Source organism: Gorilla gorilla, chromosome 6 (genome assembly GCF_029281585.2).
Source record: "Gorilla gorilla gorilla isolate KB3781 chromosome 6, NHGRI_mGorGor1-v2.1_pri, whole genome shotgun sequence".
In the NCBI taxonomy this organism is placed as follows: domain Eukaryota; kingdom Metazoa; phylum Chordata; class Mammalia; order Primates; family Hominidae; genus Gorilla; species Gorilla gorilla.
The window spans coordinates 151,108,913-151,397,270 of NC_073230.2; the positions used below are offsets into that span (position 1 = coordinate 151,108,913).

General features: G+C 39.9%; 2 protein-coding genes across 2 annotated transcripts; both read left to right on the forward strand.

Moving 5' to 3' along the window:
- Nucleotides 1-10,409: 10,409 nt before the first annotated feature.
- Nucleotides 10,410-162,752, forward strand: MGAM (maltase-glucoamylase). Its single transcript, XM_063708809.1, has 116 exons — nucleotides 10,410-10,536; nucleotides 13,379-13,554; nucleotides 24,038-24,158; nucleotides 25,799-25,908; nucleotides 26,411-26,562; nucleotides 27,093-27,264; nucleotides 29,876-29,975; nucleotides 31,943-32,055; nucleotides 32,438-32,563; nucleotides 35,189-35,320; nucleotides 35,468-35,584; nucleotides 36,501-36,614; nucleotides 37,626-37,710; nucleotides 39,065-39,182; nucleotides 39,473-39,644; nucleotides 40,973-41,089; nucleotides 41,631-41,785; nucleotides 46,119-46,203; nucleotides 47,712-47,768; nucleotides 48,320-48,444; nucleotides 51,735-51,823; nucleotides 54,206-54,255; nucleotides 54,669-54,836; nucleotides 56,265-56,417; nucleotides 56,755-56,955; nucleotides 58,727-58,881; nucleotides 59,531-59,699; nucleotides 59,973-60,069; nucleotides 60,802-60,914; nucleotides 62,189-62,314; nucleotides 63,457-63,585; nucleotides 63,841-63,951; nucleotides 64,282-64,344; nucleotides 66,539-66,673; nucleotides 67,468-67,555; nucleotides 68,354-68,492; nucleotides 69,305-69,438; nucleotides 69,562-69,596; nucleotides 69,689-69,805; nucleotides 70,561-70,709; nucleotides 71,329-71,413; nucleotides 72,599-72,655; nucleotides 74,945-75,069; nucleotides 78,035-78,123; nucleotides 80,154-80,203; nucleotides 80,617-80,784; nucleotides 82,218-82,370; nucleotides 82,708-82,908; nucleotides 84,687-84,841; nucleotides 85,491-85,659; nucleotides 85,933-86,029; nucleotides 86,760-86,872; nucleotides 88,116-88,241; nucleotides 89,383-89,511; nucleotides 89,767-89,877; nucleotides 90,208-90,270; nucleotides 92,463-92,597; nucleotides 93,390-93,477; nucleotides 94,276-94,414; nucleotides 95,227-95,360; nucleotides 95,484-95,518; nucleotides 95,611-95,727; nucleotides 96,483-96,631; nucleotides 97,251-97,335; nucleotides 98,553-98,609; nucleotides 100,896-101,020; nucleotides 103,986-104,074; nucleotides 106,099-106,148; nucleotides 106,562-106,729; nucleotides 108,163-108,315; nucleotides 108,653-108,853; nucleotides 110,632-110,786; nucleotides 111,436-111,604; nucleotides 111,878-111,974; nucleotides 112,705-112,817; nucleotides 114,183-114,308; nucleotides 115,450-115,578; nucleotides 115,834-115,944; nucleotides 116,275-116,337; nucleotides 118,531-118,665; nucleotides 119,460-119,547; nucleotides 120,346-120,484; nucleotides 121,297-121,430; nucleotides 121,554-121,588; nucleotides 121,681-121,797; nucleotides 122,550-122,698; nucleotides 123,308-123,392; nucleotides 124,623-124,679; nucleotides 126,988-127,112; nucleotides 130,077-130,165; nucleotides 132,187-132,236; nucleotides 132,650-132,817; nucleotides 134,293-134,445; nucleotides 134,784-134,984; nucleotides 136,765-136,919; nucleotides 138,007-138,175; nucleotides 138,440-138,536; nucleotides 139,267-139,379; nucleotides 140,486-140,611; nucleotides 141,800-141,928; nucleotides 142,184-142,294; nucleotides 142,621-142,683; nucleotides 147,917-148,051; nucleotides 148,526-148,613; nucleotides 149,417-149,555; nucleotides 150,365-150,498; nucleotides 150,622-150,656; nucleotides 150,749-150,865; nucleotides 151,566-151,714; nucleotides 152,332-152,416; nucleotides 153,590-153,646; nucleotides 155,613-155,737; nucleotides 156,802-156,890; nucleotides 158,641-158,690; nucleotides 159,280-159,450; nucleotides 161,825-162,752. The coding sequence occupies exons 1-116, from the start codon at nucleotides 10,410-10,412 to the stop codon at nucleotides 161,900-161,902; spliced, it is 13,614 nt and encodes a 4,537-aa protein (XP_063564879.1). The 3' UTR covers nucleotides 161,903-162,752.
- Nucleotides 162,753-167,723: 4,971 nt separating this feature from the next.
- On the forward strand, nucleotides 167,724-279,372 carry MGAM2 (maltase-glucoamylase 2 (putative)). The gene is made up of 48 exons (XM_031013481.2): nucleotides 167,724-167,813; nucleotides 172,840-172,945; nucleotides 176,291-176,370; nucleotides 186,909-187,032; nucleotides 187,479-187,588; nucleotides 187,892-188,046; nucleotides 190,021-190,192; nucleotides 192,598-192,697; nucleotides 193,482-193,594; nucleotides 194,586-194,711; nucleotides 196,852-196,983; nucleotides 197,071-197,169; nucleotides 199,808-199,921; nucleotides 200,897-200,981; nucleotides 203,524-203,641; nucleotides 210,280-210,451; nucleotides 210,992-211,108; nucleotides 214,205-214,359; nucleotides 214,516-214,600; nucleotides 215,555-215,611; nucleotides 216,400-216,524; nucleotides 217,391-217,479; nucleotides 218,222-218,271; nucleotides 221,134-221,301; nucleotides 222,376-222,531; nucleotides 223,546-223,764; nucleotides 226,365-226,519; nucleotides 227,566-227,734; nucleotides 228,356-228,452; nucleotides 228,910-229,022; nucleotides 229,487-229,612; nucleotides 231,914-232,042; nucleotides 239,522-239,629; nucleotides 241,303-241,365; nucleotides 242,224-242,358; nucleotides 243,957-244,041; nucleotides 245,573-245,711; nucleotides 252,353-252,486; nucleotides 252,764-252,798; nucleotides 252,899-253,015; nucleotides 253,599-253,747; nucleotides 253,843-253,927; nucleotides 254,341-254,397; nucleotides 254,817-254,941; nucleotides 256,365-256,453; nucleotides 265,023-265,072; nucleotides 275,413-275,583; nucleotides 276,922-279,372. Exons 2-48 carry the CDS (start codon nucleotides 172,840-172,842, stop codon nucleotides 279,109-279,111), a joined length of 7,548 nt encoding a protein of 2,515 aa, XP_030869341.2. The 5' UTR covers nucleotides 167,724-167,813; the 3' UTR covers nucleotides 279,112-279,372.
- The last annotated feature ends 8,986 nt before the right edge of the window (nucleotides 279,373-288,358 follow it).

The window sequence follows — 288,358 nt, forward strand, 5'->3', positions numbered from 1 at the left end:
CTCCAAGTTTAACTATAAACTAAATCCCTCTCATAGGTTTCTTGGCCTTTGTACTAGAATAAGCAAAAAGCCACCCCCCCCAAAAAAAAAAATCCCCCAGAAAACGTAATTTAGCCTGGGAGGTTAGAAGCAAGATGGAGTCAGTCTTGTTAGATTTCTCTTATTTATAGTTCTGCAAAGGCAGTTCGAGAGTCACCAGACTGTTAAAGGATTTCCATACTGCAAACAAGCTTAAGGACACCTTAAAGAAGAAAGAAGAAAACTATTTTTAAAACATTTTTAAAACAACTTCCTTCCATCACAATCATCAGATTGTGCTACTAAACGTCAGTGAGTTCCTGAGAGATTCGGAGTCAGTGCAAGAGACCAGGGCTCTTTTGGAATACTGGGGTCATTTATTTTTTGCTCTTTATCATCTACAAATTGTGTCTGTGTTCTCTTACCAGACATACAGGGTATCCTCACCACCGATTAAACATTCAGTGCCTGGAGGGGATGGAGTGGGTCATGGGAGCTGACTTTTCCTTCCAAAAGTCTTAAGGATGTCCTTCTTAGAGCAAGACCACGATTACTAATTAACTAAAAATTCTGATCCTGGAGATAAAAGCTGGCCATTCATTTGCATTTGAAAGCCATTAACGTTTTCTTGATAGGTCAGTAAATAGTTACCAGATCTTTGGTTGCTTTGGTGGACTGTGCTCCTTTGCTTTTATTGCTAAGCCATCCTTCAGACAGAGAAGGAGCGGCTGCAAGAGGTAATGAGGTATGTTTGTGAACCTTGTGTTCTTTTACGGTTACAGATGTATGTCTACAAGTGTGTGTGAATTTGAGTTGATCTCTTTTAGTCAAAATGCCCTTGTTGGCCGGGCGCAGTGGCTCACACTTGTAATCCCGGCACTTTGGGAGGCCGAGGAGGGTGGATCACGAGATCAGGAGATCGAGACCATGGTGAAACCCCGTCTCTACTAAAAAAATACAAAAAATTAGCCGGGCGTGGTGGTGGGCGCCTGTAGTCCCAGCTACTCGGAGAGGCTAAGGCAGGAGAATGGCGTGAACCTGGGAGGTAGAGCTTGCAGTGAGCCGAGATCACGCCACTGCACTCCAGCCTGGGCCATAGAGCGAGACTCCGTCTCAAAAAAAAAAAAAAAAAAAAGCCCTTGTTAATTTGTTAAACACAAAGATAAACAACACCAATAATAAATCAAAAATTATGCACATGCATACACATGGAACAAAATTCTCATTTATCTTTTTTCTTAGTGTGTGTATATTTTTCTGAACTAAGGCTGGATCTATAAGCCTGATTGTAGTGAAACCTGTGTGTTTGTGTGTGTTTCTCTGTGTGAGGTGTGATGAATTATTTAATACTTAGGTTGAGGTAGCAGGCAGAAATTCTTTCAGATTCTGGAAATGAAGTGAGAGAAATGAATAAAAGGAGTTAGAATTTGGGAGTGAGATTAGAGCATTTTCCCTCTGAAAGGATTTGGAGTTGTGATTGAGAAAATGTAACTGAAGAACCAATTATAATCAGAAAATTGAGAAATCTATCACTATGCTTATGGGTTTGGTGCCTCTGTTGATCAAATACGGAATAATTTTAGGGGATAGTCTGAGGATGTGTGTAAAATATTGGGATGCATTTATGAGTTGGTGTGCATTGGGGGGTAGGAGAGGTTTCCTGTGGAATCTGGGAGGAGGTCATAAAGAGGAAGATAGGGTATCTGTCCTGGCAGTCATGTGTGGAGTAGAATGGGAGTGCTCGTGGGAAGAGGAGAAGGTGATAAATTGTTGTTGGCCCTTAAACTTAAAAACTTAAAATAAACTTAAAATAAAACTTAAAAAAAGTTGGATCCTTACTAGTTGCCAGTCTAGCTAGACACATGCAGGCATTTCTTTTCTGACTGGTTACAGAGGTGGGAAGGGAGAGTTACTCTTGGGGAAAGAGAGAGAAATTGAGACTAATCCCCATGGGTCTCCCTGAAAAAGGATACCACTAGGTTCTTCATGCAGGATCTGATCAGTGGCTTTGCTGGGCGAGGAGGACCTCCCAATGTCCAAACTGTCTACAGTCTGTGTCCTGGTGTGGGACAGTAAGTGTATGTTTGTAGGTGTGCAAAGAGGGGGTGAGATGGAGGGGGTCTTTGGTTTGTTGTGCTGGTAGGTCCCTGTGCTACCAGGGACCAAATGAAGTGGGACACTAAATTTAAGACAGCTCGTTGCTATTTCAGTCACACTCTCACAAGATGCCAATGATTATTTTTTATTATCAGGCATTCCCTCACAAATACATTTTAATGAGCTAATAAAATTACTATAAAAATTGTTCTATAAGCATGGAATGGAACTAGAAAAGAAATTTTCCATTTAAAATTTGTTCAGGTGTCAGCTGTGGAATGTGATGAGAAATATAAGCCTTTGCACACCCTGTTGCTGGGCTCAAGGAGGAGTTAGCTGTCTCCTAGAGATGATCCTTTTGCAGTTCAGATGGGGAAACTGAGACCCAGAGGGGTTAAGTGGATTTTCCAAGGTCATACAGCTGGCTAGGGTCAGAGCTGACTCTTAAATCTCTCACTTTGGGTGTGACCAGACTTGGAAGAAAAAAGCCATTCATTAGCTACCTTATCCCTTCCCATTCACCAAGCAGCTGGGAAAGGACGGCCCAACCTACTAATAACACCCAGCATTTTTGATGAATAGCTATGGCTCGCTGGGGTCCTCTTTGCAAGTTGTTCTTAGTCTATCTATCCACAATGAATCCTCTTTTCCACTAGATCTCATGTCTTGTGTTAGCAAAGGATTTTAAAAGAATGGCTTAGACCTCCATATACACATCAAATGCTGGCTATAATGCCAGAAAGAGGACAAATATCCAGTTTTTCCAAATTAATTTAGATAGCCATTTTAATAATTTGGGCCCCCATGTGGTTTGTCTACTTTGCCTAAAGAACTATAATGGTACCAGGACAATGAGCTTTGACAATTATTCATATACTAAATAATTCAAGAAGAAAAAAATTCTATTGCTTTTGTGTAATGTATATATAGTAATAATTCTTTTTTTAAATTTTACTTTAAGTTCTGGAATACATGTGCAGAATGTGCAGGTTCGTTACATGGGTATACATGCGCCATGGTGGTTTGCTGCACCTGTCAACCCATCATCTAGGTTTTAAGCCCCACATGCATTAGGTATTTGTCATAATTCTCTCCCTCCCCTAGCCCGCCATCCCCTGACAGGCCCTAATGTGTGATGTTCCCCTCCCCATGTCCATGTGTTCTCATTGTTCAACTCCCACTTATGAGTGAAAACATGTAGTGTTTGGTTTTCTGTTCCTGTGTTAGTTTGCTGAGAATGATGGCTTCCAGTTTCATCCATGTCCCTGCAAAGGACATGAACTCATCCTTTTTTATGACTGCGTAGTATTTCATGGTGTATATGTGCCACATTTTGTTTATTCAGTCTATCATTGATGGGCATTTGGGTTGGTTCCAAGTCTTTGCTATTGTAAGTAGTGCTGCAGTAAACATACGTGTGCGTGTGTCTTTATAGTAGAATGATTTATAATCCTTCAGGTACATACCCTGTAATGGGATTGCTGGGTCAAATGGTATTTCTAGTTCTAGATCCTTAAGGAATTGCCACGCTGTCTTCCACAATGCTTGAACTAATTTACACACACAACAGTGTAAAAGCGTTCATATGTATATAGTAATAATTCTTATATTTCAGTAAGATTTTTTTCTGACCAACCTAATTAAAATTGCCACCCTTACCCCAACATTCCTCATTTACCCCCCACTTTTTCTCCATATACTTATACAGTATAACCCAGTGTATATTTATTTATTTTGTTTATTGTCTCTTTTTTCTATTCATGGGAACATAAGTCTCATGAGGGCAGGGATTTTTATCTGTTTTGTTCATTATTGTGTAGTCAGTTTTTGAAAGAATGCTTGGCACATTGTAGGGACTTAATAAATAATTCATGAATGAATAAATAAACTGCAAGCAGATTTCTTTCTTCCAGAGATGTAGTTTAGATAATGATGAATGATCGTGGCAAATGAGGCACACTTCCAGAGATGTAATTTAGATAATGATGAATGATCGTGGCAAATGAGGCACATCAGTAGCTTCTTCTAGGTCTCCCAGATAATTTAAAACGTGCTATGGGCCATAAACTTAATGTGTTTTTATTTGATAAAACTATAATCTCACAGAAAGCCCAAGCTGGTGTACACTGTGGGGCATTATAGCATAGAATACAGAGTGATGGTTAAAAGCAATGGCTGTGGAGTCCAAAGGGCAGGTGTTCAAATTGTGGCTTTGCTCCTTATCAGCTGTATGATGACATCAGGCAGGTTATTCGACGTTTCTGAAGCTTAGTTTTTTCATCTGAAAGTGAGGATAGTAGCCATGATTAACTTGCAGTCGTTATAAAAATGGCATGTGACAAATTATGGAAACCTCTTAGGATATCTGCTCAATCACTGTTAACCATTATTATCATTAGCATTAAAATTGCATAATTATATATTTGTCCTATAAAAAAATAGTCAAAGATTAAGGACAGATTGCCAAGTAGCAGTTTTTAAAAAAACATTTTTAAAAGCCCTTAACCCTATTTAAATTATTTCCTTTTTTATTTGCCTCTTGCCATTTTTCCTGATCTTAGTTTTTCTTCAATTGCATTTCTAATTGAGATAGGAAGCTTCACCATCAAGAGTTCTATAATGCAGGAAGTAAGGTCAATCAGATAATGCTGGAGTTTTTTTTTAAGGTTTAAGGAAACCTTTCTCTTGTATAGCTAGAAAATAGATATTATTGTTCCGTAGAGCAAGTAACCATATTTGAATATATGGAGCAAAAGGACTATTAATAAACAGCAAACATGTTTTTAAAAAAATGCTAATGATATTTTATTAAAAAGTCATATTTACCTATGCATATTAGTTATCTATTGCAGGGTAACAAATTACCCTACAATTTTGTAGTTTAAAACAATAAACATTTATTATCTCCCAATTTATGTAGGTCAGAAATATGGGGGTGAGTTAGCCGAGTGGTGCTGATTTAGGGTCTCTCATGAATCCAGCCAATATGTCAGCCAGGACTGTAGTCATGTGAAGGCTTGAATGGGGGTAGAGGCTTGCTTTCAAGGGAACTCACTCAGATGGCTCTTAGCAGAAGACCTCAGTTCTTTGCTAGAAATTTCCATAGTCCTGCTTGAATGTTATGATGGCATGGTAACTGGTTTCTTCAGGAAATGATCCAAGAGAAAGAGCAAGGAGGAAGCTGTAATGCCTCGTCTTGGAAGTTAGATGCCATCCCTTCTCCATATCCTATCTGTTGAAAGTGAGTCACTAAGTCCAGCTCATCCTCAAAGGGTGAGGTGGTGGGGACTTGCCCTACCTCTTGAAGAGAGAAGTATCAAATAATTTGTTAAATTAAAAACACCTGCTGTGTCATGATTTTAAATAACATTGAATTATATTTTACTTCACATATTTACTGATTGCTGTCTCTATGGATATTTACACTTTTTCGCTATTACATGTAATACTGTGATGAAAAACCTTTATTTGTATATACATTGATTCCCAAGTGCGTAAGTGTATTTAAGGGATGAATTTCTATAAATGCAATTGCTGGGTAATGGGCATGAGTAATTTTAATAGTTTTTGCCAAGTCTTCATTGAGCATAGGGTGTTTATAGTTTGACCAGCAGTCGGTGGGTGTTTCTTCATAGTGTCTAACATAGTGTGTTAATAAACACTTGGAAAAAAATTAAATATTTTTATAAAAAGCAATCTCACATCTTACAACTATTAGCATCTACCAAAGAGGAGACATGGTCACTTGGATAGACATTCTAACTCCTCTTCTTATCAGTGAACATAAGATTACTCTTTGCTTTATAAGTTAATTTAATTATACCAGGCATGAGAGATTATTAATCTTTATGGAATTTAACAAGCAAGTTTAATTTTATAGGATTTCTTATGAAGCTCTTTGGAATGTGAGATAGTGGTGACAGTCATGGTAAGAAAGACTAGAATTGGAGTAATTTCTTCTAGAAAACACAAGGCAATCCTTGTTGTAGAGAAAGGTTGCTTTCACAGCTCCATTTCCTTTTGCATAGTAAGAGGGCATTACGTTGACTAACAGCAGTTTCTTATCAGTGTATGAGAAGTAAGTCCTCTTATTCAACCAATCCTCGGATAAATGACTAAGGATGGCTGCTTCCTACTGAAGAGAATGTGGGAGGAAACGTTGATTGGGTGGAGAATGAGACCGCAAGGAAATATCAAACAATTCCTAAATTAGGGAGTCATGAATTAAGACCTCACAGGAGAAGAAGGGGGATGTTCTTTTTGAGTAAAGAGAGTATGATTTACAAGGCAGCCTGGGAAAGCAAGGTTGGTGGGTTGGTGGAGAAAGTAGGCCTTGTATAGGCAAGACTGCAGCTATGGCTCCTCTTCTTGGCTTTATGCACCTATGTCCCAGGCAATGCATGAGTCATCCAACACACGGGGCCATAAAGCACTTAATGAAGGTCATACCAGAGCAAGCCAACCAGGACAGCAATCAGCATTGTTCATCAGCTGCTCCACCAGAACACCAAGTCGGGTGTGGTGACACACTCAGGGAAAGTGGGACTGACATATTTTGTAGGAACATTCTGTTTCTTACCCAGGACCCATTACCCGTCTTCTCTTTGGTAAATAATGAGACCTATGCTTTATGACTTAGAATATTTTTATTTGATTTCCACAATAAGAAGGTGGCAATAGATAATAATAACAAAAGAAATTGTAGTTTCATTTGACAGATAAGAAAATTGAGACTCAAGAGTATTACATAAATTGTTTCAGCTACCACAGCAAAAAATTGTATGGTTGGGAATCAAGCTCAGGGATTCTCATGCTCTATTTAGCACTGCCCTCTCTTCTGAGAAGAACTTGGGGATGGAATAAAAAAATAAGACACTAATGAAATGTTTAGCACATGTGTCTTTTGTGAAAGGGAGAAATAGAGTAGTGTGAGATTTCTGTGACTCACTTGAAAATGACTTTTAAAAACTAATATAGAAGCCAACATCACCCTGATACCAAAGACAAAGACACAACAAAAGAATAAAACTACAGACCAATATCCCTTATTAACATAGATTCAAAAATTCTTGACAAAATACTAACAAACTGAATCCAACAGCATGTGGAAAAGATAATAACACCACGATTAGTGAGTTTTATTACAGATATGCAAGGATGATTCATCATGCACAATTCCATAAATGTGATTCATCACACAAACAGAATTAAAAACAAAACCCATATGATCATATCAATAGATGCAGAAAAAGTATTTGATAAAATCCAGCATTCCTTCATAAAAAAAAAAACCCTTAAAAACCTTGGCGTAGACAGACCATACCTCAAAATAATGAAAGCCATATATGAAAAACCCATAGCCAAAATCATACCGAACAGGGAAAAGTTCAGTATGATTGAAAGCATTCCCCCTAAATGGAGACAAGACATGGATGCCCATTGTCACCACTCATATTCAATATAGTACTGGAAGTCCTAGCTGCAGCAATCAGGCAATAGAAGAAAAATAACAGGCATCCAAACTGGAAAAGAGCAAGTCAAATTACCTCTGTTCACTGATGGTATAATCTTACACCTAGGAAACTCTAAACCCTTCAAAAGACTCCTAGATTTAATAAATGACTTCAGTAAAGTTTCAGGACACAAAATTAATGTACAAAAATTAGTAGCATTTCCATACACCAATAACAATCAGGCTGAGAACCAAATCAAGAACTCAATCCCATTTACAATAAAATAAAATAAAATAAAATACCTAGTAATACATTTGACCAAGGAGGTCAAGGATCTCTACAGACAACTATAAAACACTGATGAAAGAAATTGTAGATGACACAAATTGGAAAACATCCCATGTTCAAGGATTGGAGGAATCAGTATCATCAAAATGACCATACTGCCCAAAGCAATCTACAGATTCAGTGCAATTGTTATCAAATTACCAACATTATTCTTCACAGGTTTAGAAAAAACAATCCTAAAATTCATATGGAACCCTGAAAGAGTGTAAGTAGCCCAAGTAATCCTAAGCAAAAAGAATAAAGCTGGAGGTATCACATTATCTGACTTCAAATTACTCTAAAAGACTATAGTAACGCAAACAGCACAGTACTGGTATAGAAATAGACATATAAATCAGTAGAAAAGAATAGAGAACTCAGAAACATAGCCAAATACCTACAATCAACTGATTCTTGACAAAAATATGCACTGGTGAAAGGACTCCCTATTCAATAAATGGTACTGGGAAAACTGGAATGTCATATGCAGAAGAATGAAATCTCTCACCATGTACAAAAATTAACTCAAGATGGATTTAAGGCTTAAATGTAAGACCTGAAACTATAAAATTACTAGAAGAAAAATCTAGGAAACACTCTCTGGACATTGGCCTAGACAAAGAATTTATGACCAAGTCCTCAAAAGAAACCACAACAGAAACAAAATCAGACAAAAGGGGACTTAATTAAACTAAAAAGCTTCTGCACAGTAAAAAAAATAAAATAGAGTAAACAGAAAACCAACAGAATGGGTTAAAATATTTGCAAACAATGTATCTGACAAAGGGCTAAGATCCAGAATCTATAAGGAACTCAACTCAACAGGAAAAAAACACATAACCCCATTAAAAAGTGGGCAAAGGACATGAACAGGTATTTTTCCAAAAAAAAGGCATACAAGTGGCCAAAAAACATGAAAAAATGCTCAACATCACTAATCATCAGAGAAATGCAAATTAAAATCACAAATGAGATGTTATCTTACACTGGTCAGAATGGCTATTATTGAAAAGTCAAAAAACAACACATATTGGGGAGGATGCAGAGAAAAGGAAATGCTGATACAGTTTTAGTTAGGATGTAAATTAGTACAATCTCTATGGAAAATGGTATGGAGATTTCTCAAGGAACTAAAATTAGAACTACCCTTCAATCCAGCAATTCCACTACTGAGTATCTACACACAAAAAAATAAATTGTTTTATCAAGAAGACACCTGCAATTGTATTTTTATTGCAGCAGTGTTCACAATAGTAAAGTCATGAAATCAATCCAAGTGTTCATCAACAGATGATTGGATTAAAAATGTAGTGTACCTATATGCCATGGAATACTACTTATCCATAAAAAACAATGAAATCATATTTTTATAGCAACATGGATAGACCTGGAGGCTATTTTTTCTGCGTGAAATGACCCAGAAACAGAAAGTAAAAAACTGCATGTTCTCACTTATACACGAGAGCTAAACAGTGAGTATATATGGACATACAGAGTCATAGACACTAGAGACTCCAAAAGGAGAAAGGGTTAGGGGGGAGGTGAAATACTACCTATTGGGTACAATGTACACTATTTGGGTGATTGGTACACTAAAAGCCCAGTCTTCACCACTATGCATATAAATCTATGTAACATAATTGCATTTGTACTCCTAAATCTATAAAAATTAAAATCAGTATAAAATATTTTTAAAAAGTGAAAAAAATGCTGGTAGGAATATCACAGATCTTCTAGTTCAATTTATTTCCTTTGTAAATGAGAAAACTGAGAATGAGAAAGCTTAAGTAAATTTTCCAAGGTAATCTAGCTGGTTATTGTCAGAATGAAGATTGCAAAAAAGAGAATTAACTAGATTTAAAGTCTCCTGGAAGATGCTATATCATCTATGTACCATTCTTGCTAAAAAATCAAACTTAAATCTGATAAAAACTCTAAAGCTAATAATTAATTTACAGGAACTGTAAGGGTAGAGAAACGTGTTAGCAAGCATAGAGATGTAATCAACAAAATTCAGATTGCAGGAAAAATCTACAGAACAAATTCTGTTTATTAAAAAATACATAACAGATATAAACCAATTACAAGATATAAATCTTACTTGCATCCTCAGGAGAGCAGAACAAATTATAAAAGTTTATCAGACAATGAAAGAAATTTCAAAATTCACTAGATATTTGATGACAGTAAATTATTATAAACATATGTTAGGTATGATAATATTTTGCCTTTTGCAAAATGACTTATCTTTTAAAGAAACATACTATTTTTAGATTAAAAGACATGAGACCTGAGATTTGCTTCAAAGCAATTCAGGGGTAGGGAGAAAAGTGGACCAGAATAAAGACAGAATGAATTGGCCATGAGCTGATAATTTTTTAATTTAGATAATGGATGCTTGGGAGGCTTGTTATAGTATTCATTGCATACATTTGAGCTTTTCCATTAAAAATCTTACTAGTTATATAGTAAATCAAATTCAAATCTAAAATTGTTTTCTCTTACATTTTAGAGATGGCAAGAAAGAAGCTGAAAAAATTTACTACTTTGGAGATTGTGCTCAGTGTTCTTCTGCTTGTGTTGTTTATCATCAGTATTGTTCTAATTGTGCTTTTAGCCAAAGAGTCACTGAAATCAACAGGTAAGAAGTAACTCTGGGGCTCTCTCCATATGTTGTTTTTATTAGAGCAAACCTTTATCAATGGCAGGAAAGTAATGCTTTCATGCTCGTGTGTGTGTGTTTGTTGCGGGGGCTGTTATATGTGTGTGTTCTATGTGTTTTGGACAGCTCAGTAGATATTCATTGTAGGTTTAAGTTCTGATACTTTGATTTATCAATTAATGCATTGCAGAATTCCATAATTGACATTTTAAAAATATTTGCCAAATTTCCTTAAATAAGTCTAATTCTGCTAAGAATGATAATTAACAATACCCTTATGTGAACGGCAAGCGAGTATATGAGAGACTTCAAGAAGTTTGTCGAAAAATAGAAATATAGATATAAAAAGAAAGCTAGAAAGATAAAAATAAAAAAAACTTTATTTCTCAGTGTAAACTCCATCAAGTTCAAGACACTTTTGTAAAAGATGATACCAGCCGTTTAGTCCATCCATAAGAACTGAGGGTCCTGGGAATTTAACCTTTGTAATGCAGTCTTTTTTACATTATTAACTGAAAACAATGAATGCCCTTTATAGATTTTTTTTTAAGATTAGGAAACTAAAAGAAGTCAAAAGGAGCCAAATAGGAACCAAAAGGTGGATTTCCCATCAAAACTCTTGCAAAATTGCCCTTGTTTGATGATGAAATTAGCAGGAGCTTTGTGGTGGTGGAGAAGGACTCTCCGTGAAGCTTTCCCGGGCGTTTTTCTGCTAAAGCTTTGGCTAACTTTCTCAAAGCACTCTCATGATGAGCAGATGCTACTGCTCTTTGGCCCTCCAGAAAGTCAACAAGGAAAATGCCTTGAGCATCCCAAAAAACTGTCATGTGACCTTTGCTCTTGACTGGTCTGCTTTTGCTGTGACTGGGCCACTTTCCCCTCTTGGGAGCCATTGCTTTGTGCTTTGTCTTAAGGCTCATACTGGTAAAGCCATGTTCCATCTCCTGCTACAACTCTTGGAAGAAATACTTCAGAATCTTGATCCCCACTTGTTTAAAATTTATGTTTAAGGTTCTGCTCTTGTTTGCAGCTGATGTGGGTGTAACAATTTTGGTACCCGTAGAGCAGAAAGTGTGCTCAACTTTCATTTTTCAGTCAGAACTATATAAGCTGAACCAATTGAGACATCTGTGGTTTTGACTATTGTTTCTGGTGTTATTTGTCAGTCCTCTTCATTAGGACATGAAAAAATTAATTTTTATCTTCACAAATGGATGTGGATGGTCTGCTGCTGTGCGCTTCATCTTCAATATTGTATTGGCCCTTCTTAAAATAAGTTATTCCTTTGTAAACTGCTGATTTCTTTGGGGCATTGTCCCCATAAACTTTTTGTGAGTATCAGTGATTTCACCATTTTTCCACCCAAGCTTCACCGTGAGTTTGATGTTTGTTCTTGTTTCAATTTTAGCAGAATTTATGTTGCTCTGATAGGTGCTCTTTTCAAATTGATGTCTTATCTTTCCTAGTGCCTCAAGCTAAGTCCTGTTCAGACATGTTGTAACAATCTACTGTGAGTTTATTTTAGTACCAAAAATATTTGAAATTTATACATAGTTTTTTCATAATACATATTTTTCATGGACTTTCTGAAGACCCTCATCTAATCAAAGTTTTTTTGTTTATTGAATTTTTATATCCTCAAAAGGAGCTGGATTATACTGAATTATCCATGGTTTCTTATCTGATTCATCTAGGATCAACTTCCTAGGAGAACCAGGCAATCAAGTGTTAACCTGTGGCTTCTCTGCCCCTCCTACCCCATCCCTTGTTACAACAGTTTCTACTTTTTGTAGAAAAAAGTCCCAAAGATTGCTCAACTCTTAAAATTATGTGATTCTAAAGATGTAACTAAAACCATTATGCAGACATTGGCACAATTTGAATTTGAAACCCCCAATGAAAAGAAAACCAATCAAAAGACACTGTTTTGTCTTAATGTCATTATTAATTTATTGCAGAATACCTTCAGGAAAGCTCACCTCCTTATTTTAGGATATAATAAAAATACCTTTTCTAATTTACTAATTTTTAAATCTGAATTCAAAGTTCTCTAGCCCTTAGGTAAGTCCTAGCTGTCAGTTTTTAGAGTGGTGGCCTCCCTTTACATCTTTTGTCATATAGGACTTTGTATTTACAGAAGAATGGCATTGCTCAGAAGCATTCTTTGACCTGGGGATTGGCTGTTGACTGAGCAAGCAAAGCTGAGGTTACTATAATTAGGATGACACTTGTACTGCACATGTTCTGTGTGCCCTTGCTGCTGGGGTTGGAAGTAAAGAATCAGATCAGAGGTCTGCAGACTTTACTGTAAAGGACCAGATAGTAAATATTTTAGATTTTGTGGGCCATACAGACTCTGCCATAATGACTTAATTTTGCCCTAGTAGCACAAAGCAGCTAAAAACAAACGAGTTTGTAATGTGTATAATATGTAATGTGCATGTGTGTAATGTTCCAGTAATACTTTGTAAAACAGGCTTTGACTTAATTGGGCCTGAAGGCCATAGTTACTGACCCCTAGACTAAAGGAAGGGTGGTCCCCACCTTCATGAGCTTCTAGTCTAAAGGTGGAGTCCTTGCTCTTATACATACTATCTTGTAGGGGAGGGAGTTGGGAGTAGAAGGAGATGATATAGAGACACACAAAGGTAAATACAGTCAGCAGGAACAAAGTGACATTTTATAAAGTGAATGCATACATTTTGAGGTCACAGAGTGATGACCTACTCAGTAGTGGAGTTAATTGGAGGTGTTGAGAACTATTGAATATCTGTGAAATTAAATTTGTCTAATGGTCTTTTTATATTTGCTTTTGGTATAGCCCCAGATCCCGGGACAACTTGTACCCCAGATCCTGGAACAACTGGTACCACACATCCTAGGACAACGGGTCCCCCAGATCCTGGAACAACTGCTACCACTCCTGTTTCTGCTGAATGTCCAGTGGTAAATGAATTGGAACGAATTAATTGCATCCCTGACCAGCCGCCAACAAAGGTTTGAGTTATGAATTTTGTTTCCATTTTAGAATTTATGCAACTTGATAGTTTATTTTTTTTTGTTGTTTTGTTTTGGTTTTCTTCATTAGTGACTCTCAAGAGAGGTGTTTATGTTGCAGCCATTAGTGGCTCAGGCAAATTAACCTGTGTCCATGCTTGTATGACAGTGCAGCTTCAGGAAAGGAAGACCTGGAAAATTCCCTTGGGTTGCCAGATTCAGCAAATAAAAGTGCGGTTGCCCAGCCAAATTCAAATTTCAGAAAAACAATGAATAAGCTTTTCGTATAAGAGTGTCCCGTGAAAGATTTTGGGCTTACTTACTAAAAACGTATTTGTCTTTTATATGGCAACACTACATGATTACTAGTTCTTTCTGACTCTGTTCATGCCCTGTATGTCTCTCCTCCTTTCAGAATTTCCAAAGCTCATCTAGAATCTACAGTAAAAATTCATACACGTGCACAGAACATTATTTAAAATATGGGCAAAGTTTCAAGAGCTCTGTTTTGGAAGGAAGAAGGTAATGAATACCAGATTAAAGACAGTGCAGGCATCTGGGCATTTACCTTAGCCGAGTGTTTCTAGATTATCGGCTGAAGTCCACCTGATTATGATGATTATAAAGTACTTGCCCACACCCTATGTTTGATGTGCCAAATTTACAGAAAGTTGATGCACATGCATTTACTTTCCCTGTCATATTATGCAAGTTACTCAATAGCTCACTCGAGCTGTAATCAATAGCTCACTCATTACTTGGAAGCTCACCTAGATTATCACATTCTCAGTATGTCACACTACTGCAACACTCCATCTTGTCACTGGGTATTGGTGCACTTCAGATACAGCCATAGTAATGTTTCTTTGGTGCTTTATTGTAAGATCTTTTGATAAATACTGTGGTATCAAGATTAAAGTTCAATAAATGAACTTTGGCTTTTCTACATGTCATATCTAACTGAATTACTCCACGGCCTTGGCGTTTATTAATTGGCATGCTCCTTTTTTGCTCAGCCAGAGAGAAATACTGGCACTTTCAATGATTCATTTTCTTGTAGAAGATACATCTTAGAACTTTTGTTGTATGTTTTATGAATCCTGAGAGCTGTATGCTGATCCAGATTGTTGTTGAGAGCTGAGGCTATGGATAATGATGTGTTTGTATGGTGTTCACATTAAAGGGAATGTAGCTGAAAGAGGATGGTGGGAAGAAATTATGAACACAACAGATAGGCTAGGCAAAATGTTCTGGTGTTGAAACCATTGCTATATAATTTTATCATTCTTATCATCTGTCCTCCAAGATTATATGTAAAAGAACTAAAAGAATAACTTTCTCTGCAGATGATTCTTGGTTGTAAATACCATTGTTTCATTCTCCCAGTTATGAGAGGGAATCCTTTTCCAGTACAGGAGGAAGTAATGTATCAAGCCACCCTGACACCCTGAGTACTCTTGGGAGACTCTTCTTTGGAGAGAATGGACTCTAGGAGTCCCCTTCATGGATCTTAGAAAAAAAGATCACTCGATTATCTAACTCTAGTTTGGATCTTTAGTTCTGGGCTTGAAGCTGGTTGGAGGGCGTCTTCACTGAATTCCTTCCTATCATATCAGCTGAACTCGTTACCTCCTCACCAAATCTGCTTTTCCTTCTCAGCTACCAGATTTCTGCTAGTAGTTCTATTAAGCTTCTAGTTCTTGAGGCAGAAACAGCAGAACTTCTGCTTGGCTCATCCCTTCTATCCCTTCGGCCAGTATTCCATGTATTTTAAAATATTTTCCTTAACAATAATTTCCAGAAGAGGCATTTCATTTCCATTCTTGCAGCCATCCCTAGATCATCCTTTCCTCATGCTTGGGTTGCTCCAGGTGCCCCTTGGCATCCCTTCTGAATTCCATTTCTCCTATCCATTCCGTTACATGTGGGATTAGAATTTCTCTTTTTTGCATCCAACTTTTGTTATTATTTCTACCCAACTTCAGTACATATAGTGGTTTATTACTGTACGTTGAGCCAAGTTCAAACACTGTCTTCTATCATCTAAGACCCTACCTCTGTGCCTCTATAGGTTCACTTAGGCTATACTTCTATGCAGATTTTAAAGACAACTGTCTACACTTATTCCAAACCTTTGAATTCTAAAATCCTTTCCACTTTCTTGATGAAGTCTTTTATCCCCAATTCCAGAACTCAGAGTTGAAAGATCCCATTGATGGCAGGGAGCAGGAATATTTCATCAAATTCCAGATATCCAGCTTAGGAAAGAAATGTTAGTTAATACTTTTAAATCCTTTGATTTTTCAGGGCTATAAAGCACTGTGTAAACATGGGAGAGCAGGTTACATGCTTAAAGATAAACCCGCATGCCCTAAGTAAACGTTGCAGAGTAATTAAGCTGAGAGAAATTCACAGTTGATTTCCAAGGATAACAATAACATAAGTGGTAATCTGAATAATTTGAGAGGTTACCATATTTCTTAAACAGAAGCTTTGTCATCTTTTACAGCGAACACACTTAGTAATTGTCTATGTATTACTCATTTATTTGGCTTATGATATCCTTTTCCAAATTCCAGTTTATTATCAATATGTTGGGGATCATGTTTTATGATATAGCAGCAAGGGTATTGCATTTTGCCAAGATCATTGTGAGTCTTCACCTTTAAATTACTCTGTGTTTACACAACATCAGTTAATAGCCATTATATGGTGCTAGGAAGAGCAGTGAGCCCAGATAAAAACTTAAAGTCTTAAAAGACTTAAGTTTATCTTTGGCACCTTGAAATGATAATGTAGCCATTGGACAAGCGAAAGGATGTAAGGGGAACCAGGTTATTGAGTTACTCGGTCCTGGCTTTGCTTCTGGAAAGCTCTTTGACTTGATCAGTAAGTCACATTTTCTTATAAACTGTGAAATCCTTCCAAGTAAAATGAGACAGTATGTGTTCAGCTAAACATACTCATTAAACGTTCGATTAAATGACTATTGAACACTATACTAACCTCAAAATGTTTTAGAATAGTGATCTCTAAGGTTCTGGCAAATGTTTCTCTGAAAATTCACCACAGTCTGATTTGGGGGACTAGAAAGACTGGATTATGGGAATGGCAGAGGTGGCAACTTTGTTTTAAAAAGTCTTTGCTGTTACACTTCACCTTGAGGTTAAATGAAGTGGCCAGCCTAACAAGCTAAATTTCAAAACCTGACTCAAGATGCACATATTATAAAATAGCCTACATTTAAGATATTTCACAGAGTCGAGACTAATTTTATTCATTCGGTTGTTCAAACTTGCTGCACATAAAAACAGCTAGAGAACATTTTGATGAATAGAGGGTGATTTGAAATTCCTTTATCATCAAGTGCTTTCAACTTCTAAAATTCCTGCTCTATTTGAAGATGGGATACTTTGTCTCATTCTACTCATTTTCTTCATGTGGAGACTTTCTGGTTCCACCTTTTTTGTTCACAACATCAGGTTCTTTTGTGCTGCTATAACATAATGCCCAAGACTGAGTAATTTATCAAACACAGAAATTTACTTATCATAGTTATGGATGGAGACTAGAAAGAACAGGACCAAGGTGCTGGTATCTTGTGAGGACCTTCTTGCTGCATCCTCACATGGCAGCAGGTAGACGGCAAGAGACAGCCCACTGTCTCCTTTATAAGGGCACCTAATTCCCTTTGTCTGGGAGGAGGCTTCATGGCCTAATCACCTCTTAAAGGCCCCACCTGTCAATACTAACATACTGGCAACACGTGAATTTTGGAGGGGGCACATTCCAGCCAAAGCACCAGTCTAACTGAAATTGCTCTAAGTCTTCTATTTTCTTAGACTTCTGTTTTCTTAGGGCAAGCTTCTCCATTTGTCTACTGAATTACAAACTATCCAAACTTAGTGGTTTGCAGCAACAATCATTTTATTATATCTAGTGATTTTATAAGTCAGAGATTCTGCCAGGGTTTGGCTGAATGGTTCTGTTCCACATAGCATTTACTGGGATTACATGATATGGTGGTATTTAGTTGGTGGCTGATCTGGTCTGGAGGTTTCAGGATGACTTTACTCACATACCTGGTACCTTGGTGAAAATGGTGGTAAGACTGACTGCACCCTCTTCCCCTCCATGTAGTCACGGAGTCTCTCTTGGTACTCTCTCCAGCAGGGTAGCTGAACTTCTTACATGGTGGCTCAGTGCTGCAAGAGACAGAGGCAAAAGCTTCCAGTTCTCTTAAATACCACACCTAAACCAGCATAGCATCACTTTTGATGCATTTTGTTGATCAGATCAGTCTCAGGCCGGCCCAGTTTCAACAGGAACAGCGACAGACTCCACCTCTTGACACAAAGTGTGTTAAGAGAACTTGATGGCCATTTTAAACAACTGCAGAGGAATGCTTATTTTTTTTTTCAGAGTAGCATAAAGGCTGCTGTTAATGGTGAAGGCTGTGGTGACCTGGACAATACAGAACAGAGCAGGATGGGGTGGCACAGGTTAGAGGAGTCAGGACTGGGAATAGGGTGGGTGACAGAGTTGAGTGACTGAGGTCTAATGCGAATTGTGAGGAGCTCCTCCTGTTCCCTCCAGTGGCAGGAAATGGTTGATGCCACTGACTCACTCAAGCTGACTCTGCCTCAGTCTGGGATCATGTCCTTTTAACCAGCTTGCATTTGTTCTTGCAACTTTGCCCTCTTTCTTTCCTGAATGCTGCAGTTGCTGAAGTTTTGATTTTCTTTTTTTTTAAATCTTAGATCTGCTGTTTCCTAATGCCCTAATGGTTTATTCATTTCAAGGCACCTGTAATCTTATCAGTAAATTATTTTCACCCCATATTGTGGAAAGACATAGGGAATTACTTTCGAGAAAGTTTCTGGTTGATAATTGATTTCACCTTTAGAATAGGCTTTTGAGAATATAGGGTGGCAATTTCTCTTTTTTATATAAAAATATGTGAGAAAGTATTTTTAAAACTAAAAGGCCCACATGCTTACTACAGAAAATGTGTTAGGAGAGAAAGTCTGTGACAGATTCCTTTAGGTTTCTTCTGGTTCTTCTCTCCACCCATTACACTGGTCAGCCCACAAGCACCTGGGGCTTCTCTGTTTTCCTGTAACAGTAGGAATCATGGATTATCATTTAGTGGTTTTCATTTTACTACTTTCTGTTTGCTTCTCTTTTTCTCTATTTCCTAGGCTCTGTCCCAGAAATTCTGATTTAATTCTTAAGGAGTGGATCCCAGGCCTGCTTATTTTTGTAATTTGCCAGGTGATCCAAATGTGCAGCTAAGATTAATAACCACTGGTCTAGAGCAGCGGTTTTTGAACATTGTTCTGTATTAGCATCACGTAGAGAGCTAATAAAATCCTTAGCACTCCAGCTTCAGTGAAGGAGGATAAGGCCTGAGCTTTTATACTTTTTCTGAATTTTCCAGGTGATTCTGACAGGGACCATAGTTTGAGAATATAGTAAAATGTGTTTGACACAATGTGCAAAGTTGTACATTTTTCAGCAGTTCTGTAGGTCGTTATGTTGGAAGGGACTTTGGCAAAATATGGAATGTTTTCAGTCTGTGTTTTTATATTGTTAGGCATGATTATTATAGTCTTCTTGGTAATCCAGTATATGAAAGCTTGAAAAATAATGACACGTTTGGGACTTGATAAAAGATGGGGAGTTGAGAAAATAGGCAGTTCTATATTATTTTCTATTATTTATTTTCACAATGGTTTTGATTTTTTTCTATATAGCATTAACTTCTTTGAAATAATTATTAATAAATATTTAAGATATACAAAAATATATAACCATTATCCAGCTTAAGAAATAAAATATTATCAGCAGAGATGAAGTCCCCCACGCTTATCCCTTCTGTATTATTACCTTTTCTTCCATCCTCTTTAGAGGTAACCACACTTTTGAAATTGATACTTACCATGCATTCCTTTCAACCTTTACTACTTCTATATATACTTGTAAATAATAGATATATACAGCCTATAAACAAAATGCATTTTTGTTTATGCGCTTAACATTGTGAGATTTAACTATGTTGATAGATATCTCTAGTTCATTTATTTTGCTATAAAATTGGTACACAGTTGTATAAAATTATGTCAATTTTATGGCAAAAATAAATCAAAATCATTCTTTCTACAGTAAAAAAAGTTTTTCTTCAATATCTTGAAGTTACATCAGTCCCATTCTGAATATTTTTGTAAGTTTTTTTTTTACTTGCATCTGTGTGATTTTAGATATATATCTTAAGTTTACTAGACATTATCAAATTGATCTCCAAAGTGGCTGTGCTGATTTACCATCTCACTGTCATTTTCTGTATCTTCTTTGGAATTGACAGTCTTTTAAAGTTTTGACATTTGGGGATTATAAAATAGTGTTCTGTTGTGGTTTCAGTGCTAATTTTTCTGAATACTAATATTGGTGAACATCTCTCATTTAGTTCTTTTCTGTGAATTTTTCTGTCTTGCCCGATTTTATATTGAGATGTTTATCTTCTTGATGTGTACAATCTTCCCGTTTGTTCATTCGTGTGATTCTGGATTCTTATTCTTATCATATATGTTGCAAATATTTACTGTTAAGAGGCTTTGCTCATCAATTTTATACTGTCTTGATGAATAAAAGTTTTACATTTTAATAGAGTCAAGCCTATCAACAATTGTGACTTATGTTTTGATAACTATGTATTCCCATATTACATTGTATCTCAAAAACAATTCCAGGAAGACTAAAAGCCTAAAGGCAAAAAGCAAAAAGTTATAGATTTAAGAAGAGAAAAAAAGAATCTAATATAATAATAATTGAATTATTCATTCTATTTTTTCTATAAATTTTCTTGAATTTCTACCGAGACAATATTTTGTCTGGAAGTAATGGATGATTTGGCTTCATTGTTTTCAGTCTTGTACATTTTTCTTTCTTGTCCTCTTGAATTGTTAGAACCTCCAATATATTTTTAAATTATAAGCAATCATAGTGATGGATCACTTAGGTTTTTTTTCTGATTTTAAAAGGAATCCTTTTAATATGTTACCATTTAGTAAGATACTTGTTGTACAGTTTTGGTGGATATCCATGATCAAACTAAGGAAGTTGCTTTTCATTCCAAGTTTGCTAAAACTTTTATTATGATAGCTGATGAATTCAAGTGATTATATGGTATACTTTTTAAAATGAGGTTTTTTTAATGAATTACACAAGTAGATTTTCTATTATTAAAGGATCTCCTTATTTCTGGAGGAAACACCACTTGGTTATTATTCGTTTAATATGTACTGATTTCTGTTATTAATCCTTTGTGTGCTTTTTCTTTTAGGCTTTTGCATTTATGTTCATGGATAAGACTCGGCTGTAGTTATCCTTTATGTTTCATGTTTGCTTTTGACATAAAGTACTTTCTTTGTTTCTTCCCTTCTCTCTCTTTTAAGTGTTAAGAAGCATTGGGAATTGAAGGAGGAGAGGACTGGGGTGGAGCAGAGCTTGATTGACTCTTAAGCAGTGTCTTCAGTATCTGGCTTGTCTCTATCTCTGAATTCTATTCACTCCTCCTCTTCGTGTTGGCGAAAGAGCCTGTATAGCTATTATATAAAAAGTAACATATCTTTCCATCTTTTATGTACATTATCCATCAATTACTCTGGGTGTTCTTAAAATATTCTGTTATATACTATCTCCCTTAATTTTACCTTGTGATTCTTTAAACTTTTCTTGTATATATTTTGAATCTTTATTATTAGGTATATATCCAGTTTGAGCTGTAATATCTTGAAACTTTAATCATCATGTACTGACTCTATGTCTCTCTAATAATGAATTTTTACTTAAAGTCTCTTTGCCTGATATTAATATGGCTTTTATTTTATTTTATTGTTTTGAGATGGAGTGTCACTCTGTCACCCAGGCTGGAGTGCAGTGGCACAATCTCGGCTCACTGCAACCCCTGCCTCCTGGGTTCAAGTGAGTCTCCTGCTTCAGCCTCCTGAGTAGCTGGGACTACAGCCACGAACCACCACAGCCAGCTAATTTTTGTATTTTTAGTAGAGACGGGGTTTCACCATGTTGGCCAGGCTGGTCTCAAACTCCTGACCTCAAGTGATCTGCCTGCCTCCCAAAGTGCTGGGATTACAGGCGTGAGCCAGTGCACCCAGCTGGCATTCTTTTTACATATTTGTTTTTCCCTTTACTTTCAGGGCTTTTTGTGAGCTTTAGTTTAGGATGTGTAAACTATAAGAAACATTTAGTTGGACTTACTTCTTTAAATGTAATCTGACTATCTTTGTCTTTTAAATATTTAAACCATGTGATAGTTGACATGACACATTCTTTCTAAGGTCTCATTTTGTGCCTTCTCTTCATTCTGTTTATGTGCTAGTCCCCACCCCTACTCCTTCATAAACATGTCTTTTTTCTTAATTTTTTGGGTCGAGGATTTCCACACTCTCCACAACTCTAACAATTTTCCTTCAGTACTGTTTTGGTAGTTACACATTCTATATTATTTTGGCAGTTTCTCTTAAATTTTTAATTCTCATATCCAACTTAAAGGGGCATTTTGTGTCCTGGGCCTAATTCTTTTTGTGTGCCCTAATTCTATTCATGCCATCATTTTCTGTAGTTTCTTTCTAAATCTATTTTCCTAGGTTTTACATAGTTTGTTTTGTCTTATTATACGGGTCTTGCACCATGTCTCTTCCCACTTCTTGCAATGGCTCAGCTCTACTGTAGAAGCTGGCATTTTTGAGTTGGCCAACAAAGACTGTTTGCATTCCTTGCTCTTTTGGCCACTCTGATCTTTGTCCTTTCCAGTTTAATGGAAAAATTATTAAATTCTGGGCTGTATACAAAAACCATTATGCTTAACACCCTTTTCAACACTTTTTTTCTTTTTATGCTGAGGTTTCATCTGAGTGGGTTTTACAAGAACAAAGACAAAACCGTGGATTGAGGTTGAGTTCACAGTGAAACCTGATCTTACAGCAGTATAAACCACATATGGACATCGTTGTTTATCCCTCATATTGGCTATTAGTGTAAAAAATAGCATTTGATTAAATTTCATTGTTTGTATAACTAAGCAAAACATTTTTCTGACCATTTGCAAGGCTGTATTCTCCTGAAAATGTGCTTAGAGATACTCAACCCAGAGTATAGAAAAAAAGAAATGGATAGTAAGAGAACTAAGTTTTGTTCTTGTCTTCTCAATAGCTGAGTAACCTTTGGCAGGTCACTTTACCTCGGAGAAGCTTTACCACCATGGGCCAAAGGTAATTCATCTGTAAAATGATCTGGCAGGAGGTATTAGTTATCTATTGCTGTGTAATAAATTATTCCAAAATTTAATGGCCTAATATGACAGATATTTTCTCACAGCTTCTGTAGTCAGACATCTGACCTTGGCTTAGCTAGGTGCCTCTGGCTCAGTGTCTCTTGGAAGGCTGTAGTCAAAGTGTCTTCCAGGACTATGGGATGATCGTTTTCAAGCTCACTCATGCAATTGTTGGTAGGATTCAGCTCTTCAGGTGTTGTTGGATTGAGAACCTCAGTTCATTGCTGGCTGCTAGCTGGAGACCTCCCTCAGTTCCTTGCCATGTGAGCCCCTCCACAGTGTGACAACTTGCCTCTCCCAGAACGAGGACTCCAACAGAGAAAGTGAAAGAGAGCAAGCAAGACAGAAACTTCAATCTTTCTGTGGTCTAATCTTGAAAGCAGCATCTCATTATTTTCTCTGGTTTCTATTACTTGCAAATCACTTGATTCAGCATGCATTCAAGAGGAGAGAGTTCTTTGTCCTTTTTTGTATTTAACTTGGTTGCTTCTCCCAAATTAGTTGGTGTGAGAAAGAAACTATCTTCGTTTTGGTTTCTACTTGATTCAGTCATTAATTATGTTAGAAGGCACACACCTTTCTTAAGTAAGAATCTATTTGGGTGTCAAGAAAGACTACTTTCTGTCTCTGGAGGAGTCGAGAGACTGTAAACATGTCATATATCTCACATATGTATAATCCATATAAATGTAAGGCATATATTTAAAAGTCAAAACAACATTAGTTTGATTTGAAAGCTTCAGAATACAGATGATTGCAAAGTCTTATTTTCATTTTTAAAAGTCAAAGCTGATATAAATGAAGCTCCATTTGTAATTTTGGATTATTGGTGATATAGCTATATTATTGTTTAGACTATTTAAATATATTTATGAGTTTTTTTGTGATAAAAGTTATAGAATGCATTTTGCTTCCCATACTGTTGCATAAGAAGGACACTGGACAGAAAAATTGGTTGTGGGTAGAAACTCTGCCATTGCTTGGTATATGGCACAATTTATCTAAATGTCAGTTGTCTTATTTGTAAAATGAAATTATTGATACCAGAGTCTCAAATTAGATGTTTCGTGCTTTATAAATGGTCGTGTTCTACAACTAAATGGAGCTTCTTTGACTAACCTCTTGTTTCAGGCCACATGTGACCAACGTGGCTGTTGCTGGAATCCCCAGGGAGCTGTAAGTGTTCCCTGGTGCTACTATTCCAAGAATCATAGCTACCACATGGAGGGCAACCTTGTCAACACAAATGCAGGTAAGCCAGAGTCTGCCATGATGCAGGAGGTCCAGACCCTCTGGAGGTTGACTCTGTATCCCCCAGGGGCAGCCTGCAGAGTTCTGCTCTGTGGGGCCATATAACCACATGTGACAGAAGGTGGTCATTGCTCTTAATCAAGGACTAGAATCTATGTGGGCACCAAGGAAAAATTATTCTCTGCCTTGGGAGTTGAGAGACCATGTCCTCTTTCCAACTTCCCCATTTATGGACCTTCATGACTGCAATAATCATTGATCATTTTTGTTTTCAAGTTTATCCCTTTTAAAGTGGGGGATTTGAAATTGGTAACCTCTCAGACTACTTCCAACTCTAATTTTATGTTATTTTTATGAAATAGAAATAATTCCAATTTTATAAACATGTTGTGAAAGTTACTAGTCAATATAAGTGTTCATGGAGTGAATAGCCCCTCTTCTTCCTCCTACTCTAAAATGCAAAGCATAGGCCAGGCACAGTGGCTCATGCCTGTAATCACAGCACTTTGGGAGGCCGAGGTGGATGGATCACCTGAGCTCAGGAGTTTGAGACTAGCCTGGCCAACATGGTGAAACCCCATCTCTACTAAAAATATAAAAATTAGCCAGGTGTAGTGGCATGTGCCTGCAGTCCCAGCTACTCAGGAGGCTGAGCCAGGAGAATCGCCTGAACCCAGGAGGCAGAGGTTGCAGTGAGCTGAGATTGTGCCACTTCGCTCCAGCCTGGGTGACAGAACGAGACTCCGTCTCAAAAAAAAAAAAAAATGCAGAGTATAATGATGACAATGATGACCATTCTAGGGGATAGCAGAAGGTGACACTTTAGGGAGGCTCTCGGTATAAAGGAGGAGGCATGTTCCCCTTTCAGATGCTCTTGGCCTGATGGACTGTTACAATAAGGTCTCAACTCTCACCTGGTTTACCATTTAATTAGGGAGATGGCATCAATGGATATAATCACCTGTAATGCAATATGAAAATAACTGAGAAGGAATTATGTATATGTATGTCAGGTCCGAGAATGTAAAGGGTACCTAATTAACACCAAATGACTGATGAGCTTGTGGAATGAGTGTTAGGCTTATTGGGGGAGGTTTTCAATCAGATTTTGTAGAAGAGAGACATAGATTTTTATAAAATGTAATGATGATATCTAGCTCCAGAATCTGCCATAGATAGTATGTGCGTATGATGGGGTGTATACCTGTCTTTTCCCTTCTTTTGAGAAATAAAGGTTTTTCATCAATCCCTTTGACATGTATCCTAATTTTTTTTTTTTTTTTTTGAGAAGGAACCTCACTCTGTCATGCAGGCTGGAGTGCTGTGGTGCGATCTCAGCTCACTGCAACCTCCACCTCTGGGGTTGAAGCAATTCTCCTGCCTCCAAAGTAGCTGGGATTACAGGCATGCACCACCATACCCAGCTAATTTTTGTATTTTTAGTAGAGATGGGGTTTCACCACGTTGGTCAGGCTGGTCTCGAACTCCTGACCTTGTGATCCACCTGCCTCGGCCTCCCAAAGTGCTGGGATTACAGGTGTGAACCACTGCACCCAGCCCCATGTATCATAATTTTTATGTAGCTATTATTTGAGAATTTGCAGTGTCAACTATGAAAACCTTTTTTTTCTCCTGTGTTAGGATTCACAGCCCGGTTGAAAAATCTGCCTTCTTCACCCGTGTTTGGAAGCAATGTTGACAATGTTCTTCTCACAGCAGAATATCAGACATCTAATCGTTTCCACTTTAAGGTTGTAATTTGTTTATTTTTTTTTAAGTTTTTTTGAGAGACTTTTATTCCCTATCCGATGAGTGCAGTTACTACAAAATAGAAAATTTTGCTACTGGATGTATTTTTCTATATTGCTATTATTAATTAGCACCTGTATGTTAAAGACATATACAGAATAGCTTCCTTTACTGTGATAAGTTCCTAAATATGTATTACAGTTTACTAGTGAGTTTGGCTTTCATTCATTTACTCTAGATAACATGTGGAATATGGTAGGAAGATAAAATAAGGAAGTATCACAGCTTTCAATCCATCTCTGCAGATGTGCTGTGTATGTCTCTACCTAAAGACTAACTTATGCCCAAAGGTGAACCATTTGAGTTTGGTAACATAATGAGTACATCTACCTTAGATATGAGGTCAGTTTGATCAGTGCCTGATTCCAGTATCATAAGTAGGGATATTGGGAAGCTCTGACAAGTTTTTATTTTGGCTTTCCTTCTATTTCTATCTCTGCACAGTTGACTGACCAAACCAATAACAGGTTTGAAGTGCCCCACGAACATGTGCAGTCCTTCAGTGGAAATGCTGCTGCTTCTTTGACCTACCAAGTTGATATCTCCAGACAGCCATTTAGCATCAAAGTGACCAGAAGAAGCAACAATCGTGTTTTGTAAGTTTTGGAAACCTATCTAAGGATCAGAGTAGGAAGGTTACAGGGAGGTCTGTAAGCATGAAGAAGGGGGTGTTTCAACAATATTCCTGAAGGTTGTGAGCCCATTATTGGTGACCAGACCCTTTACCTTCTAAAGTATATATTTTTTTCTGGCTTTCTTTCTCTTTCTTCTGTTTGCATAATCATTTTTTTCTCTTTATTTTTCCCTTTATTTCCCTCCATCTATAATATATAACCAGCTGTCCACCAGTAAATATTTACTGAACATCTCCTATTGTAAGTATAGTGTTCTGGTCATGTAGTAGGCTGTCTGGTCTGGGAGACTAATGCAAGAAATTTGCACATGGTCCCTTTCTTCAAGGAGTCCTAATCTCTTGTTTTCCATAGAAAAATGTCACAGGAGGGCAAATGGGACTGAATGAATGGGGGCTATTGAGTCACTGAGATATAAAGGATGCTTTTCTAAGCACTTACGTTCTCTCCACCCTGCTTGCTCACCCATCCTTGTGTTCTCCACCTGTGTCTAGGTTTGACTCGAGCATTGGGCCCCTACTGTTTGCTGACCAGTTCTTGCAGCTCTCCACTCGACTGCCTAGCGCTAACGTGTATGGCCTGGGAGAGCATGTGCACCAGCAGTATCGGCATGATATGAATTGGAAGACCTGGCCCATATTTAACAGAGACACAACTCCCAATGGAGTAAGCTTTCAAATGGGCCCCTTTCCACTGAATATCATAGTCTCATTCTTAAAGGTCACCTCTAGTATTACAGTGTAGTGTTTAAGAGTAAGAGTCTAGAGTGAGACTACCTGGCTTTGAATTCTAGTCTTGCTATTCACCAGTTACGTGGTTCTGGGTGTTACCTACCTCTCTGTCTTCAGTTTCTTATCTATAAAATGGAAGTAATATCTCAATAGGGTTGTGGTGAGGATGAAATGAACAGATACATGTAACGTATCTAGAAGAATGGCTGCCAGAAAGAAGGTGCTCAATAAATGCCAACTCCTTCATATTTCCCTAACCAGATATGGAGAAGATATTATTAATATCTGTACTCTCAACAACAGTTGACTGTGATCTCCATATTTTTAGGTTCACCTTTAATCACTGACTCACCAGGTTTATCATCACAATAGGATAAAGTCTCAGCTAAAACAATCTTTTTTGTATAAAGAATGATTGTGGTAGTGAAAGAATAGACAGAGTTTTGTTGTTATTGTTTTATTTCCACTTTGTTTTGACTGCTAAAATTTGAAGTAACATTGTTTTCTGGATTTGGCAATACTCTGTTGTTCAGGGCCTTTCTTTTTCTTTTCTTCTTCTCTCTTTGTTTGAGATGGGGTCTCACTGTCACCCAGGCTGAAGTACAGTGGCGCAACCATGACTCACTTTAGCCTCAACCTCCCTGGGCTCAGGTAACCCTCGCACCTCAGTGTCTGGAGTAGCTGAGACTAAAGGTGCGTGTCACCATGCCTGGCAAATTTTTTTTGTATTTTTTTTGTAGAGGCTGGGTTTCGCCATGTTGTTCAGGCTGATCTCAAACTCCTGGACTCAAGCAATCCTCCGGCCTTGGTCTCTCGTAAGTGCTGGGATTACAAATGTGAGCCACTGTGCCCAGCTGGGCTTTCTTGACTAAGCAGAATTAATGGATGGAAGAAAGGAGATTACAGCAATAATTTATTAGTCATATATATATATATATACACACACACACACACATACATGTGTGTGTGTATATATCTATTTAGCCATAGAGTCTAGAAAATATAATAATTTCTTGTTAGACAAAACCAATGCCCAGCGAAGCCAAATTAATAGCTCAAGGCAAAAGAGTTTGTAAGAACAAGAATGGCCTGAACCCGGGAGGCGGACCTTGCAATGAGCCGAGATTGCGCCACTGCACTCCAGCCTGGGTGACAGAGCGAGACTCTGTCTCAAAAAAAAAAAAAAAGAGTTTGTAAGAACAGAGGAAGAATCTAATCCCTACTCTGTGTAATTTTTAAGCCCAGGCTCTGTACTGTACATATGCCTATCAGAAAAGCAGAAAAGCTGTTAAGTCAGAGCAGCTTACCTAGGAATAGTTGGTGACAATTGTTTCATTAAGGAGCCTCAGATCCTTGCTTCTCAAAGTGTGTATGTGGCAGGGGAACCACCGTGTGAGAGAGGTGGGCTTTCAGTCCCTTATTCCATCTATTGAATTAAAATCTGCATTTAGGGCCGGGAGCAGTGGCTCAAGTCTGTAATCCCAACACTTTGGGAGGCCAAGGCGTGTGGATCATTTGAGGTCAGGAGTTCAAGATCAACCTGGTGAAACCCCGTCTCTACTAAAAATACAAAAAATTAGCTGGGCATGGTGGTGGCGGGTGCCTGTAGTCCTAGCTACTCGGGAGGCTGAGGCAGGAGAATGGCATGAACCCAGGAGGCAGAGCTTGCAGTGAACCAAGATTGAGCCACTGCACTCCAGCCTGGGTGACAGAGCGAGACTCCATCTCAAAAAAATAAAATAAAATAAAAACCGAAACAAAAATTAGCCAGGCGGTAGTGGCGCACACCTGTAATCCTAGCTACTCAGGAGGCTGAGGCAGGAGAATTGCTTGAGCCTGGGAGGTGGAGGTTACTGTGAGCCAAGATCACACTACTGCACTCCAGTCTGGGTGACAGAGTGAGACCCTGTCTGAAAAAAAAAAAAAAATCTGCATTTAACTAAAATGCCCTTGTAGTTTGTGGATACACCAAATTTTGAGAAACACTTTTCCAGAGCAATAGTTATCAAATGTGACTACATGTTGAAGTTACCTGGGGAAATTAAAAAATAACAGCCATGTCTGCTTCTACTTCTAGGGATTCTGTTTTAATTGGTCTGGGTTGCAGTCTAGGTTGAGAACTCCTGTTCTGGAGTCTGGAAGACAAGCCTAGACTAGAGCTCCATCTAGTTACCTGATTCATATTAAAGCATATTGATGGAGCTTCTGCTGATGAGGTTAAGTCAGGTTAAGACAGGCCTTTTTGAGAGGGCAGTTTTTTTGAATTACATTTTAAAAATTCCTATCCTCTTACCTTCTAAAAAATATCACAGCCTTCACATTCCTTCTAGATGAATGATAATAGCTGGCTCATTCTATAAGAAAACATGAGTTCACTTGGTTAACATCAACTAGATATAGACCCCATCTTTTAAAAATGTGTCTTTATGACCCTGAATGTCCTGTCAATTAGTTGCATGATTAAGACTGATTTCCTAAACCAACCCCACAGTGTGGTGCTGAGACTTCTTAGTTGTAAATTTTGGTTTTTAATTATCTTTCTGCAGAACGGAACTAATTTGTATGGTGCGCAGACATTCTTCTTGTGCCTTGAAGATGCTAGTGGATTGTCCTTTGGGGTGTTTCTGATGAACAGCAATGCCATGGGTAAAGGAATATTCATGGAAAAAACAAGCACAAGAGTGATTTTCAGTCCCTTTCTTACAGCACTATGATAAAAGGAATGGATCCCTTTAAGAGTGACTGAGCCATAGTGTAGGGAGGGCCTTATAGATTCTCTAATTGTGCTATCCCTACTTCATTACCTGTTGATCCATGGTAGCCATGAGTAGGGGATTTTCTCCAACTTATGATTTTCCTGAATCTGGTGGCCTCTGTTGGAATATTTTCTATTATCAAGTTAAGGAGCTCACCCTTCCCTGTAATTTACTCTGAGATAGTTTCCACCAATGTGTTCTTCTCCGTCTTCAGCCCTGTAGTCAGTAGATCCCAGTGGCAATGAATTGCCACAGGGGAAGAGAAGATGTATCAGAATCTCCCAGGATTGATGGTGGGCATAGGGTATTGATCCATACCTTTTCTTAATTGACAGTCATCGATTCAATCAGTGCTCCTCAAAGTGTGGTCCCTGAATGGGTCACAGACTGTTTCAGGTCTATAGTAAGATGAGTATAGAAATGGCGAGTAAGCAATGCTGTAGCCTCCACATGCACACATGAACCTTTTTCTAGTAATTCATTTTCATATTATTTTATGAAAATATCAGCTTGCAGTGAAATGGAAATTAAACAAAATAAAGGTCTGATTCTCCACCACAGATATCCGAGAAGCACTCTAAATGATCTAAGATGATTCTAGGACATCTAAGAGATGAATCTAAGACGATTCTAATAGAATCTTAGATGGTCCTAAGGTACTTAAAATACCAAATAACCTAAGAATAGACTGAAATAATATAATAGAAAGACTGTACAGTTTTAGATAGGTGAAAGGAACCAGAAAATAAGATGAGTCAGACTTAGTGGGAAAGGCCAGAAGATCCTAGATACTCTGTATGAGTTGTTCCTATGACCAAAGAGTACATTGCAATATTTCTTGAGGCATTTTATTCCTAGATACAAATCAAGGTAATGACACAACTTTTGAGAATGGTGATTGGCACATAGAAGGGTTTTGAATTTATGATACAATTTCTGACTTTTTTTTTTTAGTTTGGCTTTTGTTTGAGGTGAGATTCACTGAGGATAGTTACCTCCATGTCTAGTTGAATTATATTCTCAAAATAATGACGGGGTATGTGGTGGGACATGTTCTGTGGTTATGAAAGTCAGAGAGGAGAAACTTTTCCTCTAACCTCTCAGGGTTAATTCTTGGGAGCCTGCAAATTAAACTGGCAAAAAGGTAGATTAGCAATAGAAAAGACAGAATTTATTTACACATGTAATGCACATACACACAGCAATTCTCAGTGATGAGTAACTCAAAGCAGAGATTAGAACTTGGGGCTTCTATACCATCTTAATTAATAGGTGAAAGGGAATGGGAAAGGACACTTAGGAGAGAACAAATGACGTTTTGGAAAGATAAATGGGCCCTTAGGAGAGTAGGTGGGAGGATGTGATAGTCTTGTGACACTGTTTATCTGGGAATGGTGCCTGTTGTCTCAGAGAAGATTAGAGGTACTCCTTGGAGCAGATTTATGACAATTGCTTTTTATTGAGTTATTTTGGGAGGCTCTGATTTTAGCACATCAGGGATTTCAGTAACTTAAATGCCTTCGGTCCAAAATAATTTTTTTTATGTCACAGTGGCTTATTCTGGACCCCTTCATAAGCCTGGCTGCTTTTTCCCCAGAACCTGGGGCCTGGCACAAGACACTAAGACACTCCAGTCAGTAGTATTAAAATCTGTCACAGAAAAAATGCCTTGGCTGCCATGTGCTGTGAGGGTGGACTTGGATGGTCAGGGTTTTCCCTTGGTATTCAAAATGTGAGGCAGTAGGGTCACCTTGTTAATGTTCACATGGTTAGTGATCCTGTGTTATTTTAAAACTTGGTAGTTACTATTCAAGAATCAATTCTGATTTTTATTTTCTTCATTTTTAACCTTTCAAGAGGTTGTCCTTCAGCCTGCGCCAGCCATCACTTACCGCACCATTGGGGGCATTCTCGACTTCTATGTGTTCTTGGGAAACACTCCAGAGCAAGTTGTTCAAGAATATCTAGAGGTAAACTTAGGATGTGAAGATTATGACTCAGGAAATCCTAAACAGCAAATATTTTAAAAAAGTAAAATTCATACGCAAGTGTGACCCACAAAATCTGCTGTTACAAATTTGAGATATTAAAGAACAGATTTCATATATGCAATGGAAACTTGCTGTATAGCATTTTTATGTTATAAGAATGTGAGAGAATATAAAGGTGCCCCAAACATGGGCCTACCCTCAAACATTTATGAAGGGGCTGGAAAAATAGACTAACATTCTAACATTAATGAATCAGTGCATTGGGAAATGGACTATGTTTGGTGCTCTGAAAGCAATGCTTCGAAAAATTTTTATTAAAAACAGAGTATTTGCTAATTTTCACTTCACATATTTCTTTCAGCTTATTGGGCGGCCAGCCCTTCCCTCCTACTGGGCGCTTGGATTTCACCTCAGTCGTTATGAATATGGAACCTTAGACAACATGAGGGAAGTCGTGGAGAGAAATCGCGCAGCACAGCTCCCTTATGTAAGCAAGGTTTTCAACAGTTCTCCAAAAGTAAAGAAATTCCCTTGGAGAAAAAGAAAAACTTTATATTTTCTCTCCCTGAGTTTAATTGATTTATTTATTTGGTAATGAAAGGAGTTTTAGATATTCAGAATACTAGACATTTTTTTTTGTTGGACCAGTAATTTTTTCAAGGAACCGTTGTTCTTTATAGTATGAAATAGATTGGGAGACCATAATTATGTGTTGGGAGGCAATCTGTTTTTGTCTCTATTTTTCTTATCAAGTATTTTATTAGTAAACTTTTTTTGTGCTTACTGTATTGACTACATTTTACAGGTGGTTTTATTTGAGTTTTCAAGGCATGTGGCTCTTTAGCTTAAATTGTAGCATTTTAATGCTTCTCAGTATGGATTTTCTTGCCTTACACGTGTTTTTGGTTTGCTTTGACTCAAAAGTGTCATGGCAGGGACTTACCATAAAAGTTGTATCATATTTTCAGAAATTCCTCTAAGATTCTGGCATAAGATTTCATGTCTAAATTCTTAGGTTCTTAGGTTTAGTGTCAGGTCATGAATGATGCAGATCCCCAGGCTCCCTACCTATGTTTTAACAGATATTTTAAAGAGGAATTGAGGAAGTGGAGTAGTTCTAGACCCCATGAATTTAGTTCAAAATAATTATATTGCTGGAACAACCATGAGCCATCTGGGTTAGCATCATTTTTTTTCACAGATAGTAAATTGAGGCTGTCAGGGGAAATACTATGACCAAGACCACATAGGTAATTGATGACAGAACAAATACTGCATGTGACTACATGGATGTGAAAAATAATACAAGTTTCAGGTCCATGTGTTTTTACATTGATATTTTGATTACTGTTAAATTGGGAATAAGCAAAATTTCCTTTCTCTTTAGAGTGGTCATTTTGCCATTGAAGCCGAGCTTCAGTAGACGTTTTGTAATTTGGCGGAAAGATAGTCCATAAATATGATGTGTAAAAGAAAGTGCTTAATGGAATTGAGATTCAAAAAACCTAGGAACACTGAGGAGATGGGGGAAGCAGAAAGTCAGGGCAGATAAAGACGTTTGGGTGGATGAATGCACTCTCAGTTTGGCTGCGAGTCCCACTACTCATTCTCCAGCATGACGTGTCTTTATGCATGTGGGGGTGGGTTGGGGGAGGGATAACAGAAAAAGTGGTAAAAGCAGGATTGAGCCAAAGGACAATTAACACAGCCACCATAATAATGAGCGCTACAACGTGGTGAACTCTCGTGGCAGGCAGTGTGCTATATGCCTTCTTTAGTTGTCTCAGCAACTCCATTTTACTATTAGAATTCCATTGGCTGGGCACGGTGGCTCACGCTTGTAATCCCAGCACTTGGGAAGCCAAGGCAGGCAGATCACGAGGTCAGGAGTTCGAGACCAGCCTGGCCAACACAGTGAAACCCCGTCTCTACTAAAAATACAAAAACAACAAAAAAATTAGCTGGGCATGGTGGCAGGTGCCTGTAATCCCAGCTATTTGGGAAGCTGAGACATGAGAATCACTTGAACCCAGGAGGTGGAGGTTGCAGTGAGCCGAGATCGTGCCACTGTACTCCAGCCTGGGCAACAGAGCTAGACTCAGTCTTGAGGGAAAAAAAAAGGACTCCATTTAAGATTAGAAATCCCATTTAATATTAGAAAACTAGGGGAACTAGTTTTCAAGCCCAGATCTCTAGCATCATAGTGGTCATCTCTTTTTTTAATGCCATTTTCCTTACTTATAGATAGACATTTCCTTTTTAAGTGATCCAGGAAATGAAAGAATTGGACTACTACTGCTGCCTAGTGGTGTGAGATGTGAGAGGGAGTGTTTAGACAGGGAATTGAACGCTATTACCTGAATTCAGTATACATGTCAAAATCTGTCACATTTAAGTGAACAAAAGGATATAGTATGGACATGTAATAAAATGTTTTTGTACTTTGAATGGCTAACTTTGAATGTACCTATGATATTGGGTACTATTGGGAGTGAAATTTAACAAGAGATGCAAAGGGAAAAGCTCAGTAGTCTTCTAGAATAATCCTCTTCTCTCCCCCACTCTATTCCATCGGAGACAAACCTAGGTTGTAGAGAAGGGTACATTTTATTCTGGGCTTCACTGTTTATACAGGTAAAATTGGGATAGCATAAACAACAAAGATGTGGGGTAGAAGCGAAGTAACAAAATAAAACGTGGGGTAGTAAAATGAGGGAGATGTGGGAGAGAGACAGTCTCTTCCCTTCTTTATCTTGTGAATAGGGTGAAATTTAGGTCATTTCTTAGGTGGATATGTCTGATTGTCTTAGGGGTTTGTCATAATTGGTGTTGCTTGCTTGATTGGTTTTTAATGCCAGAGTGCCAGGCAAGGATTGGATGATGCATTTAACCTGATGGCAGGGAGGGGGCCAAGCCCTAGGGAACCAACCAGTCGTGTGTTTTGAAATCACCATTGGAAAAGAAGTACTCAGATGCCAGGAACTGATTAAGAACTCTATTTAGAGCCCAGAACAGAGTTGTTGTTTATCCTGAATAATAACAGTGAAAATTTGATTTCATTTTACCATAGAAATTCCTAGGTGCTAATTGTGGACTTTGTATATTCTTTCAGGATGTTCAGCATGCTGATATTGATTATATGGATGAGAGAAGGGACTTCACTTACGATCCAGTGGATTTTAAAGGCTTCCCTGAATTTGTCAACGAGTTACACAATAATGGACAGAAGCTTGTTATCATTGTGGTATGTACTGCCCTCTTTCCACCAAATTAGGTATTTGCTCCTCCGTATCATACACCCATCTCTCCTGCTTTCTCCCCCAGTTCCCAGTCTCCTTTCAGTGCCTCCGGTTTCCAGCTAGTTTGTTCATTGTATTCTTCCTCTTTTTAGGATCCAGCCATCTCCAACAACTCTTCCTCAAGTAAACCCTATGGCCCATATGACAGGGGTTCAGATATGAAGATATGGGTGAATAGTTCAGATGGAGTGACTCCACTCATTGGGGAGGTAACTTAATGGGAAGGCTGGAGGTTGGTGGAGGGGCTGCATAGGGGTGTGTGAATGTGTCTCTGTGTGTGTGTGTGTGTGCATGTAATTGTTTTTATTGTACATTTTCAGTATATTTATATATGCTGGGGATAAAGTCTCCTCTGCCCTTTCATGCCCAAGTGCAAGCCGACCATCGTAGCTTTTTGATTCCCTTCACAGCCAAGTAAGTCCCTTTAAACAACAGCTCACACACTGAGTGTCCACTTTCTCACCTCCCACACACTCTGCAGCTGACTGTGGTCTCCTTCCTTCCCCCCTCACTTCCCTGATACCGCTCTGGCAAAAAGCACCCGTTACTTTCTCATTGGTAAGTCCAGCGGAACTGTTTCATACCTCTTCTTGCTCAATTTTCCTGCAGTATTTGACAAGTGTACCCACTTCTTTCTCAAATGTTTGTTTGTCCTTGTTTTTTCAGGAAGGTGTTATCTGCTTGTTCACTTCTAAGGCCTCTGATGACTTTTTCAGAGTATAGTGTCTGGGGGAAATTGGATAGGAAAGAAAGAGAGAAAAGTAAATGATGTTAGAATCCACAGCTTATAGTGGACTAGCTGAAATTTGCACAATGCTCTTCCCCCATTTACTATTCCCAGAATTAAGAACAAAGAAGTGTAGAGAGTTAAAGATGACTAAGTTAGACAAAGCCTTTATCCACGAATTTATTCATTAAGGACTTAAACATTTTTTGAAATGCATTTTTCTTCAAGTGACCCTGGCATTTATTTTAAGTATTCTGAGCACCGCACCTTCTTAACTAAAAAGGATATGTTCCTGGGTACCTCGGTTGCTGTGATCATATTAGGAATTTCTTTGCAAAGTACTTTAGTCTGTATTTGTTTAATTTACTCTTATCAGTGTTTTTCTTTTTCTCCTGAAGGTCTGGCCTGGACAAACTGTGTTTCCTGATTATACCAATCCCAACTGTGCTGTTTGGTGGACAAAGGAATTTGAACTTTTTCACAATCAAGTAGAGTTTGATGGAATCTGGATTGTGAGTTGTTTACACTTGGATTATTAGGTGACAAATATTCAAATTGTGTATATCTGTATCTGTATCTTTGAGTCACGGAGCATAGGGAGAGGAGGAGGAGAAGAAAGGAAGTATAACAATCACTCTCAATATTCACTATCTTACTATTTAAATAATCTTACTAAAACACATAGCTTAGAATAAAAATCAAAATGTTAGAGCTGAAAGGAAACTCAGAATTTTTTCCCAAGTCTAGCTCTTTTTTTACGAAGGAATGAGCTGAAGTCAGAATAGGTCATGTACTCCTTACATTGTTGCAAAGTATACAAATTGTTCAATTGCTAGTTGAAGACTCTTCCTTTTGGACATGTTGAACAAATTGATCAGAGCCAAAGTACTCAGGTGCATGAACAAACTATGCCTGTGGTAAAGAAAAATGTCTCATATGATGTCAGATGAAAGAAAGTAATCTAGCTGAGGGTTAGCAAAATTTAGGGAGCTCCAGAGTTGAAACTTTTTCTTTTTCTAAGAGAACTGTAGAAAATTCAAACAATACAGAGAGTTAAAAAGACAAAAGCAAAAATCCTCTTAAATTATAGCAACCAAAGACATTTATTATCGATATGTTGGAATGCATCTTTCTAGACCTTTATGTGCTCTCTCCTTTTCTCTCCACATATATGTTTATATGTATTTATATGTGTATGTATTTACAGTTATATTTTAATATATGGAAAAATGTATAAGTTGAAACATGTCATCATATAAATTGAAACTTTTTTCACCTGATATGTTTGGGAATTGTTCATTTTCAGCGATTATAGACATATTATTTGAAGAGAGGTTAAGAACCTTCTTCATGAAGCCTTCAGTGGGTAGACAAGACAAGAACACCTACTCTATTCCATTTATACAAATACCCCTTTAAAATATCTGGAATAATTTATCTGATTAATTAAAAAAAGACACCATCACTACATCATAAGATAACATGTTACTTTTTCTTAATAGTTTTTGCTCTTTGTCTTGTAGGATATGAATGAAGTCTCCAACTTTGTTGATGGTTCGGTCTCAGGATGTTCCACAAACAACCTAAATAATCCCCCATTCACTCCCAGTAAGTCTTGGTGGTCAGCAGATTAAAGTAGCCATATGTATTTCATATTATAAATTCATAAGGACAGATCTGAAAAATCTGGCAAGGGAATTTGTTCATAATTGTGCATAGAAAAAGAAATATGTGGGTAATATATAAGGAAAACTAGGAAGGAAAATAAAAACATGCTATGCTTTCCTAAAACATGCACAAATTCAAAAGGGGCAATCTAGTACTTCTACTTATAGTCAAAGCTATTTCTAGGGAAGATCTAGAGAGGATAAAGTGTAGAGGCCAGAGGCTAGTGGTAAGTTTATGTCATTCTCAGGTATGCACCCACAGGCCAGGGTTTACCAGAGAGACACCAGGTAACCGGCCTTGGTCATCAGGTAAGGGTTATGTCTGATGTGTCCACAGTGTGAAGAACTGAGTTACAGGATGAAAAGACAGAACTCATGACCTGGGAGGTCAAAGTCAGTGAACGTGATGATACTCAGCTTTGATTGAACTTTGGACAACACTATCTCTCAGGGTGTGGCCTTGGCATCATAGCATCGGCCATAGTTTGAAGAATGCTAGAGGTTCAAGGACAGATTATATCTTGATTGAGAAAGGAAAAAACTGCTAAGATGATAATAACTTATGAAGGCTTCAATATGGTGGGAAGAGAGGAAATTGGGGCAGGAAGGTTAGAATCAAATGCTGAGGGGCTTGGGTGAGAGGCTAAAGAGTTCATATTTTACTCTTTTGGTGTTAGAAGCTACTTATCTTTTAGTAATAAAGAAACATGGTAGTCAGATGATTTTGGAAATATGAACCTGACATTAATATATAGTGTGAACTAGAAATAGATACATAGGAGGTAAATAAGACATGACGAAGCTACTGCAATAGTTAAGATCCACAGATAATGTGGATCTCAAACAGAGTGGTGCAATGGGAGCAGAGAGGAATAGATGAATACAGGAGAGACTGGAAATCATTCTCTACAATATATGATCAGGGGAGAGAAGGAGTCAGAAATTAATTTACACTTTCATTCGGTATTTCTATTCTTGGACCACTTAACTTAGCTCAGTTTGGAGAATTCAGATTGAACCTCAGGCCTGAGTGAATCTTCTTACTTCCAAGTGTCTGCCTCTAACCACGTGAGAGCTCCGGTGGGAGGATGTGTGTGGGTCAGCAGAATTCATTTATATATCAGAGAAACTACTCCAAGTGGATAGCATTCTAATAGTAAGGGAGCAGTGTGACTGTTTACAGGATGCCCACAAAAGTGCCTGCCCAGGGGGCTGTCATTTCGGATTGTGTGATAGTCAAGGAGCAGAAAATGTGCAACTTAGGCTCTCACTGATTGATCCTGCTTTTGTTTCAGGAATCCTGGATGGGTACCTGTTCTGCAAGACTCTCTGTATGGATGCAGTGCAGCACTGGGGCAAGCAGTATGACGTTCACAATCTGTATGGCTACTCCATGGCGGTCGCCACAGCAGAGTAAGGCCTCTATGGCTATGACCTGCTAATTATTGAATATAAAGAATATATATATGTTTTTAATTCTTGGAGATTATGGGGCTAATGCATAAAATTTCTTAAGACAAAACAAAGCAAAACAAAACATTTAATGATACAGAATGCTCCCAACAGGGACTCTAATTGTACCGAAAGAGAGTTGGAAGAGAATGGGTTATTCACTTTTAATGTCTTTGGTATTGTTGCTGTATCCCCTTGGCTGAGACAAGCTAAGATCCCACATTGACTCCTTAAATCTCTCTCCCTTGCAGAGCTGCCAAGACTGTGTTCCCTAATAAGAGAAGCTTCATTCTGACCCGTTCTACCTTTGCGGGCTCTGGCAAGTTTTCAGCACATTGGTTAGGAGACAACACTGCCACCTGGGACGACCTGAGATGGTCCATCCCTGGCGTGCTTGAGTTCAACCTTTTCGGCATCCCAATGGTGAGTTGCTACCTCAAGCTCTCTTATGAACCTGAATTCCCAGGCAACCTCATTCCAGAAAGTTTTCAAACCACAAAGCTCCCCTCTCCTGCCTGCCATGGCTGGGGATTTAATGTCTTGAGAACATGTGCTTCATCCACATCAGCAGGGCTTTGATACCATGACATTCTTTCCTGTACTGCCTTATGAAGACAGAACGTGCAACTTTGATATGTGCTGGAATATATCTTTCTATTAAAGTATAACATACTTTATACAGAAAAGTGTATGTATCCTTAAGAACACAGCTGATGAATTTCACCACCTGAACACATCTGTGTATCTAGTACCAAGATGAAGAACTATAACATTGCCAGCACCCTACAGTCTTTGGCATTTTTTAGTTAAATCCAACATATTTATGAGTTGAGCTCCTAGAGTGTTCAAGGTCTTGAGCAGAGTAGGCATGGTGAGAGGGAAGGAAAGCATAAATATAGTAAAGATGTACCTTCTCTTTGCCCCAAGGGTTTACAGTTTAGTAAGAGGAGACATATGTGTAAACAAATAATTATGACAAACTAGGGTAAAAAGACCAACAGGGACATATGAGTTAAATGTTATGGGAGATCCTGAGAAAGGGATTTATCTGACAAAATTATGAGGGACAAAAGGAATCAAGGCAGGGAGTCAAGGACACTTCATGGAAAAGGTGACATTTGAGATTAACCTTGAAGAGTGAGTATGTTTTCATCTGACTAATCAGGGGGGAAGTTCATTTTAACACTGAGAAATAAAAATGAGCACAAACAGTACAAGGGGGATTATTTGATGTATCTATAAGGATTGGTGTGTGGGACTGGAATGAGAAATGATGCTAAAAAGATGGGTTGGAACCAGGTTTTAAAGATCTAAAAGGTTGAACAGCAAGGAAGTCCTGGAGATTTTTTAATAGGTGAGTGACATGGTCAGAGTTGGGCTTTAGAAAAATAATGCTGATAGTGGTGAGGTCAAAATAATAATATCAGCAGTATTACTAGGTACTATGCATCCAAAAGCTCTTGTATGTAAAGTGTATTACTTTTATTACCTGACTCATTTACTAAATACCTGTGTAGTAATTTAGTACTCACTGACAAAATGAGGAAATTGAGGCACAGAAGGGTTAAGTAACTTACTCAAAGTCATCCAGCATTCAAGAGTGGACACAGGCTATGACCGAATTTTGAGCACCCTCCTAGCCTTCTCGGTAGGAGGTTTAAGCAAGGTTCGGTTGGGAGGTCCCTCGTGGAAAGCAAAGGAGGGTGGTTAGAAGGAAGTGAGGTATACCTGTTGTCTGTGTGTCCTTCCAGGTGGGTCCTGACATATGTGGCTTTGCCTTGGATGCCCCTGAGGAGCTCTGTAGGCGGTGGATGCAATTGGGTGCATTTTATCCATTTTCTAGAAATCACAATGGCCAAGGCTACAAGGTAAGGCTCCTAGGAAATAGAGTCAGAATAAATTTGGCATACATTAGGACTAGATCTGTCTGCATCCTTGCCAAGAGATCTGCTGAACCAACCTCTTACCTGGTCTTCACTTACTCTAATTTGCACCATCATGTGCAATTAACCAGAATCTGTGCTGTATCATTGAAATGCCCAACGGCCTCAGCCTGTTATTTACTGTTGCATTCAAGGAAACGGTGTGTCTATAAAGGTCTTTCATCAAACTTCTGTATGCTTTATCTACATTGTTTGCTTTTAAATAAGAAGCAAACAAGGAAATACTTCAAAATTATTTAAATTGCAGCCTCCCAAGAGAGGAATCTTAAAGAATGAGGGAGGCAGGGTGAATCGAAAACTCAAGGAGAGACACTTACTTGGTACTGCTTAGAAGCGAGGTTTGCAACCTTGGCCTCTGTCATTCAGGAGGGAAATTCTTGGTTGTAATGAATGAGGTCTGGAATTCTGCAGGTGCTTCTGCTATCCTGCAGCCAAACCACAACTGCAAACTCCTATTTCCTCCCAGGACCAGGATCCTGCCTCCTTTGGAGCTGACTCCCTGCTGTTGAATTCCTCCAGGCACTACCTTAACATCCGCTATACTCTATTGCCCTACCTATACACCCTCTTCTTCCGTGCTCACAGCCGAGGGGACACGGTGGCCAGGCCCCTTTTGCATGAGTAAGTTCACCTAACCTCCTCAAATTTTATTAATGCATCTGGAATGACATTGACTATATCATCAAATATCAGAGTGAAAACTGAAACAATTCAGGCAGTTATTCATATCTATCTATATCTATATCTGTAATCTAGCTATCTATATTTGTTAATCTATCTATCTATCTAACTGGAATACCTAGTTGGTATTTGTAAGCATCACCTGTTCCCTTTTGGTGAGAGAACTAGACTAAAAGTCATGGGACTACAGGTCTTTTCTTTGTTCTGCCATTCACTAACTCTGTATCTTAGACAAATCATTTTTTCCTTAGTTTCTTCAGTCTTAATTCAAAGGATTTGAAATCTTGACTGTGATGGTCTCATCTGTAATGTACTATAATGCCAGAACTATGTTCAAGCTGTAGGAATGAGCCTATAATATAAATACAAATGAGGATATTATAAAGGATTTGTAGAATTTCAGAATTCTTATTTCTCAGGCAATGAACATCTCTAATTTAATTCTAAAACAAGGCACTTAAGAGCATTTTCTTGTCAAAATACAGTCAACTCCCTTATGTGGGTGACATATGAGGCCCTCAGGCATGTATCAAGCTATTATATATTCATTATTTTGGGAAGTTTTTGTCTGCTTATGAAATTTCTTGTTAAAAGGCAGGTATTCTGAAAGAGAAAAAAGTAAAATGTTAAATTATCTGACATTCTGTATGATCAGATCCAGTTTCTTGACAGTCAGCTGAAGTTATGAAATGTATTGATTATTTAACTTAAGTTTTTAATTTTAAATTTTTGTGGGTGCATAGTAGGTGCATATATTTATGGGGTATATGAGATATTTTGAGATAGGCATGCAATGTGAAATAAGAACATTATGGGAATGAGGTATCCATCCCCTCGAGCATTTATCCTTTGAGTTATAAAGAATCCAAGTACACTCTTCAAGTTACTTTTAAATGTACAATTGAATAGGAGCGGTGAGAGAGGGCATCCCTGTCTTGTGCCAGTTTTCAAAGGGAATGCTTCCAGTTTTTGCCCATTCAGTATGATATTGGCTGTGGGTTTGTCATAGATAGCTCTTATTATTTTGAAATACGTCCCATCAATAACTAATTTATTGAGAGTTTTTAGCATGAAGGGTTGTTGAATTTTGTCAAAGGCTTTTTCTGCATTTATTGAGATAATCATGTGGTTTTTGTCTTTGGCTCTGTTTATATGCTGGATTACATTTATTGATTTGCGTATATTGAACCAGCCTTGCATCCCAGGGATGAAGCCCACTTGATCATGGTGGATAAGCTTTTTGATGTGCTGCTGGATTCAGTTTGCCAGTATTTTATTGAGGATTTTTGCATCAATGTTCATCAAGGATATTGGTCTAAAATTCTCTTTTTTGGTTGTGTCTCTGCCCGGCTTTGGTATCAGAATGATGCTGGCCTCATAAAATGAGTTAGGGAGGATTCCCTCTTTTTCTATTGATTGGAATAGTTTCAGAAGCAATGGTACCAGTTCCTCCTTGTACCTCTGGTAGAATTCAGCTGTGAATCCATCTGGTCCTGGACTCTTTTTGGTTGGTAAACTATTGATTATTGCCACAATTTCAGATCCTGTTATTGGTCTATTCAGAGATTCAACTTCTTCCTGGTTTAGTCTTGGAAGTTCTGGCCAGGGCAATCAGGCAGGAGAAGGAAATAAAGGGTATTCAATTAGGAAAGAGGAAGTCAAATTGTCCCTGTTTGCAGATGACGTGATTGTTTATCTAGAAAACCCCATTGTCTCAGCCCAAAATCTCCTTAAGCTGATAAGCAACTTCAGCAAAGTCTCAGGATACAAAATCAATGTACAAAAATCACAAGCATTCTTATACACCAACAACAGACAAACAGAGAGCCAAATCATGAGTGAACTCCCATTCACAATTGCTTCAAAGAGAATAAAATACCTAGGAATCCAACTTACAAGGGATGTGAAGGACCTCTTCAAGGAGAACTACAAACCACTGCTCAAGGAAATAAAAGAGGATACAAACAAATGGAAGAACATTCCATGCTCATGGGTAGGAAGAATCAATATCGTGAAAATGGCCATACTGCCCAAGGTCATTTACAGATTCAATGCCATCCCCATCAAGCTACCAATGCCTTTCTTCACAGAATTGGAAAAAACTACTTTAAAGTTCATATGGAACCAAAAAAGAGCCCACATTGCCAAGTCAATCCTAAGCCAAAAGAACAAAGCTGGAGGCATCACACTACCTGACTTCAAACTATACTACAAGGCTACAGTAACCAAAACAGCATGGTACTGGTACCAAAACAGAGATATAGATCAATGGAACAGAACAGAGCCCTCAGAAATAACGCCACATACCTACAACTATCTGATCTTTGACAAACCTGAGAAAAACAAGCAATGGGGAAAGGATTCCCTATTTAATAAATGGTGCTGGGAAAACTGGCTAGCCATATGTAGAAAGCTGAAACTGGATCCCTTCCTTACACCTTATACAAAAATCAATTCAAGATGGATTAAAGATTTAAACGTTAGACCTAAAACCATAAAAACCCTAGAAGAAAACCTAGGCATTACCATTCAGGACATAGGCGTGGGCAAGGACTTCATGTCCAAAACACCAAAAGCAATGGCAACAAAAGACAAAATTGACAAATGGGATCTAATTAAACTAAAGAGCTTCTGCACAGCAAAAGAAACTACCATCAGAGTGAACAGGCAACCTACAACATGGGAGAAAATTTTTGCAACCTACTCATCTGACAAAGGGCTAATATCCAGAATCTACAATGAACTCAAACAAATTTACAAGAAAAAAACAAACAACCCCATCAAAAAGTGGGCGAAGGATATGAACAGACACTTCTCAAAAGAAGACATTTATGCAGCCAAAAAACACATGAAAAAATGCTCATCATCACTGGCCATCAGAGAAATGCAAATCAAAACCACTATGAGATATCATCTCACACCAGTTAGAATGGCAATCATTAAAAAGTCAGGAAACAACAGGTGCTGGAGAGGATGTGGAGAAATAGGAACACTTTTACACTGTTGGTGGGACTGTCAACTAGTTCAACCATTGTGGAAGTCAGTGTGGTGATTCCTCAGGGATCTAGAACTAGAAATACCATTTGACCAGCCATCCCATTACTGGGTATATACCCAAAGGACTATAAATCATGCTGCTATAAAGACACATGCACACGTATGTTTATTGCGGCATTATTCACAATAGCAAAGACTTGGAACCAACCCAAATGTCCAACAATGATAGACTGGATTAAGAAAATGTGGCACATATACACCATGGAATACTATGCAGCCATAAAAAATGATGAGTTCATGTCCTTTGTAGGGACATGGATGAAATTGGAAACCATCATTCTCAGTAAACTATCGCAAGAACAAAAAACCAAACACCGCATATTCTCACTCATAGGTGGGAATTGAACAATGAGATCACATGGACACAGGAAGGGGAATATCACACTCTGGGGACTGTTGTGGGGTGGGGGGAGGGGGGAGGGATAGCATTGGGAGATATACCTAATGCTAGATGACGAGTTAGTGGGTGCAGCGCACCAGCATGGCACATGTATACATATGTAACTAACCTGCACAATGTGCACATGTACCCTAAAACTTAAAGTATAATAAAAAAAAAATTAAAAAAAAAATAAAAAAAAAATAAAAAAAAAATAAATGTACAATTAAGTTATTATTGACTATAGTCACCCTATTTTGCTATCAAATGGTAGGTTTTATTCATTCTTTCTTTTTCTAACTATTTTTCTAACTGTTTTTTTTTTGTATCTGTTAACCATCTTGACCTCCCTCCCAGCCCCTCACTACCCTTCCCAGCCTCTGGTAACCGTCCTTCTGCTCTCTGTACCCATAAGTTCTTGGTTTTTAGTTTCCACAAATAGGTGAAAACATGTGATGTTTGTCTTTATATGCCTGACTTATTTCATGTAACATAATGATCTCCAGTTCCATCCATGTTGATGCAAATGTCTGGATCTCAACTTACTTTTTTTAAAAAGGAGGGATATGGAAAATAGAATTACAGCCTGGGACCTGCCTAGCATACATACTGGAATAGAAACATCTGTTTATCCTGAGGGAAGAATAGGAGACATGAGCTGGGGAAGGGGAATCTGTCTAGGGGTGCAGAGGGGCTTGAGTAGGTGTCACAGAATAATTTGGGGGGTTTGCCTGGGCAGGTGGCCTGCATGCTTTCAACAGGTTGTGTGTGAGTAGAACTGCGACAAGTCTCATTGGAGTGGCTCAAATCTCAGTGAACTGTCTCTCTGGTTTTCAGGTTCTATGAGGACAACAGCACGTGGGATGTGCACCAACAGTTCTTATGGGGGCCCGGCCTCCTCATCACTCCAGTTCTGGATGAAGTAAGTGTTCCCACAGAGATACACTAGGGATCTCTGCATCTGTTCCTGCTGCCCTGCAAGCTCCTCTCTGCTCCTTATTCCAAACTCATTTCTGACATCTGCGACTGAGTCAGCCTTGAAGAGAGTGTGCTAGGTTTTGAGACGCTAGACATCTGGTAACTACACATTTTTCTTTCTAGAATTTCTTTTTTCTCTTGATCAAGTTCCCAACCAGTTTAGAAGCATCTACTGGAAACTCTAGAGTTACAAGTTATGTTAGGTTGTTCTTGCATTGCTATACAGAAATTCCTGACACTGAGTAATTTACAAAGAAAAGAGATTTCATTGGCTCACAGTTCTGAAAGCTTTACAAGAAGCATGATGCTGGTATCTGTGCAGCTTCTAGGGAGGCCTCAGGAAGCTTATAGTCATGGAGGAAGGTGAAGAGGAGCAGTGATGTCACATAGCAAAAGCAGGAACAAGAGAGGGTGGGGGGAGTTGCCACACACTTTTTTTTTTTTTTTTTTTTGAGATGGAGTCTCACTCTGTCACCCAGGCTGAAGTGCAGTGGCACAATCCCGGCTCACTGCAACCTCCAACTCCCGGGTTCACACAATTCTCCTGCCTCAGCCTCCTGAGTAGCTGGGGTTACAGGCACCTGCCACCAAGCTTGGCTAATTTTGTATTTTTTGTAGAGACGGGGTTTCATGTTAGCCAGGCTGGTCTCAAACTACTGACCTCAGATGATCCACCTGCCTCAGCCTCCAAAGTGCTGAGATTACAGGTGTGAGTCACCATGCTTGGCCGCCACACACTTTTAAACAACCAAATCTTACAAGAATTCACTCACTATCACCAGGACAGAACCAAGGGAATGGTGTAAATCATTCATGAGAAATCCGTCCTCATCATCCAGTCACCTCCCTCCAGGCCCCACCTCCAACACTGGGGATTATATTTCAACATGAGATTTGGGCAGACAAACATCCAAACTATATCAGGAGTGGTCCTATTTGTTGTTGGATTCTCATAGCAGATCCCGACTTGCTCCATGACGTAGAAACAGGATGGAGCAGTGACCCAACACTCACTGTAAAGTCAGGCTGATCGGGATGTGATTGTTGTCTCTGCCACTTTGAGCCTGTGTGATCAGGGGTGACTATTGTGCTGGCTTCTCGTCTGCAGAGGGGTAATACTACTACTACTACTACTAATGGTACCCACCGTTTGGGAATGTTGGGAAAATTAAATGAGGTAATCATGTAAAGCTGGAATGTTTGTCACCACACATGTTTTATTATTATTTTATTATTATTATTCCTAATGTGGCTACATTTGGGATTTCTCTCTGGGTTGCCAAGTTACAGCTTCTATTATTTGTATTAGAGGAGAAGCAGAAGAAAGGCATAATAGCAGAGGATGGAAAGGGCATTCCTGCCCTCTCTGTGTATGCTTAAGAAATTCCCTAGAGAATAAAAAGAAATCCATTTTATTTCCCTCAGGGGACACTACATTTTTTTTAATTTCAGGGTGCAGAAAAAGTGATGGCATATGTGCCTGATGCTGTCTGGTATGACTACGAGACTGTAAGTAGCTTTGACTTTTCTTCTACTCTTTAAGACTGTAGCTGCAGCTGCATAGACAAGCTACCTTTCTGGAGAGAGAAACATCCATCTACATGCTGAGGAGTATTTTTGTAGTGTTTTCTGTAATTACATAGCAGAACCTGGGTAAAGTTAACCTAAACCCCTAACATCAGTCATGATGAAATGTGAAAAAATACCTTCATATACTTTATTCAGCAATAAGATAGGCTGACATAGTATCTCATAAATTAATATTGGAGGAACTGATGGACAATGTGAGCTTGGTTAGGAATCAGACTATCTGTTTAAAACTATCAGTTTATATAATATATCAAATAGCCTCAGCATGGCATAAATTTGTTCACAAACCCCCAACTGGTAGCAGAACATGTTATTCTTGATTTTTTTCCTTCTGTTGTTTGATTGCCTGGCTAGACCATAATTCAGCTAATTGGAAAAGGGAGAGAGCTGTGTATCACCACGCACGTAGATAATCAGTGGAGGGCAATATGCTGTCATGCCAATGTGTTTGATTTATCTGCATGCATCAGGGGAGCCAAGTGAGATGGAGGAAGCAAAAAGTCGAGATGGAACTTCCTGGAGACAAAATTGGACTTCACCTTCGAGGAGGCTACATCTTCCCCACACAGCAGCCAAATACAACCACTCTGGCCAGGTATAGCATGGCTGGAGTGTCCTTTCAGAATTCACGTCCTTGCTTAAACCCTTTGAATTTCTTTTCAAAACACACTAACAGCCAGGTGGTCGGCCTCTTTGGTTTGGCCAGGACTGTTGCAGTTTTAGCACCAAAAGTCTCTTCCCTTGGGATGCTTTTCAATTCTGGGCAAACCAGGTCAGTTGATCCCTTTGTCTGCCTTGGCCACACTGTGCATCCATGTTTCTTTACCCTTGACTCACTTGTTCTCATTTCTAGAGAATCTTGACTCTACTCCCTCCCAGAATTTCAACTTCCTATTTCTTTTCTCCCACTAAGATTTCTTTCTTGTGATTCAAAAATCACCTTATGCAAACCTCAAATCTCCAAGTCACTGAATTTTCTTTATACGTAATTGATTCCAAAAAAATAGATTCCATCTGTACTAAAGAGGTGCACATTTATATCTTCATGGCTTTGAGAGTATTAACCTACTTGTCTTTAATAGACTAGGAGCTCTTTGGAAGCCAGAAACCTGTCTTTTCTTTTGAACCTCTCTTACTGCTTTAATTTTCCAAGTTGTAGACTTTTTATGATACTAATGGAAAATATCCCTGAATCCAATGCCAGTTGGCTTCCTTTTTCTAACTGTTCACCTTCAAGCTGTTCTGCACACTGATACCAAATTAATTTTTCCAAAATGAAAATCTCAACTGGTTGCTCCCAGGCTTGAAGTCCAAAGTCTTTCATTAATAGGGTATTCAAAACCAATCACAACCTGGTTTCACGTTACTTTAACAACTCTTATCTCCTGCCACACCTTCATGTACATACAGACCAGCCATGCCAAAAGCTTTCTCTTTCCCAGACATACGTATGTATTTTACTACATTTGGGCTTTTGCACTTATCCTTTCCAACATTCTTTGCCTGGTGTATTCTTAATGATTCAAATGAAACTTTACATTTCAGCAGCAAGAAATCTTTCCTTAATCTTCCAGCAGAGGAAGCACTGCCACTTCCAAGTTTCTGGTCATTTTATATATATATTATATATACACATATTATATATAATATATTATATATATATTATATATAATATATTATATATAATATATAATAATATATTATATTAATACATAATATATATATAAAATATATATAGTATATATTATCTATAGTATATATAATATAGATTATATATAGTATATATAATATATACTATATATACTATAGATTATATATAGTATATATAATATATAGTATATATACTATAGATTATATATAGTATATATAATATAGATTATATATAGTATATATAATATATAAAATATATATAATATAGATTATATAGTATATATTATATATAAAATATATATAATATATGTAATATATAATACATAATATATGATATATAATATATATTATATAAAATATATATAATATATATTATATGATATATATAATATATAATATATAATATATATAATATATAATATATATTATATATAAAATATATATAATATATAATATATATTATATATTATAATAATTATATAATATATAATATATAATAATATATATAATATATAATAATTTTATATTATATATATAAATTTATATATAATATTATATAAATATATATTATATAATATATAATATATATAAATATAATATATATTTATATTATACTTTTGTTTTGTTTTGTTTTTTGCTCCTTAGATGATTTTGTCTTTCTTCCTTAATACTGTTAGTATTTCAATAATAGTTGTATACTCTGTGCTTGAAAATTTTATTATCTGAAATGTTTAGGGGAGTCTAAGTCTATTGTTAGTTAACTTTGCTGACTTTCTTTCATGTTGACTTATTACCTTGTGTGCTTGGTGATCTTATTTTTTTTAAGCTGTGATAATCTTATAAATGTGGGTCTCATTCCTCCAGAGATGATTTGCCTTCTCCTCTGTTTGCAAGCCAAGAATTGCTTCCAACTGGCATTATGTTAGCTTCCTTCAAGGATCCCGGCTTCATGTAGGAATCAGAGGTTCACATTCTCTACCTTGGATCACTAGGCTTAGTAGCCCAATTTTAACCTTGCTATGGGAATTTGCCACACAGAGATTCTAGGTTTTGCTTACTAAGCCCCCTTTTGGTTTTAGCTCAGTGTTTTGTTATCCTGTTATTGTTTTTGTCTCTTGGATATATTTCTTACTTTCTTGCAAATCCAACAATATTTTAACAGGAATATGTGTTGTAATTTAACTAGGATCAGGGACTGTTTTACTGGGTAAGTCTCCAGAAGAATATCCGGTCCACCATATTTCTGGAACTGTGGTTCTGGACTCCTAGAATATCCTAACTTTTGTGCTGTTTTCATTGTTCGCCTTCATTTTTTAATGAATGTGCCTATTTTTTCCTATAATATTTAAGGTCATTCAGATCAGTGGTTGTGATTTATTTTTGTATCTCATTGACTTCTTAGAAATGACTGCTACTCAGTACATGACTATTTAATGAAAGCAGATGATTTTGTTGATAATAAAAACTAACTTTCTTGCATAGTGAAAGGCTGAACTGTGAAAGAATACAATAGAGAATATGAGTCCAGTGACAGAGGAGAAACAAGAAGAGCAGGAAACTGGGAGGTTGCTAGAGCAGTGACAGAATGAGGAGAGACTCCAAATAAAAATTTCTCTCTCTCTCCCCTCTTCCTCTCTGTCCATCTACTTTACCATGTATTTGAGTAATGTTTTGTGTTTCTTATTCTAAATTATAGAGTAGATCATTAGAATGATTTGTTTTTCTTTCAAAACAAACTAATAACCAATAATCAGATAAGTTACTACTAAATAGATGGACCTTATTATATGTTGTTGCTTTCTGAGTATAAATGGTCCTTAGGCAGGTGAAAATGTATCTTCCTCACAGCACTGGACACTTCTACTGAGGGCATCATTGCTAAAGTGATATAACTGAACCAGTTATTGCCCAAGATTTTTTTCTCTTCTCATACTCTGTATTCTAAGTAGTAGTTGCAGAAGCAGCTTTTATTTGAGCTATTGCAGTGCCTCTGGTGCTTAAATTCTTGCCTCTAACATAGATGTTATTGTTAATGTTTGGGGTATTTCTATCTCTTGTGACACTGTTGATATTAAAGATAGGGGTGCCTGTCAATTTTGTGTTTGTGCCTGAAGAAAAGCAGAACCATCTGCTGCTAGTAACTTTTCCAATTTGAAATTTGATGGAAATATTCTCAGCTCAGCTGGCAAAATTGTCTGACTCCTGTCTTTGTCTCTTGAATCTTGTTCCCCACAGTCGAAAGAACCCTCTTGGTCTTATCATTGCCCTAGATGAGAACAAAGAAGCAAAAGGAGAACTTTTCTGGGATGATGGGGAAACGAAGGGTGAGCGCTTATACGATAATGTTGCTGTTTCCCAACCTGCACCTGTGACTTATGGTCCTTCACTCCTGCTGGTCATTCAGCTGTGGGAGAAATCTCAGCAGGCACAGTAGCAAGAGTCACTTAAGTATTTTGTTTCTGGTTGCACCATTCAGAGGTAGTGGTACATGACCTACAAAGGAAAGAAAAATACATTTCTATCTCTGGCAATTCTCTTATTGGACAGTGATATTTATAATAGGCTCTCTTTTATTTGTTTGTTTGTTTGTTTATTTATTTATTTATTTATTTATTTATTTATTTATTTATTGAGGTGGAGTTTTGCTCTTGTTGCCCAGGCTGGAGTGCAGTGGCACGATCTCGGCTCACTGCAACCTCTGCCTCCCAGGCTCAAGTGATTCTTCTGCCTCAGCCTCCCACATAGGACTACAGGTGCCTACCACCATGCCTGGCTAATTTTTTGTATGTTTAGTAGAGATGAGGTTTCACCATGTTAGCCAGGATGATCTCGATCTCCTAACTTTGTGATCCGCCCATCTCGGCCTTCCAAAGTGCTGGGATTACAGGCATGAGCCACCACGCTTGGCCAATAGGCTCTCTTTTTATTGTCAATGGGTACTTAGAAGAGATGGTTTCAAGACTCTTCCTGTAACCCAATGTTAATGTCTTCCTCCTGAAATACTTATGAGCAAATGTTGATGATATAGAAATCATGCCCCTGCCAGTGAGGCAGTGAGAATATACTTTTTAGCATATTTGTGGATCCAGTATACTAACAATTCCTGTGCTTCAAGTTTAGGAAATAGATTCCCTTGAGGCATATGCCTTGGAAGCCCTTGGAAGGGAAACTTTGCAATGTTCCAGTAGGAAAGAGAAGGAAAAACAATGGCTTGGCCTTGGAGACTCTTGTCCATCTAATCCAATATGTAGATTTAAATATTTATTTTTTAATTGCAAAATATTTAATTGGCAAATAAAGATGAAATATATTCAAAGTGGACAATGTGAGGATTTAATATATATATAGGCATAGTATAATGATTACCACAGCTATTTTAAGGAACAGATCCATCACCACCCATACTGTAGACTGGATCCCCAGAACCTATTCATCTAATAACTAAAAGTTTGTACCCTTGACCATCATCTCCCCAGTTTCCACACCTGCAGGCTCTAAGAACAACAGTTATACTGTCTGCTTCTAGGAGCTCAACTTTTTTAGGTTTCACATATAAGTGAGACCATGCAGTACTTGACTTTCTGTCTCTGGCTTATTTCACTTAGTATAATGTCCTCTAGATTCATCCATGCTGTTGCAAATGGCAGAATTTTCTTCTTTTTATGTCTGAATAATATTCTATTGTATATATATACCACAATTTCTTTATTCATTCATCCATTGATGGACACTTAGGTTATTTTCATATCTTTGCTACTGTGCAGAAGTAAAATTAAAAACTTAAATGTAAGGGTTGAAATTGTAAAGCTCCTAGAAGAACACAGGAAAAAACCTCCTTGACATTAGTCTTGGCAGTGACTTTTTGGATATGATACCAAAAGCAAAGGCAAAATAGCAAATAATAGCAAATAATAAACAAGCATGACTACATCAAACTAAAAGGCTTCTGCACAGGAAAATAAATAATCAACAAAGTGAAAAGGCAAACTACAGAATGGATAAAAATGTTTGCAAACCATGTATCTCAGAAGAGATTAATATAAAAAAATAAGGAACTCATGCAACTCAGTAGCAAAAGATCAAATGACCCAATTAAAAAGTGGGTGAAGGACCTGAACAGATGTTTTTCCAAGGAAGACATACAAGTGGCTAACTGGCATGTGAAAAGATGCTCAACATCAGTAAATGACACAGGTATGCAAATCAAAAATTACAGTAAGATATCACCTCACACCTGTTAGCATGGAAATCATAAAAAAGATAAGAGATAAGTGCTGGCGAGGATGTGGAGAAAATGGAATTTTTGTAGACTGTTGGTGGGAATGTAAATTGTTACAACCGTTATGGAAAATAGTATGCAGTTTCCTCAAAAAATTAACAGAGCTTCCATACAATCCCATGAAATCCCACTTCTGGGTGTATATCCAGAGGACATGAAACCAGTATCTTTAAGAGATACAGTCACTCCCATGTTCATTACAGCATTATGTGCAACAACCAAGATATAGAAACAATCTAATTATACATTGATGAATGAATGAATAATGAAATGTGATACACATATACAATTGAAAATTATTCATCCATAAGGAAAAGGAAAACTGCCATGTGTGACCTCAAGGCATAGCTGAAAGGAGTGGTAGGGTGAAATCTGTTCTTCTGTGGTGGGCAAGCCAGAATCTGACTTGTCTTTCTCTCACTTTCAGATACTGTGGCCAATAAAGTGCATCTTTTATGTGAGTTTTCTGTCACTCAAGTGAGTAGCATATTTTTATGAATCTTAGGTGTGGGCTTTGGACTGACCATTAGCACATCTGTGCTTGTGTATATTGTATATGTGTGATTATATTTGCAACTTTATATGCATTATTGGCAATAAGTGAGCACATTTCTATTTATGATTTCATCGATGTTTTCAAAAGGAGGCATTAATATAGCAAGTAGTGTTTCTGAACACAGTTTTTAAATGTCTGTGTGTTTTTATGATTGTTTTAAATTAGAGGATTATCCAAATAATTTTGTACTTCTTGAGCACACACTAGTAGAGAAAGCAGAGAGGCATTCATGGCAGTGGGGGTTATCTGGTCTGGAATGGCATATTTGAGTGACTTGAGAATCTGTGTGTTACAGGCATACCTTTATGCATAATTGGACTTAATTGTTTTGCAGAACCGCTTGGAGGTGAATATTTCACAATCAACCTACAAGGACCCCAATAATTTAGCATTTAATGAGATTAAAATTCTTGGGACGGAGGAACCTAGCAATGTTACGGTGAAACACAATGGTGTCCCAAGTCAGACTTCTCCTACAGTCACTTATGATTCTAACCTGAAGGTAAAAACCCATTTTGTTGAGATGGTACATTGAGGATTCTCCACAGCATCGTGATGTTCCTTCTTGCCAAGTTTGCATGGGTCCCTGAAGGACCAAGGCACTTTTGAGGCCTGTTTTGTGGAAGTGAGAGGGCTGGGGAAAAAAATGAGGTGGCCAGAGCTAGAATGAGTTGGGTGTTTTTCTTCTTATTCCCTTCTCTGCCTATCAGTGTTCCCGTCTTTCTAGCTGGTTTCACTTGCTTTTCCCAAAAATAGAATAATTATGATGAGGCACAGGAACAGCAAAGTTGGAAAGTGGGGAATAGCCTGACATTATTAGACTGTGAATTTTGTATGACTAGCACAAATAAGATTTGGTATTTGAAAAAGGCAGCTTGGATAGGAAACTTGTGGTCAGGTTTTGGAGGGTCTTGGATACCAACTTGATTTAATTCTCAAGCAGTCTCATATTGATCCTTGAATGAAGGCTGTGCTACTGTGTGTGAGCATTGTTGGGAGTGGGAGTGGGGGCTGGGGATTAGTAGAACAGGGAAGTACAAGATGGTTTAGATTGAGAGGAGACTAGGAGAAGGATGATAATCTTTAGAATGTGATTTTTATACTCCAGACAAGTGAAAACTTTAACTTGGGAAGTGTTGTTTAAAGAAGTGTCAAGATAAGAAAAACATATAGAAAAATATTAAATATTTGAACTAATGGTATTCCAGGAAGGTTTCAAAATTGGAGTCTTTGGCCTTAGAGAAATGAACATGCTGGGATGTTAGAAATAGAAAGAAATATAATGTTTTTTTCAACTTTTCAATTTTGCCGTTGCTAAAATTGAAACCCAAAGAAATGAAACGGAATACCTGACTTACCCTGATGTGATTATTATGCACTGTATGCCTGAATCAACATATTTCATATAACCCATAAATATGCATACCTACTATATACCCATTAAAATTAAAAATTAAGAAAAGAAATCATTTGTCCAACATTCTACAGAAATGTGGGCATGATAACCAGGTCATATGATTCTTATTGCTGTGTTCTTGCTACCACTCCACGCCAATGGGTGATACTGGTTTGGGGATTGGAGAGCAAGAGGATCAGCTCACTTTAGGATGACATCATGTGTCATCTCACAGCGGGCTAAGAGGAGTCAGGGTAGAAAAGAATAAGGGGTGATCACAACAGGTTTTATTTGACCTAACTGTTTTCATTATGCTATGTACAAGATTGTGCTAGAGGGGAGACATTTGACCTGTTGCTGCTCAATAGATTCTCCCAATGTGCCGTTCTCTTCTTATAAGCTAAAGTCATATGTTGCTTGGATGGTTGAAAGTCTGGTCTAATTTCTATTTTTTTTATTAAAAAAAAAAACCTCAGGTCTTGCAAAGCCTGTCTCCTAAAGATGAATTTCCTTGTGATTTCCACATTCCTACAGGTTGCCATTATCACAGATATCGATCTTCTCCTGGGAGAAGCATACACAGTGGAGTGGGGCATAAAGATAAGGGATGAAGAAAAAATAGACTGTTACCCTGATGAGAATGGTGCTTCTGCAGAAAACTGCACTGCCCGTGGCTGTATCTGGGAGGTAACCATGCTGATGGGGTTCATGTGCATGAGAATCTCCACACCTAATCTGTAGTTTCTTAAGCATAGCAGTGGCACTTACATAACTACTTAAAATCCATAGAAAGGACTTCCTAAGGGACAGGATCTGGATGTGACAAGTAGGTGGGGACATGTGCGAAACTTTTTAAAATGAATATTTTGCTTGGAGACAAGGAATTGAAATTTATGTTATTGCCAAGTGATAAGTGATGGGCTAGTTTTATCATCATATAAAATGACTTTACTAACCCTGTTTAGGTTAGAGAACTTTAAGACCACATGCTGTGCTGATCTATGACTTTGGCCTTACTTTTCAGGCATCCAATTCTTCTGGAGTCCCTTTTTGCTATTTTGTCAACGACCTATACTCTGTCAGTGATGTTCAGTATAACTCCCATGGGGCCACAGCTGACATCTCCTTAAAGTCTTCCGTTTATGCCAATGCCTTCCCCTCCACACCCGTGAACCCCCTTCGCCTGGATGTCACTTACCATAAGAATGAAATGCTGCAGTTCAAGGTAAACACAGTACATGTATCAGGTAGTGATTAGAGCCTTTTCAGTTCCATTACCTTTTATTGGTCTGGGTCACAGAACCCTAAAATAAGTTAATCATGCTACAATAGACTATATCATTATCCAGAGAGCATTGAGAAATCATTGAGGGAACAATGAGACCTGCCCTAATTTTCATGTGGAAAAGATTACTGTGGCTACTGTTAGGAAAATGGTTGGGAGAGCAAGAGTGGGTATGGAGAGACAACTTGGGAGGCTATCAGTTAGGCAGGTCAGTTGAGGGATTAGGTTTGGACTAGACAGTGGAATGCAGGTGGAGAACAGTGGACCTGTCTGAGGTTGAGAAAGTTGGGTTACAGGATCTAGTGCTCGATTGCAAGCAGGTGACAATGGAGAGGGAAAATCAAGAATGATGACCGTGTTGGTATCTTGCATCTTAATATGGATGGTGCTGACATTAACTCGAATAGGAATACTGTAAAAGTTTGTGTTTGATTAATGTAAGATGATATGTTCAGTTTGGGATGCTGAATTTGAGATTTCTGTAAAATGGCCATCAATGTGCAGTAATTTCATTCCTTTCCAAGATTTAATTGCATTTAAGGACTAGGGATGGACTAGCTGTTATGTCTATTTTTCTATTAAACTAAGCTTCTCAAGGACAGGAATGTGCCGTTTCCTGTTTGTGCTTCTGAAATCTACAGAGCCTGGCAGATAGTTAGCGCTGTAATGTTATTGACGGAGTAAGTGAAAGTGGTCAGGACATTGTCACATTGCCTGAAAGGTTCTTTACAATCTGACATCAACCCGAATTCTGAGTTCTTGTTCATCCTCTAATGCAGGGAAGAATCTCTTGTATGTTTGTACCCTCCTTGTAACACTAGCCTGTTTTAGGCACCTAATGGGTTTGAAGTGAATGAACTTCCCTGGAGTTCTACCCTTAACCATTGCCTACTCTACCTCTTGACCGTAGAGTAGCTCTTTCCAAAATATTTGCCTCCTTCTGGCCCACTTTAATTCTCTCTGCCTTCGTGGTTGTTATTCTTCACCAGAATGACTTGATCTCCTTTCTTTGTTTGGTTAATGACTACCAAGCTTTTAATACTCCAGACTGTATTTCTCCCGTGAGACCATCTCAGTCTCCCAGAAACAATGTTAGGCATTTCCTTCCCTAGAATCTCACTGCACTTCTACATAGCTCTCCCTTAGCACACATCACCCAGGTGTTGTGAGCTGCTCTCTTTGACTTCTTATTTGCATGTGAATTTTGTAAAACCATAACACTGCCTTATTGAGCTGACATCCCTAGTGTCTTGTGCAGTGTCAGGCAGGGATGTAGTAGGTACTCATGAATCAGTTTAGATACCACTTTCAGCAAGGACATTCTGATTATTTTAATCAAATAGAATTCATTTTGGGGAGACAGGTTTTTTTTGAACTCATAATGATTTTAAGATATTTATATATACTCATATACCCACAGAAAATAACAAGTAACATATTCATAAATACCACACTGATTCCAGAATGATTTTCCAAGTCAGCAGCAATGTCCCATTGAATGTATTAATGTAATAGAGGCCTTAATAATGAGAAATCACAGAAAAATGTTAAATCTGACATTGTTATCTGATATATTAATTAAATCTCAGATATCATAAAGAAGATAGAAACATAGCATCTGAACTTTCTGTCCAAAAATCAAAAAGGTTCTGCTAAGGGTATAGGTTTCAAGAGTAGTATTCTTGCCTAAAATTGATTTCCTCTGGCCTAGATTTATGATCCCAACAACAATCGGTATGAAGTTCCAGTCCCTCTGAACATACCCAGCGTGCCATCCAGCACCCCTGAGGGTCAACTCTATGACGTCCTCATTAAGAAGAATCCATTTGGGATTGAAATTCGCCGGAAGAGTACAGGCACTATAATGTGAGTGGCTTCTAGTGTGACTCAGAGTTGATGGCTACCTGCGCCTTCGCTGCCAGGTCCATTGTCCTTGGATGTATCCTGGTTCAAAACATCACATTGTCCACTTCCAGATCCATGGATGAGTTGTTTCCTTCAGACCTGTTCTTACAGGAAATCTTTAGCATTCTGGAAATAATTACTGAGGCAGTTGAGCGTGCCTGAGGATTCATCCAACAAATGTTTATGGGGTGCCTTCTCTAGATTAGGTGCTGCTCCTTATAGACAGCTGAGGTTTCTCTTCTCATGACAACAAATAATAAGTAAATATCACTTTGAGTGCTATGTAGAAAATGGACAGAGGGGTGCAAGGGTGGAAGGCAGTGCTGGTGTGGAGTGGTCCCAGCTGTGATGGTGAGGAGTGCTTGGATTTGCATTGTGGAGGACCACTGAAAGGAGGCAGTGACAGAGGGAAACAGAAGAATGATGAAGAACTCCTGGGCTTTTAGTGAGGATATCTATGATATTTTAATCAAATTGAGTTTCTGTTTTGTTTGGGAGATGAACAGCTTCTGGGTAGGAATCAAGTGTTCAGTTGTCCTTGAAAAGTCAGCTGCTGGAAGCAGAGAGAAAAGCCCATTTTCTGTTTCAAATCTGCCTTTTTGTGTTTCAGTTGGGACTCTCAGCTCCTTGGCTTCACCTTCAGTGACATGTTTATCCGCATCTCCACCCGCCTTCCCTCCAAGTACCTCTACGGCTTTGGGGAAACTGAGCACAGGTCCTACAGGAGAGACTTGGAGTGGCACACTTGGGGGATGTTCTCCCGAGACCAGCCCCCAGGGGTAAGGACAGAGCATTTGGGATCTGTGTCTCTGCTTCTCTCCACCCACACGGCTCAGGCTTTGGGCTTCATCTTCCCAAACTCCACTTGGTCATCACATTCTGCTTTTAGGCAAGTGGGCCAATTCTCAGGCTCCTTTGTTTCATGTGTTTAGTTTATGTGTCTAGTTTCATGGAGAAAACTAGAGCCATGTTAGCAAGCACATTTTTGTTGAGTTTCTTTCTCAGGCATAATATCTTTTAAACTCCTACTGCTTCTTCCCATGACTCTCCAGTACAAGAAGAATTCCTATGGTGTCCACCCGTACTACATGGGGCTGGAGGAGGACGGCAGTGCTCATGGAGTGCTCCTGCTGAACAGCAATGCCATGGGTAAGGCCGTCAGCGCCTCCCTTATTTTGGGGGGTACAAGTGATACCTGAGTCAATTTATAATGTGTTTAGCCTAACTGTTCCTTGAAGTCAAAATCTTCATTTTACAGGCACTGCTGTTTATTTTTTCTTTGTGTTTAGCCTTTCTGTTCATTTCAGTCTAATATCATGTGATAAGAAGATTTAACCCAACTCTCATTTTGATAAAAATCACATAAGAAGGGATAGTAACACCACATGGGTCCCAAATATCCTGGAGGGCAGCTCGTGAGAGCCAGTTATACAATTTAAATTAGGTTAAAACTATGGGTCAGAGAAGTTAGTCTGGGGGTATTGAAGGTGTATGGTATTTTGGAAAATGACCTATCGGGTACTCTGCTCACTGGCTGAGTGAGGGATCCATACCCCAAACCTCAGCATCATGCAATATTCCCATGTAAGGAACCTGAACATGTATCTCTTTATCTAACATACAACTTGAAATGTAAAAAATAATAATTTTATAAGAGTAGAATGACAAAATATAGGAAAGTACCCTAAAGAGAATCAAACCCAGGAATGGGAGCTGTAGACTTCCACTGATCTTCTTCAGTTCTGTGAGTATGATAGAAAATGCCTGCTTTTACCACTCTATGATAGGGAGGGTGCAGGCAGATGGAGAATGTGTGGATTTCAGGGGTGATTCGTGACATGGAAGGTTTCCATCTGGCTTGGCATTTTTCTTCATTTTCAGATGTGACATTCCAGCCCCTGCCTGCCTTGACATACCGCACCACAGGGGGAGTTCTGGACTTTTATGTGTTCTTGGGGCCGACTCCAGAGCTTGTCACCCAGCAGTACACTGAGGTAGGGGGAAATCCAATTGTTTATCAAGTAGTTATACAGCACATTCTGGGTGCCAGAGTCCACATTGATTAGTATAACTCTCAGTTGATAACTAGAAATATTGGTCTTTCTTGGAGAGAGATTATAGAATGAGAAAAAATAAATACATTCTAATTATCATTAAATTTATAGCTTCTGTAAGCATTGCAGAATAGCAGAAGTTATAGTGGTACTAGTGGTGGTGCTGGTAGTGATAGTAGTGTGATGTTGGTGGTATTTGTGGTTATATGGTGATGATGGCAGTAGGGGCTGACGGTGGTGATAGTGATGTGGGAATGGTGATAATGAAGTTGGTGTTGGTGATGGTGATGATAGTGGTAGGGGTGTTGGTAATGGGTGTGTTGGTGATGATGACGGTGATGGTGGTGATGGTGACAAGGGTGGGGCTGACGATGGTGTTTGTGGTAGTGATGGTGATGATGATGGTGGTGTTGGTTATGATGGTGGTGGTAGTGGTTGTGATAGTGGTGGTGATAGTGAGGTGGTGTGAGGAGTGTGATGTTGGTGATAGTGGTGGTGGTGATAGTGGTGATGGTGGGGATGGTGGTTGGGGTGGTGGTGGGGGTGGTAGTGGGGGGTGGTGGTGATGGTAGTGAAGGGTAATGATAATGGTAATGATGGTGGAGGGGCACGATCGTGGTACTGGGGGTGATGGTGAAAATAGTGATGATGGTGGTGGTGATGATGGTGATGGTGATGATGGTGATGGTGACCATGGTGGTTGTGGCAGCAACAACAGACACTTATATACTAGCAAGTGCGCATCACTGATTTATCACTTGCTGCATGTTAGAGCACTTCACACATATTAAGTCATTCATGCCTCACAGAAACACTATCAGGCAGATGCTATTATTATCCATTATTTACAGATGAAGAAACTGAAGCACTAAGAGATTACTTAATTTTTGCCCAAGGTCACACAGCTAGCAGGATTGGAGCCTGTATACTAAGCCAGGCATTTGTCTCTGATTCTGGGCTTCTTAACCAGTTACCTACAGTGTCTCTAGGAATAGCGTAACATCAGATTTTCCATAATTTTTAAGAAGGAGCTCAAGTCTAGCAGAAAGCTTTCTCTAAGTATCCTAGTGGCTCTATATCCTCTCAGTTTTGGTCTGGATTTCAGTTAGTTAGTTCACTATCTTGGGGCACAGAAAAATATTCTTATTACTTGATGTAAAACTTCAATGTGGTGCCTCTGTTCTGACGACTAATATTTTCTGTCTATTTTCTAGTTGATTGGCCGTCCTGTGATGGTACCTTACTGGTCTTTGGGGTTCCAGCTGTGTCGCTATGGCTACCAGAACGACTCTGAGATCGCCAGCTTGTATGATGAGATGGTGGCTGCCCAGATCCCTTATGTAAGTTCTCAGTCATGGCTCTGGAGTTTCAAAACTAAGCCAGGTGCCTCTGTGTCTGGGTTCATTTGTCTAATGTTTGTGGGATTCCATAAAGACATAATGTTCTTTTTCAGACAATATCACAGTTAGCCTCACCCCAGCACAGTAATATAGGTAAGGGCACTTGTTTCCATCTTCCAGAGATGACAGCTCAAGACTCACCATGACTCGCCAGAGTGGGAGATAGGCTGGCTCCAGGGCTCTTTCTGCTCTCCCATGCTTCCTTCCATTTCTTTCACTTGACTTCAAAACATGGAGTCAAAAATGTCCTTGGTTTTATAAGAATAAATAATATCCCACAGTTCTTTTACTTAATTCTTGAAAAGACTAACCACAAATCAATCAGACAATTGTATATGTGAATACAACCTCAGTTCCTGCATCAGCTCTGAGCTAATAACTGATGGATTAAACAGATCCTGGGATGGGTTTCCAGAGGACACACATATGAAAATAAACCTTATCCTTCAGTGGAGGATGGGAGGGGACCCAGTCATCAGAGAATTGATCCCATGAACCATCACATATTTAATTTTATCCCACTTTTCTATTGGTAACAATTGTTCCATTAGTGGAATGTAGTGTTTCCATTAGTGGATAGTGAAATGCAATATTACAGTCTCAGGAAGAATGTTGTGTATGATTACACTCAAGATTCAGTATTCCAAAGCAACTATACATCTTTGCTTTGTTTTGTGGTAGATCTACTATTAGTCCTGGATAATTAACAGTATTTTTCCTAAACATGAACCACTGATACCAGGGGCAGCCTCTTGGGGGAGGTCATCACAATCACTCCTGATAGTGGCAGTTTACAAAGCACTTTCCATACCAGTGTTTTCTCTTGTCCTCAGAATAGCCATGCTAGAGACGCATTCTCATCCTAGCTTATGCTGACTTCGATTTTTTTCTATCTTATCACTGAACATCTTAAAAATTAAGTGAATTTCCCAGCATCTGTACCTAACAAATGGCAGAGCTGGGATTTGAATGCATCAACAAGAAGCTGTCTGGAATTCCACCATGGGTGGTGGACGGTTGTTCTTCTATAAAGCTTGGGCGTGTACAGCAGCAGCCTCTCAGCTCCCCATGTCCTCCCGCAGGACGTGCAGTACTCAGACATCGACTACATGGAGCGGCAGCTGGACTTCACCCTCAGCCCCAAGTTTGCTGGGTTTCCAGCTCTGATCAATCGCATGAAGGCTGATGGGATGCGGGTCATCCTCATTCTGGTTAGTCCTGATGTGAATATGTGCAGTCTGTTTCGGAGCAGGTATGGGCTTTGGTGGAGACAGAGTTATACTTTATTTCCATGTTGCAAGTAGATACATTGAAATGCAGTAAGAAAGGTGTATTTCCCAGGACTCAGAGAAACTCTACTGTGCAGGTAGAAGCCAGCGAGTTCACCCTGGAGGAGTTCTCCTTCATTCTGTTTCTCCTCCTTCTCTGGTTTTGCTTTTCCCAACTGACTTATGCTTTGATTTCAGGATCCAGCCATTTCTGGCAATGAGACACAGCCTTATCCTGCTTTCACTCGGGGTGTGGAAGATGACGTCTTCATCAAGTACCCAAATGATGGAGACATTGTCTGGGGAAAGGTATAATCCTAAGCTATGATCCACTAGTCCCCAGCCTGAGGGTGGGTCACTGTTAGTGGGTCACACGCCTGTGTATGTTATTTTTGGCCTTTTCTATTTGGGCCGTGAGGCCAGAAGCTCTCCTCTTCTCAATCAATATTTGTTGATACAATTAACGACTTTTAAGGTAATGTAACGTGTTATGGAATTCACTTTTCCTTTATGTCAATCCTACGTGATAGTCAAAGTATTATAGCTCCTAGGAGCATGGTTTGTGTAATAATTTATTAGGAAACACTATGTAAGGGAAATTGTCTGGTGCATCGCTACTGAACGTGTTTCTCTCCATAGGTCTGGCCTGATTTTCCTGATGTGGTTGTGAATGGGTCTCTAGACTGGGACAGCCAAGTGGAGGTAAAAGGGTGTTTGTAAATGTGGGTGGAGTCAGGGTTTGTAGGCAGGGGCAGCTGTTCCTGGGATTGTGGACATGCCTGTACCGTGGACATGGGCTTGGCAAGGGAGAAACACTTAGGGGATGTGTCTTGGGTGTCATTCTGTATGCCCATTACTTTATATGTAGTAATACTTTACTGGCCACTGGGATGTAGATATGTATTATTATCCTTGGAATTTAAGACCAGAGAGCTTAAATTATTTGTTCACAGTTTTAGGTGACAGAGTGGTGATTTCAATTCCAAGGCTGTGAGATTCCAAAGGCCCAAGAAATTCCCACTGGGCGATACCTCCTAGAGGTGCTGTCTTTTCTCTGAACTGGTATACTTACTGTTGTTGCCTTGGTTATCCCTTTTAAACAGTCTTCAACCCTCAAAGACTGACTAGGTCATTTTCTTTGTATATCTTTCTTTTTTTCCCCATGAACAGGTGTCTCCATCTTCATACTTATGAGTCCTGCCCCGAGTCCCACCATTCCTTGGGTTTCTCAACTTTGCTTTTACCTCTCAGTTTCCAGCCTTATTGTAAAACTTGCTCTCTCCTGGGGACGGTTTGTTGCTTGTAATGGATCGAAGTAGTCCATGCTTCTGGACCTGAATTTTTTTCCCAATTGACTAAGCATTTCTTGCTTGAATGAATACATGGCTCCTTACAGGAGAGTGGAGAAAGCAAAGGCAGAAGCCACAAGGCAAGAGTTGAATATGGACAGGGAAAGCCAGCACCTTGGAGAACGGCAGAACATTTTTATGAAGTTGGAAGGGGTCATCTGAGCAGTACTTAGGGAAGTTCCTACCTCATGGCTGGCCAGGTTCCCCACGTGTACCCCATATGGGATACAATTCTGACTCAGCTGTGGCTGATAATCTCTTTATTCTAATTCTCCAACCCCCACCCATCCCGTTGTTTCTAACCCTGCCTGATCTGGAGCTCTCAGTTTCTGGTGAAAGGTTCTCTTTGTCGGGTTTCCTGGTTCCTACCTCCATTTCCTAACAAAGGGCATCCCTGGCATGCCCACTTCTCTCAAGATTCTCCGTGATGTGACCCACTGTCTTCTCACATCCTCGACAGCCAGACGCATGTAGGCTGATCTGTTTCTGTTTTCTTATGTTCCTTTTTCTGCCCTTTTTCTAGACATGTGGGTTCCTACCTGCCTTTTATCTGTGCTGCATAAGAACTGGAGCTCCCCTAGACCAAGTCCTGTTTCTGTTGCCTCCCCCACCCTCCTCACCAGCATTCTTTAGCTCTTTAACTCTTACAATGGTGTGATTATCATAGAGGAGGCTATTTACTGAGACATACAAAGGACTGTAATGTTCCATAACAAACAACATGAGTATATTAAAATTGATGGACATTTCCTTGCTGCTTCTAAGTGGTGTGAACCCACTGTTAAACACTGAGTATGTATTTTATCCCAGGTTCTAAGCTGAGCATTGTGGGCAACATAAATATCACTCAGAAGAATATAAAACAAACTTCTTACTCTCAAAAATCTACAACGTAGTTAAAAAGTTGTATCTTGAATCTTTCTTTCAGGTTAAAGTAAAAACACTGCTTTTATTATTTGAGGGAAGAGGAAAATAAAGGGAAGTTGATGCATCCTCTTTAAGTCCTCTCAATTTATGTTACACACAGCTGTAGTTGTCATGTGATTCTGAAATGGTAGAAAACACTGAGGCGTACTTGTCTAATATCCGGAAATGTAATCTTATTCCTTCCTCCCCTCTCTCAGTGGGAATGACATAGGACGGAGTCCCTGGGTGTTTCTTCCTAACCTATTACCATGCATCTCATGTCTGCAGTCTCTCCCTGGCTTTGTCTTTGAGGAGTGCTTAGGAAATGGCAGGACTGACGTTGAGGGTTGGGCATCGAGTACATGAGGTCACTAGTTCGGGTCATTGATTGTCATCATCCACGTGTATATGAAGAGAACAGTTTTTGGATGTTTTCCAAATGCCGGGAAGGTGTGCAAATTGCACTAATTTCTCCTCTCATTCTACATTTCTCTAATAAGTTAATAACATTATTTAGGCCCTGTTCAGGCTGTCTGTCACCATGCAGTTGAAGTATTTGTGTGAGTTGCATTCTCAGTAAGTGCCTGTTTGCTGTCTTCTATATTTGTGTGGGACAAAGAAATTATATTTCTTTTTTATAGCTATATCGAGCTTATGTGGCCTTCCCAGACTTTTTCCGTAATTCAACTGCCAAGTGGTGGAAGAGGGAAATAGAAGAACTATACAACAATCCACAGGATCCAGAGAGGAGCTTGAAGTTTGATGGCATGTGGATTGTAAGTGTGTGTGTGTCTCTGTGTACCAGTGGCTCTTGTCTATCTTTGTGTGCCTAAGTATATGTACCACTGACCTTCAGTTAAGAGGATAGCCATTGTCCAAGGAAGACTTTGGACATATCAGACACTTCCTCCTTCAGGAGAGGAACAGCCCTGATAGCCCTAACACCTTCTACCAGACCTGACGCACGTACTGTAAAACCTCTGAGGCGGGACCAGGCGTGGTGGTTCACGCCGGTAATCCCAGCACTTTGGGAGGCTGAGGTGGGCTGATAACCTGAGGTTGGGAGTTTAAGACCAGTGTGACCAACATGGAGAAACTCCGTGTCTACTAAAAATACAAAATTAGGTGTGTGTGGTGGCACATGCCTATAATTCCAGCTATTTGGGTAGCTGAGGGAGGAGAATCGCTTGAACGTAGGAGGCAGAGGTTGCAGTGAGCCAGGATCGCACCATTGCACTCCAGCCTGGGAAACAAGCATAACTCCGTCTCAAAAAATGAAAAACAAAACCAAAAAAAAACCTGGGAGGCAATTGACTAGGAATTTCTGGAAATTTGATTGCCTCACAGCCACCCTGAAAGAGATATATTTTTTTACCCCTCTAGCCAGTCGTTCTGTAGGAGTGAATTCATCTTTCTAGCCAGTTCTCAGCAGGATTTGATGAAGCTCCCAGGGCTGGCATCTACAGGGATTACTGGATGTTGAACAATTTATTCACTGCTTCCTTGGCTCAGAATTGGCAGGACGTAATTATCTTAAAAAGTGAGGTATGTCTTTGTTTGGCATTTCTAGGATATGAATGAACCATCAAGCTTCGTGAATGGGGCAGTTTCTCCAGGCTGCAGGGACGCCTCTCTGAACCACCCTCCCTACATGCCACGTAAGAAGCCTTGGCCTCCTTGACTGGCAGAGCCACGACTGAAAGGATTACACTGGAGGAGCCCGAGGCCAGAGGTGGCCGCACAGCTCAGGGCACATCCTCATGGCTGCTGTGGTTTACTGGGGACCAGAGACAAAAGCTCTGCACGCGCTTTACCCAGCCGGGCATGTGCAAGTGACTAGATTCATTGAGCAAATTTCTTGAAATTTGTCCAGAAAGCACTTAGCGGAGCTCATGGCACAAAGGGTTCTCACAGCTGGGTTTCTTAGTTTTTAGGCTTGTGTGAATTCCATCACAGGAATTTCTTGTGTCATCAGTGAGTGGAAATTACTGGCTTCCCCTTATCATGGAGCTGATGGGCTTTGGAATTATAATTGGGTTCATATCTTGGCTCCAGAAATTGTTCTCTCTAGGAATTTTGTGACTTTTCACAGATTATGCGATATTTCCAAATCTCAGTTTGCTAAACTGTAAAAGACAGATAATGAGATCTTCTTCATAGAATTATGGAAATAATTGGCAAGTCAAAAGCCTAAATCAGAGCCTGTCATGTAGTGTTTGACAGCTGTACGTTCTTCCTGACACCTCTGCTTCCTTCAGTGAACTTGATGTTGTAAACACAGCAGGCGCCATTGCAGCTCAGAGCTGGGGGTGCTGTGCTCATGTCTCTTGGGAGATGGAGAGTGACACAGGCAGGACTGAAGTTAGTCTTAAGATCCAGGGCCCAATCCCTTGAAGAGAGGTCAGGGAGAAAGAGAAGCCGGGCTGGATTTCACCTCACCAGTTCTTCCTCCTCAGATTTGGAGTCTAGGGACAGGGGCCTGAGCAGCAAGACCCTTTGCATGGAGAGTGAGCAGATCCTCCCAGACGGCTCCCCGGTGCAGCACTACAACGTGCACAACCTGTACGGGTGGTCCCAGACCAGACCCACATACGAGTGAGTCTCCGTCTCCCTTCTCCAGCTGTCACAACCTATAGCGATTGCCAGTGACTGACATAGCTACCCTAGTTTTCCTTTCATTCCATTTCTAAGGATTAAGAAGATTCTCATAACTGTGTAATGATTCTTAATTAATTAAGCAAATGCTCATTGACATGGAGCCAGGCCCTGTGATTAAAAGTAGGAGGACAGATTTAAATAAGGCATGGTCCCACCAGTGAAAAGCTTAATGATCCTAGTGGGAAAGACTCACATGGAGACACCATAATGGTCACACAGGGCAGCCAGTGGAGCAATAACTTTAGTTACAGGAGGTGAAGGGAACACAGAGGACTGGGCATCTCTCCCCTTTATTTCAAAGTGAATCATCTTTGGAGATATTTTTATTTTTGGCCATTCTTGGTGGAGGGTAACTGGTATTGTACTGAATTAGCACAGTCCTGCTTTGCAAGCTCAATGAATAGTATGAATTCTTCTAAGAGGATCTTATAACCTTCACTGTGTTCCTCCTCAAATATAGAAAACTAAGTATTGAGGAAACCATTAGCAAGATTTAGTAATTCCTCACTATTTTTGGGTACTCCAGAGAGTTTGCTACAGTGAAGTTCTTTGTAAAGCACTGTGAGAACATGTGACTCGTTATCTGCATCATCTGGGATCAGTGGAGCCCCCATTACAGCTCAGAGTCCCATGTTCCCTCTAATCACGCAGCAAACATTGACTAGGCTCAAGGGCTCTGGGAGCAGAAGCTCTATGGCCTTTATTCCCTGGCCGTGGCCTCAGTTCACCTCCTTTTCCCCTCCAACCAGAGCCGTGCAGGAGGTGACAGGACAACGAGGGGTCGTCATCACCCGCTCCACATTTCCCTCTTCTGGCCGCTGGGCAGGACATTGGCTGGGAGACAACACGGCCGCGTGGGATCAGCTGAAGAAATCTATCATTGGTGCGTGGGCTCCTTTCCAGGGCCTGTGGTGGTAGGGCAGGGAGTTGGGAATCTTGGGGAAGAGGTAAGGAGGCAGGTCGTGAGAGCGAGCCTGGTGTGACACAGCTGTGCTTCTCGTTGCAGGCATGATGGAGTTCAGCCTCTTCGGCATATCCTATGTGAGTGTCCTTGGGTTCCTCCTAAGCACCAAGAAGGTGGGGACATCTTTCAGAAATCATCAGCGGGCTCCTTTTATTTCCTCTTGTTTCAGACGGGAGCAGATATCTGTGGGTTCTTTGAAGATGCTGAATATGAGATGTGTGTTCGCTGGATGCAGCTGGGGGCCTTTTACCCCTTCTCAAGAAACCACAACACCATTGGGACCAGGGTAGGACAGTGGCTTCTACGTCCACTGTTCTGTGTCACTTGAAAGACAATCTCCGTTTCTGAGCTAAGATTAACGCAGTCTGTATTTCCTGGGATATCTTTTTTAAAAGGTGTTTTTTTTGTTTGTTTGTTTTTGTTTGTGTGTTTTTTTTTTTTTTTTTGAAACAGGGATTTACTCTGTTGGCCAGGCTGAATCATGCAGTGTCCCAATCATGGCTGAGTGCAGCCTCGACCTCTGGCGCTAAAGCGGTTGTCCCACCTCAGCCTTCTGAATAGCTGGGACTACAGGCACATCCCAACGTGCCCACCTAATTTTTGATTTTTTGTAGAGATGGGATCTTGCCATATTTCACAGGCTGGTCTCGAATTCCTGGGCTCAAGTGATCCACTCGGTTCAGCCTCCAAAATTTCTGGGATTACAGGCATGAGCCACTGCACCCTTAAAACTTGTGAAGACCTGGTATCTCAATGAACCATATTCCTCATTGTGCTTTAGATTATTATTTTTTCCTGTATTTTAGGCAGAATTGTACCAAATGTTCCAAAAAGAATGTCTTACAGTGAAATTTTATCAGCTGTCTTAGGAGAGCTTTGGTGATTCTTTCCAGTCTATTAAGAATATTCTCTGGGCCTCATGTATAGTTTTCTTTTGATTAACTGTGAGTGATCTCCAATTGGAGTATGCTTTTAGTGACCTTCTTAAATCCCCTAGAAATTCCAGGGCGAGCTCCCAACACTGTTCTCTTTCTCCTTTAGAGACAAGACCCTGTGTCCTGGGACGCTGCTTTTGTGAATATTTCCAGAAATGTCCTGCAGACCAGATACACCCTGTTGCCATATCTGTATACCTTGATGCATAAGGCCCACACGGAGGGCGTCACTGTTGTGCGGCCTCTGCTCCATGAGTGAGTGTCCAGCAGGGATCCCGATGCCTAATGGATGACTTATTGCATTCTATGTGGTGGCAGTTGATATGCACAATGCTTCCAAATTAAAGACGTGATTGCCTTTTGACATGAGCTCTTCAAGCTCAAACTATACTTGATTACTCTCTTTAGCACAGTGCGATACATACCATAGGTCATGAAAAAAGGCTATTTATTGAATGACCAAAATTGAAGTGATGCAGTACAGCATAGAATAGTTTCATTCTGATTTGGCTGTGCAAAGGCCTATCTTTTGTAGCAGTTTTGTTATATGGACCCAGGTCACAAAAGAAGGATTTCAGCAAGAGAATTGAGGGAGGAGGGCCATCCTTGCATTTAAAATGTGCCACGGTTAAGAAATGAGGTAATATTTTACAGGATAGAACACATCTACATCCCAGCATTTCAGAAGTTTGAGGCACATCCCATGGGGAAAGCAGAGGCTGGGTGCTCCTGATGAAGCTAGGCCTAGGAACAAAGCAAGGATGGCGCAGGGGCAGCTGGATTTCTGACTTGGATCTGAACTTGAGGAGCTTCTTCAGAGCGTCGGGCTGAGGCTCTGTTGGGCTCTGTTGGGCACCTTCATTTCCCTTTCCAGGTTTGTGTCAGACCAGGTGACATGGGACATAGACAGTCAGTTCCTGCTGGGCCCAGCCTTCCTGGTCAGCCCTGTCCTGGAGCGCGTGAGTATGGAGGCCTCCGATGAGGGGAGGATCCCAGCTGTGAGGCTTGGGGAAAAGGACGAGGAGAAGGGGCCTGAGCTGGTGGGGGTCCTGAGACATGGTTTCTTATTCTACCTGTGTCTCTTCCTCTCTTTCTGAGCTGAAGTCCATCACTTAGGTGTTCTTGGCACTCAGCTCCTTCGTCTTTAAAATGAGCCTAACAATTCTGGTTCATAGGATGATCAAGAAGAAAACACCTCATGGAATAGTCAATGACACAATCATTTCTTCGTTAACTAAAATAATGAATAGAAGGTCAGATGGGGGCAGTATTGTAAAGAATTTATAACAGTCCTCTAGCACTATTACAACTTTTCAGAAGGATGACTTGACAATGTGTGTACTTGTATTGCTGCTGGCTAACCCTTCTCTTCCTCTGCAGGAGCTCCTTCCAGCAGTAAAAGCCATTTCTTTAGTTCTGTTGTTGATTAGACTTCTGATTAAAATACCAATTAATTGCACCTCCCTCAAATCTTTTTTTTTTTTTTTTTTTTTTTTTTGAGACAGATTCTCACTCTGTTGCCTAGGCTGGAGTGCAGTGGCATGATCTTGGCTCACTGCAACCTCTGCCTCCTGGGTTCTAGTGATTCTCTTGCTTTAGCCTCTTGAGTAGCTGGGACTACAGGCACGTACCACCATGCCCGGCTCATTTTTTTTTTCTTTTCTTTTTTTGTATTTTTAGTAGAGACGGGGTTTCACTGTGTTAGCCAGGATGGTCCCAATATCCTGATCTCATGATCCGCCTGATTCGGCTTCCTAAAGAGCTGGGATTACAGGCGTGAGCCATCGCACCCGCCCCAAAATCTCATTATACCCACAAAATTTTCTTCTGCCCCAGACACAACCTCACTTGTTTGTCTCTTTAAGAGGAAATGGGGTAAGGCTATGTCTATAAGCAAACAGTGATTTATTTTTTCCCGAAGTCCTGGATACCAAAGTGCTTTATGAAAGCCACTTGTTTTGGGTAGACAAATCTCCCGTTTAAAAAAGAAAACGGGAAGAAGGTTGCCCCATTGGTAACCTCTCGAGACATGAGGCAGATGGGTCCAAAGCCATCACAATTATTTCACCTCTTTCCTAAGCAGTTTGGTTACTCTGTCCTGGAAAATGGTGCCACTGCCTCACCTTGTTTGTGTTTCATTTTAGAATGCCAGAAATGTCACTGCATATTTCCCTAGAGCCCGTTGGTACGATTACTACACGGTAAGTTTTTCTGAATGTTTATACAACATGGGAATGTGGTAGAGAGTACAAAGGCTTTAGATCCGATAGACCTTAGGTCAAATGCTGGCTCTGTAACCCACCTGCTGTGTGGTCTTAGAGAAGCCACTTTAACCCTTGTAATCTCAGTTTTCTCACCTCCAAGTGGGGTAAGACCACTTTCCTCATAGAACCATTGGGAAATAACACATAAAGCACCTCACTCAGGGTCTGTTTTTTTGTGAGTGTTCTCTTTGTGTTAGTTTTTAACATTTCTTTATATCACTGCTGTTTACAATGTTGTGTAAAGGCAGATGCTAGCCAACATTTGAGATTGTGTTGCAAACTATAGTTTTTGTTTTTATTGTTGATATCTTTGCCTGCTGTAAGTTTGTAAGCATAGAGCCCGTTTTGTCTCTTTTGATTAAATATCTCCTTCCATAGCATAGATGCTCAAAGAAGGGCGCTGCACACAATTACATAAGGCACACAAGTGATTAGGCAATGTGCAAAACACACACAGAGGAATGGGACCCAACCCTTGTGTGTCTAAGTAGTGCAAGTGCATTTAGAAATGAGGAAACAATGAAGAGCTCCTTGCCACATAGTTTCATTGCTAGTATGATTCCCAAAGACTCAGCTGGGAAGCCAGGGTCTTCCCGGGCATCTCTGGGGTGGTGGGCTCTTGCTGGGACCCTGACAAGTCAGACCCTGATTCTTGGGGAAGAATCAAAGGAGGTATTTCCTTAATTTCTAACTAGGCCTCTTCTTCTGACTTTCTGAGGAGAACATAGTTGAGGGCCGGAAATACAACAAAGGGGTACAAGCAGGGATACAGGAAGCAGAGCATGTGCTGGCCCCTTTCATCCAAGGAGATTTCGGTGAGATTAGGTGAAAACTGGAGAAGGATGTGCAATTTTGTTCCTTCTGTTCTCAGTCCACTGGAGCCCAAGTCCTCTGCATAGCCCCAGACTCCTCTTCCTGCTGCTAGTCTGGATCTGCCCTTAGGGTGGTAACATGTTAAGGCTCTGCTATGTGCGTCCCAGCCAGGCGTTTCCCTAGGAAGAGGTGGCCAGCTTTCTTTACGTGAGACTGGCCTTTGTCCTGAGTGTGCATGTTGAGTCTCCCGTTCACTAACAGAAGATATCTTTGATGGAAGAGGGAAAGATAAAAGAAGTCATGGAGCAAGCTGTTTAGAAAAAGATGAAATTGGGCCAGGTGTGGTGGCTCACACCTGTAATCCCAGCACTTTGAGAGGCCGAGATGGACAGATCACAAGGTCAGGAGATCGAGACCATCCTAGCTAACATGGTGAAACCCCGTCTCTATGAAAAATACAAAAAATTAGCCGGGTGTAGGGGCATGCACCTGTAGTCCCAGCTACTCGGGAGGCTGAGGCATGACAACTGTTTGAACCTGGGAGGCGGAGGTTGCAGTGAGCTGAGATTGTGCCACTGCACTCCAGCCTGGGTGATGGAACGAGACTTTGTCTCAAGAAAGAAAAAAAAAGAAAGGATGAAATTTTTGATGTTTAATTAAAATGAAGATGAATCTCATAGTTAGGATTAATGAAGAAGTGTCACCGAAATTAATCTTCCCAAGTTTGGGTAACTATTAGTCATTCTAGAGCACAAGCTGGCAAACTATGGCCCACAGCCAAATCTGGTTGTTAGCTGATTTGCAAATAGAGTTTTATTGGAACACAGCCATGCATATTTGTTTGCTTGTTGTCAACAAGAACTGCTTCTTACCTGTAAAGTAGCAGCTCTGAAATGAGAGGATTTTGCCTACCAGGGGACATTTGGCAATGCCTGGAGATATTTTTGGTTGTCACAACAGGCTGGGGGTGAGTAGTCGATGCTGCTGACATCTGAGGATTCTGCTAAATATCAAAAGGCACAGCATAGCCCCATCGCCAGAGAATTGTCTGGCCCCAAATCTCAATAGTGCTGAGACTGAAAAGCCCTGCTCTAGTTGAGAACATGTAGGATGGAAGGGTGGTCCCTTAGGTTCTGATACAGGTGAGAGTGTAGCAGCTCTTCTTGTTACACATCAGGCAAATGTAGTTTGTACGGTGGAAGCAAAGGCAAGAGACCCTAAGAAGATATTATAGCAGCCTTGCGAGGTTTTATGCAGCACTGTGCGAATGCAGAATGGGTAATAGCAGGTATGTTGCAAAGGGTGATGAACAGGCATAAGTTCAGAGGGGAGGATGAGATGTCTGGCAGGATGCATCATTCAGGGAGGGGCCTGTCCTCTCCTTCATCATCTTTTACCTTCCTGTGCCCACAGGGTGTGGATATTAATGCAAGAGGAGAGTGGAAGACCCTGCCAGCCCCTCTTGACCACATTAATCTTCATGTCCGTGGGGGTTACATCCTGCCCTGGCAAGAGCCTGCACTGAACACCCACTTAAGGTGAATGACAGGACTCAGGTTTTCCTTTACATGTCATTTAGCTCAACCATTTGTAATGAAGTCCACCAAAATGTAAGCATCACTCTCAAACCCACATGCAATTCTACTCGACACTTGTTTTTTCTTTGTTTTGTTGTTTGTGTGTTAATCTTTTTCAGAGTCTATACTTTTTGTCTAATTATTAACAACTCTTTTAAGTCTAAGGGAGTGAGATGAAAGGTCTAAGAATGTCATTTTTTTAATCTCACATCTGACATGGAAGTCAAAATAAGAGCAACCACAATTCACAAGAGCTTTTCAGAAGCTGTTGTTTTAGAACTGTATCCAGTAGCTTTTGAAAGACTGTAATTCATGTCCTTCCTTAAACCCTTTGAATTTCTTTTCAAACACACTAACAGCCAGGTGGTCAGCCTCCTTGGTTTGCCAGGACTGATGCATTTTAGCACCAGAACTCTCCCCTCTTGAGTTGCTTCTCAATTCTGGGCAAACCAGGTCAGTTGATGCCTCTATCTGCCTTGGCCACACTGCTCACCCATGTTTCTTTCCTCTTGAATCACTTATTCTCATTTTAGGAGGGTCAGGATCCACTTTCCACCCTCCTAGAATCTCAACTTCCTCTTTCTTTTCTCCCGCTAAGAGATTTCTTTCTTGTGATTCAAAAGTGGATTCAAAAAAACCCTCAAAAGTCTATGTCACTGAATTTTCCTTTATACGTAATTGATTCCAAAATTATAGATTCCATCTGTACTAAAGAGGTGCGCATTTATATCTTCATGCCTTTGAGAGTATTAACCTATTTGTCTTTAATAGACTAGGAGTTCTTTGGAAGCCAGAAACCTGTCTTTTCTTTTGAACCTCTCTTACTGCTTTAATTTTTCAAATTCTAGACTTTTTATGATACTAATGGGAAATATCCCTAAATCCAATACCAGTTGGCTTCCATTTTCTAACTGTTCACCTTCAAGCTGTTCTGCACACTGATACCAAATTGATTTTTCCAAAATGAAAATCTCAACTGGTTGCTCCCAGGCTTGAAGTCCAAAGTCTTTCATTAATAGGGTATTCAAAACCAATCACAACCTGGTTCCATGTTACCTTAACAACTCTTATCTCCTGCCATACCTCCATGTACATACAGACCAGATATGCCAAAGAACTGGCGATTTCCCAAACATACCCATGTATTTTACTGCATGTGGGCTTTTGAATTTATCCTTTCCAACATCTTTGCCTGGTGTATTCTTGATGATCCAAATGAAACTTTACGTTTCAGCAGCAAGAAGTCTTTCCCTAATCTTCCAGCAGAGGAAGCACTGCCACTTCCAAGTTTCTGGTCATTTGTAATATATATTTTTTTGCTCCTTAGATGATTTTGTCTTTCTTCTTTAACAGTGTTAGCATTTCAATAGTAGTCGCATGCTCTGTGCATGAAAATTGTATTATCTGAAGTGTTTAGGGCCATGTAAATCTATTGTTAGTTCTTTGTTGCTGACTTTCCTTTATGTTGACTTATTACCTTGTGTGCTTGGTGATTTTTTGCTTCATACTGTGATAATCTTAAGCATCTAAATGTGGGTCTCCTTCCTCCCGAGATGATTTGCCTTCTCCTCTATTTGCAAGCCAGGAATTCCTTCCATCTGACATCACGTTAACTTCCATCAAGGATCCCGGCTTCATGTGGGAATCAGAGGTTCACATTCTGTACCTTGGATTACTAGGCTTAATAGCCCAATTTTAACCTTGCTATGGCAATTTGCCACATGGAGATTCTAGGTTTTGCTTACTAAGCACCCTTTGAGTTTTAGCTCAGTGTTTTGCTATCCTGTTATTGTTTTGGTCTGTTGAGTATATTCCTTACTTTCTTGCAAATCCAAGAACAATTTAACAGGAATATGTGTTGTAATTTATCTAGGATCAGGTAATATTTTACTGCGTAAGTCTCCAGAAGAAGATACAGTCTACCATATTTGTAGAACTGTGTTTCTGGACTCCTAGAATATCTTAAATTTGTGTTGTTTTCACTGTCTGCATTCATTTTTTAGTGCATGTGCCTAATTTTTCCTATAATATTGAAGGTCGTTCAGGTCAGGGGTTGTGATTTATGAATTTTTGTATCTCATTGACTTCCTAGAAATGACTTCTACTCAATACATGAATATTTAAAGAAAGCAGATGATTTTGTTGATAATGGAAACTAACTGTCTTGCATAGTGAAAGGCTGAACTGTGGAAGAATACAGTGGAGAATGTGAGTCCAGTGACAGACAGAGGAGGAACAGGAAGAGCAGGAAACTGAGAGGTTGCCTAGAGAGTGACAGAGTGAGGAGAGATTCCAAATAAAAATTGCTCTCTATCCTCTTCTTCCTCTATGTCCATCTACTCTACCATGTCTTTAAGTAATGTGTTGTGTTTCCTATTCTAAATTCTAAAGTAGATCATTAGAATGATTTGTTTTTCTTTCAAAAGAAACTAATAATAAATAATCAGATACATTACCGTTTAATAGATAGACCTTAGTGTATGTTGTTGCTTTCTGAGTATAAATGGTCCTTAGGCAGGCGAAAATGTATCTTCCTCACAGCACTGGACACTTCTCCTGAGGGCATCATTGCTAAAGTGATCTGACTGAAGCAGTTATTGCCTAAGATTTCTTTCTCTCCTCATACTCTGTATTCCAAATAGTGGTTGCAGAAGCAGCTTTTATTTGAGCTATTGCAGTGCCTCTGGTGCTTAAATTCTTGCCTCCAACGTAGATGTTATTGTTAATGTTTGGGGTGTTTCTATCTCCTGTGACACTGTTGATATTATAGCAAAATGCGTCTGTTGATTTTGTGTTTGTACCTCAAGAAACAGAACCATGTGCTGCTAGTATCTTTTCCAGTTTGAAATTTGATGGAAATATTCTCAGCTCAGTTGGCAAAATTGTCTGACTCCTGTCTTTGTCTCTTGAATCTTGTTCCCCACAGTCGAAAGAACCCTCTTGGTCTTATTATTGCCCTAGATGAAAACAAAGAAGCAAAAGGAGAACTTTTCTGGGATGATGGGCAAACAAAGGGTGAGCGCTGTTACAATAATGTTGCTGTTTCCCAACCTGCACCTGTGACTTATGGTCCTTCACTCCTGCTGGTCATTCAGCTGTGGGAGAAATCTCAGCAGGCACAGTAGCAAGAGTCACTTAAGTATTTTGTTTCTGGTTGCACCATTCAGGGATAGTGGTGGACGAACTACTGACTAAAGAAAAGTGCATTTGTATCTCTGACAGTTCTCCCATTCGCCAGTGATGTCTATAATAGGCTCTTATTTTATTGTCAATGGGTGCTTAGATGAGAAGGTTTCAAGACTGTTCCCTAATTCAATGTTAATGTCTTCCTCCGAAAATTCTTATGAGCAAATGTTGACGATATAAAAATCATGCACCTGCCAGTGAGGCAGTGAGAATATACTGTTCTAGTGTGTACTCAGCTAGCCATACATTTTAGCATATTTGTGGGTCCAGTATACTAACAATTCTTGTTCTTCAAGTTTAGGAAATACATTCCTTTGAAGCATATGCCTTGGAAGCCCTTGGAGGGGAATCCTTGCAATGTTCCGGTAGAAAAGAGAAGGAAAAACAATGGCTTGGCCTTGGAGACTCTTGTCCCTCTAATCCAATATGTAGATTAAAAATTAATTATTTATTTAGTAGTCAAATATTTTCCTGGCAAATAAAGATTGAATATATTTAAGGTGGACGATGTGAGGATTTAATATATGTAGGCATAGTATAATGATTACCACAGCTATTTTACTGAACACATCCATCACTACCAATGCTGCAGAGTGGATCCCCAGAACTTATTCATCTAATAACTGAAAGTTTGTACCCTTGACCATCATCTCCCCATTTTCCACTTCTGCAGGCTCTAAGAACAACTGTTGTAGGCTCTGCTTCTAAGAGATGAACTTTTTTAGATTCCACATATAAGTGAGATCACGCAGTATTGCACTTTCTGTCTCTGGCTTATTTCACTTAGTATAATGTCCCCCTAAGTCATTCATGCTGTTGCAAATGGCAGAATGTTCTTCTTTTTATGTCTGAAAAATATTCTACTGTATATATGTACCAGAACATCTTTATCTATTCATCCACTGATAGACACTTAGTTTGTTTTCGTATCTTGGCTACTGTGAAGAAAGAAATTAAAAATTTTTATGTAAGGGCTAAAATTGTAAAGCTCCTTGAAGAAAACATGGCAAAAAACCTCCTTGACATAGTCTTGGCAATGACTTTTTGGATATGATACTAAAAGCAAAGGCAAAATGCCAAAAAGTAAACAGGCGTGACTACATCAAACTAAAAGGCTCCTGCACAGCAAAAGAAACAATCAACAACACGAAAAGCCAAACTACAGAATGGATAAAAATGTTTGCAAACCATATATCTCAGAAGAGATTAATATAAAAAAATAAGGAACTTATGCAACTGAGTAGCAAAAGATCAAATGACCCAATTAAAAAGTGGGTGAAGGACCTGAACAGATGTTTTTCCAAGGAAGACATACAAGTGGCTAACTGGTATGTGAAAAGGTGCTCAACATCAGTAAATGACACAGGTATGCAAGTCAAAAATCACAGCGAGATGTCACCTCACACCTGTTAGCATGGAAATCATAAAAAAGAAAGGAGAGAAGTGCTGGTGAGGGTGTGGAGAAAATGGAATTTTTTAGACTGTTGGTGGGACTGTAAATTGTTACAACCATTATGGAAAATAGTATGGAGGTTCCTCAAAAAATGAAAAACAGAACTTCCATACAATCCCATGAATTCCCACTTCTGGGTGTATATCCAGAGGACATGAAACCAGTATCTTTAAGAGATATACTCACTCCTCCCATATTCATTACAGCATTACTTGCAACAGCCAAGATATGGAAACATTCTAAGTATACATTGATGAATGAATACAATGGAATATTATTCATCCAGAAGGTAAAGGAAATACTGCCATTTGTGACACCAGGATGTAGCTGAAAAGAGTGGGAGTGTGAAATCTGTTCTTCTGTGGTGGGCAGGCCAGAATCTGACTTGTCTTTCTGTCACTTTCAGATACTGTGGCCAATAAAGTATATCTTTTATGTGAGTTTTCTGTCACTCAAGTGAGTAGCATATTTTTATGAATCTTAGGTGTGGGCTTTGGACTGACCTTTAGCACATCTGTGCTTGTGTATCCTGTATATGTGTGATTAAATTTGTAACTTTATATGCATTATTGGCTATAGGTGAGCACATTTTTATTTATGATTTCATCGATGTTTTCAAAAGGAGGCATTAATATAGCAAGTAGTGTTTCTAAATATAGTTTTTAATTATCTGTGTGTTTTTATGATTGTATCAAAATAAGGTATTATCAAAATAATGTTGTACTTCTTGAGCAGACACTAGTAGAGAAAGCAGAGAGGCATTCATGGCAGTGGGGGGTATCCAGTCTGGAATGGAATATTTGAGTGACTTGAGAATCTGTGTGTTACAGGCATACCTTTATGCATAATTGGACTTAATTGTTTTGCAGAACCGCTTGGAGGTGAATATTTCACAATCAACCTACAAGGACCCCAATAATTTAGCATTTAATGAGATTAAAATTCTTGGGACGGAGGAACCTAGCAATGTTACGGTGAAACACAATGGTGTCCCAAGTCAGACTTCTCCTACAGTCACTTATGATTCTAACCTGAAGGTAAAAACCCATTTTGTTGAGATGGTACATTGAAGATTCTCCATAGCATCATGATGTTCCTTCTTGCCAAGTTTGCATGGGTCCGTGAAGGACCAGGGCACCTTTGAGGCCTGTTTTGTGGAAGTGAGAGGGCTGGGAAAAAAAATGAGGTGGCCAGAGCTAGAATGAGTTGGGTATTTTTCTTCTTATTCCCTTCTCTGCCTATCAGTGTTCCTGTCTTTCTAGCTGGTTTCACTTGCTTTTCCCAAAAATAGAATAATAATTATGATGAGGCAGAGGAACAGCAAAGTTGGAAAGTGGGGAATAGCCTGACATTATTAGACTGTGAATTTTGTATGACTAGCACAAATAAGATTTGGTATTTGAAAAAGGCCAGCTTGGATAGGAAACTTGTGGTCAGGTTTTGGAGGGTCTTGGATATCAACTTGATTTAATTCTCAAGCAGTCTCATATTGATCCTTGAATGAAGGCTGTGCTACTGTGTGTGAGCATTGTTGAGAGTGGGAGTGGGGGCTGGGGACTAGTAGAACAGGGAAGTACAAGATGGTTTAGATTGAGAGGAGACTGGGAGAAGGATGATAATCTTTAGAATGTGATTTTTATACTCCAGACAAGTGAAAACTTTAACTTGGGAAGTGTTGTTTAAAGAAGTGTCAAGATAAGAAAAACATATAGAAAAATATTAAATATTTGAACTAATGGTATTCCAGGAAGGTTTCAAAATTGGAGTCTTTGGGCTTAGAGAAATGAACATGCTGGGATGTTAGAAATAGAAAGAAATATAATGTTTTTTTCAACTTTTCAATTTTGCCGTTGCTAAAATTGAAACCCAAAGAAATGAAACGGAATACCTGACTTACCCTGATGTGATTATTATGCACTGTATGCCTGAATCAACATATTTCATATAACCCATAAATATGCATACCTACTATATACCCATTAAAATTAAAAATTAAGAAAAGAAATCATTTGTCCAACATTCTACAGAAATGTGGGCATGATAACCAGGTCATATGATTCTTATTGCTGTGTTCTTGCTACCACTCCACGCCAATGGGTGATACTGGTTTGGGGATTGGAGAGCAAGAGGATCAGCTCACTTTAGGATGACATCATGTGTCATCTCACAGCGGGCTAAGAGGAGTCAGGGTAGAAAAGAATAAGGGGTGATCACAACAGGTTTTATTTGACCTAACTGTTTTCATTATGCTATGTACAAGATTGTGCTAGAGGGGAGACATTTGACCTGTTGCTGCTCGATAGATTCTCCCAATGTGCCGTTCTCTTCTTATAAGCTAAAGTCATATATTGCTTGGATGGTTGAAAGTCTGGTCTAATATCTGTTTTTTTTTATTAAAAAAAAAAACCTCAGATCTTGCAAAGCCTGTCTCCTAAAGATGAATTTCCTTGTGATTTCCACATTCCTACAGGTTGCCATTATCACAGATATCGATCTTCTCCTGGGAGAAGCATACACAGTGGAGTGGGGCATAAAGATAAGGGATGAAGAAAAAATAGACTGTTACCCTGATGAGAATGGTGCTTCTGCAGAAAACTGCACTGCCCGTGGCTGTATCTGGGAGGTAACCATGCTGATGGGGTTCATGTGCATGAGAATCTCCACACCTAATCTGTAGTTTCTTAAGCATAGCAGTGGCACTTACATAACTACTTAAAATCCATAGAAAGGACTTCCTAAGGGACAGGATCTGGATGTGACAAGTAGGTGGGGACATGTGCGAAACTTTTTAAAATGAATATTTTGCTTGGAGACAAGGAATTGAAATTTATGTTATTGCCAAGTGATAAGTGATGGGCTAGTTTTATCATCATATAAAATGACTTTACTAACCCTGTTTAGGTTAGAGAACTTTAAGACCACATGCTGTGCTGATCTATGACTTTGGCCTTACTTTTCAGGCATCCAATTCTTCTGGAGTCCCTTTTTGCTATTTTGTCAACGACCTATACTCTGTCAGTGATGTTCAGTATAACTCCCATGGGGCCACAGCTGACATCTCCTTAAAGTCTTCCGTTTATGCCAATGCCTTCCCCTCCACACCCGTGAACCCCCTTCGCCTGGATGTCACTTACCATAAGAATGAAATGCTGCAGTTCAAGGTAAACACAGTACATGTATCAGGTAGTGATTAGAGCCTTTTCAGTTCCATTACCTTTTATTGGTCTGGGTCACAGAACCCTAAAATAAGTTAATCATGCTACAATAGACTATATCATTATCCAGAGAGCATTGAGAAATCATTGAGGGAACAATGAGACCTGCCCTAATTTTCATGTGGAAAAGATTACTGTGGCTACTGTTAGGAAAATGGTTGGGAGAGCAAGAGTGGGTATGGAGAGACAACTTGGGAGGCTATCAGTTAGGCAGGTCAGTTGAGGGATTAGGTTTGGACTAGACAGTGGAATGCAGGTGGAGAACAGTGGACCCGTCTGAGGTTGAGAAAGTTGGGTTACAGGATCTAGTGCTCGATTGCAAGCAGGTGACAATGGAGAGGGAAAATCAAGAATGATGACCGTGTTGGTATCTTGCATCTTAATATGCATGGTGCTGACATTAACTCGAATAGGAATACTGAAAAAGTTTGTGCTAGATCAATGTATGGTGGTATGTTCAGTTTGGGATGCTGAATTTGAGATTTCTGTAAAATGGCCATCAATGTGCAGTAATTTCATTCCTTTCCAAGATTTAATTGCATTTAAGGACTAGGGATGGACTAGCTGTTATGTCTATTTTTCTATTAAACTAAGCTTCTCAAGGACAGGAATGTGCCGTTTCCTGTTTGTGCTTCTGAAATCTACAGAACCTGGCAGATAGTTAGCGCTGTAATGTTATTGACAGAGTAAGTGAAAGTGGTCAGGACATTGTCACATTGCCTGAAAGGTTCTTTACAATCTGACATCAACCCGAATTCTGAGTTCTTGTTCATCCTCTAATGCAGGGAAGAATCTCTTGTATGTTTGTACCCTCCTTGTAACACTAGCCTGTTTTAGGCACCTAATGGGTTTGAAGTGAATGAACTTCCCTGGAGTTCTACCCTTAATCATTGCCTACTCTTCCTCTTGACCGTAGAGTAGCTCTTTCCAAAATATTTGCCTCCTTCTGGCCCACTTTAATTCTCTCTGCCTTCGTGGTTGTTATTCTTCACCAGAATGACTTGATCTCCTTTCTTTGTTTGGTTAATGACTACCAAGCTTTTAATACTCCAGACTGTATTTCTCCCGTGAGACCATCTCAGTCTCCCAGAAACAATGTTAGGCATTTCCTTCCCTAGAATCTCACTGCACTTCTACATAGCTCTCCCTTAGCACACATCACCCCGGTATTGTGAGCTGCTCTCTTTGACTTCTTATTCGCATGTGAATTTTGTAAAACCATAACACTGCCTTATTGAGCTGACATCCCTAGTGTCTTGTGCAGTGTCAGGCAGGGGATGTAGTAGGTACTCATGAATCAGTTTAGATACCACTTTCAGCAAGGACATTCTGATTATTTTAATCAAATAGAATTCATTTTGGGGAGACAGGTGTTTTTTGAACTCATAATGATTTTAATGTATTTATATATACTCATATACCCACAGAAAATAACAAGTAACATATTCATAAATACCACACTGATTCCAGAATGATTTTCTACGTTAGCACCAATGTCACAATGCGTATATTAATGCAGTAGAGGCCTTAGTAATGAGAAATGACAGACAAACATATTAAATCTGACATTGTTATTTGATGTGTTAAGTAAATCTCAGACATCATGAACTTAAAGAAGACAGAAACATAGCATCTGAACCTTTGTCCAAAAATCAAAAAGTTCTGCTAAGGGTATAGGTTTCAAGAGTAGTATTCTTGCCTAAAATTGATTTCCTCTGGCCTAGATTTATGATCCCAACAACAATCGGTATGAAGTTCCAGTCCCTCTGAACATACCCAGCGTGCCATCCAGCACCCCTGAGGGTCAACTCTATGATGTCCTCATTAAGAAGAATCCATTTGGGATTGAAATTCGCCGGAAGAGTACAGGCACTATAATGTGAGTGGCTTCTAGTGTGACTCAGAGTTGATGGCTACCTGCGCCTTCGCTGCCAGGTCCATTGTCCTTGGATGTATCCTGGTTCAAAACATCACATTGTCCACTTCCAGATCCATGGCTGAGTTGTTTCCTTCAGACCTGTTCTTACAGGAAATCTTTAGCATTCTGGAAATAATTACTGAGGCAGTTGAGCGTGCCTGAGGATTCATCCAACAAATGTTTATGGGGTGCCTTCTCTAGATTAGGTGCTGCTCCTTATAGACAGCTGAGGTTTCTCTTCTCATGACAACAAATAATAAGTAAATATCACTTTGAGTGCTATGTAGAAAATGGACGGAGGGGTGCAAGGGTGGAAGGCAGTGCTGGTGTGGAGTGGTCCCAGCTGTGATGGTGAGGAGTGCTTGGATTTGCATTGTGGAGGACCACTGAAAGGAGGCAGTGACAGAGGGAAACAGAAGAATGATGAAGAACTCCTGGGCTTTTAGTGAGGATATCTATGATATTTTAATCAAATTGAGTTTCTGTTTTGTTTGGGAGATGAACAGCTTCTGGGTAGGAATCAAGTGTTCAGTTGTCCTTGAAAAGTCAGCTGCTGGAAGCAGAGAGAAAAGCCCATTTTCTGTTTCAAATCTGCCTTTTTGTGTTTCAGTTGGGACTCTCAGCTCCTTGGCTTCACCTTCAGTGACATGTTTATCCGCATCTCCACCCGCCTTCCCTCCAAGTACTTCTATGGCTTTGGGGAAACTGAGCACAGGTCCTACAGGAGAGACTTGGAGTGGCACACTTGGGGGATGTTCTCCCGAGACCAGCCCCCAGGGGTAAGGACAGAGCACTTGGGATCTGTGTCTCTGTTTCTCTCCACCCACACTGCTCAGGCTTTGGGCTTCATCTTCCCAAACTCCACTTGGTCATCACATTCTGCTTTTATGCAAGTGGGCCAATTCTCAGGCTCCTTTGTTTCATGTGTTTAGTTTATGTGTCTAGTTTCATGGAGAAAACTAGAGCCATGTTAGCAAGCACATTTTTGTTGAGTTTCTTTCTCAGGCATAATATCTTTTAAACTCCTACTGCTTCTTCCCATGACTCTCCAGTACAAGAAGAATTCCTATGGTGTCCACCCCTACTACATGGGGCTGGAGGAGGACGGCAGTGCTCATGGAGTGCTCCTGCTGAACAGCAATGCCATGGGTAAGGCCATCAGCGCCTCCCTTATTTTGGGGGGTACAAATCATGCCTGAGTTAATTTACAATATGTTTAGCCTAACTGTTCCTTGAAGTCAAAATCTTCATTTTACGGGCACTGCTGTTTATTTTTTCTTTGTGTTCAGCCTTTGTGTTTATTTCAGTCTAATATCATGTGATAAGAAGATTTAACCCAACTCTCATTTTGATAAAAATCACATAAGAAGGGATAGTAACACCACATGGGTCCCAAATATCCTGGAGGGCAGCTCGTGAGAGCCAGTTATATAATTTGAATTAGGTTAAAACTATGGGTCAGAAAAGTTAGTCTGGTGGTATGAGGGTGTATGGTATGTTGGTAAATGACCTATCGGGTACTCTGCTCACTGGCTGGGTGAGGGATCCATACCCCAAACCTCAGCATCATGCAATATTCCCATGTAAGGAACCTGAACATGTATCTCTTTATCTAACATACAACTTGAAATGTAAAAATAATAATTTTATAAGAGTAGAATGACAAAATATAGGAAAGTACCCTAAAGAGAATCAAACCCAGGAATGGGACCTGTAGACTTCCACTGATCTTCTTCAGTTCTGTGAGTATGATAGAAAATGCCTGCTCTTACCACTCTATGATAGGGAGGGTGCAGGCAGATGGAGAATGTGTGGATTTCAGGGGTGATTCGTGACATGGAAGGTTTCTATCTGGCTTGGCATTTTTCTTCATTTTCAGATGTGACGTTCCAGCCCCTGCCTGCCTTGACATACCGCACCACAGGGGGAGTTCTGGACTTTTATGTGTTCTTGGGGCCGACTCCAGAGCTTGTCACCCAGCAGTACACTGAGGTAGGGGGAAATCCAATTGTTTATCAAGTAGTTATACAGCATAGTGTAACTCTCAGTTGATAACTGGAAATATTGGTCTTTCTCGGAGAGAGATTATAGAATGAGAAAAAATAAATACATTCTAATTATCATTAAATTTATAGCCTCTGTAAGCATTGCAGAATAGCAGAAGTTATAGTGGTACTAGTGGTGGTGCTGGTAGTGATAGTAGTGTGATGTTGGTGGTATTTGTGGTTATATGGTGATGATGGCAGTAGGGGCTGACGGTGGTGATAGTGATGTGGGAATGGTGATAATGATGGTGGTGGTAGTAGTGGTGTTGGTGATGGTGATGATAGTGGTGGGGGTGGTGGTAATGGGTGTGTTAGTGATGATGACGGTAATAGTGGTGGTGATGGTGACAAGGGTGGGGCTGATGATGGTGTTTGTGGTAGTGATGGTGATGATGGTGGTGTTGGTTATGGTGGTGGTGGTAGTGGTGGTGGTAGTGGTGGTGACAGTGAGGTGGTGTGAGGAGTGTGATGTTGGTGATAGTGGTTGTAGTGATAGTGGTGATGGTGGGGATGGTGGTTGGGGTGGTGGTGGGGGTGGTAGTGGGGGGTGGTGGTGATGGTAGTGAAGGGTAATGATAATGGTAATGATGGTGGAGGGGCACGATCGTAGTACTGGGGGTGATGGTGAAAATAGTGATGATGGTGATGGTGATGATGGTGATGGTGACCATGGTGGTTGTGGCAGCAACAACAGACACTTATATACTAGCAAGTGCGCATCACTGATTTATCACTTGCTGCATGTTAGAGCACTTCACACATATTAAGTCATTCATGCCTCACAGAAACACTATCAAGCAGATGCTATTATTATCCATTATTTACAGATGAAGAAACTGAAGCACTAAGAGATTACTTAATTTTTGCCCAAGGTCACACAGCTAGCAGGATTGGAGCCTGTATACTAAGCCAGGCATTTGTCTCTGATTCTGGGTTTCTTAACCAGTTACCTACAGTGTCTCTAGGAATAGCGTAACATCAGATTTTCCATAATTTTTAAGAAGGAGCTCAAGTCTAGCAGAAAGCTTTCTCTAAGTATCCTAGTGGCTCTATATCCTGTCAGTTTTGATCTGGATTTCAATTAGTTAATTGACTAGCTTGGGGCACAGAAAAATATTCTTATTACTTGATGTAAAACTTCAATGTGGTGCCTCTGTTCTGAAGACTAATATTTTCTGTCTATTTTCTAGTTGATTGGCCGTCCTGTGATGGTACCTTACTGGTCTTTGGGGTTCCAGCTGTGTCGCTATGGCTACCAGAACGACTCTGAGATCGCCAGCTTGTATGATGAGATGGTGGCTGCCCAGATCCCTTATGTACGTTCTCAGTCATGGCTCTGGAGTTTCAAAACTAAGCCAGGTGCCTCTGTGTCTGGGTTCATTTGTCTAATGTTTGTGGGATTCCATAAAGACATAATGTTCTTTTTCAGACAATATCACAGTTAGCCTCACCCCAGCACAGTAATATAGGTAAGGGCACTTGTTTCCATCTTCCAGAGATGACAGCTCAAGACTCACCATGACTCGCCAGAGTGGGAGATAGGCTGGCTCCAGGGCTCTTTCTGCTCTCCCATGCTTCCTTCCATTTCTTTCACTTGACTTCAAAACATGGAGTCAAAAAAGTCCTTGGTTTCATAAGAATAAATAATATCCCACAGTTCTTTTACTTAATTCTTGAAAAGACTAACCACAAATCAATCAGACAATTGTATATGTGAATACAACCTCAGTTCCTGCATCAGCTCTGAGCTAATAACAGATGGATTAAACAGATCCTGGGATGGGTTTCCAGAGGACACACATATGGAAATAAACCTTATCCTTCAGTGGAGGATGGGAGGGGACCCAGTCATCAGAGAATTGATCCCATGAACCATCACATATTTAATATTATCCCACTTTTCTATTGTTTACAATTGTTCCGTTAGTGGAATGTAGTGTTTCCATTAGTGGAGAGTGAAATGCAATATTACAGTCTCAGGAAGAATGTTGTGTATGATTACACTCAAGATTCGGTATTCCAAAGCAACTATACATCTTTGCTTTGTTTTGTAGTAGATTTACTATTAGTCCTGGATAATTAACAGTATTTTTCCTAAACATGAACCACTGATACCAGGGGCAGCCTCTTGGGGGAGTCATCGCCATCATTCCTGATAGTGGCAGTTTACAAAGCACTTTCCAAACCAGTGTTTTCTCTTATCCTCAGAATAGCCGTGCTAGAGACACATTCTCATCCTAGCTTGTGCTGACTTCGTTTTTTTTCTGTCTTATCACTGAACATTTTAAAAATTAAGTGAATTTACCAGCACCTGTACCTAACAAATGGCAGAGCTGGGATTTGAATGCATCAACAAGAAGCTGTCTGGAATTCCACCATGGGTGGTGGAGGGTTGTTCTCCTATAAAGCTTGGGCGTGGACAGCAGCAGCCTCTCAGCTCCCCATGTCCTCCCGCAGGACGTGCAGTACTCAGACATCGACTACATGGAGCGGCAGCTGGACTTCACCCTCAGCCCCAAGTTTGCTGGGTTTCCAGCTCTGATCAATCGCATGAAGGCTGATGGGATGCGGGTCATCCTCATTCTGGTTAGTCCTGATGTGAATGTGTGCGTTCTGTTTGGGAGCAGGTATGGGCTTTGGTGGAGACAGAGTTATACTTTATTTCCATGTTGCAAGTAGATAAATTGAAGTGCAGTAAGAAAGGTGTATTTCCCAGGACTCACGGAAACTCTACCGTGCAGGTAGAAGCCAGCGAGTTCACCCTAGAGGAGTTCTCCTTCATTCTGTTTCTCCTCATTCTCTGGTTTTGGTTTTCTCAACTGACTTATGCTTTGATTTCAGGATCCAGCCATTTCTGGCAATGAGACACAGCCTTATCCTGCCTTCACTCGGGGCATGGAGGATGACGTCTTCATCAAATACCCAAATGATGGAGACATTGTCTGGGGAAAGGTATAATCCTAAGCGATGATCCATTAGTCCCCAGCCTGAGAGTGGGTCACTGTTAGTGGGTCAGACGCCTGTGTATGTTATTTTTGGCCTTTTCTATTTGGGCCGTGAGGCCAGACGCTCTCCTCTTCTCAATCAATATTTGTTGATACAATTAACGACTTTTAAGGTAATGTAACGTGTTATGGAATTCACTTTTCCTTTATGTCAATCCTACGTGATAGTCAAAGTATTATAGCTCCTGGGAGCATGGTTTGTATAATAATTTATTAGGAAATACTATGTAAGGGAAATTGTCTAGTGCATCGCTACTGAACGTGTTTCTCTCCATAGGTCTGGCCTGATTTTCCTGATGTGGTTGTGAATGGGTCTCTAGACTGGGACAGCCAAGTGGAGGTAAAAGGGTGTTTGTAAATGTGGGTGGAGTCAGGGTTTGTAGGCAGGGGCAGCTGTTCCTGGGATTGTGGACATGCCTGTACCGTGGACATGGGCTTGGCAAGGGAGAAACACTTAGGGGATGTGTCTTGGGTGTCATTCTGTATGCCCATTACTTTATATGTAGTAATACTTTACTGGCCACTGGGATGTAGATATGTATTATCATCCTTGAATTTAAGACCAGAGAGCTTAAATTATTTGTTCACAGTTTTAGGTGACAGAGTGGTGATTTCAATTCCAAGGCTGTCAGATTCCAAAGGCCCAAGAAATTCCCACTGGGCGATACCTCCTAGAAGTGCTATCTTTTCTCTGAACTGGTATACTTACTGTTGTTGCCTTGGTTATCCCTTTTAAACAGTCTTCAACCCTCGAAGACTGACTAGATCATTTTCTTTGTACATCTTTCCTTTTTTTCCCCATGAACAGGTATCTCCATCTTCATACTTATGAGTCCTGCCCCGAGCCCCAGCATTCCTTGGGTTTCTCACCTTTGCTTTTACCTCTCAGTTTCCAGCCTTATTGTAAAACTTGCTCTCTCCTGGGGACGGTTTGTTGCTTGTAATGGATCCAAGTAGTCCATGCTTCTGGACCTGAATTTTTTTCCCGATTGACTAAGCATTTCTTGCTTGAGTGAATACATGGCTCCTTACAGGAGAGTGGAGAAAGCAAAGGCAGAAGCCACAAGGCAAGAGTTGAATATGGACAGGGAAAGCCAGCACCTTGGAGAACGGCAGAACATTTTTATGAAGTTGGAAGGGGTCATCTGAGCAGTACTTAGGGAAGTTCCTACCTCATGGCTGGCCAGGTTCCCCACGTGTACCCCATATGGGATACAATTCTGACTCAGCTGTGGCTGATAATCTCTTTATTCTAATTCTTCAACCCCCACCCATCCCGTTGTTTCTAACCCTGTCTGATCTGGAGCTCTCAGTTTCTGGTGATAGGTTCTCTTTGTCGGGTTTCCTAGTTCCTACCTCCATTTCCTAACAAAAGGCATCTCTGGCATGCCCACTTCTCTCAAGATTCTCCGTGATGTGACCCACTGTCTTCTCACATCCTCGACAGCCAGACGCATGTAGGCTGATCTGTTTCTGTTTTCTTATGTTCCTTTTTCTGCCCTTTTTCTAGACATGTGGGTTGCTACCTGCCTTTTATCTGTGCTGTATAAGAACTGCAGCTCCCCTAGACCAAGTCGTTTCTGTTGCCTCCCCCACCCTCCTCACCAGCATTCTTTAGCTCTTTAACTCTTACAATGGTGTGATTATCACAGAGGAGGCTATTTACTGAGACATACAAAGGACTGTAATGTTCCATAACAAACAACATGAGTATATTAAAATTGATGGACATTTCCTTGCTGCTTCTAAGTGGTGTGAACCCACTGTTAAACACTGAGTATGTATTTTATCCCAGGTTCTAAGCTGAGCATTGTGGGCAATATAACTATCACTCAGAAGAATATAAAACAAACTTCTTACTCTCAAAAATCTACAACGTAGTTAAAAAGTTGTATCTTGAATCTTTCTTTCAGGTTAAAGTAAAAACACTGCTTTTATTATTTGAGGGAAGAGGAAAATAAAGGGAAGTTGATGCATCCTCTTTAAGTCCTCTCAATTTATGTTACACACAGGTGTAGTTGTCATGTGATTCTGAAATTGTAGAAAACACTGAGGCGTACTTGTCTAATATCCGGAAATGTAATCTTATTCCTTCCTCCCCTCTCTCAGTGGGAATGACATAGGACGGAGTCCCTGGGTGTTTCTTCCTAACCTATTACCATGCATCTCATGTCTGCAGTCTCTCCCTGGCTTTGTCTTTGAGGAGTGCTTAGGAAATGGCAGGACTGACATAGAGGGTTGGGCATCGAGTACATGAGGTCACTAGTTCGGGTCATTGATTGTCATCGTCCACGTGTATATGAAGAGAACAGTTTTTGGATGTTTTCCAAATGCCGGGAAGGTGTGCAAATTGCACTAATTTCTCCTCTCATTCTACATTTCTCTAATAAGTTAATAACATTATTTAGGCCCTGTTCAGGCTGTCTGTCACCATGCAGTTGAAGTATTTGTGTGAGTTGCATTCTCAGTAAGTGCCTGTTTGCTGTCTTCTATATTTGTGTGGGACAAAGAAATTATATTTCTTTTTTATAGCTATATCGAGCTTATGTGGCCTTCCCAGACTTTTTCCGTAATTCAACTGCCAAATGGTGGAAGAGGGAAATAGAAGAACTATACAACAATCCACAGGATCCAGAGAGGAGCTTGAAGTTTGATGGCATGTGGATTGTAAGTGTGTGTGTCTCTGTGTACCAGTGGCTCTTGTCTATCTTTGTGTGCCTAAGTATATGTACCACTGACCTTCAGTTAAGAGGATAGTCATTGTCCAAGGAAGACTTTGGACATATCAGACACTTCCTCCTTCAGGAGAGGGACAGCCCTGATAGCCCTAACACCTTCTACCAGACCTGACGCGCCTACTGTAAAACCTCTGAGGCGGGATCTGGGGTGGTGGTTCACGCCGGTAATCCCAGCACTTTGGGAGGCTGAGGTGGGCTGATAACCTGAGGTTGGGAGTTTAAGACCAGTGTGACCAACATGGAGAAACTCCGTGTCTACTAAAAATACAAAATTAGGTGTGTGTGGTGGCACATGCCTATAATTCCAGCTATTTGGGTAGCTGAGGGAGGAGAATCGCTTGAACGTAGGAGGCAGAGGTTGCAGTGAGCCAGGATCGCACCATTGCACTCCAGCCTGGGAAACAAGCATAACTCCGTCTCAAAAAATGAAAAACAAAACCAAAAAAAAACCTGGGAGGCAATTGACTAGGAATTTCTGGAAATTTGATTGCCTCACAGCCACCCTGAAAGAGATATATTTTTTTACCCCTCTAGCCAGTCGTTCTGTAGGAGTGAATTCATCTTTCTAGCCAGTTCTCAGCAGGATTTGATGAAGCTCCCAGGGCTGGCATCTACAGGGATTACTGGATGTTGAACAATTTATTCACTGCTTCCTTGGCTCAGAATTGGCAGGACGTAATTATCTTAAAAAGTGAGATATGTCTTTGTTTGGCATTTCTAGGATATGAATGAACCATCAAGCTTCGTGAATGGGGCAGTTTCTCCAGGCTGCAGGGACGCCTCTCTGAACCACCCTCCCTACATGCCACGTAAGAAGCCTTGGCCTCCTTGACTGGCAGAGCCACGACTGAAAGGATTACACTGGAGGAGCCCGAGGCCAGAGGTGGCCGCACAGCTCAGGGCACATCCTCATGGCTGCTGTGGTTTACTGGGGAACAGAGACAAAAGCTCTGCATGCACTTTACCCAGCCGGGCATGTGCAAGTGACTAGATTCATTGAGCAAATTTCTTGAAATTTGTCCAGAAAGCACTTAGCAGAGCTCATGGCACAAAGGGTTCTCACAGCTGGGTTTCTTAGTTTTTAGGCTTGTGTGAATTCCATCACAGGAATTTCTTGTGTCATCAGTGAGTGGAAATTACTGGCTTCCCCTTATCATGGAGCTGATGGGCTTTGGAATTATAATTGGGTTCATATCTTGGCTCCAGAAATTGTTCTCTCTAGGAATTTTGTGACTTTTCACAGATTATGCGATATTTCCAAATCTCAGTTTGCTAAACTGTAAAAGACAGATAATGAGATCTTCTTCATAGAATTATGGAAATAATTGGCAAGTCAAAAGCCTAAATCAGAGCCTGTCATGTAGTGTTTGACAGCTGTACGTTCTTCCTGACACCTCTGCTTCCTTCAGTGAACTTGATGTTGTAAACACAGCAGGCGCCATTGCAGCTCAGAGCTGGGGGGGCTGTGCTCATGTCTCTTGGGAGATGGAGAGTGACACAGGCAGGACTGAAGTTAGTCTTAAGATCCAGGGCCCAATCCCTTGAAGAGAGGTCAGGGAGAAAGAGAATCCGGGCTGGATTTCACCTCACCAGTTCTTCCTCCTCAGATTTGGAGTCTAGGGACAGGGGCCTGAGCAGCAAGACCCTTTGCATGGAGAGTGAGCAGATCCTCCCAGACGGCTCCCCGGTGCAGCACTACAATGTGCACAACCTGTACGGGTGGTCCCAGACCAGACCCACATACGAGTGAGTCTCCGTCTCCCTTCTCCAGCTGTCACAACCTATAGCGATTGCCAGTGACTGACATAGCTCCCCTAGTTTTCCTTTCATTCCATTTCTAAGGATTAAGAAGATTCTCATAACTGTGTAATGATTCTTAATTAATTAAGCAAATGCTCATTGACATGGAGCCAGGCCCTGTGATTAAAAGTAGGAGGACAGATTTAAATAAGGCATGGTCCCACCAGTGAAAAGCTTAATGATCCTAGTGGGAAAGACTCACATGGAGACACCATAATGGTCACACAGGGCAGCCAGTGGAGCAATAACTTTAGTTACAGGAGGTGAAGGGAACACAGAGGACTGGGCATCTCTCCCCTTTATTTCAAAGTGAATCATCTTTGGAGATATTTTTATTTTTGGCCATTCTTGGTGGAGGGTAACTGGTATTGTACTGAATTAGCACAGTCCTGCTTTGCAAGCTCAATGAATAGTATGAATTCTTCTAAGAGGATCTTATAACCTTCACTGTGTTCCTCCTCAAATATAGAAAACTAAGTATTGAGGAAACCATTAGCAAGATTTAGTAATTCCTCACTATTTTTGGGTACTCCAGAGAGTTTGCTACAGTGAAGTTCTTTGTAAAGCACTGTGAGAACACGTGACTCGTTATCTGCATCATCTGGGATCAGTGGAGCCCCCATTACAGCTCAGAGTCCCATGTTCCCTCTAATCACGCAGCAAACATTGACTAGGCTCAAGGGCTCTGGGAGCAGAAGCTCTATGGCCTTTATTCCCTGGCCGTGGCCTCAGTTCACCTCCTTTTCCCCTCCAACCAGAGCCGTGCAGGAGGTGACAGGACAACGAGGGGTCGTCATCACCCGCTCCACATTTCCCTCTTCTGGCCGCTGGGCAGGACATTGGCTGGGAGACAACACGGCCGCGTGGGATCAGCTGAAGAAATCTATCATTGGTGCGTGGGCTCCTTTCCAGGGCCTGTGGTGGTAGGGCAGGGAGTTGGGAATCTTGGGGAAGAGGTAAGGAGGCAGGTCGTGAGAGCGAGCCTGGTGTGACACAGCTGTGCTTCTCGTTGCAGGCATGATGGAGTTCAGCCTCTTCGGCATATCCTATGTGAGTGTCCTTGGGTTCCTCCTAAGCACCAAGAAGGTGGGGACATCTTTCAGAAATCATCAGCGGGCTCCTTTTATTTCCTCTTGTTTCAGACGGGAGCAGATATCTGTGGGTTCTTTGAAGATGCTGAATATGAGATGTGTGTTCGCTGGATGCAGCTGGGGGCCTTTTACCCCTTCTCAAGAAACCACAACACCATTGGGACCAGGGTAGGACAGTGGCTTCTACGTCCACTGTTCTGTGTCACTTGAAAGACAATCTCCGTTTCTGAGCTAAGATTAACGCAGTCTGTATTTCCTGGGATATCTTTTTTAAAAGGTGTTTTTTTTGTTTGTTTGTTTTTGTTTGTGTGTTTTTTTTTTTTTTTTTGAAACAGGGATTTACTCTGTTGGCCAGGCTGAATCATGCAGTGTCCCAATCATGGCTGAGTGCAGCCTCGACCTCTGGCGCTAAAGCGGTTGTCCCACCTCAGCCTTCTGAATAGCTGGGACTACAGGCACATCCCAACGTGCCCACCTAATTTTTGATTTTTTGTAGAGATGGGATCTTGCCATATTTCACAGGCTGGTCTCGAATTCCTGGGCTCAAGTGATCCACTCGGTTCAGCCTCCAAAATTTCTGGGATTACGGGCATGAGCCACTGCACCCTTAAAACTTGTGAAGACCTGGTATCTCAATGAACCATATTCCTCATTGTGCTTTAGATTATTATTTTTTCCTGTATTTTAGGCAGAATTGTACCAAATGTTCCAAAAAGAATGTCTTACAGTGAAATTTTATCAGCTGTCTTAGGAGAGCTTTGGTGATTCTTTCCAGTCTATTAAGAATATTCTCTGGGCCTCATGTATAGTTTTCTTTTGATTAACTGTGAGTGATCTCCAATTGGAGTATGCTTTTAGTGACCTTCTTAAATCCCCTAGAAATTCCAGGGCGAGCTCCCAACACTGTTCTCTTTCTCCTTTAGAGACAAGACCCTGTGTCCTGGGATGCTGCTTTTGTGAATATTTCCAGAAATGTCCTGCAGACCAGATACACCCTGTTGCCATATCTGTATACCTTGATGCATAAGGCCCACACGGAGGGCGTCACTGTTGTGCGGCCTCTGCTCCATGAGTGAGTGTCCAGCAGGGATCCCGATGCCTAATGGATGACTTATTGCATTCTATGTGGTGGCAGTTGATATGCACAATGCTTCCAAATTAAAGACGTGATTGCCTTTTGACATGAGCTCTTCAAGCACAAACTATACTTGATTACTCTCTTTAGCACAGTGCGATACATACCATAGGTCATGAAAAAAGGCTATTTATTGAATGACCAAAATTGAAGTGATGCAGTACAGCATAGAATAGTTTCATTCTGATTTGGCTGTGCAAAGGCCTATCTTTTGTAGCAGTTTTGTTATATGGACCCAGGTCACAAAAGAAGGATTTCAGCAAGAGAATTGAGGGAGGAGGGCCATCCTTGCATTTAAAATGTGCCACGGTTAAGAAATGAGGTAATATTTTACAGGATAGAACACATCTACATCCCAGCATTTCAGAAGTTTGAGGCACATCCCATGGGGAAAGCAGAGGCTGGGTGCTCCTGATGAAGCTAGGCCTAGGAACAAAGCAAGGATGGCTCAGGGGCAGCTGGATTTCTGACTTGGATCTGAACTTGAGGAGCTTCTTCAGAGCGTCGGGCTGAGGCTCTGTTGGGCTCTGTTGGGCACCTTCATTTCCCTTTCCAGGTTTGTGTCAGACCAGGTGACATGGGACATAGACAGTCAGTTCCTGCTGGGCCCAGCCTTCCTGGTCAGCCCTGTCCTGGAGCGCGTGAGTATGGAGGCCTCCGATGAGGGGAGGATCCCAGCTGTGAGGCTTGGGGAAAAGGACGAGGAGAAGAGGCCTGAGCTGGTGGGGGTCCTGAGACATGGTTTCTTATTCTACCTGTGTCTCTTCCTCTCTTTCTGAGCTGAAGTCCATCACTTAGGTGTTCTTGGCACGCAGCTCCTTCGTCTTTAAAATGAGCCTAACAATTCTGGTTCATAGGATGATCAAGAAGAAAACACCTCATGGAATAGTCAATGACACAATCATTTCTTCGTTAACTAAAATAATGAATAGAAGGTCAGATGGGGGCAGTATTGTAAAGAATTTATAACAGTCCTCTAGCACTATTACAACTTTTCAGAAGGATGACTTGACAATGTGTGTACTTGTATTGCTGCTGGCTAACCCTTCTCTTCCTCTGCAGGAGCTCCTTCCAGCAGTAAAAGCCATTTCTTTAGTTCTGTTGTTGATTAGGCTTCTGATTAAAATACCAATTAATTGCACCTCCCTCAAATATATATATATATATATATATATATATTTTTTTTTTTTTTTTTTTTTTTTTTTTTTTGAGACAGAGTCTCACTCTGTTGCCTAGGCTGGAGTGCAGTGGCATGATCTTGGCTCACTGCAACCTCTGCCTCCTGGGTTCTAGTGATTCTCTTGCCTTAGCCTCTTGAGTAGCTGGGACTACAGGCGCGTACCACCATGCCCGGCTAATTTTTTCTTTTCTTTTCTTTTTTTTGTATATTTAGTAGAGACGGGGTTTCACTGTGTTAGCCAGGATGGTCCCAATATCCTGACCTCATGATCCGCCCGATTCGGCCTCCCAAAGAGCTGGTGTTACAGGCGTGAGCCATCGCACCCGCCCCAAAATCTCATTATACGCACAAAATTTTCTTCTGCCCGAGACACAACCTCACTTGTTTGTCTCTTTAAGAGGAAATGGGGTAAGGCTATGTCTATAAGCAAACAGTAATTAATTTTTTCCCGAAGTCGTGGATATCAAAGTGCTTTATGAAAGCCACTTGTTTTGGGTAGACAAATCTCTGGTTTAAAAAAGAAAACAGGAAGAAGGTTGCCCCAATTTTTAACCTCTTGGGACGTGAGGCAGATGGGTCCAAAGCCATCACAATTATTTCACCTCTTTCCTAAGCAGTTTGGTTACTCTGTCCTGGAAAATGGTGCCACTGCCTCACCTTGTTTGTGTTTCATTTTAGAATGCCAGAAATGTCACTGCATATTTCCCTAGAGCCCGTTGGTATGATTACTACACGGTAAGTTTTTCTGAATGTTTATATAACATGGGAATGTGGTAGAGAGTACAAAGGCTTTAGATCCGATAGACCTTAGGTCAAATGCTGGCTCTGTAACCCACCTGCTGTGTGGTCTTAGAGAAGCCACTTTAACCCTTGTAATCTCAGTTTTCTCACCTCCAAGTGGGGTAAGACCACTTTCCTCATAGAACCATTGTGAAATAACACATAAAGCATCTCACTCAGGGTCTGTTTTTTTGTGGGTGTTCTCTTTGTGTTAGTTTTTAATATTTCTTTATATCACTGCTATTTACAATGTTGTGTAAAGGCAGATGCTAGCCAACATTTGAGATTGTGTTGCAAACTATAGTTTTTGTTTTTATTGTTGATATCTTTGCCTGCTGTAAGTTTGTAAGCATAGAGCCCGTTTTGTCTCTTTTGATTAAATATCTCCTTCCATAGCATAGATGCTCAAAGAAGGGCGCTGCACATAATTACATAAGGCACACAAGTGATTAGGCAATGTGCAAAACACACACAGAGGAATGGGACCCAACCCTTGTGTGTCTCAGTAGTGCAAGTGCATTTAGAAATGAGGAAGCAATGAAGAGCTCCTTGCCGCATAGTTTCATTGCTAGTATGATTCCCGAAGACTCAGCTGGGAAGCCAGGGTCTTCCCGGGCATCTCTGGGGTGGTGGGCTCTTGCTGGGACCCTGACAAGTCAGACCCTGATTCTTGGGGAAGAATCAAAGGAGGCATTTCCTTAACTTCTAACTAGGCCTCTTCTTCTGACTTTCTGAGGAGAACATAGTTGAGGGCTGGAAATACAACAAAGGGGTACAAGCAGGGATACAGGAAGCAGAGCATGTGCTGGCCGCTTTCATCCAAGGAGATTTCGGTGAGATTAGGTGAAAACTGGAGAAGGATGTGCAATTTTGTTCCTTCTCTTCTCAGTCCATTGGAGCCCAAGTTCTCTGCATAGCCCCAGACTCCTCTTCCTGCTGCTAGTCTGGATCTGCCCTTAGGGTGGTAACATGTTAAGGCTCTGCTATTTGCGTCCCAGCCAGGCGTTTCCCAGGAAGAGGTGGCCAGCTTTCTTTACGTGAGACTGGCCTTTGTCCTGAGTGTGCATGTTGAGTCTCCCATTCACTAACAGAAGATATCTTTGATGGAAGAGGGAAAGATAAAAGAAGTCATGGAGCAAGCTGTTTAGAAAAAGATGAAATTGGGCCAGGTGTGGTGGCTCACACCTGTAATCCCAGCACTTTGAGAGGCCGAGATGGACAGATCACAAGGTCAGGAGATCGAGATCATCCTAGCTAACACGGTGAAACCCCGTCTCTATGAAAAATACAAAAAATTAGCCGGGTGTAGGGGCATGCACCTGTAGTCCCAGCTACTCGGGAGGCTGAGGCATGACAACTGTTTGAACCTGGGAGGCGGAGGTTGCAGTGAGCTGAGATTGTGCCAGTGCACTCCAGCCTGGGTGACGGAACGAGACTTTGTCTCAAGAAAAAAAAAAAGAAAGGATGAAATTTTTGATGTTTAATTAAAATGAAGATGAATCTCATAGTTAGGATTAATGAAGAAGTGTCACCGAAATTAATCTTCCCAAGTTTGGGTAACTATTAGTCATTCTAGAGCACAAGCTGGCAAACTATGGCCCACAGCCAAATCTGGTTGTTAGCTGATTTGCAAATAAAGTTTTATTGGAACACAGCCATGCATATTTGTTTGCTTGTTGTCAACAAGAACTGCTTCTTACCTGTAAAGCAGCAGCTCTGAAATGAGAGGATTTTGCCTACCAGGGGACATTTGGCAATGCCTGGAGATATTTTTGGTTGTCACAACAGGGTGGGGGTGAGGAGGTGATGCGGCTGACATCCGAGGATTCTGCTAAATATCAGAAGGCACAGGATAGCCCCATCGCCAGAGAATTGTCTGGCCCCAAATCTCAATAGTGCTGAGACTGAAAAGCCCTGCTCTAGTTGAGACCATGTAGGATGGAAGGATGGTCCCTTAGGTTCTGATACAGGTGAGAGTGTAGCAGCTTTTCCTGTTACACATCAGGCAAATGTTGTTTGTATGGTGGAAGCAAAGGCAAGAGACCCTAACAAGATATCATAGCAGCCTTGCGAGGTTTTATGCAGCACTGTGCGAATGCAGAATGGGTAATAGCAGGTATGTTGCAAAGGGTGATGAACAGGCATAAGTTCAGAGGGGAGGATGAGATGTCTGGCAGGATGCATTGTTCAGGGAGGGGCCTGTCCTCTCCTTCATCATCTTTTACCTTCCTGTGCCCACAGGGTGTGGATATTAATGCAAGAGGAGAGTGGAAGACCTTGCCAGCCCCTCTTGACCACATTAATCTTCATGTCCGTGGGGGCTCCATCCTGCCCTGGCAAGAGCCTGCACTGAACACCCACTTAAGGTGAATGACAGGACTCAGGTTTTCCTTTACATGTCATTTAGCTCAACCATTTGTAATGAAGTCCACCAAAATGTAAGCATCACTCTCAAACCCACATGCAATTCTACTCGACACTTGTTTTTTCTTTGTTTTGTTGTTTGTGTGTTAATCTTTTTCAGAGTCTATACTTTTTGTCTAATTATTAACAACTCTTTTAAGTCTAAGGGAGTGAGATGAAAGGTCTAAGAATGTCATTTTTTTAATCTCACATCTGACATGGAAGTCAAAATAAGAGCAACCACAATTCACAAGAGCTTTTCAGAAGCTGTTGTTTTAGAACTGTATCCAGTAGCTTTTGAAAGACTGTAATTCATGTCCTTCCTTAAACCCTTTGAATTTCTTTTCAAACACACTAACAGCCAGGTGGTCAGCCTCCTTGGTTTGCCAGGACTGATGCATTTTAGCACCAGAACTCTCCCCTCTTGAGATGCTTCTCAATTCTGGGCAAACCAGGTCAGTTGATGCCTCTATCTGCCTTGGCCACACTGCTCACCCATGTTTCTTTCCTCTTGAATCACTTATTCTCATTTTAGGAGGGTCAGGATCCACTTTCCACCCTCCTAGAATCTCAACTTCCTCTTTCTTTTCTCCCGCTAAGAGATTTCTTTCTTGTGATTCAAAAGTGGATTCAAAAAAAACCTCAAAACTGTACGTCACTGAATTTTCCTTTATACATAATTGATTCCAAAATTATGGGTTCCATCTGTACTAAAGAGGTGTGCATTTATATCTTCATGCCTTTGAGAGTATTAACCTATTTGTCTTTAATAGACTAGGAGTTCTTTGGAAGCCAGAAACCTGTCTTTTCTTTTGAACCTCTCTTACTGCTTTAATTTTTCAAATTCTAGACTTTTTATGATACTAATGGGAAATATCCCTAAATCCAATACCAGTTGGCTTCCATTTTCTAACTGTTCACCTTCAAGCTGTTCTGCACACTGATACCAAATTGATTTTTCCAAAATGGAAATCTCAACTGGTTGCTCCCAGGCTTGAAGTCCAAAGTCTTTCATTAATAGGGTATTCAAAACCAATCACAACCTGGTTCCACGTTACCTTAACAACTCTTATCTCCTGCCATACCTCCATGTACATACAGACCAGGTATGCCAAAGAACTGGCGATTTCCCAAACATACCCATGTATTTTACTGCATGTGGGCTTTTGAATTTATCCTTTCCAACATCTTTGCCTGGTGTATTCTTAATGATCCAAATGAAACTTTACGTTTCAGCAGCAAGAAGTCTTTCCCTAATCTTCCAGCAGAGGAAGCACTGCCACTTCCAAGTTTCTGGTCATTTGTAATATATATTTTTTTGCTCCTTAGATGATTTTGTCTTTCTTCTTTAACAGTGTTAGCATTTCAATAGTAGTCGCATGCTCTGTGCATGAAAATTGTAGTATCTGAAGTGTTTAGGGCCACGTAAATCTATTGTTATTTCTTTGTTGCTGACTTTCCTTTATGTTGACTTATTACCTTGTGTGCTTGGTGATTTTTTGTTTCATACTGTGATAATCTTAAGCATCTAAATGTGGGTCTCCTTCCTCCCGAGATGATTTGCCTTCTCCTCTATTTGCAAGCCAGGAATTCCTTCCATCTGACATCACATTAACTTCCATCAAGGATCCCAGCTTCATGCGGGAATCAGAGGTTCACATTCTGTACCTTGGATTACTAGGCTTAATAGCCCAATTTTAACCTTGCTATGGCAATTTGCCACATGGAGATTCTAGGTTTTGCTTACTAAGCACCCTTTGAGTTTTAGCTCAGTGTTTGGCTATCCTGTTATTGTTTTGGTCTCTTGAGTACATTCCTTACTTTCTTGCAAATCCAAGAACATTTTAACAGGAATATGTGTTGTAATTTATCTAGGATCAGGTAATATTTTACTGGGTAAGTCTCCAGAAGAAGATACAGTCTACCATATTTGTAGAACTGTGTTTCTGGACTCCTAGAATATCTTAAATTTGTGTTGTTTTCACTGTCTGCGTTCATTTTTTAGTGAATGTGCCTAATTTTTCCTATAATATTGAAGGTCGTTCAGGTCAGGGGTTGTGATTTATTAATTTTTGTATCTCATGGACTTCCTAGAAATGACTGCTACTCAATACATGAATATTTAAAGAAAGCAGATGATTTTGTTGATAATGGAAACTAACTGTCTTGCATAGTGAAAGGCTGAACTGTGGAAGAATACAGTGGAGAATGTGAGTCCAGTGACAGACAGAGGAGGAACAGGAAGAGCAGGAAACTGAGAGGTTGCCTAGAGAGTGACAGAGTGAGGAGAGATTCCAAATAAAAATTGCTCTCTATCCTCTTCTTCCTCTATGTCCATCTACTCTACCATGTCTTTAAGTAATGTGTTGTGTTTCCTATTCTAAATTCTAAAGTAGATCATTAGAATGATTTGTTTTTCTTTCAAAAGAAACTAGTAATAAATAATCAGATACATTACCATTTAATAGATGGACCTTAGTGTATGTTGTTGCTTTCTGAGTATAAATGGTCCTTAGGCAGGCGAAAATGTATCTTCCTCACAGCACTGGACACTTCTCCTGAGGGCATCATTGCTAAAGTGATCTGACTGAAGCAGTTATTGCCTAAGATTTCTTTCTCTCCTCATACTCTGTATTCCAAATAGTGGTTGCAGAAGCAACTTTTATTTGAGCTATTGCAGTGCCTCTGGTGCTTAAATTCTTGCCTCCAACGTAGATGTTATTGTTAATGTTTGGGGTGTTTCTATCTCCTGTGACACTGTTGATATTATAGCAAAATGCGTCTGTCGATTTTGTGTTTGTACCTCAAGAAACAGAACCATGTGCTGCTAGTATCTTTTCCAGTTTGAAATTTGATGGAAATATTCTCAGCTCAGCTGGCAAAATTGTCTGACTCCTGTCTTTGTCTCTTGAATCTTGTTCCCCACAGTCGAAAGAACCCTCTTGGTCTTATTATTGCCCTAGATGAAAACAAAGAAGCAAAAGGAGAACTTTTCTGGGATGATGGGCAAACAAAGGGTGAGCGCTGTTACAATAATGTTGCTGTTTCCCAACCTGCACCTGTGACTTATGGTCCTTCACTCCTGCTGGTCATTCAGCTGTGGGAGAAATCTCAGCAGGCACAGTAGCAAGAGTCACTTAAGTATTTTGTTTCTGGATGCACCATTCAGGGATAGTGGTGGACGAACTACTGACGAAAGAAAAATGCATTTGTGTCTCTGACAGTTCTCCCATTCGCCAGTGATGTCTATAATAGGCTCTTATTTTATTGTCAGTGGGTGCTTAGATGAGAAGGTTTCAAGACTGTTCCCTAACTCAATGTTAATGTCTTCCTCTGAAAATTCTTATGAGCAAATGTTGACGATATAAAAATCATGCACCTGCCAGTGAGAATATACTGTTGAAGTGTGTACTCAGCTAGCCATACATTTTAGCATATTTGTGGGTCCAGTATACTAACAATTCTTGTTCTTCAAGTTTAGGAAATACATTCCTTTGAAGCATATGCCTTGGAAGCCCTTGGAGGGGAATCCTTGCAATGTTCCGGTAGAAAAGAGAAGGAAAAACAATGGCTTGGCCTTGGAGACTCTTGTCCCTGTAATCCAATATGTAGATTAAAAATTAATTATTTATTTAGTAGTCAAATATTTTCCTGGCAAATAAAGATTGAATATATTTAAGGTGGACGATGTGAGGATTTAATATATGTAGGCATAGTATAATGATTACCACAGCTATTTTACTGAACACATCCATCACTACCAATGCTGCAGAGTGGATCCCCAGAACTTATTCATCTAATAACTGAAAGTTTGTACCCTTGACCATCATCTCCCCATTTTCCACTTCTGCAGGCTCTAAGAACAACTGTTGTAGGCTCTGCTTCTAAGAGATGAACTTTTTTAGATTCCACATATAAGTGAGACCACGCAGTATTGCACTTTCTGTCTCTGGCTTATTTCACTTAGTATAATGTCCCCCTAAGTCATTCATGCTGTTGCAAATGGCAGAATGTTCTTCTTTTTATGTCTGAAAAATATTCTACTGTATATATGTACCAGAACATCTTTATCTATTCATCCACTGATAGACACTTAGTTTGTTTTCGTATCTTGGCTACTGTGAAGAAAGAAATTAAAAATTTTTATGTAAGGGCTAAAATTGTAAAGCTCCTTGAAGAAAACATGGCAAAAAACCTCCTTGACATAGTCTTGGCAATGACTTTTTGGATATGATACTAAAAGCAAAGGCAAAATGCCAAAAAGTAAACAGGCGTGACTACATCAAACTAAAAGGCTCCTGCACAGCAAAAGAAACAATCAACAACACGAAAAGCCAAACTACAGAATGGATAAAAATGTTTGCAAACCATATATCTCAGAAGAGATTAATATAAAAAAATAAGGAACTTATGCAACTGAGTAGCAAAAGATCAAATGACCCAATTAAAAAGTGGGTGAAGGACCTGAACAGATGTTTTTCCAAGGAAGACATACAAGTGGCTAACTGGTATGTGAAAAGGTGCTCAACATCAGTAAATGACACAGGTATGCAAGTCAAAAATCACAGCGAGATGTCACCTCACACCTGTTAGCATGGAAATCATAAAAAAGAAAGGAGAGAAGTGCTGGTGAGGGTGTGGAGAAAATGGAATTTTTTAGACTGTTGGTGGGACTGTAAATTGTTACAACCATTATGGAAAATAGTATGGAGGTTCCTCAAAAAATGAAAAACAGAAATTCCATACAATCCCATGAATTCCCACTTCTGGGTGTATATCCAGAGGACATGAAACCAGTATCTTTAAGAGATATACTCACTCCTCCCATATTCATTACAGCCTTACTTGCAACAGCCAAGATATGGAAACATTCTAAGTATATATTGATGAATGAATACAATGGTGAATATTATTCATCCATAAGGTAAAGGAAATACTGCCATTTGTGACACCAGGATGTAGCTGAAAAGAGTGGGAGTGTGAAATCTGTTCTTCTGTGGTGGGCAGGCCAGAATCTGACTTGTCTTTCTGTCACTTTCAGATACTGTGGCCAATAAAGTATATCTTTTATGTGAGTTTTCTGTCACTCAAGTGAGTAGCATATTTTTATGAATCTTAGGTGTGGGCTTTGGACTGACCTTTAGCACATCTGTGCTTGTGTATCCTGTATATGTGTGATTATATTTGTAAGTTTATATGCATTATTGGCTATAGGTGAGCACATTTCTATTTATGATTTCATCGATGTTTTCAAAAGGAGGCATTAATATAGCAAGTAGTGTTTCTAAATATAGTTTTTAATTATCTGTGTGTTTTTATGATTGTATCAAAATAAGGTATTATCAAAATAATGTTGTACTTCTTGAGCAGACACTAGTAGAGAAAGCAGAGAGGCATTCATGGCAGTGGGGGGTATCCAGTCTGGAATGGAATATTTGAGTGACTTGAGAATCTGTGTGTTACAGGCATACCTTTATGCATAATTGGACTTAATTGTTTTGCAGAACCGCTTGGAGGTGAATATTTCACAATCAACCTACAAGGACCCCAATAATTTAGCATTTAATGAGATTAAAATTCTTGGGACGGAGGAACCTAGCAATGTTACGGTGAAACACAATGGTGTCCCAAGTCAGACTTCTCCTACAGTCACTTATGATTCTAACCTGAAGGTAAAAACCCATTTTGTTGAGATGGTACATTGAGGATTCTCCATAGCATCGTGATGTTCCTTCTTGCCAAGTTTGCATGGGTCCGTGAAGGACCAGGGCACCTTTGAGGCCTGTTTTGTGGAAGTGAGAGGGCTGGGAAAAAAAATGAGGTGGCCAGAGCTAGAATGAGTTGGGTATTTTTCTTCTTATTCCCTTCTCTGCCTATCAGTGTTCCTGTCTTTCTAGCTGGTTTCACTTGCTTTTCCCAAAAATAGAATAATAATTATGATGAGGCAGAGGAACAGCAAAGTTGGAAAGTGGGGAATAGCCTGACATTATTAGACTGTGAATTTTGTATGACTAGCACAAATAAGATTTGGTATTTGAAAAAGGCCAGCTTGGATAGGAAACTTGTGGTCAGGTTTTGGAGGGTCTTGGATATCAACTTGATTTAATTCTCAAGCAGTCTCATATTGATCCTTGAATGAAGGCTGTGCTACTGTGTGTGAGCATTGTTGGGAGTGGGAGTGGGAGCTGGGGATTAGTAGAACAGGGAAGTACAAGATGGTTTAGATTGAGAGGAGACTAGGAGAAGGATGATAATCTTTAGAATGTGATTTTTATACTCCAGACAAGTGAAAACTTTAACTTGGGAAGTGTTGTTTAAAGAAGTGTCAAGATAAGAAAAACATATAGAAAAATATTAAATATTTGAACTAATGGTATTCCAGGAAGGTTTCAAAATTGGAGTCTTTGGGCTTAGAGAAATGAACATGCTGGGATGTTAGAAATAGAAAGAAATATAATGTTTTTTTCAACTTTTCAATTTTGCCGTTGCTAAAATTGAAACCCAAAGAAATGAAACGGAATACCTGACTTACCCTGATGTGATTATTATGCACTGTATGCCTGAATCAACATATTTCATATAACCCATAAATATGCATACCTACTATATACCCATTAAAATTAAAAATTAAGAAAAGAAATCATTTGTCCAACATTCTACAGAAATGTGGGCATGATAACCAGGTCATATGATTCTTATTGCTGTGTTCTTGCTACCACTCCACGCCAATGGGTGATACTGGTTTGGGGATTGGAGAGCAAGAGGATCAGCTCACTTTAGGATGACATCATGTGTCATCTCACAGCGGGCTAAGAGGAGTCAGGGTAGAAAAGAATAAGGGGTGATCACAACAGGTTTTATTTGACCTAACTGTTTTCATTATGCTATGTACAAGATTGTGCTAGAGGGGAGACATTTGACCTGTTGCTGCTCGATAGATTCTCCCAATGTGCCGTTCTCTTCTTATAAGCTAAAGTCATATATTGCTTGGATGGTTGAAAGTCTGGTCTAATATCTGTTTTTTTTTATTAAAAAAAAAAACCTCAGATCTTGCAAAGCCTGTCTCCTAAAGATGAATTTCCTTGTGATTTCCACATTCCTACAGGTTGCCATTATCACAGATATCGATCTTCTCCTGGGAGAAGCATACACAGTGGAGTGGGGCATAAAGATAAGGGATGAAGAAAAAATAGACTGTTACCCTGATGAGAATGGTGCTTCTGCAGAAAACTGCACTGCCCGTGGCTGTATCTGGGAGGTAACCATGCTGATGGGGTTCATGTGCATGAGAATCTCCACACCTAATCTGTAGTTTCTTAAGCATAGCAGTGGCACTTACATAACTACTTAAAATCCATAGAAAGGACTTCCTAAGGGACAGGATCTGGATGTGACAAGTAGGTGGGGACATGTGCGAAACTTTTTAAAATGAATATTTTGCTTGGAGACAAGGAATTGAAATTTATGTTATTGCCAAGTGATAAGTGATGGGCTAGTTTTATCATCATATAAAATGACTTTACTAACCCTGTTTAGGTTAGAGAACTTTAAGACCACATGCTGTGCTGATCTATGACTTTGGCCTTACTTTTCAGGCATCCAATTCTTCTGGAGTCCCTTTTTGCTATTTTGTCAACGACCTATACTCTGTCAGTGATGTTCAGTATAACTCCCATGGGGCCACAGCTGACATCTCCTTAAAGTCTTCCGTTTATGCCAATGCCTTCCCCTCCACACCCGTGAACCCCCTTCGCCTGGATGTCACTTACCATAAGAATGAAATGCTGCAGTTCAAGGTAAACACAGTACATGTATCAGGTAGTGATTAGAGCCTTTTCAGTTCCATTACCTTTTATTGGTCTGGGTCACAGAACCCTAAAATAAGTTAATCATGCTACAATAGACTATATCATTATCCAGAGAGCATTGAGAAATCATTGAGGGAACAATGAGACCTGCCCTAATTTTCATGTGGAAAAGATTACTGTGGCTACTGTTAGGAAAATGGTTGGGAGAGCAAGAGTGGGTATGGAGAGACAACTTGGGAGGCTATCAGTTAGGCAGGTCAGTTGAGGGATTAGGTTTGGACTAGACAGTGGAATGCAGGTGGAGAACAGTGGACCCGTCTGAGGTTGAGAAAGTTGGGTTACAGGATCTAGTGCTCGATTGCAAGCAGGTGACAATGGAGAGGGAAAATCAAGAATGATGACCGTGTTGGTATCTTGCATCTTAATATGCATGGTGCTGACATTAACTCGAATAGGAATACTGAAAAAGTTTGTGCTAGATCAATGTATGGTGGTATGTTCAGTTTGGGATGCTGAATTTGAGATTTCTGTAAAATGGCCATCAATGTGCAGTAATTTCATTCCTTTCCAAGATTTAATTGCATTTAAGGACTAGGGATGGACTAGCTGTTATGTCTATTTTTCTATTAAACTAAGCTTCTCAAGGACAGGAATGTGCCGTTTCCTGTTTGTGCTTCTGAAATCTACAGAACCTGGCAGATAGTTAGCGCTGTAATGTTATTGACAGAGTAAGTGAAAGTGGTCAGGACATTGTCACATTGCCTGAAAGGTTCTTTACAATCTGACATCAACCCGAATTCTGAGTTCTTGTTCATCCTCTAATGCAGGGAAGAATCTCTTGTATGTTTGTACCCTCCTTGTAACACTAGCCTGTTTTAGGCACCTAATGGGTTTGAAGTGAATGAACTTCCCTGGAGTTCTACCCTTAATCATTGCCTACTCTTCCTCTTGACCGTAGAGTAGCTCTTTCCAAAATATTTGCCTCCTTCTGGCCCACTTTAATTCTCTCTGCCTTCGTGGTTGTTATTCTTCACCAGAATGACTTGATCTCCTTTCTTTGTTTGGTTAATGACTACCAAGCTTTTAATACTCCAGACTGTATTTCTCCCGTGAGACCATCTCAGTCTCCCAGAAACAATGTTAGGCATTTCCTTCCCTAGAATCTCACTGCACTTCTACATAGCTCTCCCTTAGCACACATCACCCCGGTATTGTGAGCTGCTCTCTTTGACTTCTTATTCGCATGTGAATTTTGTAAAACCATAACACTGCCTTATTGAGCTGACATCCCTAGTGTCTTGTGCAGTGTCAGGCAGGGGATGTAGTAGGTACTCATGAATCAGTTTAGATACCACTTTCAGCAAGGACATTCTGATTATTTTAATCAAATAGAATTCATTTTGGGGAGACAGGTGTTTTTTGAACTCATAATGATTTTAATGTATTTATATATACTCATATACCCACAGAAAATAACAAGTAACATATTCATAAATACCACACTGATTCCAGAATGATTTTCTACGTTAGCACCAATGTCACAATGCGTATATTAATGCAGTAGAGGCCTTAGTAATGAGAAATGACAGACAAACATATTAAATCTGACATTGTTATTTGATGTGTTAAGTAAATCTCAGACATCATGAACTTAAAGAAGACAGAAACATAGCATCTGAACCTTTGTCCAAAAATCAAAAAGTTCTGCTAAGGGTATAGGTTTCAAGAGTAGTATTCTTGCCTAAAATTGATTTCCTCTGGCCTAGATTTATGATCCCAACAACAATCGGTATGAAGTTCCAGTCCCTCTGAACATACCCAGCGTGCCATCCAGCACCCCTGAGGGTCAACTCTATGATGTCCTCATTAAGAAGAATCCATTTGGGATTGAAATTCGCCGGAAGAGTACAGGCACTATAATGTGAGTGGCTTCTAGTGTGACTCAGAGTTGATGGCTACCTGCGCCTTCGCTGCCAGGTCCATTGTCCTTGGATGTATCCTGGTTCAAAACATCACATTGTCCACTTCCAGATCCATGGCTGAGTTGTTTCCTTCAGACCTGTTCTTACAGGAAATCTTTAGCATTCTGGAAATAATTACTGAGGCAGTTGAGCGTGCCTGAGGATTCATCCAACAAATGTTTATGGGGTGCCTTCTCTAGATTAGGTGCTGCTCCTTATAGACAGCTGAGGTTTCTCTTCTCATGACAACAAATAATAAGTAAATATCACTTTGAGTGCTATGTAGAAAATGGACGGAGGGGTGCAAGGGTGGAAGGCAGTGCTGGTGTGGAGTGGTCCCAGCTGTGATGGTGAGGAGTGCTTGGATTTGCATTGTGGAGGACCACTGAAAGGAGGCAGTGACAGAGGGAAACAGAAGAATGATGAAGAACTCCTGGGCTTTTAGTGAGGATATCTATGATATTTTAATCAAATTGAGTTTCTGTTTTGTTTGGGAGATGAACAGCTTCTGGGTAGGAATCAAGTGTTCAGTTGTCCTTGAAAAGTCAGCTGCTGGAAGCAGAGAGAAAAGCCCATTTTCTGTTTCAAATCTGCCTTTTTGTGTTTCAGTTGGGACTCTCAGCTCCTTGGCTTCACCTTCAGTGACATGTTTATCCGCATCTCCACCCGCCTTCCCTCCAAGTACTTCTATGGCTTTGGGGAAACTGAGCACAGGTCCTACAGGAGAGACTTGGAGTGGCACACTTGGGGGATGTTCTCCCGAGACCAGCCCCCAGGGGTAAGGACAGAGCACTTGGGATCTGTGTCTCTGTTTCTCTCCACCCACACTGCTCAGGCTTTGGGCTTCATCTTCCCAAACTCCACTTGGTCATCACATTCTGCTTTTATGCAAGTGGGCCAATTCTCAGGCTCCTTTGTTTCATGTGTTTAGTTTATGTGTCTAGTTTCATGGAGAAAACTAGAGCCATGTTAGCAAGCACATTTTTGTTGAGTTTCTTTCTCAGGCATAATATCTTTTAAACTCCTACTGCTTCTTCCCATGACTCTCCAGTACAAGAAGAATTCCTATGGTGTCCACCCCTACTACATGGGGCTGGAGGAGGACGGCAGTGCTCATGGAGTGCTCCTGCTGAACAGCAATGCCATGGGTAAGGCCATCAGCGCCTCCCTTATTTTGGGGGGTACAAATCATGCCTGAGTTAATTTACAATATGTTTAGCCTAACTGTTCCTTGAAGTCAAAATCTTCATTTTACGGGCACTGCTGTTTATTTTTTCTTTGTGTTCAGCCTTTGTGTTTATTTCAGTCTAATATCATGTGATAAGAAGATTTAACCCAACTCTCATTTTGATAAAAATCACATAAGAAGGGATAGTAACACCACATGGGTCCCAAATATCCTGGAGGGCAGCTCGTGAGAGCCAGTTATATAATTTGAATTAGGTTAAAACTATGGGTCAGAAAAGTTAGTCTGGTGGTATGAGGGTGTATGGTATGTTGGTAAATGACCTATCGGGTACTCTGCTCACTGGCTGGGTGAGGGATCCATACCCCAAACCTCAGCATCATGCAATATTCCCATGTAAGGAACCTGAACATGTATCTCTTTATCTAACATACAACTTGAAATGTAAAAATAATAATTTTATAAGAGTAGAATGACAAAATATAGGAAAGTACCCTAAAGAGAATCAAACCCAGGAATGGGACCTGTAGACTTCCACTGATCTTCTTCAGTTCTGTGAGTATGATAGAAAATGCCTGCTCTTACCACTCTATGATAGGGAGGGTGCAGGCAGATGGAGAATGTGTGGATTTCAGGGGTGATTCGTGACATGGAAGGTTTCTATCTGGCTTGGCATTTTTCTTCATTTTCAGATGTGACGTTCCAGCCCCTGCCTGCCTTGACATACCGCACCACAGGGGGAGTTCTGGACTTTTATGTGTTCTTGGGGCCGACTCCAGAGCTTGTCACCCAGCAGTACACTGAGGTAGGGGGAAATCCAATTGTTTATCAAGTAGTTATACAGCATAGTGTAACTCTCAGTTGATAACTGGAAATATTGGTCTTTCTCGGAGAGAGATTATAGAATGAGAAAAAATAAATACATTCTAATTATCATTAAATTTATAGCCTCTGTAAGCATTGCAGAATAGCAGAAGTTATAGTGGTACTAGTGGTGGTGCTGGTAGTGATAGTAGTGTGATGTTGGTGGTATTTGTGGTTATATGGTGATGATGGCAGTAGGGGCTGACGGTGGTGATAGTGATGTGGGAATGGTGATAATGATGGTGGTGGTAGTAGTGGTGTTGGTGATGGTGATGATAGTGGTGGGGGTGGTGGTAATGGGTGTGTTGGTGATGAGGATGGTGATAGTGGTGGTGATGGTGACAAGGGTGGGGCTGATGATGGTGTTTGTGGTAGTGATGGTGATGATGGTGGTGTTGGTTATGGTGGTGGTGGTAGTGGTGGTGGTAGTGGTGGTGACAGTGAGGTGGTGTGAGGAGTGTGATGTTGGTGATAGTGGTTGTAGTGATAGTGGTGATGGTGGGGATGGTGGTTGGGGTGGTGGTGGGGGTGGTAGTGGGGGGTGGTGGTGATGGTAGTGAAGGGTAATGATAATGGTAATGATGGTGGTGGGGGCACGATCGTGGTACTGGGGGTGATGGTGGGGATGGTGGTTGGGGTGGTGGTGGGGGTGGTAGTGGGGGGTGGTGGTGATGGTAGTGAAGGGTAATGATAATGGTAATGATGGTGGTGGGGGCACGATCGTGGTACTGGGGGTGATGGTGAAAATAGTGATGATGGTGGTGGTGATGATGGTGATGGTGACCATGGTGGTTGTGGCAGCCACAACAGACACTTATATACTAGCAAGTGCGCATCACTGATTTATCACTTGCTACATGTTAGAGCACTTCACACATATTAAGTCATTCATGCCTCACAGAAACACTATCAGGCAGATGCTATTATTATCCATTATTTACAGATGAAGAAACTGAAGCACTAAGAGATTACTTAATTTTTGCCCAAGGTCACACAGCTAGCAGGATTGGAGCCTGTATACTAAGCCAGGCATTTGTCTCTGATTCTGGGCTTCTTAACCAGTTACCTACAGTGTCTCTAGGAATAGCGTAACATCAGATTTTCCATAATTTTTAAGAAGGAGCTCAAGTCTAGCAGAAAGCTTTCTCTAAGTATCCTAGTGGCTCTATATCCTGTCAGTTTTGGTCTGGATTTCAATTAGTTAATTGACTAGCTTGGGGCACAGAAAAATATTCTTATTACTTGATGTAAAACTTCAATGTGGTGCCTCTGTTCTGAAGACTAATATTTTCTGTCTATTTTCTAGTTGATTGGCCGGCCTGTGATGGTACCTTACTGGTCTTTGGGGTTCCAGCTATGTCGCTATGGCTACCAGAACGACTCTGAGATCGCCAGCTTGTATGATGAGATGGTGGCTGCCCAGATCCCTTATGTACGTTCTCAGTCATGGCTCTGGAGTTTCAAAACTAAGCCAGGTGCCTCTGTGTCTGGGTTCATTTGTCTAATGTTTGTGGGATTCCATAAAGACATAATGTTCTTTTTCAGACAATATCACAGTTAGCCTCACCCCAGCACAGTAATATAGGTAAGGGCACTTGTTTCCATCTTCCAGAGATGACAGCTCAAGACTCACCATGACTCGCCAGAGTGGGAGATAGGCTGGCTCCAGGGCTCTTTCTGCTCTCCCATGCTTCCTTCCATTTCTTTCACTTGACTTCAAAACATGGAGTCAAAAAAGTCCTTGGTTTCATAAGAATAAATAATATCCCACAGTTCTTTTACTTAATTCTTGAAAAGACTAACCACAAATCAATCAGACAATTGTATATGTGAATACAACCTCAGTTCCTGCATCAGCTCTGAGCTAATAACAGATGGATTAAACAGATCCTGGGATGGGTTTCCAGAGGACACACATATGGAAATAAACCTTATCCTTCAGTGGAGGATGGGAGGGGACCCAGTCATCAGAGAATTGATCCCATGAACCATCACATATTTAATATTATCCCACTTTTCTATTGTTTACAATTGTTCCGTTAGTGGAATGTAGTGTTTCCATTAGTGGAGAGTGAAATGCAATATTACAGTCTCAGGAAGAATGTTGTGTATGATTACACTCAAGATTCGGTATTCCAAAGCAACTATACATCTTTGCTTTGTTTTGTAGTAGATTTACTATTAGTCCTGGATAATTAACAGTATTTTTCCTAAACATGAACCACTGATACCAGGGGCAGCCTCTTGGGGGAGTCATCGCCATCATTCCTGATAGTGGCAGTTTACAAAGCACTTTCCAAACCAGTGTTTTCTCTTATCCTCAGAATAGCCGTGCTAGAGACACATTCTCATCCTAGCTTGTGCTGACTTCGTTTTTTTTCTGTCTTATCACTGAACATTTTAAAAATTAAGTGAATTTACCAGCACCTGTACCTAACAAATGGCAGAGCTGGGATTTGAATGCATCAACAAGAAGCTGTCTGGAATTCCACCATGGGTGGTGGAGGGTTGTTCTCCTATAAAGCTTGGGCGTGGACAGCAGCAGCCTCTCAGCTCCCCATGTCCTCCCGCAGGACGTGCAGTACTCAGACATCGACTACATGGAGCGGCAGCTGGACTTCACCCTCAGCCCCAAGTTTGCTGGGTTTCCAGCTCTGATCAATCGCATGAAGGCTGATGGGATGCGGGTCATCCTCATTCTGGTTAGTCCTGATTTGAATGTGTGCGTTCTGTTTGGGAGCAGGTATGGGCTTTGGTGGAGACAGAGTTATACTTTATTTCCATGTTGCAAGTAGATAAATTGAAGTGCAGTAAGAAAGGTGTATTTCCCAGGACTCACGGAAACTCTACCGTGCAGGTAGAAGCCAGCGAGTTCACCCTGGAGGAGTTCTCCTTCATTCTGTTTCTCTTCATTCTGTGGCTTTGATTTTCTCAACTGACTTATGCTTTGATTTCAGGATCCAGCCATTTCTGGCAATGAGACACAGCCTTATCCTGCCTTCACTCGGGGCATGGAGGATGACGTCTTCATCAAATACCCAAATGATGGAGACATTGTCTGGGGAAAGGTATAATCCTAAGCGATGATCCACTAGTCCCCAGCCTGAGGGTGGGTCACTGTTAGTGGGTCAGACGCCTGTGTATGTTATTTTTGGCCTTTTCTATTTGGGCCGTGAGGCCAGAAGCTCTCCTCTTCTCAATCAATATTTGTTGATACAATTAACGACTTTTAAGGTAATGTAACGTGTTATGGAATTCACTTTTCCTTTATGTCAATCCTACGTGATAGTCAAAGTATTATAGCTCCTGGGAGCATGGTTTGTGTAATAATTTATTAGGAAACACTATGTAAGGGAAATTGTCTAGTGCATCGCTACTGAACGTGTTTCTCTCCATAGGTCTGGCCTGATTTTCCTGATGTGGTTGTGAATGGGTCTCTAGACTGGGACAGCCAAGTGGAGGTAAAAGGGTGTTTGTAAATGTGGGTGGAGTCAGGGTTTGTAGGCAGGGGCAGCTGTTCCTGGGATTGTGGACATGCCTGTACCGTGGACATGGGCTTGGCAAGGGAGAAACACTTAGGGGATGTGTCTTGGGTGTCATTCTGTATGCCCACTACTTTATATGTAGTAATACTTTACTGGCCACTGGGATGTAGATATGTATTATCATCCTTGAATTTAAGACCAGAGAGCTTAAATTATTTGTTCGCAGTTTTAGGTGACAGAGTGGTGATTTCAATTCCAAGGCTGTCAGATTCCAAAGGCCCAAGAAATTCCCACTGGGCGATACCTCCTAGAAGTGCTATCTTTTCTCTGAACTGGTATACTTACTGTTGTTGCCTTGGTTATCCCTTTTAAACAGTCTTCAACCCTCGAATACTGACTAGATCATTTTCTTTGTACATCTTTCCTTTTTTTCCCCATGAACAGGTATCTCCATCTTCATACTTATGAGTCCTGCCCGAGCCCCAGCATTCCTTGGGTTTCTCACCTTTGCTTTTACCTCTCAGTTTCCAGCCTTATTGTAAAACTTGCTCTCTCCTGGGGATGGTTTGTTGCTTGTAATGGATCCAAGTAGTCCATGCTTCTGGACCTGAATTTTTTTCCCGATTGACTAAGCATTTCTTGCTTGAGTGAATACATGGCTCCTTACAGGAGAGTGGAGAAAGCAAAGGCAGAAGCCACAAGGCAAGAGTTGAATATGTACAGGGAAAGCCAGCACCTTGGAGAATGGCAGAACATTTTTATGAAGTTGGAAGGGGTCATCTGAGCAGTACTTAGGGAAGTTCCTACCTCATGGCTGGCCAGGTTCCCCACGTGTACCCCATATGGGATATAATTCTGACTCAGCTGTGGCTGATAATCTCTTTATTCTAATTCTCCAACCCCCACCCATCCCGTTGTTTCTAACCTTGCCTGATCTGGAGCTCTCAGTTTCTGGTGATAGGTTCTCTTTGTCGGGTTTCCTGGTTCCTACCTCCATTTCCTAACAAAAGGCATCTCTGGCATGCCCACTTCTCTCAAGATTCTCCGTGATGTGACCCACTGTCTTCTCACATCCTCGACAGCCAGACGCATGTAGGCTGATCTGTTTCTGTTTTCTTATGTTCCTTTTTCTGCCCTTTTTCTAGACATGTGGGTTGCTACCTGCCTTTTATCTGTGCTGTATAAGAACTGCAGCTCCCCTAGACCAAGTCCTGTTTCTGTTGCCTCCCCCACCCTCCTCACCAGCATTCTTTAGCTCTTTAACTCTTACAATGGTGTGATTATCATAGAGGAGGCTATTTACTGAGACATACAAAGGACTGTAATGTTCCATAACAAACAACATGAGTATATTAAAATTGATGGACATTTCCTTGCTGCTTCTAAGTGGTGTGAACCCACTGTTAAACACTGAGTATGTATTTTATCCCAGGTTCTAAGCTGAGCATTGTGGGCAATATAACTATCACTCAGAAGAATATAAAACAAACTTCTTACTCTCAAAAATCTACAACGTAGTTAAAAAGTTGTATCTTGAATCTTTCTTTCAGGTTAAAGTAAAAACACTGCTTTTATTATTTGAGGGAAGAGGAAAATAAAGGGAAGTTGATGCATCCTCTTTAAGTCCTCTCAATTTATCTTCCACACAGCTGTAGTTGTCATGTGATTCTGAAATGGTAGAAAACACTGAGGCGTACTTGTCTAATATCCGGAAATGTAATCTTATTCCTTCCTTCCGTCTCTCAGTGGGAATGACATAGGACGGAGTCCCTGGGTGTTTCTTCCTAACCTATTACCATGCATCTCATGTCTGCAGTCTCTCCCTGGCTTTGTCTTTGAGGAGTGCATAGGAAATGGCAGGACTGACATAGAGGGTTGGGCATCGAGTACATGAGGTCACTAGTTCGGGTCATTGATTGTCATCGTCCACGTGTATATGAAGAGAACAGTTTTTGGATGTTTTCCAAATGCCGGGAAGGTGTGCAAATTGCACTAATTTCTCCTCTCATTCTACATTTCTCTAATAAGTTAATAACATTATTTAGGCCCTGTTCAGGCTGTCTGTCACCATGCAGTTGAAGTATTTGTGTGAGTTGCATTCTCAGTAAGTGCCTGTTTGCTGTCTTCTATATTTGTGTGGGACAAAGAAATTATATTTCTTTTTTATAGCTATATCGAGCTTATGTGGCCTTCCCAGACTTTTTCCGTAATTCAACTGCCAAATGGTGGAAGAGGGAAATAGAAGAACTATACAACAATCCACAGGATCCAGAGAGGAGCTTGAAGTTTGATGGCATGTGGATTGTAAGTGTGTGTGTGTCTCTGTGTACCAGTGGCTCTTGTCTATCTTTGTGTGCCTAAGTATATGTACCACTGACCTTCAGTTAAGAGGATAGTCATTGTCCAAGGAAGACTTTGGACATATCAGACACTTCCTCCTTCAGGAGAGGGACAGCCCTGATAGCCCTAACACCTTCTACCAGACCTGACGCGCCTACTGTAAAACCTCTGAGGCGGGACCAGGCGTGGTGGTTCACACCGGTAATCCCAGCACTTTGGGAGGCTGAGGTGGGCTGATAACCTGAGGTTGGGAGTTTAAGACCAGTGTGACCAACATGGAGAAACTCCGTGTCTACTAAAAATACAAAATTAGGTGTGTGTGGTGGCACATGCCTATAATTCCAGCTATTTGGGTAGCTGAGGGAGGAGAATCGCTTGAACGTAGGAGGCAGAGGTTGCAGTGAGCCAGGATCGCACCATTGCACTCCAGCCTGGGAAACAAGCATAACTCCGTCTCAAAAAATGAAAAACAAAACCAAAAAAAAACCTGGGAGGCAATTGACTAGGAATTTCTGGAAATTTGATTGCCTCACAGCCACCCTGAAAGAGATATATTTTTTTACCCCTCTAGCCAGTCGTTCTGTAGGAGTGAATTCATCTTTCTAGCCAGTTCTCAGCAGGATTTGATGAAGCTCCCAGGGCTGGCATCTACAGGGATTACTGGATGTTGAACAATTTATTCACTGCTTCCTTGGCTCAGAATTAGCAGGACGTAATTATCTTAAAAAGTGAGATATGTCTTTGTTTGGCATTTCTAGGATATGAATGAACCATCAAGCTTCGTGAATGGGGCAGTTTCTCCAGGCTGCAGGGACGCCTCTCTGAACCACCCTCCCTACATGCCACGTAAGAAGCCTTGGCCTCCTTGACTGGCAGAGCCACGACTGAAAGGATTACACTGGAGGAGCCCGAGGCCAGGGGTGGCCGCACAGCTCAGGGCACATCCTCATGGCTGCTGTGGTTTACTGGGAACCAGAGACAAAAGCTCTGCACGCGCTTTACCCAGCCGGGCATGTGCAAGTGACTAGATTCATTGAGCAAATTTCTTGAAATTTGTCCAGAAAGCACTTAGCAGAGCTCATGGCACAAAGGGTTCTCACAGCTGGGTTTCTTAGTTTTTAGGCTTGTGTGAATTCCATCACAGGAATTTCTTGTGTCATCAGTGAGTGGAAATTACTGGCTTCCCCTTATCATGGAGCTGATGGGCTTTGGAATTATAATTGGGTTCATATCTTGGCTCCAGAAATTGTTCTCTCTAGGAGTTTTGTGACTTTTCACAGATTATGCGATATTTCCAAATCTCAGTTTGCTAAACTGTAAAAGACAGATAATGAGATCTTCTTCATAGAATTATGGAAATAATTGGCAAGTCAAAAGCCTAAATCAGAGCCTGTCATGTAGTGTTTGACAGCTGTACGTTCTTCCTGACACCTCTGCTTCCTTCAGTGAACTCGATGTTGGAAACACAGCAGGCGTCATTGCAGCTCAGAGCTGGGGGCGCTGTGCTCATGTCTCTGGGGAGATGGAGAGCAACACAGGCAGGACTGAAGTTAGTCTTAAGATCCAGGGCCCAATCCCTTGAAGAGAGGTCAGGGAGAAAGAGAATCCGGGCTGGATTTCACCTCACCAGTTCTTCCTTCTCAGATTTGGAGTCTAGGGACAGGGGCCTGAGCAGCAAGACCCTGTGCATGGAGAGTCAGCAGATCCTCCTAGACGGCTCCCCGGTGCAGCACTACAATGTGCACAACCTGTACGGGTGGTCCCAGACCAGACCCACATACGAGTGAGTCTCCATCTCCCTTCTCCAGCTGTCACAACCTATAGCGATTGCCAGTGACTGACATAGCTCCCCTAGTTTTCCTTTCATTCCATTTCTAAGGATTAAGAAGATTCTCATAACTGTGTAATGATTCTTAATTAATTAAGCAAATGCTCATTGACATGGAGCCAGGCCCTGTGATTAAAAGGAGGAGGACAGATTTAAATAAGGCATGGTCCCACCAGTGAAAAGCCTAATGATCCTAGTGGGAAAGACTCACATGGAGACACCATAATGGTGACACAGGGCAGCCAGTGGAACAATAGCTTTAGTTACAGGAGGTGAAGGGAACACAGAGGACTGGGCATCTCTCCCCTTTATTTGAAAGTGAATCATCTTTGGAGATATTTTTATTTTTGGCCATTCTTGGTGGAGGGTAACTGGTATTGTACTGAATTAGCACAGTCCTGCTTTGCAAGCTCAATGAATAGTATGAATTCTTCTAAGAGGATCTTATAACCTTCACTGTGTTCCTCCTCAAATATAGAAAACTAAGTATTGAGGAAACCATTAGCAAGATTTAGTAATTCCTTACTTTTTTTGGGTACTCCAGAGAGTTTGCTACAGTGAAGTTCTTTGTAAAGCACTGTGAGAACACGTGACTCGTTATCTGCATCATCTGGGATCAGTGGAGCCCCCATTACAGCTCAGAGTCCCATGTTCCCTCCAATCACGCAGCAAACATTGACTAGGCTCAAGGGCTCTGGGAGCAGAAGCTCTATGGCCTTTACTCCCTGGCCGTGGCCTCAGTTCACCTCCTTTTCCCCTCCAACCAGAGCCGTGCAGGAGGTGACAGGACAGCGAGGGGTCGTCATCACCCGCTCCACATTTCCCTCTTCTGGCCGCTGGGCAGGACATTGGCTGGGAGACAACACAGCCGCGTGGGATCAGCTGAAGAAATCTATCATTGGTGTGTGGGCTCCTTTCCAGGGCCTGTGCTGGTAGGGCAGGGAGTTGGGAATCTTGGGGAAGAGGTAAGGAGGCAGGTCGTGAGAGCGAGCCTGGTGTGACACAGCTGTGCTTCTCGTTGCAGGCATGATGGAGTTCAGCCTCTTCGGCATATCCTATGTGAGTGTCTTTGGGATCCTCCTAAGCACCAAGAAGGTGGGGACATCTTTCAGAAATCATCAGCGGGCTCCTTTTATTTCCTCTTGTTTCAGACGGGAGCAGATATCTGTGGGTTCTTTGAAGATGCTGAATATGAGATGTGTGTTCGCTGGATGCAGCTGGGGGCCTTTTACCCCTTCTCAAGAAACCACAACACCATTGGGACCAGGGTAGGACAGTGGCTTCTACGTCCACTGTTCTGTGTCACTTGAAAGACAATCTCCGTTTCTGAGCTAAAATTAACGCAGTCTGTATTTCCTGGGATATCTTTTTAAAAAGGTGTTTTTTTTGTTTGTTTTTGTTTGTGTTTTTTTTTTTTTTTTTTTTGAAACAGGGATTTACTCTGTTGGCCAGGCTGAATCATGCAGTGTCCCAATCATGGCTGAGTGCAGCCTCGACCTCTGGCGCTAAAGCGGTTGTCCCACCTCAGCCTTCTGAATAGCTGGGACTACAGGCACATCCCAACGTGCCCACGTAATTTTGATTTCTTTGTAGAGATGGGATCTTGCCATATTTCACAGGCTGGTCTCGAATTCCTGGGCTCAAGTGATCCACTCGGTTCAGCCTCCAAAATTTCTGGGATTACGGGCATGAGCCACTGCACCCTTAAAACTTGTGAAGACCTGGTATTTCAATGAACCATATTCCTCATTGTGCTTTAGATTATTATTTTTTCCTGTATTTTAGGCAGAATTGTACCAAATGTTCCAAAAAGAATGTCTTACAGTGAAATTTTATCAGCTGTCTTAGGAGAGCTTTGGTGACTCTTTCCAGTCTATTAAGAATATTCTCTGGGCCTCATGTATAGTTTTCTTTTGATTAGCTGTGAGTGATCTTCAATTGGAGTATGCTTTTAGTGACCTTCTTAAATCCCCTAGAAATTCCAGGGCGAGCTCCCAACACTGTTCTCTTTCTCCTTTAGAGACAAGACCCTGTGTCCTGGGATGCTGCTTTTGTGAACATTTCCCGAAACGTCCTGCAGACCAGATACACCCTGTTGCCATATCTGTATACCTTGATGCATAAGGCCCACACGGAGGGCGTCACTGTTGTGCGGCCTCTGCTCCATGAGTGAGTGTCCAGCAGGGATCCCGATGACTAATGGATGACTTATTGCATTCTATGTGGTGGGAGTTGATATGCACAACGCTTCCAAATTAAAGACGTGATTGCCTTTTGACATGAGCTCTTCAGGCACAAACTATACTTGATTACTCTCTTTAGCACAGTGTTATATATACCATAGGTCATGAAAAAAGGGTATTTATTGAATGACCAAAATTGAAGTGATGCAGTACAGCATAGAATAGTTTCATTCTGATTTGGCTGTGCACAGGCCTATCTTTTGTAGCAGTTTGGTTATATGGACCCAGGTCACAAAAGAAGGATTTCAGCAAGAGAATTGAGGGAGGAGGGCCATCCTTGCATTTAAAATGTTCCATGCTTAAGAAATGAGGTAATATTTTACAGGACAGAACACATTTACACCGCAGCATTTCAGAAGTTTGAGGCACATCCCATGGGGAAAGCAGAGGCTGGGTGCTCCTGATGAAGCTAGGCCTAGGAACAAAGCAAGGATGGCTCAGGGGTAGCTGGATTTGCGACTTGGATCTGAACTTGGGGAGCTTCTTCAGAGTGTCGGGCTGAGGCTCTGTTGGGCACCTTCATTTCCCTTTCCAGGTTTGTGTCAGACCAGGTGACATGGGACATAGACAGTCAGTTCCTGCTGGGCCCAGCCTTCCTGGTCAGCCCTGTCCTGGAGCGCGTGAGTATGGAGGCCTCCGATGAGGGGAGGATCCCAGCTGTGAGGCTTGGGGAAAAGGACGAGGAGAAGAGGCCTGAGCTGGTGGGGGTCCTGAGACATGGTTTCTTATTCTACCTGTGTCTCTTCCTCTCTTTCTGAGCTGAAGTCCATCACTTAGGTGTTCTTGGCACTCAGCTCCTTCATCTTTAAAATGAGCCTAACAATTCTGGTTCATAGGATGATCAAGAAGAAAACACCTCATGGAATAGTCAATGACACAATCATTTCTTCGTTAACTAAAATAATGAATAGAAGGTCAGATGGGGGCAGTATTGTAAAGAATTTATAACAGTCCTCTAGCACTATTACAACTTTTCAGAAGGATGACTTGACAATGTGTGTACTTGTATTGCTGCTGGCTAACCCTTCCCTTCCTCTGCAGGAGCTCCTTCCAGCAGTAAAAGCCATTTCTTTAGTTCTGTTGTTGATTAGGCTTCTGATTAAAATACCAATTAATTGCACCTCCCTCAAATATATATATATGTCTATATCTATCTATCTATATATATATCTCTATATATATATATATATATTTTTTTTTTTTTTTTGAGACAGAGTCTCACTCTGTTGCCTAGGCTGGAGTGCAGTGGCATGATCTTGGCTCACTGCAACCTCTGCCTCCTGGGTTCTAGTGATTCTCTTGCCTTAGCCTGTTGAGTAGCTGAGACTACAGGCATGTGCCACCATTCCCGGCTAATTTTTTTTTTCTTTTTTTGTATGTTTAGTAGAGACGGGGTTTCACTGTATTAGCCAGGATGGTCTCAATATCCTGACCTCATGATCCGCCCGACTTGGCCTCCCAAAGAGCTGGGATTACAGGCATGAGCCATTGCTCCCGGCCCCAAAATCTCATTATACCCACAAAATTTTCTTCTGCCCCACACACAACCTCAGTTGTTTGTCTCTTTAAGAGTCAAAGGTGTAAGTCTATGTCTATAAGCAAACAGTGATTTATTTTTTCCCGAAGTCCTGGATACCAAAGTGCTTTATGAAAGCCACTTGTTTTGGGTAGACAAATCTCTGGTTTAAAAAAGAAAACAGGAAAAAGGTTGCCCCAATTGTTAACCTCTTGGGACGTGAGGCAGATGGGTCCAAAGCCATCACAATTATTTCACCTTTTTCCTAAGCAGTTTGGTTACTCTGTCCTGGAAAATGGTGCCACTGCCTCACCTTGTTTGTGTTTCATTTTAGAATACCAGAAATGTCACTGCCTATTTCCCTAGAGCCCGTTGGTACGATTACTACACGGTAAGTTTTTCTGAATGTTTATATAACATGGGAATATTGTAGAGAGTACAAAGGCTTTAGATCCGATAGACCTTAGGTCAAATGCTGGCTCTGTAACCCACCTGCTGTGTGGTCTTAGAGAAGCCACTTTAACCCTTGTAATCTCAGTTTTCTCACCTCCAAGTGGGGTAAGACCACTTTCCTCAAAGAACCATTGGGAAATAACACATAAAGCATCTCACTCAGGGTCTGTTTTTTTGTGGGTGTTCTCTTTGTGTTAGTTTTTAATATTTCTTTATATCACTGCTATTTACAATGTTGTGTAAAGGCAGATGCTAGCCAACATTTGAGATTGTGTTGCAAACTATAGTTTTTGTTTTTATTGTTGATATCTTTGCCTGCTGTAAGTTTGTAAGCATAGAGGCCGTTTTGTCTCTTTTGATTAAATATCTCCTTCCATAGCATAGATGCTCAAAGAAGGGCGCTGCACATAATTACATAAGGCACACAAGTGATTAGGCAATGTGCAAAACACACACAGAGGAATGGGACCCAACCCTTGTGTGTCTAAGTAGTGCAAGTGCATTTAGAAATGAGGAAACAATGAAGAGCTCCTTGCCACATAGTTTCATTGCTAGTATGATTCCCAAAGTCTCAGCTGGGAAGCCAGGGTCTTCCCGGGCATCTCTGGGGTGGTGGGCTCTTGCTGGGACCCTGACAAGTCAGACCCTCACAAGTCAGACCCTGATTCTTGGGGAAGAATCAAAGGAGGTATTTCCTTAATTTCTAACTAGGCCTCTTCTTCTGACTTTCTGAGGAGAACATAGTTGAGGGCTGGAAATACAACAAAGGGGTACAAGCAGGGATACAGGAAGCAGAGCATGTGCTGGCCCCTTTCATCCAAGGAGATTTCAGTGAGATTAGGTGAAAACTGGAGAAGGATGTGCAATTTTGTTCCTTCTCTTCTCAGTCCATTGGAGCCCAAGTCCTCTCCACAGCCCCAGACTCCTCTTCCTGTTCCTAGTCTGGATCTGCCCTTAGGGTGGTAACATGTTAAGTCTCTCCTGTGTGCGTCCCAACCAGGCCTTCCCTAGGAAGAGGTGGCCAGCTTTCATTACGTGAGACTGGCCTTTGTCCTGAGTGTGCATGTTGAATCTCCCGTTCACTAACAGAAGATATCTTTGATTGAAGAGGGAAAGACAAAAGAAGTCATGGAGCAAGCTGTTTAGAAAAAGATGAAATTGGGCCAGGTGTGGTGGCTCACACCTGTAATCCCAGCACTTTGGGAGGCCAAGGTGGACAGATCACAAGGTCAGGAGATCGAGACCATCCTAGCTAACACGGTGAAACCCTGTCCCTATGAAAAATATAAAAAATTAGCCGGGTGTAGGGGCATGCACCTGTAGTCCCAGCTACTCAGGAGGCTGAGGCATGACAATTGTTTGAACCTGGGAGGCAGAGGTTGCAGTGAGCTGAGATTGTGCCACTGCACTCCAGCCTGGGTGACGGAACGAGACTGTGTCTCAAGAAAAAAAAAAAAAAAAAGAAAGAGATGAAATTTTTGATGTTTAATTAAAATGAAGATGAATCTCATAGTTAGGATTAATGAAGAAGTGTCACCGAAATGAATCTTCCCAAGTTTGAGTAACTATTAGTCATTCTAGAGCACAAGCTGGCAAACTATGGCCCACAGCCAAATCTGGTTGTTAGCTGATTTGCAAATAAAGTTTTATTGGAACACAGCCATGCATATTTGTTTGCTTGTTGTCAACAATAACTGCTTCTTACCTGTAAAGTAGCAGCTCTGAAATGAGAGGATTTTGCCTACCAGGGGACATTTGGCAATGCCTGGAGATATTTTTGGTTGTCACAACAGGCTGGGGGTGAGTAGTCGATGCTGCTGACATCTGAGGATTCTGCTAAATATCAAAAGGCACAGGATAGCCCCATCGCCAGAGAATTGTCTGGCCCCAAATCTCAATAGTGCTGAGACTGGAAAGCCCTGCTCTAGTTGAGAACATGTAGGATGGAAGGATGGTTGCTTAGGTTCTGATACAGGTGAGAGTGTAGCAGCTCTTCCTGTTACACATCAGGCCAATGTAGTTTGTACGGTGGAAGTAAAGGCAAGAGACCCTAACAAGATATTATAGCAGCCTTGCGAGGTTTTATGCAGCACTGTGCGAATGCAGAATGGGTAATAGCAGGTATGTTGCAAAGGGTGATGAACAAGCATAAGTTCAGAGGGGAGGTTGAGATGTCTGGCAGGATGCATTGTTCAGGGAGGGGCCTGTCCTCTCCTTCATCATCTTTTACCTTCTTCTGCCCCCAGGGTGTGGATATTAATGCAAGAGGAGAGTGGAAGACCTTGCCAGCCCCTCTTGACCACATTAATCTTCATGTCCGTGGGGGTTACATCCTGCCCTGGCAAGAGCCTGCACTGAACACCCACTTAAGGTGAATGACAGGACTCAGGTTTTCCTTTACATGTCATTTAGCTCAACCATTTGTAATGAAGTCCACCAAAATGTAAGCATCACTCTCAAACCCACATGCAATTCTACTCGACACTTGTTTTTTCTTTGTTTTGTTGTTTGTGTGTTAATCTTTTTCAGACTCTATACTTTTTGTCTAATTATTAACAACTCTTTTAAGTCTAAGGGAGTGAGATGAAAGGTCTAAGAATGTCATTTTTTTAATCTCACATCTGACATGGAAGTCAAAATAAGAGCAACCACAATTCACAAGAGCTTTTCAGAAGCTGTTGTTTTAGAACTGTATCCAGTAGATTTTGAAAGACTGTAATTCATGTCCTTCCTTAAACCCTTTGAATTTCTTTTCAAACACGCTAACAGCCAGGTGGTCAGCCTCCTTGGTTTGCCAGGACTGATGCATTTTAGCACCAGAACTCTCCCCTCTTGAGATGCTTCTCAATTCTGGGCAAACCAGGTCAGTTGATGCCTCTATCTGCCTTGGCCACACTGCCCACCCATGTTTCTTTACTCTTGAATCGCTTATTCTCATTTTAGGAGGGTCAGGATCCACTTTCCACCCTCCTAGAATCTCAACTTCCTCTTTCTTTTCTCCCGCTAAGAGATTTCTTTCTTGTGATTCAAAAGTGGATTCAAAAAACACCTCAAAAGTCTATGTCACTGAATTTTCCTTTATACGTAATTGATTCCAAAATTATAGATTCCATCTGTACTAAAGAGGTGCGCATTTATATCTTCATGCCTTTGAAAGTATTAACCTATTTGTCTTTAATAGACTAGGAGTTCTTTGGAAGCCAGAAACCTGTCTTTTCTTTTGAACCTCTCTTACTGCTTTAATTTTTCAAATTCTAGACTTTTTATGATACTAATGGGAAATATCCCTAAATCCAATACCAGTTGGCTTCCATTTTCTAACTGTTCACCTTCAAGCTGTTCTGCACACTGATACCAAATTGATTTTTCCAAAATGAAAATCTCAACTGGTTGCTCCCAGGCTTGAAGTCCAAAGTCTTTCATTAATAGGGTATTCAAAACCAATCACAACCTGGTTCCATGTTACCTTAACAACTCTTATCTCCTGCCATACCTCCATGTACATACAGACCAGGTATGCCAAAGAACTGGCGATTTCCCAAACATACCCATGTATTTTACTGCATGTGGGCTTTTGAATTTATCCTTTCCAACATCTTTGCCTGGTGTATTCTTAATGATCCAAATGAAACTTTATGTTTCAGCAGCAAGAAGTCTTTCCCTAATCTTCCAGCAGAGGAAGCACTGCCACTTCCAAGTTTCTGGTCATTTGTAATATATATTTTTTTGCTCCTTAGATGATTTTGTCTTTCTTCTTTAACAGTGTTAGCATTTCAATAGTAGTCGCATGCTCTGTGCATGAAAATTGTAGTATCTGAAGTGTTTAGGACTATCTAAATCTATTGTTAGTTCTTTGTTGCTGCCTTTCCTTTATGTTGACTTATTACCTTGTGTGCTTGGTGATTTTTTATTTCATACTGTGATAATCTTAAGCATCTAAATGTGGGTCTCCTTCCTCCCGAGATGATTTGCCTTCTCCTCTATTTGCAAGCCAGGAATTCCTTCCATCTGACATCACGTTAACTTCCATCAAGGATCCCGGCTTCATGTGGGAATCAGAGGTTCACATTCTGTACCTTGGATTACTAGGCTTAATAGCCCAATTTTAACCTTGCTATGGGAATTTGCCACATGGAGATTCTAGGTTTTGCTTACTAAGCACCCTTTGAGTTTTAGCTCAGTGTTTTGCTATCCTGTTACTGTTTTGGTCTGTTGAGTATATTCCTTACTTTCTTGCAAATCCAAGAACATTTTAACAGGAATATGTGTTGTAATTTATCTAGGATCAGGTAATATTTTACTGGGTAAGTCTCCAGAAGAATATACAGTCTACCATATTTGTAGAACTGTGTTTCTGGACTCCTAGAATATCTTAAATTTGTGTTGTTTTCACTGTCTGTGTTCATTTTTTAGTGCATGTGCCTAATTTTTCCTATAATATTGAAGGTCGTTCAGGTCAGGGGTTGTGATTTATGAATTTTTGTATCTCATTGACTTCCTAGAAATGACTGCTACTCAATACATGAATATTTAAAGAAAGCAGATGATTTTGTTGATAATGGAAACTAACTGTCTTGCATAGTGAAAGGCTGAACTGTGGAAGAATACAGTGGAGAATGTGAGTCCAGTGACAGACAGAGGAGGAACAGGAAGAGCAGGAAACTGAGAGGTTGCCTAGAGAGTGACAGAGTGAGGAGAGATTCCAAATAAAAATTGCTCTCTATCCTCTTCTTCCTCTATGTCCATCTACTCTACCATGTCTTTAAGTAATGTGTTGTGTTTCCTATTCTAAATTCTAAAGTAGATCATTAGAATGATTTGTTTTTCTTTCAAAAGAAACTAATAATAAATAATCAGATACATTACCATTTAATAGATGGACCTTAGTGTATGTTGTTGCTTTCTGAGTATAAATGGTCCTTAGGCAGGCGAAAATGTATCTTCCTCACAGCACTGGACACTTCTCCTGAGGGCATCATTGCTAAAGTGATCTGACTGAAGCAGTTATTGCCTAAGATTTCTTTCTCTCCTCATACTCTGTATTCCAAATAGTGGTTGCAGAAGCAACTTTTATTTGAGCTATTGCAGTGCCTCTGGTGCTTAAATTCTTGCCTCCAACGTAGATGTTATTGTTAATGTTTGGGGTGTTTCTATCTCCTGTGACACTGTTGATATTATAGCAAAATGCGTCTGTCGATTTTGTGTTTGTACCTCAAGAAATAGAACATGTGCTGCTAGTATCTTTTCCAGTTTGAAATTTGATGGAAATATTCTCAGCTCAGCTGGCAAAATTGTCTGACTCCTGTCTTTGTCTCTTGAATCTTGTTCCCCACAGTCGAAAGAACCCTCTTGGTCTTATTATTGCCCTAGATGAAAACAAAGAAGCAAAAGGAGAACTTTTCTGGGATGATGGGCAAACAAAGGGTGAGCGCTGTTACAATAATGTTGCTGTTTCCCAACCTGCACCTGTGACTTATGGTCCTTCACTCCTGCTGGTCATTCAGCTGTGGGAGAAATCTCAGCAGGCACAGTAGCAAGAGTCACTTAAGTATTTTGTTTCTGGTTGCACCATTCGGGGATAGTGGTGGATGAACTACTGACGAAAGAAAAATGCATTTGTATCTCTGACAGTTCTCCCATTCGCCAGTGATGTCTATAATAGGCTCTTATTTATTGTCAATGGGTGCTTAGATGAGAAGGTTTCAAGACTGTTCCCTAATTCAATGTTAATGTCTTCCTCCGAAAATTCTTATGAGCAAATGTTGACGATATAAAAATCATGCACCTGCCAGTGAGGCAGTGAGAATATACTGTTCTAGTGTGTACTCAGCTAGCCATACATTTTAGCATATTTGTGGGTCCAGTATACTAACAATTCTTGTTCTTCAAGTTTAGGAAATACATTCCTTTGAAGCATATGCCTTGGAAGCCCTTGGAGGGGAATCCTTGCAATGTTCCGGTAGAAAAGAGAAGGAAAAACAATGGCTTGGCCTTGGAGACTCTTGTCCCTGTAATCCAATATGTAGATTAAAAATTAATTATTTATTTAGTAGTCAAATATTTTGTTGGCAAAGAAAGATTGAATATATTTAAGGTGGACGATGTGAGGATTTAATATATGTAGGCATAGTATAATGATTACCACAGCTGTTTTACTGAACACATCCATCACTACCAATGCTGCAGACTGGATCCCCAGAACTTATTCATCTAATAACTGAAAGTTTGTACCCTTGACCATCATCTCCCCATTTTCCACTTCTGCAGGCTCTAAGAACAACTGTTGTAGGCTCTGCTTCTAAGAGATGAACTTTTTTAGATTCCACATATAAGTGAGACCACGCAGTACTGGACTTTCTGTCTCTAGCTTATTTCACTTAGTATAATGTCCCCCTAAGTCATTCTTGCTGTTGCAAATGGCAGAATGTTCTTCTTTTTATGTCTGAAAAATATTCTACTGTATATATGTACCAGAACATCTTTATCTATTCATCCACTGATAGACACTTAGGTTGTTTTCATATCTTGGCTACTGTGAAGAAAGAAATTAAAAATTGAAATGTAAGGGCTAAAATTGTAAAGCTCCTTGAAGAAAACATGGCAAAAAACCTCCTTGACGTAGTCTTGGCAATGACTTTTTTGGATATGATACCAAAAGCAAAGGCAAAATGCCAAAAAGTAAACAGGCGTGACTACATCAAACTAAAAGGCTCCTGCACAGCAAAAGAAACAATCAACAACATGAAAAGGCAAACTACAGAATGGATAAAAATGTTTGCAAACCATATATCTCAGAAGAGATTAATATAAAAAAATAAGGAACATATGCAACTGAGTAGCAAAAGATCAAATGACCCAATTAAAAAGTGGGTGACCAGATGTTTTTCCAAGGAAGACATACAAGTGGGTAACTGGTATGTGAAAAGATGCTCAACATCAGTAAATGACACAGGTATGCAAGTCAAAAATCACAGCGAGATGTCACCTCACACCTGTTAGCATGGAAATCATAAAAAAGAAAGGAGAGAAGTGCTGGTGAGGGTGTGGAGAAAATGGAATTTTTTAGACTGTTGGTGGGACTGTAAATTGTTACAACCATTATGGAAAATAGTATGGAGGTTCCTCAAAAAATGAAAAACAGAACTTCCATACAATCCCATGAATTCCCACTTCTGGGTGTATATCCAGAGGACATGAAACCAGTATCTTTAAGAGATATACTCACTCCTCCCATATTCATTACAGCATTGCTTGCAACAGCCAAGATATGGAAACATTCTAAGTATACATTGATGAATGAATACAGTGGAATATTATTCATCCCTAAGGTAAAGGAAATACTGCCATTTGTGACATCAGGATGTAGCTGAAAAGAGTGGGAGTGTGAAATCTGTTCTTCTGTGGTGGGCAGGCCGGAATCTGACTTGTCTTTCTGTCACTTTCAGATACTGTGGCCAATAAAGTATATCTTTTATGTGAGTTTTCTGTCACTCAAGTGAGTAGCATATTTTTATGAATCTTAGGTGTGGGCTTTGGACTGACCATTAGCACATCTGTGCTTGTGTATACTGTATATGTGTGATTATATTTGTAACTTTATATGCATTATTGGCTATAGGTGAGCACATTTCTATTTATGATTTCATCGATGTTTTCAAAAGGTTGCATTAATATAGCAAGTAGTGTTTCTAAATATAGTTTTTAATTATCTGTGTGTTTTTATGATTGTATCAAATTGGAGGATTATCAAAATAATGTTGTACTTCTTGAGCAGACACTAGTAGAGAAAGCAGAGAGGCATTCATGGCAGTGGGGGGTATCCAGTCTGGAATGGAATATTTGAGTGACGTGAGAATCTGTGTATTACAGGCATACCTTTATGCATAATTGAACTTAATTGTTTTGCAGAACCGCTTGGAGGTGAATATTTCACAATCAACCTACAAGGACCCCAATAATTTAGCATTTAATGAGATTAAAATTCTTGGGACGGAGGAACCTAGCAATGTTACGGTGAAACACAATGGTGTCCCAAGTCAGACTTCTCCTACAGTCACTTATGATTCTAACCTGAAGGTAAAAACCCATTTTGTTGAGATGGTACATTGAGGATTCTCCATAGCATCGTGATGTTCCTTCTTGCCAAGTTTGCATGGGTCCCTGAAGGACCAGGGCACCTTTGAGGCCTGTTTTGTGGAAGTGAGAGGGCTGGGGAAAAAAATGAGGTGGCCAGAGCTAGAATGAGTTGGGTGTTTTTCTTCTTATTCCCTTCTCTGCCTGTCAGTGTTCCTGTCTTTCTAGCTGGTTTCACTTGCTTTTCCCAAAAATAGAATAATTATGACGAGACACAGGAACAGCAAAGTTGGAAAGTGGGGAATAACCTTACATTATTAGACTGTGAATTTTGTATGACTAGCACAAATAAGATTTGGTATTTGAAAAAGGCCAGCTTGGATAGGAAACTTGTGGTCAGGTTTTGGAGGGTCTTGGATACCAACTTGATTTAATTCTCAAGCAGTCTCATATTGATCCTTGAATGAAGGCTGTGCTACTGTGTGTAAGCATTGTTGGAATGGGAGTGGGGGCTGGGGACTAGTAGTACAGGGAAGTACAAGATGGTTTAGATTGAGAGGAGACTGGGAGAAGGATGATAATCTTTAGAATGTGATTTTTTTTACTCCAGACGTGTGAGAACTTTAACTTGGGAAGTGCTGTCTAGAGAAGTGTCAAAGATAAGAAAAATATATGGAAAGTATTAAATATTTGAATTAATAGGATTCAAAGAAGGTTTCAAATTTGCAGCCTTTATGCTTAGAAAAATAAAGACGCTGGGATGTTAGAAGTGGAAAGAAAGATGATTTCATTTCAACCTCTCAATTTTGCTGTTGCCAAAATTGAAATTCAAAGAAATGAATTAGAATTCCCAATTTGCCCTGATGTGATTATTATTCATTGTATGCCTGAATCAAAATATTTCATATACTCCATAAATATGTATACCTACTATATATTCATTAAAATTAAAAATTAAAAAAAGAAATCATTTGTCTAATATACTACATAAATGCGGGCATGATAACCACGTCATATGATTCTTATTGCTGTGTTCTTTCTACCACTCCATGCCAATGGGGGATGCTGGTTTGGGGACTGGAGAGCAAGAGGATCAGCTCACTTTGAGATGACACCATGTACCATGCTAAAGAGGAAGTGCAGAAGACACCCTTCCTGACAAGACACAGAGGGCTAAGAGGAGTTAGGGTAGAAAAGAATAAGGGGTGATCGCGACAGGTTTTATTTGACCTAATTGTTTTCATTATGCTATGTACAAGATTCTGCTAGAGGGGAGACATATGCCCTGTTACTGCTAAATAGATTCCCCCACTGTACAGTTCTCTTCTTATAAGCTAAAGTGATATGTTGCTTGGATGGTTGAAAGTCTGGACTGATGTCTATTTGTTTTTCCAAAATAAATAAATAAACAAAGTCTTAGATTTTGCAAGGCCTTTCTCCCAAAGATGAATTTCCTTGTGATTTCTGCATTCCTACAGGTCGCCATTATCACAGACATCAATCTTTTCCTGGGAGAAGCATACACAGTGGAGTGGAGCATAAAGATAAGGGATGAAGAAAAAATAGACTGTTACCCTGATGAGAATGGTGCTTCTGCAGAAAACTGCACTGCCCGTGGCTGTATCTGGGAGGTAACCATGCTGATGGGGTTCATGTGCATGAAAATCTCCACAGCTAATCTATAGTTTCTTAAGCATAGCAGTGGCACTTACATAACTACTTAAAATCCATAGAAAGGACTTCCTAAGGGACATGATCTGGATGTGACAAGTAGGTGGGGACATGTGCAAAAGTTTTTAAAATAAATATTTTGCTTGGAGACCAGGAAATTAAATTTATGTTATTGCCAAGTGATAAGTGATAGGCCGGCTTTATTGTCGTATAAAATGACTTTTCTAACCCTGTTTAGGTTAGAGAACTTTAAGACCACATGCTGTGCTGATCTATGACTTTGGCCTTACTTTTTCAGGCATCCAATTCTTCTGGAGTCCCTTTTTGCTATTTTGTCGACGACCTATACTCTGTCAGTGATGTTCAGTATAATTCCCATGGGGCCACAGCTGACATCTCCTTAAAGTCTTCTGTTCATGCCAATGCCTTCCCTTCCACACCCGTGAACCCCCTTCGCCTGCATGTCACTTACCATAAGAATGAAATGCTGCAGTTCAAGGTAAACACAGTACATGTATCAGGCAGTGATAAGACCCTTTTCAGTTCCATTATCTTTTTCTGGTTCAGGTCACACAACCCTAAAATAAGTTAATCATGCTACATTAGACTATGTCACTATCCAGAGAGCACTGAGAAATCATTGAGGGAACAATGAGACCTGCCCTAATTTTCATTTGGAAAAGATTACTGTGGCTACTGTTAGGAAAATGGTTGGGAGAGCAAGAGTGAGTACAGAGAGACAAGTTGGGAGGCTGCTAGTTAGGCAGGTCAAGTGAGGGCTTAGGTTTGGACTAAATACTGGAATGAAGGTGGAGAACAGTGCACCTATTTGAGATTCAGGAAGTTGGATTACAGGGTCTGGTGCTAGATTGAAAGCAGGCAACAATGGAGAGGGAAGCATCAAGAATGATGACTGTGTTGGTATCTTGCATCTTAATATGGATGGTGCTGACATCAACCAGAATGGGAATACTGAAAAGGTTTGTGATTGATCAATGTAAGATGATATGTTCAGTTTGGGATACTGAATTTGAGATACGTATAAAATAGCCATCAACGTGCAGCGATTTCATTTCTTTCCAGAATTTAATTGCATTTAAGGACTAGGGATGGACTAGCTGTTATGTCTGCTTCTCTATTAAACTAATCTTCTCAAGGATAGGAATGTGCGCTTTCCTCTTTGTGCTTCTGAAGTCTAATACAGAGCCTGGCAGATACTTAGTGCTGTAATGTAGTTGACAGAGTAAGTGAAAGTGATCAGGACATTGTCACATTGCCTGAAAATTTCTTTACAATCTGACATCAACCCGAATTCTGAGTTCTTGTTCATCCTCTAATGCAGGGATGATGCTGTTGTATGTTTGTACCCTCATCATAGCACTAGCATGTTGTAGGCACCTAATGGGTTTGAAGTGAATGAACTTCCTTGGAGTTCTAGCCTTAACCATTGCCTACTCTACCTCTTGACCATACAGTAGCTCTTTCCAAAATATTTGCCTCTTTCTGGCCCACTTTAATTCTCTCTGCCTTTGTGGTTGTTATTCTTCACCAGAATGACTTGATCTCTTTTCTTTGTTTGGTTAATGACCACCAAGTTTCTAATACTCTAGATTGTATTTCTCCCGGGAGACCATCTCAGTCTCCCAGAAACAATGTTAGGCATTTCCTTCCCTAGAATCTCACTGCACTTCTACATAGCTCTCCCTTAGCACACATCACCCAGGTGTTGTGAGCTGCTCTCTTTGACTTCTTATTCGCATGTGAATTTTGTAAAACCATAACACTGCCTTATTGAGCTCACATCCCTAGTGTCTTGTGCAGTGTCAGGCAGGGATGTAGTAGGTACTCATGAATCAGTTTAGATACCACCTTCAGCAAGGACAGTCTGATTATTTTAATCAAATAGATTTCATTTTGGGGAGACACGTTATTTTTCAATTCAGAAGTTTTAAGGTATTTATATATTCTCCTATACCCACAGAAAATAACAAGTAACATATTCATAAATACCACGCTGATTCCAGAATGATTTTCTACGTTAGCACCAATGTCACAATGCGTATATTAATGCAGTAGAGGCCTTAGTAATGAGAAATGACAGACAAACATATTAAATCTGACATTGTTATTTGATGTGTTAAGTAAATCTCAGACATCATAAACTTAAAGAAGACAGAAACATAGCATCTGAACCTTTGTCCAAAAATCAAAAAGGTTCTGCTAAGGGTATAGGTTTCAAGAGTAGTATTCTTGCCTAAAATCGTTTTCCTCTGGCCTAGATTTATGATCCCAACAACAATCGGTATGAAGTTCCAGTCCCTCTGAACATACCCAGCGTGCCATCCAGCACCCCTGAGGGTCAACTCTATGACGTCCTCATTAAGAAGAATCCATTTGGGATTGAAATTCGCCGGAAGAGTACAGGCACTATAATGTGAGTGGCTTCTAGTGTGACTCAGAGTTGATGGCTACCTGCGCCTTCGCTGCCAGGTCCATTGTCCTTGGATGTATCCTTGTTCAAAACATCACATTGTCCACTTCCAGATCCATGGATGGGTTGTTTCCTTCAGACCTGTTCTTACAGGAAATCTTTAGCATTCTGGAAATAATTACTGAGGCAGTTGAGTGTGCCTGAGGATTCATCCAAGAAATGTTTATGGGGTGCCTTCTCTAGATTAGGTGCTGCTCCTTATAGACAGCTGAGGTTTCTCTTCTCATGACAACAAATAATAAGTAAATAATTTAAGTTATAGTATAAAAAGGAGGTTGTGATAGTGATAATTGCTGTGTAGGCAAAAGAGCAGGGTAATTGAGGGTTATGGTGTGGTTACTGCTTCTGATATTGGGGTCAGAGTAGATCTCGCCAAGAAGGTGATATTTTAATAGGACCTGGATGAGAAGGAGCCACCCACATGAGACAGGGCGAAGGGAAAGAGCATTTCAGACAGAGGGAATAGGAAGTGGGTAGGCCAGGAGACGAAGCGAAGCTGGCATGCTAAAGAAAAGAAGTCTAGTGTGGTTGGAGCAATGGAGGAAGTAAGCAGGTGAGTGCTGGGAGAGGAAGCTGCAACGCCGGTTGAGGGGGCAGCTTCAGCCTTGAAGGCTTCATAAGATGTTTGCATGAGAAGCCACGGAAGAAGCACAAATGGGAGTGACATGAGGTGAGATCCTTGTAGGAATATCACTTTGAGTGCTATGTAGAAAATGCGCTGAGGGGTTCAAGGGTGGAAGGCAGTGCTGGTGTGGAGTGGTCCCAGCTGTGATGGTGAGGGGAGCTTGGATTTGTATTGTAGAGGACGACTGAAAGGAGGCAGTGAGAGTGGGAAACAGATGAATGAAGAACTCCTGGGCTTTTAGTGAGGATATCTATGATATTTTAATCAAATCGAGTTTCAGTTTTGTTTGGGAGATGAACAGCTTCTGGGTAGGAATCAAGTGTTCAGTTGTCCTTGAAAAGTCAGCTGCTGGAAGCAGAGAGAAAAGCCCATTTTCTGTTTCAAATCTGCCTTTTTGTGTTTCAGTTGGGACTCTCAGCTCCTTGGCTTCACCTTCAGTGACATGTTTATCCGCATCTCCACCCGCCTTCCCTCCAAGTACCTCTACGGCTTTGGGGAAACTGAGCACACATCCTATAGGAGAGACTTGGAGTGGCACACTTGGGGGATGTTCTCCCGAGACCAGCCCCCAGGGGTAAGGACAGAGCATTTGGGATCTGTGTCTCTGCTTCTCTCCACCCAAACTGCGCATGCTTTGGGCTTCATCTTCCCAAACTCCACTTGGTCATCACATTCTGCTTTTATGCAAGTGGGCCAATTCTCAGGCTCCTTTGTTTCATGTGTTTAATTGATTTCATGGAGAAAACTAGAGCCATGTTAGCAAGCATATTTTTGTTGAGTTTCTTTCTCAGGCATAATGTCTCTTAAACTCCTCCTGCTTCTCCCCATGACTCTCCAGTACAAGAAGAATTCCTATGGTGTCCACCCCTACTACATGGGGCTGGAGGAGGATGGCAGTGCCCATGGAGTGCTCCTGCTGAACAGCAATGCCATGGGTAAGGCCATCCAGCGCCTCCCTTATTTTGGGGGGATACCAATCATGCCTGAGTCAGTTTAGGATGTGTTTAGCCTAACTGTTCCTTGAAGTCAAAATCTTCATTTTACGGGCACTGCTGTTTATTTTTTCTTTGTGTTTAGCCTTTCTGTTCATTTCAGTCTAATATCATGTGATAAGAAGATTTAACCCAACTCTTATTTTGGTAAAAATCACATAAGAAGAGATAGTAAAACCACATGGGTCCCAAATGTCTTGGAGGTCAGCTCGTGGGAGTCAGTTACAAAATTTGAATTAGGGTAAAACTATGGGTCAGAGAAGTTAGTCTGGGGATTATGAGGGTGTATGGTATGTTGAAAAATTACCTATCGGGTACTATGTTTGCTATCTGGATGACAGGATTCATACCCCAAACCTCAGCATCGTGCAATATTCCCATGTAACAAATGTGAACGTGTACCTCCTTATCCAAAATAAAAGTTGAAATGTAAACATAATTTTAAGAGTAGAACAACAAAATATAGTAAAATACACCAAAGGAAACAAACCCAGGAATGGGACATTTAGACTTCCACTGAACTTCTTCAGTTCTATGTGAGTATGATAGAAAATACTGGCTGTTACTACTCTATGATAGGGAGGGTGCAGGAAGATGGAGAATGTGTGGATTTCAGGGGTGATTCGTGACGTGGAAAGTTTCCAGCTTGATTAGCATTTTTCTTCATTTTCAGATGTGACGTTCCAGCCCCTGCCTGCCTTGACATACCGTACCACAGGGGGAGTTCTGGACTTTTATGTGTTCTTGGGGCCAACTCCAGAGCTTGTCACCCAGCAGTACACTGAGGTAGGGAGAAATCAAATTGTTTATCAAGTACTTATATAGCACATTCTGGGTGCCAGAGCCCACATTCATTAGTATAACTCTCAGACGATAACTGGAATTATTGGTATTACTTGGAAAGATATTATAGAATAAGGAAAAATAAATACATTCTAATCATCATTAAATTTATAGCCTCTGTAAGCATTGCAGAATAGCAGAAGTTATAGTGGTACTAGTGGTGGTGATGGTAGTGATAGTAGTATGGTGGTGGTGGTATTTGTGGTTATATGGTGGCGGTGATGGTGATGATGGTGGTAGGGGCTGATGGTGGTGATAGTGATGTGGGAATGGTGATAATGATGGTGGTAGTAGTAGTGGTGTTGGTGATGGTGATGATAGTGGTGGGGGTGGTGTTGATGGGAGTGTTGGTGATGGTGGTGATAGTGGTGGTGATGGTGACGATGATGGGGGTGGTGATGGTTGGTGTTTGATGGTGATGGTGGTGGTGGCTATGGTGGTGGTAGTGGTGGTGACAGTGGGGTGGTGTGAAGAACATGGTGGTGGTAGTGGTGGTGATGGTGAAAATAGTGATGATGGTGGTGACCATGATGGTTGTGGCAGCAGCAGCAAACACTTATGTACTACCTACTGCACATCACTGATTTATTACTTGCTGCATGTTAGAGCACTTTGCACATAGTAACTCATTCAGTCTTCACAAAAGGACTGTGAGGGAGATGCTATTATTATACCCTTATTTACAGATGAAGAAACTGAAGCACTAAGAGATTAGTTAATTTTTGCCTAAGGTCACACAGCTAGCAGGACTGGAGCCTGTATCTAAGCCAGGCATTTTGCCTCTGATTCTGGGCTTCTTAACCAGTTACCTACAGTGTCTCTAGGAATGGAGTGAAATCAGCTTTTTCATAATTTTTAAGAAGGAGCTCAAGTCTAGCAGAAAGCTTTCTCTAAGTATCCTAGTGGCTCTATATCCTGTCAGTTTTGATGTGGAATTCAATTAGTTAGTTGTCTAGCTTGGGGCATGGAAAAATATTCTTATTACTTGATGTAAAACTTCAATGTGGTGCCTCTGTTCTGAGGACTAGTATTTTCTGTCTATTTTCTAGTTGATTGGCCGGCCTGTGATGGTACCTTACTGGTCTTTGGGGTTCCAGCTGTGTCGCTATGGCTACCAGAACGACTCTGAGATCGCCAGCTTGTATGATGAGATGGTGGCTGCCCAGATCCCTTATGTACGTTCTCAGTCATGGCTCTGGAGTTTCAAAACTAAGCCAGGTGCCTCTGTGTCTGGGTTCATTTGTCTAATGTTTGTGAGATTCTATAAAGACATAATGTTCTTTTTCGGACAATATCACAGTGAGCCTCACCCCAGCACAGTAATATAGGTAAGGGCACTTGTTTCCATCTTCTAGAGATGATAGCTCAAGACTTACTGTGATTTCCCAGAGAGGGAGATAAGCTGGCTCCAGGGCTCTTTCTGCTCTCCCATGCTTCCTTCCATTTCTTTCACTTGACTTCAAAACATGTAGTCAAAATGTCCTTGGTTCCATAAGAATAAATAATATCCACAGTTCTTTTACTTAATTCCTGAAAAAAACTAACCCCAAACCATCAGACCATTGTATATGTGGATACGACCTCAGTTCCCGCAGCCCTGGTGCTGTAGCACAGTGTCCCATCAGCTCTGAGCTAATCACTGATGGAATACACGGATCCTGGAATGGGTTCCAGAGGATGTACGCATGGAAATAAAGCTTATCGTTCACTGGAGGATGGGAGGGGACCCAGTCATCAGACAACTGATCCAATGTACCATCGCATATCTAATTTCATTCTACATTTCTCTTGTTTTACAATAGCTCCATTAGTGGAACATAGCGTTTCCATTAGTGGATAGTGAAATGCAATATTTCATTCTCCAGAAGAATGTAGTGTCTGATTTCCCTCAAGATTGGGTATTCCAAAGCAACTATACATTGTTGCTTTGTTTTGACTTGTTTTGCAGTAGATTTACCATCCACATTGTATTAGCCCTGGGTAGTTAATATTATTTTTTCTAAGCATGAACCACTGATACCAGGGGCAGCCTCTTGGGGGAGGTCATCACAATCACTCCTGATAGTGGCAGTTTACAAAGCACTGTCCATTCCAGTGTTCTTATTTATCCTCAGAATAGCCATCTTAGAGAGGCATTCTCATCCTATTTTATGCTGACTTTGATTTTTTTCTATCCTATCACTGAACATTTGAAAAATTAAGTGAATTTCCCAGCACCTGTACCTAACAAATGGCAGAGCTGGGACTTGAAAGCATCAACAAGAAGCTGTCTGGAATTCCACCATGGGTGGTGGAGGGTTGTTCTCCTATAAAGCTTGGGCGTGGACAGCAGCAGCCTGTCAGCTCCCCATGTCCTCCCGCAGGACGTGCAGTACTCAGACATCGACTACATGGAGCGGCAGCTGGACTTCACCCTCAGCCCCAAGTTTGCTGGGTTTCCAGCTCTGATCAATCGCATGAAGGCTGATGGGATGCGGGTCATCCTCATTCTGGTTAGTCCTGATGTGAATGTGTGCGGTCTGTTTGGGAGCAGGTATGGGTTTTGTCGGAGGAAGTGTTATACTTTATTTCCATGTTGCAAGTAGATAAATTGAAGTGCAGTAGGAAATGTGTATTTCCCAGGACTCACAAAAACTCTACAGTTCAGGTAGAAGCCAGCGAGTTCGCCCTGGAGGAGTTCTCCTTCATTCTGTTTCTCTTCATTCTGTGGCTTTGATTTTCCCAACTGACTTATGCTTTGATTTCAGGATCCAGCCATTTCTGGCAATGAGACACAGCCTTATCCTGCCTTCACTCGGGGCATAGAGGATGACGTCTTCATCAAGTACCCAAATGATGGAGACATTGTCTGGGGAAAGGTATAATCCTAAGCGATGATCCACTAGTCCCCAGCCTGAGGGTGGGTCACTGTTAGAGGGTCACGTGCCTGTGTATGTTATTTTTGGCCTTTTCTATTTGGGCCGTGAGGCCAGAAGCTCTCCTTTTCTCAATCAATATTTGTGGATACAGTTAATAACTCTTAAGTAATATAATGTGTTCTGGAATTCACTTCTCTTTTACATCAATCCTACATGATAATCAAAGTATTGCTCCTAGGAGCATGGTTTGTATAATAATTTATTAGGAAATACTATGTAAGGGAAATTGTCTAGTGCATCGCTACTGAACGTGTTTCTCTCCATAGGTCTGGCCTGATTTTCCTGATGTGGTTGTGAATGGGTCTCTAGACTGGGACAGCCAAGTGGAGGTAAAAGGGTGTTTGTAAATGTGGGTGGAGTCAGGGTTTGTAGGCAGGGGCAGCTGTTCCTGGGATTGTGGACATGCCTGTACCGTGGACATGGGCTTGGCAAGGGAGAAACACTTAGGGCATGTGTGTTGGGTGTCAGTCTGTGTGCCCATTACTTTATATGTAGTAATACTTTACTGGCCACTGGGATGTAGACATGTATTATTATCTTTGGGATTTAAGACCAGAGAGCTCAGATGACTTGCCCACGGTTTTAGGTGAAAGAGTGTTGATTTCAATTTCAAGGCTGTCAGATTACAAAGGCCCAAGAAATTTCCACTGGGTGACACCTCCTAGAAGTGGTATCTTTTCTCTGAACTGGTATACTTACTGTTGTTGCCTTGGTTATCCCTTTTAAACAGTCTTCTAACCTCAAAGACTGTTTAGGTCTTTTTTTCGTATATCTTTTTTTTTTCCATGAACACGTTTCTCCCTTTCCACACTGATAATTCCTCCTCTGAGCCCAATCCTTCCTTGGGTTTCTCAACTTTGCTTTTACCTCTCAGTTTCCAGCCTTACTGTAAAACTTGCTCTCTTCTGGGGATGGTTTGTTGCTTGTAATGGATCCAAGTAGCCCATGCTTCTGTACCTGAATTTTTTTCCGGATTCACTAAGCGTTTCTTGCTTGAATGAATACATGGCTCCTTACAGGTCTAGGAAGGCTACAGCCCCATCCTCTGGCCAAGATGTGTGTCTCCTGAACTGAGGCAGCCTGTGTGCTTTACTATCAATCGTTGTGACAGTACCCACAGGCAGGATTCTTAGTGCGGGGCCAAGGGCTTCCTGGAGACCAAGTACCTTGCCCTACCTCTGGAGCTGTTCTTCAATAATGCCTATTCTTTCTGGGCAGGAATTGTAGCAGGGCATGTGTAGCCTATGTGACCCCCACAGGAAAGCTGGGGAGACAAGGAAAAGGCCTCTTTTCTAGAACATCTGCCAGGAATTGAAGGGACAAAGAAGCTGACTTGTGCAGTCAGCAATGTGATATATGTTGTAGTGTCTAGATACTCTCTCAGGATCAAGTATTAATCAGACAAATATCCATGTTGTGGGCACAAATCCCAGCAGTTGTAATTCTGTTAGCAGCCACTCAGAAGTCCAGGGGCGAAGACCTCTTTTGGGAGTTCTTTCTACGTAATGTAGAATTGTATCCCATGGACAGAGGTGCAGGAGAAACATTGATCACCAGGAATGTGACTGGTAGGAGTTAGGCCAAATATTCATGCCTTATCCAGATAAGCTGGTTTTCAGGGCAAGTGGTGAGTCCTAGAGGGAAAGGCAGATATTAGACAGAACCACACAATCTGGAGCCAGGGACTGAGGCCTGGCACAGCTCTGATAGGGTAGGGAGAACAGATGGTACTGCAAACACGTGATGCATACTTCTCTGTTGTCAGTCTCTGGCCTCCTGGATCCCAGAGCCAGTTGGCAGCAGTAGCACTATTGATTTAAAATGAGACACACTTGGCACCAGGCTGCTTGGCTATTGGACTGCATGTCTTTATTTACTGTCAATAGATGCAGTAAAACAAAACAAACAAAACAGAAGCTGGGGCTGGTTTTGAAGATTGGCAAGAACGAGTCAGACTCAGTTCAAGGCTGTTTTCCTTATGTCTACTACTGAACAAGTATCTATCTATCTATCTATGTATATCCATGTACCCATCTATGTATTTATGTATGTATATATCTAGCTATCTATCTATCTCAATCTATCATATCTATGTATCTACCGATCAATGTATTAATTCATTCACCCACTCTATCTATCCATCCATCCTCTATCTATCTATCTATCTATCTATCTATCTATCTATCTATCTATCTATCTATCATCTACCTCATCTATCTGTATCTATCTATCTATCTATCCACTCTATCTACTCAGGTTATATCTATCTTTCTATCTGTCTGTCTGTCTGTCTATCTATCTATCTATCCATCCAGCCACCCTATTCATTTATGTCTGTCTGTCTGTCTGTCTGTCTATCTATCTATCTATCTATCTATCTATCTATCTATCTATCTATCTATCTATCTATCTATCATTCTATCCTATCTATCCATCATCTATCTATCTATCTATCTATCTATCTATCTATCTATCTATCTATCTATCTATCTATCTATCTCTACCTCTATTCATCCACTCACCCTATCTATCCAAATCCCTCTTCTATCTGTCTATCATTTATCTACCTATTTATATATCATCTATCTCTATGTATGTATGTATGTATGTATGTATGTATGTATGTATGTATCTATCTATCTATCTATCTATCTGTCTATCTATCTATCTATACTGTTCGAGGGAGAAGACCTAGCTTCCTGTCCTCTCGTCACCTCTCACAGAGAATCACTTGAAGCTTAGTGGTCCAAGCAGCCCACATGGACACAGGAACCTGCCCAGCCAGAGAAGTTCTGGGTCATGGGCTTCCTGACTTTTATCAAGTAGTCAGTATCAGAACCCCACAGTTCATCAGCCAGTAGGGGCAACACTGCCGTCCTGAGGCAATTTGGAAATCTGAGGGCAGTGTTGGTTATCATAGGGACACCAGAGGCATTCAGTGGGCAGTGGGCAGGGATGCCCATAGCTCTGATTTCAGGGAATTCTCCACAAAATATCTCTCACCTCAAACACCAGTTGTACCCCTGATGAAGAAACACTTCATTAGGGAGTCACAGAATCTGTTAGCTCATGAGAAATTCTTGGTAGATAGGATAATTGTAACTATTGGTTGGTACAAAGGTAATTGTGATTTTTGCCATTGAAAGTTATTAAAAGTAGGCCGGGCACGGTGGCTCACGCCCGCAATCCCAGCACTTTGGGAGGCTGATCACGAGGTCAGGAGTTCAAGATCAACCTGACTAACATGGTGAAACCCCATCTTTACTAAAAATACAAAAATTAGCCAGGCGTGGTGGCACGCGCCTGTAATCCCACTTAGGAGGCTGAGGTAGGAGAATCGCTTGAACCCGGGAGGCAGAGGTTGCAGTGAGACAGGATTGAGCCACTGCACTCCAGCCTGGGTGACACAGCGAGACTCCGTCTCAGAAGAAAAAAAAAGGAAAGAAAGTTATTAAAAGTAATGACAAAAACTTCAATTACCTTTGCACCAACGTAATATTTATATTATTAATAGTAAGACCCACTCGATGAAGCTGGTGAGGATGAAGCCACTGATGTCCAGGTCTGGCTTTACTGAATATAAAACAAACAGCCAACAGCCCCATGAGAAGCAGATTTCTGAGTCCAAAGCTCCAGCGATTTAATTCAATAAGTATGTGATGGGATCTAGGAATTGCGTTTTGTAGCATGCAGTGTGCCACAAAAAGAGTGCTAGGTGATCCTGAGGCCCAGTGTGTGGGTGGTTCTATCACTGTTTGAAGACTGGAGAAAGTGAAGGCAGAAGCCACAAAGGCAAGACTTGAATATGCACAGGTGTAAGGTAGAGCCAGCACCTTGGAGAACGGCAGAACATTTTTATGAAGTTGGAAGGGGTCATCCGAGCAGTACTTAGGGAAGTTCCTACATCATGGCTGGCCAGGTTCCCCATGTGTACCCCATATGGGATACAATTCTGACTCTGATGTGGCTGATAATCTCTTTATTCTAATTGTCCATCCCCCACCCATCCCATTGTTTCTAACCCTTCCTGATCTGGAGCTCTCTGTTTCTGGTGAAAGATTCTCTTTGTCAGGTTTCCTAGTTTCTACCTCCATTTCCTAACAAAAGGCATCCCTGGCATGCCCACTTCTTTCAAGATTCTCCGTGATGTGACCCACTGTCTTCTCACATCCTTGACAGCCAGACCTATGTAGGCTGATCTGTTTCTGTTTTCTCATGTTCCTTTTCTTGCCCTTTATGTAGACATATGGGTTCCTACCTGCCTTTTGTCTATTGTGTATAAGAACTGGAGCTCCCCAGACCAAGTCCTCATTCTGTTGCCTCCCCGACCCTCCTCACCAGCATTCTTTAGCTCTTTAACTCTTACAATGGTGTGATTATCATAAAGGAGGCTATTTACTGAGACATACAAAGGACCATAATGTTCCATAACAAGCAACATTTATTTGCTGCTTCTAAGTGGTGTGAACCCACCATTAAACAGTGAGTATATATTTTGTGTCAAGTTCTAAGCTAAGCATTGTGCAAAATATAAATATCACTCAGATGAATATAAAACAAGCTTCTTGCTCTCAAAAGTCTACAATGTAGTTAAGAAGTTGTATCTGGCTGGGCATGGTGTCTCATGCCTGTTATCCTATCACTTTGGGAGGCTGAGCTGTGTGGATCACTTGAGGTCAGGAATTTGAGACCAGCCTGAACAGCATGAGGAAACTACATCTCTACTAGAAATACAAAAATTAGCCAGGTGTAGTGGTGTGTGCCTGTAATCCCAGCTACTCAGGAGGCTGAGGCAAAAGAATCGCGTGAACCTGGAAGGCAGAGGTTTCAGTGAGCCGAGGTAGCACCACTGCACTCTAGCCTGGGTGGGTGACAGAGCAAGACTCTGTCTCAAAAAAAAAAAAAAAAAAAAAAAGAAGTTGTACCTTTAACCCATCTTGCAGGTTAAAACAAAAACACACCTGTTATTATCTGAAGAAAGATGAAAATAAGGGGAAGTTGATGCATCCTCTTTAAGTCCTCTCAATTTATCTTCCACACAGCTGTAGTTGTCATGTGATTCTGAAATGGTAGAAAACACTGAGGCGTACTTGTCTAATATCCGGAAATGTAATCTTATTCCTTCCTCCCCTCTCGCAGTGGGAATGACATAGGAGGGAGTCCCTGGGTGTTTCTTCCTAACCTATTACCATGCATCTCATGTCTGCAGTCTCTCCCTGGCTTTGTCTTTGAGGAGTGCATAGGAAATGGCAGGACTGACATAGAGGGTTGGGCATCGAGTACATGAGGTCACTAGTTCGGGTCATTGATTGTCATCGTCCACGTGTATATGAAGAGAACAGTTTTTGGATGTTTTCCAAATGCCGGGAAGGTGTTCAAATTGCACTAATTTCTCCTCTCATTCTACATTTCTCTAATAAGTTAATAACATTATTTAGGCCCTGTTCAGGCTGTCTGTCACCATGCAGTTGAAGTATTTGTGTGAGTTGCATTCTCAGTAAGTGCCTGTTTGCTGTCTTCTATATTTGTGTGGGACAAAGAAATTATATTTCTTTTTTATAGCTATATCGAGCTTATGTGGCCTTCCCAGACTTTTTCCGTAATTCAACTGCCAAGTGGTGGAAGAGGGAAATAGAAGAACTATACAACAATCCACAGAATCCAGAGAGGAGCTTGAAGTTTGATGGCATGTGGATTGTAAGTGTGTGTGTGTCTCTGTGTACCAGTGACACTTGTCTATCTTTGTGTGCCTACGTGTATGTACCACTGACCTTCAGTTAAGAGGATAGACATTGTCCAAGGAAGACTTTGGACATATCAGACACTTCTTCCTCTCAGGAGAGGAACAGCCCTGATAGCCCTCACACCTTCTACCAGACCTGACATTACTACTATAAAACCTCTGAGGCAATTGACTAGGAATTTCTTGGAACTTTCACTGCCTCACGCCCACCTTGAGAGAGATTTTTTTTTTAACCCTCTAGCCAGTTGTTCTGTAGGGGTGAATTCATCTTTCTAGCCAGTTCTCACCAGGATTTGATGAAGCTCCCAAGGCTGGCATCTACAGGGATTACTGGATGTTGAACAATTTATTCACTGCTTCCTTGGCTCAGAATTGGCAGGACGTAATTATCTTAAAAAGTGAGGTATGTCTGTGTTTGGCATTTCTAGGATATGAATGAACCATCAAGCTTCGTGAATGGGGCAGTTTCTCCAGGCTGCGGGGACGCCTCTCTGAACCACCCTCCCTACATGCCACGTAAGAAGCCTTGGCCTTCTTGATTGGCAGAGCCGTAATTGAAAGAAGGATTACACTGGAGGAGCCCGAGGCCAGGGGTGGCCCCACAGCTCAGGGCACATCCTCATGGCTGCTGTGGTTTACTGGGGACCAGAGACAAAAGCTCTGCACGCGCTTTACCCAGCTGGGCATGTGCAAGTGACTAGACTCATTGCACAAATTTTTTGAATTTGTCTAGAAAGCACTTATGAGTGGTGATGCCACCAAAGGGTTCTCACAGCTAGGCTTGTTAGTTTTTTAGGCTTATGTGAATTCCATCACGGGAATTTTTTGGTGTCATCAATGGGTGGAAATTATTGGCTTGCCTTTATTGTGGAGCTGATGGACTTTGGAGTTACACTTGGGTTCATATCTTGGCTCCAGAAATTGTTCTCTCTAGGAGTTTTGTGACTTTTCACAGATTATGCGATATTTCCAAATCTCAGTCTGCTAAACTGTAAAAGATAGATAATGAGATCTTCTTCATAGAATTATGGAAATAATTGGCAAGTCAAAAGCCTAAATCAGAGCCTGTCATGTAGTGTTTGACAGCTGTACGTTCTTCCTGACACCTCTGCTTCCTTCAGTGAACTTGATGTTGGAAACACAGCAGGCGCCATTGCAGCTCAGAGCTGGGGGCGCTGTGCTCATGTCTCTGGGGAGATGGAGAGCGACACAGGCAGGACTGAAGTTAGTCTTAAGATCCAGGGCCCAGTCCCTTGAAGAGAAGTCAGGGAGAAACAGAATCCGGGCTGGATTTCACCTCACCAATTCTTCCTCCTCAGATTTGGAGTCCAGGGACAGGGGCCTGAGCAGCAAGACCCTGTGCATGGAGAGTGAGCAGATCCTCCCAGACGGCTCCCCGGTGCAGCACTACAACGTGCACAACCTGTACGGGTGGTCCCAGACCAGACCCACATACGAGTGAGTCTCCGTCTCCCTTCTCCAGCTGTCACAACCTATAGCGATTGCCAGTGACTGACATAGCTCCCCTAGTTTTCCTTTCATTCCATTTCTAAGGATTAAGAAGATTCTTATAACTGTGTAATGATTCTTATTAGACAAACACTTACTGACATGGAGCCAGGCCCTGTGATTAAAAGGAGGAGGACAGATTTAAATAAGGCATGGTCCCACCAGTGAAAAGCTTAATGATCCTAGTGGGAAAGACTCACATGGAGACATCATAATGATCACAGAGGGCAGCCGGTGGTACTACAGCTTCAGTTACAGGAGGTGAAGGGAACACAGAGGACTGGGCATCTCTCCCCTTTATTTCAAAGTGAATCATCTTTGGAGATATTTTTATTTTTGGCCATTCTTGGTGGAGGGTAACTGGTATTGTACTGAATTAGCACAGTCCTGCTTTGCAAGCTCAATGAATAGTGTGAATTCTTCTAAGGACGATCTTATAATCTTCACTGTGTTTCTCCTCAAATATAGAAAACTAAGTTTTGGGGAAACCAATAGCAAGATTTAGTAATTCCTTACTATATTTGGGGCACTCCAGAGAGTTTGCTACAGTGAAGTTCTTTGTAAAGTGCTGTGAGAACACGTGACTCGTTATCTCCATCATCTGGGATCAGTGGAGCCTCTATTACAGCTCAGAGTCCCATGTTCCCTCCAATCACGCAGCAAACATTGACTAGGCTCAAGGGCTCTGGGAGCAGAAGCTCTATGGCCTTTGCTTCCTGGCGGTGCCCTCAGTTCACCTCCTTTTCCCCTCCAACCAGAGCCGTGCAGGAGGTGACAGGACAGCGAGGGGTCGTCATCACCCGCTCCACATTTCCCTCTTCTGGCCGCTGGGCAGGACATTGGCTGGGAGACAACACAGCCGCGTGGGATCAGCTGAAGAAATCTATCATTGGTGTGTGGGCTCCTTTCCAGGGCCTGTGCTGGTAGGGCAGGGAGTTGGGATCCTTGGGGAAGAGGTGAGGCAGCAGGTCGTGAGAGCGAGCCTGGTGTGACACAGCTGTGCTTCCCGTTGCAGGCATGATGGAGTTCAGCCTCTTCGGCATATCCTATGTGAGTGTCCTTGGGATCCTCCTAAGCACCAAGAAGGTGGGGACATCTTTCAGAAATCATCAGCGGGCTCCTTTCATTTCCTCTTGTTTCAGACGGGAGCAGATATCTGTGGGTTCTTTGAAGATGCTGAATATGAGATGTGTGTTCGCTGGATGCAGCTGGGGGCCTTTTATCCCTTCTCAAGAAACCACAACACCATTGGGACCAGGGTAGGACAGTGGCCCCTACCTCCAGTGTTTCACTTGAAACACAGCCTCCATTTCTGACCTAAAGTTAATGCAGTCTGTATTTCCTGTGATATCTTTAAAATTTTTTTTTTTTTCTTTTGAGACAAGGACTCATTCTGTTGCCTAAGCTGGATATTGCAGTGTTCCAATCATGGCTGAGTGCAGCCTTGACCTCTAGGGCTCAAGCGACTCACCTACCTCAGCCTCTTGAATAGCTGGGACTACAGGCACATACCAATGTGCCCAGCTAATTTTTGTGTTTTGTAGAGATGGGATCTTGCCATATTTCCCAAGCTGGTCTCGAACTCCTGGCCTCAGTCCCCGAAAATGCTGGGATTACAGGCATGAGCCACTGCACCTCTATAAATTGTTAAGCCCTTGGGTCTCAGTGAACCATATTCCTCAGTGTTCTTTAGGTTATTATTATGTTTTGCTCTTGTTGTTTAGGCAGAATTGTAAAAAATATACCAAAAAGAATGTCTTACAGTGAAATTTCATCAGCTGTCCTAGGAGAGCATCAGTGACCTTTTCCAGTCTATTAAGAATATTCTCTGGGCCTCATGTGTAGTTTTCTTTTGTTTAGCTGTGAGTGATCTTCAACTGGAGTATGCTTTCGGTGACCTTCTTAAATCCCCTAGAAATTCCAGGGCAAGCTCCCAACACTGTTCTCTTTCTCCTTTAGAGACAAGACCCTGTGTCCTGGGATGCTGCTTTTGTGAATATTTCCAGAACTGTCCTGCAGACCAGATACACCCTGTTGCCATATCTGTATACCTTGATGCATAAGGCCCACACGGAGGGCGTCACTGTTGTGCGGCCTCTGCTCCATGAGTGAGTGTCCAGCAGGGATCCCAATGCCTAATGGATGGCTTATTACATTCTATATGGTGACAGTTGAATTATTCCAAATTAAAGACATGATTGCCTTTTGACATGAGCTCTTCAGGCGCAGACCATACTTTATTACTCTCTTTAGCACAGTGCCATACATGCCTTAGGTCATTAATAAAAGGCTATTGATTGAAGGAGCAAAACTGAAATGATACAGTATAGCATATAATAATTTCTTTCTAATTTGGCTGTGCAAAGGCCTATCTATCTTTTGTAGCAGTTTGGTTATATGTAGCCAGATCACAGGAGAAGGATTTCAGGAAGAGATTTGAGGGAAAAGGGCCATCCTTGCACTTGAAGTTTGCCATGGTTGAGAAATGGGGCAAGTATTTTACAGGAGAGAACACATCTACATCCCAGCATTTCTGAAGTTTGAGGCACATCCCATGGGGAAAGCAGAGGCTGGGTGCTCCTGATGAAGCTAGGCCTAGGAAAAAGGCAAGGATGGCTCAGGGGCAGCTGGATTTCCGATTTGGATCTGAACTTGAGGAGCTTCTTCAGAGTGTCGGGCTGGGGCTCTGTTGGGCTCTGTTGGGCACCTTCATTTCCCTTTCCAGGTTTGTGTCAGACCAGGTGACATGGGACATAGACAGTCAGTTCCTGCTGGGCCCAGCCTTCCTGGTCAGCCCTGTCCTGGAGCGCGTGAGTATGGAGGCCTCCGATGAGGGGAGGATCCCAGCTGTGAGGCTTGGGGAAAAGGACGAGGAGAAGAGGCCTGAGCTGGTGGGGGTCCTGAGACATGGTTTCTTATTCTACCTGTGTCTCTTCCTCTCTTTCTGAGCTGAAGTCCATCACTTAGGTGTTCTGGGCCTCAGCTCCTTCATCTTTAAAATGAGCCTAACAATTCTGGTTCACAGGATGATGAAGAAGAAAACACCTCATAGTATATTCAATGACACAATCGTTTCTTCGTTAACTAAAATAAGGAATAGAAGATCAGATGGGGGCAGTATTGTAAAGAATTCATAACAGTCCTCTAGCACTATTACAACTTTTCAGAAGGATTGCTTGGCAATGTGTGTGTACTTGTATTGCTGCTGGCTAACCCTTCCCTTCCTCTGCAGGAGCTCCTCCCAGCAGTAAAAGCCATTTCTTTACCTCTGTTGTTGATTAGGCTTCTGATTAAAATACCAGTTAATTGCACCTTCCCAAAATCTTTTTTTTTTTTTTGAGACAGAGTCTCGCTCTGTCATCCAGGCTGGAGTGCAGTGGTGCTATGTCAGCTCAGTGCAACCTCTGCCTCCCAGGTTCAAGTGATTCTCCTGCCTCAGCCTGCCGAGTAGCTATGACTACAGGCACATGCCACCATGCCTGGCCAATTTAAATTTTTTTTTTTATTTTTAGTAGAAACAGCATTCCACCATGTTAGTCAGGATGGTCTTGATCTCCTGACCTCATGATCCTCCTGACTCGGCCTCCCAAAGTGCTGGGATGACAGGCGTGAGCCACCGTGTCCAGCCCGCAAATCTTATGGTACCCGCAGAATTTTTTTCTGCCCCACACACAACCTCAGTTGTTTGTCTCTTTAAGAGGGAATGGCGTAAGCCTATTTCTATAAGCAAATAGTGATTTTTTTTTTTTCCCGAAGTCCTGGGTACCAAAGTGCTTTATGAAAGCCACTTGTTTTTGGGTAGACAGATCTGTCCTGTTTGAAAAAGGAAAAGGGATGGAAGGTTTCCTCAATAGGTGACCTCCTGGGACATGAGGCAAGTGGGCCCAAGGCCATCCAATTATTTAACTTCTTTCCTAAGCATTTTGGTTTCTCTGTCCTGGAAAATGGTGCCACTGCCACACCTTGTTTATGTTTCATTTTAGAATGCCAGAAATGTCACTGCATATTTCCCTAGAGCCCGTTGGTACGATTACTACACGGTAAGTTTTTCTGAATGTTTATATAACATAGGGAATGTGGTAGAGAGTACAAAGGCTTTAGATCCAATAGACCTTAGGTCAAATGCTGGCTCTGTAACCCACCTGCTGTGTGGTCTTAGAGAAGCCACTTTAACCCTTGTAACCTCAGTTTTCTCACCTCCAAGTGGAGTAAGACCACTTCCCTCATAGAACTGTTGTGAAATAACACATAAAGCATCTCACTGAGGTTTTTCGTGGGTGTTCTCTTTGTGTTAATTTTTAATATTTTCTTATATCACTGCTATTTACAATGTTGTGTAAAGGCAGATGCTTTTGAGATTGTGTTGCAAACTATAGTTTTGTTTTTAATGTTTATATCTTTACCTGCTGTAAGTTTGTAAGCATAGAGGACTTTTTGTCTCTCTCTTTTTATTAAATATCTCCTTCCATAGCATAGATGCTCAAAGAAGGGCACTGCACATAATTACCTAAGGTAAGCAAGTGATTAGGCAATGTGCAAAACACACACAGAGGTATGGGACCCAACCCTTGTGAGTCTAAGCAGTGCAAGTGCATTTAGAAATGAGGAAGCAATGAAGCGCTCCTTGCCGCATAGTTTCTGTGCTATTATGTTCCTCAAAGACTTATCTGGGAAGCCAGGGTCTTCCAGGGCAGCTCTGGGGTGGTGATCTCTTGCTGGGACCCTGACAAGTCAGACCCTGATTCTTGGGGTAGAATCAAAGAAGGCATTTCCTTGGTCTCTAATGAGGCCTCTTCTTCTGACTTTCTGAGGAGAACATCGTTGAGGGCTGGAAATACAGCAAAGGGGTACAAGCAGGGATACAGGAAGCAGAGCATGTGCTGGCCCCTTTCATCCAAGGGGATTGCAGTGCGATTAGGTGAAAACTGGAGAAGGATGTGCATTTTGTTCCTTCTCTTCTCAGTCCATTGGAGCCCAAGTCCTCTCCGCTGCCCCAAACTCTCCTTCCTGTTCCTAGTCTGAATCTGCCCTTAGGGTGGTAACATGTTAAGGCTCTGCTATGTGCGTCCCAGCCAGGTGTTTCCCAGGAAGAGGTGGCCAGCTTTCTTTACGTGAGACTGGCCTTTGTCCTGAGTGTGCATGTTGAGTCTCCCATTCACTAACAGAAGATGTCTTTGGTTGAAGAGGAAAAGACAAAAGAAATCATGGAGCAAGCTATTTAGAAAAAGATGAAATTTTGATGTTTAATTAAAATGAAGATGAATTTTATAGTTACGATTAATGAAGAAGTGTCACCTTAATTAATCTTCCCAAGTTTGGATAACTATTACTCATTCTAGAGCACAAGCTGGCAAAAACTATGGCCCACAGCCAAATCTGGTTGTTAGCTGATTTGCAAATAAAGTTTTATTGGAACACAGCCATGCATATTTGTTTGCTTGTTGTCAACAATAACTGCTTCTTACCTGTAAAGTAGCAGCTCTGAAATGAGAGGATTTTGCCTACCAGGGGACATTTGGCAATGCCTGGAGATATTTTTGGTTGTCACAACAGGGTGGGGGTGAGGAGGTGATGCGGCTGACATCCGAGGATTCTGCTAAATATCAGAAGGCACGGGATAGCCCCATCACCAGAGAATTGTCTGGCCCCAAATCTCAATAGTGCTGAGACTGAAAAGCCCTGCTCTAGTTGAGAACATGTAGGATGGAAGGATGGTCCCTTAGGTTCTGATACAGGTGAGAGAGTAGCACCTCCTCCTGTCACACATCAGGCAAATGTAGTTTGTACAGTGGAAGCAAAGGCAAGAGACCCTAAGAAGATATTATAGCAGCCTTGCAAGATTTCTTGCAGCACTGGGTGAATGCAGAATGGGTAATGGCAGGTGTGTTGCAAAGGGTGATGAGCAGGCATAAGTTCAGAAGGGAGGATGAGATGTCTGGTAGGGTGCGTTGTTCAGGGAGGGGCCTGTCCTCTCCTTAGTCATCTCTTACCTTCTTCTGCCCCCAGGGTGTGGATATTAACGCAAGAGGAGAGTGGAAGACCTTGCCAGCCCCGCTTGACCACATTAATCTTCATGTCCGTGGGGGCTACATCCTGCCCTGGCAAGAGCCTGCATTGAACACCCACTTAAGGTAAGTGACAGGACTCAGGTTTTCCTTTACATGTCATTTAGCTCAACCATTTGTAATGAAGTCCACCAAAATGTAAGCATCACTCTCAAACCCACATGCAATTCTACTCGACACTTGTTTTTTCTTTGTTTGCTTGTTTGTATTTTAACCTTTTTCAGACTCTATACTCTTCGACTAATTATTAACAGCTCTTTTATGTCTAAGTGGGTGAGTTGATAGGTGTAAGAGTGTCATCTTTCAATCTCCCAATTGAAATGGAAGTCAAAATAGGAGCAACCACGATTCATAATAGTTTCAGTATACTATTGGGTCTGATTGAATATTTCCTAATAAAACTATTGCTGAAAAATTGTTTATTCCTCTACAAGATGTTAAAATTCTAGATCAAAGTCTATGTATAAATTAACCATAGCTAACATCCAGTGAGTGCTTGCCCTGTGCCTAGAACTATATGAATACGGGCATTTCCATGTGGAAATCATCTATTTTTTCTTAGCAAAAGGAAAACATAAATTCTGTGAGGTTAGTATTGTTACCACCATTTTATAGATGAGCAAAAAGGCTAAGTGATTTGCTCAGAGTCACACAGCTACTAAGTACATGAATGCGGACTAAAATTCACATCTCTCTGGTATCAATACTAACATTCTTAGACTCCCTATTCATTTGTTTCTAAAGATTTAAATAAAAATGAAGAACTTAGGACATTTGAAAATAGAACTCCCTCTATATGTTTCGGATATTAGGTCATGAAAACAGATTTTCAGCATCAGGATTTTCCTTTCAAAAGGAAAAGAAAGAACCCAGTTAGTTTGGTTGTCATTACTTTAAGAGCCTTAAAGGAGAATCCTCTTGATTCATTCACTAATTCATTTGTTCATGATATGAAGTCATACAGCCAGACAGAGACAGAATTAGAACTAAGCCACAAGTCTCTTGAATTCTAGTATGCAGTCTTTATCCCCCGAAGCACTTCCCTTTGCTGCTTTATGTTTGTATGTAAACTCTTGGTTTGTGGCTGTGGCTTTACTTTTAGCTAATGCCTCTCTCCCTGCTCACTGCAGCCGCCAGAAATTCATGGGCTTCAAAATTGCCTTGGATGATGAAGGAACTGCTGGGGGCTGGCTCTTCTGGGATGATGGGCAAAGCATTGGTGAGTAGAGGTTGCCTGAGATTCATGCTGATGGCACTGACTACATTCCTGGATTATCTTACAGGCCTGCTTTCACCTTTTCCCTATTACAACAATTTTGCATTTTAAAATATAATCATTTGTTAATTCAAGGGTATAATCCATATTGGACATGATCTTTATTCCTCGTGTAAATGAAGCTCAGTTCTGAATCACCTCCCATTATGCAACCTTTGTAATCCACTATAGAAGGTAGCAATATGGGAGCCATGGGGAAAGTTTATTTGTAGCCAGCGGAGATAAACTTTCATAGGATTTATGGTCAAGGACACATTCCCGAATTACATGGTTTACTGTCCCAGTAAGAGGGGTAATACCTCTATCAGTTGTATTATTTATGGGATATTTTCTATTAGGAGTTTATAGGAATTGGTAAACTCTCAGGAGGATTGCTCAAGAAATTATTAGCTATTTCTAGACAAGTGCTATCCAATAGAACTTTCTGCAGTGATGACAATGTTCTATATCTTCTGCTGTTCAATATTGTATCTAGTAGGCATATGAGGCTATCGAGCACTTGAAATGTGTGACAAGTGCATCTGAAGAATTATATTTTTAATTTTATTCAATCTTAACAAGCTTAAATTTAAACAGTTACATTTTACTAGTGACTGCTATCTTAGACAGCACAGTTCTAAGGGATAGCCAGTGGCAACTAACTGAGTGGTGAGTCATTTAGAAAAGGGCCAGCACAGTCGGGCTCAGTGCCTCACGCCTGTAATCCCAGCACTTTGAGAGGCTGAGGCAGCCGGATCACCTGAGGTCGGGAGTTCGAGATCAGCCTGACCAACATGCAGAAACCCCCTCTCTACTAAAAATACAAAAAAATTAACTGGGCATGGTGGCACATGCCTGTAATCCCAGCTACTTGGGAGGCTGAGGTAGGAGAATTGCTTGTACCCAGGAGGCGGAGGTTGCAGTGAGCCGAGATCATGCCATTGCACTCCAGCCTGGGCAACAAGAGCGAAACTCTGTCTCAAAAAAAAAAAAAAAAGAAAGAAAGAAAGAAAGAAAGAAAAGAAAAGAGAAAGAAAAAGAAAGGGGCCAGCACACAGGAAAGAGTGTGACAGCCACAAGGGCAGGGTGTAGGATGGGAATACTTGAAACCAAGCTATTGACTAGTTCACCTTCACCGGCTGTGCTGAACTTCATATTCTTCCTGGGCCTGTGGCACACATTTAGGATAAAGGACAAAGAAGGCTTTTCTTTGATCATCTTTGTTCTCTGGAGATCACATTTTTAAATTTGCCTAATACCTCAAGATAAACCCACCAAGACACCAGTGTTGGTGTTTGCATATGTATATGCATATAAATGTATGTGCGGAGATGTGTACATACAGCAAAAGAAACCTGGAAATTCTGAGCTGATTAGGAAGATGCTGGGATGGTAGACCACAAGGAAGAGAAGTGACTTAAAAATGGTGTCAGGAAACTGTGTTATATGAAGTGACTCTGTCAGACAGATGTGTCTATACACATTCATTTCAAGCATTTTGTGTAAACTGAGTGTGGGTGCAGGGTTTGATTAGTCTCCATAAAGAGCACTTACATTTTAAAATAGAACACTCAAAAGACAGAAATAAAAACAAAGATAAGCCTTACTCTCTCAAACAAGACAAGTAGGCAATTAGAACAGCATTTATATATTCTATAGCATAGAGTTCTACAGCACAGGTCCAGGCCATGTTTATCTTGTTTTTTGTTTGCAGATACCTATGGGAAAGGACTCTATTACTTGGCCAGCTTTTCTGCCAGCCAGGTGAGTGTGACTGATATGAAGTGAGAATAGGGTTCCACTGGCTTAGGAGGATGCTGAATATCATAAGGGCATAAAATACCACCTAGAATTTCTTCATTGCTCATCTTGCTAATTCACATTCTTCTACTTGTCTAGACTTCCGGTGGAAATTTACTATGCTCCCAGGAGGCTTTCTGCAATTAAACCTATCCACATCTCATCAGTAATGATCATTATTCTAGTTTACCATGTTACAGGTGGATGGGCTGTTTCTGTTATCTAGCCCTTGTTCCTGAGTTGCCTTGGAATGGTCTGCACATTTTGTGATTCCTCCACCTGTAGAATATAAGTATCTTAACAGCTGAGACTTTTTGTCTCCTATAGAGTTCAGGGCAGTGCGAAAGACCCTGTAGCTGCTTGTCAATGCAAAGTGGATGGGAGTTGGCAATAGGACATAGAGTGATGAAATCATGATTTCCATGATCCAAAGATACAAGATGGTGACTCTGAAGTTGTCTTACTTTATGATCTACATTTGTGCCTAAAAAGAGGTTGGAAAAATTTGAACTAATTCTGCTATTATATTTTTCTTTTATCTCCAATTCGACAGAATACGATGCAAAGCCATATAATTTTCAACAATTACATCACTGGTACAAATCCTTTGAAACTGGGCTACATTGAAATCTGGGGAGTGGGCAGTGTCCCCATTACCAGTGTCAGCATCTCTGTGAGTGGCACGGTCATAACACCGTCCTTCAACAATGACCGCACGACACAGGTTTGTGACCAGCAAAAAGTGCGAATGGTATTCTCCACCCTTAATATGCCTAGTGCAGTGCCTGACTGCTTCCCTTCCAAATGATGCCCTCTCCTGCCAGGCCCTCCGGGAATCCCTGAGTTTTCCATGTGTTAGGAATGGACCACATGGAGATGAATGAAAAATCATGGTTTATCATCATTTGGAATCCATGGCCTGGATTCTTACTTTCCATGTTTGTCTTCTTGTCTGCAAACCTATGTAAAACTTTATCTTGACTCCCTCACCTCTGCCTCAGAGATCAACTTCCCAAACAGGTTGGAACTATCATATTTTATCAAATGTGATACCATCAGTGAAAATTGCTTCATTATTTCATGTGCCACAAAGAAAGAAAAAAGGATGACAAAACTATGATAGAATGCTTCCTTATCACTCAATTTTTTTTTTTGAGACGGAGTCTCACTCTGTTGCCCAGGCTGGAGTGCAGTGGCATGTGATCTCAGCTCACTGCAAGCTCTGCCTCCCAGGTTCATGCCATTCTTCTGCCTCCCAAGTAGCTGTGACTACAGGCGTCTGCCACTATGCCGGCTAATTTTTTGTATTTTTAGTAGAGACAGGTTTTCACCGTGTTAGCCAGGATGGTCTCGATCTCCTGACCTTGTGATCTGCCCGCCTTGGCCTCCCAAAGTGCTGAGATTACAGGCGTGAGCCACTGTGCCCGGCCTCAGATTTTTATAATAAACTTATAGAAAGTTTTTGAAACTTCTTTAGACATAAACTTTTACCTATGTATTTCAATATTGTAAGTGATAATATGGAGGAAAATGTTGAGTGGAGATACATTGATGATTCTGCCTCGACGTAATTTAGAAGAGGTAGACCCTAAATGTGAAGAAGCACTAGAAATAGCTTAACCAACTTGTATCGTATTTAAATTGTACTATTTAAATTCGTATTAAACTGTTTTATTTTATTATTTAAATAGTTTATTGTATTTATTATTTTTTAGAAGAAAAATATGTGTTACAAATTGGTTAAGATATTTCCTCTGTACTGCAAAAGGTGTGGGTGATTCAGCATTTTATAAAAATTCTTCCACTAGTGTCTATGAAGTTTTTTTCTGAGCCACTAACACACTTTATATACATTTTCATCCTAGTGCTTTCTTGATGTTACTAAATATTCCTTCCTGTAATAATCCTTAAATGTTTTCAGCCCATCCATTCATAACACAGTAATAGCAATGAAGCTTACACGGGCACAGACAATAACAATTATGCCATGAGTGCTGCTTGGCTCACAGTAATTCTATGGTTGTCGATTACAAGACACGCTCTTGTCAGATGAATGTTAAATATGTGAAAAATCTGTACCTTGGGATTAATGCAGTGTAGTGGTCCTGACACTTATCATCCCGATGGTAAATGAAACTTTCTTCCTTGTGTGATTACTTATTATTTTTTTCCTGAACTTTTTTCTTTCATAATCCTTCCTGATGATTAAGCCTGAAACAAAAGTTTTCTTTCAGTTTTGCATTCTTTACAGTTATTTCCTCATACTTGTGGTTTTCTTGTCAACAACTTCCCCAACTATACCATAAAGGACTTTGCCCAATCCTGTTGCTGACCAGCTCAGGGACAGACATGCAAGCTGATGAGGGCACATGCAGTGAAACCTTCTTGACAGCATCTGCCTAGGAAGAAGCAGGAATAGTGGACTCTTGCTGGGCAAACACTGGGGTGCTATATATAATAGGATAGGAGAAGGAGGAAACAGAAGGATGGTGCCAAGGAAAATCAACACCTCAGTAGAATGGAAAAGAGGGCATTCTCTCCAGTTTGTGCAGTTGTTTCTCTTCAGCGGTTGCATATTGAACATTTTTTTTTTTTTGACTGAGTCTCTGTTGCCCAGGCTGAAGTGCACTGGTGCAATCTTAGCTCACTGCAGTCTCCGCCTCCCAAGTTCAAGTGATTCTCCTGCCTCAGCCTCCCTAGTAGCTGGGATTACAGGTGGCCGCCACCACGCCTGGCTAATTTTTGTATTTTTATTAGAGCCGGGGTTTCACCATGTTGGCCAGGCTGGTCTCAAACTCCTGACCTCAAATGTTCCATCGACCTGGGCCTCCCAGAGTGTTGGAATTACTGGCGTGAGCCACCGCACCCGGCCCATATTGAATTATTTAAAGGCCCATCTCTACCACTGAATAATCTTTGTACTCTAAAAAATTAGAAAACACCCTTCTCATCTGAAACTTTGAAGGCAGTCTTTTAACTAGACAATACAATGTAGAAGTATTAGGGGGTTATTTGGACCGGATACTTGCACCTGATTTATTTGCATGCAGGAAATTTCAACACCGGATGCCCAATTCTTTTCCTTTGGTTCCTAACAGGTATTAAGCATCGATGTGACTGACAGAAACATCAGCCTACATAATTTTACTTCATTGACGTGGATAAGCACTCTGTGAATTTTTACAGCAAGATTCTAACTAACTATGAATGACTTTGAAACTACTTATACTTCATACTCATAAAAATTATTGTGTGTTGCTAATTTGTTCATACCCACTATTGGTGAAATATTTCTGTTAATTTTGTTATATGTTTTTTGTGTGAACCCTAAAGGTTAAACCTTAGCCCTGTGGGATAGGCAGTTAGGGAGGTGTGGAAAATCTATGCATTACCTTAATGTCTCTGTGTGGTTAGTATGGTAGTGACTGTTCATCATATGACATTTACTGAAGATGAACTGGGTCCATGATGAAGTGTGTTTATGTCCACGTTTGTAATCATAGAATGGACCCCATTCTTTTGTTAAATACACAAGAGAAAGCTTTCCGTGACAGTTCCAGGTCTTGAAGCTAATCAGCATCTCAAGAAAGTATCCAGAAAGAACCTCTGCTAGTTGGTTATAGGTGGCGGGAGGAATAATATACCTAATTGGTTATAGGTGGGGGGAGCATGATAAGCAAAGAAAAGGCAAACACAAGGAAAGATCAGATGAAACAGAAGATGATAGTAAAAGTGATCCTAAGAATATAATGTAAAATTGTCAGCAGCCTCATGGGGAGGAGAAAGGAAGAGTCAACTCACCTGAAGAAGAGGGTCTTGAGAAATCCTTAGCATAAAGGGCTACTGGTGAGATTGAGATCTGAGCAGGCAAAGCTCAAAAGAGAGTTTGGAGGTTAAAGATAATTTATTTTTGCAGTAGTGTGCTTTGAAATGTGTAAATCTTATTTCTAATATATATAACCGCATTTCACATAAAAATATGCAATTTATATGCCAGATAAAAATAAAACAAGTGAATTTGCAAGTGATTTTGAATTTTGTGCTATTTTGACCATGAGTAATCTCTGTTTGGGGTTAAGGTTCTTGTTTAGCAAACTCTTACGAATTTGTCTTTCTGGTTCTCTTCGGCATCACAGAACCTGCAGCCAAATCCACCAATAGGATGATAACCTTTATAATTATCCTTTTTCTTACATCTCTGCAAGGAGTCTTTTATAAGATGTAGGTTTGTGGAAGGGTCTATTGATTACTATTTTAATCATCATAGCAGTTGCTATATTTAGGAAAATACCAACTCCAGTAAAAATAGGAGTTGCAACCTTCTTGCTTAAAATTCTATAGGGTTAAAATGTGAGATAAGGAAATTATATATTAATGTTCAACAAGAATGTTAACTTTTGATGTTACCTGAAAATGAGTTGAAAATGAATGTGTGTGGAATGAATGAACCTACTTCTCTGTGTTTTCTTCTTTTCTTATAACCAGGAAGCCATTCATTCTCCCTGCACACTCATGTGTCAGCACCTGCATAAGGCTAGAGACAAACAATATTGTTAAGTCATCTAATTATCACAATAAGGGGCATTTGGATGAGGGCCTGAGCTAACTAGGCAACTGGTGAAATATGGAAAAGCAGCCATGGGAATCCTTTGATCAAAAAGGTGGGAAACTTGTCAGCTTTCCTCTAACAAACTCAGGAAGGCCACAAAGATGAAAACATTATTTACTTGATATTTAAAAAATATTTAATGTTACCATCAAGGATATGTTGGTGGAATTTGGCTTGGCTGCCACAGAATGCTTAAGGAGAGGCATTCTGACTATATAATTCTGATGGCTAAGGCCCTAGCGAGGCCAGTGGGGTTTTGGAGCACATGAAGTGTCAGGGACCCCACTGACAGCCTAGTGAAACCTACGGAATTCTTCCTCACAACATTGTTTTTAGATGCATCAAGCAAAATGCATGCTATTTCAAAGAAAACATCATATTACAATACACTTATCCAAATATTAAAGATGATATAGTAACCCATGAGATGTGTTTTTTTCATTATCAAATTAAATGAAAAGATCCAACAGTGGAAGTAACAATGCTATAATTTCAATGTAATGATCAACATCAACAATATTTTGAGATATCCACTACAATTTCATAATATAATATGGAAAGATCTGTGATTGCATTTTTGACAAACTCATGTGCTGTGAAAACTACTGTGTTTTGTTGTCTACATTCATAACCTAACAAAATGCTAAATTTCAGCCAGAAATGTGTGAAAAAGAGATTATCTGTTGGAACCAATATGGCTTACCGGAAACAGTAACATAACGCAGAAAGAGCTTGCTGATGTCACAGCCTGAATTTCCACCACAGTTTCATACTAACTCCCTCCCAAATTTGCACATGGGACCCATGATGAGGCATGAAGAGATAACTGTGCATGCCTGAGGACTTTTCTAGATTTCCTCTTTCTTTTACCAATCACCTGCTAATCCCAGAATCCACCCCCTAAGTCTTTTCTGATAAAAATACTTCCTTAAAGCCAGCACAGGAAGACAGGTTTGAGCTGGACCCCTGTGTCCTGTGAGTCGACTTTGCAATAAAAGCTTTTCTTCGAAACCCTTTATCAGAGTATTGGCTTCTAGCGCATCGAAGAGTGAGCCCTTTCACTCAATAATACCCCCAAAGGTTGTTCCTCAGACCACAGTCTGAGAACCACCTCTCATGGAACCATATCCATTTGTGGCCATCCCAGAGCAGCCCCTACAACATGGACCTATGCTTACAACTCCTGGCCAGCTATTCAGGAAGAGGCTGGGGGCCTTCCTTTTCCACATATGCTCTGTTTTTCAGATCGCATAATTTTACTTTCTTCATAGGTGTGCCAAAATAAAATAAAGAACACTCTCAAACTCTTTCACTTAAATAGGAAGACATCTATTCCTTTCTTATTAATGTTATAACATTAAATGTCATATATACCTACAAAGATAAGGTTATGTTGGCCGTGGCAGATGTCGTCAAGATCTCATCAATATTTCTTTGTTCTTGTCATAGCAGCAGAGTCATTGAGAGTTTTGCATCTGGCCTTGGAGAATGGTGTTCTGGAAGTTAAGGGTGACTCATATTACTAGTTTCTGATCTGATGATTCCAACCAGCAGCTTGCTGTGACAACTGCTTGAGTTCCGTCAATAGCTAACTTTGCCGTGCCTTGTTACCGATAGACAACTGGAAGATGTCGGGTCACGTGCCTGTCTCTACCCTTCAAAGTGGCTCTGTTATTTTCTCATTGGTCAACACCAGTATGGTGATTCAATATCTTCCAGTTACTAGCTAGCAAGAATGGATGGTGAAGGTAGCTATTTTCTGCACTTTAGGAAACAGGTTATAGATTAGCTGGGCCTGTTGGTTACCAGTATTAACATAAATGAAGTCACAAATGTGCACTGCATGTGGGGAGTTAAAGGTAAAATATCACACAAAAAATAGATCTTATGTAACAATAAATCTCCCTTCTTGACCTTTTGCCAGGATGTCTTCCCAATTTGAAACGAGATCTTGGTACATTTCCCCTCTAACAAAGGCCACCTTGTACTGGGGCAAATGAAAAGCTGAATATGTCATTCCAGCAGTTCATAAATGCAGAAACCGAGTCTCTCTTTCTCTCTCTCTCTCTCTGTCCCTCTCTCTCTCTCTCACTTTTTCTCTCTCTCTCCGTGTGTGTGTGTATGTGTGCTTTTCCACATACTGAGCATTTGAAGCAAACATAAAAGATTCACTACTGTGAACACTGTTATTTACAGTTCTTAGGTGCCACCAAAAGAGCCCTCTGTACCCTCATATATTACTGGCAGGAATGGGGGTGTAAAATGGTGCTGCCACATTAGAAAGCAGTTTTGCAGTTCTTCAAAAAGTTAAAGACTTGTCACATGACCCATGATTCCACTCCTAGGTATATTCCAGGCAGAATTTTAAATCATGTCAGCTCATAGCAGCATCGTTCATAACAGGCAAAAAGTATCAATAACCTAGATGTATATCAACGGATACATGCCTAAACAAAATGTGGTCTATCCATGCAGTGGATACTATCCAGACATGGAAAGGAACAAACACTGATACCTGAAATGGTGTGGATGAACTTTGAAAATATTATGCCAAGTAAAAGAAGCCAGACACAGATGGCCACATATTGTATTATGCATTTATATGAAATGTTCACAATAGGCAAATCCATAAGGACAGAAAGTAGGTTAGTGGCTGCAGAAACAGGGGGAGATGGGAATGGGGAGTGACCACTAATTATTTTGGGGGGGGTGGCAAAAATGTTCTGGAATTAGATAGTGGTGATAGTTTCAGAATTTTGTAAATATATTTTTAAAAACACTGAATTGTATACTTTAAAAGAGTGAATCTTATGGTTTGGAAATTATATGTCAATTAAAAAATCCACTTTAGCTGGCTTAAGAAAAATTTTAAAAAGATATTGGTGACTCATTGAAACTCCGGTAGGACCAGAGAGTCAGGTTTGTAGGCCATGTGGCTAGGGACAAGCCCCAGGTTACCCTGTAGCAGTTTCTACTGCCACTGCCCTGAGCACATATCTGGCAGCTCGCAACCCCAAATACTGAGCATAGGATGCCACTAGGTCTCTTGTCCCTGCTGCATCTGAAACGAGCTATCCTTCCAACATCCTGGATTTTACATGGTACCTCCTTATCTACACCTTCTTCTGGATGTAAGTCACTCACAGGAATATCTCATTCACAAAGCTCCAGCCACTTGCCTCTACCTTGGGTGAAAGAAAGGCTGTGAAAGAGAATTTCTAGCTGTTTCTTTGGGGAGGCAGAATTTGGAGAAAAAGTCCTTAAGTTGATTTAAGTAAGAGGTTTTTTTTTTCTTTTTAAAGAAAGATCCTCCGTTTTAAAATTTTTTTTCAACTTTTATTTTAGATTCAGGGTCTAAGATTCAGGGTGCATATACAGGTTCATTTCAAGGGTATATTGTGTGATGCTGAGGTTTGGGGTGTGATTGAACCTGTCACCTAGGTAGTGAGTATAGTACCCAATAGGTAGTGTTTCTACTTTTGTCTCCCTCCCCACCTCCCCCATCTTAGCAAGAGGTTTTGAAAGATGCTGAGCCATCAAAGAACATGACAAATATCCACTAGAGGCATCTTCCCACTTTAGGTTTCTATACGTTCTTTCTTTTTTATTTTTTTTGAGATGGAGTTTTGCTCTCGTTGCCCAGGCTGGAGTGCAATAGGGCAATCTCAACTCACCGCCAGCTCCACCTCCCGAGTTCAAGCGATTCTCCTGCCTCAGCCTCCTGGGTAGCTGGGATTACAGCCACCATGCCTGGCTGTGCAGATGGGGTTTCACCACGTTGGCCAGGCTGGTCTCAAACTCCTGACCTCAGGTGATCCGCCCACCTCGGCCTCCCAACGTGCTGGGATTACAGGTGTGAGCCACTGTGCCTGGACAGGTTTGTATAATTTCTACTTTAATGGTACTTCACTATTTAGAATAATTGGTGGAAAGGATCATTTGAATTAATGAAAAGCTGAGTTATACCAAGAGAACTCTGGAGGATGAAAATGGAGAAAAGAACAAAGTGATGAACTGAGAGCTAATCCTTCTTTCACTTACTTATTAAATAAATAGCTATATATTTAAAAAGAACTATGGATATTGGGCAGAGTGCTAAGCACAGGAGATACAACAGTGAAGAAGATAGACAAGACCCTAGCTCTTGAGCCCTTTAGGCTACATGTATAGACGAGGAAATATAACATGACAAGTAATCAGATATGAACAGGGATACAGAAGAGGGACAATGATTAGAAAAAAAAACCACCTTCCCCTTTTATTAACAAAAGGAGCTTTCATTCTATGTCACATGGAGAGCAAGCGTTCTTTTATGACCTATTGGAATATGCACTCCCCTCCTCCGGTTGCTGTCAACTTTATAAGGCAATAAATTAATTGTGGCAGAAGCTGGCTACCTCAGCCCAGTTACCTTTGCTCATTGCTCCCTGTGAATTGCTGAGGGAGAGATACAGCATAGAAAAAAACAAGGTGATGCGGTGAGTACGCTTCTCCATGCAATCAGGGCTTTGAACAAGGGCAGGAGGGTCCCTTTCTTTTTGTGTGATTTTCTGTCTGCTGCTCTGTTAAGTGATCTGGATGCCCATGTTTTTCTTCTGGACTTAATATTTTCTTCCTTTTCCATAAAAGATGAGGAGTGAGGATGAGATAGTTGATGGAGAGGAGAGACGTGTGTGTGTGTGTGTGTGTGTGTGTGTGTGTGTGTGTGTGTGGTGTCAGTGTTTGGAGGACAGGTTGGGGGAGGTCTGGTGTGAGATCCTCCTCTCTCAGTGGGAGAAATTAAGGACAGAGGAAACAGATGGGATCCTTCTGGAAACTATCTCAAGATGGCATGGATTTGGAGGAAGGTGAATTCCTCCCAGCTTTGGGCAGGAAGGGTTTCTAAGTAGGCAAGAATTTCTACCTTTAGGAATCCCCATCCTGTCCTCTGCCTGAATGACAATAGTTCCTAAGGCAGGAAAATACCCAGGGTTATTCCCAGAGCGTTCCTGTACTTCCTGAGCTAAGGTGCTGAACCCGCTCCCTCAGGAGGATTGAGGAGCCGTGGAGTAGGTCCCTGCTGCTGATTTTCAGAGGCTAGAAAGAAAAAAGTCTCCCTGTGGAGAGAAATAATACTTGCAGAAAGAGACCAATTGATGAATAATGCCTTTGCTGTGGTATTGAGTTGTGGGCTGTATGTATAAGAAATGAAGTTTGATATCATAGCGTCTTAGGGTAGGTCCTTCCTACTTCTTTCTCTACCTGAAATTCCACCACTGGAGACCAATCCTCTAAGTCTTTAAGCTCTGCAGCCTAGGATACATTGTCGAGAGAGTATTCAAGTACTATTTTAAAAAGTAGCGGCTCTCATTGTTTGTCTCAGTTCCACCACTAACCGTGACTAGACAAAATTTCTTAATATTCATCTATAAAATGGAAATCATGATATCTGTCTGATCAGCTTCAATGCAGGGATTTTATGAGAATACAGTCATATGATATATATTTTATAGGGATTAGAGTATATCTTTTAAATAATTTAGACTAAAAGAGAGACAACTGATTAATTTAGGTAAATAGTAAAGAATAGTTAATAAACCTCAATTTTAATCCCAAACCTTGTGTCTCCAAGGGCTAAGGGTTCTTCCTAAATGCCTGTTGGCAAATTACCTGTAGGTCCTAGTTCCTTACCTCTATTTCAATATTAAAGTGCTTCTTTTATGGAATTATTACACATTAACCTAAAGGCTACTGTAATTAAAAATTGAAGCTATATACTTATATAAAAATATTTGTAGAAATGGTCGTGGCATTGGGGAGGAGTTGAGAAAAGCAGGGAGGCAGGGAAATGAAAAGTAAGAGGAGATACAAAATCAACATAAAAATAAGAGAGAGAACAGTCTTTGTCCCTGCTGACTTATATTTAATAGCTTGTTGCTGCATAAGTGCTGGTTTAGTATGGTGGGAATATGGGGAGAGGAGAGGCTGAGCAGCTGGGGTTAGGACGTGCCATGAAGACCTTTGATCACAAAGCTAAAGGGTTTTTGGTTTATTCAGAGATCCATTAAAGGCTTGAATACAGGAGATCCAAATGACCCTGTTTGTGCTGGTCACTTGGGTAATGACCCAAAGATACCGAGAAAGTAGTCTGACTGAACTGTTAACTGGCTGTGAGAACTAACAGAACGAGAGGAATTAAAAAAAGATTCCTAGGTTTTTTTTTTATAATGTGATTCTATTCCTCAAGTTATTAATTATTTGGAGAACAGATAATTTGGCCAAATTGGCAGGAACTGGGAGTGAGGTGTGGGGAGAGATGATTTCACGTTTAAACATGTTAAATCTTATTGAATCTGTGGGACATCCAATAGGCAGTTGAATATATGAATCTAAACCCCTGGGCTAGAAATACAGGTTGGATTGCCATCACATGTCATATAAAGTCACATGAGTGGTGGAGATTACCCAACGTGTCTGCGTAGTTTAAAAAAGAAACCTATACCAGAATTTGGGGGACATCAACATTTAATGAAATAGGGCTGAGCGTGGTGGCTCACGCAGGTAATCCTAGCATTTTGGGAGGCCAAGGCGGGCGGATCACCTGAGGTTAGGAGTTCAAGACCAACCTGGCCAACATGGTGAAACCCTGTCTCTACAAAAATATAAAAATTAGCTGGGCATGATGGCGGGTGCCTGTAGTCCTAGCTACTAGCGGGGCTGAGGCGGGAGAATCACTTGAACCTGGGTGGCGGAGGTTGCGGTGAGCCGAGATCGCGCCACTGCACTCCAGCCTGGGCAACAGAGCGAGACTCCATCTCAAAAAAAAAAGAAAGAAAGAAAGAATGAATGAATGAAATAAATAGGAGACTACAAAGAATATTGAAGATAAGCCAGAAATAGAGGTGGAAAGCCAATATTCCTATCAAGGAATCCATATGTGGAAAGTTTCATGGAGGAGGAAGTGGTTAAGTGATTAAGACAGCGCCCATTGTATTCAGCCACTATGTCACTAGCAACCTCGGTGGGAGCATTTCCAGTGGAATGCGGAAAACACAGCCAAGCCAATAACACATGAGGAAGGGAATACAGAAAGTGTGGAATTATCGTTTTGGAAGATTGGCACTGGAAAGAAAAAGAATGTTATTATGCTACCTGGAGAAGCATACAGAGTCATTAACAGAGTTTGGGGTGACTTGGGGTATATTTATGAAGGAAAGATATTCAGAGAGTGAATTTGATAATGCAAGACGATAAGAGATAATTGGTGGAATGAAATTTTTGAGAAATTCAACAGCTGTGAGATCTAGATAACAGATGCAAGGATTATGCTTAAACAAGAAGAGGAAAAACTGTTTCATTGAGAATAGAGGGGGAAAAATAAGAATTTACCTAGATGTGAATAACCTTTGTGGAAAAGCTTGGGTTGAGAAGCAGAGAGAGAGAATAGTTTCTGCAAAATCATTATTTTTTGTGTGATATCAGAGATGATACTGCATGAGAATAAGAGTGTAGGTAACAGAGTCAGGTCTGAAAAGAAGGATAGAAGGAACAATTTTTTAAATTACAGGCACGGTGGCTCATGCTGTAATCCCAGCACTTTGGGAGGCCGAGGTGGGTGGATCACTTAAGGTCAGGAGTTCGAGACTAGCCTGGCCAACATGGTGAAATCCTATCTCTACTAAAAATACAAAAAATTAGCCACACATAGTGGCATGCACTTGTAGTCCCAGCTACTCAGGAAGCTGAGGCAGGATAATCCCTTGAACCTGGGAGGTGGAGGTTGCAGTGAGTTGAGATTGCGCCACTGCACTCCAGGGTGACACTCCGTCTCCAAAAAAATAAAATAAAATAAAAATAAAATTACTGCTGTGAAAAGTGAGAGGCACTGTCAAGACCATCAGTCAGCTTGCAGGCCCAGTTTATTTAGGAGATTATGAGCCTCAGTGGCATCTCCCTTGAGCTAGGTGCGGCAGCACAGAAGGCAGATGTTTGGATGGATAGTTTCATCCTGCAGATTCTGTTAGCAGATAGAGAGCAAGGAAGATGAGAGCAATGGCAAGTTAAATAATCAATACTGAGGCCTAGGTCAGTTAGGGTTAACAGCTAGGAAGGGCTAAGAGATTAAAAGGAAATGGAAAGATAACAGCAGCCTTGATGTGATAAGATACTTTTTTAAAATAAAGTAAGGCAGGCTGGGTGCGGTGGCTCATGCCTGTAATCCCAGCACTTTGGGAGGCCAAGGTGGGCAGATCAGCTGAGATCAGGAGTTTGAGACCAGCCTGACCAACATGAAGAAACCTTGTCTCTACTAAAAATACAAAATTAGCAGGGCATGGTGACGCATGCCTGTAATCCCAGCTACTTGGGAGGCTGAGGCAGGAGAATTGGGTGAACCCAGGAGGCAGACGTTTCAGTGAGGCGAGATCGTGCCATTGCACTCCAGCCTGGGCAACAAGAGTGAAACTCCATCTCAAAATAAATAAATAAATAAATAAATAAATAAATAAATAAATAAATAAATAAAATAAAGTCAGACAATGAGACAGTAAAAGGACATTGCTCATTTGCATATGGATTTACAATTTCAAAAGTGTAACAGTTCTGGGGATGATAAATTCCAGGGGCTAGCAAACATTTGAGGATGATGGAGATGGAATGGCGAAGAAGGCATTGCAGCTGAGGGCTGTCATGGATCTGTAGACATGTAATAATGTTAGATTTACTATAATTAGAGCAGAAAAATGAGAACACATCCAGTGTCTGATGTCATTTTTGTAGATGAAGAAATACAGGTCCAAATAGGTAAATAGCCCATCTGTTAGTAAGAAAATCAGGACAAGAATTCAAGCCCTTTGATTCCCAGTTCAGTACATCCTCCAATATAGAAAATATTTTAAATCTTGGGTCAATAAATGATCTTCGGGGTTACTGGGAGCCACGAAATTTATGTGAGTTGTTTGCTGTGAACATCTCAGCAAGCCTTATGCTGGGTATCAGGATCATTTTTGTTACCAGATCCTTGAGAGCGTCAGTGACGTTTAAACAGTCTCAACAGTGACTTCAGCATCATGTCCAGGGCAGTTGAAAGAAGAAGACTTGGATTCCAGTTTTGCTACTTTCTCTCTCCCTGAGCATACCTTCCTGTCTACTACATTAGGTGGATGTGAAGATCAAAGTGAAATCTGAAGGGTTTTGTGAGCTACCTCAGCCCCTCATCTCTCTTCTGTGTGTTATTCCACAACATTTTCCCTTCAGTTCTTCATGTCTGATATACTTTTTCTTGGGCAATCCTCAATTCCTCTACTTGCAAAAAAGGCAAGAGCTCTACAGGTGTTGGATGTAAAGCTAGAGTTAATTAGGGACACTGATAAGTGGAAACAAATATTCTTTAGATTATGTAAAGAGGATGCTGATAATCAAGGTCATCTTGCAAACAATTCCACATTTGGACACAACGATTATGTATCCTCTTGGATTGGTGGGGCCTTGTGATTTGTTTTAACCCAATTATCTGTGTCTATCTAGATGGCGAGGAAGCTCAGTGTATTGGAAGTCCTTCTGATCATCTTCTGCTTAATTGTGGTGACCATAGATATCCTCTTGCTGCTTCTTGTGTTGGAGGAAACTTCAGGTAAGGGAGATGCTTGTAGGTTGGAAGGCTGGGTAAAGGAAGTCTCCTGTAAATGCCAAAGAGATTATTTTATTCTTTTACTTTTCAATATGCCACTACATTGCAGTATTCAAAATTCACTTCCATGATTAGTTTAAGTTCAACTCCAAAAGATAAGTGTTCTTTTTCTGCACTGAAACCATGAATGTTAGTGACATTTAGGGTCTCCCAAGCCCCATTTAGTGCAATTTTAACAAGATGCAAAATTAGGCTCACCAGATGCCTGCCCTTCAACCCAGAGTCATGAAGTCGTACTGCCTTCAATGAGAAAGGACTGTTAAGCTAACAGTGCCCAGCCCCATTATATTACGGAAAAGGAAACTAAGGTTACAGGGAGGTGGTGGGATGATTAAGTTGGCCTGGTTATACCAACATACATAGCTATAGTTTCTTCATAGGTGCCTTTGAAACCGTTCTGTCTGTCTGTCTCTCTCTCAGGCACCCAGAAGCATCAAACAGAATGCCTTCTCTTTCATGCACATATTATAATTTAAATAATAAAATGTGTGTAATTCAAAAATGTATTTTCAGTTAAAGCTGAATTTGGGCTTTGTTCTGCTTGACAAGCTCACTTTACAGATGTGAATTGAGCCTAGAGTGAAAAGAAGCTGTCCTGATGGTAGAACCCTACCTGCTCCATCTCTTTTCACCTCTCTCCACAGTAAACATTAAGACACTTTCTAGGAACTATTACAACTTTGAAAGATGATCTGAAAACCACTGATATAAGCCATTTTGAGATTATTCCTACTTCTCCCCTCTAAAACATTTTTTGGGTAACAAGTCTCCTGAGATTGCTCTCCAGTGTATATGACTAATTGGTTTATTTTATTTGATATAAAACTAGATCTTCACACCTGCATTCACCTTAAACCACATTCTGATTTATGCAGAGTAGCTCTGCTTTTAACTGTCTTACATGTCTTACATACTGAACTTTTCTCTGTTTTTTTTTTTTTTTTGAAGATGTATTTCCATGGGTTGAAAGGGTGGCTTTAAAATCAATTTGTTTTTATTGTGGTAAGAACAGAACATCTACCCTCTTATTGGATTTTTAAGTGTATAATACAGTATTGTTATCTATTGAAACAATGTTGTACATCAGATTTCTGGAACTTATTCATCTTGCATAACTGAAATGTTATACATGGGGATTAGCAACTCCGCACTCCCTGTTCCCCCTAACTCCTGACAACTACCATTCTCTTCTTTGCTTCTGTGAATTTGACTATTTTAAATAACTTATGTAAGTGGACTCCCAGAGTATTTATCCTTTTGTGACTGGCTTAATTCACTTTGCATAATGTCCTCAAGTTTCATCTATGTTGTTGCATATTGCAGGAATCCAGTTTTAAGACAATTTTTTTATTGAAATATATATATATGTACACAAACAAATGTAGAGCCATAAAGATAGTGATAGTGAATATATTTGGGGGCTTTGTTTTGAATCAAAACGAAAGCACTAAGGGGCACCTGCTAATACCCACGGTAACTGTTTCCTCCAAATTCTGATGAAATTCTGGATTTTAGATGGTTCATGGAGTCCATGAACCAGTCCTACTTCTGCTGTTGTCATGGGGAGAAGATTCCACAAAGTTGATAAAGCCTAAAGTAAGAATAGCCAATGTTGAGTGAAGATGTATATTTCCAATGGGGCCAATAATATCTTCCTGATATGTAGCCTGAGCTCTCTGGTGTCTTTAAGCAGCTGTGCCTACAAATAAGAGACTAAAGAAAAAACAGTAAGAAAAAAGACTTTCCCAGCTATTTATTCAGGGCTTCCCTGGTAACAACAACAAAAAAAATGTTGGATCTCTACCTGACAACATATATAAACATTAACTCAAAATTGATCAAAGACTTAATATAAGAGCTAAAACTATAAAACTCTAGGAACATGTAAATAAAAATGTCTGTGACCTTGGATTAGATAACAGTTTCTTAGATGATACCCAAAGCACAGCAAACAAAGAAAAAAATAGGCAAATTGGACTTCATCAAAATTGAAAAAAACTTTGTGCTTTGAAGCACACTTTGAAGAAAACTATCAAGAATGTGAAAAACAATCCACAGATTCAGGGAACATATCTGCAGATGATGTATCCGATGTTAGGCCCTTATCAGATATATCATTTGCAGATATATTTCTTTTTACATCCTAAGATAATACATTGGAATATAAGAGAATATATTCTCTTAGGATGTATAAAGAAATACTACAAATCCAAATTTTTTAAAAAAAGGTTTCTAAATGAGTAAAACATTTAAATAGACATTTCTCCCAAGGAAATCTATAAATGGCCACTAAACCCATGAAAGTATATTCAACATCATCGGTTATTTGGGAAGCGCAAGTCAAAACAATAACATATCACTTTCACACCCACTATGATGACTATAATTAAAAACAGATAAAAACAAGTGTTGTTGAGGTTACAGAGAAACTGGCTTCTACATGGCTAAAATGGTGTGGTTACTTTGGAAAACTTTGCCAGTTCCTCGAAAAGCTACAGATAGAGTTAACCACATGACCTAACAATTCCACTTCTAGGTATATAACCAAGAAAACTGAAAACATAGCTCACAGAGAAACTTACGCGAATGCTCATAGCAGGATTGTGTATAATGGTCAAAAAGTAGAAACAACCCAAATGTACATGAACCGATGAATAGATAAACAAAATGTGGTATATCCACGCACAAAAAAATGTGATTCAGCCATTAAAAGCAATGAAGCACTGATACATACTACAACATGGATTAACCTGCAAAACCTTATGCCAGGTGAAAGGAGCCAGGCACAAAAGGCCACACATTTTATGATTCTTTTTATAGGAAATGTTCAGAATAGGCAAATCCATAGTGATAGAAAATAGATGAGTGTTTGCCAGGGATTGGGAGAACAGGGGAATAGAAGATAACTGCTAAGGTGTACGTTATTTCTTTTTGGAGTGATGAAATCGTTCTGGAATTCGACAGTGGTCACAGGTTGTACAACTTCATAACTAAAAACCATTGACATATACTTTAAGAGGATGAATTTTGTGTTATATAAATTATATCTGTTTAAAAAGCAAACAAAGTAGAAATAAACGTGTTTAAACTTGGAGAAGTGTTAAACATCATGTGCAAATATAGATACCAGTTTGGAGAAGTGTTAAACATTGTATGCAAATGTAGATACCAGCTACTGGTGATCTGTTGTGTGGAGAATTGGCCAAAAGTCTGTAACTTTGCTGGCTTCTTTCCTGGAGCTGTGATTACACTACACATTTTCAACTTTATCCTTTAATTCCTATGCAGATACTTCATTTACTCCAGAGTGCCCAGAGATTCCCCAGTCGGAAAGGATAGACTGCACACCTGACCAGGAGGTGACCGAGGTCAGAGAAATAAGGTCCCTTTTGGTGGCCTACAGGGTGTTATTGAAAAGAAATGAATATGTGAAGTGGGGAAAGGGTGGGGGTGGCATGGCTTCTGGGCCTCTGATTTGTTTGGAGTTCTTTCTTTCTTATCTTATTGAAATAACAATATTAAGATCGTGAGGGAAGCAGGGTTGAAAAAAAGGAAGAGTAGGAAAAGCTAACAAGAATGTTAATCTGTGGATTATAAAGTCCAAGGTGGAGGGCGATTACAGGTGTTACTAAATGTACCTTAGGTGTGATTCCAAGGATAGTGGTAGAAAGGTTAAATGTTTGTGGGCTAGACTATGTATTCTTTGAGAATAGAGGCCATTAAGCACATGCAAATAGGGAAATCCATAGTGATAGAAAATAGATTAGCATTTACCTGAGTCACTGGCTGAGTCACCTACGGAACTCAGGCAAATTGTTACAAGAGCCCTCTGGATTATGTTATTGGCAATAGAGGTCCCAATGAATATGGGCTAAAGAACACAGGTTTTCTCCCAGAGTAGCTTCCATAAAATATCAGCGACTTGAACCCTGATTAGTTGTGACTTAGGACTTTTTAATAAAGGTTGTATGTATATATATATTTAAATTTTATTTCTTGGCCCCATATTCTAAATTCTATATCTTCTTGAGATATTAATTAGGACAGTATTGAATTTTAGGTTAAATTTTAAACAATATTAACATTTTGATAGTTTTGAATCTTCTTGTTATAAAAACATAGAAAGTGTCTCCATTTCAGTTCTTTTCATATATACATATATTTCTTTCTTTTCTTTTTTTTGAGACAGAGTCTCACCTTGTCGCCTGGCTGGAGTGCAGTGGCGCGGATCTTGGCTCACTGCAACCTCTGCCTCCCAGGTTCAAGCAATTCTTGTGCCTCAGCCTCCTGAGTAGCTGGGATTACAGGCACCTGCCACCATGCCCAGCTAAATTTTGTATTTTTAGTAGAGGCAGGGTTTCACCGTGTTGGCCAGGAGGCCTCAAACTCCTGACCCCAGGTGATCCACCTGCCTCAGCCTCCCAAAATGCTGGGCTTACAGGTGTGAGCCACTACGCCTGGCCCATATATGCATATATTTATTTCTTAACTGAGTTTTATGTTTCTCTTATATGTTTTATTGCATGTGAATTATGATGTTTTCCCTATGTATTTCACATCCTTGGTTTCTACTGTAAATATAATCCATTATATTTTGTAAGTTGTGCTTCTTTTATTATAATGCTTCTTTTCTTACTATTATATTTTTATATTTATTATTTTTACTTTATATTATGTTTACACAGTATATTTATATTCTATTTATTATATAATTGATCAAGTTAAATCTCATATTGTTTATAAAAAATGTTTTGTAGTCCCTCCTCTGGATATTAAGTATAGAATTATATTATAGGAAAATAAGTATAATTTTTCTTTGTATTAATATTATCTTATACATTCATATGTCTAATCGTATTGTCTATTTCTTCCAGAATAATGTAATTAAAGTGATGATGGTTGGCAACCCTTATTTTATGCTTGACTTTAATGGAAATTTGGGCAAAGTATCAAGCACAAAGTTAGCTATTGGCTTAAGAGAATTGTTTTATTGATATATGTTAGGAACCCTCTTTATATTCTTATTTTAACTTTTTTTTAAAAGAAATGGAAAATGGATTTTTTTCCAACAATTTAGTATTGAACTTTGCAAACAAGTGTACAATAATACTCATTACCTCCCACTTAAATTTCACCATTAATATTTTACTTTGCTTTCTCGTATTTATCACTTATCCGACACTTCATTCATCTATTAATCTATCTGATTTCTATGGATTTGAAAGTAAGTTCTAGAAACCAGTTCACTTTTTCATAAATTTCTCACCAAGTATATTATTAGCTACAGTCCAAAGTTTGATTATAGTTATTTATCTTCAGATATTACACTTATATACAATGCAAATACAAAGAGTTGTTATTAATACATTTTGCACGATTCTTTGGCACACATTTGTTGAATTATGGCAAATGACTACACATGTGTAAGCCAAACCATTCTATACCCAAAGATACAGAATGTTACCATCACTTCAGAAAGTTATCTTATGACATTTCCCAATAGTTATTCCGACTTGTACCCCTTAACAGGTAATCACTGATATGATTTATCTCCACCTTAGTTTAGTTTTGCTTGTTGCAGAACTTCATATGAATGGAATCACATAGCGTAGTGTAAAGCCTCTTTCATTCAGCACATTTTTGAGATTCATCTTTATTGTTGCAAATATTAGATAATTCTTTGTACCACTGAGTGATATTCCATCGTATGAGTATGCCATAGTTTAACCATTCTTCCCTTGGCATATAGTAGGATGTTGTCCACTTCATCCATATTTTCAAATTTATAAACTTTGAGTTCTATTAAATATGTTTTTGTTTTTGTTGTTGTTGTTGGATGGAATCTCGTTCTGTCGCCAGACTGGAGTGCACTGGGGCGATCTCGGCTCACTGCAACCTCTGCCTCCCCGGTTCAAGCAATTCTCCTGCCTCAGCCTTCTGAGTAGCTCGGACTACAGGCATGCACCACCATGCCCAGCTAATTTTTGTATTTTTAGTAGAGACGGGGTTTCACCATATTGGCCAGGATGGTCTCTTGACCTTGTAATCCACCCCCTTCAGCCTCCCAAAGTGCTGGAATTACAGGGGTGAGCCACCGCGCCCGACCTCAAAATTATTTTTATGAGATTTAGCCTATTGTTAGGTATAGTTATATTCTTTTTTTTTTCTGTATCCACCCTACTCTTGATAGGCAATTGTGAGTTTTCATCTAGAGATTTTTTTTTACAGCACGATTCAAAAAAATTTGCATCAAATTTTTGGGTATCTTCGGGTGAACAGTTGGAATAATTTTTATTGGCTCTATACCTAAGGATGGAACTTTCAGTCTATAGGATATGTACATGTTTAACTTTAGCTGACACTGCAAAATCATTTTTCAAAGTATTTGTATCAATTTGCATTTCTTTTAGTAATATATAGGAGTTCATTTGCTCTACATCCTAATCAACGCTTGGTGTTTTCTCCTTTTTCAATTTAACCATTCTATGGTTTTAATTTTCATGTTTCTCATGACTAATAAGGTTAAATATCTTTAGAAATGCTTATTGGCTAGTTGGTAATCATATTTATGAAATGTCTTTTTAACTTTTTGCCTTTTTTTCTACTGAACTGTTCATCTTTTTTATTGCTTTGTAGTAGTTACTTATGTATTCTGGATACAAATCCTTTGTTAGACATATATCTTAGTCTATGGTTTGTCTTTTAACTCTCTTAATGGCGACTGTTGATGACAAATAGCTCATAATTTTAAAATAGTTCACTTTATCACTTTTTCAATGGTTGGTTCATTTCATATTCTATTTAGTAATTCTTGCCTACTCCAAGGTCAGAAAAATATATTGCTATCTTTCCCTTAAAAGCATTGTTGTTTTATCGTTCAAATGTAGGTCTTTTATGAATATAGTACTGATTTTTGTATATGGTATCAGGTAAGAGTCCAGAAACTTTTTTTTTTTTTTTTTTTTTTTTGAGACGGAGTCTTGCTCTGTCTCCCAGGCTGGAGTGCAGAGGCGCAATCTTGGCTCACTGCAACCTCCACCTCCCAGGTTCAGGTGATTCTCACACCTCAGCTTCCTGAGTAGCTGGGATTACAGGCACCCGCTATCATGCCTGGCTAATTTTTTGTATTTTTAGTAGAGATGAGGTTTCACCATTTTTGTCAGGCTGGTCTCGAACTCCTGACCTCGTGATCCGCCCACCTCAGCCTCCCAAAGTGCTGGAATTACAGGCATGAGCCACCACACCTGGCCCAGAAACATTTTTTTCTTGAATTTTTAATCGATCCATCACCACTTATTGAACTGACCATCTTTTTCCCTCTGCATTTTAGTGACACCTTTCCTGTAAATTATGTCTTTATAGGTATGGATCTGCTTCTGGAATGTATTTTGTTGAGTTATTAGTTTGTTCTTTTGCCAATACCATACAGCCTTAATAACTATTGCTTTATGATAGGTCTTAATGTGTGGTTGTAGAAGTCCTCCAAATCATTCTTACTTTTCTTCAAGATTGCCTAGCTTATTCTTTGCCCTTTAGGTTTCTGAATACATTTTAATTTTAATGTCTCTCATACCAGCCTGCCAGTTTTCTCACAAAACTTACTAGAAATTTTATTGTGATTACATAAAATTTACAGGTTAAATTTGGGAAAATTACCATCTTTACAAGGGTGAATATTTCAATTCCTAAACATGGTATATATCTTTCTATGTACTGAGATTTTAGTTTTGAAATTTTTGATATAGAGCTTTTGCACATGGTTTTGCTACTTTTTTCCTATTTGATTCTATTCAAATCTTATTCTTAAATTTTAATTTTCTGTTTCTCTGTTGTTGATATATAGATTTAAAATTGATTTTTGAATACTGATCTTGTAACCAGAAATCTTAAATTTACTTATTAATTGTCCTAGTTTGTAGACTCTTGTTTTTTTCTGACATGATAATGTTACCTGCAAATAATAACAGTTGGAAGTTTTTTCCAATGTGCATTCCATTTTCTTCCATGTCTTTTAACTCATAGGTTACAAGATTCTGTTTTCTTTCTAAATTGTCAATATAGTTTGAGACAGTTTATCTGAAAGGCAACATGCAGCTATGGTAGGTTTTAGAAAATGGAACTTCCTGGAGACTGATTTTAACTAAACCTAATAAATAACATTGAATAAAATACTAGTTATAGAAGAGGAATTTCCTGGTTTTGGAAGAAGTTGGTTACATATCATTTACAGATTTTCAGCATCTATCAGAGACTCTATTGAAGAAATCCCTGCATCAAATGAAAGTTGTACTAGATAATTTGGGGTCTGGGATATTGGTAATGGTTGAAAACTGAAGTAGGGATGTTAGAGCAGACCACTTACTTAAATGTTTATTGCTTTTTATAGAGGTCTGTGGACTTTGAAACAATTTATGACAATGAAACTGACCTTTTGAATTACACTGACCCCAGTTTCAGAGGGAGCAGAGCTACTTAATGTCTGCCTTAGGAAAATCAATTATCCACAGGCCACCCAGACCCCCGAATTCTTTCTTCACTGATCCCTTCCAGCCTTTTTTGTTATCTGAAGACAATGAGATGGGAATGTCAATTAGATTTATGGAGAGTTAATAAGTATATTTAAAAAGATTGTATGGTTATAATATAATTACTTTGTTTATAATAGGTATGAAGCACTGACTTAAGTTGTATTTACCTTGTGGCTTTTCAGGAAAATGACATCAGATGTTAGCATCTGAAATACTTGTCAGCACTATGCCTTTTTCAAATGAGTAGTGTTGTGACATATTCTTGTTTTTGGTGTCACAATCCACACTGAACACAGTCCTTTCACAGGAAAGATTCAGACATTATAGTTATGTACAGAATAAAATGAGAAAGTATTAATGTTTCCTGTCTATCTCCAAATTACTCCCCCCAGAATCACCCAGAATCAAATCAATGGCTTAGTGTATATCCTTCTCTTGATCTTTATAAGCTTTTGCATCTATATATTTATTTTGTTTTAAGGAAAATTTGATTATACTATATATTTTTCCAACTTGCTTTTTAAATTTAAGGCATTTGAATTTACCACATTATATTTTTAAAATAGGTTGCTTCGGTTGAGATTACCATATGATTTTCTTTTGTCAATGTTGTGAATTATGTTAAAATATTTTTCAGTTTGGAACCATTTTCACTTTTGCTTAATGAGACCTATTCATATATTGTGTATTAATTCTTTTAATATATGAGTGAATTCAAATTGCTAATATTTTATTGATATTTCACACATCTATGTTTTTTAAATGAAATGGGCCTATGTATTTTTTTTTTACTTGTTTATTTGGACTGTCCTTTTTCAGTTTGTTACCAGAACTATTCTAGTTTTATAAAATGAATTAGGAAACTTTCCACCTTTTTCTATATTCTGAAAATACAGTATATATAATATGAGGATATTTTATTCCTCAAATCATTTGGGCAATTTTTTCTTTTTTAGGGAAAGATTCTTAACTATCTTTCACAATTTTTCATGGTTACTGGACATTTCAGGTTTTCTATCTCCTCTTAGACAATTTTGATTATTTAAACTTTTACTGTGTAAAGATTTATTTAATTTAGAGTTTCACATTCATTGGCTAATATTTGTTACAAATAAGTTTTCTCATGATTCTTACTCATTCTTTATATCTGTTGTCATTTTTCATTCTTGTTTTAAGCCTTGTTTGTTTCCCTTTTTTGTCAAAATAAGACTTTAAGATATTTCTATTTCCTTGATCTTTCCAAAGAAACTCTTAGATTGATTGATTTGCCAGACTAATAACAAAACTTATCCTCACACTATAGTAATATCAGTGGGGAGTTATAGCAGGAATTGACATATAAGCCATTTGAATATAAGAAGAAGTCCCAAAATGCATATTCACATGCTTATATGTATGCACTTAAATTTAGTTTATAATAAAAATGACACTGCAAATCAGTGGTGGAAACAAGCCGGATATGATTAATGGTGGTATCTGTCTTCCTGTCCTTGCAGACGACTCTGTGCCACTGGAATCTGGATGAATTCATTAAACAGAGCAGGCACTCAATGGATGTTTTGAATTGATGAATGTAGTTACTTGCTTCTTTATAATTATTGCTTTAGTTTTTATTATTTTACAAACTTTTTGTGGGTGTATTTTGTACTTTTCTAGTGTCTTGGGTTGTACATTGAGTTGTTAATGATCCACGACATTTTATTTGCTTTTCTTTCCCTCATTTGTCTTCTCTTTTCTCTTTCTGGAGTCTTCTTAGTTGAGTGCTGCTATCTGAGTCTGTCAGTCACTTCATCTACTCTTTCTTTCATATTTTCCATTTTTTTAATATTATTTTCTGGGATAATTGAATTTGATTTTTAAAGTTTTTTTCATAACACTTCTCTTTGGTTGTTTTCTTTTGTAATTAAGTTTAAATATTAAGGAGCTTTAAATCTTGTTCTAAATCTTAACAGTACACATTCCTCATTTTTTTAATGGAAGTGATATGGTTTGACCCTGTGTCCCCACCCAAATCTCACCTTGAATTTTATACTCCCAGTGTGTCAAGGGTGGGCCAGGTGGAGATAATTGAATCATGGGGCAGTTTCCCCCATACTGTTCTTATGGTAGTGAATAAGTCTCATGATATCTGATGGTTTTATAAAGGAGAGTTCCCCTGCACAAGCTCTCTTGCCTGCCACCATGTAAGACATCCCTTTGCACTTCCTTCATCTTCCACCATGATTGTGAGGCCTCCCCAGCCATGTGGAACTGTGAGTCCATTAAATGTCTTTCCTTTATAAATTACACAGTCTTGGGTATGTCTCTGTTAGCAGCATGAGAACTGACTAATACAGTAAATTGGTACCAGGTAGTGGGGTGCTGCTGTAAAGATACCTGAAAATGTGGAAGCGACTTTGGAATTGGGTAACAGGCTGAGGTTGGAACAGTTTGAAAGGCTCAGAAGAGGACAGGAAGATGTGGGAAAGTTTGGAACTTCCTTGAGACTTGTTGAATGGCTTTTCTCAGATGGAGATGAGGAACTTGTTGGGAACTGGAATAAAGGTGACTCTTGCTATGTTTTAGCAAAGAGACTGGTGGCATTTTACCCCTGCCCTAGAGATCTGTGGAACTTTGAACTTGAGAGATGATTTAGGGTATCTGGCAGAAGAAATTTGTAAGCAGCAAAGTGTTCAAGAGGTAACTTGGGTGCTGTTAAAGGCGTTCAGCTTATGTATTCACAAAGATATGGTTTGGAATTGGAACTTATGTTTAAAAGGGAAGTAGAGTATAAAAGTTCAGAAAATTTGCAGCCTGATGATGCAATAGAAAAGAAAAACCCATTTTCTGAGGAGAAATTCAAGCCAGCTGCAGAAATTTGCATAAGTAACAAGGCGTCAAATGGTAATTGCCAAGACAACGGGAAAAATGGCTCCAGGGCGTCAGAGGTCTTCAGAGCAGTACCTCCCATCACAGGCCAGGAGGCCTCGGACAGAAAAATGGTTCCATGGGCCGGGCCCAGGGTCTCTCCTGCTCTGTGCAGCCTAGGGACTTGGGGTCCTGTGTCTCAGCAGCTCCAGACATGGCTAAAAGGGACCAAGGTACAGCTTGGGCCGTGGCTTCAGAGTGTATAAGCCCCAAGTCTTGGCTGCTTCTACATGTTGCTGAGCCTGTGGGTGCATAGAAGTCAAGCACCAAGGTATAGGAACCTCTACCTAGATTTCAGAGGACGTATGGAAATGCCTGGATGGCCAGGCACAAGTTTTCTGCATAGGTGGAGTCCTTATGGAGATCCTCTGCTAGGGCAGTGTGGAAGGGAAATGTGGGGTCAGAGCCCCAACAAACAGTCCCCACTGGGGCACAGCCTAGTGAAGTTGGGAGAAGAGGGCCACTGTCCTCCAGCCCCCAGAATGGTAGATCCACTGATGGCTTGCACTGCATGCCCGGAAAAGCCACAGACACTCAATGCCAGCCCATGAAAGCAGCCGAGAGGGTGGCTGTACCTGCAGAGCCACAGAGGCAGAGCTGCTCAAGGCTGTGGGAGCCCACCTCTCACATCAGCATGACCTGGATGTGAGACATGGAGTCAAAGGAGATTATTTCAGAGCTTTAGGATTTGACAGCCTCATTGGATTTCAGACTTGCTTGGGGCCTGTAGCCCCTTCATTTTGACCAATTTCTCCCGTTTGGAATGGGTATATTTACCCAACGCCTGTACCCCATTGTATCTAGGAAGTAACAAACTTGCTTTTGATATTACAGGCTCATAGGCTAAAGGGACTTGCCTTGTCTCAGATGAGACTTTGGACTTGTACTTTTGGATTAATGCTGGAATGAGTTAAAACTTTAAGGGACTATTGGAAGGGCATGATTATGTTTTGAAACGTGAAGCCATGAGATTTGAGAGGGGCCCGGTGCAGAATGACACGGTTTGACTCTGTGTCCCCACCTAAATCGCACCTTGAATTGTAATTGAATTTCAATTGTAGTTGTAATTGTAATTGAAATTCAATTGTAGGCCAGGCGTGGTGGCTCATGCCTGTAATCCCAGCACTTTGGGAGGCTGAGGTGGGTGGATCACCTGAGGTCAGGAGTTTGAGACTAGCCTGGCCAACATGGTGAAACCCTGTCTCTACTAAAAATACAAAAATTAGCCAGGTGTGGTGGTGGGAGCCTGTAATCCTAGCTACCTGGGAGGCTGAGGCAGTAGAATAACTTGAACCCAGGAGGCAGAGATTACAGTGAGCCGAGACCGCACCATTGCACTCCAGACTGGGCAACAAGAACAAAAGTCTGTCTCAAAAAAAAAAAAAAAAAGAAATTCAGTTGTAATTGAATTTCTCACCTGCCACATTGCATTTTATTTTGCTGTTTTATAAACAGATTTGTAATTTTTTTCTTAAAATCATTTCTGTCATTTCATGTAAATTTAGTTAGGTGAGGAAGGTGAATGCCTGTGTTTATTCTAACACAGTGGTCTCAGTTGCCATTTGTTTTATTTATCATAACAAAATAATTTTATGTAAATTAACCTGAAAATTATAAGACCTTTACAAAATAAATCTTGCTAAATAACACCAAAAGAATATTTATAATCAAACCACTCTGAGAAAGAACCACATGTGATTTGTTTTTGCCTTGGACATAGTAGAGATATTGTGAATTTCTATGTTACCCTCTGTCCTAGTTTTATTTTAATCGTCTCTAGTTTTCTTAGCTTCACTTTGTTTACTTTTTGGAAATGCATTTCTTCTTTTGCTGTATTGTTAGCCACTTGCATGACTCTTTCTCATGGGAAAGTCCAAACTTCTTGGACTGGCTTCCAGCCCACTCTTGGTAAAAATACTATGTGATTTCCAGCTTCATTCTCATACTTAATGTTTTTGGCACAAGAAATGTGTGGTTTTTCTGAGTCTGTCATGCACTGCTGCTTTCTCCGCCAGGAATACTGTTCCTCTGTCTAACCTCCCCTGGTGCTTCATGATGGGACTTACGTTTCACTTACCTGGAAGCTCTCCCTACCCCACTCCAAGCCTACTAGGCTGGGTACAGTGACTGTGTGTTCCCTCAACTCCTGGACACACTTGGTGGAGCCCTCATATCATCATACTGTATGTAATTGCTTTCCTAATTGTATGGATTTGCCACTAGACAGTAGTTTGCCGAAGGCACAAGCTATGTCTTATTTATCTGTATTATCAGTTCCATGTCTGGTAGATAATAAATACATATTGGACAGTTGGATAGATTCATGAATAAATAAAGAACAAATAAATTAATGAATGTAATTATAACCTATCTTAAATTCTCCTTGGAATAAAATGGGTTATAAATAAATAGACAGATAATACTTTCCTTCCCTCAGTTTATATACTGCTAACTCTGTGTCATTGTTACAGGATATCTGCAGATGGCAATATAAGTGCTGCTGGTCGCCTGTGGCAGATGCCAATGTCCCTAGGTGCTTCTTCCCCTGGAACTGGGGCTATGAAGCCAGCAATGGCCATACAAATACAAGCACAGGTGAGCACTGCCCTGATGTTGCGCCTGGGAACAACTCCTTATGGCCCACATACATTAACTGCAAAATAAAATAAAAGCTAAAAGTCAGACAGGCGTGGTGGCTCACGTCTGTAATCCCAGCACTTCGAGAGGCTGACGTGGGTGGATCATGAGGTCAGGAGTTCAAGACCAGCCTGACCAATGCGGTGAAACCCCGTCTCTACTAAAAATACAAAAATTAGCTGGGCGTGGTGGCGGCTGCCTGTAATCCCAGCTACTCAGGAGGCAGAGGCAGGAGAATCATTTGAACCTGGGAAGTGGAGGTTGCAGTGAGCCGAGATCACGTCTTGCACTCCAGCCTGGGCCACAGGGCAAGACTCCATCTCAAAACAAAAACAAAAACAAAACAAAACAAAACACTAAAAGTTAGTCTCCTTTTCTCTCTCTCCATATCTTGCCACCCCTAGGATTTACTGCCCAGTTGAAAAGGTTGCCATCACCATCTCTGTTTGGAAATGATGTCACCACCACCCTTTTCACAGCTGAATATCAGACATCCAATCGGTTTCATTTTAAGGTTGGTTTGGGAGTGACTGCTAAACACATTTCTGAAGAAAGCAGTGTGCCCACATTGGGCTTGAAGTGTGGAGGCAGAAGGTACCTCTCTCCCTCTCTGCAGGAATCTCTGGATGGCGTGGGCAGGCTAATTTTTATTTGATGGGGCACACGTAATTGGGTGATTTCACAAATCAGGAGCCACAAGGTCAAGAATTAGAAGCTATTCTCATGGGGTGTCATTTGAGATGGAACGTCTTTTGTAGCTCTGTCTACAAGGAAGTCGTCTTATCTGCAGTTGTCCCTTCTGTTTTTCTTTTGACAGATCACTGACTTTAATAACATACGCTATGAAGTTTCCCATGAAAATATTAACCTGGTTGATGGGATTGCTGATGCCTCCAATTTGAGCTATTACGTGGAGGTTACTGATAAACCTTTCAGCATCAAAATAATGAGGACAAGCAACAGAAGAGTCTTGTGAGCTTTTCAACCCTCTTGGCGCATCTTTGAACACACAGTTCTAATATTACTCATTCTGATTTATTGGGGGTGGGCAGTGAAATCAGTACAGCTAGAGAAAATGTTTGAATATTAGAAAAATGTCCAAGAGTTTGCTGTAAAATAACAGTGTTAGCCTATCATGCTCGTAAAACAGAGAATACTAAAAGGTAGTACTAAAATGTTTGCTAAGTTATATAATTTTCTATAATTATATATTATATAAATTTATATAATATACAATTATATTATATAATTTATATAATATACAATTATATTATATAATTTATATAATATACAATTATATTATATAATAATATATTATTACTATTAATATAATTAATAATATTATAATTATATTATAATTATATTTAAATTATAAAATTATAAAATTTCATAATTTAAAATTAAATTAAATTATACACATTTAAATGTAATTTAAAATATGTAAAATATATAATTTAATTATATATTCCATATAATTTATATAATTTAATTAACTATATAATTTATATATTAAATACATAATTTAAAATTAAATTATAAAAATGCAGAATATAGTTATAATTAAAATATAATAAATATATTAATTATAATATAATTAATAATATTAATTAATATAATTAATATTAATAATTAATATAATTAACATTAATGATATTAATAAAAATATGTAATAACATATAAGATATAATTATACAATATATAATATATAATTATATAATATATAATATAATATATAATTATATAATATATAATATATAATTACATGTCATATAATTATGTATAATATAATATATAATTATAAGTAATATAATTATATAAATATATAGATATATCTTAAATTAAATATAATATATAATATATAACATATGTATTTAATATACAAATATGTCATATTTATACATTAAATATATTTACATATTATAAATGCATTTATATTGAAAATATTTAACATATATTTAATATATATTAATTTATATTTGTATTTAATTTATATTTTTATTTAATTATATTTAGTTTTAATTTAATCAATTTAATTATATTTAATTAATATTTAATATTTATTTAATATACATTAATTTATATTTAATATAAATATTTAATATATTTAATAAATGTTAATTTATATTTAATATAAATATTTAATACATGTTAATATACATTAATATATTAAATAGAAATATATAAACATATATTTTACATAAGATAATTTTAAAATATAAAATATTTATATAAAATTTAATAATATATATTTATATATTTAAATATATAGTATATTTAATATGTTTATCTATTTGTATAATATATTTATACACAGAAATATACTTGTGGTTTACATATGTTGTAAAATAGGGGATTTTATTGTTTTAAATTATTATTCATACTGGAACTCAAACTTCCTTGTCTATCATTTTAAATTATTATTTACTGTGAATTTTACTATCAAGCAGTGACCAACAGTTTGAGCTTAATTCACAAACTGTACTGGAGTAAACAGAAGTATTAGTGTCTGTAAAACCAGTATTCACATCCTGGTACCAGCAGATCAACAGTCAGCTGTGTTATATACCAGGCAAAATACCTATCCTCAACAGTATCAGTTTCCTTGTCCAAAAAAAGGGACTCAAGATATCCACTTTTCCTAGGGGCAATGAGACTTTGTTTATAAAACACCCAGAGCGGTGCCTGGTATGTAGTAGATGCACATTAAACATGAAGTCAACTCTGCTCTCTTTCCCCAATTGTCCAACCTGAGCTCCTGGCATCCTGGCACTAATGCTGTCTTCCTCTAGAATTAAAGAACCAGAGGTGCCACTTCAAAGGTAGCATGAAAATTGCTAACGCCTGAAACAACAGAGGTCTAAGTGTATGTGGAAAGGAGAAGATAGCTTCCTGGCAGAGGAAAGAGTGTTTTTCGGTGATTCTTGCTCTACTTACCCCATGGCCCAGGTTGGACACGAGCATCGGGCCCCTCCAGTTTGCCCAGCAGTACCTGCAACTGTCTTTCCGACTGCCCAGTGCCAATGTGTATGGGCTGGGAGAGCATGTGCACCAGCAGTACCGCCACAATATGACCTGGAAGACTTGGCCCATCTTCACCCGGGACGCTACCCCCACCGAGGTGAGGTGCCTTTGCTCCTGAGTATCGCCCACAGTAAGGGATACACTCCTTCCTTTCCTAAAAGTAGCCTGCAGGAATACATCTATTTTACTTGGCTCACTTTAGATGTGTTAGTGTTGAGGAATATTTGTTCTTGAGGCCTATAAATTCAGGAATATAGCAATATTAAAAATAAAGAAATTAAATTAGAAATTTTCTAACAATTCGAAATGCAGCATTTTTTAAACAAATTTCACTTTTAATGGGAAATACAATTTCATGATTATATTAGAACCTAGTATATACTTCTGCCAAATTACTATGTCTTGGTTTAATAACTGAGGAAAGGAAGGCTTCAGTAGGAGCCAAGCTCAGTAGAACTTGGTGGACTAAAAATGTCTCTTTTGACAGCTTTCATACTGTTCTAGGTGTTTGCTAGTGAAAGTATGTTTCAGAAACGTCAGCGTTGGCATTACCTGGGAGGTTGTTAAAAATGCAGAATCTCAGGCCGTAGCCCAGACCCACTGGATCCAAATCTGCATTTTTGCAAGATCCGCAGGTGACTCACATTCATATATGAAAGTGGGAGAACGACTGCTCTGGATTGATGCCTCTCAGCTTATCTGGAGTGAAGGACTAGTTTCTTAAAAAAAAAAAAAATCCAGCATGGGCAATAATTTTGTAAAATACAATTAAAATATATTACTGAAAAAATGAAATAAAAAACTCAAAGACATACCAAAAAAACCTAAATTTTCAGTTGAACAGACATAAAATATTACCCTTTTCAATTGCTATAAAAGAATTTCTAAACTTTGACTTTTGGTTTTCGTACTTGTCTTGTGGCTGACTGATAACAAAGGGTTTGAGGAAGTATTGTTCCATGGACAAAGCTTTGAGTCACACAGGTTTGTAGAGCATGTCTTGAAGCCTCCATTGTGCTGATGATATTTCTTGGATCCATGCAAGAACTGCAAGTTGAAGTATGGTGCAAGGGAGAGAGCTGACATTTTGCAATTCGTATTTGGCAGGAGATGAACAAAGCAAGTAGCACATTAACCTGTAGCCCAGCTACCAGCATCGGATACAATGGAGGGAGTGAACTTGCTGAGCAGAGCAAAGACAAAAAAGCAATAGCTAACGCATGTAATAAATGTTTGGTCAAGGACCCTGGCAAATATTGAATACTATGAATCGTACTACGTTTGACTTTCTATAGCTGACATTCCTAAATTGTATAGTCACAAATTAGATGTAATGCCTTCCATCCTTCCTGTTTTTCTTCCTTTCTTTTTTCTTGCCTTTCTCCCCTGCTTTTTTCTTTCTTTAAAATGTATTTTAAAAATTTTGTCTGTATGCTATCCAAGTGTGATGCCATTAGTTTTCCTGGCTATAATTTTACATCTAGCTGAGGCTTATTGATCTTCTCAATTTTGCAAATTATGTTGATTCTTTCTTTTCCCTCTCCTGGTATTTACCATTATCAGTATTATTGCCTTATGCTTTGGCTAAGATGATGATACTGTCACACAGGGAACTTGTAAAACATTCTCCGTATTCTAATCTCAACTTCTTTTATTCTTACAGCACTTAGAGTTACACACACACACACACACACACACACACACACACACACACATTATCTCTTCTTAGGTCAGTGCTCATCACAGCTTCGTCACAGATTTCAATATTTTTTCTTTCTCTTTCTATTAGTTTTAAGCTTTTTTTTTCAACCACTTAAGTATTATATGTTAACTACAGAAACATTAGAAAATACAACTAGGTGTAAAAAATTCAAAATTACTCATAACACCATCACTTTCTGCTAATATTTTGGTATACATCATAGCAAATATGTTTACAAAATAACTTGATTGAGTTATAATTCATAGGCCAAAAAATTCATCTGTTTTAAGTGTGCAATTCAATGGCTTTGAGCACATATACTGAGTTAGGCAAGCATCGTCATAATCCAGTTCTATAGCTTTGACATCACTGCAATAGGATCCCTTCTGCCCTTTGAGACTTAAACTCCAGAGCTTGCTTCAGCCCTAACCAATTACTAACCTACTTTCTGTCCCTATAGATTTGACTTTTCTAGATATTTCATATCAATGAAATCATACAATATATGGTTGTTTGTGTCTGTTTCTTTCCCTTAGCATAACACTTTCAAGGTTTATTTATATTGCAGTGTGTATGATTATTTTACTGTTGTTGAATGGAATTCTTTCGTATAGATATACCATATTTTGTTTATTCATTTTCCAGTTGATAATATCATTACAATGCCTTTTTGATACAATGTTAAACTACATGAAGTGTTGACCAAGTATATGTTATAGATGGCTTTTGAATTTATTTTAGGGTGAATGAAAACTTTCTCAACACATAACACTATTACTTTTCTTCTGTTTTGCTGATAGGGCATGATTAATCTGTATGGAGCTCATACATTCTTCTTGTGCCTTGAAGATGCCAGTGGCTCCTCTTTTGGAGTATTTCTGATGAACAGTAATGCCATGGGTAGGAAGCATCTTTTTATCTTCTGTAGGTAGGAATATGTTTTAGGATTCTGCTTTTATAAAAAATTACTTTTATGGTGAGATCACTGTTGAACAGAAGGCATTTTGAACCTACAGTACTTTTGTTGAAACTGGAACCTGAAAGTAGGTTAACCTGTCTACAAATCCAGGTGATACTTGACATTATTTTCATTGAAAACCACTTCAGGGGTCTTCTTTGGTATAATGTTTCCCCTCATAGTCTGTAGAAAATAGGATCCACTGACAGACGCATTCCAAAAATATCTGTAGATTTCAACGTGTAAATTGTGCTTTCTGTCTGTAGGCAACAAGGCTGAGTTTTGTAGGCTGTTTCTCATAGCCCACCCACCCTTTCCCCACTCCAAATCTTCCTTCTCCAGCTTCTGGATTAATGGTACTCTCATAAGCATTTTTATTTATTTTTAAATATTTAATTGTAGTCAAACTCATCTAATAAAATTTTTAAAACTTTTTTGAGTGAAGCTACTCACAAAACCGAGAAGCTTGTAATTTTATGTGGCCAGGTTAAAATACAATTTGTTCTTTATCTTAAGAAAAAAACAAAACTCAATTCTTCATTGGTGTCTTACACATTCAATACTTTGATAAACTCCAACAATGATCCTCTGATAAAAAGACAATGTGATTTTCATCCCTTTCAAAATGAGACTGAGACTCTTTTAGGTGGCTCAGCTATTTCTACTGCAGAGAAGAGTTTACTTCCAACCATAAGATTCTAATTAATCTCATTATAATTTTTTCAGAGGTTACCCTTCAGCCAGCTCCTGCAATCACTTATCGCACGATTGGAGGCATTCTTGACTTTTACGTATTCCTAGGAAACACTCCAGAACAAGTGGTTCAGGAATACTTGGAGGTATGTCTTTGCATTTAGATAGTCATTATTTACTGCTGTTATCTCATATACTCATTATAAATTAATAAAAGAAAAATAAAAGGTATTAGTAAACTGTATGGATTATAAATGATGGGATAGTGAGTCTTTCATCTATTGTTTATTTATTTTGATGACCTTTATTGGGTGCTTTCTGCATTCCAAAGAGACACTGTGCAAGGCTTAAGAAATGCAAAAAGAAGTCAGACACCATCCTGCTTTCAAGTAACTCATAGTCCATTCACGTATCCCACAAATCAGCAAAGCTTATTCATTCAATAAGTTAAAATTCAGTGAAAAGGGACTACCTGAATAAACTTTGCTAGCTATTCACATTTGACTCAAATTATAGAAAAGGAAGACACTTGAGGTCGGCCGCAGTGGCTCACGCTTGTAATTCCATCACTTTGGGAGGCCAAGGTGGGCGAATCACTTGAGGTCAGGAGGTCGAGACCAGCCTGGCCAACATGGCAGAGCCCTGTCTCTACTAAAAATACAAAAATTTGCTGGGCATGGTGGCGTGTGCCTGTAATCTCACTCCTAATCCCATCAGTTCTTATTCCTTTACCCTTTGCACACACCACTATCTGAAATTATATTAGGCATTTATTTATTTCCTCTAAGCTCTCTGAGGGCAGGAGCTATGTTTGCTCTGTGCCACTATATTCCAAGTGCCCATATTAGCCCTTGCCACACTGTGAACAAATATTCAGAAAAACACTTATAGAATAATGAATGTCACCAGTTTCCCCTAAGATGACACCATTACTGAAACATTTTCTGCAAATTTTATTAGTGTCTGATGTTGGGAATACATTTATGTACTTAGTAAAGAAGGATGTGATTGTGGAATTTCATAAATTATTCTAGCAGATTACTCTTAGCTCTGACGTTTTCAGCTCTGGGAACTTCACAGAAAATGAAATGGGGCTAATGTTATTCTAAAAGCCTACACACTTACTTATCTTTTCAGCTTGTTGGACGGCCATTCTTGCCTCCCTATTGGAGTCTTGGGTTCCAGCTTAGTCGCAGGGATTATGGTGGCATCAATAAATTGAAAGAAGTTGTAAGCCGAAATCGTTTAGCTGAGATACCATATGTAAGTTGAAACTTCTTTTACCATGCAGTTGACACCAATTCCCATTTTTATTTTTTGCATTAAATTCAATGTATTAGGAAAAATATAGATACATCAATAGATTGATAGACAGGCACACTTGCTGGCAGAAATTTGCATGTTAAATTATGTATCTGAGCATGAAAAGTATACTGTTAATGAAGCCTGATAGAGGTGGCTTTGAATTTTAGCTTTACCTCTTCATAGCTCTGTGCAGTGTTGTGCCAGTTAATTAACATCTCTGAGCCTTAGTTCCCACCTTTATAGAATGAGAGCGTAAGACTTACTTTGGTGGGCTGGTAGTAAGGAATGCCTTATACTGTGCATGTTGAAGCATCTAGCACTGATGGTGAACGTCATCAAAGTTAGCTATTATGTTATTAGAGAAAGCAACACTGGAGGTGACATGAGGAACAAGAGCTGATGATTATAACAACTTACAGTAAATGAGTTGCTCACGGTGACCTCATATACTCCTCCCAGATCTGATAAACTCTAATTTTGAAGCTTCATGGTTGCATCAGTGTTTATGATGTTCAATGTCCACCAGTAAGTCAAGATAATTATTAAGTGTGTAATAGTTGATGATCTTCTCCAGGAGATGCATAACATGTGGCTAATGAATTTATCAAAACAACTTATTGGGGGTAGCTCTTTGGGATTTTGAAACATGTAAGAATATAGTGTTGGCCCAGTGCGGTGGCTCATGCCTGTAATCTCAGCACTTTGGGAGGCTGAGGCGGGCAGATCACTTGAGGTCAGGAGTTCGGACTAGCCTGGTTAACATGGTGAAACCCCGTCCCTATTAAAAATACAAAAAAAATTACCCAGGTGTGGTGGCACATGCCTGTAATCCCAGCTACAAAGCAGGCTGAGGCAGGAGAATCACTTGAACCTGGAGGCAGAGGTTGTAGTGAGCTGAGATCGCAACACTACACTCCAGCCTGGGTGACAGAGTGAGGCTCTATCTCAAAAAAAAAAAAAACAAAAACAAAAACAAAAAAAGAATATAATGTTAACATCTGAAGGAAGACTGAACATGTGGACATGGCTTTGGCCTGCTTTCAGGGTTCTTCAATCCCCTCTCAGAGTAGTGATGAGGGCAGGCAGGGGGATCAATTTTTCCTGTAAAAAAAAAAACAGATGGTCAATGTGTTTTGGTGTCAAAGGGGAATTGATTGTGTTTAATTCTACTTCTCCCATATCTATTATCTGCAAACATCCAATTCCAGGAAGAATTTTCTTCCACAAATAGAATCTTTCCCTACATTTGTTTGTGGAGGACACCTGGGTCCTAAATGACTGCTCAGTATTAGAACAGTTGATGCCACTTTGGGCAACAGGCCATAAGCCACATTTTCCTTCAGGCCTGTAAGGTCGAGACTCCTACTGTGTGATACTTGAGGAACACTTAGAAGAACACTTCCTTTGTCTTTGAGGAAGGTGGCAGATTGGGGAAAAAAAGAGCTTCTGAAGCCAAAGAGCCTGTCCCCAAAGCCCTCATCAGCCCCCCCACCTCCCAGTGCATGTATTTTGGGAAATGTCACTGAACTCCCCCACATTTCAATTTGCTCACTAAGAATAACACCTGCTCCCTAGGCTGATATGCAAACACAAGGAAAAATGTGTGCATGAGAGTTTAGTTGAGTAAGGCTTTATCTTTTTGTCATTGATCTGTGTTAATCATTAGCACTTTCGTAGGGCAAAAGATCATTTTCTCCTCATATGATATATTCTGGCTCGATGCTTGGGTTAAGTTAGTACATGGTTATAACATTAATAATATGATTCATTCAAACAATCATTTAAAGAGCATCTGTTTTATGTCAAGCATCCAAGCTCTCAAGTTAAAGAGATGAACAAGATGCAATTCCTGCTCTCAAGTCCCTCCCAATACCTTATGACATGCACCTGTCAGGACAAGGAGGTAAAACAGCAACCAAACAGCAATCATGTCTTTCAAAGATAACTTATTTTCTCCTAAGAAGTAGCCAAGCCCTGGAAATTCCAGGATCATTAGAAAATATGGTTTCATTTTCAATGGTCAGGAACCAGAGCTGTAATACTTTCCATCAGCACAGTGCCGTTTCCTAGGTTCTGATTGACCAGAGCTCTCTTTCAGGATGTCCAGTATTCTGACATAGACTACATGGATGGAAAGAAGGATTTCACTGTTGATGAAGTCGCTTACTCTGGTCTCCCAGATTTTGTCAAGGAGTTACATGACAATGGACAGAAATATCTTATTATTATGGTACGTTCAAACACTTGTTACCTTATTTTTTCTTTTGTAGTGCAAAAAATTTATGAAAATAATATGTATATCATATTTCTTTATTAGAATCCTGGCATCTCCAAAAACTCTAACTACGAGCCCTATAATAATGGAAGCCTAAAGAGAGTGTGGATCTTGGGGAACAATGGCTTTGCTGTTGGGGAGGTAATTTCTTAAGAAAATCAAAGTAAATTATGATTGTTTTGGGGAGTTGTACTTTTGGTACGAAGATGAGTGAAAGGCAAGTTACAATATTGTTACTGTTTTCATGGCTTTAGAGGTTTCTTTTATTACTATTTTAAACCAGTAGATATAATAATAGAATGATTAAAAACCTGAAGAATTTAAAAAGCTAGCCTTGATCCTCTAATACCATAGATAATTGAGAAGCAATATATAACTAGAAGAAAAATCAGTTACCTAAAGCCCTCCCACCTCCAAATTTCTCTTTCCCAAGACAATAAATTCAACTACAAAAATATAGCAAGATGCTCATAGATTAATGTGGAACTGATCTCAGCTAATATATTTTATTTTTTTTAAGTTTTAATTTTTATTTTTTTGAGATGGAGTTTCACTTTTGTCACCCTGGCTGAGTGCAATGGCTGAGTGCAGTGATCTTGACTCACTGCAACCTCTGACTCCTGGGTTCAAGTGATTCTCCTACCTCAGCCTCCTGAGTAGCTGGGATTACAGGCACACGCCACCATGCCTGACTAATTTTTGTATTTTTAGTAGAGACGGGGTTTCTCCATATTGGCCAGGTTGATCTCGAACTCCTGACCTCGGGTGATTCGCCTGCCTCAGCCTCCCAAAGTGCTGGGATTACAGGTGTGAGCCACCATGCTTAACCTATATTTTAAATTTACACAAGACTTACAGATAGAGCATAGTTTTGATTCTGAGGTAGCAGACTCAGGCAGTGGAATAGGCTGAGCTGGGGCCTATATTCAGGATAATTAAATTTCTGAGAGTACTTTAAATCAAATCACATAGGCAATTTCAATTATATGTAGGGTCAGTCCTAGATGATTGGATTCTGTAAGATTTACTCAAATTGTTGCTTCATCTAGAGAGTTCACGTGACTGCAGATCTTGTTGCTCCTGAGTAGTTTATTTTGCGAAACTGTCTTTTCAGGGTTGTGGATGATCCCTTACCAAACTCTGCCCACTTAATTCCTTTCATTGACTCTTTCGATGCTTAATTCTATTTACTTTTTTTTTCATTGATTCTAACTTTTCATGAAGCAGTAGGAAAGTTTTCTTCCTTCTGCACACCAAGTCTTTGCTTTTACTGTTTCGTTAGAAGCTAGTTTCTAAAATATTAGATAAGCCCATATTTATATACTGCATTTAGAGTCCATAGTCAAATAAAAATTATTTTGCTCACCTAAAATTTTATCCACACTTATGAGTCATTTCAATAGTACTCATATTTGAGTGATATATAATTAAGAATTTGCATATAATTACAAAGAATGAATTAGATGGTTGACTTCATTGACCAATAAATGGCATGAATCATTTAATCTAAGATGTTGGCAGAGATAGCAGTAGCGGAGGTGCATAGTGGTGTGTGTGTGTTTTTTTTTTTTTTTTTTTTGAGATGGAGTCTTGCTCTATTGCCCAGGCTAGAGTGCAGTGGCATGATCTCAGCTCACTGCAATCTCTGCCTCCCAGGTTCAAGCGATTCTCCTGCCTTAGCCTCCCAGTTGGCTGGAATTACAGGTGCCTGCCACCATGACTGGCTGATTTTTGTATTTTTAGTAGAGACGGAATTTCACTCTCTTGGCCAGACTGGTCTTGAACTCCTGACCTCGTGATCCACCTGCCTCAGCCTCCCAAAGTGTTGGGATTACAGGTGTGAGCCACCATGCCGGTCCAGTGGTTTGTTTTAAATGCACTTAGTTGAATAAAATTTGCTGTCTTGCTCTAGGTTGAATGTTGCTGTAGGTGACTGTTTTGTGACACCACCTGTTTCCTGGGGTGCGGAGTTACATCTAATTGTTAGTTGATGCCCATCGCCTAAAACAAAGAGCCAGGAGCTCATTCCATTTACTGTGGGTATTTCAAGCTCCCATCTTGAGTTTTGAGAAGTATCCACATTTCAAAATATGTATTCATTTTGTTCCCGGAGTGTAAAGTTGTTTCTAAATTACAATCTATAAATTTATAGGGAAAATGAGCAAAAATTTTTCACAAAAACTGGTATCCTTTTAATTAAGAATTTTCAAAAATTTGGCTATGGTTATATCTTTGTTGTGGAAAATCTTTAAAGCTATTGTTTGATAGACATAGACAGAAAAGGGAGGTAGAATTTAAAAAATGACCTGAGTAAGAAGCGCAAACTTCATTCAACCATTTATAAAATATTGCTTATATGCCAAAAATATCAACACATTATTTATAATCATACTTATTCAAAGTAGACTTTATGTGACCTTTAATTAACAACACTTGAAAAAAGTTCATTCTCTTGAAAAATAATATATAGACTTTCTAGTATTTTAAACAATTTGTCTCCCAGCTGGCCTGACATAATGCAGTTGTACTTTTTAAATTTTCTTTTGCACAGAAAAGGACTTAGGGTGGCTTTTCATTGATCTACTCTGTTGCTTTTCCTTTTATTGTTTTTTCCTCTTGTTCCTTGTATGCATTTTATTGTTTGGTTTTTGTTGGGGTAGTCACACATTTTATTTCTAAAATGACAGCAAAATGAGGCTCCTAGTAGAAGAAATCACTGTCGGTAAAAATGAAAAACCTTCAACCAAGCTGATTGCCACTGCCTTCCTCTGTGTCCTAGGGATATCCGGGACCAACAGTCTTTCCCGATTATACCAATCCAGTATGCACTGAGTGGTGGACAGATCAGGTCGCTAAATTTCATGATCATCTGGAGTTTGATGGAGTGTGGATTGTAAGTTATTATTCCTGACTCAAATTTCCTTTGGAAACAGATAACGCCAAATTTTCAGATGAGTTTTGACCTTGATGTCAAATAAATGTCAATAAAAAATAGTTTGCTTTACGTAGTAGTATTCAAAATTATTTTACTTAAGGCTGAGTCTATATCCAGTGAATTAGGCTCCTAAGAGCCTTAGGTTCTTATCCTGCATCTTTCATCAACTGGTTATTTCATTTTGATAAAGTTTTTGCTTTCTCCATTAACTGGTTGTCAGCTTAAAAATACTGTTTTATTAAAACAGTGTTATAATTGCTACTATTTGTAGCATTGATTCATAAAAATTTAAATTAATCATTAGAGAATAATTTAATGAGGGTCTCGTATTTTTATGGAAGAACAATAGGAATTTCTTCAACAAATGTTCTCTGAGTGCCAACGTGCAGGGCATTGGAGCAGCCATTTTTGGAAGCACTCTGATGAATAAGATGTGCAATGATAAAGAAAATTTGTTGCCAAGATTAGACATCACTTATTTTTAATTCATGTAAGAAAATAGATTTGATCTTAATTATATTCTCTTATTGTTCCTCACTCAGAGGAATAAAGGATAGGGACAGTTAACAATAGAAATGTTAGTTTATCTTAGGTTCTTAACAGTAACAATAAATATTTACAATTTGTAAGGCAAGGATCAACCTTTGAAATGGTATTTCTGAATTAGCTGATTGAAATCAATTTATAAAAAGTAAAAATGTGCCCACTGTCATTTAGAAGTGGAACATACCTTAAAAATATATAACCTAATCCAATGACTCAATTTTATAAAGGATGAAACAGAGGATAAGAAAAATTAGGGAGATTATTTAAAATCCAAAAAGCAGTTGATAAGGGACCCAGATATCCTGGCTCCTAGTTCAGTAAGCATTTCTCAACAGCTAAATGTAGCTCAATCGCATTTTACACTTTGTGTGTTTTGTGTCTTTGAAGGAAATGAATGAAGTATCTAGCTTACTCCAAGCTTCTAATAACCAGTGTGAATCCAACAACTTGAACTTTCCTCCTTTTCTTCCTAGTAAGTTTTCACCTGTTTGCTATGATGTAGGAATAAGCCATGTTTAAAACACCCTCAGTAATACTCAGGGTGGTTGGGAGCAATTTCACTTCCTAGTCCAAGGGGTCTCCTAAACATCCTGAACACTCCTCTGCCGAAGTCTCTGCAGCAGTGTTGGGTCTCTGATTACCCTTTTGCTGTCATAACTCCAGGGCAAGCATGTGACAAAGTCTGAGCCTGCCTACCTCCCCTGGCTGCCCTTCCAGTCTAGAGTTCAAAATGCTTTCATCCTGTTCATTTCCCCCAAATCCCTCAGGTGTCAATTTTAAAATCTATGAGAATTTCAGGACACTTCAGGATACAGACTACCTTAAACTGAAGTAAACCTGTAATCTTCTTAACTGTTTTCTTTATTCTTTACTTCCTTCTTTCCTCCTTACCCTCCCTTCCTTCCTTCTTCCCTTTTTCCTTTTTCTTTTTTCCCTCCCTTCCTCCCTCTCTCTCTGATCATTTACAACAGTTTAAAGCATCAGTGGTGCCTTCAAGGTCCCATTTATAGGTCCCATTTCTAGTCAAGGTCAATTTTCCAGTTTCTGATTTTGAAAGAATATGTGTGGAGGTGGCGGGTGGCAGTGGCAGTATAGAATACACTATGCTCTGGCAACATATAAACCCCAATATCTCAGTGGATTAACACAATAATCGTTTACTTTTTCTCACATCATACTCTGGTGAGGGATGGGTGACTTGAATCCAAGTGGTGACTCGGATCTATGTCTGGTTCTCCCATCTCCTCAGAGACCTTTGTTTCTGGCTTCCTGGGTGAGGGAGAGAGAGGGTGGAGAAGATTTTACGGGCAGGCCTAGAAGGGAGGTGTACCCAATTGGCCCACATTTCTTTGCTAGAATCTGGTCATGTAGCCTCAGCTTAACCTCAAGGGAAGGTATAATCTTCTTATATTTCCAGAAAGAGAACACTGGCATGTTGGGCATCTGAACAGTCAGTGTATTCTGATTTGCCCACTTTACTTATACCCCTGAGACCAAGGTACAGCTGTTTCTTTAACTCCTTTTGGTCACTTAAGGAGTAAATAATTTTTTGGAGGAAGTCTTGACCTCTTGCAACATCTACTGTTTGCTTTTTCGACTTACTCTTTGTTCTTCTCTGCTCTGTCTGGATCCCCCCATTTTTTTTCCACTCTGGATTAGTTTATCATGTTTTTTTTTTTCTTAATTTCTCAATCCTCTTTTTGGCCAAAACTAAATTTTGTTTTTGATTTTTTTTTTCCCTATGGAAAACCTCAATCCTATCACTTTCTGCTTGCTTGTGGTGGGCACCCCACTCCTTACCCCCAGCATTTTGTCTACTCACATATGACCGGCCACTTTTGCTCATAGCCAGGCAGCCCCTCCCCTTTCCAGGATTGCATAGTGCACATTAATTAGCATGAGAAAGAGCACTGAAGTGGTTGTGAATCTCATGCCACACACCAAGCTGTGCAAGAAATAGAATTTTCTTCCCATCTTACATTTCAACTTAATTTCCAACTCCAAACCTCGATTCTGTTATACTGCATAGGAAAAACTCAACCTCAGTCTTTCCTGGTCCCACCACTTTCTGGAATTGTGCCTCACACTCAGGTCCTAGGTATGGGCAAGACTTTGTGAAGGAAGGTAGATACGGCCCCAGTGAAGGGTTCACAAGGAGAGGAAGTGGCAGAGAAGGCCATTTCAGGCTTGGGGAAGGGAAAATGCAAACAATAATTCTCAGAGGTAGGATTTGAGTACTTACACATCAAACTGTCAAACTACCCAAATGTCCAAATGTCACATCTTATTATTATTATTTTTTTTGAGATGTAGTCTCGCTCTGTCGCCCAGTCTGGAGTGCAGTGGCACGATCTTGGCTCACTGCCACCTCCGCCTCCCGGGCTCAAGTGATTCTCCTGCCTCAGCCTCCCAAGTAGCTGGGACTGTAGGCGCACACCACCATGCCTGGCTAATTTTTGTAATTTTAGTAAAGACGGGGTTTCACCATATTGGTCAGGCTTGTCTTGAGCTCTTGACCTCAGGTGATCCACCTGCCTCGGCCTCCCAAAGTGCTGGGATTACAGGCATGAGCCACTGTGCCCAGCCTCTATTTTTCTTTTAAGTGTGACTGTATTATAAAAAAGAAAAAGTTCCCTTTCTCTGCCTTCATACCTATACATTGTACACTCAATTTCTCTTGATTAAATATATGTAGATAAACACTATATGTTTTATAGTTGGGCTCAGATCCACTGCGTTTGCTTTGAGCGTGTTTCTCAGTTGCCTCCCCTCACCAGGATTCTTTGTGAGCTCAAGGGAATGCAGATTAATTTTAATAATCCATCTCCTTGGAGGTCTCAATGTTAGCCCCAGGCAGGAAATAGCATTTAGGATAGAATTTAAAATCTGGAACGGATTTGGTCAGGTGGAGATTGGTGGGGAAGGTACAGTAATCAGGAAGAAAATAGTTGGGCCGCTAATTTGTTAATGATGGTTAATGAGGAAGTGCCTCACTAATGAGTATTTCCCTCCAGGAGTTCTGGATCACTTACTTTTTGCAAGAACTCTCTGCATGGACACGGAGTTTCATGGGGGCCTTCATTATGACATCCACAGCTTGTATGGCCACTCCATGGCAAGAACCACAAACTTGTAAGGACTTGGTTTTCACCCTAATTCCAGATATGAGGAGGTGGGAGGTGGAGGTGGAGGGTTTTTCTTCTGTTCTATATGTAATATATTGTTCAAATATTTTTTGCATTTATAGAAATAGAAAAACTCTGTTCTTACAGAATATTTAAGAGTTCCTCTCATATACATCCTGGTTTCTGTACAGGATTATCTTTGATTAGCTTATGGCTAAGGAGCTTATTTCAAGGATACTAGCAGGCAATACTATGTAAGGCATTTAGAGTCCTCAGCTAGAAGTCAGCTCTTGCTCGGATTCTTTTACTGAATGCACTAGGATTGCTTGATTTTAGCAAATAAAAATACAGGACACCAAATTAAATTTGTGTGGGACATTCTCATACTAAAAATTACTTGTTGTTTATTTGGAATTTGAATTTACCTGTATTTCCTTTATTTATCTGGAAATGCTACACCATATCCTTCTATTTCCTTCCCAATGTCCTGCTTGTCTACCTCATAATTCTCCCTTCTGCCCTAAGACACACACACACACACACACGTGCACACACAACTATCACCATCACCACCACCATCATTACCTAACACTATCACCATTGTCATAACCACACCATTACTACCACCATTATTGCCATCACCACCACCATCACTACCACTACTATCACCATCACCACCACCACAGTGATCACCACCATCCCCCCCACCACCACCACAATCACTATCACCATCACCACCACCCACCATGACCACCATTCACCATCACCATCATAACCGCTACCACTACCATCACCACCACCACTACCATCACCACCACCACCATCCCTACCACCACCATCACCATCATCACTATCCCCATCGCCACCATGACTATCACCACCACCATTACTGCTGTTGTCACCACCACCTTCCCTACCACCACCATCACCATCATCACTATCCCCATCACCACCATGACTATCACCACCACCATTACTGCTGTTGTCACCACCACCTTCCCTACCACCACCATCACCATCATCACTATCCCCATCACCACCATGACTATCACCACCACCTTTACTGCTGTTGCCACCACCACCCATTATGAAAGTCTACCAAGGAGACAAATGTGTTCTGCAAACCATAACATCCTTTATATCTTGTCATGTAGATTGTTTACTTGTGACTTAGTAAATTGAGAAATAACTCCTCTTCTCACTGTGTAGTTTCTTCTGTGGAAGATGGTACAATACAATCATTATACCTAAGAGAGCAAGAAAATTTGGGGCCAGGCTTAAGATTTTAGTTTGAATTTGCAGCACAGATGCGGAAACTAAAGAGCTGCTGTGGATCCTCCAGTGGCTTAGGAAAGAGCATCTTTGTCTTTCTCGGCTTCTTTCCCCCTGTTTTAGTGTTTCTAGAGCACTGTTGTGCTCTAGAAGACAGGGAGACTTTGATGGGTTTATGGGGCCTGTCTCAGTCCTTTTCTTACTTGACTTCTCTTTCTCCTTGGTACTCAAGGCCATAACCACTCCTTTAAACTTAGCTCCTTCAGTCCTTAAGATACTGCTCTGCTGGCTGGGTGCGGTGGCTTACGTCTGTAATCCAAGCACTTTGGGAGGCTGAGGTGGGCAGATCACCTGAATTCAGGAGTTTGAGACCAGCCTGGCCATCATAGTGAAACCTCGTGTTTACTAAAAATAGAAAAATTAGTCTGGTGTGGTGGCAGGCGCGCCTGTAATCCCAGCTATTTTGGAGGCTGAGGCAGGAGGATCGCTTGAACCCGGGAGACGGAGGTTGCAGTGAGCCGAGATCACGCTATTGCACTCCAGCCTGGGCAACAAGAGTGAAACTCCGTCTCAAAAAAAAATAAAAAAAGATACTGCTCTGCCTGGTGCCTCTGCTCTCTTTCCAGCTGTTCCCTCTCATCTGTGTGCCTGGATCTTTTCCATCAGCTGTTTCACTGTTGATGATTCTTAGGAATCCATCCTCTGGCCTCTTCTCTTTACAGTCTATGCCAACACATAGGTAATTTATAAGTAATTTATTTCTTTTCATGGTTTTCACTGTAATTAATTCTAATGATTTTAAAATCTATAATTATACCTGAGCTGTTTCCCTAATTTTTAGACACAAATATCCAAAACAATCTTCTGACGTTGTCTACTTGGATGTTTTGTTTTTTTTTGAGACGGAGTCTCGCTCGGTCGCCCAGACTGGAGTGCAGTGGCGCGATCTGGGCTCACCGCAAGCTCCGCCTCCCGGGTTCACGCCATTCTCCTGCCTCAGCCTCCCAAGTAGCTGGGACTACAGGCGCCCGCCACCACTCCCGGCTAATTTTTTGTATTTTTTAGTAGAGACGGGGTTTCACCGTGTTAGCCCGGATGGTCTCCATCTCCTGACCTCATGATTCACCCGCCTCGGGCTTCCAAAGTGCTGGGATTACAGGCGTGAGCCACCGCGCCCGGCCTTACTTGGATGTTTTGTAGTACCTCAAATACCATTCACCTTGCTCTGTTACCTGTTTTCACCTAATCTTCCCACTGTAGCTGATCATTTTTGAAGCTGTTAAATTCTTTTTTTTTTTTTTTTGAAACAGAGTTTCGCTCTTGTTGCCCAGGCTGGAGTGCAATGGCGCGATCTCAGCACAATGAAACCTCCGCCTCCCGGGTTCAAGCGATTTTCCTGCCTCAGGCTCCTGAGTAGCTGGGATTACAGGCATGCGCCACCACGCCCAGCTAATTTTGTATTTTTAGTAGAGACGGGGTTTCTCCATGTTGGTCAGGCTAGTCTCAAACTCCCGACCTCTGGTGATCCGCCCACCTCGGCTTCCCAAAGTGCTGGAATTGCAGGCATGAGCCACCACGCCTGGCTGAAACTCTTAAATTCTGTATCTTGGTTGGTAGCAACAGCATCCCTATATCCCAGACTCCCAAGTGAGAAGCATGAAGCCATCTTTTATGCCTTTTCTGCCCTCACATACAATCAGTCCTTGATCCTTTTGATGTTACTTTTGAAACATTTCTGTAACCACCTCCATTTTCCCCCCTTAATACTTCTTAATTAGGTTATCATCATCCCTCACACAAATCATTACACTAGGCCCAGAACTAATCTCCCTGACTTTACCCTTATCTCCCAGTAACCTACCCTCTACCCTTTCTACTTGAAGCATAGTCCAAGGAACAGCTGCATCAGCATCACCAGAAAACATTAGCATCTTGGACCTCAACCCTGAACTTAGTAATCAAAACCTGCATTTTATCAAGATCCCTGGGTGTATTGAACGTATGTTAAAATCTAGAAAGCACTGCTGTACATTCCTGACAAAGTGACCTTTCTAAAGCACTGTTTGCTCATTTCTCTCCCCAGTGTAAAATTATTTGTGCCTTGCTATTTTTTATACAGTGAAATTCTTAGCATAACCTATAAGGTACTTTATAATCTAACCCTTTCTTACAATTTTTCTCTCACCTTTGCATCTTCTTGTTCCCAAATCCAAGTGCTATTCATTCTTCCATGCCTTTCATGTGCTATTTGCCATGCACGAGATGGCCTTCCTTACCCTGTCTATTTTGCAAAATATACTTATCTATAAAACCTCACCTCCAATCTCAGTGCTGGAAACTTTCCTGACAGTTCTAGGAAAAGATTATTTCCCATTTTCTGTGCCACATTTGTTCATATTCCAATATGCTTAGTATGCAAAAAACATGGTATCAAATTTTAGATGCTAATTTTCTCTCTGCTGGACTGTAAGCTTTTTGAGGGCAAAGTCAGCCCATATCCTTAGCCTTATCAATAGAGTGTGTACTGAAGACACTTTGTTGGATAAATGCCTGGCCTGAGAGAGAGAGGAAGGGGCAGGACCCAGCACCTAGGGGACCTGATGACTTCGAGGCAGAGACTGGGTCGGTGTTATTTTCCAGCACTATTTTGTCCTCATGACTTTGCATTATGTTAGATTATCCAGATGAGAGTTCTTGTCCAGAAAATGTAAAAGTTTGTATTTTGGTTAAAAAAAAAAAAAACCTCTAGGAAGAACGACATATATTTCTGATTCATTATCTTCTCTTTGTCTTTTCTCTCTCATTCTATTTTTCCTGAGAAATAAACTGGATAAATAAGACTCAATTTCCTCATCTCTGAAATGAGACTCGATTGGTATTCCCATAATCTCCTGTTCTGATATAGTTTTATTCTTAGATGCTTCTATCTAAGAATGAGAAGTGGGAAACAGAGTGAGTAGTCAGGGTAAGAAAGAGTAAGAAAGGGTTGGAGGAGGGGAAGAAAGTTTCAAATTACTTTTTTGCCCGTGACTCCATGTGGTAAAAGTGCTATAAAATCAAGAATGGGTTGGTTAATATATCCTAATAGTTATGGTTAATAGTTAAAAGGTAATTGTGATTGAGCAAATAGTAGGTGTCTTTCTAATTTCTCTGGCCAGGCATAATGGCCTACGCTCCCAGAGGACAGTGGAGATAAGTGGAACTTGGTCTTTGGGCATGAGGTAGAGTGGATCAAAAAATGGATAACATTTTCATTCAATGGGATCTGGACATCAGAAGAACTAAAGTAATTGGTCTGATAAATATTTGGCTCAACTTTAAATGGAAGTATAGTCTGGGGACAGTGGGCCAACCAGGAATAAAATTATCCCCACCTCTAGGCTGAAAGCCGAAGGAGACTAGAGTCTTTCAGTGATCACAACCTGATTATAAATTGGCCAGACCTGGGGGATAGAAAAGAGAAAACTAAAAGATAGAAAAGACAAAGCCTCTGAGTAAGACTGTTCCTTTAAGATGTTTAAAAAAAAAAAAAAGAAAAACCAGCAGTTATCTAATCTGTTTTACCACAGTACCAGCCTGCCTCTAAATAAACTGGAACCGCAGATATCTTCAACCCTGTTTTGGTTTCACTCTGTGTAAGCTGAATGTGTTTCTTTCATGATTGATTACTGCAGAGTATAATAAACCTGCAGCCAGTGGTAATAAAAACAAAGTGTCGGCCAGTCTACATTAAAGTAGAAGTGGGGATAGGAGTTGAGTGAGTCCTCTCCTCCAACCTACCCCTATTTTTGACAGTAAATTGTCAGAATGAATCACTTTACTTTCTTAAAGCAGTTTTCCGTTTCAAAATTTTCTCCCTTTTGCCATTATAAGCCATTCAGTATTTATAGACTCTCCAAACATCCCTAGGAAAATGAAGTGAGGAGGCCTTGGTGACTGTGGTAGTGTCTTGAGGAATTGCCTGGTGCCTGGTGATAAAAACTTGCAGAGAGAGATTTTAGGAAAAGATACACTTGTCTCAGACCATGTATTAGAAAGCAGGAAAGAAGAGCTTGCCTGCGAAGATCTGGCAGCAACTGTGGCATGGCTCAGGTCTTACTGTCCTCTAATTGTATTATTGTTCAATTTTATAACTCTAATGGAAGATGTGGGCTTTTTACAACAGGGGGAAAAAAACAAAAGAGGAGAGTCATTTCAATAAAATGCCTATTCAAAAGGTGTCCAGAATAAAACTAGGCGAACAGCCCACATCCAACCATAGGTCACCCCACTGTATGTTCATCCGTGCCCCTGAAGTAATTACCATTCTGAATTCTATGCTTTTAATTTATTTGCTTTTATTTCTTTTCTTTCTTTTTTTTTTTTTCCTGAGACAGAGCCTTGCTCTGTCACCCAGGCTGGAGTGCAGTGGCACGATCTTGGCTCACTGCAACCTCTGCCTCTTGGGTTCAAACGATTCTACTGCCTCAGCCTTCTGAGCATGAGTAGCTGGGGCTACAGGCGCACACCACCACGTCCAGCTAACTTCTGTATTTTTAGTAGAGACGGGGTTTCACCATGTTGGCCAGGTTGGTCTCGATCTCCTGACCTCATGATCCACTCGCCTCAGCCTCCCAAAGTGCTGGGATTACAGGCGTGAGCCACCACGCCCGGCCTGCTTTCATTTCTATATCGTTTTACGTAACATGTAATATTTTATTTGTAATGCAATGAAAATAATATTTTCTATGTTAGTTGTTTTTAACTTTATAGAAAGTATCAGATGCGATCTTTTGAGACTTACTCATTTCAATGACTCTTATTTTGCATAGATTAAAATTTGCTAACATTGAGAATTGCTAAGAATAAGTCTGAAGTTTCAGAGGAAGCCAGGGATAAATTCTGAAGTTTCAGAGGTGTACCAGCTGGTGCATGAACTCTCCTCTTAGTCCAGCAGGGGGTGCAGAGCTCCCATCGGAGCAGGTGCTGTGCTGAACAGGATTATGCATGGCAGAAATTCATGGAACCAAAGGACATTAGAAAAAAGATGGGACAAAGAACTCAAATCATGTTTCCAATATACTGTCGACCAAAAGGACCAGACCACAACCAGATCCAACCAGATAGAGAAAACAAAATCGGGGAACGGAAGCCTAGAGAAATTGCTATGGGGGCTAGAATATAGAGGTTTGTACTGTCTTATATGAGATCTGAAACCTTACCCCGAAATGGGAAAGAAGCTCTTAAATAGTACTAAGTTTATGACACCTGGTTTATGACACCCTCATGTTGTTTTCTCAGTTTGGTTAGAAAGTCCATTGCTGCTCTTATTGTAAGGTGAGTCCTAGACATTCACAGCCCACCTCACACTTCACTGGCTGTATTCCCTTCCAGAGCCCTGGAGACCATCTTCATGAATAATAGGAGCTTCATCTTATCCCGTTCTACGTTTGCTGGATCTGGCAAATTTGCTGCTCATTGGCTGGGGGACAATGCGGCCACATGGGATGACCTCCGATGGTCTATCCCCACTATCCTTGAGTTCAACCTGTTTGGCATCCCCATGGTGAGCCTTATTTCCAACCAGGGAACTTTAACCCTTTGTCTGTTGACATTCTTTTAATTAGCAGTCTTAGAGATTATCTGAAAAACCAAGGAGCATGTTCCAGGGTGATATGTATTGGAAAAATCAAGTTTTGTGTGTTACGTGAGCTGCCTTCTGAAGATAGAATGGTAGTACTTTATCACTGAGTTGTCATCTATGGAATCTCTGAAGATAGGAAGGAGACAGCATGAACAAAATTGTATTAGTATCACAGGAAAATTCCATCAAGAGAGCATTAGTAAATAAGAAAGTATGAAATTGGGAACTGAATATTAAGGAACAGCCTCAACACAAGGACCATTGTTTGCACTATCAGTAAGTCCGTGATGGATTCTATCTTGTTTCTCTCCTTTGGCTGGGAGTGTGCCCTGTGACTCTGGGATCTCCTTAAGCATGGGATAATGTGACTAAGAGGTTCTCCTTTCCCTTATCATATAAATCTTCACTACATGCTTTCGCCTCTCATTGACCACAGTGCTTGTATGTGTGCTAATTCTCCAGGTAGGTGCCAACATCTGTGGTTATAACAACAATGTCACAGAGGAGCTCTGCAGAAGGTGGATGCAGCTTGGAGCATTTTATCCACTACCAAGGAATCACAATGGGCCTGGATTCAGGGTAAGGTCACCAAGAGAAGTGATGGAAACTTTTTGGATTAGCTAATCTACTGGCTCTTAAAGGGGATTTGAGGAAAATAGTACTACAGGTTGGCACTAACTGCAGCAGAAGGATAAAAAAGTCTTGTATCATAGCCTTAAAAAGCAGGGTATCAATCAAGGTGAGGGTCCATTGGAAGGGGTATGTATATACTGAAAGATTTTATTCTTGGAAACTCACCAACAAAGTGAGAAGATTTGTTAAAGTTTCTATTGTGCTGCCATGACTTCTGTTCTATCTTATATAAGATAGGACAATTGGAATTTTTTGGTATTTTATTTCAGTTAATACAAGGGAAATCCCTCATAGGTATGGAGGAACAAGGAGAAAGAATTTAAAGAGGCTTAGGCCAGTGATCTCAACATTTCTTTCCCCTTGTTACAACATTCTACCTTTCTATGAAGAGTTTGGAGGACTTGCCAACTACTTCTCATGACTCATTCCACCTTTAGACTCTTCTACCCAAAATAGTATTTTCGATGGGCAAGTACATGGAAGTGGGTTCAAAGTCCCCCCTAAGGAGGTGTTTATGATGGTAGCAGAAGCAAGTAGGGTGAGATGTCCTTTCTTTTAATAAAGTAATCTTAAGTTGAAATATTTCCAATTGAGTGGTTTAGCTCTCAATAGGTTCATTAGAATAACTTCCTAATGATAATTTTAGCTCCAGCTCTTGACTTTGCCTTTAACCCAGGAAGGATTAATAGTCAAACCTTCAAAGTATTTTATCCCTGGGCCTTTCTGGCCACTTGTGATCTAGAGAGAGATGAACTATTTCTAAATGTCTTAAGTAGGTGGCTGGGAGCAGGTGGGTGGGTGCTCTTCATGAAGCTGTGTCCTGGAAGACTTACATAGGTAAGAACACTCAGATAACCCAGGAAGCTAGGTTTAAGCACATATTTTCTTTTGATTAAACTAGCTCTATTCAATAAAATTATAAGGAGAGCCACATATGTCAGTTTAAATTTAAAAAGTACAAAGGGGCCGGGCACGGTGGCTCGCACCTGTAATCCCAGCACTTTGGGAGGCCAAGGTGGGAGGATCACCTGAGGTCCGGAGTTTGAGACCAGCCTGACCAACATGGAGAAACTCTATCTCTACTAAAAATACAAAATTAGCCGGGTGTGGTGGCGCATGCCTGTAATCCCAGTTACTTGGGAGGCTGAGGCAGGAGAATCTCTTGAACCGGGGAGGCAGAGGTTGTGGTGTGCTGGGATCGCGCCATTGCACTTCAGCCTGGGCAACGAGAGCAAAATTCCGTCTCAAAACAAAACAAAAAAACAACAAAGTACAAAGAAACAGGGACATTGTTTTAAAAATACTTTATATAGCTCAATGTGTATCTATATATGGGTGTGTGTGTCTGTATATTACATTGCATTATCATTTCAACCTGTGTTTAACACAAAGTATTATTAACGAGCTATTTTATAACCTTTTCATTCTACTAGGTCTTCAAAATTTGGTATGCATTTTACACTTGTAGCATATCTCAATTTGTATGCTAAGATTTTTTGTATGCAGTTGAAGTAAAATGCAATTCTACCAAAGCAATAAAGTTGGTTTAATGGAAAAAAAATTTATATTGATTCAGTTTTAAGATTTATATTTAAAGTAACTATCATCAAATAAAATGGAAAGTTTACTTCCTCAGGCTCAATAAACACAGTTCAGGTGTTCAATAGCTTCATGTGGTTCATGGCCACCATAGTGGGCAGCACAGCTCTGGGCTTTTGTCAGTTGACATCCAGGGTGATGGAGGCTGTGGAGTGTTATTCTCTTTAATATTTGGCCTCAGAGTTTTCATGAGCCCTACACTGGGTGCGTAGAGTGGTCTCATGGAGTCATTCTATTTAGAGGGGGAGAAATGGGCCTCTTAGGGCGCAAAAGAAAAAAAAGTTCAGGTAACTTTATCCAAAACTCAGTCTCAGTAACGCAGTATAGGATGACAAGTCAAAAGAGGACGTGTATGTCTTTCACATCTTCCAAATTACATGAAAAATGAACAAAATGAATGCCGACCATTGATGGAAAATTTCCATCTCTGGGTCCAAGGAAAATTAGATTTTTCTTCTAAAGGGTTATTTTTTTTCTCTTGGATAAAATCTGCTAAAAACCATCTTCATAATTTATTTGCACAATGTATGTCAAAGAACAAATAGACGTCACTAATCTTTGGGATAGGGAAAATAAAACAAGTGTTGATGGTGGAAACATTACAGATAAAACTGGACATAAAATGTTAAAATTAAAATTCACACAAGCACATGGAAAGGAAATGGTGGATTACAGACCATGGTGGCAGGCAATGTGGCTTATAAGGCAATGGATTTTTTTTTAGCAGTAGTACAACTTATATTATTTCCCAAATAAAATATTATGAGAAACCTCAATATATAAAATAAATTGGAGCAACCCTGGAGGGAGCAAGTCCCACTTTATCTCCATGGCAACCCCTGTGGGGCTTCCATTTCACTCTGGGGCTGCTACAAACTGCCTCAGAAGACAGACAACAATTTTTTTTTTTTTTTTTTGAGACAGAGTCTCATTCTGTTGCCAGTTTGGAGTGCAGTGGCACGATCTCAGCTCACTGCAACCTCCAACTCCCTGGTTCAAGTGATTCTTCTGCCTCAGCCTCCCGAGTAGCTGGAATTACAGGCATGTGCCACCACACCCAGCTAATTTTTGTATTTTTAGAAGAGACAGGATTTCACCATGTTGGCCAGGATGGTCTCCATCTCCTGACCTCGTGATCTGTCTGGCTCGGCCTCCCAAAGTGCTAGGATTACAGGCGTGAGCCATTGCGCCTGGCCGATAGACACCAAATTTAAACTCTGCCACTTGTTTGCAATTCTACCTTCGGAAAGTCATATAATCCTTGATATTGTTTTCTCATGTATAAAATGAAGGAGTAGGATTAGTATCTTTTCAGTTCTAGAAATGCTTTGATATTCTCCAAGTTGGAGGAAGTGGCTAGTTTCATCTGGGAAACTTATTGTAAGAGAGCTTCTGAACTATGATGGAAAGAAATATTCAGCCATTCCTTCCATTTTCTCCTAGGACCAGGATCCTGCTGCCTTTGGTGTTGATTCCCTGCTGCTGAAATCCTCCAGACATTATCTGAACATCCGCTACACCTTGCTGCCCTATCTCTATACCCTTTTCTACCGTGCTCACACCCGGGGAGAGACGGTAGCAAGGCCCCTTGTACATGAGTGAGTTTCCTGATTCTCAAAGACTCCCTTTCTGATTGTAGTTTCACTTGACTTTGTTTGTGGTAGCAAGGTTCGTTAGGATCTTGTTGTTAAATAATGTGTCATTGTCCTGTATTAGAGACTTCACCTGCCTTCACTGTGCTACCTCTTTACTAGGTTCTACCAGGACTCAGCCACGTGGGATGTGCATGAGCAGTTCTTATGGGGACCTGGACTCCTCATCACGCCTGTTTTATATGAAGTATGCTTATCATCTAAACAATGAAAGGGGGTATTGCACTTGTCCTCATGGTTCTATAGCTGGATAAGTTGGTTCCTATCTGTGACTGCATTTATATCAAAATATGAATATAAATGAGAGAACTCATGAAAGTTTAGAAATTTTTTAAAAAGTAGTAAGTCTTGGTCCCATTGCCCCACCAAACAAAACAATTTTCTTGTTGTAAAATTGCCTTAAAATTAAAGCCTAAGTCCTTAGGCATATGGCTGCAGCGTTGACAATGGCTTTAAATACTTTGGGGTGTATGTGCTGAACATCTGTCTATAGTTTCCTTTGTCCAGAGCGGGTGTGCTCTTGGATTGGGTTAGGCTGGGCTGCGAAGAGAGAATACCTGTGGAGATGAGAAGGTGGGGAGAGAGGAGTGCTGGGCAAAGGGAAGGCTATGCTCTGAAGTCCAACTATGAAGGACCATGTGTATCCTATTAAGTGTGATTGGAAGCAGAGGTGAGTGGCAAAGTGTGGGACAAGGATCAGGAAGGATTATGCTGATCTGCTTGTAAACATGAAATATTGCCAATGTAGCCATGTCAAAGGCCCTTTGAGCTGTTGTTATAGCCACCCTATCTGAAGACAGGTCCTGCTAACCAACCAGTGGCCCTGCTGGGAGGCTTTCCTGGGGCCTGGCTGGCTCACTGTCCTCCCAACTGTCAAATTATGTGACTAACTCAGTGAATGGACTTTCTCTGCTTCTCTTAGAAAGTGCAGCAGCATTGAGCAAAACAAATCATTTTTAGCTACATTCTGCTTTGGGTAAATTGCTCAACCTTTATGTGTCTGTGTTTTCCTTTGTAGAATGGGATGATCTCAACCATCTCTCAGGATTGTTCAGATAGGCACATGTAATGATGCCTGGAGGTGTTTTGTGAACTGTAGAGAGGGTTATGCTAATGCTACTCATTATTGTTGTTTACCTAGGGTGCGGACGAAGTGAAAGCATACATACCTGATGCCACCTGGTATGACTATGAGACAGTAAGTAAGGCAGCCCTGGTTGGCTCAGAGACCTGCCTCTAGCAGAGGGCAATTCTAAAGCAGCAGTCTTGGGAGCTTGCCATAGAATAATAGTACAAGATTTATAGTTAGTTGATTGTGGTCCTTTTTCTGTGAGAAAGGCATCTTAGTTGGTTCAGAATGGTGCAACAAAACACCTTACACTGGGTAATTTATAAACAACACAAATTTATTGCTCACGGTTCTGGAGGCTGGCAAGTCCAAGATCAAGGTGCTGGCAGATTCCGTGTCTGGTGAAGGCCCTCTCTGCTTCACTGATGGCACCTCCTTGCTCCTCCCTCATGACTTAATCACCTCACAAAAGTCTCCACCCCTTAATACTATCACTCTGGGTATTAAGTTTCAACATATAAATTTTGAGGGTACACCAGCATTCAGACCATAGCAGAAAGCCTTTCCAAATGTACAATGAAATAATTTGAATAACTGGAGTAGGTTTATGGAAATTCATTATATCAACCTGGCTATTGTGTAGCTATCAAGACTGGGCTTTGTCGTTTGGCTGTGGTAGCCTAGCAATTGAAGCCCAGGTGTGGAATGACAGCTTGATGTAATGTAAATAAATAAAGGGGATTGGAGTGTCAGCTCTGCCCTCTACTACCCATATGCTTTCAGCAAGTCACTTCACTTTGAGGGTCTCTGTTTGTCTCTTCTTTAAAATATGTAAACTGAATGAGATGATACCTAAGGCTCCTCCTAGCTGAAACAGCTTATTACCTGATCTGTCTTTTGTTGTTGTTGCTGATTAGGGAGTGGCCATCCCATGGAGGAAACAGTTGGTGAATATGCTTCTCCCAGGCGATAAGATAGGACTTCATCTGCGAGGGGGCTACATATTTCCCACTCAGAAGCCAAACACAACCACAGAAGCCAGGTAAGCTCCTTACTCTTCTAAGGTATGACTATTCTGGTGCTCTGATGGAGCAGGGCATTATGAGAAAGACAAATAGGGATTTTTGTGGATGAGCCAAGGGATAAGTCACCCATCAGTAATCTTCCCCCACTCCTTTCAAAGTTGATCCAAAATTGGCATCTTAGTCCCTATTTAGTAGATGGTAGTCTGCTAAGGACATCTGCAGAGTGTTTCACTTTGGGATTGAATCAGATTATAGGACTAGTCAAAGTAATCACTGAGGAGGATTTCCCTATGGCCAGAAATTGTCCTTAGGTATATTCCCTACCGTGTGAGAGAATTTGAGTTAAATAGGAGATAAAGGTTATCACATGGAAGCCAACATCGTTTGGGGGTCAAGAGCTCAGATTCTACAGAACCTGGGTTCAAGCCTTGGTTTGGGCTACATACTAGATGTGTTTACCTTGGGTAACTTATTTCTCTGTGCTTCTGCTTATTATTGGTAAACTGGAGATGATGATAGTTTAACTTTGTAGAGTTATTATGAGGGTTAAATGAATTAATATAAATGATAATGTGTGTGGGACACTTAGAAGAGTGCCTGGCACATGGTAAACACCTAATAAGGCTAATTGTTGGTATTATGTATTGCAACCCAAACAGTTTCCTGTAGGAACTGCCTCTGTCCACCCTTCCCTTTATGTCCACTCACTATCAACCCCTGCTGCCTGCCCACACCCAGCTCCCATGTGTCCACCCAATATCAACATCTACTCAGTTTCTGGTATAGACTCTTGGATTATCTGTCCCTGGGGGATGAAGACGGCTGGTTTCACATAGTTCCATCTCATCTACATTCTCTGAAACTGGGAAGTACTCTTTTACAGCCGGAGGAATTCCCTGGGACTCTTGATCGCCTTGGACTATAAGAGAGAAGCAAAGGGGGAGCTGTACTGGGATGACGGTGTATCTAAAGGTAGACTTTCTCAAGGCACTATCCCTGTGGATCACTGTGGTTCTCCCTGAAAATTAGTCATCATAGGCTGCCCAGTATGGCACTAACCCTATTAGCACTGTCGTTTACATCTGTAGCTTAGAATCAACGGGTTAAAATGCATTCTGAAATTTCCATTAGCCAGGCACAATGTATTAAAATAGACTTCAAATGCACAAATTATGTGTTACTGACTCTACCAAAGCAATTGGCATTATTGCATTTAGCTTAATTATTCTCTTCCTTGGATATTAATTATTAATAACAGATAATACACTTTTTTAATAGCTTTGGAAAATACTGCTTTGGTTTGTGGAAGAAATATCTAATTTGTATTGTATGTCTTTTCACTGTAAGGTTTCCATGTAAACACCTCACATGAACTTATGTGATTATATAAAAATCCTGTCCTACATGGAATTAGTATGTATTGTGTAGGCCTTGAGGAACTCATGATCCAGCAGGATAGATACAATGCACACATAGATAAATATAATGCAAATCAAAATGTTTTACATGCCAGCGAAATGGTACCACAGACTGACATGTGAATTTAGAGAAAATGGTCCAGGAAATATTTGCAGAAGTTTGAAAAAAATGCACAGAACTCAGATGAGCAGAACTAGATGGTTGGTAAAGGAATTCCAGATGAAATGAAGAGAAGAGCAGGACTCCCTGGCTGATTGGCTTCCCATAGTAACCGGTACTCCTCTTTCTTTTTTAGATGCTGTGACTGAAAAGAAGTATATTCTATATGATTTCTCTGTTACCTCTGTAAGTATTTTGTTTGAGGAACACACAGCATATGTTCCTTGCTGGGAAGGCTCTTTGAGTTTTTAGTTTAATATAGACACATGGTTATGTGCAGCAGAGACAGGGTTTTACTGTCATGATTCCAAAAAGGAATCAAACGAACATGAAAGTGTTTAATGTGTGTCAGGCTTATAAGCTGCTACAAAACCAGTATGAGTTCTGTGCAGAACTTTTTTTTTCCTGAAAAAAAAAAACCATTGCCTTTGAGTTTTATGTGATGGGTGCTGGCTTCCAAGATGTGCCTTTTTTGAGGTTTGCAAGTGTATATGAGGTGTGGGTGGGTTAGTGAGTGGTATAGCACCTTTTTAAGGTTCTTCCATAATGACTGTCCTTTGTAGCACATAAAACTTGGCCTTTGGCACAGGTATAAAGTAGTGGCTTTTAAAGGCTGGAAGATACAGGACATCGCTTGCCTCATATCTATTTCCCAAGGGGACTGAGAGAAGAAAAAGCAGCAAGGCTAGCAGAAAATGAGGGAATTCTGACTTGGTTTTCTTAGAAGCCTGATCATATATGGGCAGAACTTTCTTTTGAGGTGGTCTCTCTCTCTCTTATTTCTCCTTTCTTTTAAATATATATATATATGTATCTGTATCTATATATATAAAAATGGATCTATTTTAAGATATAGAATATATATAATATTTTATATATAAGGTATAAAAATATATATCTTAAAGTAACTCTTTTATTTTGAGATAATTAAAGATCCCCATGCAATTGTAAGAACTAGCACAGAGTTCCCATATACCCCTTTGCCCAGTTTCTCCTATGGTAACATCTTATAAACCTATAGCACAATTTCACAACCAGAATGCCGGCATTGATGCTATCGAGATATAGAACATTTCATTAGCACAAAGATCTCTCCTGCTGCCCTTTAATAGCATGTCCACTTGCTTCTTCCCCCATCCCTCCTCAGCCCCTGGCAACCAATCATCTGTTTGCCATTTCTATAATTTTGTCCTTTCAAGAGTGTTCTGTAAAGAGAACTAAACAGTTTGCAACCTTTGGGATTGGCTTTTTCATTCAGCATAGTTCCCTCAAAACCCATCCAAGTTGTGTGTGATAATGGCTTCCTCCTTTTTATTGCTGAGTAGTGTTCCAGGTTATGGATGTACCACCTTTTAAAAATCACTCACTTGATAAAGAGTACACGGGTTGGCTCCAGTTATGAGCCATTACAAATAAATTAAAATTGCCACCAACACTCATGTATAGGTTTTGGTGTGAACCTAAGTTTGTTTTTTTTTTGTTTTGTTTTGCTTTGAGATGGAGTCTTGCTCTGTCACCCAGGCTGGAGTGCAATGGCACGGTCTCAGCCCACTGCAATCTCCACCTCCTGCGTTCAAGAGATTCTCCTACCTCACCCTCCTGAGTAGCTGGGATTACAGACATGAACCACCACGCCCAGCTAATTTTTGTATTTTTAGTAGAGACGAGGTTTCACCATGTTGGTCAGGCTGGTCTCGAATTCCTGACCTCATGATCCGCCTGCCTTAGCTTCCCAAAGTTCTGGGATTACAGGCGTGAGCCACCGTGCCTGGCCGTAAGTTTTTATTTCTCTTTAATAAGTGCGTAAGAGTGCAGTTGCTGGGCCTTATGGTAATGCATGTTTAGTTTTATAATAAACTTCCAAACTGTTTTCCAGAATGGCTGTACCATTTTCACTTCCACCAGCAACATATGAGTGATCTAATTTCTTTGCATCATGGCCGGCATCTGATGTTGTCACTATTTTTTTAGGCTTTTCTGATTGGTGTGTAGTTATAGCTCATTGTGTTTTTAATTTGTATTTCTCTGATGGCTAATGATGTTTAACATCTTTTCGTATGTCTGTTTACCATCTATATATTTATGTTTTTAATTTTGATGAATCTAATTTATCATTATTTTCCTTATAGATTGTGCTTTCTGATGTCAAGTTTAAGATCTCTTCACCAAGTCCTAGATTCTAAATATTATCTCCCATTTAAAAAAAATATAGTCTTACCTTTTATATTTAAGTCGTGATCTATTTTGAGTTAATTTTTATATAATATGTAAGATTTAGGTTGGGGTTCAACCTTTTACCTGTGTATGTCCAGTTGCCCCAGCACTTTTGTTGAAAAAATCTTTGTAAAAAATCATTTGGGCATATATGTATGGGACTTCTAATTTTTTAAATTATCAAACTGCTACTTTTTTCTTCAGTCTTAATTTCTACCTTCTGCTTTGTCATAGCTCAACTGTGTCACCTTTGTTCCCTAAATAAGTTATTTAATTTTCTGTGTTTCAGTCTCCTCATCTGAAAAATGAGGGTAATTATAGCTTCAACCTCATAGCCTGCTGTGAAAACTGAATGAAGTAATACATGTCAAATGCTTAGCACAGTGCCTGTCATATAATACACACTCAAATTATTCTTAGCTCTTATCATCATTATTAGTAAAATAAAAGGAAAAAAATTACTTGGGCCCTTTTGGTGTATATGTGCATGTCTTTATCTTTGTGTGCCAATGAGGCTCTTATCTTTTTGTTTACCGTGTGAGTACCTATCTTGTCTGCTTGAAAATTCTACAGTGTCAGGGACATATTTTCTGATTAATAGAATCAGTAAAGAACCAGTGAACAAAAGCAAAGATGAAATATTACTTAAAAATTTAAGATTGATAAGAGTCTGAGTGAACGAGTTCCCTAGGGATGATGACCTAGCAACATTTGAAACTGCAGAGAAAAGGAAACAGCTTGGATCACAGAAATTGAGACATTGACTGGTATTTAGGGATAATAAGGGTCTGAAGTACCTGGTTTCTAATCTGACTTTTTTTTTCCCCCTCCCAGAACCATCTACAAGCAAAGATTATAAATAATAATTATATGGACACTGACAACCTCATGTTTACAGATATCACAATCTTGGGAATGGACAAACAGCCAGCTAATTTTATCGTCCTACTGAATAATGTTGCCACCTCCAGTCCAAGCGTTGTCTACAATGCTTCCACAAAGGTAAGAGATCCTTCCATTCTGCAGGGCCCTTTCCAGAGGCCTTGGCTCTGACAGCCAGCCCTACTTTGCTCTTTTAACTGTGGGCAGTCAGACACAACTGACTTGCTGGGAGGTCCAACACATCACAGAAAGGATGCAGGAGAAACGTGTGCATGCTAAAGAAAGACCTCTCTGCTTTGTTTGTATCAGGGCTCTGAAGAAAATAGCGGGAGTCAGAACCCTGAGAGAAGGAAGTTCTTCTCTGGGCGGAGTTAAAATGAGACACTCTGATCCCAGCTGTGACATAGTGAATAGATTGTGCAATGGGTATTTACACATTGGTCCTCTCATTGAAGGGAGAATCTCTTTGAGAAACAGTTGATATTTGTCCTTACCGTTTTAGGCTATATTCATACCATTAATAAAATGTGAGTGGAGTAACACAAGGAGAAATCCAGTTTTGCTCTTACTGAATGATTCCCTTACACTGTTAGTTGAATATTTCAAGTTCTGGGAAATTTGTTATTTCTTAGATCAGCCCCCTTCCATGTTGACAAGACATATAGCATAGAATAAGAGTTTGATTTCTAGAGTTAGGCAGAATGGGGCTCCAATCTCAGCTCTTACGGTATTAGGTGTCTCTGTATCTTAGTTTTCTGTTCTGTAAAATGAAGATAGTCATAACATTCACAGCATGGAACTGCTCTCTAGGATTAATGGAGATCATGCTTATAAAGTGGTTATCACAGTGCTTGGCTTGTATGAATGCTCCATAAACTTTAGCTATTGTTGTTATTACTACTTTTATTAAATTGGTAAGCATCACACCCAGAGGACAGTAAGCCTAACAATGACAGTCCTGCCTGTGATCTGCACTCATTAGCATGATGAAAACTCTTCCCATCCAACACTTCCACAATGACTCCATGAAGTGAGAAAACCCAGGAATCAGCCAAGTTCTGAATATCTCATGGCAAAATGGTTTTGGAGGAAGGAATAGATGCCCTTGTCCTGACTTCCAGCCTTCCAGCCAAGAACTCTTTCTGGGTAGCTTTCCCTCCCTTCCTTTGTCACTGTGACTGTCTCTTTCCCCAGGTGGTAACCATCACTGATCTCCAAGGACTGGTACTGGGACAAGAATTCTCTATTAGGTGGAATCTTCCTGTCAGTGATCTGGAGAAGTTCAACTGCTACCCAGACAATCCAACAGCCTCTGAGGAGAGTTGTAGGCAGCGGGGGTGTCTTTGGGAGGTAAATGACCAGAAACAGATTACCTCATTGATTAGGAAGTAATTAGGCACCTAGAAAACACTTTTCAAATGTCTGTGGCTTGAAGAAAACCAGGACCCTGTGCAACATGCCTTTTGCCAACTCTACATGATAGGTCATCAGTATTTTCCTCAGATATCCCAAATCAGAAGAAACTTATTGCCATTCTCATTGCCACTCCAACCATATCATTAAAAACCCAATTTTAAACATAATAATGTACATTGAGTATGCATTATGCATTGTCTATTTTAACCAATCTTGTTTTGTCTGTTGGAGAACACAAGCAGGAAGAGTAAGGTCAGGCTGTTCCTCTTTATTTGAACAATAGCAAAAATGGAAACTAGGAAGCACAAGTGATTTCCTCTAGATTACATGGGAGGCAATAAGGACACTGGGAGTAGAACCCTGCCTGGAGGCTCCTGTCTCCAGATCAAACTTCCTGGTGCTCTGTCACGGTTCACTCATTATAGAAGGTCAGTGTGTGTGTTTAAAAAATGGCTGTGTTCATTTGCTAGGGTTACCATAACAGAGTACCACAAACTGAGTGGCATAGAATGACAGGAATTTATTCCTTCAAAATTCTGGAGTCTAGAAGTGGGATCATGGTGTCAGTGGAGCTGGTTCCTTCTGAGGACCTTGAGGGTATTTCTTTGCTTGTAGATGCATCACCCCACTCTCTGTCTTCATAGTCACATGTGTACATGTCTATCTCTATGTCCAAATTTTCCTTATTAATAAGGATACCAGTAATACCGGATCAAGGCCTATCCCAATGACCTCATCTTAATTTGTTCATTGCGGAAACCCTACTTCCAAATAGTCACATTTACAGGTATCAGGGGTTAGGACTTAACATCTTTTTTAGGGGACACAATTCAACCCATAACCATGGACATGGTATCAGAGACTTAGTCTGTGTTAACCAACTTCTTCAGTAATGAGAGCCTTAGTGTTGTATCAGAGGCTGAGCAAGACTTTCTCCTGTTATTCCAGGACACATCTACTCCTGGAGTGCCCACCTGTTACTATGACACTATCCCTAATTATGTTGCTAGTGACATTCAGTACCTGAACACCAGCATCACTGCAGACCTTTCCCTCCTGATGGCCCCTGAGTCAGCTGCTGCTGCCGCCTCTGATTCTCTCTCTGCAAAGATCAGCTTCCTCCACCTGAACGTGATCTATCACACAGCAACCATGCTGCAGGTCAAGGTAAGGCCCATGTTGCAGATTCTGGTTCTCAAGATGGAGTTTTTAACTTACAGTGCTGTATGGATAGAAGTCATTGAAACAATTAAAACATTTTTTTTCTTTTCAAGACAGGATCTCCCACTGACACCCAGGCTGGAATGCAGGGGCACAATCTCAGGTCACTCTAACCTCCACCTCCCTGGCTCAAGCCATCTTCCCACCTCAGCCTCCCAAGTAGCCAGGACTATAGGTGTGCGCCGACACACCTGGCTAATTCTTGTATTTTTTGTAGAGATGGGGTTTTGCCATGTTTCCCAGGCTGGTCTCAAATGTCTGGCCTCAAGCAATCCACCTCCCTCCGCCTCCCAAAGTGCTGGGGTTACAGGCATGAGCCACTGTGCCTGGCTAAAACAGCTTTTCATCCAAATCCCTCATGTTATGGATGAGGGAGCTAAGGCCTGTAGAGAGGTAAAGGTTGGAAAGTAGACGGTAAAGCCAGGATGTGGCCTTAGATCTATGAGGACCATGAATTCCCTATAATGATGAGTATTCTAGGTCATAAACATCATCAAAGACTCATCCTTTAGCCCTGAGAAAAATGCATCTGCTTTGTGGCAAACTCACATGAGAGGCATTAACTTAATTCTAATATTAGAATTATTTTCTCTAGCAGTAGTTCTCAAACTGCAGCATGCATCAGAATCACCTTCAGATCATTTTAAAACCCAGATTTCTGGCCGTCACCCCTAGGGTTTCCAATTCAGTAGACCTGGGCTGGGGCCTAGCCTGAGGATTTGCATTTCTTTCTTTTTTTTTTTCTTTTTGAGACAGAGTTTTGCTCTTGTTGCCCAGGCTGGAGTGTAGTGGTGCGATCTTGGCTCACTGCAACCTCTGCCTCCCGAGTTCAAGCGATTCTCCTGCATCAGCCTCCCAAGTAACTGGGATTACAGGCACCCGCTTCCACGCCCAGCTAATTTTTTGTATTTTAGTAGAGATAGGGTTTCACCATGTTGGCCAGGCTGGTCTCGAACTCCTGACCTCAGGTAATCCACCCACCTTGGCCTCCCAAAATGCTGGGATTACAGGTGTGAGCCACCATGCCCGACCTCGAGAATCTGCATTTCTAACAAGCTCCCAGGTAAGGCTGATGCTGCAGGTCAAGAGACCAAACTTTGAGATCTACCACTATGCACATTTAAAAAAATACGTCTACTGGAAACATAATGTGAGCCACACATATCTTCCAGTAGATGCATTTTTAAATATATATTTTAAAAGTGAAATTAATTTTAATGATATTTTATTTAACCAATGTGCTAAAATATTATCATTTCACCTTGAAATCAAAATTTAATGGAGATACTTTGCCATCTTCTAATTATTCTAAGTCTTCAAAATCTGGTGTATATTTTGCATTTCTAGTGAATCTCAATTCAGACTAGCCCATGTCAGGCACTCAAAGGCCATGTGTGGCTTGTGGACAGCACCTTGGACAGCTCAGCTGTAGCCATTGCTTTCCACATTTTAATGTATCACGAATCACTGGGGCAGCTTGTGAAAATATAAGTTCTAATTCAGAAAATCTGGGTTGGGGCCTGAGGTTCTGCATTCCTAACAAGCTCCCAGGCAATGCTGCTGCTTTGGGTCTAAGAAACATAATTTCCAAGCAGGACTTTAGAAAACCTTCACCTGGCAAGGTGTGGTGGCTCACGCCTGTAATCCCAACACTGTGGGAGGCCGAGGCAGGTGAGGTCAGGAGATCAAAACCATCCTGGCCAACATGGTGAAACCCCGTCCCTACTAAAATACAAAAAATTAGCCAGGGCTGGTGGTGCGCACCTGTAGTTCTAGCTACTCAGGAGGCTGAAGCATGGGAATCACTTGAACCTGGGAGGTGGAGATTGCAGTAAGCTGAGATCGCACCACTGCACTCCAGGCTGGCGACAGAGTGAGAATCCGTCTAAAAATAAAAATAAAAAAAAAGAAAGAAAGAAGAAAACCTTCACCTAAGCACAAATTTGGGGCTAATAATATGATGAAGAGGATAGTCACTCATAATGTTGTAACTCCTTGTCCTTCCATAACATTTTTCACTCCTTTTATTCTTCCCACACTTCAGTCCTGTTACATAAGTAGGAACAAGGGGTGGATACAGAAGAGAAACTTTAGGAATGGGAAAGCTGTACAACATCTGGAAGCTCAAACAGTGAGGAGATCTCAGAGTCCATATGAAAACTCAATTCCCTAATTCCTAACATGCATGCATACACACACACACAAATTTACACATTTCTATGCACATACATGTCTGCATGCCACACACTTACAAACATATACACACACATTCTATTTATGAAATTCTATCCCCTTCTATCACAAATTCTTTAGAAGAAGAGCCCTCCTTGGCTTTGAATGGGTTTTACTGAGGCAATTTTTGAACTTCAGCATCTGTATGGGGCACAGTGGGCAGGCAGGCCTCACATCCATTCGCTTGGGGATGTTTGATGCCTACTGATATGGTGCAAACTGGTCAAAAACATGGAAACTGAATTATATGGGGTGGCATGAGGGGTTTTAGGTCTAAGACCCTAACAGAAAGTTTTCTTCTCTCTTCTTGCCAGATCTATGACCCCACTAATAAAAGGTATGAGGTTCCAGTACCACTCAACACCCCTCCCCAACCAGTTGGTGACCCTGAAAACCGTCTGTATGATGTCAGGATTCAGAACAATCCTTTTGGAATCCAGATTCAACGCAAAAACTCCAGTGCTGTGATGTAAGCACTTTTTATTTGATTCTAATTAGAGTAGTTCTAGATTTAATTACAGCGGTTACAATTAATTCAAGTGAAATATTAATCTCAGAGACTCCATGGAAATATGTGTGCATTTGTTAGAGTATATCGATTTTTCCCATGCTTTAATGGGTAATTTGTTTTTGGTTAGTCGTTAACAAAAACAATCAATCAAAGTTTAAAGAAATGAAGTATTGTTTGATTTCAGAGAAAGAAAAATACATGTTCTACTTACTGTTCTTAAGTAGAACAGAAAACTCTATTTAATAAGTATAGCAGATAACCTAAGATACAAATGAGTTCCATATTATGTCTCATTAAGAAATAATAAGAGGCAGCAGAGAGGGGCAAAGGTTAAAAAGGAGAAAGAAATAGCTTCTTGTAACGTTTGCTTCTGTGGACACAGAAGCCTTCAAGCCTTTTCACAATGTTAAGCATAAAAGGAATTGTCATCTCCCATCTCTTGTCCTGCTGCTGAATAGAATGAAGTGAAGGTCTGGATTTTGCCTGGGGTGAGGTTCCCTATCCCAGTAGAAGCTGTCACCTGTGTGTGCACCTTTGCCTTCCTGTGTATGTCTTCTCTCTTGGGCTGTGTGAGTGATTTCCTCTCTGTTGCCCTCTTTGGTAAGAAGTCCTTTGGCCAACTCAAGAGAAGTTGTTCTAAAAGTTTCATGCTTTTCTATTGGAAAGTTTGCTTAAACTCTATTTGTTTATTTATATATTTACTCAAGCTGATATTCCAGGCACTGAGAACTTGAAATAAACAGAAGAATGAGTTATGGCCCTTGCCCATAACGACCCAGAAAAGGAGCTCTCAGTCTGACAAACCACAGAACAGAAATGTAACATGGAACTTTGGTCCTGAGTCAGGGCCATTGTTATGACCTGGGTCATGTCACAGTATTTGAACCTGGATCTAAATGTGCAATAATTAAGGAGGCTTTGGAATCAACTAGACATTCCAAACACATTACAAGTAGCTCTGGCCAGTGGTCTCCAGCTCAGCGTGGTCTGCTTTTGTGTTGCAGCTGGGATTCTCAACTCCCTGGCTTCACCTTCAATGACATGTTTCTCTCCATTTCTACACGTCTGCCATCTCAGTACATCTATGGCTTTGGGGAAACTGAGCACACGACTTTCAGAAGAAACATGAACTGGAACACATGGGGAATGTTTGCTCGTGATGAGCCACCTGCGGTAGGGACAATGGAATAAGTTTAGCAATCAGCTTTTCTCAATGTAAATCTCTTTTAATCCTTATGCTTATATATGATACCTTGCTCATCAACCTCATCTTATATTGATAAATTCCGCTCTCAGTTGTAATAGGCCACATGTCACATTCTTTTGTCCCTAAAAGGCATATATATATATGCCTTTTATATATGTACATATACATATATTTTTCCCCCTCTATCAGTTATGGATTTTATTTATTGCACAAACTTTTACTTAATATATTCTATTTGTCAGGCACATTGCTAAGAGCTTAGCTATAGATTTAATAAGACACTGTCTTTGCTCTCCAGAGACTTATAGGCTAGTGAGAGAAATAGATGCAGAAATTGTGATAGCACAGTGGAATCACTGAATTATGTAATAATATATAATTGAATTATATAATAATAAATAAGGAAGGCATGAAGTGGGGAAGACACAGCTTTTAACTTGGAGTAGAAGGGAGAGTCAATGAAGGCCCAACAAAGGACATGACATAGAGCTGAATCTTTAATGATGAGTAAGAGTTTGCTGTTTGGGTTATGGTATGAAAACAATATCTTGCATTTTCTTTTTGTTTATTACCCTCGTGACTCCCAGTACAAGAAGAATTCCTATGGTGTCCACCCTTACTACATGGCACTGGAGGAGGATGGTAGTGCCCATGGAGTGCTCCTGCTAAATAGCAATGCCATGGGTAAGGCATAGGCACAGCTCCCATGCACCACCAGAAACAGCTGTGACCGCTCTATTTTGACCTGGTATCAGTAGAAATAGAGACATTCAGGGGGCAAGGGAAATGGAACAAATAAACTGACTTTCCATTTATTCATCTATTTATTCAAGATTTATTAAGAACTCTGGATCAGGTGTTAGGCATGGAATTTTGATCAGTTATGGCTCCTACTCTGGCATAGCCTATTTTACTGTGACACTTTGGCTCCCATTCACAGAGTTATAAAAGTTGTTGAGGTTGCATATTACATTTGGGGTACCTGCAAATACACCTCTGATTCTAATGGATGAGAGAAGACTTTCTAGAGAAGGCATGTATCAAAGACAGAGTATGAAAAAAGCAAATCTTAGAGCAGGTTTTCTATCTGGGCAATTTACAGCTCCAAGGATGTGCCTCATGTGTGTTGTTTTTCTTACAGATGTGACATTAAAGCCCACTCCTGCTCTGACATACCGCACCACAGGAGGGATTTTGGACTTCTACATTGTTTTGGGGCCAACCCCTGAACTTGTAACTCAGCAATACACAGAGGTTAGAAGCCATTCTGTCCATCAATATATTGTCAAATATTTATTGGCTATTACCACATTATTAGCACTGAGATAGGGCAGTTTTTTCTTTTGACTCTTGAGTGTCACTACTAGATTATTACTGCCTTTGCTGAAATCATATTTTAGTATTATGGTTCTATAAAGCCGTATTAATATCCCATGTGTCCCTCACTTGCTAAACAGCCTAAGAATTGCTAATCAGTAATAACCGGCAAATTCTCAGGTTTCCTAGAATGAAAACTCTGGAATATAGAAAAACTTCAATTATGTTTCTATCATTTTGCATGTCCGTAGTTGCTCCACATTTATTGGACTTTCTTATCTTTCTTGGGTGAGGCCTCTTATACAGTACTTAGCAGAAACACTCAAGTTGATTCAAGTATAAGTCAATCACCTTGTCTTCCCTAAGAAGTCCATCTGGATGCATTTTTCTTTTTATTCTAGTTGATTGGTCGGCCAGCAATGATTCCATACTGGGCCTTGGGATTCCATCTGAGTCGCTATGGATACCAGAATGATGCTGAAATATCCAGTTTGTATGATGCAATGGTGGCAGCCCAGATTCCCTATGTATGAAACCCTCATTCAGCCCAAGGTGTAATTAGTTACAGGAATTTGTGGCTAATTTTATATTAGAAGTGCTATGATGTTCTTATCAAAGATAACTTGATACATCCAGGCTGAATATTTTTTCTTTGTATATGCTATAATACTATGTACTTATTAAACAGAAATTAGAAAATAGGAAAATTACAAGATGAAAAAATCCACAAATCTACCTTACCAAAGTAATCAACGTTAATAATTTGCTGGTTTATTCTTTTCCAAATTTTGGCTTATGCACAAGTCTCTGTTTTACCAAACAAGTTTCACCTAGGGTCATATGGCAATGCAGGGGACTATCCCTTTGGGCTAAAAAGAAGCAAGTTCTTTTTTTCAACTAAATATTAATCACTTCAGTTATTATTCAACAATCATGGTTTGAGTAAGTTTCATGTGCAGAAACCTGGGTTGGTACTGCATAGAGAGGGTAGACATTCAAGAAAGCTATAGAATAATGTAGTTCTTGTATGTTGGTGTAAGGAAGGGGTCCAGTTTCCATTCTACATATGGCTAGCCAGTTTTCCCTGCACCATTTATTGAATAAGGGAGTCCTTTCCCCATTGCTTGTTTTTGTCAGGTTTGTAGAAGATCAGATAGTTGTAGGTGTATGGTCTTGTTTCTGGGTTCTCTATTATTTGCCATTGATTTATGTGTCTGTTCTTGTACCAGTACCATGCTGTTTTGATTACTGTAGCCCTGTAGCATAGTTTAAAGGGAGATCACCTGATTCCTCCAGCTTTGTTCTTTTTGCTTAGGATTGCCTTGGCTATTCGGGCTCATTTTTGGTTACATATATGAATTTTAAAATAGTTTTCTCTAGTTTGTGAAGAATGTCAATGGTAGATTAATGGGAATAACATTGAATCTATAAATTGCTCTGGGCAGTATGGTCATTTTAATGATACTGATTCTTCCTATCTATGAGCATGTTTTTCCATTTGTTTGTATCATCTCTGATTTCTTTGAACAGTGGTTTGTAGTTCTCCTTGTAGAGATCTTTCATCTCCCTGGTTAGCTGTATTCCTAGGTATTTTATTTGTGGCAATTAAGAATGGGAGTTCATTTGTGGTTTGGCTCTAGGCTTGACTGTTGGTGGTGCATAGAAATGCTAGAGATTTTTGTACATTGATTTTGTATCCTGAGACTTTGCTGAAGTTGCTTATCAGGTTAAGAAACTTTTGGGCTGAGATGATGGAGTTTTCTAGATATAGGATCTTGTCTATATGACAAGATCTAGTATCTAGATACAGGATCATGTCATCTGCGAATATGAATAGTTTGACTTCCTCTTTTCCTATCTAAATGCCCTTTATTTCTCTCTCTCTCTCTCTCTTTTTTTTTTTTTTTTTGAGATGGAGTCTCCCTCTGCTGCCCAGGCTGGAGTGCCATGGAGCAATCTCGGCTCACTGCAACCTCTGCCTCCTGGGTTCAAGTGATTCTCCTGCCTCAGCCTCCTCAGTAGCTAGGACTACAGGTGTGGGCCACCACGCTTGGCTAATTTTTTAAATATTTTTAGTAGGGACGGGGTTTCACTGTATTGGCCCGGCTGGTCTCGAACTCCTGATCTCAGGTGATCCACCTGCCTCGGCCTCCCAAAGTGCTGGGATTACAGGCGTGAGCCACCATGCCTAGCCCGTTTATTTATTTCTCTTGCCTGATTGCCCTGGCCAGAACTTCCAATACTACATTGAATAGGAGTGGTGAGAGAGGACAACCTTGTCTTGTGCTGGTTTTCAAGGGGAATGCTTTCAGCTTTTGCTCATTCAGTATGATATTGGCTGTGGGTTTGTCATCTATGGCTCTTATTATTGTGGGATATGTTCCTTTAGTACCTAGTTTATTGAGAGTTTTTAAAAATCAGCCAGATTTACTGTAGAAAAAAAACGCAGATATACAATCCTGTTTGTTTCCTAGGAAAGTCCCAGTTTCTACCCTTGAACATTTCAATTAGAACTTTGTTTGATAGACTGAGTTTGAGATTTGAAGAGTGGGAAAGACATGAATTGAGGAAAGGAAAGGGGATAGAGTTCTAATTGGGGAAACAGAAGGAGAAGGGAGTGGGCACAGGTGAACTGCATGCAGGCATCAGAAAGCAATTTCAACCTGCAGAATTGAAAAGTCAGCAGAGGGAAGTAATGAGATGAGGAATGAAGAGGGGCCTGGACTGGGGCAGGCAGGCAGCAGGACCAGGGGCCTGGCAGAGCAGTTAATGTGCCCTGCAGGGCACCTACTGCAGGGTTCCAAGAGCCTTGCTGCTTCTTTCTGCAGGACGTCCAGCATGTAGACATCGATTACATGAACCGGAAGCTGGATTTCACCCTCAGTGCCAACTTTCAAAATCTCAGTCTTCTGATTGAGCAAATGAAGAAAAATGGCATGAGATTTATTCTCGTTTTGGTATGTATTGAGACAGATTAGATCCTACTTTCTGTTTCCATATTCATGGTTCAAAAATAGCACCATTGTGGGAAACTGGATGAAGGGTACAAGAAACGTTCCTGTACTCTGTACTTTTTGTTTTGTTTTGCAACTTCTTGTGGTGAATGTATAATTATTATTTTTTAATTTAAAAGCAAATGAAAGAAAGAAATGAAAAGGGGCTTTTAAAAGATGATACTTTATAATATTTATTTTCCATAACTGTCACTGGAATATAATTATTATTCTCTTGGTAAAGTTAGAACAACAGTGGGCTGAAGCACTGAAGATAGCAAAAAAAAAAAAAGGGGGGGCATCTCACTGTTTCAGGCTATGTCTCAGAAGAAATAGCTGTATCTTAATCTCATCTTTACATCAGGAGGTTCAAAAATCTCTTATGTTGTATCATCACTCAGAAATGGTAAGGCTCAGATGACATTTCTTCCTAAACTTACAAACAATTGAGTTAAGATCCAGAATACCAATTTATTATATTACCAGGAAGCCACATCTTGATAAATGCAGAGGCAATTACCTGCAAATGATTCTCTCTTCTAGCTTCCAAAACTTACATCATTATTTGGTGACTTTTGCTCACTTACTAATTCACGTATTTATTGAACACAGTATTTGAAAACCACTCTTCTACAAGTTGTGTGTGTGTGTGTGTAAGGGTGCATGCATAGTCTAAATTAGCAAGGCAGTGCTCTTTTTCTTATAAAGTTTTTATTCTAATGGAGGGAGACAGCCAATAAACATCTGAAAAGATAATTTCAGACAGTAGTGATTTATATGACAATTGTGAAACAGCATAATATTATAGAGAATAATTGGGGCAGGTATGGGATGGAGTGAACAGGGGAAGATATTTTAAATAGACAGATTGGGACACAGAGAGCAATAAAGAAGTTTCTTGTTTTTGAGGAACATTGCTATTATACTCTGGAAACATGATAAATTGGCTTTCTCTGCTTGAGGATTAAGTCTTATCAATCTGGTTTATCTCCAGGAGTTGTTTCCAAACACTAGCAAAAGTTTTTCTCAAGAATTTTATGGAGCAACACCAATACATTCTTTTTCTTCTCAACTGTCTTTGTAAAAATAGATTTCTATGTCATTGGAAAAAATCACTTATGTCACATTTAAATTCCTACAGGATTTTTTAACATCTTATTTATTTGTTTATTTAAATATTTCAGGGTTAAACTTTTTTTAACTTCTATTTTAGATTCAGTGTGTACATATGTAGGTTTGTTACAAAAGTGTATTGTGTAATGCTGAGGTTTGGAGTATGTATTAGTCTGTTTTCACGCTGCCAATAAAGACATACTTGAGATCGGGCAATTTACAAAAGAAAGATGTTTAATGGACTCACAGTTCCATATGGCTGGAGAGGCCTCACAATCATGGCAGAAGGTGAAAGGCATGTCTCTCATGGTGGCAGACAAGAGAAGAGAGTTTGTTCAGGGAAACTCCCCTTTTTAAAACCATCAGATCTCTTGAGACTTACTTGCTATCATGAGAAGAGCAGGGAAAGACCTGCCCCCGTGATTCAATTACCTCCTACCATGTCCCTCTTACAACGCATGAGAATTCAGGATGAGATTTGGGTAGGGACAGACCCAAACCATATCAGAGTATGACAGAGTATGATGGAATCCATTACCCAGATAGTGAACATAGCACCAAACAGGTAGTTTTTCAACCCTTGCCCCACTCCCTCCCTCTCCTCTCTTGTAGTCTCTGGTTTCTGTTATTCCCACCTTTATATCTATGTGTACCCAGTACTTAGCTCCCACTTATAAGTGAGAACATGTGGTATTTGCATGTCTGTTCCTGCATTAATTCACTTAGAATAATGGCCTCCAGCTACATCCATGTTGCTGCAAAGAGCATAATTTCATTCTTTTTATGGCTGTGTATTATTCCATGATATATACGTACCATATTTTCTTTATCCAATCCACCATAGATGGGCTCCCGGGTTGACTTCACATCTCTGCTATTGCGGATAGTGCTGTGATAGACATTCAAGTACCTGTGTTTTCTGAGAGAATAATTTATTTTCCTTAGGGTATATACCCAGTAATGGGGTTGCTGGGTGGTATGGTAGATCAATTCTTAGTTATTTGAGAAATCTCCAAATTGCTTTCCACTGTGCCTGAACTAATTTATATTCCCACCAACAGTGTGTAAGTGTTCTCTTTTCTCCACAGCCCCACCAACATCTATTTTTTGACTTTCCAACAAAAGCCATTCTGACTCATGTGAGATGGTATCTCTTTGTGGTTTGATTTGCATTTCTCTATTAGTTATGCTCAGCATTTTTTCATATGTTCGTTAGCCACTTGTATGTCTTCTTTTGAGCAGTGTCTGTTCATGTCCTCTGCCTACTTTTTAATGGGATGGTTTGTTTTTGGCTTGTTGATTTAAGTTCCTTATATATTCTGGATTTTAGGCCTTTGTCATATTCACAACTTGCTAATATTTCCTCCCATTTGGTAGGTTGTCTCATTACTCTGTTGACAGTTTCTCTTGCTGTGCAGAAGCTGTTTATTTTCATTGGATCCATTGTCAATTTTTGGTTTCATTGGAATTGCTTTTGAGGACTTCGCCATAAATTATTTGCTAAGGCCAATGTCAAGAACATTTCCTAGATTTTCTTCTAGGATTTTAATAATTTGAAGTCTGACATTTAAGTCTTTAATCTATCTTGAGTTAATTTTTGTATATAGTGAAAGGTAGAAGTCCAGTATCATTCTCTTGCATATGGTGAGCCAGTTATCCCAGCACCATTTGTTAATAAAGAATTCTTTCCTTCTGGCTCATTTTTGTCAGTTTTTCTGAAGATCAGATAATAATTGTAGGTGTGTGATAGTATACTTTGAGGTTGGGTAATGTGATATCTGTAGTTTTGTTCTTCTTGCTTAGAATTGCTTTGGCTATTCAGGCTGTTTTTTGGTTCCATGTGAATTTTAGAATAGTTTTTCTAATTATGTGAAAAATGACATTTGTAGTTTAATAGATATAGCATTGAATCTATGAATTGCTTTGGTTAGTGTGGCCATTTTAGTGATGTTAATTCTTCCAGTCCATGAGCATGAAATGTTTTTTCATTTGTTTGTGTCATCTCTGATTTCCTTCAACAGTGTTTTGCACTTCTTGTAAAGTTCTTTCACCTGCTTGGTTAGATGTATTCCTAGGTATTCTATCCTTTCTGTTGTTGTCGTAAATGGGATTGCATTCCTGATGAACTATAAAAACATTCTTGTTTTTATAGTTCTTCTAGGTGTGAAGTTGGATCATTAATTTGAGATCTTTCTAACTTGAGATTTCTAATTTGAGATTTCTCAGCTTGAACGTTATTGATGTATAGAAATGCTACTAATTTTTGTACATTAATTTTGTATCTTGAAACTTTACTGAAGTTGTTTATCAGTTCTAGGAGCCTGTTGGCAAAGTGTTTAGGATTTTCTAGGTATGGAATCATGTCATCCTGGGAGAGAGAGAGTTTGACTTCTTTTCCTGTGTGGATGCATTTTATTTTTTTCTCTTGCCTGATTGCTCTGGCTAGGACTTTCAGTACTATGTTAAATAGGAGTGATGAGAGGGGGCATCCTTGCCATGTTCCAGTTCTCAGGAAGAATGCTTCCAGCTTTTTCCCATTCAGTATGATGTTGGCTGTGGGTCTGTCAGAGATAGCTCTTATTATTTTGAGGTACTTCCCTTTGATGCCTAATTTCTTAAGGGTTTTATCATGAAGGATGTTGGATTTTATCAAAAGCTCTTTCTACATCTATTGAAATTATCATATGGCTTTTGTTTTTAATTCTGTTTATATGGTGAATCACATTGATTTGCCTATGTTTAGCCAACCTTGCATCCCAGGGTTATGGAGGAAAGCCTACTTGAACATGGTCAGTTAACTTTTTGATGTGCTCCTGGGTTTGGTTTGTTAGTCTTTTGTTGAGGATTTTTGCATCTATGTTCATCAGGGATATCAGCCTGAAGTTTTTTTTTTTTATTGTCTCTGCCAGATATTGGTATCAGGATGATGTTGGCTTTGTATAATCAGTTAGGGAGGCATCCCTCCTCAAGTCTTTCGGAATAATTTCAGTAGGATTGGTACCAGCTCTTTGTACATCTAGTAGGATTTTATTATGAATCCATTTGGTTAAGGACTTTTTTTTGGTTGGTGGGCTTTTTATTGCTGATACAATTTTAGAATTTATTATTGATCTGTTTATGGTGTTATTTCCTTTCTGGTTCAGTCTTGGGAGGTTGTGTGTTTCTAGGAATTTATTCATTTCCTCTAGATTTTCTAGTTTGTGTGCATAGAGATGTTCATAAAAATCCCTAAGGATATTCTGTATATCTGTGTGATTGGGTGTAATGTCATCTTTGTCATTTATGATTATACTTATTTGAACCTTTCTTTTTTTCTCAATCTAGCTGGTGGCGTATAATCTTGTTTATCCTTTCAAAAAAACAGCTTTTGCTTTTGTTGATCTGTTGTATGGATTTTTGAATCTCAATTTTGTTTAGCTCTGCTCCGATTATGATCATTTATTTTCTTCTGCAATCTTTGGGGTAAGTTTGTTCCTGTTTTTATAGTTCTTCTAGATGTGAAGTTGGATTGTTAATTTGAGATCTTTCTAACTTCTCGATGTAGGCACTTATGGCTATAACCTTTCCTAGTGTGTCTTAGGGATGATCATCTTGCATAATATTTCATAGGGATTCTCTGAATTTCTTAAATTCACATGTTGAACTCTCTAGCAAGATTGGGGAAATTTTCATGGACAATATCCTCAAATATGCTTTCCAAATAATTTTTTGTTTCCCCTTCTCTATCAGGAATGCCAATGAGTCATAGATTTGGCCTCTTTACATAATTCTATACTTCTCAGAGGTTTTGTTCATTTTTAAAAATTATTTTAAAAAGTTTTTTTTCTGACTGGGTTGTTTAGAAGGGACTTGTCTTTGAGTTCTGAGATTCTTTCCTCAGCTTGGTCTATTCTGTTGTTAATGCTTGCAATTGCGTTATAATTTTTTGTTTTAATCCCTGAAGTTGAGTTTAGGAAGTTCAGTTTAGCCATTCAGTTAAAATGGCTGTGTTATCTTTCACCTCTTGGATCATTTTACTGGCTTCTTTGAATTGAGTTTCAATATTCTCCTGAATCTTGTTGAGTGTCCTTGTCATACAGGTTTTGAATTCTATATCTGTCACTTAGGCCACTTCAGTCTGGTTAGAAACCATTGCTGGGGAGCTAGTAAAATTGTTTGGCAGCCAGAAGATACTCTGACTTTTTGAATTGCTAGGGTTCTTGTGCTGATTCTTTCTCATCTGAGAGGGCAGATGTTCCTTTATCTTTTTGAAGTTGCTGTCTTTTGGATATGGCTTTTTGTTTTTACAGTCTTTATTTTCCTTGAGGGTTTGACTGTGGTGTATGTTGAGTATAGTTGATTGGCTTCATTTCTGGGTGCTTTCAGAGGCCCAAGGCTCTTTAAGAGATATTTATCTGTGGCTGAATTCCTGCATTGGGTTTCACAGGCACCCTTTTTGTTTCGTGGTGTAATTTAGGCTGCGATATGGTAGATGGTGTTTAAGAGTAAGGGCCAGAAGACAGCCTCTTACTCAGCTGCAGGCCTCTTTCATATTTCAGCACATTTGCAGTAGTGCTATGGGGTGGGGGAGGTGGGGGATCCAGAGATGGCCTCCTTGCGAAGTCCATTTTTGGTGCTTGAGGGAGCCTCCTCTAATCACTGATATCATGCCTATGTTTCCTTAGCCCCAAGGGCGTCCCTGACAGGCTGTGCTCTTCCCTCTTAGGGACAGCCTGAGCCAAAGGTCAAGTCACCATGAGACCTGCAGCTCCGTGTTGGTCCTCTGTACTTGGCAGAGTCAGAGTGGGTTGTGGGGTATGTCTGGGGGTGATCTGTTGATGCAGTGGGTCAAGGGCAGAAGATCCCCAGGCACTGCAGTGTTGCCGTAGGGGTGCAGCTGATATGGTGCCATGATCCAGTATTTTCTGCACAGCAAATGGCTTTGGGGACCTCTCAGCTTGCTCTCCCCCAACTGAGTCTCCTTCCAATGTCTGCTCTAGTAGCTGCCCTGACAAGCTAGTTTTGTTCCAAGCCTTTTGCACCCAGATTGTTGGTCTGTTAGATGTTCTGGGCTATGGAGCTCCCTTGGGCAGAGTCTGTGGCTGGTAAACAGGCTACATCCTTCCCAGACCAGTCTTGCAGAGGGAGGCATGCCCAACTCCCACACCAGCACACAAGCCCATACCTCACTCTTCTCAGTGTTCTGAGAGTGGGGCTCCTCCCCTGCTCAAGCCTCAGCCACAGATCTCAGCTAGATAATCCGGATTTGTGTGCTTAAACCCTGGTGGGTTGGGACCGGGCCTGCAGGTTTGTTTTCTGGCCTTAGGGTCCAGCACTGGCTCTGCTGGGGGTCAGAGTACTTCCAGGCCACCAGCAAAGCACTCAGGTGGGGCAGTGGAGGCTGTGCTGTGTGCATTCTCTTTTGGGAGCAGCCAAGCAGTGGCCTTGGAAGGGGCTGGCAGACGGGTGGCATGCAGATTAGATGCACCCTGGTTCTGTAGGAAAGACAATGCTGCTGTCTTCCAGCTCAGCTGTCAGCAGGGGCTAGAGCCACTCAGAGCAAGATGGAGAGCCTTTGCAGATGGGTCCTCGTGGTCGTGTTTTGCTGCAGATGCCCTGTATGCAGAACCTTCTCGTCTCCGCACAGGCTTGAGCTCTGCTTCTGCCTACTCTCCAGGCAGTTTCTCTTGCCAATTCAAATGTCTATGGTGTTTGTGGGGTCTGTTGTAGCTAGGATCCCGGATGTCTGCAGTGCGAGTTTCCCTTCACTCACTCCTTCTTTGGGACCTGTTCAGTGCCAGGAGCTGGCCCTGACACTCAGCAACTCTATGTGGGATTTCCAGCTTTCTCCCTCTTACACGTCAGTGTTTGCATTGCCTCTCTATAGACTGGCAGTGTTTTCTCTCAAAAGCTCTGTTTGAAGTGTAATGGTTTACTCAGTATTTTGGTTTTTCTCTGTGGGAGAGGTGCTTCCCAGCTGCATCTAGCCGGCCATATTGTCCCCTTTCCTCTCATTTTATTACTTACAGGTTTGGGTGGTAACTTTTTGTAGTATAAAAAGGCTCCTTCATTTGTTGGCGCAGATTCTTATACCCTTTGAAAGAGATTACCCCTCATAAGGGTTTTATATGTTACTTTGAGTACTCATGGCACCATCCCTTTTCAATTGGCTATGGTAATATATGCAGTAAGACATAAGGCAAATTATCAATGATTTTTATTTTATTTCATTTTATTTTTGGTATTGAGATTCACCATTTCCTTCTGCACTATGAACTACTAAATTTTTGGAGAGAAATTTTCTTAGAGATGTTTTCCTCACATTTGCTGTTTGAAATTCTTTTACTGCAGGACCCAGCCATTTCTGGCAATGAGACACAGTATCTCCCATTCATTAGAGGACAGGAAAATAACGTGTTCATCAAATGGCCTGACACCAATGACATTGTCTGGGGAAAGGTAAGGCTTGGGGAAGATGCTTACAGTTAATTAACATTACAATGTCTTGAAATAAAACAGCTCTCAATACACATTGGGAAATATATTGGACAATCAATAAATTATGAATGAGTAGAAATCTGTCCGATGCTGATTAGCTCAATAAGCATTAATAAGACCGAGGTTACAAATCTCATCTTCTATTATTATTGAGCACTGTCTATTGCCTGGAAATACTCTGATGTCCCCACTCTTTATTTATTCCACATGGTCATTAACAAACATTAAGAATCCCTTTGAGAATGACACTGAAATCTGTGTCTCCCAGCCACCTGCATGCAAAACATGCATTCACCTTTGACCTATCATGCTTAATCTGCCTTCATATCTAAATGAAACATTAAGTCCTATAGATTCTCCTCTTTCTCTTGTTTCCTTTAATTTGTCTTTATGGCTTCAATCTTCATCTTTATATGTCTGATTTTTGGCAATAGCATTTTAGGTGGACTTCAGGTGATAATAGCTTTTAGCCTAGGTTCGAATTCTTCCTTAATTATACTATGCTACTTCCTACTTCTCTGGATGTATTCCAGGCTCACTTTTATTTTTTTTTGAGATGGAGTGTCACTCTGTTACCCAGGCTGGAGTGCAGTGGTATGATCTTGGCTCACTGCAACCTCCTCTTCCCAGGTTCAAGCGATTCTCCTGCCTCAGCCTCCTGAGTAGCTGGGATTACATGTGTGTGCCAACACTCCTGATTAATTTTTGTATTTTTAGTAGAGATGGGGTTTCACCATGTTGGCCAGGCTGGTCTCGAACTCATGACTTCAGGTGATCCACCTGCCTCGGCCTCCCAAAGTGCTGGGATTACAGGCGTAAGCCACTGTGCCTGGCCCCGTGCTCACTTTGAATATTACCTTCTCAACTTATCCAGATAATATCTTCACTTCAAGATCAACTCAAATCTTACCTCGTTTGAAGCAGTTAGTAACTATTTTAGTTTTTCCTATTTTCCCTTGTCTATAATATTGCCTTCAGTATAGCATACAGTGTAGCATTTATGTACTATCTGTGAACTCTTAGGAAACAAGTACTATTTCTTGCTTAAATCTCAATAAATACAGATCCTGGAAGAGTGCTTAGGAAGTACTTAGTAAGTGTCTGTTGATTGAATCAATTAATCAGTGTGTGTATACTTAATGTCCTGGTAGTTACAGCTAAAATTGGTTGGTACTATGGATTTTTTAATGCTACATATACTTGGAGTCCGCTATAAGTCATGATAGTGCTTAAAAGTATTGAGGTGAGGTGTATGGGTTATGAATGGAAATCAGTCTTATTTCTTTAGAGTCACACTTCACACTTATTACGAATTTTGTTATAGGTCTGTGACAAGGAGATCAGAGATCTGAGAAATCACTCGAAAGTTGGTTGTTCAGAGGATATGTTTAAAAGAAATTCAGTTAATTATTAAGTTCAAAAATAGAATTTTGAAAACATATAGAATGAATCAAGAGACCCGGCCTACTTTCACCTAATGTAATTTTGTAGATTCGCCCTTTACAGTTTAATTTATGGCAAAGATTCCCAAGCGTTTCATGGAGATGCCTATCATCAGAGTCTAACACATGAAATATCTCATAGTCTGTATGAAAGGATCTGTAAAGGTTTTAATTGCCCTTTTTTTTCTCTAGGTTTGGCCAGATCTGCCTAATGTAATTGTAGATGGATCCCTTGACCATGAAACTCAGGTTAAGGTACAGTTGTATATAGATTTTTGTCAACATTGCCTTAAACATCTGGATATTTACGTTTTTTCATTTTTTATCCTGATGAATAAGTAGCTAACCCTTTAGTTAAGTAGCCCTAACTTGAGGGTGCTTATCCACTGTTAGTTTCTTGGCGGAAAGAGATCCTCGAGTGGAAAGCTCAACAAACAGCGAACATGGAAATGTGTAGAAGGAAATCATCAATGAAATCCTCTCATAAGTGTGATTTTAATGGGCTGTGATTTGTTTGAACTTTATGACGCTTGAAAAATAATGAACCAAAGTCTAGCATTTTCTCACTAGAGGGGAATCCATTATGAACAGACTGTATTTTAATAAATTATCTGCATACAAAAGAAAATACAAGTCAGTTCAATGAAGGAAAGTTGTTAATCTCAGCCCGGTCATCTAGCATCCCCTCTACTCTGGAGTTCACTTGCCCCTGGATGGCAGTCCTCCTTCATCTCATTTGAATAGTCTGGAAAAAGCTTTTGCTACTATCACACTGATATTTAAGTAAAAAAAAAAAAAGAAAAAGTATTTGCATCTCTAAAGTTCAATTGTTCAGACACTGTTAATTTTCCAGTCTTGTGATTACATGTCCAGTTATTAAATAAATCCTGTATTTGAAAGGGATTGTAAAGCTACCTAACCTTCTTCTAAGAAAATAAAGAATGAAGTCAGCCTTCCCCAATCTCTGCTTCTGTTGTAAACTCTGCAACAGCAGCAGATCTGAGATTAGAGCAGAGACTGATCTGGGCAGGCACAAATTCCTGTTCATCTCCCATTTGTGGTCTCCTGTATAGGCTGAGACCCCGACAGTGAGAGTGTGTGTTATTCTTACAGCTTTACAGGGCCTACGTTGCCTTTCCTGACTTCTTTCGTAATAGCACAGCTGCGTGGTGGAAGAAAGAGATAGAAGAGCTCTATGCAAACCCTCGAGAGCCAGAGAAGAGCTTGAAGTTTGATGGACTGTGGATTGTAAGTGCACCCTTGGTTGTCTTTTTTTTTTTTGAAAATGTTAGCAAGTCAAAACATGGGGAGGAGAGACTAGCAAAGCAGAGACGTAGGGCTGAAGAGATGAAAGGGAGAAATGCCGTCACAGAATCTAGGTGCTAGGACCAAGAGAAGCAGAGATCATTGCTGATCTGCCCAGGGACATATTGTCTGGTGGATGTTGGAGCCCACAGAGGAGATTGCTACTGCTGGAGATGCCAGAGCAAAAGAGAAAGGGAGAAATCACCTCCCATCTCCAATCTCTTGCCAATATCACCCACTGGCCAAATCTACCTGAAAACTTATTGTAAGGGAGTCTTACAGGGCAGAGCTGGGAGTGGGTGAGGCATGGAGTTGAGAGCAAGTAGACGTTTGCCACAGTACTGGGGCAGACAACTCTGAGGGAATGGCTTAAAGGGCCTGTTCAGACGTTTGTTGTAAATGCCAGTGGCCTTAAAAGCAGGACTTCCTGAGATGTCCCTGGGATATATGTCCAAGGGCAGCTCTATCTATGTTTTCCTCTGTCCTGATTTCCTTCCCCACTGTCCAGTGGCCTGAAATTGTAAGCAAGCTCTAGGCCAGCTCTGAAGAGCTATTCAGCTCTGGGTTAGACTGGAAGAAGTCTGTGATTCACTCCAGAGGCAAAAGTCCACTGAAAACACAGGGGCCTCCCTGACCACCTGCACCTTTGAGATAGTTAGGCACAGAATAGACATGTGAAAGGACACAAATTAACTCAAACAGGCAAATCAGACAGTGGAGAGGTGTGGGCAGCTTTGAGGATAAGAGATACTGATAGCTCTGGGGTAGTATTTTTTTTTTCCAATGGAGGGAAAGCTGTAGCTGGGTAATTCAAGGTAATGAATAGTTCCTCAAGTACTTTCATATGCCTTTAGTATGTCCTATTTAAAATAGTCTGGCTTTCGAAAATTTAACTTTTCCATTGTCAGAGTGCACAGTGAACATTCCCTTAGGAGCCCCTACTCCTTGCATTTAAGTAGCAAATTCCCCAAAGTATGTTTTATTTCCAAACTTGTTTCTGAGTTACGTACAACTTTTTAGAAATATATTTATAGCAGAAAGTGAGATAACTCTCCTTGTGTTTGGCCTATGCCAATATCAGAATTAGTCCAAGCGACTGGACTAAGAAAAAATAGAGGAAGATAATAGTAACCTCTGGCCATAGATTAAAAAGTGAATAATCCATGCATAGTAAAACAAGATGGGCTACCTCTGTTGGGGAGTTGTATCAAGAGATTTCCTTAGGTCCTGTGTCCAGCATTACCTCGCTATTTTTGCCACTGTAAAACAATCCTTGTAAGTTTTAAAATGCCAGCTAAGCAAGGAGTTTAGCACTCCACTTTGGCCGATATAAATTTTTAGAGTCCATTTGGGTCAATGCCAGGGATTACACTACACATTTTTAGAGTCCATTTGGGTCAATGCCAGGGATTAAACACAGTGAACTAAACCACCAGCTGAGATGAGGGCTTCAAAAGTCATCTCCCTGAGGTAGTGTCCTCTATAGTCAAGGCCATCCTGCCCCTGACATGACGAGATCTTTTTTTGTTAACTCATTTCAGGATATGAATGAGCCATCAAATTTTGTGGATGGATCTGTCAGGGGCTGCAGCAATGAAATGCTAAATAACCCACCCTATATGCCATGTATGTAAAATAATTACTTCATCAACTTACTTTCCTACTCAAAGACTCCAAGAGTTTTCCTTTTACTGTCAAAGTGAAGCCTAATGTTGAAGACAGAAACCATTCTCCAACATGACATGAGATCCCAAGTAAGATAACCTTGAATAAGTGCAGCTAAACTAATCAAGCAAGAAATAATGACATGATGTGGTGTGAAAGAAGCCAAACAATGCGTGGTACATTTGATTCCATTGATAACTATGAACAGATTGCTAAAATTTTAAATAAACCCTTACACACACACACGCACACACACACACACACACACACACACGTGGAGAGATGTTCTTTTGATTAGAGAATTAAAACCTAGTTTCTGAAGTCTCTCTGCCTATGTAAACAGACATTTGATGAAGGATACTTTTTGGTCATTCTGTGGTACAAACAAAAATGGAATGTTGGGATCAAAAGGATCTCGGAAAGTTGAATCTTCTCATGTTGCAGAGAAACAAGGAAGGAAATGACTCACTTCTAAAAGTACTGTACCACGGCTGAGGTGGGAGGATTGTTTAAGACCAGGAGTTTGAGTCTTGAGACCAGCCTGGGCAACATAGTGAGACCCATACAAAAAAAAAAAAAACAAACACCAAAAAACAGAAAAACAACAACAACAAAAGGCATTATACCAGTAATCTATGGGACAGAACCTAGAATTCAAGTTTCTTGATGTCTACATCACTGTTATGCTGCACATTGCTCATTCACTCACTCATTCATTCATTTTCTCCTTCATTAATTTAATGCAGGGGGTGTTTGACTTGCAATGGTCTGACTTATGATTTTCAACCTTACAATGGTAAGAAAGTGACACGCATTCAGTAGAAACCGAACTTTGAGAACCCAAATAACCATTCTATTTTTCACTTTCACTATAGTGTTCAATAAGTTACAAGAGATATTCAACACTTTGTTTTAAAATAGGCCTTGTATTAGATAATTTTGCCCAACTTTGGCTAATGTAAGTGTCTGAGCACATTTAAGGTAGGTTAGGTCCATTCAATGCATTTTCAAGTTACAGTATTTTCAACTTGTGATGGGTTCATGGGGATGTAATCACATTGTAAGTTGAGGATCATCTGTACTTATGTATCAAGCAAATGCTGTCAAATCAGAAAGATTTAGAGACACAAATACAAAAATGATTGAAGTAGATTTATTCCCTGGAGAACATTACCATCTAGTGGAAGAAATAGTCCTAACAATGAAGGAGTTTATTACGTTGGCAAAAGGGCTATGACAACACTCTATAAATTAAATCAGAGTTGGTGCAAAAAGAAGGGGAGCTGCTTTTCCCAGCTCCATATTTTATCCTTACCCTTCATTAGTTATAAAGACACAGAACATTGTTTTCTATAGACTAAAACCTCATAAAATTGGGTCTGTTACTGGTAACAAAGTTGTTGATGGAAGTAAAGAAATGCCAAAATGATGGGCATTTCTAGTGAATGTGCAAATCATGTTGTTTAGGAAATAACTCAACATTTCCCCTCAGATTTGGAATCTAGGGACAAGGGCCTGAGCAGCAAGACTCTGTGCATGGAGAGTCAGCAGATCCTGCCAGACAGCTCCCCCGTGGAGCACTACAACGTGCACAACCTGTACGGGTGGTCCCAGACCAGACCCACATACGAGTGAGTGTCTTTTTGTCACAGCAGCAAAGATAATTTTCCACATCATTCCTTTTGCCATTTCATATTTGCATTGTGCATGTATCTACGTGATCCCAGTTAAATGGGTTAATGTCAAAATTTCAGGCACGGTTGCCCAAGCAACCACCTCTGAGCGCATTTATCAAGTAGGTTACTAAATTCACCTATTTAAAGTAAGCAATTAGGTAATGTTTAGTATATTCATAGAGTTGTGCAACTATCACAAAAATTAAATTTTAGAACATTTTCAGAACTCGAAAAGGAAAACCTTTGCCCATTAGCAATCATTTCTACCTTGTTCCTACCTCCTGAGCCCTAGCCATTACTCATCTATTTTCTGTCTATGTGGATTGCCTATTCTGGACATTTCATAAAATGGAATCACAGAATATGTGCTCTTTTGTATATGGGTACTTTCACTTGGCATAATGTTTTCAAGGATTATCTATGTTGTAGCATGTATCGGTACTTGATTTCTTTTGACTAATAATATTTCATTATATAGATACACCATATTTTGCTTGCCTATCTACCAATGAGTGAACATCTAAATTGTTTCCATTTTTTTTGGCTATTATGAGTAGTGATTATGTGAATATTTATGTACAAGATTTGGAGTAGACATGTTTTCTTTGTTTTGAATATGTATCTAAGAGTGGAACTTCTGTGTCATATAGGAACTGTATTTTTAATATTTTGAAGAAATATCAAGCTGTTTTCTAAAAAGGCTGTACCATTTTACTTTTTTTTTTTTTTTTTTTTTTTTGATGGAGTCTGGCTCTGTCACCCAGGCTGGAGTGCAGTGGTGCAATCTCGGCTCACTGCAACCTCCTCCTCCTGGGTTCAGGTGATTCTCCAGCCTCAGACTTCTGAGTAGCTGGGATTACAGGCATAAGCCACCATGCCTGGCTAATTTTTTGTAATTTTTAGTAGAGACGGGTTTTGCCATGTTGGCCAGGCTGGTCTCGAGCTCCAGACCCCAGGTGATCCACCTGCCTCGGCCTCCCAAAGTGCTGGGATTATAGGCATGAGCCATCGCGCCCAGCCTACCATTTTATGTTCTTGCCTGCATGTATGATAAAATGTATAAGAGTTGCAATTCCTCCACATCCTTGCCAACACTCGGTGGTATTCATCTTTTTAAATTATAGACATTCTAATGGGGGTAAAGTGATATCTAATTGTTGTTTTCACTTTATTTCACTAATACTAATGTTACTGAGAATGTTTTCATATGCTATTGGCTATTTGTATATATTCAAATATCTATTCAAATCCTTTGCTCATTTTTGATAGAATCATTTTTTTTTATTATTATTGAGTTGTGGCCAGGTGTGGTGGCTCACACCTGTAATCTCAGTACTTTGGGAGGCCGAAGTGGGAGGATTGCTTGAGTCCAGGAGTTCGAGGGCAGCTTGGGCAACATAATGAGACCCTGTCTCTACAAAAAACAAACAAACTAGCCAGGCAGAATGGTGCATGCCTGTAGTCCCAGCTACTCGAGAGGCTAAGGTAGGAGGATCTCTTGAGCCTAGGAGTTTGAGGCTGCAGTGAACTATGATGGCACTGCACTTCAGCCTGGGCAACAAAGTAAGACTATCTCTACAGAAAAAAAAAATTATTGGATAGTAAGAATTCTTTAAATATTCTAAATTCAAGCTTCTCATGAGATATATAGTTTGAGGATATTTTCTCTCATTTTGTAAACTTTTCACTTCCATAACCATGCCTTTTGGAGCACATTTTAAAAAGTTTTTATAAAGTCCTATTTATTCATTTACTTACTTATTCATTTGTCACTTGTGCTTTTGGTGTCATATTCAAGGAACTATTACCTAATTCAAGGTCATGAAGATTTATTCCTATGTCTTCTTCTAAGAGCTTTATAGTTTTAGGTATTACACCAAGATCTGTCATCCATTTTAAGTTTATTTTTGTGTATGGTGTGAGGTAGTGGTTCAATTTTATTCTTTCCTTCATTTTATTGTCTTGACACCTTGTCAAAAATCAATTGACAGTAAATGAGAAGGCTTATTTTTGCCTTCTCAATTCTATTTCATTGATCTCTCTCTCTCTCTCTATATATATATATCCTTATGCCAGTACCACACTCTCAATTGATGAAGTGTGACTCTTCCAATTTTTTTTCAAGATTGTTTTAGCTACTATGGGTCCCTTGCATTTGATATGAATTTTGTAATCACTTTGTCAGTTTTGACAAAATAGCAACAGGGATTTTGATAGTTTTTACATTGAGTCTATAGATCAGTTTGGTGAGTATTACCATCTTAACAATATTAAGTCTCTTTTGATTCATTAGCATGAGATGTCTTTCCACTTATTTAGATCTTTAATTTTTTTCAACAATTATTTTTAGTTTTTAATGTATATGTTTTTGGCCATTATTTCTATAAATATTTATCTGTCCCTTTGCCTTTTCTTTTATCCTTCTGAGATTTTGCCACTTTCCAATGTCGTTGGGAAATTTCAGACTTGTTCTTTAGTTCTTCCCAGGACAGAGTGTGATCTTTTCTGTTCAACTGCCCCTTTCTGCTCAAGTATCTGAGCTCTCTGCCTTCTGTCCCCAGAGTTTACAAGAACCTCATACTATTTGATTTTGGGCTATCAACAGGTGATATATCATGTTGCCCCTGGTGTTCCACAATCAGGGGCAACATGGTCTTCCAAACAGAAATTCTTCCCTTTCCCACTTTCTTTACATCTTCATCTTTCAGTTGCTCTTTCACAGTCTTGCTTTCTACACCTAGCTTGAGGCTTTTCCAACCGAGGAAAAACTAGTTCTTCAGGAAAACACCCATGTCATTATATGAAATACACACAAAACAAATAGGTGTTTTGCACCCTCAGAGATAACCTTACCTCGGAAGAATACAAGGATGAATAAGTCACAGTCCCTGCTTTCAAGGACCTCATTGTCTAATTATAGGAGTCAAACATGAGAAGGAAAATCAATTAACTCCACTGGGATAATCCGGATAGTCTTCATAGAAGAAGTGATGTTTGAATGTTGGTTAAAAGAAGAGTAGAAATTTTCTTTTGGCAAAGAAGGGGCTTGCAGGGCAAAGAAAGCAGCAATAAGAAGATGTGAAAACTTGATAGAGTTTCTACCAAAAGCTCATCTTTCCCATGCACCATCCCCTCCTCTCTCTTCAGGGAAATTTGCTTTTCACACATCCGCATCCCATCGTCGTCTTTCTCTTCAGAGAAGCTTGCTCCACAAATTATACTTTTCCATGGGTGCTCGTTTCTTCATGATTTATTTTTATCTTCTTCTTCACTGCTGGTATATTGCTTTAGGATTTGGGCTGTGAAATCTTCTAACTAAACTTTCTCATCTTTCAAATTGGAAAAATCATGCCATCTATTGTTATTATAAAAATTAAATGATATAATGAATCCACAAGTACTTGACATATTGTAAGCACTCAACAAACATTAGCAATATTTTTTAATTCCTTTTCATCAACGTTTGAAAATGCCCCAGTTGTTCTTGCTTTTGCCTATATCCTCCTCCAACCATCATCTAATCTTTCAACTCCCTCTCATATTCAAGCTATTTGAAGGAGCTCTTTCCATACATGATATGTATATTTTTTAATTCCCATACACCTTGATGTTTCTCCCTTTACCAATCACAAATGCTGGTCATTCTGACCTTGATCAGGCTAATCCCTTAGCACATACAATCTAAAGACCAACTTACATCTATTTCCTTCATGAAACCTGCTCAGATTACTCCATCCCTCCTAATTCCCTCCTTCTCTTAACTACTAACCTGACAGTATGTTCTACATTTTAAGTTATTTCCTCTACACACCTGGGGAGAAGACCATGTCTTCTTTGCTCTTTTCTGTCCAAGCACTGAACCATTTTTATTTCTTTTTATGAAAATGCCTTTCTTTGTCAGCCCTGAGTGCCCACATTGATGGGAGAGCTCAGCGTTTGTGGCATCAGTGGTCAGTTTTGTTCACTGACTCTTCCCTGCTGACTTTCATGCTACATCCTCTGCTGACCTTGAGGTTCACAATACTGAGGTTCATAATATGCCCTGCTGCATATGCTCTGTGTGCTTTTGCTAGTTTCTCAGGATCTTGACTGTGCTTCCCAACCTAGATTCCGGATATTTATGCATTTACCTCTCTGACCACAGTTCCACAAACTCCTTTGCAGGTTTCCCTTCCCAGTCTTTCCAAGCCTATGCTCCTTCTACGCCTGGGTTCAGTCATCATTTTTTTTTCCACACCATGTAGCTTTTCCCTTGGATAAGCACAAACACATACTACTGGCTTTAAATACACTCTGGATTCAGATGGCCGCCAAATCTGTGTTCCTAACCCAGACCTCTCTTGAGCTTCAAACCTAGAATTGCCCATAGATGTCTCATTTATGATGTCCCATAGGCACTTCAAACCTAATACTTAAAATGTTGAACTATTTGTCTCTCCCTTAAACCTGTCCTCCTGCAGTCTTTTTTTTCTTCTTCTTCTTCTTTTTTTTTTTTTTAACATGGTGTCTCGCTCTGTCACCCAGGCTGGAGTGCAGTGGCACGATCTCGACTCACTGCAACCTCCATCTCCTGGGTTCAAGCAATTCTCCTGCCTCAGCCTCCCTAGTAGCTGCGATTAGAGTTGCATGCCACCATGCCCAGCTAATTTTGCATTTTTATTAGAGACAGGGTTTTGCCATATTGGCTAGGCTAGTCTCGAACTGCTGACTTCAGGTGATCCATCTGCCTGGGCCTCCCAAAGTGCTGGGAATACAGGCATGAGCCACTGCGCCTGGCCTCTCCAGCATTCTTTATTTTAGTGAAAGGAACCAAGTTTAACTAGTCATTAGGTCATCCTAGATTCTCTTTCTTTTCCTGCTTTCAGTCAGTGACTCAGTTCTTTGCATCAGTCACTACTCTATCTTCCTGCCTTATTCCAGGCCTTCATTATCTCTCATCTAGACTGTTATAAAAATCTAAGCTATCCTTACCCCCATTTCTTTATCACACGTACATACATATGCATTCTTCCAATTCGTGTATGGTTAAATCTATACCTTTTACTTCATTATGTTTTGTCCATTGTTTTTATCTGAAATTCCTTTCTCTTGTAGAAATCAGGTGGTTTATATATTCTTTCAGTTTTAATAGAACATGTGTGCATGTGTGTGTGTGTGTGTGTGTGTGTGTGTGTGTGTGTATTTCCATTCATTTTTGGATTTGTTTTGGTGTGAAAAATTGGAAATAACCCAAATGGATTAGTTTACACAACAGTAGTCAGCTACTTTTCCTGACATCATTTATTGACATTCATCTGTGTCTATTGATCTGTGATGCTTTTTTAAGCAAATACTTGGATTGTATACATACTAGGATCTGTTAGTACACTTTCTCTTTTGTTCAGTTGATTTCTCCCTCACACAGTTGTTGTTATTTTCTAAGGGTGCGTGCAGATGATCCATCTTCCGCTGAAACATAAACATCTTTTATGTATATTTGCCTCTGTGTGCAAAACATGTCTTGCTTTTTGAGGTACAGAAAAGCAGAGTGAATATTTCCAAAATGCTGTAGCTTTTATTTGGATCCCAGATCTGTCTCCTTATTCTTTTGTTCCCTCTTCCCCTGCCTGCCGTATGACTACAGACACGTGTGCGCCACCCTGCCCAGCTAATTTTATTTTTTTGTAGAGACAGGGTCTCAATGTGTTGCCTAGGCTGGTCTTGAACTTCTGGCCTCAAGCAGTCCTTCTGCCTTAGCCTCCCAAGGTGCTGGGATTACATGTGTGAGTTTCCGTGCCTGGCCTCCTTTTCACTCTTTTTTTTTTTTTTTTTTTGAGACAGAGTCTTGCTCTATCTCCTAGGCTGAAGGGCAGTGCCACGATCTCAGCTCACTGCAACCTCCACCTCCTCAGGTTCAAGTGATTCTCCTACCTCAGCCTCCTGGGTAGCTGGGATTAGAGGTGTGCACACCACACCCGGCTAATTTTTTTTTTTTTTTTTAGTAGAGACAGGGTTTCACCATGTTGGCCAGGCTGGTCTTGAATTCCTGACCTCAAGTGATCCACCCACCTTGACCTCCCAAAATGCTGGAATTACAGGTGTGAGCCACCACAGCCAGACCTCTTTACCCTTTAAATGACCTTTGATAAGCATTTTAAAGATCATCTTATTTTGTCCAGCTCACTATTTTCAGGCGAATGCCTTTCTAACTTCTCTGAACCTTAGCTTCCTAACAGTAAAAGGAGTGCAAGGAAACCTTTTCATGATGTTATGAGACACCGCATAGGAAAGTGACCAGTATAATACTGGAATAGAGGAATTGTTCCATAAATAGCTATATTACGCCTCACTCCCACCCCTTTCTCTTACTCCAGGGTGATAGTTAGTTAACCAGATTTTTCAAAAATGAAACCCACATTCTACGTGCAGATATACCTCTAGTCTTGCTGTGAAGTTTGTTGGGATCTTTAGCACGGCTTTGAGACAGCAGATTCTTTCAGGGAAGAAGTTATCTGACTTGGACCGAAGTACCCTCACCCCCTCATGCTCCAAGCTGCAGTTATTCTCTGTAAAGGAGTTTGTTTCTTCAACTCACCTTCTTATTCCCCTCCCATCAGAGCTGTGCAGGAGGTGACAGGACAGCGAGGGGTCATCATCACCCGCTCCACATTTCCCTCTTCTGGACGCTGGGGAGGACACCGGTTGGGAAACAACACAGCTGCATGGGACCAGCTGGGGAAATCTATCATTGGTGTGTGGGCTCATTCCCAGGGGCCTGTGCTGGCAGGGAGGGCACTGGAGTTTGTGCTGTTCAACAGCACTGGTTATGTCTCTATCATCATCTAGGTGGGTGGTAAAATTAACAAGAACTGAGTTCTCTCTGGGCGTGGATTTTAATTTACACCCATCTTTTAATATTTTCATCATGGTCCAGGGCTTTCTAATGGGGTAAGGAAAAATCAGGCCAAGCCTTCACTCTCCTCCCAAAGTGCTCCTTCCTCCAACACAACTGTGTCTTCTCCTTGCAGGCATGATGGAGTTCAGTCTCTTTGGAATACCTTATGTAAGTCACATTCGGACCATTACTAATTGCCCAGTCAGATTTTAGTGAGTCAGCGCCTCATGATATTCCCACCTCATGCTCTCATTATGCATCTTCTCAGACAGGAGCAGATATCTGTGGGTTCTTTGGAGATGCTGAATATGAGATGTGTGTTCGCTGGATGCAACTGGGGGCATTTTATCCATTTTCCAGAAACCACAACAACATCGGGACAAGGGTGAGGCAGCAGTTCATGCTCCAGGTGTTGCGCACCCTCAAATCATAACTTCTTTTTAACCCCCGGGAGTATTATACTCATTTCCTGAGAAAAATAAAAAAACATCACCAGAATCTTAATTTCTTGGAAAATCCACAGAGTTCAGAACTCTGGAATTATCAGTAATTTTTAGAAATATACCTTTTCTCATCTCCTGGAGAATTAGTACCCATGAGGAAAAGTTTTTATAGTTCCACATGGGGCTAAAATGAAAGAAGATCCCTTTGCTTTTAAGAATATTGAATTTGTATTTTACTCAAATTCATCGAAGTTATGTTGGTGCTGCACGGAAACCTCTCTCTGTACACATGTAGAGGGCCAGAGCTGGACCTATTCCAGGGACTTAGGAATCAGTGATAAAGAGGAGAAAGCAAGAAATTCTAATTTTGTAGGGTGGCAGAGATGGGGGAAAGGGTAGGCCAGGAATGAAGGGATAAGTGGCTTGTAACCTACATTTTGAATAAATGCCCATTGATTCTTTTCTGATGCCACGGGGATGGAATGAAGAAGAGGTGATCCATTATATGCTCCTTTATCCTTACAGAGACAAGATCCTGTGGCCTGGAATTCAACCTTTGAGATGTTGTCCAGAAAAGTCCTAGAGACCAGATATACCCTGCTTCCTTATCTCTATACTCTGATGCATAAAGCTCACGTTGAGGGCAGCACAGTTGTCCGGCCCCTTCTCCATGAGTGAGTACAGCCTCTTTCCCCAAGCATGTCTTGCAAATAATCCTCTGTAGCAGTCATAAGAGGATAGGTGAATTTTTCCTGTTTATTTTTTTAAGGTTTACGGATGACAGGACAACATGGGATATAGACCATCAGTTCATGTTGGGCCCTGCTATCTTAATCAGCCCTGTGTTGGAAACTGTGAGTTCTTCACTGTAGGTCAGAAAACCTTCAATCACATGATCTAAAATCATGGGAAAAGCATTTTAAAGATCATCTTGTTTTGTCCAGCTCACTATTTTCAGGCGAATACCTTTCTAGAACATCTACAGGAGATCTTTTTCTTTTTTTTTAAAGATCTCTCTGTTAATGAAAGCTTTACTACACTGACTGATTTCTCATTTAAAAATTTTGTCATTTACTTTTTAAAAATATGTTTTTTCTGTAGTTCTGAGGGATAATTTTTCAGGATTTTTCTTAATAAAATCCCTCAAATTATTGCAATCACTAATAAAATTTTCATTTTTTATCTTAATTATACAGAGTGTTTTGAAAATGAAAATGGAAAATATTTTTTGAACTATGCATAATGACATGTCAATTTTATGTTTCAGAGCACATTTGAGATCTCTGCTTATTTTCCGAGAGCCCGCTGGTATGACTATAGCACGGTAAGAACTAATATATTTGTGAAGAACCAGTTTGGTCTATGCAGGGTGGAGAGGTGGATAGAGCCTTCTATTTCCAAGCACATATTTTCTAAGGCAATAATTTTGACCTTTTTAGCCTTGGCAAGGCTTGTTTAAATGAAAGCACGTATAAGAGCATAGACGAAATCTAAGCACCTACATCTCATTGAAGCTCCCCCCTCACCCTTGCCCTTGCCTCTCAACTTTTCTGGAGAAACAAAGACAAGTCTAGATTTTCAGTCTTAAGCAAAACTGAAAGATCAGAGATTTTCTCTTTAGGTTTGCAGTCTTTTGCTGACTTTCTAACATGCTTCCCAGGAAAGGAAGGACTTGTAATTAAAACATGCTCTCATTTAATATATTTATCTCTCACCATTTTTTGCCTGTATTCTCCTTTCTAGGGAACTAGCAGCACATCAACAGGTCAGAGGAAAATCCTGAAGGCTCCCCTTGACCACATCAACCTTCATGTCAGAGGAGGCTACATCCTGCCCTGGCAAGAGCCTGCAATGAACACTCACTCCAGGTGAGGAGAAGAGGCGATGTCTAACAGCCTCTTGCTATACCATAACGAGGAAGCCTTACAGGAGGCTGTCCCACCTTCGCCAGGGATATGTGGATTATAAACTAAATTGCCAAACAGCTTTACTGGTCAGATCCTGTGAGCGCTTTCTGAGTGGGACCCGGAGGAAGATGAGTTCATAAAGTTAGTCTTAGGGATATATATACACACATATATTTTTGTCTGTAGTGATGTATCAAAGGCAAAAATTTTCCTGAAGGCAGAAAAATGTTTCTCTTTCCACACTATTAAAAAGGAATAGGGAATGTTAATGAGCTCTTTGACTTGTGATTGAACAAGAACTAGGTAGGACTGAGTCCTTGTCCTATCCAAGAACTTAGTGTTCATTCCTAGGTCTGCTTTGGTCAATCAAGGAAAGATATGCTTGTGTGTTGTGTGTGTGTACATACACATATATAAATTACACATATAATATGTAAAAATTTATAAAATCATTGATTAAACAGAACACGTCACATCAAGAAAGGCACATAATAACAAGTCAAAAGGAGAGAAGTTAACTTTCAGCCTTGTGGTGTAACACATGGTTTATATGAAAGAGGGCTTTGAGCTGGATCTTTTAGATTTGAATGTACAAAGGGGAAAGAGAGATCCTGGTCGATTAAAAAACTGAAGGTGAAAAATGGCTTGGGTTTGGGAACATAAACCATCCAGTTTAACTGGAGGACAGATAAAGGAAGAGATAAAATAAGTAAAACTCCAGCAGGTTAGGATCAGATCCTGGAGGGTGGTGAATGCCAAGCCACTACTTTGGATTTTATTCTGTGGCAACCTGGAAGCTACTGAGGATTCTCTTTTGAGGGATTTTCTTCCTATGAAATTAATATTTCAAGATCAAAAAACCAAATACCGCATATTCTCACTCATAGGTGGGAACTGAACAATGAGATCACATGGACACAGGAAGGGGAATATCACACTCTGGGGACTGTGGTGGGGTGGGGGGAGGGGGGAGGGAGAGCATTCGGAGATATACCTAATGCTAGATGACGAGTTAGTGGGTGCAGCGCACCAGCATGGCACATGTATACATATGTAACTAACCTGCACAATGTGCACATGTACCCTAAAACTTAAAGTATAATTAAAAAAAAAGCCAAAAAAATATATATTTCATTATATTACTTGTATATATATTTGATTTTTGGAAATTGAAGCTAAACCAAATGTTTTATTAAATTTTAAATGTTTTCCATTAACTTTTAAGTGTCTTATATTTTATATATTGTACCTATTTTTAGAACTTTATATGCATATTTAATACATTTCTTTTATTTCTAGATAAGTAATGTTTTTAACACAGTCTGTTCTTTATTCTTACAACCTACAATCTAGAGAAAAATAACTCTTTTTTTTTTTTTGGTAGTCGACAAAATTTTATGGGATTGATTGTTGCTTTGGATGACAATGGGACAGCTGAAGGCCAGGTGTTCTGGGATGATGGACAAAGCATTGGTGAGTATAAACTTTCCAGGGTCCCTGTACATCATTGAGAAAAATCATACCATAGAGGCTCGGCATATAACTAACATGAACTGAAAACCTCTCTCTGCCTATTGTCAATAAGGCAATAACATTTGGAGAATTTTTCCAACTTTTGCCTGCTCATTTATATTATACTATAGTTAGTATAGACTGGGTACAGTCCCCAGCTTTGTAGGTTCAGGAACTTGCTGTTATGCATTCAGCCAGGGATGATCTATCTCTGTATAACTGTCTCACTCTTGATTTAAAAAGAAGTGTGAATGCAAATATCAGGCTGATGGTTAATTCATTCTCAATGGGACAGAAACATGACTCTATCATTTGGATCAGCCATCTATACCAGGCACCCTGTTCCTCACAAATAGGCCTGCTCAAGAGGCAATTTAGAGGTTAGAAAATTTCTTGGTGACTCATAAATTGGGAATTAAGTATTGCCCAAAGGATACTTACATCGATGAAATATTAATTTGTATGTTTCCTTTCCCCAGTTGAGATAGAGTATGTTAGTTCTACTTTAGGTAAGTGAGATTTGTCATTATCATCAGAACACCCTCTAACTCAGACTTTTCTATAGAAATATGGACACACTGTTACTAGCTGACTCTCACTTTTCACTACTTATTACTGTGGACCAGAACCTTCTAATCTTGCAACATACCACATTTTCTGAAATTATAGTATAGCTTATTTTTCACTACTAGTATTTCTAGAGATTCCTTCTTTTTTAGATTCCTTCATTATAAAGATAAGAAATTCTCATTAAATAAGTAGATATTCTTTACAACACATGTTAAAGACAGAAAATTAGAAAAAAATACAAGCACTTTTAATATTTTTGCTGTACTGACTTTGGCTTTTGTATTAAGAAAATGCTTAATTTTTAATATGGCTGAAAACATTTTGCATATTTAATTTGTGAATCCTGTTTATTTTCCTCTAACATAATGACAGAAACATGTGTGAATGTTATTATTTGTTCCTTATAAATACCATTATGATGATCATATTCTGTTGAGAGAATATGTACAGGTTGGTTTTAATTTTCATTGTTATAAATAACATCCTTTTTCTTTCTTTCTTTCTTTTTTTTTTTTGAGTCTCACTCTCTCATTCAGGCTGCAGTGGCGCGATCGCAGCTCACTGCAACCTCCTCCTCCCTAGTTCAAGTGATTCTCCCGGCTCAGCCTTCCTGAGTAGCTGGGATTTCAGGTGTGTGGCACAACACCCACTAATTTTTGTATTTTTAGTAGAGATGGGGTTTCGCCATGTTGGCCAGGCTGGTCTCGAACTCTTGGCCTCAAGTGATTCACCTGCCTCGGCCTCCCTAAGTGCTGAGATTACAGGCATGAGCCACCGTTCCCAGCCCATATATAACATCCTTGAGTATTAACCATTGTTTCCATTTTAGATTACGTCCATAGAGTAGATTCCTGGAAGTGATATTTCTGTCTTTTAATCACCTTTAAAAAAGTTGTGATTTATACAAATAAAATGTATCCATTTTAAGAATACAGTTAAGTTTTGACAAATGTGTACAGTTGTATAGCCACTACCACAATGAAGATGTGGAATATTTTTATAACCCTGAAAGTTCGCCTTTTATAGTCAGCCTGCGGATTCATCCAACTGTGGTTTGAAAATGCAGTTAGCCTACAATAGTTGCATCTGTATTGACCATGTACAGACATGTTTTTCTTGTTATTATTTTGTAAACAATACAGGATGCCAATGATTTACATAATGTTTACATTGGATCAGGTTTTATAAGTACCCTGGAGATTATTTAAAGTACACGGGAGGATGTGTATAGGTTATATGCAAATATTATACCACAAAATAACTTACATTCAAATAATAATGTCAGATTCATTTTAATGGTCAAAAAATGAAACCACTGAAATATTCATCAATAAGTATATTGGTCAATAGTCATGGAATATTACCATGGAAGACACCATGGATTATTATTAGGAATAAAAAGCAATTAATTTCCTTTACATGCAACAGCATGGATGAATGTAAAAGGCATTTTTGCTAAGTGAAAGATGCTAAAAATACAAAAATAGTACATATTGTATGATTCTATTCATATAAAATCTAGAAAATACAAATCCAGTCTATAGTGACAGAAAGAAGAACAGTAGTTGCCAGATCCTGGAAGGAAGGATCAGGACTGGGGAGAAGCTGACTAGAAAGAAGTACTGCTGTCCCTGGGTATCCATAGGCGGTTGGTTCCAGGACCCCTGCGGATATCAAATTCCACAGATGCTCAAGTTCCTTATATAAAATGATAATATTTTTATAATTTCAACTTTTATTTTAGATATAGGGTGTACATGTGCAGGTTTGTTGCATGGATGTATTGTATGATGCTGAGGTTTGGGGTATGGATCCCGTCACCCAGGCAGTGAGCATAGTAACTATTGGGTAGTTTTTCAACCCATGCCCCCCTTCCTTGTTACCCCATCTAATAGCCTGCAGTGTCTATTGTTCTCGTCTTTATGTCCATGTGTACTCAGTGTTTAGCTCCCACTTATAAGTAAGAAAATGCATTATTTGGTTTTCTTTTTCTGTGTTAATTTTCTTAAGATTGTGACCTCTAACTGCATCCATGCTGCTGCATAGGACATGATTTCATTCTTTTTTATGGCTGTGTAGTATTCCATGGTGTATATGTACCACTTTTTCTTTATCCAATCCTTTGCTGATAGGCACCTGGGTTGATTCCACGTCTTTGCAATTGTAAATAGTGCTGTGAGGAACATAAGAGCACATGGGTCCTTTTGGTAGAATGATTTATTTTCCTTTGGGACATACCAAGTAATGAGATTGCTGGGTTGAATTGTAGTCCTGTTTTAATTTCTTTAATAAATCTCCAGACTACTTTCCACAGTGGCTGAACTAATTTACATTTCCACCAACAGTGTTTAAGCATTTCCTTTTCTCTGCAGCCTTGCTAGCATATGTTATTATTTGACTTTTTAATAATAGTGGTTTTGATTTGCATTTCTGTAATGATTGGTGATGATAAGCATTTTTTCATGTTTATTGGCCATTTACATGTCTTCTTTAGAGAAGTGTCTGTTCATGTCCTTTGGCTATTTTTTAATGGGGTTATTTGACTTTTGCTTCTTGATTTAAGTTTCTTATAGAATCTGGATGTTAGACCTTTGTTGGATGCATAGCTTGTGAATACTTTCTCCTACTCTGTAGGTTGTCTACTCTGTTGATAGCTTTTTTCACTGTGAAGAAGCTCTTTAGTTTAATTAAGTCCAACTTGTCAATTTTTGTTTTTGTTGTAATTGCCTTTGGGGGCATAGCCAAACATATTTTGCCAAGACCAACGTTGAGAAATCAGACAAGACACATAAATGGAAAAAAACATTCCATGCTCATGGATTTGAGGAATCAAAGCAATGTACAGATTCGACACTATTCTTATCAAACTAGCAACATCATTTTTCACAGAATTAGAAAAAAACTATTCTAAAATTCCTATGGAACCAGAAAAAGAGCCCAAATAGCCAAAGCAATCCTAAGCAAAAAGAACAAAACCAGAGGTATCACACTACCCAACATCAAGCTGTACTATAAAGCTATAGTAACCAAAATAGCATAGTACTGGTATAAAAACAGACACATAGCAATAGAACAGTATAGAAAATCCAGAAATAAAGCCCCACACCTACAACCATCTAATCTTTGACAAAGGTGGCAAAAACAAGCAGTAGAGAAAGACTGTATTCAATAAATGGTACTGGGACAACTGGCTAGCCATGTGCAGAAGAATGAAACGGAACCCTTACCTTTCACTGTATAAAAAAATTAACTCGAGATGGATTGAAGATTTAAATGTAAGACCTCAAACTATAAAAATCCTAGAAGGAAATGCTCTTCATGTTCTTCTTTTTCTTTGGTTATTTTAGCTCTTTTGTATTTCACACAGATTTTAAAATCAGCTTGTCACTTTTTAACAACAAGACCACCTTCTGGAATTTTGACTGTAATTGCTTTTATTCTTAAGACCAATTTTTGAATATTTGTCATCTCTTTTTTATCTGTCTCTTTCTCTCATCTACTTACCTACTTATCTACCTATCTAGCTCTATATAATTACCATTTACTTAGATCTTTAATTACTCTAGCAATGTTTTATAATTTTTGGCGTATGGATCTTGTACATATTTTGTTAAATATGTCCTAAGTACTTTTAAGTTTTTGATGGTATTTTAAATAATATTTTAAATTTCTCCTAACAGTTTATGGATAATATATTATAACCTATATTCACTTAATATGATATATGAGAGATATTTTTCAAATGGTTTTATTTTCTATTTATGGGTGAAAACTTGCTAAAGAAAAAATATGAAGGAATTAAACAACTTCTCTCTTCAGAGCTCAGTTCAGTCTTTGGACTTTCTTTTTAACATAATCTGATAAGAAACTCTAGGAGAGGCATGTGGTATTCTGAAATTAAATAGATCTAGGTTTGAATACCATCTCAGTAACTTTCTAGTTGTATATCTTCTGGAAAATTACTTATTTTGTTGTCTCCATTTATTCTTCTTTAGTATCTACAACATACACCTATGTTGTAATTTTATGAGGATAAAATGATTTAACATACATAAAACATTCCTGGCACATGAGTTCTAAATAAAATGTGTCATTAATATGTAAAGTAAATAAAACTCTATTCTTAACATTTAATATGAGCTACTTTACATACAATTAGCATGTCTAACTTATGAAAACAAAATGAAAATAAATAAATAAGTAAATAAAGTAAAGTTAGTGTGGTTAATAAGATAATAAGACAATAAGGCATCCAAAAGTCAAAAAGAGGAGGTTGACCAGCCATCCTGAATTTCAAAGCTGTGGCAGGACTTGAGCCTTATAAGGGCATACTACAGTGCCAATTTTTAAATTTAAGAACTGTATTTATTAAATGCATTTTAATATTCTTGTCTCTTGGGAAAGTACATACTTTTTCTCAAATTAAGCCTTTGTGAAAGATGAACGTTTAATCAGGGGTTGGCTAGGTGAGCAAGGAATGATAATAAAAGGAGTTAATGCCCATGATTAGACATTCAACACTTTGGTACCTCAGTGAGTCTAGCCAATGGGACTGCAGACTATTTTTGTTGTCAGATCATGACAAGTACTTGGTATATATCCATTCATCAATTGATGGACATTTGGGTTGTTTCCACTTTTTGGCTATTATAAATAATGCTGCTATGAACATCTGAATATAAGTCCTTGAATAGACACACTTTTAAAAACTCTCTTATATATTATACATACCTGGGAGTGAAATTTCTGGCTTATGTGGTAACTCTATGTCTAACTGTTGATAAAACATCCAACTGTTTTCTATAGAGGCAGCACCATTTTGCATCTCAATCAGCAGTGTATGAGGGTTCTGATTTCTCTTCTTCCTTGTCAACATTTATTATCTATCTTTTTTATTATGATCATTCCAGTGGGTGAAAAGCTGTAGTTTTTTGTGGTTTTGATTAATTTGTATTTCTCTGATAACTAATGTTGTTGAACATCTTTACATGTACTTATTATCCATGTGCACATTTTCTTCAGAGAAATGATTGCTTATATTCTTTTCACATTGTAAAATTAAAGTGTCTTTATTATTGAATCATAAACAGTCTTTATAGAATTTAGCTAAAAGTCCCTTATCTGATGCAGGATTTTCAAATATTTTCTATTATTTAGCAGGTGCCTCTTTTGAGGCACAAACTTTTAAATTTTGATGAAGTCTAATTTATCTATTTTTTTTATTCGTTTAATGTGCTTTTGGTGTTATATCTAAGAAACCATTGCCCATTACAAAGTCCCAAGTATTTGCTACTAGATTTTCTTCTAAGAGTTTTATAGTTTTAGCTCTTACATTTAGGTCTTTGATTCTTTTTGAGTTAATTTTTGTGTATGGTGTGAGGCAGGGGTCTATCTTCTTTATTTTGTATGTGGATTACAGTTGTCCCAGAATCATCTGTGAAAAGACTATTATTTTTCTCATTGAATTATTTTGGAGTTTTTGTTAAAAATCAATAGACCATTACTGTGAGGATTTATTTCTGAATTTTCATTTCTATTGCATTAATCTATATGTCTATTCTTATGTCAGCACTGCACTGTCTTGATTACAGTGGATTTGTAGTAAGTTTTAAAATCAGGAAGCATGAGTTCTTCAATTTAGTTCTTTTTCAAAAATGGGCCTTATTTTAAAGCAGGTTTTCTCAACCTCAGCAATACTGACGTTTTGGGCTAAATAATTATTTTGTGGTGGTGGCTGGGCTGGTTATTATACATGTTTAGCAGCATCCCTGCCCTCTCCCCACTTGATGTCAAAAGCAAAGTTATCTTCAAGATAACTACATGATCTCTAAATATTGTAAAATGTCTCCAGAGAGGCAAAATTACTGCTGGTTGAGGATCAATGTTTTAAGAGAACATAGAAAGTCCTTTGATACAGGTTTAGCTAATTAGGACTAGATGAGTGATGTCATAGTAGGTTAATAACATCACAATTAGTATGCAAAATCAACCCCCTATGAGCAATATGTTTCAAAAATTTAAAGGAATAAAGCCATTTCCTACAAGATTTTAACTTTCTATTACAGTATATTTTAGTCTTAAGATTAAAAATTAATAGTACCTGAAACTTTCAAACTTGTAAATTTTTATGGAGAAGGTTTTTAGCCTTTTTAAAAATCAAATATGCTTAAAAATTCAAATTTAAACTACTAAGATACAGTGTAAGTGTCATTTAAATGTTCTGTTAACAGACTTGGAACCATTTATTTAACTTTTCCTCACACAGGTGATATAATGGCTGTTCAAGGATAATCTTAAAAGAACATGTTAACAGAATCCCATTCTTTACAATTTTTTTATTAACTGCTAGAAGAGGCTGTAGTGTTTGCCCAGGTTGCATTTTCTAGCCAAGACTAAATTTTAAAATATGAGTTGTATAATTGCTTCCATAAAAGTGGAGGTAATTTAGAATACTTCGAGAGTTAGTTGGTTTAGGAGAGAATATGTTGGAATACTGACAAGAGTTGGAATGTTGAGAAGGGCCAAGAACAGAACATGAAGTGAAACTGATTTTTCAGAAACAGGGAGTTATAGGAACCATATGGGAAGGAGACATAAAGTAAGGATTATTTCAAAGGAGAGGTATGTGGGCAAAGTGGCTTAAAAATCCTGAACAGTATGAGGAGATATTTAGATTTTATATACTATGTCACTGGTGACTTAGAAAGGGTCAGATTCCATGGAAAAAGGAAACACAGGAGCTGGAGTTTAGGAGATGTAAGATTGAATTATGAGTTGGGTACACAGACATAACAAGCAAAGGCTACATTTATTTATTTATTTATTTTTATTTTTTTGAGATGGAGTCTCGCTCTGTCGCCCAGGCTGGAGTGCAGTGGCGTGATCTTGGCTGGCTGCAAGCTCTGCCTCCTGGGTTCACGCCATTCTCCCACCTCAGCCTCCCGAGTAGCTGGGACTACAGGCGCCCACCACCACGCCGCTTAATTTTGTTTTAGTATTTTTAGTAGAGACAGGGTTTCACCATGTTAGCCAGGACGGTCTCGAGCTCCTGACCTCGTGATGCGCCCGCCTCGGCCTCCCAAAATGCTGGGATTACAGTCGTGAGCCACCGCGCCCAGCCCAGCAAAGGCTACCTTTTTAAGATGTATGGTAATAAAAAGGAGACGCGGTAGTAGCTCGACATAAATAGAATTAAGTAAAAGTATTATCAGAACAGAGTACTCTGGAGCATAAATGTAGCCTGAAAAAGCAGAGAAGGTATAGGGAAGAACTGATGGAATAAATTCTACAGAGGCAGAAGTGCTTGGAATCTGGAGCACTGTGGGAGGATGAGCTAAGAGTAGGGAGAGAAGAATGGTGAAGGTGAAGATTGATGACGACTTTGACGACAGTGAGCAATCAATTTTAAGCACTTATTGTGCACAAGCCGAACATTATGTACCTTATTGCCACTAACGAGGTACTGTTATCTCCATTCTATAGATGATAAAATGTTAAGTAACTTGTCTGAGGTTGCACAGCTATTAAGTACAAGAGTTGGGATTTCAATCCATGTCTACCTGACTTGGGAGCCTAAATTCCTAACCACTCGCCTCTGCTTTATCATCATAGTCTTTAACATCCCAGCTATTGAACTCCTATGACTACATGCTTGCTGTCTCGCACAGAATAACCAAACAGTAGTCTCCACACTTCAGGTAATCTATCCTTTGTTCAACCCAGGTTCTCTTGCATTTGTAACCTTCTAACCTCCCCGGCAAGGTATCCATTTGCATTTGCACATCCCCACACTAACGTGCAGTGAAATAGTCTCTTAGCCACTCTCTTCAGTAGTCCTCAGAAAGGTGACAATGATCAGTAACTGTGACCCCATTGAGATAGTTTCTGACCACGCTCAAGATTATTTGCTGCAATTGAAGCAGTTAGTAGTTGCTTATTCTTTTCTTTTCCTTGTTTGCAGATACTTATGAAAATGGAAATTATTTTTTGGCAAACTTTATAGCAGCTCAGGTAAGACTAATTTACTACATTTTATAAATCTTTTCCCAGGTGTCTACAGATTAAACATTACAGTTAACTGTGTAAATGTAATATCCCACATCTTAATAGGAGGTTCTTCTTGCCTTTACTTTTATAATCCAGGTCTGTTGTCATTAAAGTAAGGAAGAAACAATCCTTATTTTGGCAGTTTTCCAGTAGACTATCTCCATGAAAAGAAACTTGGAATTCATACAATGCTGGGGAAAAATGGGGCCTTAAATGTGTAACATGTTTTCCAAAGATGAGAAATTTACTAGCTGATAAATTTTGAAAGAAAAATGCTATATAAGCTACTTATTATGCAATGAAAAGACGACCTCAAAACCTTAGTGGTATCTAACAATAAGCACTTACTTAGCTCATGAGCTTGCAGGGCTCAGAGGATCTGGGTCTGGTCTTGGCTGATCTTTGCTAGCTCACATACATCTCCAGTCAGTCTTGGGTCTATTGGGCTGTTTAGATAATCTTGGCTGTATTCACATATCTGGGGGGTCAGCTGACTCTCATATGATTTATCATGGCCTTGTGGGAAGGTCTAGGCGTGGCTTCTTCATAATTATGGAAGAGGGCTAAAATAAAAATAAAAGTGGAGATCCCTTAGTTCTTTTTAATTTTTTTATATCGAGTTGACTAATTTCCCATTACCAAAGCAAAATCACATGGTCAAGCCCAGAGACAGAGGAGGGACAGAATGCCTCAACCGGAGTGGGAGGGCATTGCAAAACTGCATGGAAAGGGGTATGGATTTGTAAGGGTTGAATATTTCATAACAGTGATGCAATCAATGCACCTTGCATGTTAAATGATCCCGTTGGTAATCTACATAATTTTAATTAGAGTATGAGGAGGATCATTCTAGGTCAAACTGGATTCTGCTTCTCTATTTTTACCTAGTCACTTTAACCAAGAAGTAATATAGCACAAATCTATTTTTTTCTATAACAGTGATTCACATATTTGAAGATGTCTCTCAGTTATTCCTTTTGTCTTCTTAGAATTATACATCACCAGGCTAACTTCATATTTCCTCTATTTCCTGCTTATAGTGGTTTCCAGGTCTGATCATTCTGTTTAGACTCCAGTTAACTTAGATTTCTTTTAAAACATCAGAACCGAGAGCATATTTTAGAGCTGTCTATCCAGTATGATAGCCACTAGCCACATGTGGCTATTGAGCACTTGAAATGTGACCAGCCTAATTTGAAATATTCAAAAGTTAGCTTAAAAAAATTCAAAAATGATTTGTGGGCTTCCTGGGCAAGATGGCCAAATAGGAACAGCTCTGGCCTGCAGCTCCCAGCGAGACCAACGCAGAAGGCAGGTGATTTCTGCATTTCCAACTGAGGTACCTGGTTCATCTCATTGAGACTGATTAGACAGTGGGTGCAGTCCACAGAGGGCGAGGAGAAGCAGGGTGTGGTGTCACCTCACCCAGGAAGCACAAGGGGTCAGGGTACTCCCCCCGTAGCCAAAGGAAGCTATGAGGGGCAGTGCTATCTGGCCCAGATACTACGCTTTTCCCATGGTCTTTGCAACCCACAGAGCAGGAGATTCCCTCAGGTGCCTACACCACCAGGACCCTGGGTTTCAAGCACAAAACTGGGTGGCCGTTTGGGCAGATACCAAACTAGCTTCAGGAGTTTTTTTTTTCATACCCTAGTGGTGCCTGGAACACCAGTGAGACAGAACCATTCACTCCTCTGGAAAGCCAGGGAGCCGATTGCCCTTGCTCAGCGGATCCCAACCCCACAGAGCCCAGCAAGCTAAGATCCACAGGCTTGAAATACTCGCTGCCAGCACAGCTGTCTGAAGTTGACGTGGGAAGCTCGAGTTTGGTGGAGGGAGGGGCATCTGCCATTACTGAAGCTTGAGTAGGCGGTTTTCCCCTCACAGTGTAAACAAAGCCACCAGGGAGTTCGAACTGGGCAGAGCCCACCACAGCTCCACAAAGCCGCTGTAGCAAGACTGCCTTTCTAGATTCCTCCTGTCTGGGCAGGGCATCTCTGAAAAAAAGGCAGCAGCCCCAGTTAGGGGCTTGTAGATAAAACTCCCATCTCTCTGGGACAGACACCTGGGGGAAGGGGCTGCTGTGGTTGCAGCTTCAGCAGACTTAAACATTCCTGCCTGCCAGCTCTGAAGAGAGCAGTGGATCTCCCAGCACAGTGCTGGAGCTCTGCTAAGGGACAGACTGCCTCCTCAAGTGGGTCCCTGACCCCCGTGCCTCCTGACAGGGAGATACCTCCCAGCAGGGGTCAACAGACACCTCATACAGGAGAACTCCAGCTAGCATCTGGTGGGTGCCCCTCTGGGATGAAGTTTCCAGAGGAAGGAGCAGGCAGCAATCTTAACTGTTCTGCAGTCTCCACTGGTGATACCCAGGAAAACATGGTCTGGAGTGGACCTCCAGCAAACTCCAGCAGACCTGCAGAAGAGGGGCCTGACTGTTAGAAGGAAAACTAACAAACAGAAAGCAATAGCATCAACATCAACAAAAAGAATGACCATGCAAAAAATCCATCCGAAGGTCACCAACAGCAAAGACCAAAAGTAGATAAATCCATGAAGATGAGGAAAACCCAGCGCAAAAAGCCTGAAGATTCCAAAAACCAGAATGCCCCTTCTCCTCCAAAGGATCACAGCTCCTCGCCAGCAAGGGAACAAAACTGGAGAGAGAATGAATTTGATGAACTGACAGAAATAGGCTTCAGAAGGTGGGTAATAACAAACTCCTCCGAGCTAAAGGAGCATGTTCTAACCCAATGCAAGGAAGCTAAGAACCTTGATAAAAGATTAGAGGGATTGCTAACTAGAATAACCAGTTTAGAGAGAACATAAATGACCTGATGGAGCTGAAAAATATAGCATGAGAACTTCGTGAAGCAAACACAAGTATCAATCACTGAATAGATCAAGCAAAAGAAAGGATATCAGAGATTGAACATCAACTTAATGAAATAAAGCATGAAGACAAAATTAGAGAAAAAAGAATGAAAAGGAACAAACAAAGCCTCCAAGAAATATGGGACTATGTGAAAAGACCAAACCTACATTTGATTGGTATAGCTGAAAGTGACGAGGAGAATGGAACCAAGTCGGAAAACACACTTCAGGGTATTATCCAGGAGAATTTTCCAACCTAGCAAGACAGGCCAACATTCAAATTCAGGAAATACAGAGAACAGCATAAAAATATTCCTCGAGAAGAGCAACCCCACGACACATAATTGTCATATTCACCAAGGTTGAAATGAAGGAAAACATGTTAAGGTCAGCCAGAGAGGAAGGTTGGGTTACCCACAAAGGGAAGCCCCTCAGACTAACAGCAGATCTGTCTGCAGAAACCTCACAAGCCAGAAGAGAATGGGGGCCAATATTCAGCATTCTTAAAGGAAAGAATTTTCAACCCAGAATTTCAAATCCAGCCAAACTAAGCTTCATAAGTGAAGGAGAAATAAAATCCTTTACAAGCAATCCATTTACAAGCAAATGCTGAGGGATTTGGTCACCACTAGGCCTGCCTTACAAGAGCTCCTGAAGGAAGCACTAAATATGGAAAGGGAAAAACCAGTATCAGCCCCTGCAAAAATAAACCAAAATGTAAAGACCATTGACACTATGAAGAAACTGCATCAACTAATGGGCAAAATAACCAGCTAGCATCATAATGACAGGATCAAATTCACAAATAACAGTATTAACCTTAAACGTAAATGGGCTAAATGCTCTGATTAAAAGAAAAAAAAAATGAAAATTGGTATAGAATAAGAACCTACATAATGACATTGCTTTAAAGATTAAGTAAAAAAATTGCAAAGTGCTTGTCATTGGCTTTAGTATATGAATATATCAGCTATTGTGTACAAAAGTAGAATTTTTTTGATATGTGATTTGAAGGCTATTTTTTTAAGTAATTGGTCTTATTGAATCTTGAGTATGTCTCAACACTTTATAAGTGTGCAGTATATGTTCATGGAATTTAAGTGTGCATTTGGTACCACTGAAATAGAGAATCATTACCTAGCCTTTATTTTGGAAAGACATATTTAGAGTCAATAAATATGTACAAAATTCTAAAATGAATACATTTAAATAATCATCTCCAATAAATAAATAAGGTAAATTTTTATCCAATATTAATATCACAGTTTATCAGGTTTACCTATAGCATCATTTTGTATATTTTTAATTTATGGGTAAATGATAGGTGTTTATATTTATGGGATATAGGAGATTTTTTATACAAGGTATAATATCTTAGCATAATTATTGATGATAATTGGGATATATGTTTTCAATCTTTCAGTAAAATTTCATTTCTTGGAAATGTAAAAAAAAAAAAAAAAAAAAAGGCACAGACTGGCAAATTGGATAGAGTCAAGACCCACTGGTGTGCTGTATTCAGAAGACCCATCTCACGTGCAAAGACACACATAGGCTCAAAATAAAGCGATGGAAGAAGATTTACCCATCAAATGGGAAGCAAAAAGAAAAAGCAGGGGTTGCAATTTTCATCTCTGATAAAACAGATTTTAAACCAACAAATATCAAAAAAGACAAAGAAGGCCATTACATAATGGTAAGAGCTAACTATCATAAATATATATGCACCCAATACAGAAGCACCCACATTCATAAGGCAAGTCCTTAGAGACCTACAAAGAGACTTAGACTCCCACACAATAATAGTGGGAGATTTTAACACCCACTGTCAATGTTAGACAGATCAACAAGACAGAAAATTAGCAAGGATATTCAGGACTTGAACTCAGCTCTGGACCAAGCAGATGTAATAGACATCTACAGAACTCTCCACCCTAAATCAACAGAATATACATTCTTCTCGGCACCAATAGCACTTATTCGAAAACCAACCACATAATTGGAAGTAATACACTCCTCAGAAAATGAAAAAGAACAGAAATCATAACAAAGAATCTCTCAGACCGCAGTGCAATCAAATTAGAACTCAGGATTAAGAAACTCATTCAAAACCACACAACTACAGGGAAACTGAACAACCTGCTCCTGGATGACTACTGAGTAAATAATGAAATTAAGGCAGAAATAAATAAGTTCTTTGAAACCAATGAAAACAAAGACACAACAAACCAAAATCTCTGGGAGTTTTCGGAGGGAAAGTTATAGCACTAAATGCCCACAGGAGAAAACAGGAAGGATCTAAAATCAACACCCTAACATCATAGTTAAAAGAGCTAGAGAAGCAAGGGTAAACAAGTTCAAAAGCTAGCAGAAGACAAAAAATAACTAAGATCAGAGCAGAACTGAAGGAGAGAGAGAGAAAAAATACCCTTCAAAAAAATCAGTGACTCCAGGAGCTGGTTTTTTTTAAATGATTAACAGAATAGTTAGACCACTAGCCAGACTAATAAAGAAAAAAAGAGAGAAGAATCGAATAGACACAATAAAAAATGGTAAAGAGGAGATCACCGCTGATCCCACAGAAATACAAACTACCATCAGAGAATACTATAAACACCTCTATGCAAATAAACTAGAAAATCTAGAAGAAATTGATAAATTCCTGGACACATACACCCTCTGAAGGTAAAACCAGGGAGAAGTCGAATCCCTGAGTAGACCAATAACAAGGTCTGAAATTCAGGCACTAAATTAAGAGCCTACCAACAAAAACAGCCCAGGACCAGACAGAATCACAGCTGAATTCTACCAGAAGTACAAAGAGGAACTGGTACCGTTCCTCCTGAAACTATTCCAAACAAGAGGGACTCCCCCCTAACTCATTTTATGAGGTCAGCATCATCCTGATACCAACACCTGGCAGAGACACAATAAAAAAAGAAAATTTCAGGCCAGTATCCCTGATGAACATCAATGCAAAAGTCCTCCATAAAATACTGGCAAACCGAATCCAGCAGCACATCAAAAAGCCATGATCAAGTTGGCTTCATCCTTGGGATATAAGGCTGGTTCAACATATGCAAGTCAATAATTGCAATCCATCACATAAACAGAACCAACAACAAAAACCACATGCTTATCTCAATAGATTCAGAAAAGGCCTTTGATAAAATTCAACACCCTTTCATGCTAAAAACACTCAATAAACTAGGTATTGATGGAACAAATCTAAAAATAATATGAGCTATTTATGACAAACCCACAGCTAATATCATATTGAATAGGAAAAAGCTGGAAGCTTTCCCTTTGAAAACCAGCACAAGACAAGGATGCCCTCTCTCACCACTCCTATTCAGCGTAGTATTGGAAGTTCTGGCCAGGGCAATCAGGCAAGAGAAAGAAATAAAGCTTATTCAAATAGGAAGAGAGGAAGTCAAATTATCTCTATTTGCAGATGATGTGATTGTATATTTAGAAAACCCCATTGTCTCAGCCGAAAATCTTGTTAAGGTGATAAGCAACTTCAGCAAAGTCTCAGGATACAAAATCAACGTGCAAAAATCACAGGCATTTCGATACACCAATAATAGACAGCCAAATCATGAGCAAACTCCCACTCACAATTGCTACAGAGAGAAGAAGATACCTAGGAATACAACTTACAAGGGATGTGAAGGACCTCTTCAAGGAGAACTACAAACCACTACTCAAGGATATATAAGAGAGGACACAAGCAAATGGAAAAACATTCCATGCTCATGGATAGGAAGAGTCAGTATCGTGAAAATGGTCATACTTCCCAATGCAAATCAAAACCACAATGAGATATCATCTCACGCCATTTAGAATGGCCATCATTAAAAAGTCAGGAAACAGCAGATGCTGGAGAGGATGTGGAGAAATAGGAATGCTTTTACACTGTCAACCCTGGGAGTGTAAATTAGTTCAACCATTGTGGAAGACAGTGTGGTGATTCCTCAAGGATCTAGAACCAGAAATACCATTTGACCCAGCAATCCCATTACTGGGTATATACCCAAAGGGTTATAAATCATTCTACTATAAAGAAACAGACACACGTCTGTTTATTGCAGCACTGTTCACAATAGCAAAGACTTAGAACCAACCCAAATGCCCATCAGTGTTAGACCGGATAAAGAAAATGTGGCACATATATACCATGGAATACTATACAGCCATAAAAAAGAATGAGTTCATGTCCTTTTCAGGCTCATGGATGAAGCTGGAAACCATCACACTCTGCAAACTAACACAGGAACAGAAAACCAAACACCGCATGTTGTCACTCATATGTGGGAGTTGAATAATGAGAACATATGGGCACAGGGAGGGGAACTTCACACACCGGAGCCTGTTGGGGGTGGAGGGCAAGGAGACAGATAGCATTAGGAGAAATCCCTAATGTAGATGATGGGTTGATGGATGCAGCAAACCACCATGGCACATGTATACCTATGTAACAAACCTGCATGTTCTGCACATGTATCCCAGAACTTAAAGTATAATTAAAAAAAAAAAAAATTTGGCTGAGAATGGTGGCTCATGCCTGTAATGCCAGCACTTTGGGAGGCCAAGGCAGGTGGATCACCTGAGGTCGGGAGTTTGAGACCAGACTGACCAACATGGAGAAAACCCTGTCTCTACTCAAAATCCAAAAATTAGGCGTGGTGGTGCATGCCTGTAATCCCCACTACTTGGGAGGCTGAGGCGGGAGAATCGCTTGAACCTGGGAGGCGGAGGTTACGGTGAGCCGAGATCGCGCCATTGCACTCCAGCCTGGGTAGCAAGAGCAAAACTCTGTCTCAAAAAAAAAAAAAAACCTCATGAATAATTTTATATTGAAAAATGTTGTAATAATAACATTTTGGCTATATCATGTAAATAAAATATATTTTGAAATTAATGTACCATTTTTCTTTTCACTTTTTTAAAAAATGTGACTACTAGAAAATATTCAATTACATATATAGTTTCCGTTATATTTCTATAAGATGGCATAGACTTCCATGTTGCCTACTACCTCTTTTTAGCTAGAGTCTATATTTTTTCTGCTGTTATTACATTGTATTATTTTTTAACACATGTATCAGATGTTTGGCACATATAAATCTCATGGTCAGCTAAGACCTTCAAATTATTCTCATAGACATGATTATCAGGTCATATTGTTCCATCCTGCATTTGGCCTCTCTGAAACTAACTGCCAGACTTTGTATACTAATTAAATTTGTGTATTCTCTGCCCTTAAGAGTAGTTGGGTTGAAGACTCTACATATTTTTTCCTCTCAAATATTATTTTAATGAATATTATTTTAATGATCTGGAAGTCCTGAATTTTAGTTCTATTTCTACTGCTATTATTCAAATTAGGAGAGACACTGTTTAATCTGTGTTTTTTAAAAAATTGTAAAACGTTAGATTGCCCTTTAATAACATCCAACTTCAAAATTCCATTTTTCTGATAAATGAATTCTTATTTCTGTGATGTTTGATAGATTATTTCCTTAAGAATAAGGGGCCTGAAATGAAAGAAAGATCCCAACTTTCCTTAGGGGATAACTATTATCAGCGGTTTCCTGGTTGGTAAACCAGCTTGTGGGGGTGGGAGATGATTTGTAACATTTGCTAATTTCTGTAGTGTAGCTTCTCCCACCATCTTAACCAATTTCAAGCATCAGCTGGCTTGCAAAATTCTAGGAAATTTAAAAATCAACTCTCTCAGATCAATAAGAACTAGCTTTAGTACACCCATTTATTTTGAGCTATATATTTTTTCCTTGATTCTGCCTGCCCAGTAGCAAAAGTCTTGTTCATCCTTCATGATGCCAGTTGAACATGTTTCTTTTTTCTCTTCCTACTGCAGCCATCATAATTGAGAAATGCATAGCTTCCCTCTGCTACAACTATCTCCTTGATTATTGCATGTAATCTTCAAAATCTTTCCTTACATACCTAACTGGTCTCACGTCTCTGTTTGCTCAGCATCAGCTATGGTTGTCCTTGCACTCCTCCATGAATGTGGCTTTGTTCAATGTGTCCCTGTACCCCTATTTCCTGTCTCATAATAAATCCTTCCCATACTTCCAGGAGTTCTGAAGTTACATGTCCTTCCTAAGTTCTCTCTTGACCCTCTTCCTCCCATGTAATTTTTCCTTTCTCTTCACATCCATGAAAAATATCCACTATGATTTTCATTTGGGCCTTCATCATGTGCCACCTCATAATTTATGTCATATTATTTTAACGCTTGTATTGATACTTAAACAATTCATGATTTGGTTAACTTCCTATGTTTCTTGCACACTGTCCTCAGTCTAGGGACTGTTTGCCACACTTCTTTGTTCACTCTAAATTAACTTGTGCAGTACTATGTACACGGGCACCTTGCGCTTCCAACTTTACCTATGTTATCTAGCCTTGTTGCTTTGGACTACTCACTTCATTTTCCAGAGCCTCAGTTTCCTTATCTCTAAGATAGCAATAATGATATTTTCTTTTCAAAATGATTATGAGAATGCTTATAATATAGGGAAAATAACTTTCATAATGCTGGTACAATAAACTTATTTTTGGCATTACCCAATTTATTATGGCAGGTACTCAGGAAGTATGTCTTCATGAAGTGTGTGGAGAGTATAATTATAGTAACCAGAGGCTGGGAAGAGGTGGGGGCCATAAAGAGAGGTTGGTTAGTGGGAACAAAGAGACAGTTAAATAGCAGGAGTGAGTTCTTGTGTTTGCTAACATACTAGGGTGATGATAGTTAACAACAATTTATTGTATATTTCAAAATAGCTAGAAGAGAATATTTGAAATGTTTCCAACGCGAAGAAATGATGAATGTGGCTTGGTGTGGTGGCTCACGCCTGTAATCCCAGCACTTTGGGAGGCTGAGGCAGGAGGATCACGTGGTCAGGGATTCGAGACCAGCCTGGCCAACATAGTGAAACCCCATCTCTATTAAAAGTACAAAAATTAGCCGGTTATGGTGGCACACACCTATAGTCCCAACTGCTTAGGAGGCTGAGGCAGGAGAATCGCTTGAACCCAGGAGGCAGAGGTTGCAGTGAGCCCAGACCACGCCATTGCACTCCAGCCTGGGTGACAGAGTGAGACTCCATCTCAAAACAAACAAACAAACAAACAAACAAACAAATGTTGAATATTTGAGGTCATGGATATCCTAAATACCCTGATTTGATCACTACACATTGTATACATGTATCAAAATATCACATGTTCTCCATAAATATGTATAATTATTATGTATCAATAAAAATTTAAATACATAAATAGAAATAGCAAACTGATATAACAAAAGTAAATTTAGGTTTGTTAATATTTTAATATGGACCATAGTCTATCAACAATATGTTATGTATTTTTTTCTCTTTATAAATTCTTTATAGAACATCCTGCAAATCCAGACCATACACAATAAGTATTTGAGTGACTCGAATCCACTAAAAGTTGGGTATATTAGAATCTGGGGTGTGAATACCTATGTGACACAAGTCAGTTTCACCTATGACAACCAGCAATTTATGGAGACAAATTTCAAGAGTGAACCTTATAATCAGGTAGGTCTGAAAGGAATATTAGCATATCACAAGTAAATTTTATCATTCTGCAAAATTATCACCAATAATGTTGCTAACAATTAAAATTATCATTGTTATGTTTTCATGTATTAGATGGTTATAAATACGTGCAATAGATATGTTCCTGAAAAGTTGCAAATGTTGAATCATATTGTAAAATGTGCAACATTAATGGTCTTTCCAGTATAGCCTAGGGGTCAGTGATCACTGGCCTGATGAGATCCTCTCCATGTATTTACCAAAGAGACTGTGCTATGTTTTGATAGGTTAGTCTTCCACATCAGCAAAATAAAACTTATTTCTGCTGCAGAGGCTAAAACAAAGGAAAGGGTGATTCCCTAAAGCTGTTGAAGGTTGCCCCCATGCTTCCTGCAGTTATTCATGTCCCTGGTCAAATTGATGGATCTTATAGGTAGACGAAAATTGGCAGTAAACTGTGGTAATCATCAAATGAATACATCCCACCTGTGGTATAAAATAAAAGGTTGATAAAACAGGGGGACATAAATAGCAGGCCCTACTAGAGGATTCTAGAACCAACTAAACCAGAATTTTGGAAGATGAAATACCAATAGTTACCAAAGGCAACCACAAAGAAAAAAGTATCTCACTTTTAGAACATAAGACATCATAAATACGGAACCAGCAACCCGTAAGGGATGGTTTAGAAAAGTGAAAATGGATAACCATAGTTCTTGTTTTCTAAAAGGTGAAATGAGTGCCCTGATGGTATTTGGACTTTGGAAAATGGCCCCTCTGAGCACTCAAATAGATCTTCTCCCCCTAGGCTCTTCTGGGTATTTACCTTAAGGCATTTTACCTGGACTATTGAGTTCAAAACCACTCTTTGCAAGTAATTGCTTCTAGTTAAGATTGTGCAGAAAATCCTTGAATACCTTCTTTTTAAAAGCTCTATGGCATATCTGATGCCTATTATGTGCCAGACACCATACTGTTTGAAATGAGGAAAACATGAAACCAACCTGCTGTCAAGAGGACTAAAACCCAATGGCAAAGCAAAGAGATTTTAATAAATGTTGGTTTTAATCACAGCTACAAATATTTGTAAACAATAAGGTTCTGACTAAATGAAGTGAAAAGAAAAGATTTCCAGCATAGGGATTATGCACACAGAGCATCTCTCTGTATTTATCTGACCAAAATCAACATGACCTAACCCAAAAAGGAATGTTTATATCCTATTCCTGGAAAGGAATGAATCCATCATTTTTTGTTAAATTGTAATTTAAGAGGTGAGCTACATGTGAGGTTTAAGAAGTTCTAAAATACCCATTTATATCTCTTCTTTTCTGGCAGATACTAACTATTCAATTGACTGACAGGACTATCAACCTGGAAAAGTTAACTGAGGTTACTTGGATTGATGGTGGTCCTGTACTTCCTACTCCAACTAAGACAAGTACCATCCCAATGAGTTCTCATCCTTCTCCATCTACTACCAATGCCACCAGTTCTGAGACAATCACCAGTTCTGCCAGTGCAAATACTACCACTGGCACTACTGCTACTCTTCCTATCACAACCACATTTTTCCCAAGTACTACTAGTGTTACAACTAATACTACTGTTCCTGATACAACTTCTCCTTTCCCTACAAGTACTACTAATGCTAGCACTAATGCTACTGTTCCTATCACAACCACACCTTTCCCAACAAGTACTATTGGTGTTACAACTAATGCTACTGTTCCCAATACAACTGCCCCTTTCCCAACAAATACTACTACTGCTAGCACTAATGCTACTGTTCCTATCACAACCACATGTTTTGCAACAAGTACTATTGGTGTTACAACTAATGCTACTGTTCCCGATACAACTGCCCCTTTCCCAACAAATACTACTACTGCTAGCACTAATGCTACTATTCCTATCACAACCACACCTTTTGCAACAAGTACTATTGGTGTTACAACTAGTACTACTGTTCCTGATACAACTGCTCCTTTCCCTACAAGTACTACTAGTGCTAGCACTAATGCTACCCCTGTTCCTATCACAACCACACTTTTTGCAACAAGTACTATTGGTGTTACAACTGGTACTACTGTTCCTGATACAACTGCTCCTTTACCTACAAGTACTACTGGTGCTAGCACTAGTGCTACTGTTCCAATTACAACCACACCTTCCCCTACAAATACTGCTGATGCTAACACTAGTAATACTGTTCCTAATACCACTATGCCTTCTCCTACAAGTAGTACTACTGTGAGTACTATTGCTACCATTCCCATTTCAGTGACTCCTTCTCTGACAAGTACTGCTGATGCCACCATTAGTACTACTGTACTTATTGCCACTACTTCTTCTCTAACAGGTACTACTGATGTTAGCACTAGTACTACTATTAATAATATAAGTACTCTTGTTCAAACAAATACTACTAATGCTAGCACTAGTACTAATGTTGCTAATATAACTGCTACCTCTCATACAGGTACTGATGATACTGTTCCTAATAATACTGTTCCAGTTACAGCTATTCCTTCTCTTGCAAATACTGGTGTTGACACTACTAGCAACAGTTTTTCCATTATGACCACTTCTTTCTCTGAAAGTACTAATGCTATGAACACTGCTGTTATTATGGCAACTACTTCTCCTACAAGTACTGATGTTGCTAGCACAAATAATGATGCTTCTATGACAAATTTTCTTTTAGCTACAATGTCTGCTGGTAATACAACTAGTAATAGTATTTCCATAACAACTACTTCTTTTGCTAATAGTGTTCCTTTTGTGACTACTCCTTCTCCAAGTACTGATGCTACTACTACAAGTAATAATACTATTCCTGGCATGACTACTTATTACCAGACTTCTCCTACCATTCCTACCCATACTCTTACTTCTATTCCTAGCTCTATTACTTCTATTTTGAGCGTGTTTCCAACAAGTAATACATTCACTACTGATAAAATTACTAATTTTACTACCCCTACAAATGCAAACACCATTATTTTCAACACTCTTGATACAAAAAGTACCATGGTAATAGATGCTACGGTCACTACTACCAGCACCAAAGATAATACCATGAGTCCAGATACAACAGTTACTTCCATAGACAAATTCACCACACACATCACACAGTTCGCTACTCCCCATTCTGCTACTACTACAACACTGGCCTTAAGCCACACCTCATTAGCTCCTACAAATCTTTCTAATCTAGGCACCATGGATATTACTGATGCAGATAACTCCAGCAGTGTTACAGGTAACACGACACACATTTCTGTTTCAAATCTCACAACAGCCTCAGACACAATAACAGCCACTGGTCTAGATTCACAAACTCCCCATATGGTAACAAATTCTGTGGCTACTTATTTACCTATTACTGCAACTAGTGCTACCACAGATATTACAAATATTACAAAATATGCTTTGAGTACTACCACTCCTGATAGTACAGTACATATCTCTGCTACTGCACCTACTTATATTGCAAATGCCATAAATGCTACTCAAGTTCCATGATTACTACTCAAGGCAGGGTAGTTACCTCAGATAACACCTACGAACAACTATTACAGATACAGAAAATCAGTTACGAGACACTCTATCTTATGCTACTTAAGTTTTCACAAATATTAGTACTCTAGCCATAAAAGACACAGCTACTCCAAACACTCTCGTCATTGCAGACATGTTTAGGAAGGTTTACAAACCTTATAGGTTTCACCAAAGAAGCTGTGGGTACTTATTTTGCAACCATAATATGTGCTCTTATTCTTTTAAATTATAGTTATTATTCCTATAACCTCATCAATTAAACTACAGATGTTTTATATATCCTATATATCCTTGCTACAGATTTCACAGGTAATTTTGGTGTCTCAGATAACACCACATTAGGCTCTGTAAATACTATTACCTTAGATTTAGTTACTGAAATAGCCCAACTTGTTTCTTGGGTCACATGACGTACCATAACTGAGAGTACTGGTGATACCCCCAGCACTCAAATGGTTTCTATACCAACAGTTATTGATATTACAGGAGAGTATGTAATTAGTAATGCTAAAAAATGCACTTTATTATCCTATGGACTTTTCCAAATGCCATAGCTACCAATAGAGTCATTTGCATTACACATACTAATAGTATTATTTCTTCTGAAGAGATCCTAGCTGTAGCTACAGATATGGAACATTCTACCATTGAAGATCTTGTATAACCTTACTTCAGCCACTGAAATAATTTAAATTATAAATATTACATGTGGGTTTGACTATCATAGAAAATAAAATGATTATAGATCCTAAAAACATAAATTCCTGAACTTTGCAACCATTATTTCATAGGTACTACTAATACTCTTACTACAGATTTTATAAGTACTTACACTTATAGACAGCAGAGCATTCTCAGAAAATTAGAATTAATCTAAATTATGAGATAGTCTTAAAGCCTCACTGTTACCACCAATGACTGGCTCTGACTCTAGTATAAATCAGAAATTATCCAGACAGAGGTGAGAATGTAAATATACAGCATGAGGAAGACAGCCTCCACATTGGAATCAGAGTTCATAATCTTATTTGCATTTTCTTCTATTAATACAAGCTTTTCCCTTATAATTTCACTGTTCAGACTCCCCTTCATTGTGTTAGGGTTTTCAGTCTATTCCCGGTTTTCCATATCCAAATTCATCATCCATCCTTGATCCATTGTTTTCTTAGATCACTCAAACCCCCATGAGTAGACCCATTATCATTACCAAATCTGGTCATTTGGGTACTATTGTAGGTTTAACCCTAGGGCAATATTCTCGAAGTTTAGTTCAGGGATCCATGGGGTTCCCCAAGACTTTCTGGGGCACACAGCTTCTTCAAATCTACTTTCATAATGATGCTAAGTTATTTGTTTATTCAGTCTCATTGTCTCATTAGTATATAGTGGCACTGTCCAGATGCTCTATGCTGTACAGTGTCATAAAAGATGAATATAGAAAAAGAAAAAAGAATCTAGCTGTATTCTATTAAGCTAGACATTAAACAGATTTACAAAATGTAAAATAATGCCATTCTTCTTACTAAATTTTTTTTGCTTTGGGAAATACAGTTATTTTTCATTAAAAACATATTTATGTTATCACAAAGTGAATATGTTATTTTTTATGAATGAAAAATAAATATTTAAAAAACATTTTACAAATGACTCAATTTTGATTTCTAATGCAGTAAATATTAGCAGATATAACCCACATAAATAAAGCACAGTGCCCTCACCAATTTTGAATGTAAAGGGGTTCTGAGACTAAAGAGTTTGAGAACAACTTCCTTTAAGTGGGCAGAAACATCGTATTTCCACTCTCATGTCCTGGTCAAGTATATTATCAACTTCCCCAGCATGTAGGTACTCCAGCATCTGTGGCTTACTCAACATGAATATCTTTCCACTGTCTACAAACACATCTACCCAGCTTTTTGATCTGTCAGCCCAGCTGTACTATTGTCCAGACAATTTGATGGTACTCCAGATGAGGGGCACAGATTCATCAGTCAGCAACATTTGCTTTTGGAATCTGCCCACAAGCTACAGTCCTCTGAACAAAGTTGATAGACCTTATTCTTGTGTATACATGACTCTTGACCTTCCAACTCAAAACAAAACTCAAAATTCTATGGGCTTGGTCAGACTCCCTCACTTGTATCTTTACTGAGGGAGACTTAGTGCATTTGTCTTCTTGGCACTACAAACTCTGATACAGGACAAAGTGCTCTGTGTGCTAGGGCGCCATGAGATTATGCTGCCAGGCCACCATACATTGCTCATTCACTGACCAACAACTTCATTAAAGCAGCTGGGATTTGGAAAACTGAAGATGAATCTGCTTGAACAAGCATAGTTCTGAAGCCACCAAAGTTCAACCTCTTAAATACGTAAATGGAACATAATTGAAAGCATGGAATTTTGAAAAGGTAAGAAATACTTTGAATATACAAAAGTCTTGACTTTGGTCAGATGTTTGAAAAGACTTGAGAATTGAAACTCAGGAGTCAATGCACAAGTAGTGGTCCTGGAACCAGGTTCAGAAAACATGAGGGCAATGTTGACATGCTAATTGTACCATTGACAACACTAGCAAAACCTGTGCATGGACTCTGATTTATAAGGTCTAGAGAAACTTCTAAGCTCCATAATGACTGGCCCCGCTGGGTCACCCACATATGTGATATTAATTCTGCACTAATGATTATAACTCATGTTCTAAGTATAAAGAAATTTACTTTTCTACACTTCTGGTACTTGACACATTCCTACCTTTACCATTACCATGGACATCATTATTTTTACACCTAAAATTTCTAGTTATTAATTTAAACTTCATTTTCTAGTATTCCAAGCATCACTATGTAAACACTATTCATGTTGACTATTTAAGAGATGTCACACATAGTGCATGATTAATTTTCCAGTGAGGAATATAGATGACAGATGTTTTGGATTAACAGGAAACTCACTGGGAGTCTAAAGGTATTTAGGAATACTTCAAGGAGTAAGGGAAGCTGGGAGTTACCCTGTAGCACAAAAAAGAGTCAAGAAAAGCCTTTCAGGTGGGGAATGAGCTGGACAAAGAGACTGACTTTACATGGTGTGATTAGGAGATATAAAATAGTCCACTCTTTCTACAGCAGGAGCATTGTGAGAAGAGACAAGACTTAAAGTTTATCAAGTTCCATCACAAAACTTCAGTGTATATGAGATTAGATATTCAAATGAGGGTTGAAAGAGCGTTCATGCCAGTGAAGGAACTTACAGAGCTAGAGACTGCTTTGGTTTCCACATCCCCTTCCCCATGGGAGAGTGGAGTGGTGCTCTGTGTGAAGGGCACTGCAGAAGAAGTGCTCGATGGAGATTAAGAGTGCCTGTGAGGAGGTGGGACTGGCATCTCACTCCCAGCTGGGCACTCGCTGAACTGAGAAACTCTTGCCTCTCTTCCCCATCAGATGATACAGTGGAGCATGGAGCATGGGCAAGGTTTTCAGAAACCTCATCATGCATCTCCCAGAGTGTGAAAGCCAATGAAATCACAAAGAATGGCGCTAGATTCTTGCCCAGAGAATTCCAAAAGTGGCAGAGATTGGAGACCCTGCAGTAGTGGATGCAGAGCCAGGGAAGTAGTGGCGCAACCTGGACTCAACAGTGTTCAATGGACAAGGAAGCTGAAGCTCCTCAGGTGGGTGTGGGGAGACGGCTGGGCTAGGGCTGCCATGAAGCAATCTGTCCAGTGGAGAAGGGACTCTAGTGATGAGAGGTCGTGGATGGACTTCCAAGAGTAGAAACTAAGTTTGTAGTGGGGAGAGGTCAAAATAGGTCATGCAGATTGCATCTCACCTCATGTTAGATGCTGCACAAGGGGCCTCTGAAAAACTCACTAATGTGCCCATGGGAAGAAATCAGCACTGGGGTCCTCTCACGCTGAGGGTACCTGCGGATGCCTTGCCATAGCATCCATCACATGGGAACCTTTGTCTTTTCCTTTAATTTCCATCTGGCTGTGAAGGATACCCAGAAACAGTCAAGGAAGAGGAGAAGGAGAATATGGAAGTGTAAAAGCATAGACCATAATCCCCTTCCTCACTGCTGGAGGTGGTCTCTGTGGAAGGAGGAAATTGACATGGATGTGAAAATGACATACCGATTTAGATGATACAAATTCTTGAAAACTTGCAAATGACCAGAAAGTGATGAGGTCTGTTGACCGGATAAGAAAAGAATTTCAACTCAGCATTGAGGAAGGGGGGCTAAGGTTAAGAAAAAATGAAAAGCTTGAGAATGCTGAAAAGACACACACTGCCTCATTTCACATTGCTCTTACCTGTTAGAATGATGGGTGAACATTCATCCTTAACTTTGTAATGCTTTATAAATCACTTGTTCCAAGGAAAAGTGGAGAATGGCTTGGAGTACAAAAGTTAGATCTGGGCCCCAAAGGACGTTTGAGGTTTTCTCACCTTAGCCAATCTCCGATGGCTTCAGAGAAGGTGGCTTTGGAAATTTTTTACTATGTAATTGAGAAAAGTTTGGCTCAAGAGAAGAAGTAAAGGGATCTGTACAACCTATGGGTCTTGTTACTTAAAAACAACTTCTTATATTTGCACAATAATCCATAGTTTGCAAAGGGCCTCACATAAATGTTTTATTTTGTTCCACTCCTGCTGTGAGGCAGAGAGGGAAGGAATCTTTACACTTTTTTTCTCAGAGGCAGAAAGGAAGACTTAGAAAGGTTAAATGACTTCTTCAAGAACGCAGAGTCTTAAAACATAGTAGAGCTTGGCCTTCTGATTCACTTCCTATTACCCGTCTGCTTCAGGGTCCCATCTCCTGAGGAAAGTCCATCTTTGCCATGATGTGATGAACTAAAATAAAATAAACAAAAACCCACTTCTAGAACCAAATAAGTCTTGTAAAAGAGTCCTGATATTATTCCTATCTATTTACGTGACCTGGATCAACTTGTCTGAATTATCTGAGCCTTATTTAATTCCTTCATTGGTAAAATGGAAGGATTGAGAGAGTGCTAGGAAAATACCTAGTATAGCAAGAACCCATAATTTGGTATTCTTTTTGGCATATCAAAACATCTTGTAACCTTGAATATATACAATTTTCATTTGTCAATTATACCTCAATAAAGCTGGAAGAAAAAAAAAGAGCTGACCACTCTATTCCTTACTGCTAATACACCAAGATGATACGTCTGGCGTCCTAGGTCCTCTCTCCCAAATTCTTCCCTTTTTGATAATAATTTTAAAATGAACAACAAATAGATAAGTTGTGTTGAGGTTGCCAATGTGTTAGAAACATTGAGTGGAACTTACGAAAAGGAACCCCTTATGAAAGTTGTAAGATTCAAAATGGAGTCACTTGTGCCAAACCCTGGCAAAACAGAGTTGGGGAAGGTCCTGAAGAGAGGGCTCTCACGCGATTTGTCTGATAACAGGAACTATCACAGGACATTTTTCCAAACTGCAGCTTTTTACATGAGTCACGCCAAGACAGCTAAGAATACTTGCTTGACACACTGTCTCACAAACCTAATCCCTGCAAGGGACCTACAGTAACTTCCAGATTACAAACCCCACCTAGCAACTACAGACTGTTGCCGATCAGAACTCGTCAGCTCTTGTAAGACACTGCTAGTGCCAATGAACTTTCTTTCAAAACGACTTGCATAACCTTCTCTTTCCCCAATAAAACTCTAATGTTTTCCTTTGTTCTCTGGATATAGCAGAGGCCACCCTGTTGTGCCTGTATCCCAAATTGCAGTTCTGTTTTCACATTTTAATTCCAAATAAAAGTTCTGTGCTTTGGGAACATCTCTACATTTTTTCTTGGAAGTTGACACCCTTCAACTCTGCCTTTGCTTTCCTTCTTACCCTCTTTTGCTGGGTGGAAATGTGGAGTCAGACAGTAGCAATAGTGAGTTGGCTCTAGATGCCCACAACACCTTGGAGGGGGAGCCGGAGAGCAGCTCTGCATGCGGAAAGTAGGTGTGGGCGGAGTAGCTCTGTCATGTGCCTCCACACAGGAGTGAAGCTTGACATGGAACATGGTCACCATATGCGATTTGCGCCTCCCTCTAATTCAATGACTTCTCAAAAAATACCACCATTTTAATATATTTATTATTCATTTTTAAATTTCCTTTTACTTAAATTACTAATGCATTGGCAGTTTCTGTAGATGAAGATTCTTATTTATTGACTGTCTACAAAAAGAAAATTGTAATCTTTCTTAATAAAAGGAAAACCCAAATTTTTGAGGGTGAGCTATGCAAAGAGCCTCTTCAGGGTGCATGTGTTTGGACATAGAGGTCGCAGTAGAGGGAGAATTGACAGACCTTGTGGTCCTAAATCTTCCCCTGGGAGGTTAATTGCTCCTTAGTGGTCACTTACTGATAAATGGCACCTCCATATGCTGACATCAGGCAGAAGTGGAGTGCTGATGCAGGACAGGCAAGCCCCCAAATTGGGGCTCAGCCGGACGGGGTTCTTGGCTTTCCCCAGGAAAGAATTCAAGGGCAATTAGGTGGTGCTAAACAGAAACTTTTACTGAAGTGGCAGTGCATAGCAGCAGCAGAGGCAGTGCTTCCTGTGGAACAGGGCTATGCTGTAGGCAGTGCACCCAGAGTAGCAGCTCAGAGGCAGTTCTGCAGCCTCATTAATACCTACTTTTAATCACATGTAAATTAAGGAGCATGTTATTCAGAAATTTCTAGAAAAGGGGTGGTAACTTCCAGGTCGTTGTCATGGAAAGGGTTGTAACTTCTGGCTGTGGCAATGGTAAACTGGGAAGAGGTCGAGTGACATGGCATTGGTGGACGTGTCTCAGGGAGAGATGCTTTTGCCTCTTCACTATTTCAGCTAGTCTTCAAACTGGTCTGGAGTTCAAGCCTTACCTCAGTGCTGCTTCCAATACTCTGTCCAATACAGATTGTTATCTTTCTCTTATTTTAGAGTGCAGTTGAGATAAGGTGGAACCACTGAATGTTTTAGGAAAGCATACTAGATAGGAAACAAGAGTATAAGAATCATGATAATTTTCTCTGTAAGGTAAGAATCCATCCTTTCTTCCTGAGTTCTCAGAGAAAGGATGTCTGAGCTATGTCTGCCTGTGAATTAGTCCATTTTTCTCTTTCTTAGGTCCTAACTTTCTTCTTCCTTTCCAGAGGGGAGTCCCAACAAGATGACAATTAGTTATTTGAATAAAAGGGCAGTTTCTTAAATCTACTAAAGATTTAATCTACTAAATTTAATCTAATAAAGACCATGTGCTAAACATTTTAATTCTATAGGCATGTGAAATGACAGAAAAACAAAACTGTTGTTCAGAGAGTTAAGCAACTGGTTTCATACTGTTTATCAGGTTAAGCGTTGGAGAAACGATTACAATGAGATCTGCCTGCCTGTAAATAGCATTATAATTTCAAACTTCCCCTGAGGAAGAACCCTTGGGGTTCCTAAAAGCTGCTTTAGTATGAGGGAAGGTCAAACTCTTCCTTCCCAGTTGTATCAGAATTGCTTTGTTTTTCGTGTTTTCTCTTCCGTATTTTTGCATAAGATTTTATTTGAAGAAAGGACATCATTGCTTAAAAAAATTGAGGAAAACCAATTCTGAACAATGCCATACTTTCGATAATTTCTGCTATATGAGTTAGACAGTGTTTTGTGGGCTAGCTCAGGAACCTAACCAACATGCATTCTAAGTAGGAAGCATATTACCTATAAATCAACTATCAGAACACAATCTCCATGTAATCTAAGAACTTTATGTCAGGATACAAAGGTGGCCAAATTGAAGAAATCCTTAAAGCAAATGTTGGGAGATGAGGAGAAGTGAATGAAAGCCTCTTCCTCATGATGGCGGGAGATACCTGGTTCTCAAGAGAGGGAAGACTACAGAGCTTGTCTGGGACTTAGGCTGCCTTGGCCTCTAGGACTTGCCCCATCTGTTGTGCAAAGGATAGACTGAAGAAACAGCTCTACTGTTTTTGAATAACCTCTTTACTACGACCTGTTACTCTCCTGTCATGGCAGCCCAGAGAAGCATGGGATTTTTTTTTCCCATTACATGATGTGTTCCATTTAATGGGATTATAATATGAACTATGCATTTAAAGATAGTATTCTCCATTTTTTCCAAGTCTTTGTTTTTTTATTTTTATTCATTTATTTAAAAATACAATTTCAATTTCATTTTAGATTCAGGGTGTGCATGTGCAGGCTTGTTACCTTTGTTATCATGTGATGCTGAGGTTTGGTGTATGACTGATCCCACCACACAAGTAGTGAGCATAGTCCCCAACAGTTTTCCAAATCTCATCCCCCTTCTTCCCTCCCCACTCTAGCAGTCCCCATTGTTTGTTGTTGCCATCTTTAGGCCCATGAATAGCTAATGTTTAGCTCCCACTTATAAGTGTGAACATGTGGCATTTGCTTTTCTGTTCCTGCATTAATTTGCTTAGAATTATTGCCACCAGCTTCATCCATGCTGCTGCAGAGGACATGATTACATCCTTTTTATGGCTTAGTATTCCACGGTGTATATGTACCAAAATTTCTTTATAACAAGGAATTTTTGAACTTGTCATTTGTGGTTGTGTAGGGAATTAATCACATTGTCTAGGGAATGATGTCTTAGGCAAAAGTCAGCTTGATAGCTATCATTTACATTATTTTGTGGCATTGTACTAAATGTATTACATGTGTTATCTAAGTAAATATGCTGAATACAAGTCCAGGGATCTTTTCACTTGATTGGACTTGGCTTTTATGGAATTTTCCCAGACATAAGGGAAAACTTTGTGTCATAGCATTTAATAATTCTGGCTCTGCCATCAGATGACAAGGGTTCAAATCTCACCTCTACTACTTAGGAACTTGCCATCTTGTGATAATTATTTAACTTATATAAGCTTCAATGTCCTCATTTATAAGATGGAAATAATGTAGTATTTCTTTATATTTCTAGTAATACTTTTTGTTTTTTTGATACAGAGTTTCGCTCTGTCACACAGGCTAGAGTGCAGTGGCACCATCTCGGCTCACTGTAACCTCTGCCTCCAAGGTTCAAGCGCTTCTCCTGCCTCAGCCTCCCGAGTAACTGGGATTACAGGCATGCGCCACACATCCAGCTAATTTTTGTATTTTTAGTAGAGATGGGGTTTCACCAGGTTGGACAGGCTGGTCTCGAACTCCTGACCTCAGATGATCTG

Excerpts from the sequence above, each read along its gene's own strand:
- MGAM (XM_063708809.1), top strand. The coding sequence starts at position 10,410 with ATGGCAAGAAAGAAGCTGAAAAAATTTACTACTTTGGAGATTGTGCTC. Across the intron at positions 95,519-95,610 it reads GCCTCTTCGGCATATCCTAT|ACGGGAGCAGATATCTGTGG; the intron begins GTGAGTGTCCTT and ends CTCTTGTTTCAG. Across the intron at positions 114,309-115,449 it reads TGGCTGCCCAGATCCCTTAT|GACGTGCAGTACTCAGACAT; the intron begins GTACGTTCTCAG and ends GTCCTCCCGCAG.
- MGAM2 (XM_031013481.2), top strand. The coding sequence starts at position 172,840 with ATGGCGAGGAAGCTCAGTGTATTGGAAGTCCTTCTGATCATCTTCTGC. Across the intron at positions 211,109-214,204 it reads ACAATGGGCCTGGATTCAGG|GACCAGGATCCTGCTGCCTT; the intron begins GTAAGGTCACCA and ends ATTTTCTCCTAG. Across the intron at positions 215,612-216,399 it reads CCTGGTATGACTATGAGACA|GGAGTGGCCATCCCATGGAG; the intron begins GTAAGTAAGGCA and ends GTTGCTGATTAG.